Raw genomic sequence first — 244497 nt, forward strand, 5'->3', positions numbered from 1 at the left:
CACAGCCCATGTTATATGTACTTGTGTATATCCATTTTGCTTTTCACATGCATATCATAATTGCATATTCTTGTTTCATTAACAGTTTTACCTCATTATCACACATCATCATATCGTATTGTACATCAAATCAACGCATCATATCTGTGATCCCTTTACTGAATAATAAAACACCGTTCTACAAACACCTCTTCTGAACAGATTATTGAAAAGTAAAGGTGGTTATACTGTAGGCTTCAAATTTGCCAGAAAGGGCTTAGTGAGAGGCTGAACAGTAAAACATCGAATGCTACAAGCAGATGGACTCTCTTACACTGACTCCGTCAGTAAATCATTGCCTGTCAGCAGTGGGGACATATACTGACTTACAGAGCCGTTACACTGCCAGCCACAGCTATCTGCATATGACAGCCACACAGTTTCTATACAGTCTACCAACTATGGCAGCTCAGCAATAGGAGTACCGCCATTTGACTACACAGAAACCTGTACAAGTCAGTGCAGCCACGCTTATAAGGCAACACAACAGTCTCTTCACAGTCAAGCAGCTTCATAACAGTTCAAAGATACTGACTCCTCAGAGATCTGCGACACAGTCTGAACAGTTACTTGCAGACAGCATTACAGCAGTCTCTACACAATCAAACATCTCTACCAGATCACCATGTCACAGAAAACGATATCCTCATACAAAACAAGGTCCCAAGTCTCTGGTTCCTCCAAATCCTTGTCTGTCAGTAATGCAGCCATCATGGCACGTGCAAAAGCGGAAGCCGCAAAAGTAAGGGCTAACTTTGCCGAGCAGGAGATGCAATTAAAAATCGAGAGCAAACGCTTAGAAGCAATCGGCGAGAAGCTCGCTGCAGAGAAGGAGGCAGCGGCTGCCATAGCTGAAGCAGAAATCTTGGAGACTGCAGAACTCCCTGATATAAGAAGAACCAATGTACTTGACACAGAGAATGGATCTCAGGATTCACTGCAACGCACATCAGAATACGTACGTCAAGTCTCAAAAAGAAGTAGCAACCCTCCATCTTTACAAGGTACGCATTCAGACTTCATGCAAACAAATCAAGTACACTCTACAGCGCCACCACCAGTGGACAACAGACCACACATTTGCAAGCAAGAGAATCCTAGACACTGTGAACCTATGAGGGACAACTCTTCCCCACCTCAGATGTCTGAATCTGCAAACTCCAAGAAAGACACAGCCTACTTCACACAGAAGCGGTGTGATACCAACCGTCGGGAACCAGACAACACTAACAGGTATGACTACACACCATATACCTACCGTGTTAATGTACCGACATCTCCAAGAGCCAATCAGGACACATTAGACTTTGCTAAATTTCTCACCCGCCGTGAATTAGTCACGATTAGTATTTCAAAGTTCAATGATCGCCCTGAGAACTTCAGAGCCTGGCAGTCCTCTTTTCAAAATGCTATCAGAGGAATAGACCTTTCACATAGTGAAGAGATAGACCTCTTAATTAAATGGCTTGGGAATGAATCTGCAGAGCATGCTAGAAGGATAAGAGTGATTAACATTAACCACCCTGAGAATGGACTTAGGATGATCTGGGATAGACTTAATGAGTGCTATGGCTCACCAGAGATAATAGAGAGTGCTCTGTTCAAAAGAATAGACGATTTCCCCAGGTTACCCAACAAAGGCTATCAGAGACTCAGAGAACTAAGTAACTTACTAAAAGAACTTCAAGTAGCTAAATGTGAGGGAGATTTACCAGGACTTGCCTTCCTTGACACAGCCAGAGGCGTTAACCCTATAGTGCAGAAACTACCGTATAATCTGCAGGAACAATGGATCAACCATGGCTCCAAATATAAGCGGCAGAACAAAGTGCAATTTCCACCATTCTCAGTTTTCGTGGACTTTGTACACCAGCAAGCTATGACCAGGAATGATCCTAGTTTTGCCTTTACCTTGACAAATACTGCACCTATGGTACCTAACCCCCGCAAAACATCAGTTGCAGTTCACAAGACTAATGTGCATTATTCAGATTCTTTCCGCAGGTCTACCAGCTTTAATCGCCAAGAGACCACAGACAAAGATCCAGCCAAGCAATGTCCTCTGCATCACAAACCGCATCCTCTCCTGAAATGCAGAACCTTCAGAGAAAAGTCCCTGGAGAACCGCAAAGCCTTCTTAAAGGAGAATAGGATCTGCTACAAGTGCTGTTCCTCCACATCACACCTCGCCAAGGACTGCAAGGTTAGTGCTAACTGCACAGAATGCCACAGCACAGACCACAATACCGCTCTACACCCTGGTCCTCCCCCATGGGCTTTGCAACACAGTTATACCGATACAGAGCATGGCGGGGAGCACAGTGTAGAACAAAAAGACACTGTTGCAGTCACACCAGAAATAACTTCACAATGTACCGAAGTCTGCAAAGATGCCATTAGCGGTAGATCCTGCTCCAAAATATGTTTAGTCAAAGTTTACCCCAGAGGCCATCCAGACAAAGCCGTTAAACTTTATGCAATCCTAGATGACCAAAGTAACAGGTCTCTAGCCAGATCAATCTTCTTTGAGACCTTTAATGTTAAAGGACCCAGCACTCCTTACTCCTTAAGATCCTGCGCAGGGAGTTTTGAGACAACAGGAAGGAGAGCAACTGGCTATCAAATTGAGTCCTTGGATGGGAAGACATGTCTCTCTTTACCAACTATCACAGAGTGTGACGAGATTCCAGACAATAGGAGTGAGATTCCTACACCAGATGTAGCTAAACACCATACACATTTGAAACGCATAGCACATGTGATACCAGAACTGGATCCACATGCCCAAATAAATCTACTCATTGGGAGGGATATCCTACAAGTCCACAAAGCCAGAAGTCAGATTAATGGTCCACATAACGCACCTTACGCTCAAAGACTGGATCTGGGATGGGTAATAATAGGAGAAGTATGTCTTGGAGATGTGCATAAACCAGATTCTGTCAACAGCATGCTTACCTGTACTTTAGAAAATGGACGCCCTTCTCTATTCCAGCCATGTCATAACCATTTCCTCATAAAGGAATTACCACACTGTACCTTCATAGACTCAACTAGTGACAACCATATCTGTGACAACTATCAAGATCATCTGGGACACGCAGTCTTCCAGAGAACAAAGAAGGATGACCAGGTGGCAATGTCCATAGAGGACAAACTATTCTTGGAAATAATGGAGAAAGGACTAGTCAAGGATGATGCCAACAGCTGGGTTGCTCCTCTACCCTTTAGAACACCCAGACAACGCCTTCCTAATGACAGAGAACAAGTACTCAAACGCTTCTCTTCACTTAAACACAACTTTCACAGGAAACCAGAGATGAAAGATCATTTCTTCTCCTTTATGGCTAAAATATTTGAGAATGGTCACGCCGAGATAGCTCCCATTCTTAAAGACACAGAAGAATGCTGGTACCTGCCAATGTTCGGAGTATATCACCCGAAGAAACCAGGTCAGATAAGAGTGGTGTTCGATTCCAGTGCCCAGTTTGAAGGTGTTTCTTTAAATGACGTACTCCTGACAGGACCAGACCTCAACAACAAACTCCTAGGAGTACTCATCCGTTTCCGAAAAGACTCTATTGCCTTCACGGCTGACATTCAACAAATGTTTCATTGCTTTCTTGTGAGAGAAAAAGACAGGAATTTCCTAAGATTCTTCTGGTTCAGAGACAATGACCCCTCAAAAGACATCACGGAGTATCGCATGAAGGTACACATCTTTGGTAACAGCCCTTCACCTGCAGTTGCCATCTATGGACTCAGACGTTCAGCTCAAGAGGGTGAGCTAGAGTATGGTTCTGATGTTAGACAACTTGTAGATAAAGACTTCTACGTAGATGACTGCCTAAAATCTATGCCAACAGCCGAGACAGCAATCAGCCTCCTCAAAAGAGCTCAGGAAATGCTTGCTTGTTCAAACCTGAGGCTTCACAAAATAGCTTCCAACAGCAAAGTAGTGATGGAAGCCTTCCCTTCCCAAGATCATACCAGCGATTTAAGAGACTTGGATTTAGGAACCGATTCCCCACCAGCTCAACGTAGCCTTGGACTCTTGTGGGACTTAAAATCTGACACCTTTACCTTCCAAGTAAACAGCGAAGAAAGACTTTTCACTCGCAGAGGTGTTCTCTCTACTCTAAACAGCTTGTACGACCCCTTAGGATTTGCAGCTCCTGTCACTATCCAAGGTAAAGCTTTGCTCAGAGACCTAACCTGTGAGTCAATTGACTGGGATGCCCCACTGCCTCCCCAGAAAAGAAACTTGTGGCAAGAGTGGAAAGATTCTCTATCTACCTTAACCAACCTCCGCATTACACGTCCATATGCCCCCGTGCCTTCTACAGCAGTACAAAACCAGAGACTATGTGTATTCTCTGATGCCTCAACCCAAGCAATTGCTGCAGTTGCATATCTTAAGACCATGGACATCAAGGGACAATGTCATATTGAATTTGTCATGGGCAAAGCAAAGTTAGCTCCACGTCCAGAACACACAGTGCCCAGACTTGAACTTTGTGCTGCAGTACTAGCTGTAGAATTAGCTGAGCTCATTTCATCTGAGTTACCAATTGGACTCTCTGAAGCAGATTTCTACACAGACAGTAAGGTAGTATTAGGCTACATATGCAACGAGACCAGACGGTTCCATGTTTATGTCAGCAATCGTGTGCTAAGAATCAGAAGATCCACCAATCCAAAACAGTGGCACTATGTATCTACTGCTCACAATCCAGCAGATCACGCTACAAGAGCTGTCCCAGCCAGTATCCTCAAAGACACTACATGGCTCAGAGGACCTGAATTCCTGTACAAGGCAGATTCGAACAATCCTGAAAGTAGCATATTCAAGCTAGTAGACGCAGACTCAGATGTTGAAATTCGTCCACAAATAACTACAATCCATACCGTAACTTCAGATTGTCAACTTCAGCCTCACAGATTCCAAAGATTTTCAACTTGGAAATCACTTGTCAGAGCCATTACCTGCTTAACTCACATAGTCCATTCATTTAAACGCAACGCATCTGTAAGTGTGAATGGATGTAAAGGTTGGCATCACTGTCAAAATGTTTACGCACCAGAAGAAACACAACGATCCAAGAGCCTTATCATCCGTGTTGTGCAGCACCAAATCTTTTCCGGAGAGATCGACTGCATTAACAGTGGAAATCCTATTCCCAAAGACAGCACCTTAAAAAAGCTAGACCCTTTTCTTGATGAAAATCATTTATTGAGAGTAGGAGGCCGTCTTCAAGAAGCAAACTTGGAGACAAATGAGAAAAATCCTTTAATCATTCCTGGGAGTCACCACATAGCTTCTTTAATTGTGCAACACTATCACAACGAAGTCAAACACCAAGGACGATTGTTTACCGAAGGAGCTCTACGATCAGCTGGGTTCTGGATTATTGGAGCGAAAAGGTGTGTAAGCAGCACAATCTTCAAATGTATCATTTGCCGTAGACTTCGTGGTACTTCCCAAACTCAGAAGATGGCTAATCTTCCAACAGACAGACTTAGTACAGACCCTCCTTTCTCCAATGTTGGTCTTGATGTATTTGGTCCATGGACTGTCATCACATGACATACTAGAGGTGCGAATGCGAACAGCAAGCGCTGGGCGGTTGTATTCACTTGTATGAGCATCAGAGCTGTTCACATCGAAGTTATAGAATCAATGGACACTTCAAGCTTCATCAATGCCTTTAGACGCTTCATTGCTATCCGTGGCCCAGTAAAACACATCCGGTCCGACAGAGGTACCAACTTCATTGGAGCAGCCAAAGAATTACAAATTAATTCGAACATTGACACTAAAAGCATAGAGAGATATCTCAGTGAGCAAGGTTGTACATGGACCTTCAACCCGCCTCATTCTTCTCATATGGGAGGTGCCTGGGAAAGGATGATCGGCATGATACGCAGAATCCTTGATTCCATATTCTTGCAAGTGGGAACTGCAAGACTTACTCACGAGAGCTTAACAACCTTCATGGCTGAAGTCTCAGCTATCGTCAACGGAAGACCATTGACTTCAGTGTCTAATGACCCAGAAGACCCACTTCTACTTACTCCGGCCACTCTTCTTACACAGAAGACCGGGATTACCTATGCTCCTCCTGGAGAATTCAATACCAAAGACCTGTTCAAACGTCAATGGAGACAAGTTCAAAGCCTTGCAAACACCTTTTGGGACAGATGGAAAAGACAATACCTTTCTACCCTGCAGTCAAGGAGCAAGTGGCAAGTTGCCAAACCCAACTTAAAACCAGGTGACATTGTGCTCGTCAGAGATTGCCAGTCACAACGCAACGAATGGCCTTTAAGTCTTGTCACCAAGACGTTCCCAAGCAAGGATGGGAAAGTTCGTAAGGTTGAGGTCAAGATCTGTAAGCGAGGAGAGACTAAGTTGTTCCTCAGACCAGTGACTGAACTATTCTTATTGTTATCTGTTTAGAGTTTAAAATATGGTACCAGTGATACCAGACGGGGAGTGTCATGCCTTCAGCATTTGCTTTGTGTAGATCTGATTACCTTTACTACAGAAAGTTGTATTATTCCCCCATCTAGTGGTCAGTCCCATCAATTAATTTGACCCTCATAGCCTCTTGTAGCCAGTCTTGCAATGCATTCTGGGATGAAGAAGCTGGGATCAGCCTTTCTACTTCCCTCATGGTCCCAGACAGTCATGCTTTACATGGGTCCAACTCTCATATAGCATTCGATGGTGAGTTTGTATATTAAATGTCTCATCTCAACCTGTTTAGCCAGTGAGTAATGTTAGCTGCACTGTAGTTTATACTTGCACATGTAATCACATGTTTGCACAGCCCATGTTATATGTACTTGTGTATATCCATTTTGCTTTTCACATGCATATCATAATTGCATATTCTTGTTTCATTAACAGTTTTACCTCATTATCACACATCATCATATCGTATTGTACATCAAATCAACGCATCATATCTGTGATCCCTTTACTGAATAATAAAACACCGTTCTACAAACACCTCTTCTGAACAGATTATTGAAAAGTAAAGGTGGTTATACTGTAGGCTTCAAATTTGCCAGAAAGGGCTTAGTGAGAGGCTGAACAGCTTGGTTCAGATGAAACGCTGAAACCACCTTAGGGAGAAAATGAGGACGAGTCCTCAATTCCGCCCTGTCTGAATGGAAGATCAGATAAGGGCTTTTACAGGATAAAGCCGCCAATTCTGACACGCGCCTGGCCGAGGCCAGGGCCAACAGCATGACCACTTTCCATGTGAGATATTTTAACTCCACAGATTCAAGTGGTTCAAACCAATGTGACTTTAGGAACCCCAAAACTACATTGAGATCCCAAGGTGCCACTGGAGGCACAAAAGGAGGCTGTATATGCAGTACCCCTTTTACAAACGTCTGAACTTCAGGAACTGAAGCTAGTTCTTTCTGGAAGAAAATTGACAGGGCCGAAATTTGAACCTTAATGGACCCCAATTTTAGGCCCATAGACACTCCTGTTTGCAGGAAATGCAGGAATCGACCTAGTTGAAATTCCTCCATCGGGGCCTTACTGGCCTCACACCACGCAACATATTTTCGCCAAATGCGGTGATAATGCTTTGCGGTTACATCCTTCCTGGCTTTGATCAGGGTAGGGATGACTTCATCCGGAATGCCTTTTTCCTTCAGGATCCGGCGTTCAACCGCCCTGCCGTCAAACGCAGCCGCGGTAAGTCTTGGAATAGACAGGGTCCTTGCTGGAGCAGGTCCCTTCTTAGAGGTAGAGGCCACAGGTCCTCCGTGAGCATCTCTTGAAGTTCCGGGTACCAAGTCCTTCTTGGCCAATCCGGAGCCACGAGTATAGTTCTTACTACCCTCCGTCTTATAATTCTCAGTACTTTTGGTATGAGAGGAAGAGGAGGGAACACATACACTGACTGGTACACCCACGGTGTTACCAGAGCGTCCACAGCTATTGCCTGAGGGTCCCTTGACCTTGCGCAATACCTGTCCAATTTTTTGTTTAGGCGGGACGCCATCATGTCCACCTTTGGTTTTTCCCAACGGTTTACAATCATGTGGAAGACTTCTGGGTGAAGTCCCCACTCTCCCGGGTGGAGGTCGTGCCTGCTGAGGAAGTCTGCTTCCCGGTTGTCCACTCCCGGAATGAACACTGCTGACAATGCTATCCCATAATTTTCCGCCCAGCGAAAAATCCTTGCAGCTTCTGCCATTGCCCTCCTGCTTCTTGTGCCGCCCTGTCTGTTTACGTGGGCGACTGCCGTGATGTTGTCCGACTGGATCAGCACCGGCTGACCTTGAAGCAGAGGTCTTGCTTGGCTTAGGGCATTGTAAATGGCCCTTAGCTCCAAGATATTTATGTGAAGTGATGTCTCCAGGCTTGACCCCAAGCCCTGGAAATTTCTTCCCTGTGTGACTGCTCCCCAGCCTCGCAGGCTGGCATCCGTGGTCACCAGGACCCAGTCCTGAATGCCGAATCTGCGGCCCTCTAGAAGATGAGTACTCTGCAACCACCACAGGAGAGACACCCTTGTCTTTGGTGACAGGGTTATCCGCTGATGCATCTGAAGATGCGATCCGGACCATTTGTCCAGCAGGTCCCACTGGAAAGTTCTTGCGTGGAATCTGCCGAATGGAATTGCTTCGTAGGAAGCCACCATTTTCCCAGGACCCTTGTGCACTGATGCACTGACACTTGGCCTGGTTTTAGGAGGTTTCTGACTAGTTCGGATAACTCCCTGGCTTTCTCCTCCGGGAGAAACACCTTTTTCTGGACTGTGTCCAGGATCATCCCTAGGAATAGAAGACGTGTCGTCGGGATCAGCTGCGATCTTGGAATATTGAGAATCCAACCGTGCTGCCGCAACACTACTTGAGATAGTGCTACCCCGACTACCAACTGTTCCCTGGATCTTGCCCTTATCAGGAGATCGTCCAAGGGATAACTAAAACTCCCTTCCTTCGAAGGAGTATCATCATTTCGGCCATTACTTTGGTAAAGACCCGGGGTGCCGTGGACAAACCAAACGGCAGCGTCTGAAATTGATAGTGACAGTTCTGTACCACAAACCTGAGGTACCCTTGGTGAGAAGGGTAAATTGGGACATGGAGATAAGCATCCTTGATGTCCAGAGACACCATATAATCCCCTTCTTCCAGGTTCGCAATCACCGCTCTGAGTGACTCCATCTTGAATTTGAACCTTTGTATGTAAGTGTTCAAGGATTTCAGATTTAAAATATGTCTCACCGAGCCGTCCGGCTTCGGTACCACAAACAGCGTGGAATAATACCCCTTTCCCTGTTGTAGGAGGGGTACCTTGATTATCACCTGCTGGGAATACAGCTTGTGAATGGCTTCCAATACCGCCTCCCTGTCGGAGGGAGACGTCGGTAAAGCAGACTCGATGCAGTGAGCCTGTTGCCAGCAGGTCTCACTGAAAATAAAAAACCTAAAACTAAACTTTCACTAAGAAGCTCAGGAGAGCCCCTAGTGTGCACCCTTCTCGGCCGGGCACAAAAATCTAACTGAGGCTTGGAGGCGGGTCATAGGGGGAGGAGCCAGTGCACACCAGGTAGTCCTAAAGCTTTACTTTTGTGCCCAGTCTCCTGCGGAGCCGCTATTCCCCATGGTCCTTACGGAGTTCCCAGCATCCACTAGGACGTCAGAGAAATAAAGGAAACGACCCAGGTGAAACTCCTCCGCAGGAGCTTCTTTGGCTTCACACCATGACACATATTTCTCCAAATACGGTGATAATGCTTCGCCGTGACCTCCTTTCTAGCCTTAAGGAGAGGGAGGATGACTTACCCGGGAATACCCTTACGAGCTAGGATTTGGCGTTCAACCTCCACGCCGTCAAACAAAGCCGCGGTAAGTCCTGAAATACGCATGGCCCCTGCAGTAACAGCTCCTCTCTGAGAGGAAGCGGCCAAGGATATTCTATGAGCAATTCCTGAAGATCCAGATACCAGGCCCTCCATGGCCAATCTGGAACGACGAGTACTACTGGAACCCTTGTTCGTCTTATGAGCCTCAACACTTTTGGAATGAGAGGAAGTGGAAGGAACACATACACTGACTGAAACACCCATGAAGTTACCAGGGCGTCCACCGCACTGGCTTGGGGGTCCCTTGACCTGGAACAATACCTCGGAAGCTTCTTGTTGAGGCGAGACGCCATCATGTCTATTTGAGGAATTTCCCAATGCCTTGTAACTTCTGCAAATACCTCTTGATGAAGGGCCCACTCTCCTGGATGGAGATCGTGTCTGCTGAGGAAGTCTGCTTCCCAGTTGTCCACGCCTGGAAGGAAGACTGCTGACAGGGCGCTCACGTGCTTTTCCACCCAGCGGAGAACTCTTGTGGCCTCCGCCATTGCCGCTCTGCTCTTTGTTCCGCCCTGGCGGTTTACGTACGCCACCGCTCTTATGTTGTCCGACTGAATCAGGACAGGTAGACCTTGAAGAAGGTTTTTCGCTTGCAGAAGGCCGTTGTGGAGACAAGATTCCTGGCTTCACCATTTTCCCTGGAAACTTCTTTCTTGTGTGACTGCACCCCAGCCTCGGAGACTTGCATCCGTGGTCAGCAGGACCCAATCCTGGATTCCGAACCTGCGTCCCTCTAGAAGGTGAGAACTTTGCAGCCACCACAGGAGAGAAATTCTGGTCCTGGAAGATAGGCTTATTTTCTGGCGCATGTGCAGGTGAGACCCGGATCATTTGTTCAGCAGGTCCCACTGAAACACCCGGGCATGAAACCTGCCAAATGGAATGGCTTCGTAAGCCGCAACCATCTTCCCTAGCACTCGCGTGCATTGATGAATCAACACACTTGGAGGTTTCAGAAACTCCTTGACCATGCAATGGATTTCCAGAGCTTTTTCCGCTGGAAGAAACACACTCTGTAGTTCCGTGTCTAGGATCATGCCCAAGAAGGGCAACCGAGTTGTCAGGATCAACTGAGACTTTGGCAAATTTAGAATCCAACCATGATGTCGCAGAACCGTCAGGGAGAGTTCCACATTCCTCAGCAACTGCTCTTTGATCTCGCCTTTATCAGGAGATCGTCCAAGTACGGGATAATTGTGACCCCTTGCTTGCGTAGGAGTACCATCATTTCCGCCATCACTTTGGTGAAGACCCTCAGGGCCGTGGAAAGCCCAAATGGCAACACCTGAAATTGGTAATGACAATCCTGGACCGCAAATCTCAGGAAGGCCTGATGAGGAGGATATATCGGGACATGGAAGTAAGCATCTTTTATGTCGACTGACGCCATAAAATCCCCCCCTTCTAGGCTGGAGATCACAGCTCGAAGAGATTCTATCTTGAACTTGAAAGTTTTCAAGTACAGATTGAGGGATTTTAGGTTTAGGGTCGGTCTGACCGAGCCGTCCGGCTTCGGCACGACAAAGAGGCTTGAATAAAACCCTCCCCCCCGTTGGGACAGGGGAACCGGGACAATGACCCACTGTTTACACAACTTTTGGGGGACCCAAGGATCTAGGCCCGATTGAATCCAGACCTGACTGAAGAATCGGAGACGGGCCCCTTCCCGTAGGGAAGCCCCAGCGTCATGCGGTGGACTTGGCAGAGGCGGGGGAGGACTTTTGGTCCTGGGCGCCTGACTCAGCAGGCTACCTTTTTCCCCTTTCTGTACCTTTTTAAAGCGAGGAAGGACGCGCCCCTTCCTTTTTTGTATTTATTAGGCCAAAAGGACTGCATCTGATAATGGGGTGCCTTTTTCTGTTGTGCGGGAACATAAGGAAGAAAAGATGACTTACCCGCAGTAGCGGTAGACACCAGGTCAGCGAGGCCGTCACCAAACAAGACACTACCTTTATAAGGGAGAGCTTGCATAGCTTTCTTGGAGTCGGCATCAGCATTCCATTGATGAATCCACAGCGCTCTCCTGGCCGAGACTGCCATGGTATTGGCCCTTGATACCAAGAGGCCAATATCCCTTTCCGCATCCTTTAGGTAAGCTGCAGCGTCCCTGATATAACCAAGAGTCAAAAGAATGTTATCCTTATCAAGAGTATCCATGTCAGATGCCACATTATTAGCCCGCTTAGCAATAGCACTACTCACCCATGCCGACGCCACTGCAGGTCGGAGGAGTGCACCCTTAGTAACATAAATGGCCTTTAATGTAGTTTCCTGCTTGCGATCCGCAGGATCCTTGAGGGCAGCCGTGTCCAGAGACGGAAACGCCACTTTTTTGGACAGTTGAGACAGAGCCTTATCCACATTGGGAGAGGACTTCCACTTCTTCCTGTCGTCAGAGGGGAAAGGATATGCCATAAAAATTCTCTTGGGAATCTGCCACCTTTTGTCAGGCGACTCCCAAGCTTTTTCACAAAGCGCATTCAGTTCATGAGAGGGGGGAAACTTCACCTCTGGCTTTTTCCCTTTAAATAAACAAACCCTAGTATCTGGAACAGCAGGTTCATCAGAGATATGTAAAACATCTTTAATAGCCACAATCATGTACTGAATACTCTTTACCAATTTTGGATGTAAAGTGGCTTCACTAAAGTCGACACTGGAATCAGAGTCCGTGTCGGTATCCGTATCTGCCATCTGGGTAAAGGAACGTTTCTGTGACCCTGAGGGGGCCTGTACCTGAGACAAGGCGTCCTCCATGGATTTCCTCTATGTTTGTGTCTGAGAATCAGATTTATCCAGCCTCTTAGACAGTAAAGCCACATGTGCATTCAGTGTACTCAGCATATTCACCCAATCAGCAGTCGGCTGTGCTGACAGAGCCACTCCCAAATCTTTCTCTGCGCCCCCAGTAACTTCCTCCGGGGAGGAGCACTCAGCCTCAGACATGTCGACACACGGTACCGACACACACACACTGGCAAAAGGGGACAGACCCACAGGGAAGCCTGTAGAGAGAACACAGAGGGAGTATGCCAGCTCACACCCCAGCGCCCATATACTACTAAAAAACTAATATATGATATCTGCGCTGTATTATATAGCACCAATTGACTGTGCCCCCCCCCCCCAACCTCACCCTGTTTTGCTCCCAGTACTTGAAAGGAGAGTGGAGGTCCGGGCCAGCGTCTCTGCATGCACTGTGAAGAGAGAAAATGGCGCTGGTAAGCTGTGCGGCTAAGCCACGCCCCTTCCCGGCGCGCTGCAGTCCCGCTCAAATTTAAATTATTATACTGGCGGGGGTCTCATACATAGTGCCCAGGCACCTCTAATATGCAGTTTTGCCAGTTAAAAAAAACTCAGTAACTTGCTGCCCAGGGCGCTCCCCCCCAGCGCCTTGCACCCTGTGAGTGCCGTTGGTGTTGGTGTGTGGGAGCATGGAGCGCAGCGCGACCGCTGCGCTGTATCTCAGTTACTGAAGTCTTCTGCCGTCACTGAAGTCTTCTGCATACTCACCCGGCTTCTCTCTTCTGTGAGGGGGTGACGGCGCGGCTCCGGGAACAAGCAGCTAGGCGCACCAAGTGATCGAACCCTCTGGAGCTAATGGTGTCCAGTAGCCTAAGAAGCAGAGCCTTTAACTAAGAAGAAGTAGGTCTGACTTCTCTCTCCTCAGTCCCACGATGCAGCGAGCCTGTAGCCAGCAGGTCTCCCTGAAAATAAAGAACCTAACAAAAGTCTTTCCAGAGAAACTCAGGAGAGCTCCCCTAGTGTGTGTCCAGTCTCTCCTGGGCACAGAATCTAACTGGAGTCTGGAGGAGGGGCATAGAGGGAGGAGCCAGTTCACACCCAGTAAAAGTCTTATAATGTGCCCATGTCTCCTGCGGATCCCGTCTATACCCCATGGTCCTTTTGGAGTCCCCAGCATCCTCTAGGACGTAAGAGAAAGAAAAATAGGATTTTAATTACCTACCGGTAAATCCTTTTCTCGTAGTCCGTAGAGGATGCTGGGGTCCACATTAGTACCATGGGGTATAAACAGGTCCACTAGGAGCCATTTGCACTTTAAGAGTTTAATAGTGTGCTGGCTCCTCCCTCTATGCCCCTCCTACCAGACTCAGTCTAGAAACTGTGCCCGAGGAGACGAACATACTTCGAGAGAAGAAAATACACAGATAGTGGTGAGATTCACACCAGCTCACACATAACAATGCAAACCAGGCCAACCAGCCTGAACAATTCCAGCAACAGCTGAATAACAGTACTTAATCAAGTAACAACACAGTACTAAACCAAGTAACAAGGCAGTACAAGTAGCAACTGCAAGAAAAAGAAGCGCTGGGCGGGCGCCCAGCATCCTCTACGGACTACGAGAAATCAGGATTTTAATACTTACCGATCCCTTTCTCCGATTCCACAGGGGCCACTGGAGCGCAGTTACAATGGGGAAATAGTAGGCAGTAATTGGGAGCTGGCACTTTAAAATTCTAACACTGTGGCTAGCTCCTCCCCTACTATCTCCCCTCCAAGCCAGTCTACGTAAAACTGTGCCCGAGGAGAGCTGTAATAAACAAACCTTAAGGTAGAGGAGTTTAATGACGCCCTGTAAATCAGGATAACACAAACCAAACCTGGAACAGAACTGAACAAAAAACAGGCTAACCTAAACTCAACAAGCAGTCATATATTGATCTGCAAACCGTTAAGCAAAAAACAAGGAGGAAACAGCACTGGGCGGGCGTCCAGTGGCCCCTGTGGAATCGGAGAAAGGGATTTATCGGTAAGTACCAAAATCCTGATTTATCCTTCATCCACTAGGGGCCACTGGAGCGCAGTTACAATGGGGACGCCCCAGAGCTCCCAAAACGGGTGGGAGAGCGCTGAGAGTCCTGTAAAACCGCTCGGCCAAACTGAGATGCCGAGACTGCAAAAGTGTCAAACTTCTAGAATTTGACAAACGTATGTCGGCCCGACCAAGTAGCCGCCCGACATAAAGTAGTCATGGAGACCCCACGGGCAGCCGCACACGAAGGTCCCACAGAGCGCGTGGAGTGCGCTGAAATGGAAGATGGAGGTTCCCGAGAAGCTGCCAAATAAGCTTGTCTGATGGTAAGTCGAATCCATCGAGACAAGGTCTGCTTAGAAGCCGGCCAACCACGGTGGGCAGCATCGTATAGAACAAATAAGGAATCTGACTTCCGAATAGCTGAAGTCCTATCCACATAGATCTTGAGCGCCCTGACAACGTCCAATGATCTCGAATCCGGAGAGTCCGGGACCACAAGCGGCTGATTGATGTGAAAATCAGACACCACCTTAGGTAGAAAGGACATGCGAGTACGAAGCTCGGCCCTATCCGCATGAAACACCAGGTATGAAGACCTACAAGAGAGCCCCAAGTTCCGACACCCGTCTAGCTGAAGCCAGCGCCAGGAGAAGAACCACCTTCCAGGTGAGATATTTTATCTCTACTGATTCCAGGGGCTCAAACAATGAAGACTGCAGAAAAGACAGGACAAGACTGAGATCCCATGGCACTGTCGGAGGACGGAAGGGAGGCTGTATTCGAAGAACCCCTTGAAAGAAAGTCTGAACCTCAGGCAGCAAGGCTAACTTTTTCTGGAAGAAAACCGAAAGAGCAGAGACCTGCACTTTTAGTGAACCCAGTCTTAGGCCTGCTGAGAAACCCGCCTGCAAAAAATGGAGAAGACGGGCTAAGCTATACACGGAAGGAGAAAATTCTCGACGTTCACACCAGGCTACATAAGCCTTCCAAATGCGGTAGTAGTGAGAAGATGTGACTGACTTTCTAGCCCAAAGCATAGTAGGTATAACTGTATGAGGAATCCCCTTCCTTTTCAAGATGGCTTTCTCAACAGCCTGCGTAAGTCTGGATAAAGAAAAGGACCCTGTTGTAGAAGGTCATCTCGTAAGGGCAGGGGCCAAGGCTCGGCCACTGACAACAGGTGTAGGGTGGAGTACCAAACCCTGCGTGGCCAATCCGGAGCCACCAGGAGGACCAGAGCGTCTTCTCTCTTGATGCGTTGCAGAACCCTCGGCAACAGCGGGAAAGGAGGAAAGAGGTAAACGAACCGGAAATTCCAAGGAGCCGTGAGGGCATCCACTCCCGCCGCCGCCGGGTCACTTGTCCGAGAGTAATAAAGAGGCAACTGATAGTTCCGGCGGGACGCCATGAGGTCGATCTGTGGTTTTCCCTACCGGCGTACCAGTTGCCAAAACACCTGGGGATGTAGTGACCACATGTCCTGGCGGCTTAGATAATCGGCTTCCCAATTGTCCACTCCCGGAATTAATATTGCCGAGAAGGACAGAGCACACTTCTCCGCCCAGAGAAGGATGTTGGTGACCTCCCTCATCGCCGCACGGCTGTGAGTGACGCCCTGACGGTTGATGTACGCTACCGTCGTGGCGTTGTCGGACTGAACTCTGACCGCTCGACCGCGCAGTAAGTGATGTGCCTGAAGTAGGGCGTTGTACACCGCCCTTAGTTCGAGAATGTATATGGGGAGAGCGGATTCGTGGATTGACCAGCGCCCCTGAAACCGATGTTCCAGGGTCACTGCCCTTCAACCTCCTCACCGCGGACTGGCGTCCGTGGTGAGGAGAGTCCAATCCCATATACCGAACCGTCTTCCTTCCAACAAATGTGTCGACTGGAGCCACCAGAGCAGCGACGACCATGCCTTTGGAGATAGCGTCACCCGCTGATGAAGGAACAGATGAGATCCTGACCACTGATGTAGAAGACACAGCTGAAACGGTCGAGAGTGGAAGCGACCGTACGGAAGAGCTTCAAACGCTCCTACCATCTTTCCCAGAAGGCGAATGCACAGATACACTGACACCCGACGGTGTCGAAGAACCGATCTTACCATTGTCTGCAGAGACAGTATCTTGTCCTGCGGAAGGAAAACCCTCTGACGGACTGTGTCGAGAATCATCCCCAGAAACAACAGCCGTTGTGAGGGGCATAAGTGAGACTTCGGGAAATTCAGGATCCACCCATGTCGAATCAGAAGGTCCTGTGTGATCAAAATATTCTGAAGTAACCGTTCTGCTGAGATTGCTTTTATTAGCAGATCGTCCAGATAGGGAACAATTGTCACACCATGCTTCCGAAGTAGGGCCATCATGACCGCCATGACCTTTGTGAACACTCTGGGAGCAGAAGGGAGACCGAAAGGAAGGGCCTGGAACTGTAAATGAGTGTCCTGTATTGCGAACCGGAGAAAAGCCTGATGAGGAGGCCAAATGGGAACATGTAAGTATGCATCCTTGATGTCTAAGGATGCCAGAAACTCGTTTTTTTCCAACCCCGCAATAACAGACTGGAGGGACTCCATCTTGAACTTGAATACCTTCAAATACGGATTGAGATCTTTCAAGTTCAGGATTGGCCTGACCAAGCCGTCCGGCTTCGGTACCAGAAACAGGCTTGAGTAATAGCCCTGTTTCCGATGATGAGAAGGAACAGGGATCACCACCCTTGCGGATAGAAGCTTCTGGACCGCTGCCTGTAAGGCAACTCCTCGGTTATCGGAAACTGGCAAACCCGTGGTAAAAAAACGGTGGGGCGGTTGTTCCTGAAAATCGAGCTTGTAACCGCAAGTGATTAGAGCCCGGACCCAAGCGTCTGGGCAGGACTGTGTCCAGACCTCCTTGAAATCCCACAGACGAGCTCCCACCCTGTGATCTCCCAGGTGGGAGGAAAGCCCCTCACGCGGTGGTAGTGGTAGAGGACTTAACCTCTGACTGGGCTGAGGTTGCGGAACGTCTACCCCTGCCGCCGCCTCTACCTCTATGGCCACGGAAGGTAGAAGCTCCACCTCTGGCCTGGCCTCGAAACCTGTAAGGGGCACAAAAGGATCGAAAAGAGGGACCCCTATATGGCCTGCGAGTGGCTGGAGCAGCAGAAGGAAGATAAGTCGACTTACCTTCGGTGGCCTGAGAGATCCAGGCATCCAGATCCTTACCAAACAGAAACTCACCCATAAAGGGCAACGCTTCTGCCGCCCTTTTGGATTCCGTATCCGCCTGCCACTGCCGGAGCCAGAGAGTTCTGCGGGCCGCAATTGCTAAAGCGGAAATTCTAGCTCCGAGAATACCTATGTCCTTGGATGCTTCGCAAAGATAAAGGGCTGATTCACGGATGTGTTCCGCCAACTCTATCAATTGATCCGCCGGCAATTCGTCACGAATTCCAGAGGACAAATGCTCCGCCCAAGCTTCGATCGCCTTGTTGACCCAACAACCTACCTGCGCCGGGCGATGTAATACCCCTGCCGCAGAGTAAATATTCTTTAAGGTAGATTCCAACTTCCTGTCTGACGCCTCCTTAAGCAAAGTTGCACCCGGAACTGGTAGGACCGTCTTTTTGGACAGATGAGATACCGAAGGCTCCACCATCGGAGAGGTCTCATAACGTGTCCTGCTATCTGCGGGAAAAGGATAAGAAGACAAGTTTTCTTGATACCTGAAATTTGGCGTCTGAATGTTTCCAGGCTGCCCTTATGAGCGCATCCAGCTCCTCCGAAACTGGAAAGGTCACCGGCAGGCATTGGTTGGTGCCAAACCTTGAAGGGCGTAAGGCGTCCTGCTCTGGTCTCCTCCACCTGTAATACTGAGCGAACAGCAGTAATAAGAGCCTCTATACCCTGAGCTACTGGTTCAGAGTCCCCGTATACCTGATCCTCATCAGTATCCTGTATATCAACATCTTGTATATCCTGTAAATCTAACCCCGCCTCATCTAATTGAGGCATATCATCGTCAAAGTCCTGCAACACAGAGGCTAGCAATCTCTTTTTAGAAGCCTGTTGAGGGGGCTAAAGGAAGGGGCTTGGGAAGGGATCACAGCCATAGAGAGCCCTTCCACTGACTTTGCCAATGAGACAGCCCATGCAGGTTCTGGCTCCGGTACCTGGACTCTATCTTCCCGAGAGGCTTTAAGTTCCTCAGTCCATGTCGGGGCGCTCTGGGGTTCTGAGGAGGGCTGAGCCGATGGCTGTGACTACTCACATAAAATCTGACCCTGCTTTTGTGTTGCCTTGGAGCCTTTACTGGCCATGGCAGCGCCTAACACTGTGACCCTCCCCCACAGGAAAGGAGGGAGGGGGGAAAGCAGGGAAAACAAGCAGCCTGATCTATCCTGCACGATACTGTGCAGTGACAGGCTTGCAGGACGATTTAGGTATCCCCCAGTGCCCCCCTTCCCCACTTTAACAGCCTCACTGCGTCCGTGGCGCTCCTCTGTCCCGCTCTGGAGAAAGGGAATGGCCGCCAGCGCGCGCTACTTCCGGCGTTGCAGAGCGGGACTAAGCTCCGCCCCCCTCCGCAAAGGCGCCAGATTCAAAGTCTGCTTTGCGCCTTTTGCCGGATCCCCGTAGCGGCTCTGGCGGGGATCCGAGCGGAGAGGAGGGGGGGGGCGAGCGAGCGGGTGGGCTGCGTGTGGTAACAAAACCAGAGCATCTACAATAAATAAATAATAAAATCATTCACTGTAACTTTATTCAAACCCCCCTGCCACCCTGTGATCTCAACCCTGCAGAGAGCCTGGGGGGAAGGGAAAGGGGGGGGGGGGGGGGGCGGTAGGGTGAGGATAGCACACACTCACCTTTTCTGTGGTGGAGTGGCCCTGACACACGCAGCGGTGTCCGGCCGCTTTTGACACTTACCGCTGCCATGCTGCCGGAATCTTCTGCTGGTGGAGCGGCCCCGACACGCGCCGCACGCAGCGGTGTCCGGCCAGCTCAGGAGAGCTCAGTGTCTCCCACAGCCGGGGCCCATCCCGAGCCGCAAGCAGCTGCAATGGGACCCCGCCGGCAGCTCCCGCGGTGCAGACTGGCAGTGGCAGAGCTGCCAGTCTGTGCATGTAAGAAAGAAAAATTTAAATAATAAAGAAAAAAATTCTTCAGATAAAACCCAAGTGACCAGCTCATCTCGGGCACTAACTAAGACTGGTTTAGAGGGGAGATAGGGGAGGAGCTAGCCACAGTATTAGAATTTTAAAGTGCCAGCTCCCAATTACTGCCTACTATTTCCCCATTGTAACTGCGCTCCAGTGGCCCCTAGTGGATTAAGGAGAAAATAAGATTTTACTCACCGGTAAATCTATTTCTCGTAGTCCGTAGTGGATGCTGGGGACTCCGTAAAGACCATGGGGCTCCGCAGGAGACTGGGCACTTTAAGAAAGATTTAGTACTATATCTGGTGTGCACTGGCTCCTCCCTCTATGCTCCTCCTCCAGACCTCAGTTAAGGAAACTGTGCCCGGAAGAGCAGACATAATAAGGAAAGGATTTGGAACCCAGGGTAAGATTCATTCCAGCCACACCGTACAACTTGTGATAACTTACCCAGTTAACAGTATGAACATAACTGAGCCTAACTGAACAGATGGCTCATAACCAAAACCCTGTATTACGCAATAACTATATACACGTATTGCAGAAAGTCCGCACGTGGGACGGGCACCCAGCATCCACTACGGACTACGAGAAATAGATTTACAGGTGAGTAAAATCTTATTTTCTCTAACGTCCTAAGTGGATGCTGGGGACTCCGTAAGGACCATGGGGATTATACCAAAGCTCCCAAACGGGCGGGAGAGTGCGGACGACTCTGCAGCACCGAATGAGCAAACTCAAGGTCCTCCTTAGCCAGGGTATTAAACTTGTAGAACTTAGCAAAAGTGTTTGAACCCGACCAAGTAGCTGCTCGGCAAAGTTGTAATGCCGAGACCCCTCGGGCAGCCGCCCAAGAAGAGCCCACCTTCCTTGTGGAATGGGCCTTTACTGATCTTGGATGCGGCAATCCTGCCGCAGAATGAGCTTGCTGAATCGTGTTACAGATACAGCGAGCAATAGCTTGCTTTGAAGCAGGCGCACCCAGCTTGTTGGGTGCATACAGTATGAACAGTGAATCAGACTTTCTGACTCCAGCCGTTCTAGAAACATAAATATTCAAAGCTCGGACTACACTGAGTAACTTGGAGTCCTCCAGGTCACGAGTAGCCGCAGGTATCACAATAGGTTGGTTCAGGTGAAAAGATGACACCACCTTCGGCAGAAACCGCGGACGGGTCCGCAATTCTGCCCTATCTACATGGAAAATCAGGTAGGGGCTCTTACAGGAGAAAGCCGCCAATTCTGACACCCGCCTAGCCGAAGCCAAGGCCAACAGCATGACCACTTTCCAAGTGAGATATTTGAGCTCCACTGTCTTAAGTGGCTCAAACCAGTGAGATTTCAGGAAATCCAAAACTACATTGAGATCCCACGGTGCCACTGGTGGCACAAAAGGGGGCTGAATATGCAGCACTCCTTTAACAAATGTCTGAACCTCAGGCAGTGAAGCCAGTTCTTTTTGAAAGAAAATGGATAGGGACGAAATCTGGACCTTTATGGATCCTAGTTTAAGGCCCATAGTGACAACTGCCTGCAGGAAGTGTAGGAATCGCCCAAGCTGAAATTCCTCTGTAGGGGCCTTCCTGGCCTCACACCAAGCAACATATTTTCGCCATATTCGGTGATAATGTTTTGCTGTCACGTCCTTCCTAACCTTTATTAGCGTAGGGATAACTTCCTCCGGAATACCCTTTTCCGCTAGGATCCGGCGTTCAACCGCCATGCCGTCAAACGCAGCCGCGGTAAGTCTTGGAACAGACAGGGGCCCTGTTGCAACAGGTCCTGTCTGAGAGGCAGAGGCCACGGGTCCTCTGATAGCAACTCTTGCAGTTCTGGGTACCAAGTTCTTCTTGGCCAATCCGGAACAATGAGTATTGTTCTTACTCCTCTTTTCCTTATGATCCACAGCACCTTGGACATGAGAGGTAGAGGAGGGAACACGTAGACTGACTGGAACACCCACGGTGTCACCAGAGCGTCCACAGCTATTGCCTGAGGGTCCCTTGACCTGGCGCAATACCTTTTCAGCTTTTTGTTGAGACGGGACGCCATCATGTCCACCTGTGGCAGTTCCCATCGATTTACAATCTGCGAGAAGACTTCTGGATGAAGTCCCCACTCTACCGGGTGTAGGTCGTGTCTGCTGAGGAAGTCTGCTTCCCAGTTGTCCACTCCCGGAATGAACACAGCTGACAGTGCTTGTACGTGATTCTCCGGCCAAAGAAGAATCCTGGTGGCTTCCGCCATTGCCACACTGCTTCTTGTGCCGCCCTGGCGATTAACATGAGCGACCGCAGTGATGTTGTCTGACTGAATCAGCACTGGTTTTTCTCAGAGCATCGGCTCCGCTTGAGTCAGGGCATTGTATATTGCCCTTAGTTCCAGGATATTGATGTGCAGAGAAGCCTCTTGACTTGACCACAGTCCTTGGAAGTTTTTTCCGAGTGACTGCCCCCCCACCCTCGGAGGCTTGCATCCGTAGTCACCAGGACCCAGTCCTGTATGCCGAACCTGCGACCCTCGAAGAGATGAGCACTCTGCAGCCACCACAGAAGAGACACCCTGGCCCTTGGGGACAGGGTGATCAGCCGGTGCATCTGAAGATGCGATCCGGACCACATGTCCAGCAGATCCCACTGACAGATCCTCGCATGGAACCTGCCGAAGGGAATGGCTTCGTATGACGCCACCATCTTTGCCAGGACTCGCGTGCAGTGATGCACCGATACCTTTTTTGGTTTTAGGAGGCCTCTGACCAGAGTCACGAGCTCCTGAGCCTTCTCCTCCGGGAGAAACACCTTCTTCTGGTCTGTGTCCAGAATCATGCCCAGGAAGGACAGACGTGTCGAAGGAATCAGCTGCGACTTTGGAATATTCAGGATCCAGCCGTGCTGTCTCAACACTTCCTGAGAGAGTGCCACATTGATCAGCAACTGCTCTCTGGACCTTGCCTTTATGAGGAGATCGTCCAAGTATGGGATAATTGTAACTCCTTTCTTCCGAAGGAGTATCATCATCTCCGCCATCACCTTGGTAAATATTCTCGGTGCCCTGGACAGGCCAAACGGCAACGTCTGGAATTGGTAATGACAGTCCTGTACCACAAACCTGAGGTACTCCTGATGAGGAGGAAATATGGGGATATGCAAGTAAGCATCCTTGATGTCCAGGGACACCATGTAATCTCCCTCCTCCAGGCTTGCAATGACCGCTCTGAGCGATTCCATTTTGAATTTGATTTTCTTTAGGTAAATGTTCAGGGACTTTAAATTCAAAATGGGCCTGACCGAACCGTCCGGTTTCGGTACCACAAACATTGTGGAGTAGTAACCCCTTCCCTGCTGAAGTAGGGAACCTTCACCACCACCTGCTGGAGATATAGTTTGTGTATTGCCGCCAGCACTACTTCCCTCTCCATGGGGGAGGCCGGCAAAGCAGATTTTAGGAAGCGTTGAGGAGACGCCTCTTCGAATTTCAGCTTGTATCCCTGAGACACAATCTGTATCGCCCAAGGATCCACCCGGGAACACACCCACTGGTGGCTGAAATTCTTGAGACGCGCCCCCACCACTCCTGGCTCCGCCTGTGGCGCCCCAGCGTCATGCGGTAGATTTAGAGGAGGCCGGGGAGGACTTCTGCTCCTGGGCACTGGCTGCCTGATGCAACTTTTTTCCCCTTCTCTTACCTCTGGCAAGGAAAGATGCTCCTCTGACCTTTTTGCTCCTTGGGGGACGAAAGGACTGCATTTGATAATACGGTGCTTTCTTAGGCTGTGAGGAAACATACGGCAAGAATTTTGACTTCCCATCAGTTGCCGTCGAAATGAGGTCTGAAAGACCGTCCCCAAATAATTCCTCACCCTTATATGGTAAAACCTCCATATGTCTTGTCAACGCCTTGTCTACCCTGGGAGGGGCTTCTCAGAGTAATCTGTCCGTTGGCGGGAAAGGATACGCCATAAGTAGCCTCCTGGGAATGACCTTCTTTTCCGGGGATTCCCAGGCTTTTTCACATAATTCGTTTAATTCATGTGATGGGGGGAAAGTAACCTCTTGTTTTTTTCTCCCCAAACATATTAATCCTCTTGTCAGGGACAGGGATTTCCTCAGCAATGTGCAATACATCTTTCATTGCTATAATCATGTATCGGATGGCTTTAGTCATTTTAGGCTGCAATTTAGTCTCATCGTCGTCGACACTGGAGTCAAACTCCGTGTCGACATCCGTGTCGACTAACTTAGATAGTGGACGCTTGAGAGACCCTGACGGCCCCTGCCCTGTGGGATCAGCCCCTGGGTGAGACCCTGACTGTCCCACGGCTTCAGCTTTATCCATCCTCTTATGTAAAGAGGTTACATTGTCATTTAACATTTTCCACATATCCAGCCAACCTTGTGTCGACACCTGAGGTGTCGACACCACATCCATCTGCACCTGCTCCGCCTCCACATACCCTTCCTCATCAAACATGTCGACACTGACGTACCGACACACCTCACACACACTCTGGGAATGCTCTGACTGAGGACAGGACCCCCACTAAGGCTTTTGGGGAGACAGAGAAGGAGTATGCCAGCACACACCACAGCGCTATATAACCCAGGGATTTACACTACAATATGTGTTTACCCTGTAGCTGCTGATTATCACCTTTTTGCGCCTAAATTTATGTGCCCCCCCCCCCCTCTCTTTTTGCCCTTGGAGTACCTGGATACTGCAGGGGAGAGCCCAGGGAGCTTGCTTCCAGCGGAACTGTGAAGTAAAATGGCGCTGGTGTGCTGAGGAAGAAGGCCCCGCCCCCTCAGCGGCGGGCTTCTGTCCCGCATAATCTGTGTAAAAAATGGCGGGGGTATCCCTATATACAGTCTAGGACTGTATATATGGGTATTTTTGCCACCAAAGGTATCTTATTGCTGCCCAGGGCGCCCCCCCCCAAGCGCCCTGCACCCTACAGTGACCGGAGTGTGTAAGTGTGCTGGGGAGCAATGGCGCACAGCTGCGGTGCTGTGCGCTACCTTAGTGAAGACCGGAGTCTTCGTGCCGCCGATTTCGAAGTCTTCTTGCTTCTCCTGGACTTCAGTGCTTCTGGCTCTGTGAGGGGGGCGGCGGCGCGGCTCCGGGAACGGACCGCCAGTGTTCGATCCCTCTGGAGCTAATGGTGTCCAGTAGCCTAGAAGCGCAACCCGGCTGCATGCAGGCAGGTTTGCTTCTCTTCCCTCAGTCCCTCGTAGCAGTGAGTCTGTTGCCAGCAGAGCTCACTGAAAATAAAAAACCTAACAAATATCTTTCTTTTTCTAGCAGGCTCAGGAGAGCCCACTAGGTGCCTCTGCTCTGTCCGGGCACAGATTCTAACTGAGGTCTGGAGGAGGGGCATAAAGGGAGGAGCCAGTGCACACCAGATATAGTACTAAATCTTTCTTAAAGTGCCCAGTCTCCTGCGGAGCCCGTCTATTCCTCATGGTCCTTACGGAGTCCCCAGCATCCACTTAGGACGTTAGAGAAAAGGATTTACCGGTAGGTAATTAAAATCCTTTTTTCTCTTACGTCCTAGAGGATGCTGGGGTCCACATTAGTACCATGGGGATGTACCAAAGCTCCCAGAACAGGAGGTAGAGCGCAGAGACTCCTGCAGAACTAATTGACCAAACTTTAGGTCCTCTGAGGCCAAAGTATCGAACTTGTAGAACTTAGCAAACATGTTCAACCCCGAATAAGTAGCCGCTCGGCAAAGCTGCAAAGCCGAGACACCCCGGGCAGCCGCCCAGGAAGAACCCACGTTACGAGTAGAGTGGGCCTTAACAGATTTTGGACAAGGCAATCGTGCCGTAGAATACGCATGCTGGATAGTGAACCTGATCCAGCGAGAAATAGTCTGCTTAGAAGCAGGCCACCCAACCTTGTTTGGATCATAAAGGACAAACAGAGAGTCCAACTTTCTGTGACGAGCCGTCCTCTGCCCATAGATCTTCAAAGCCCTCACATCATCCAGGGACTTAGTGGGAATTGAGGAGTCAGTAGCCACTGGCACCACAATAGGTTGGTTGATATGAAAAGCCGACACAACCTTTGGAAGAAACTGCTGACGCATCCTGAGCTCAGCTCTATCCTCATGGAAAATTAAGTAGGGGCTTTTAAAGGACAAAGCCCCCAATTCCGACACACGTCTAGCAGATGCTAACGCCAACAGTGTGACAGCCTTCCATGTGAGAAACTGGAACTCAATCTCCTGTAAAGGCTAGAACCAATCCTATTGCAGGAACTGCAACACCACGTTAAGATCCCAGGGTGCCGTATGAGGCACAAAGGGTGGTTGGATGTGCAGAACCCCTTTCAAGAAAGTCTGAACCTCAGGGAGGCTCAACCAATTGTTTCTGGAAGAAAATGGATAAGGCCGAAATTTGGACCTTTATGGATCCCTAACGCAGGCCCACATCCACACCTGCTTGCAGGAAGAGTAGAAACCGTCCAAGTTGAAACTCCACCGTAGGAAACTTCCTGGATTTACACCAAGACACATACTTTTTCCAAATGCAATGGTAATGTGTTGACGTTACTCCTTTCCTAACCTGTATCAGGGTAGGAATAACCTGGGCCGGAATGCCTTTCCGTGCCAAGATCCGGCATTCAACCTCCATGCCATCAAACGTAGCCGTGGTAAGTCTTGATAAGCGGACGGCCCTTGTTGCAGAAGGTCCTCTCGAAGAGGAAGAGGCCTCGGATCTTCCAGTAGTAACTCCAGAAGATCCGCATACCAAGCTCTTCTTGGCCAGTCCGGAGCAATGAGGATCGCCTGAACTCTTGTTTTCTTTACGAGTTTTAGAATTCTTGGGATGTGTGGAAGTGGAGGGAACACGGACACTGACTTGAACACCCACGGAGTTACCAGGGCATCCACTGCCACTGCCTGTGGATCTCGCGACCTGGAACATTAACTCCAAAGTTTATTGTTGAGGCAGGAGGCCGTCATGTCTATTTGAGGTACACTCCAAAGATTTGTCACCTATGTGAACAACTCCGGATGGAGGCCCCACTCTCCCGTATGAAGATCATGTCTGCTGAGGAAGTCCGCTTCCCAGTTGTCCACTCCCGGAATGAAGATTCCTGACAGCGCCACTGTGCGTCTTTCTGCCCAAAGGAGGATTCTTGTTACCTCCGACATTGCAGCCCTGCTCTTCGTTCTGTCTTGTCGGTTTATGTAGGCCACTGTCGTTACATTGTCCGACTGCACCTGAATGGCCTGATCTTGCAGAACAGGTGGTGCTTGTAGAAGACCGTTGTACACAACTCTTAGTTCCAGAATGTTAATCGGAAGAATGGATTCCAGACTTGAGCACCTTCCTTGGAAGGTTTCCCCCTTGGGTGACAGCGCCCCAATCTCTGAGACTTGCATCCGTAGTTAGAAGGATCCAGTTCTGAATCCCGAACCTGCGGCCCTCGAGAAGGTGAGGCATTTGTAGCCACAATAGGAGTCAAATCTTGGCTTTCGTTGACAGACGAATTCTCTGGTGCATGTGCGGGTGAGATCCGTACCACTTCCATACTGTAGAACCTCGTAGGAGGCAACCATCTTCCCCAGAAGGCGAATGCATTGATTAACCGATACCCGGGCAGGTTTCAAAACATCCCGGACCATTGTTTGCATCACCAACGCCTTCTCCATCGGTAGAAACACCCTCTGCACTTCCGTGTCGAGGATCATCCCAAGGAAAGACAGACAATCTCCTCGTCAGCTCCAAATGTGACTTTGGAAGATTCCGGATCCATCCATGATCCCTAAGCAGTCAATTCGTGAGAGCAATGGACTGAAACAGCCTCTCCCTGGACGATGCCTTTATCAGCAGATCGTCCAAATATGGAATCATGTTCACTCCCTGTCTGCGGAGGAGTACCATCATCTCTGCCATCACCTTGGTGAACACCCACGGTGCCGTGGAGAGGCCGAATGGCAGTGCCTGGACCTGGTGTGGCAGCCAAATCGGAATGAGGAGGTACGCATCCTTGATATCCAGGGATACCAGGAATTCCCCCTCCTCCAGACCTGAGATCACCGCTCTCAGAGACTCCATTTTGAACATGAATTCCCTGAAATAAGGGTTTAACGACTTAAGGCTCAAAATTGGTCTGACCGAACCATCCGGTTTCGGTATCACAATTAGGTTTGAATAGTAACCCTTGCTTTCCAGATGAGGTGGAACTGGAACAATGACATTTGCCTTTTCTAATTTTTGAATGGCTTCCTGTAGGATAGCCCTTACTGTCAGCAAAGCTGGCAAGCCTGATTTGAAGAATCGGTGAGGTGGGAGTTCTTGAAACTCCAGTCTGTACCCCTGGGACACAATATCCTGTACCCAGGGATCCAGGCCAGATGACACCCAGACGTGGCTGAAACGTCCCAGTCTCGCACCCACCAGCCCGTTCTCCAGGCTTTGAGGTCCACCGTCATGCTGAGGATTTTGAGGAACCAGAAGCAGGTCTCTGGTCCAGGATCACCTCTAAAGAAAGTGGTAGAAGGCCTGGGCTTTTTTTGTCTTATCGGTCCGAAAGGACTGCTGCACAGCTGATAAAACAGTTTCTTCGTAGAAGGAGTAGCTGAGGGAAGGAAAGGGGACTTACTGTTGGTTGCCGTGATATTCCACGCATCCAATGCTTCCCCAAATAGAGCCTGACCTGTGTAGGGTAGGTTCTCCACACATCTCCTGGATTCGGCGTCTGTAGATCATTGGCGTAGCCAGAGTCCCCTGCGAGCTGATACCGACATGGTGGCTATCCGTGCAGTCAGCATACCCAGGTCTTTCATGGATTCCACCATGAACCCCGCAGAATCCTGTATGTTACGTAAAAACAATTCAATGTCACTTCTATCCATTGTATCCAAATTCTCTAGTAATGTGCCACCACTTTACTATGGCTTTAGAAATCCATGCACAGGCAATAGTGGGCCTTAAGGCCACTGCTGAAGCAGTGTATATGGATTTGAGCGTAGTGTCAATCTTGCGATCAGCTGGTTCTTTCAACGCGGTAGAATCAGGGACAGGTAAAACTACCTTTTTAGACAGTCTGGAGACGGATGCGTCAACAATTGGTGGGTTTTTAATTTTTTCCTATCTTCCTCAGGGAAGGGAAAATCAACCAGAACTTTTTGGGATCTGGAATTTTTTCTCTGGGTTTCCCCAGAATTTTTAAAACATAGCGCTTAATTCTTTAGACACATCTCCGATGGCCTTATGAGCTGCATACCCCTTAGCAATGGATGCCGCCGCCCCCACCCCCAAGCACATCCCCATCATCGTCTGAAGTATCAGAATCGGTATCCGTGTTATCTTGCATAATTTGGGCAAGTGCACGATTCTGTGGGAACATGCTAGGGGGTTTTGCAGGAATAGGGACAGAGCCTGACCAAACTGCCATAGACTTCTTCAACACCTGAGTTTCAGTCTCAGTATTAGGTTCAACAATAGGGATCTGAGACAAAGCTTTACAATCCTGTGTACATGGAATGGATCCCTCCTGAGAGGAAACATCTTCTGCAGCATATGACACAGTCACTAGACATGACTATGGGAGATCGTAAACACACACACACATGCACACACACAGGGAAATGTCAGACAGTTTCCCCCTAAGTATGCCACAGAGAGACACAGAGATTGGAGCCAACCCACACAGAGCGCTTTTTAAGGTAGAACTAATGACACTACCAGCGCTGTCCGTGTACCTTAATAGACTACACAGACTTTACACAGCCTCACCCCCCCCCCCCCCCCCCTTGGAGGGACAGCTCTCAATGTCAGCGCTTCTGCAGGCAGGAAAATGGCGCTGAACACTGCCGGGTCCGCTGAGAAGCTCCGCCCCCTTTCATGGCGCTGCTTCCCGCTCTCCTGTAGTTTATACTGGCCTGAGGAATTGTTCTGGCAGTGATCCTGGGACCCTGACAGGCTTGTTGGACAGTGTAGTGTGTAGGTGCTGGCTCAGGGCGCCGCACCATGTACTGCTGAGCCCCAGAGTGCAGTCAGTACTGCGCTCCCTACCCTGTTGCCGCCATCTACACACCGGCTCCCCGGGGGGTGGTGACTAACTCGCCACTGAAGTCTTCTGGCTCTGTAAGGGGGTGGTGGCATGCTGCTGGGGTGAGTGATCACCTGGTCATTAGCTTCTGCTCACACTGGTCTCTACGGGAGCAGTAGGATTTGCCGGGCGCGTGGGATCCCGGTGCTCGTAATACAGACGCCAATTCCCGATTTGTAAGATGCCGACAGGGGTAAATATCAGGTGTTCTCCTGTCTCCCAAACCCTTCCTCCCAGCAGCCTATCCGTGACCTCCCAACTTGGAGCCTAACCCTAACCCCTTGTCCCCACTGCCTAACCCTCCCCCACCACCCGCAGCCTATCCCTAACCCCACCCTCCCCGCAGCCTATCCCTAACCCCACCCTCCCCGCAGCCTATCCCTAACCCCACCCTCCCCGCAGCCTATCCCTAACCCCACCCTCCCCGCAGCTTATCCCTAACCCTCCCCGCAGCCTAAACCTAACCCTCCCTGCAGCCTAAACCTAACCCCCCCTCCCGCAGCCTAAACCTAAGCCCCCCCCTCCCCGCAGCCTAAACCTAACCCTCCCCTCCCTGCAGCCTAACCCTAACCCCCCTCCCCGCAGCCTAAACCTAACCCCCCCCCTTTTCCACGGCTTACCTGCTTGCGGTGCAGTCTCTCTTCATTCGGGATCCCGCTTGTCTGTATCCCACACCAAGATGGTGTACCCTTCTGGATGCCGGTGTCACCATTCAGACGTCGGTATTCTGACTGTCTCTACTACACCTGAAAACCTCTCCCTTATCTGCTGATGGAGATGAAAGGGTGGCCAGATCAGTTTAATTTACTTGGATGGGAAATAGACGGACTCTTCGTATTTATTACGGCATCACTGAAGCGGCTTCTTTACCGCTGTGGCCTCTTACACCTCCTTCTTCCCTAATTCTGTGTCTCCAGAACTCTCCTGAATACACAGCAAACACACAACACACACACACAGGAGATCCCACCCTCACGTCAGACAGGGAGCACACAGCAACTTCTGGATAAATAAATCACACACGTTACGGATCTGATTTTTTTCCCTTTTTTAATAAAGTTCACACAGTAGCAGTGGCCCCTCTCTGCCAGGAACACAAGACAATACAAAGTTCTTCAACTCCAGTAATCTCATCACGGGTTGTGTCCAACTCACAGCGAGGCGGCCAGGCCAGTTGCAGGTTCAATTTGAGGGACACAGGAATTACAAGGTGGTTGCGGGTGGGGGTTCATCGTTCATCATTTCTTCCCTGGTTTGACCAGTAGACTGTCACTGCAAGGAGAGGAAGAGTGTGAGACACAGAGGGAGGAAGCAGCCATCGGAGGACAGACACAGGGGGTCACGCAGACAAGAGAATCATTGGTTCAATAAAAAAGAAAGAAAGAAAGAAAGAAAGAAAGAAAGAAAGAAAGAAAGAGAAAAAGAAAAAGAAAGAAAGAAAGGATCGTTAAAGATGTATTACAGATCTACTAACGATATACAGACATACGTCTGACTGTGCAGCAGCCGAGAGAAGCAAATTGTTATTTCAGGCAGACTTGGTGTGAAAGGACATAGGAAAGGATAAGAGATATACAAAGCCAGCCAATGGTTATAACAGGTAAACGGAGAAAGGCCAGGGATTCTGACCATACAAACAAGCTTACCTTCCCCTGCAATGTTCAATGTCCCAGGTGATGAGAGAGAGAGAGAGAGATTAATAATGCTGCATGTAACAAACCCTCTTATATAAAACTTACAGCTTGGACGAGTGGCCCTAAGGCGAGGAATGTGTGACATCACAGGTGCGGAGCCTGATGTCACTGATCCATAGATATGACAAAGCATTGCAGATATGACATTCTGTGTTTTCTTATAGACTGTGCCAAGGGACACTACAACACTATATCCAGCACCACACTATTATTACGGATGTACTACGTTCTACCGACGATCGGGATCCCGGCACCCAGCATACCGGAGCCGGGTTCCCGACCACTGGAATGCCGGCAGCAGGGCGAGCGCAAAAGAGCCCCTTGCGGGCTCACCACGCTGCAGGCACGGCTATTTATTCTCCCCTTCAGGGATGTCGTGGACACCCAAAGAGGAAGAATAGTTGTCGGTATCCCGGCGCCGGTATGCTGAGCTCCGGCATATCAAATGCTTTCCGATTATTACACCACAGTATAGTATTGTAAGCATGGAGCACTTCTGAGGTTAGTGTCCCTGTCATTGTAATTGGTCCCATATCACGTCAGATAGACGTATATTACTGATAAGGCGCGGGGACTCCTAACGCTTATGATAACGATGTAACGGATATAATATAGCGAGTCACCAGCTACATTCTCGCATACAATGTAGAATGAAGTGTAATAATCCACAGTCATGTGATAAGATACCGGATACCCTCCCAGTAATCCTGTCTCCCTATAAGGCTAAACTGTAGAATGAGGTGTAATAATACAGTCATGTGATAGAATACACAACAACAACCGCTGCCGTCACCCTACCCAGGAATCCTGTGTCCCTATAAGGCCAAATTTTAGATTGAGGTATAATAATACAGTCATGTGATAGGGTACCAGATACCAAAGACTGCTGTCTCCCCACCCAGTAATCCTGTCTCCCTGTAAGGCTAAACTGTAGAATGCGGTATAATAATATAGTCATGTGATAGGATACACAATAACAAACACTGCTGTCTCCCCACCCAGGAATTCTAGCATCCATATAAGTCCAAGCTGTTTAGTCTGATTTACGTTTTGCAGAAGACATACAGGAGCCCTTTATATACACACACTAGCGCGTGCAGGGGTGTATACGATACGACACAACTGCCACCAAGGTAAAACATTACCGCAGTGATATAACCTGATCGTACACAGAGCAGAGACAATACGGATGGGAATACGGAATATACCTGGTGAATGTGTCTTCCTGGAGATTAAGGATTAGACTGTCTGCGTTCAGATATACGCGGTTCTGGGATTGAGCAATCTGAAAGGAGGAGAATGACAACGTCAGTGCAGACACAACTTGGGCGGTGGGATGAAGAGGACAGGACAACCGCAATGCGGGTAACGGTGTGTGGGGTTAATGAAGGCTCGGGTACTCTGCGAATGGAGGTGTTAGGTGGAGTAATAAGGCACACACAACGGCAGTGTAGGTGGGTGGACAGACAAGGCAGAAGTGTTATTATATAACAATGCACCCAGTTTATTACACTCACCGTCTTTGCAATGCCCTGAGCCGCTCTAATCCGTCGCAGTTTTAAGTATCCCGGGTTTTTACTGAGAGCATCGCCAATGTAAGAGACTGTCAAGGAAAAGAACACCAACCACATGGATACAAACATGGAAACAGAACAGGCTGATTATGTGATAAAGGATTGTAAGCTCATGGGCAGCGCCCTCATACCGCTTTGTCTGTCTGTGGTATTACTACGATTGCCACAGCTATAAAGCGTTGTGGCGTACTCTGTCACAATACAAATGAAGGTTAATAACCAGCAAAGCCTGGAAAGGATATCATCTTGGCAGCCGCGGCTTCTCCCTCTGCCTGAACGATCTTCTGTCTCTGATCCTGCTTTGCCTTCTCCACCAGAAACTGAGCGCGCTGCGCCTCTTGCTGAGCTGCGGGTGAGGAGACAGATTGCGGTCAGCGACAAACATGCGCCTGATATTAGCACCGAATACAACTACGAACCTGGCGAGAAACAGGAGACTCAGTTCTCTGAGATGGCTGGAAAGTGACTCCCAGGTGAAGCTGATAATTTTCCCTTGCACGCTATAGTAGTGCAAAGGAAAATTACCGATGTTTGAGTACCGTACTACAAGGTGACGTGCACAGCCGGACATCGGCGAGTACTGAATCTCCCCCATTGATACTTCTTAGACGGGGATTGATGGGCAAGCACATCTGGAAGTCTTAGGGGTACATTCAATAACTGTCGGAAGCTGCCGTCTTGTCAGAAAGACGGCAGCTTCCGACAGTTTTAGGTCGGAAGGGGTTCCGACCTATTCATTACGGCCCCATTTATTCCGACAAGTCGGGAAACCCGACTTGTCGGAATTCTGTCGGAATGCACGTTGATCGGCCGCCGATCAGAGTGCATTGTTGGAAGCAGGGCCAAACCAGACAGGTTTTAGCCCCGTTGCTGACAATCTCAATCCAACTTTAAAAAAGTGAGCTAAGAGCAGGAGACAGGGGAGCAGTGGGGAGAGCAGGAACCCAGCGGCAGTGTCCATCCGGCTCAAGCAAGCGAGGTCCCGCTTGCTGGAGCCGGATGGACGCTGCCGTGAGCCACTGCTGCTGCAGCCACTGCTCTCCCATCTCCTCCGCTGTCTCATCCCCAGCGCCGCTGACATTACCTCCTCCCGACGCCGCTGTCATCCCCTCCACCCGGCGCCGCTGTCATCCTCTTCTCCCGGCGCCGCTGTCATCCCCTCCTCCCGGCACCGCTGTCATCCCCTCCTCCCGGCACCGCTGTCATCCCCTCCTCCCGGCACCGCTGTCATCCCCTCCTCCCGGAGAGGCAGACTGCTCCCTCCCCCAAGCGCCGCCGACAGCTTCCCCTACTGCTGACAGCAGCAGCGGTAGCAGCAAAACATGACATCGGGAGCAGCCAAATCCGACAGTCGGATTTGGTCGCTCTTTTGAATAGGGGTTGTCGGGTCCATTCCGACAACTGCATGTCGGAAAAGACCAGACTCTTATCGAATATACCTAATAGTAGTGGAATAAGAGTTGCAGGTCCTTACCCACTTGCTTGGACTCGACGGCGGCTGTGTACTGTGCGCTGAAGCTCAGCTCGGTGATAGCCACATCGTCCATGATCAGATTGAAATCCTTTGCTCGCTCTGTCAGCTCACGACGGATCAGGAGAGAGACCTGAGATTACAGGTGATAAGACCAACGTGACCATATGAGAGACACAGATGAAGAGGAGTCCATATAGAGTAATACAGTATATGGAGCTTTAAACAATCTGTGCAGCTCTGCAGCCACCAATTCCTCCCCCCCCTCCCACTTATCTCTACACTCAGCCTTCCCCTGACATCACCAGCATGCAGAATTTCCTCCCCCAGTCTCTTTAATGCTGCCTCACACCGGCCCACCTCCGTGCACCTACGTATCCAATCGTTCCCTCCCCTCCTTACCCTGCCATGGCCCTACCCTACCTCTCCCCGCCAACCGCATTACCTGAGCTCTCTGTGTAATCAGCTGCGACGCATTGAACTTGGCCACCACGCTCTTCAGGACTTCATTAACGATGGAAGGCAGAACTCTCTCCTCATAATCCAGGCCGAGCCGCTGGTACGTTATGGGGAGCGCCGAGGCCAGAGGGCGAGAGAGGACACGCAGCGTGATGTTCACCATCTGCAGATCTGGCAAAGACGATGCATGAAAATGAGTCAGGCGTCACGACTTTTCAGATGTGTTTCTAAATAATACAGCTATGAACACGAATATGTCCTACACTGCATGCACACTACACACAAATGTGTCTTGTACTACAGATAACAAACACACAGCTTACACTGGGGGAGGTGTATCAAGCCTTGAGGAGGTGTAAAGTGGACAAGTTGCCCAAATCAACCAATCATTTTCTAACGGTCATTTGTCTAGCGCAGTCTTTGTTACAAGCGGATTGGTTGCTTGGAGCAGTTACTCCGCATTCTCTCTCTCCAAGGCTTGATAAATCCCGCCCGCTATACGGCTATTGTAACAACACACCACACATGTGCTATACCTTTGGACCCTGTTGGAGAGGAGATTTTTCGGGGTTTTGCTCGGATGTCATAGATAATTGGATACTGGAACCATGGGACCCTAATAATAAAAAAAAAAAAATACACCAAGTATAGACACTGGTACAGGAAAATAAAGTTGACTAAATATTGGTGGCGATTCAATTGTGTTTTTGGGTGCCCAAAGTAATTCAATTGTTGCTCCGACAGAGCACCCATTAGTGTTGACGTTCCCAAAAGCACCAGACTTAGCCCCCGCAAAGTGGATAAACCCAACTAAGGTTTTGGCCAGGCCGTGAAAAATTCCATATGGGTGCTCAAATGGGACACTTTGCACATATCTGCTCACCACCTTGGGAGGCTGCTAGCAAAAATGTTGGCTTCCTCTAGTGGTGGGCCCTCAGACACCAATTGAATCGTCCCCACGGACTCAGAGGCGATCTCCCATCTCATACACAGGACACAGCTTGGTCAGTAGGATAAAACTAAGCACAGAGGGATTATGGGAAAAAGAAAACTCTGGCTCTGACTTGGCTACGTTCCACATGGAAAGCAGCCAGATGCACATTATCTATGAGACCAGAGTTTCTCAGCTTACAGATCTATCTTCCATTAACCCAGGTCCAGTTTACTTGGAAATATCTGTCCAGGCGCAGAGTAATCCCATCTGTAGTACCTGAAATGAAGGCCTTCAGAGAGGATGGTGTCCGGCTGTACCCCTCCGATACGATTGAAGAAGATGGCTCTCTGACCGCCCTCCACTGAGAGAGAAGAGATAAGAGGTCAATACAAGGATCAGGGGTCAAGCTCTGGTTATCAGCTGTATCCGAGGGAGAGGTGGCCGCGGTCTAACCTGTGAACAAGGACTCCTTTACGGCATAAGCCACAGCGCCGGCTCCCAGCAACAGCTTCACACCGGTCCCCAGACCCCGGGGCCCAGCAGGGAGACGCCCAGCAAAGTCCTTCAAGTTTTGAGCCATGATCTGAGAATGGGAACAAAGAAATAACGTAGATGTCCGTAGTCCTTAGTCAACATGAGGCCGCAGCAATCACCTGCCATCCCGTATAGCACTGCTCTACCAGGGCAATGGCGGCTAAGATGCCTTCCGCTCACAATACAAAGATGCAGAATAATACGATTTTCTGAGATGAATTACTCGGGTCTGTACATATACACTGAGAGAACAGATCAGTGTCATTATGGTGCGTTTCCTGTGTAACACTGATGCTATGGCCAGAGCGCAGAACTGACTGGAGACTAAATAAGGTTATCAGTTATCTTATAGCGCCATCTACAGTTCAAAAGAAGCAAATATCAATGGGCTGAATGTATCTGGACCCCATGTAACTTTATGTAAGTACAAACCATCCAGCCAGGTGTGAATCACAGGGGCTGTAATACACACAGGACTGGTAGTAGCAGTGCCCCGATAATAACTTGGAACACACAGCAATATAACATATGAGGGTGTCTGGCGTGTCAGACTGTTAGTACACATGCCCAGCCCTATGCAGATACAGTCTGAGGCCAGCACTAGTAAGAATGTGGCGGATTACCCTAACACGCAGAGAAAAGGGGAGCCCCAACGAACCTCTGTCACCCCTCGTGTTGTGGAACAGCTCCATGACACAGGGAGGTCCACAGGATAGGAAATGTTAATAAATGTCCTGGTCTCTGCTGCTCCCTGTGTTTCTCCATCGCTGGAAGGCTGCAAGTTTACTCTGGGAGAGAACTGTACATTTTGGAGCGAATACGAATAGAGGAGTAACTGGTATGCCCATACACTTGTGAGATAATCGGTGCTAACCTTCGATTTCGACCGCATCTGTGAGAGAAACTGAAGGATTGTATGCACATTTTAGTTTCCTTTCGACGCGATGCGCGGGTACGCCGGTCGAATCTCACGTCTCAAGATAGTATGTGCTGCACTTAATATTTATCGAATCGCAGTGCGATCACATGTGTTTTTAAAAAAAAACATACTATATATCGCACTGTGATGTGCGATGGGCACCAGCCGCCGCTCCCACTCGGCGGTGATGTTCCCATCATGTGATTACCATGCGATAGATCGCATGGTAATCACTTTGGCAGTTCAGGTGCGATTTCAACGCACCTGAACTGCCGGTGCTATGCCCCGTCGCACAAGTGTATGGCCACCAGTAGTAGGTGTGAGGTCTGATGTAGTCATACATGGCAATGAGTAAGGGGGATCGGGAGGGGCTACAATGCTGAAAGTCACATTTGATAACAGGGGCTCTTCCAAAAAAAAACCACTTAGGACTAGGGTGGACAATACCTGGATCGGAGGGATCACGGGATTTAAGCCTAAAATTGGCCTGGATTCAATCCTGGGGATTTTGGGATTACACAACTCCTTGTTTTTTCAGTGTTGGGCAGCGTTGAGCAATCCTCAGAAGGCGGGAGCGAACGGGGTGCGGAGACGGACAAACGGGGGCATGATCACGGCGGCTGCTTGACGTTAGTGCGTGTCGGTGAATGGACACGGCGGCAGGGCCGTCACTAATTTCTATGATGAAGCCGAAAATAAGAATTTACTTACCGATAATTCTATTTCTCGTAGTCCGTAGTGGATGCTGGGAACTCCGTAAGGACCATGGGGAATAGCGGCTCCGCAGGAGACTGGGCACAAAAGTAAAAGCTTTAGGACTAGCTGGTGTGCACTGGCTCCTCCCCCCATGACCTTCCTCCAAGCCTCAGTTAGGATACTGTGCCCGGACGAGCGTACACAATAAGGAAGGATTTTGAATCCCGGGTAAGACTCAATACCAGCCACACCAATCACACCGTACAACCTGTGATCTGAACCCAGTTAACAGCATGATAACAGAGGAGCCTCTGAAAAGATGGCTCACAACAATAATAACCCGATTTTTGTAACAATAACTATGTACAAGTATTGCAGACAATCCGCACTTGGGATGGGCGCCCAGCATCCACTACGGACTACGAGAAATAGAATTATCGGTAAGTAAATTCTTATTTTCTCTGACGTCCTAGTGGATGCTGGGAACTCCGTAAGGACCATGGGGATTATACCAAAGCTCCCAAACGGGCGGGAGAGTGCGGATGACTCTGCAGCACCGAATGAGAGAACTCCAGGTCCTCCTCAGCCAGGGTATCAAATTTGTAGAATTTAGCAAACGTGTTTGCCCCTGACCAAGTAGCTGCTCGGCAAAGTTGTAAAGCCGAGACCCCTCGGGCAGCCGCCCAAGATGAGCCCACTTTCCTTGTGGAATGGGCTTTTACAGATTTTGGCTGTGGCAGGCCTGCCACAGAATGTGCAAGCTGAATTGTACTACAAATCCAACTAGCAATAGTCTGCTTAGAAGCAGGAGCACCCAGCTTGTTGGGTGCATACAGGATAAACAGCGAGTCAGATTTTCTGACTCCAGTCGTCCTGGAAACATATATTTTCAGGGCCCCGACTACGTCCAGCAACTTGGAGTCCTCCAAGTCCCTAGTAGCCGCAGGCACCACAATAGGCTGGTTCACGTGAACCGCTGAAACCACCTTAGGAAGAAATTGAGGACGAGTCCTCAATTCTGCCCTGTCCGTATGAAAAATGAGGTAAGGGCTTTTATAGGATAAAGCCGCCAATTCTGAGACACGCCTGGCTGAGGCCAGGGCTAACAGCATTACCACTTTCCATGTGAGATATTTTAAGTACACAGTGGTGAGTGGTTCAAACCAATGTGATTTTAGGAACCCCAAAACTACATTGAGATCTCAAGGTGCCACTGGAGGCACAAAAGGAGGCTGTATATGCAGTACCCCCTTGACAAACGTCTGAACTTCAGGAACAGCCAGTTCTTTCTGGAAGAAAATCGACAGGGCCGAAATTTGAACCTTAATGGACCCTAATTTTAAGCCCATAGACAGTCCTGTTTGCAGGAAATGCAGGAAACGACCCAGTTGAAATTCCTCTGTAGGGGCCTTTCTGGCCTCACACCACGCAACATATTTACGCCAAATACGGTGATAATGTTGCACGGTTACATCCTTCCTGGCTTTGATCAGGGTAGGGATGACTTCATCCGGAATGCCTTTTTCCTTCAGGATCCGGCGTTCAACCGCCATGCCGTCAAACGCAGCCGCGGTAAGTCTTGGAACAGACAAGGTCCCTGCTGGAGCAGGTCCTTTCTTAGAGGTAGAGGCCACGGGTCCTCCGTGAGCATCTCTTGAAGTTCCGGGTACCAAGTCCTTCTTGGCCAATCCGGAGCCACGAGTATAGTTCTTACTCCTCTCCTTCTTATGATTCTCAGTACCTTGGGTATGAGAGGCAGAGGAGGGAACACATACACTGACTGGTACACCCACGGTGTTACCAGAGCGTCAACCACTATTGCCTGAGGGTCCCTTGACCTGGCGCAATATCTGTCGAGTTTATAATCCTGTGGAAGACTTCTGGGTGAAGTCCCCACTCTCCCGGGTGGAGGTCGTGTCTGCTGAGGAAGTCTACTTCCCAGTTGTCCACTCCCGGAATTGCTGACAGTGCTATCACATGATTTTCCGCCCAACGAAGAATCCTTGCAGCTTCTGCCATTGCCCTCCTGCTTCTTGTGTCACCCTGTCTGTTTACGTAGGTGACTGCCGTGACGTTGTCCGATTGGATCAACACCGGCTGACCTTGAAGCAGAGGTCTTGCTAAGCTTAGAGCATTGTAAATGGCCCTTAGCTTCAGGATATTTATGTGAAGTGATGTCTCCAGGCTTGACCATAAGCCCTGGAAATTCCTTCCCTGTGTGACTGCTCCCTAGCCTTGCAGGCTGGTATCCGTGGTCACCAGGACCCAGTCCTGAATGCCGAATCTGCGGCCCTCTAGAAGATGAGCACTCTGCAACCACCACAGGAGGGACACCCTTGTCCTTGGTGACAGGGTTATCCGCTGATGCATCTGAAGATGCGACCCGGACCATTTGTCCAGCAGGTCCCACTGGAAAGGTCTTGCGTGGAATCTGCCCAATGGGATTGCTTCGTAGGAAGCCACCATTTTACCCAGAACCCTTGTGCATTGATGCACTGAGACTTGGCTCGGTTTTAGGAGGTTCCTGACTAGCTCGGATAACTCCCTGGCTTTCTCCTCCGGGAGAAACACCTTTTTCTGGACTGTGTCCAGGATCATCCCTAGGAACAGAAGACGAGTCGTCGGAACCAGCTGCGATTTTGGAATATTGAGAATCCAATCGTGCTGCCGCAACACTACCCGAGATAGTGCTACACCGACCTCCAACTGTTCCCTGGATCTTACCCTTATCAGGGAATCGTCCAAGTAAGGGATAACTAAAATTCCCTTCCTTCGAAGGAGTATCATCATTTCGGCCATTACCTTGGTAAAGACCCGGGGTGCCGTGGACCATCCATACGGCAGCGTCTGAACTGATAGTGACAGTTCTGTACCATAAACCTGAGGTACCCCTGGTGAGAAGGGTAAATTTGGAAATGAAGGTAAGCATCCTTGATGTCCCGAGACATCATGTAGTCCCCTTCTTCCAGGTTCGCAATCACTGCTCTGAGTGACTCAATCTTGAATTTGAACCTTTGTATGTAAGTGTTCAAAGATTTTAGATTTAGAATCGGTCTCACCGAGCCGTCCGGCTTCGGTACCACAACAGTGTGGAATAATACCCCGTTCCCTGTTGCAGGAGGGGTACCTTGATTATCACCTGCTGGGAATACAGCTTGTGAATGGCTTCCAAAACTGTCTCCCTGTCAGTAGGAGACATCGGTAAAGCCGACTTTAGGAAACGGCGAGGGGGAGACGTCTCGAATTCCAATTTGTACCCCTGAGATATCACCTGAAGGATCCAGGGGTCTACTTGCGGGTGAGCCCACTGCGCGCTGAAATTCATTGAGACGGGTTCCCCACCGTGCCTGATTCTGCTTGTAAAGCCCCAGCGTCATACTGAGGGCTTGGCAGAGGCGGGAGAGGGTTTCTGTTCCTGGGAGCTGGCTGATTTCTGTAGCCTTCTTCCTCTCCCTCTGTCACGAGGCAGAAATGAGGAACCTTTTGCCCGCTTGTCCACGAAAAGACTGCGCCTGATAATACGGCGTCTTCTCATGTTGAGAGGCGACCTGGGGTACAAACGTGGATTTCCCAGCTGTTGCCGTGGCTACCAGGTCTGAAAGACCGACCCCAAATAACTCCTCCCCTTAATAAGGCAAAATTTCCAAATGCCGTTTGGAATCCGCATCACCTGACCACTGTCGTGTCCATAACCCTCTACTGGTAGAAATGGACAACGCACTTAGACTTGATGCCAGTCGGCAAATATTCCGCTGTGCATCACGCATATATAGAAAAACATCTTTTAAATGCTCTATAGGCAATAATATACTGTCCCTATCTAGGGTATCAATATTTTCAGTCAGGGAATCCGACCACGCCAACCCAGCACTGCACATCCAGGCTGAGGCGATTGCTGGTCGCAGTATAACACCAGTATGTGTGTAATACATTTTAGGATACCCTCCTGCTTTCTATCAGCAGGATCCTTAAGGGCGGCCATCTCAGGAGAGGGTAGAGCCCTTGTTCTTACCAGCGTGTGAGCGCTTTATCCACCCTAGGGGGTGTTTCCCAACGCACCCTAACCTCTGGCGGGAAAGGATATAATGCCAATAACATTTTAGAAATTATCAGTTGTTATCGGGGGAAACCACGCATCATCACACACCTCATTTAATTTCTCAGATTCTGGAAAACTACAGGTAGTTTTTCCTCACCGAACATAATACCCCTTTTTGGTGGTACTCGTATTATCAGAAATGTGTAAAAATAAGATTTTACTTACCGATAAATCTATTTCTCGTAGTCCGTAGTGGATGCTGGGACTCCGTAAGGACCATGGGGAATAGCGGCTCCGCAGGAAACAGGGCACAAAATAAAAGCTTAAGGATCAGGTGGTGTGCACTGGCTCCTCCCCCTATGACCCTCCTCCAAGCCTCAGTTAGGATACTGTGCCCGGACGAGCGTACATAATAAGGAAGGATCTTGAATCCCGGGTAAGACTCATACCAGCCACACCAATCACACCGTACAACTCGTGATCTGAACCCAGTTAACAGTATGATAAATGCAAAGGAGCCTCTGAAAAGATGGCTCAAACAATAATAACCCGAATTTTTGTAACAATAACTATATACAAGTATTGCAGACAATCCGCACTAGGGATGGGCGCCCAGCATCCACTACGGACTACGAGAAATAGATTTATCGGTAAGTAAAATCTTATTTTCTCTGACGTCCTAGTGGATGCTGGGACTCCGTAAGGACCATGGGGATTATACCAAAGCTCCCAAACGGGCGGGAGAGTGCGGATGACTCTGCAGCACCGAATGAGAGAACTCCAGGTCCTCCTCAGCCAGGGTATCAAATTTGTAGAATTTAGCAAACGTGTTTGCCCCTGACCAAGTAGCTGCTCGGCAAAGTTGTAAAGCCGAGACCCCTCGGGCAGCCGCCCAAGATGAGCCCACTTTCCTTGTGGAATGGGCTTTTACTGATTTTGGCTGTGGCAATCCTGCCACGGAATGTGCAAGCTGAATTGTACTACAAATCCAACGAGCAATCGTCTGCTTTGAAGCAGGAGCACCCAGCTTGTTGGGTGCATACAGGATAAACAGCGAGTCAGTTTTCCTGACTCCAGCCGTCCTGGAAACATATATTTTCAGGGCCCTGACAACGTCTAGCAACTTGGAGTCCTCCAAGTCCCTAGTAGCCGCAGGCACCACAATAGGTTGGTTCATGTGAAATGCAGAAACCACCTTAGGTAGAAATTGAGGACGAGTCCTCAATTCCGCCCTGTCAGAATGAAAAATTAAGTAAGGGCTTTTATATGATAAAGCCGCCAATTCTGACACACGCCTGGCTGAAGCCAAGGCTAACAACATCGACACCTTCCACGTGAGATATTTTAAGTCCACAGTGGAAAGTGGTTCAAACCAATGTGATTTTAGAAAACTCAATACAACATTGAGATCCCAAGGTGCCACTGGAGGCACAAAAGGAGGCTGTATGTGCAGCACCCCTTTCACAAATGTCTGAACTTCAGGTACTGAAGCCAGTTCTTTCTGGAAGAAAATCGACAAGGCCGAAATTTGAACCTTAATGGACCCTAATTTTAGGCCCATAGACAGTCCTGTTTGCAGGAAATGCAGGAAACGACCCAGTTGAAATTCCTCTGTAGGGGCCTTCTTGGCCTCACACCACGCAACATATTTACGCCAAATGCGGTGATAATGTTTTGCGGTTACTTCCTTCCTGGCTTTGACCAGAGTAGGGATGACTTCTTCTGGAATGCCCTTTTCCTTTAGGATCCGGCGTTCAACCGCCATGCCGTCAAACGCAGCCGCGGTAAGTCTTGGAACAGACAAGGCCCCTGCAGTAGCAGGTCCTTTCTTAGAGGTAGAGGCCACGGTTCGTCCGTGAGCATCTCTTGAAGTTCCGGGTACCAAGTCCTTCTTGGCCAATCCGGAACCACGAGTATAGTTCTTACTCCTCTCCTTCTTATGATTCTCAATACTTTTGGTAAGAGAGGCAGAGGAGGGAACACATACACTGACTGGTACACCCACGGCGTTACCAGAGCGTCCACTGCTATTGCCTGAGGGTCCCTTGACCTGGCGCAATATCTGTCCAGTTTTTTGTTTAGACGTGACGCCATCATGTCCACCTTTGGTTTTTCCCAACGGTTTACAATCAGGTGGAAGACTTCCGGGTGAAGTCCCCACTCTCCCGGGTGAAGGTCGTGTCTGCTGAGGAAGTCTGCTTCCCAGTTGTCCACTCCCGGAATGAACACTGCTGACAGTGCTATCACATGATTTTCCGCCCAGCGAAGAATCCTTGCAGCTTCTGCCATTGCCCTCCTGCTTCTCGTGCCGCCCTGTCTGTTTACGTGGGCGACTGACGTGATGTTGTCCGATTGGATCAACACCGCCTGACCCTGAAGCAGAGGTTTTGCTTGACTTAAGGCATTGTAAATGGCCCTTAGTTCCAGAATGTTTATATGAAGAGATGTTTCCATGCTTGACCACAAGCCCTGGAAATTCCTTCCCTGTGTGACTGCTCCCCAGCCTCTCAGGCTGGCATCCGTGGTTACCAGGATCCAATCCTGAATGCCAAATCTGCGGCCCTCTAGTAGATGAGCACTCTGCAGCCACCACAGGAGAGACACCCTTGTCCTTGGCGACAGGGTTATCCGCTGATGCATCTGAAGATGCGATCCGGACCATTTGTCCAGTAGATCCCACTGAAACGTTCTTGCATGGAATCTTCCGAATGGAATCGCTTCGTAAGAAGCCACCATTTTTCCCAGGACCCTCGTGCACTGATGTACTGAGACCTGTCCTGGTTTTAGGAGGTTCCTGACTAGCTCGGATAACTCCCTGGCCTTCTCCTCCGGGAGAAACACCTTCTTCTGGACTGTGTCCAGAATCATTCCTAGGAACAGTAGACGTGTCGTTGGAATCAGCTGCGATTTTGGAATATTTAGAATCCACCCGTGCTGACGTAACACTACCTGAGATAGTGCCACTCCGACTTCTAACTGTTCCCTGGTTCTTGCCCTTATCAGGAGATCGTCCAAGTAAGGGATAATTAAGATGCCTTTTCTTCGTAGAAGAATCATCATTTCGGCCATTACCTTGGTAAAGACCCGAGGTGCCGTGGACAATCCAAACGGCAGCGTCTGAAACCGATAATGACAGTTTTGTACTACAAACCTGAGGTACCCTTGGTGAGAAGGGTATATTGGGACGTGGAGATAAGCATCTTTGATGTCCAGAGACACCATATAGTCCCCTTCTTCCAGGTTCGCTATCACTGCTCTGAGTGACTCCATCTTGAATTTGAACCTTTTTATGTAAGTGTTCAAAGATTTCAGATTTAAGATTGGTCTCACCGAGCCGTCCGGCTTCGGTACCACAAACAGCGTGGAATAATACCCCTTTCCCTGTTGTAAGAGGGGTACCTTGATTATCACCTGCTGGGAATACAGCTTGTGAATGGCTTCCAAAACTGCCTCCCTGTCGGAGGGAGACTTTGGTAAAGCAGACTTCAGGAACCGATGAGGGGGAAACGCCTCGAATTCCAGTTTGTACCCCTGCGATACTACCTGTAGAATCCAGGGATCCACTTGCGAGTGAGCCCACTGCGCGTTGAAATTCTTGAGACGGGCCCCCACCATACTTGTAAAGCCCCAGCGTCATGCTGAAGACTTGGCAGAAGCAGAGGAGGGCTTCTGCTCCTGGGAAGCGGCTGCATGGTGCAGTCTTTTTCCCCTTCCTCTGCCCCGGGGCAGAAAGGAGTGGCCTTTTGCTCGCTTGTATTTATGGGAACGAAAGGACTGAGTTTGAAAAGACGGTGTCTTTTTCTGTTGATGTGAAGTGACCTGGGGTAAAAAGGTGGATTTTCCAGCCGTTGCCGTGGCCACCAGGTCCGATAGACCAGCCCCAAATAACTCCTCCCCTTTATACGGCAATACTTCCATGTGCCGTTTGGAATCTGCATCCCCTGACCACTGTCGCGTCCATAACGCTCTTCTGGCAGAGATGGACATAGCACTTACTCTTGATGCCAGGGTGCAAATATCCCTCTGTGCATCACGCATATATAGTAATGCATCCTTTAAATGCTCTATAGTTAACAAAATACTGTCCCTATCCAGGGTATCAATATTCTCAGTCAGGGAATCCGACCATGCGACTCCAGCACTACACATCCAGGCTGAGGCGATTGCTGGTCGCAGTATAACACCAGTATGTGTGTATATACTTTTTAGGATATTTTCCAGTCTTCTATCAGCCGGCTCTTTGAGGGTGGCCGTATCAGGGGACGGTAACGCTACTTGTTAAGATAAACGTGTGAGCGCCTTATCTACCCTAGGGGGTGTTTCCCAGCGCGTCCTAACCTCTGGCGGGAAAGGATATAGTGCTAATAATTTATTAGAAATTAGCTGTTTTTTATCGGGGAAAACCCACGCTTTATCACACACCTCATTTATTTCATCTGACTCAGGAAAAACTATTGGTAGTTTTTTCACACCCCACATAATACCCTTCTTTGTGGTACTTGTAGTGTCAGAAAGGTTCAATGCCTCTTTCATTGCCGTGATCATGTAACGTGTGGCCCTGCTGGACATCACGTTTGTCTCGTCACCGTCGACACTAGACTCAGTATCTGTGTCTGGGTCTGTGTCGACCCACTGAGGTAATGTCTGAGACGCCTGGACAGGCACTAATTGATTTGCCGGCTGTCTCATGTCGTCAACAGTTTTTTGCAAATTGCTGACATTATCACTTAATTGTTTAAATACAATCATCCAGTCAGGTGTCGACTCCCTAGGGGGTGACATCACTAACACAGGCAACTGCTCCGCTTCCACCTCATTTTCCTCCTCATACATGTCGACACACGCGTACCGACACACAGCACACACACCGGGAATGCTCTGATAGAGGACAGGACCCCACTTAGCCCTTTGGAGAGACAGAGGGAGAGTCTGCCAGCACACACCCAGCGCTATATATATATACAGGGATAACCTTATATAAGTGTTACTCCCTTATAGCTGCTGTTAATATATTTATTTGCTGCCAAACGTGCCCCCCCTTCTCTTTTTTACCCTGATTCTGAAGCAGGACTGCAGGGGAGAGTCAGGGAGCCGTCCTTCCAGCGGAGCTGTGAGGGAAAATGGCGCTTGTGTGCTGAGGAGATAGGCTCCGCCCCTTCACGACGTCCTTATCTCCCGCTTTTTCTGTGTAAAATGGCAGGGGTAAAATACATCCATATAGCCCATGAGCTATATGTGATGTATTCTTTTTAGCCACCTAAGGTATATACTGTAATATTGCGTCTCAGGGCGCTCCCCCCCAGCGACCTGCACCCTCAGTGACCGGAGTGTGAAGTGTGCTGAGAGCAATGGCGCACAGCTGCGGTGCTGTGCGCTACCTTAGTCTGAAGACAGGACCGTCTTCTGCCGCCGATTTCACCGGACCTCTTCGTCTCTTCTGGCTCTGTAAGGGGGACGGCGGCGCGGCTCCGGTGACCCATCCAGGCTGTACCTGTGATCGTCCCTCTGGAGCTAATGTCCAGTAGCCTAAGAAGCCCAATCCACTCTGCACGCAGGTGAGTTCGCTTCTTCTCCCCTTAGTCCCACGATGCAGTGAGCCTGTTGCCAGCAGGACTCACTGAAAATAAAAAATCCTAAACTAAACTTTTATTCTAAGCAGCTCAGGAGAGCCACCTAGATTGCACCCTTCTCGGCCGGGCACAAAAATCATTTTTCATTGCCTCAATCATGTAACATGTGGCCCTACTGGAAGTCACATTTGTCTCTTCACCGTCGACACTGGAGTCAGTATCCGTGTCGGCGTCTATATCTGCCATCTGAGGTAACGGGCGCTTTAAAGCCCTTGACGGCCTATGAGACGTCTGGACAGGCACAAGCTGAGTAGCCGGCTGTCTCATGTCAACCACTGTCATTTATACAGAGCTGACACTGTCACGTAATTCCTTCCAACAGTTCATCCACTCAGGTGTCGACCCCCTAGGGGGTGACATCACTATTACAGGCAATCTGCTCCGTCTCCACATCATTTTTCTCCTCATACATGTCGACACAAACGTACCGACACACAGCACACACACAGGGAATGCTCTGATAGAGGACAGGACCCCACTAGCCCTTTGGGGAGACAGAGGGAGAGTTTGCCAGCACACACCAGAGCGCTATATATATATATATATATATATATATATATAGGGATAACCTTATATAAGTGTTTTTCCCCTTATAGCTGCTGTATTGTTTATACTGCGCCTAATTAGTGCCCCCCTCTCTCTTTTTAACCTTTTCTGTAGTGTAGTGACTGCAGGGGAGAGCCAGGGAGCTTCCCTCCAACGGAGCTGTGAGGGAAAATGGCGCCAGTGTGCTGAGATAGGCTCCGCCCCTTCTCGGCGGCCTTATCTCCCGTTTTGCTGTGTATTTTGGCAGGGGTTAAATGCATCCATATAGCCCAGGAGCTATATGTGATGTATTTTTTAGCCATTTAAGGTATTTTTATTGCGTCTCAGGGCGCCCCCACCCAGCGCCCTGCACCCTCAGTGACCGGAGTGTGAAGTGTGTTGAGAGCAATGGCGCACAGCTGCGGTGCTGTGCGCTACCTTATTGAAGACAGGACGTCTTCTGCCGCCGATTTTCCGGACCTCTTCTGGCTCTGTAAGGGGGACGGCGGCGCGGCTCTGGGACCCATCCATGGCTGGGCCTGTGATCGTCCCTCTGGAGCTAATGTCCAGTAGCCTAAGAAGCCCAATCCACTCTGCACGCAGGTGAGTTCGCTTCTTCTCCCCTTAGTCCCTCGATGCAGTGAGCCTGTTGCCAGCAGGTCTCACTGAAAATAAAAAACCTAAAACTAAACTTTTTACTAAGCAGCTCAGGAGAGCCACCTAGTCTGCACCCTTCTCGTTCGGGCACAAAAATCTAACTGAGGCTTGGAGGAGGGTCATGGGGGGAGGAGCCAGTGCACACCAGCTAGTCCTAAAGCTTTTACTTTTGTGCCCAGTCTCCTGCAATGCCGCTATTCCCCATGGTCCTTACGGAGTTCCCAGCATCCACTAGGACGTCAGAGAAATAGCAGAAATTGCGATCGCCTCGCAATTTCTGCTTCATCAAAGGGTGGGGGGAGGCTCCGGTCAGCATGGTGGGCAGCCCCCAACATGCTGGGAAAAGGATAGTAAACTCTGATAATTAGCAGAATTTGCTATCCTTACTGAATAAGGCCCATAACCTTCTATATTTCTCTTCAGTCTATCCTTAACACTGGGGCAAAGACGAACCTTTCTCCCTTTAACCTGCGCCAATCCCTGCAGAGTCCAATACAAACTCCTCGTCACCCACTCCATACACCTCCAACCTCCAGTCCTCTCCACCTGGCCAACGGCCACCATCTCATCTCCAGTGCCGCTCCCCACCTCCAGAACCCTCTCCCCCGGGCAGCAAAGCTTCACACAGTCCCAAAAACCCCACCTGTACGAGACACACTAACAATCTGCCAACCTACCCCATCCCGTCCCCAGGTCACCCACCCTCGTTTCATCAAGGCCCATTAGATTGCAAACTCTCAGGAGCTGGGTGTTACCGCCTTGTATCCCCATGCCCCCTAACGCGCCCCCCCCCCCCCCCACACACACACACACACAGTACTCTGCTCCATCCCTCTGTCTGTCCTGTGCATGCTACACTACACCCTGGTGACATCATACTCTACATGGTGCTGATGTAGAACCATACACATGAGCAATAATCACACAGCATCAGTGGGCAGGCCCGCCCACACTTACATCAACAGTCATTAGGGCGACATGTTTTTCAAATTTTTTTTTTACTTTTTCATACGTTACGATCCACGTGGACTACGATTGGGAATAGTAACCTGTGCTGAGCGCAGCTGTAGCGGAGCGAGGCACCTTGCCCGAAGCGTGAGCCATGCGAGGGGACACTGTGCACTAATTGGGGTTCCCCGTCACTTTATGAAGAAAACGACACCAAAAAAAGTTTTTTAAAAACTAATGTCAACCTTTTTCCATGTCAACCTTGTTCATGTCGACCTAATGACCATGTCGACCTAGTGACCATATCGACCTGTCGACTTAAGTGTGGTCGACCTAATGACCCATACCTGGCCCGGCATAGCCATGCTGCATAATTACTGACCCCAGTGACAGGCCCAGACAATGTCTGTGTGGGGTTTGTATGTTCTCTCAGTGTTTGCGTTAGGTAAACCCTAGTGTGCGTGTCCATGTGATGGGGATAGAGTGTAAGCTCTTCTGGGCCAGGGGCCGAGGTGACTGATATACTCTGTACAGCGCTGCAGTATATGTGTGCACTATATAAAATAATACTCAATGTCACCCTGACTCCAAACACACTTACACAGCACAATACACACCACTGAGCAATACACACCACCGCGCGTAGCTGTTGGCCATAAGCAGCAGGAACAGCTAGCTACATGTTACATACAGACCTCTCACATGTTACATACATGACACACGCCTCTCACATGTTACATACATGATACGACACAGGTCGCCTCTCTCACCTCTGCGGTACCGCTTACTCACGTGTCTCCTGTGTGACAGTCTTGGGAAGGACACCGGAAGTGCTCCCTGGCGCTGTCAGACAGTTTCCGGTCACGTGCACCCTCCGGCCGCCAGCCGCAACATGGCGCCACCTCCCGGCCGGAAGTGTCCTCGCACACATTGATTGCAGCCCACAACAATCATGGCGGCGCGCAGGGAGCACACGGGAGACGGAGATTCCCTGGCGGAGCCGCACGCCAAGCGGCGGAGGGAGAAGCGGCTGATCGTCCTGCTGGAGGGGGCGAGCCTGGAGACCGTGCGGGTAACCATGCACTACAGGTCCCAGCGTGCCCGGTACCACGTGTGGCACTGCGAGTCACAGGGTGCCCGGCACATCTGCTATGTACCCACGTATGGTACTACAGGTCACAGCATTCCTGCTATGCATCATGTGTGCACTGCAAGTCCTAGCACATTGCCCAGTATGTACTGTAAAAAGTAGCGCGCTCCAGCACGGTGGCTGGTAGAAGGCAGCACGGTGCCCGGTAGAAGGTAGTGCCCTCCAGCAGGTAAAACGTTTTAGCCTGGTAGGAGGTTGCGCGCTCCAGCACAATGCTCAGTAGAAGGTAGCATGTTTCAGTCCAGTGCCCGTAGAAGGCAGCGCGTTCCAGTCCAGTGCCCGTAGAAGGCAGCGCGTTCCAGCACGGTGCCCGGTAGAAGGCAGCGCGCTCCAGCCAGGTGCCCGGTAGAAGGCAGCGCGCTCCAGCCAGGTGCCCGGTAGAAGGCAGCGCGCTCCAGCCAGGTGCCCGGTAGAAGGCAGCGCACTCCAGCAAGGTGCCCGGTAGGAGGCAGCGCGCTCCAGCAAGGTACCCCCAGCCAGGTGCCCGGTAGAAGGCAGCGCGCTCCAGCCAGGTGCCCGGTAGAAGGCAGCGCGCTCCAGCCAGGTGCCCGGTAGAAGGCAGCGCGCTCCAGCCAGGTGCCCGGTAGAAGGCAGCGCACTCCAGCAAGGTGCCCGGTAGGAGGCAGCGCGCTCCAGCAAGGTGCCCCCAGCAAGGTGCCCGGTAGAAGGCAGCGCGCTCCAGCCAGGTGCCCGGTAGAAGGCAGCGCGCTCCAGCCAGGTGCCCGGTAGAAGGCAGCGCGCTCCAGCCAGGTGCCCGGTAGAAGGCAGCGCGCTCCAGCCAGGTGCCCGGTAGAAGGCAGCGCGCTCCAGCCAGGTGCCCGGTAGAAGGCAGCGCGCTCCAGCCAGGTGCCCGGTAGAAGGCAGCGCGCTCCAGCCAGGTGCCCGGTAGAAGGCAGCGCGCTCCAGCCAGGTGCCCGGTAGAAGGCAGCGCACTCCAGCAAGGTGCCCTGTAGCAGGCAGCACGCTCCAGCCCGGTAGAAGGCAGCGCGCTCCAGCAAGGTGCCCGGTAGAAGGCAGCGTGCTCCAGCACGGTGCCCGGTAGAAGACAGCGTGCTCCAGCACGGTGCCCGGTAGAAGACAGCGCGCTCCAGCAAGGTGCCCGGTAGAAGGCAGCACGCTCCAGCAAGGTGCCATGTAGAAGGCAGCACGCTCCAGCAAGGTGCCCGGTAGAAGGCAACGTGCTCCAGCACGGTGCTCAGTAGAAGGTAAAACGTTTTAGCCTGGTAGAAGGTAGTGCGCTCCAGCACGATGCTCAGTAGAAGGTAGCATGTTTCAGTCCGGTGCCCAATAGAAGGTAGCGTGTTCCAGCACAGTGTCCGGTAGAAGGTAGTATGCTCCAGCTCGGTAGATGTCATGTTTCAGGTCTGTGCCCAGTAGAAGGTAGTGTGTCTGGTTGGCACTGCTCAGTTGTCCTGGTTTTGTTTGTACAGACTTGCAGCACAAATTTAGATGTACGGTAGCAGAAATGGGCGTCTCCGGAAAGTGGCTGCGCACAGTCACTTAAAAGACCATAGCCAGATGGAGACACTACACCTGCAAGAGGGCTGGACCATTTTTCGATGTTGCAACCGATGGTAGCGTCTAAAGACGCACCACATAGTAATACAGCACCTATAGATGCCACACGGATGTACACAGACGCGATTGGACAGCCACAGCTTCATCCGACTCTGAACAAGACCAATAGAACAGAGTTCTGTGCAAGCTGTCTGCCCTCATAACTTTAGCTCGGCATAATTTATATTAAAGGCTTATTCTATATCAGCTAGTAGAGCACAAGTTAATTTAGTTCTATAAGTGGGCGGGAAGGTCTGGCGTTGTCTGACGTCTCCAGGGTTGCATCGCTGCTGCCGATGTCTATATGTGGATGTATGGTAATTCTAGGTTAGTATATAACGGATGAGTCTTGTTGTTTCAGGTGGGGAAAACATACGAGCTTCTAAATTGTGACCAACACAAATCTGTATTAGTGAAGAACGGAAGAGACCCGGGAGAGGTCCGTCCGGACATCACGCACCAGGTATAGTGGTCGCAGAGTTTCCGCTACTGTGTCGCCACCTCCGCCATAGCTGCCAGGTTTCAGGTGTTTTGCTTTCCACTTTGTAGGCTGGGCGTGTTTAGTAATACTCATGAATAGTTATACCTGCCCAGAAGTGGGCTGACACAAAGCAGACATGGAAAACGGTGAATATAGGAGTAATTATCCATCTGTAACACAGTAAATGGAACGTATGTTTGGGTGTTGGCTGCTCAGCTAACCATTTAGCGTGTGGCTTCTTTAAGAACTGAGGGGGAAGAGGCATCAAGTCTACTAAAGAGTAGAATATAGCAATATCGCCTTTAGCTAGCTTTTAGTAATTTTCTCACTTGTACGCGCTGTAGGAGGCTTGAGACATCTCCCCCTGACGCTGAGCAAGTGACGAGGATGTAACATTAATATAGGGGCGTCTCTTTCATGTCTCCAGTGTTTGCTGATGCTGCTAGACAGTCCTCTGAACAGGGCGGGATTGCTGCAAGTTTATATCCATACTCAGAGGAATGTTCTGATAGAGGTGAACCCCCAGACGCGTATCCCCCGAACGTTCCCGCGATTCTGCGGCCTGATGGGTAAGTAGCATGTTGGGAGATTGTACAATTGAATCACGGATTACTGAAAATTAGGACTGAGGAATGTGAAAATGATGGACGTGGAATTTTTTATGGTGCCAGTGATGTTTTTGGCTAGGTCATGTTTAGTTTAGTGTTTTGGTGGGGTTTTAATTCTTTTGCACCATGATTACCGGTGTAAGGTGGTGTGCTCCAGCAGAGTGCTCCGTGCAAGGTGGCGCGCTCCAGCACGGTGCTCTGTGTAAGGTGGCGCGCTCCAGCGCGGTGCTCTGTGCAAGGTGGCTCGCTCCAGCGCGGTGCTCTGTGTAAGGTAGCGCGCTCCAGCGCGGTGCTCTGTGTAAGGTGGCGCGCTCCAGCGCGGTGCTCTGTGTAAGGTGGCGCGCTCCAGCGCGGTGCTCTGTGTAAGGTGGCGCGCTCCAGCGCGGTGCTCTGTGTAAGGTGGCGCGCTCCAGCGCGGTGCTCTGTGTAAGGTGGCGCGCTCCAGCGCGGTGCTCTGTGTAAGGTGGCGCGCTCCAGCGCGGTGCTCTGTGTAAGGTGGCGCGCTCCAGCGCGGTGCTCTGTGTAAGGTGGCGCGCTCCAGCGCGGTGCTCTGTGTAAGGTGGCGCGCTCCAGCGCGGTGCTCTGTGTAAGGTGGCGCGCTCCAGCGCGGTGCTCTGTGTAAGGTGGCGCGCTCCAGCGCGGTGCTCTGTGTAAGGTGGCGCGCTCCATCGCGGTGCTCTGTGTAAGGTGGCGCGCTCCAGCGCGGTGCTCTGTGTAAGGTGGCGCGCTCCAGCGCGGTGCTCTGTGTAAGGTGGCGCGCTCCAGCGCGGTGCTCTGTGTAAGGTGGCGTGCTCCGGCATGTTACTCGGTGCAGGGTGGCGCGCTCCGGCAGGTTGCTCGGTGCAGGGTGGCGCGCTCCGGCAGGGTGCTTGGTGCACGGCGGCGCGCTCCGGCAGGGTGCTCGGTGCAAGGCGGCGCGCTCCGGCAGGGTGCTCGGTGCAAGGTGGCGCGCTCCGGCAGGGTGCTCGGTGCAAGGTGGCGCGCTCTGGCAGGGTGCTCGGTGCAAGGTGGCGCGCTCCGGCAAGGTGCTCGGTGCAAGGTGGCGCTCTGTGGCTGGGTGCAAGGTGGCGCGCTGCGGCAGGGTGCAAGGTGGCGCGCTCCGGCACAGTGCTCTGTGTAAGGTGGCACGCTCCAGCAGGGTGTTCTGTGTAAGGTGGCGCGCTCCAGCAGGGTGCTCTGTGCAAGGTGGCGCGCTCCAGCATGGTGCAAGGTGGCGCGCTCCAGCTCGGTGTAAGATGGGGCGCTCCAGCTCAGTGTAAGGTAGCGTGCTCCAGCAGGGTGCTCTGTGTAAGGTAGCACGCTCCAGCAGGGTGCTCTGTGTAAGGTGGCGCGCTCCAGCAGGGTGCTCTGTGTAAGGTGGCGCGCTCCAGCAGGGTGCTCTGTGTAAGGTGGCGCGCTTCAGCAGGGTGCTCTGTGTAAGGTGGCGCGCTCCAGCAGGATGCTCTGTGTAAGGTGGCGTGCTACGGCAGAGTGCTCTGTTCAAGATGGAGCGCTCCGGCAGGGTGCTCTGTGCAAGGTTCCGCGCTCCGGCAGGGTGCTCTGTGCAAGGTGGCGCGGTCCGGCAGGGTGCTCGGTGCAAGGTGGCGCTCTCTGGCAGGGTGCTCGGTGCAAGGTGGTGCGCTCCAGCTCGGTGTAAGGTAGCGCGCTCCAGCAGGGTGCTCTGTGTAAGGTGGCGCGCTCCAGCAGGATGCTCTCTGTAAGGTGGCGCGCTACGGCAGATTGCTCTGTGCAAGATGGAGCGCTCCGGCAGGGTGCTCTGTGCAAGGCTCCGCGCTCCGGCAGGGTGCTCTGTGCAAGGTGGCGCGGTCCGGCAGGGTGCTCGGTGCAAGGTGGTGCGCTCCAGCTCGGTGTAAGGTAGCGCGCTCCAGCAGGGTGCTCTGTGTAAGGTAGCGCGCTCCAGCAGGGTGCTCTGTGTAAGCTAGCGCGCTCCAGCAGGGTGTTCTGTGTAAGGTAGCGCGCTCCAGCAGGGTGTTCTGTGTAAGGTAGCGCGCTCCAGCAGGGTGTTCTGTGTAAGGTAGCGCGCTCCAGCACGGTGCTCTGTGTAAGGTGGCGCACTCCAGCATGGTGAAAGGTGGCGCGCTCCACTCGGTGTAAGATGGGGCACTCCAGTAGGGTGCTCTGTGTAAGGTGGCGCGCTCCAGCAGGGTGCTCTGTGTAAGGTAGCGCGCTCCAGCACGGTGCTTTGTGTAAGGTGGCGCGCTCCAGCAGGGTGCTCGGTGCAAGGTGGCGCGCTCCAGCAGGGTGCTCGGTGCAAGGTGGCGCGCTCCAGCAGGGTGCTCGGTGCAAGGTGGCGCGCTCCAGCAGGGTGCTCGGTGCAAGGTGGCGCGCTCCAGCAGGGTGCTCGGTGCAAGGTGGCGCGCTCCAGCAGGGTGCTCGGTGCAAGGTGGCGCGCTCCAGCAGGGTGCTCTGTGCAAGTTGGCGCGCTCCAGCAGGGTGCTCGGTGCAAGGTGGCACGCTCCAGCAGGGTGCTCGGTGCAAGGTGGCGCGCTCCAGCAGGGTGCTCGGTGTAAGTTGGCGGGCTCCAGCTCGGTGTAAGTTGGCGGGCTCCAGCAGGGTGCTCGGTGTAGGGTAGCGCACTCCAGCTCGGTGTAGGGTAGCGCACTCCAGCTCGATGTAAGGTAGCGCGTTCCAGCTCAGTGTAGGGTAGCACACTCCAGCTCGGTGTAAGGTAGCGCGCTCCAGCAGGGTGCTCAGTATAAGGTGGCGCGCTCCAGCTCGGTGTAAGATGGGGCACTCCAGCATGGTGCTCAGTGGAAGGTGGCGGGCTCCAGCTCGGTGTAAGGTAGTGTGCTCCAGCAGGGTGCTCTGTGTAAGGTAGCACGTTCCAGCAGGGTGCTCTGTGTAAGGTGGCGGGCTCCAGCTCGGTGTAAGGTAGCACGCTCCAGCACGGTGCTCGGTGTAGGGTAGCGCACTCCAGCTCGGTGTAGGGTAGCGCACTCCAGCTCGGTGTAGGGTAGTGCACTCCAGCTCGGTGTAAGGTAGCGCGTTCCAGCTCGGTGTAAGGTAGCGCGCTCCAGCACGGTGCTCAGTGTAAGGTAGCGCACTCCAGCTCGGTGTAGGGTAGCGCACTCCAGCTCTGTGTAAGGTAGCGCGTTCCAGCTCGGTGTAAGGTAGCGCGCTCCAGCAGGGTGCTCAGTGTAAGGTGGCGCGCTCCAGCTCGGTGTAAGATGGTGCACTCCAGCATGGTGCTCAGTGGAAGGTGGCGCGCTCCAGCTCGGTGTAAGGTAGTGTGCTCCAGCAGGGTGCTCTGTGTAAGGTAGCGCGCTCCAGCAGGGTGCTCTGTGTAAGGTGGGGCGCTCCAGCAGGGTGCTCGGTGTAAGGTGGTGCGCTCCAGCTCTGTGTAAGGTGGGGCGCTCCAGCATAGAGCTCGATGGAAGGTAGTACCGTGCTATTTACCAGCTGCCTTACAGCACTTTGGAAGAAGCGTAGAGATTCTGATGTCATATGTGAGTAAGAACATTCCTGAAACATGTAGAATTATCACAACCCTTGGACAGAAAACTGTTGTCCGCCAGTCACAGCAGCCTTATCCCCTGCCCTGCAGATCTTTGCTCCGCAGCGGGACAGATGTGACATTCACCTGCCTTCACCCTAGGTAGCAGTCTCTGAAATCCTGTAACAACATTGTCACCTGTATTTCAGTACAACTGCTGCACAAGCTGAGTGTTCGAGCCGCCGACGGACCCCAGAAGCTGTTAAAGGTAAGAGGGCCTCAACGCCCTGCGGGTTCTCCTCTGCATGTGAGGATGTGATGGGAGGGACGTGTCTATTGATTTTGCTGACAAAGTTCTGAGTTTCTATAAATTAAATTTGTAACTTTAACATTCTTTTTGTCCTATCGCTCATGCACGGCCATCTGCCAATCAGGTACAAGCGCCTGAAAGCTTCACTTTTTGGAGCTTGATACAGATGAGGATTGTGTCAAACCTTCGAAAACTGCATTTTAACCTCATCTTGCTGTTAGTACATCCCGCCCACTGTATCTCACTGTCCTGTATTTATATAGGGTTCTGGCCATGTTCAACCACCAGGTCATTCTCCTGTTTGTCCTGTAGGGGGCTCACTTTTGTTTTCCCATTTCCTCTACTAGATGCATTGTTGTACTTGTAGCTCTCACCAGCCCTACTACCTTGTGTCTACTAATGGTAAGGTGGTCCCCACGTACAGTGCCCACCCCCTCATATCCCTCTGGGATCATGGTGCACCATGCCTGGGCGGCTGGTCTATCGGTGGGGCATTGGGGAAAACCATGTCTGCAGAGCCGCCTCCTGGTCATGTCTTCTAACCTTCCTTAGGTTGTACAAGTCTTTGGCGTTCCTCCCCGTCAGCTGGTGGTGGCGCGTTCTGTGTTCTATAGCAGAGGAAATTTTATTTTGGGTTTATTATTTTCCTTTCTTTTAACTGAATGAAGTTATTGCAGGAGCGTATCTGAAGTAGGAGAGTGTGTTTCACTTTACTTATATCAGAGGCGTGGGACAGGGCCCCAGGTATATTCCTGTCGAATATACAAGTTGTTCTGACTCCTTAGGATCTGCGTCCTATGTATACTGACGGCTGAGTTCCCAGGTACAGCACAGGCTCAGACGCCACCTTGTTCTTTATTAGACATGTCATATACTGTACGTTGTGCTATTTCATTATCAGGTTATTAAGAATCCGCTGAGTGATCACCTCCCTGTGGGTTGTGTGAAGATCTCTACCTCATTCCAAGGAGAGAGCGTGCCGTGCGCGCGAGACCTGGTGCCTCCCACGGAGCCCACGCTGATAGTGATCGGAGCATTTGCTCACGGCTCGGTGAGTGGTGCGGAGCCCTGCGTGTGATGTCTGGGCACTGATAGGGGCAGTGCCACCCATTAGCCATCTGTCCCAGCAAACGCTTAACTTATGTTTCTCTGTGTTTTCTTTTCTTTCAGATCAATGTGGACTTTACAGAGCGCAGCGTGTCCATAAGTCAGTACCCGCTGTCTGCCGCCCTCACCTGCGCCAAGGTCTGCACCGCCTTTGAAGAGGTCTGGGGGGTGATGTAGAGGCACCGGCTGACGCCAACTACTCCGCAGCCACCGGCTCCCCTCCGTCATAGAGCGTCGTTATTCTTTTATATGTAATTTATGTACAGTGATATGTTTGAAATAAAACAAACAAAATTCAGAGAGTGCGATGGCTGAATCCGACAACCGGCAGCAGAGATCCCATAACTTACGGTTTCGCTGTTTTAAGGGGATGCGTCCTATTTTTCACTGCCACTGTCTGTGTGTGGTCAGACTCCTTTCCCAGGCGGGCCCAGGTGATTGGATGGCTGCGGAAGTCTAGCCACACCCTACCCACAGTGTATTAGGAAAGGCTGCATCTTATTGGATAGACTTCCGTAGCCATCCAATAAAATGCAGCCTTTCATAATACACTGTGGGTAGGGCTAATGTTAAAAGGGGTTGGGGTCGGGAAGCTGGCGGTCAAAATACAGACTGTGGCATCCCTATTTTTATAATCTTGTCAGGGATCGGGAAACAATTCTAACTAACCCCCTAACCCTCACCTTCCCACAGCCTAACTCTCACCAGTGGTGCTTAACACGACGCCCTATTCCTGCAGCCTAAACCTAACCCTCCCCCCCCATCCGCCTGCACCTTACCTCTCCAGCAGCCCAGCAGTCCCTCGAATGTAAAATCGGCTGTGGGGATGCCTGTGCTGTGACCCTATTTGGAGATATCGGTGTCTGTATTTCGACAGCCGGGCCGATCCCGTTAAAAGATCACTTCTGTGGCAGTGAACTATTGGTAAAGAATTGGAGAAACGGAGATGAAAGTGGCCCTGTATTGAGTCACATATGGGCCCTAGTTTTGTGGCAAATAATTGATCCTCATTCCTCTCTCTCTCTCTGACCTGGGTGCAGTACAAAGAGTCTGTTCTCCCGCTAGCCGTCTCCCTGAAATACGTCTCTCCCAGTACTACAGACAGCTGACCCTACTGTAGGTGACTGTGTGTGACTCCTCTCGTGATCTATAAATCCGTCTGTTATTTCTCTGACGTCCTAGTGGATGCTGGGACTCCGTAAGGACCATGGGGAATAGCGGCTCCGCAGGAGACAGGGCACAAGAATAAAAGCTTTAGGATCAGGTGGTGTGCACTGGCTCCTCCCCCTATGACCCTCCTCCAAGCCTCAGTTAGATTTTTGTGCCCGAACGAGAAGGGTGCAGGCTAAGTGGCTCTCCTGAGCTGCTTAGAATAAAAGTTTAATTTAGGTTTTTTATTTTCAGTGAGTCCTGCTGGCAACAGGCTCACTGCATCGTGGGACTAAGGGGAGAAGAAGCGAACTCACCTGCGTGCAGAGTGGATTGGGCTTCTTAGGCTACTGGACATTAGCTCCAGAGGGACGATCACAGGTTCAGCCTGGATGGGTCCCGGAGCCGCGCCGCCGGCCCCCTTACAGAGCCAGAAGAACGAAGAGGTCCGGTGAAATCGGCGGCAGAAGACGGTCCTGTCTTCAGACTAAGGTAGCGCACAGCACCGCAGCTGTGCGCCATTGCTCTCAGCACACTTCACACTCCGGTCACTGAGGGTGCAGGGCGCTGGGGGGGGAGCGCCCTGAGACGCAATATAAACAGAGAATACCTTAGGTTGGCAAAACAATACATCACATATAGCTCCTGGGCTATATGGATGTATTTTAACCCCTGCCATTTTTACACAAAAGAGCGGGAGATAAGGACGTCGTGAAGGGGCGGAGCCTATCTCCTCAGCACACAGGCGCCATTTTTCCCTCACAGCTCCGCTGGAAGGACGGCTCCCTGACTCTCCCCTGCAGACCTGCTACAGAATCAGGGTAAAAAAGAGAAGGGGGGGCACTATTGGCAGCAAATAATAATCTAAACAGCAGCTATAAGGGAATAACACTTATATAAGGTTATCCCTATATATATATATATATATATATATATATATATATATATATATCGCTTGGTGTGTGCTGGCAGACTCTCCCTCTGTCTCTCCAAAGGGCTCGTGGGGTCCTGTCCTCTATCAGAGCATTCCCGGTGTGTGTGCTGTGTGTCGGTACGTGTGTGTCGACATGTATGAGGAGGAAAATGATGTGGAGGCGGAGCAATTGCCTGGGTTAGTGATGTCACCCCCTAGGGAGTCGACACCTGACTGGATGATCGTATTTAAAGAATTAAGTGATAATGTCAGCACTTTGCAAAAAACTGTTGACGACATGAGACAGCCGGCAAATCAATTAGTGCCTGTCCAGGCGTCTCAGACACCGTCAGGGGCCCTAAAACGCCCGTTACCCCAGTGGGTCGACACAGATACTGAGTCTAGTGTCGACGGTGAAGAGTCAAACGTAATGTCCAGTAGGGCCACACGTTACATGATCACGGCAATGAAGGAGGCATTGAACATTTCTGACACTACAAGTACCACAAAGAAGGGTATTATGTGGGGTGTGAAAAAACTACCAATAGTTTTTCCTGAGTCAGATGAATTAAATGAGGTGTGTGATAAAGCGTGGGTTTCCCCCGACAAAAAACTGCTAATCTCTAATAAATTATTGGCACTATATCCTTTCCCGCCAGAGGTTAGGACACGTTGGGAAACACCCCCTAGGGTAGATAAGGCGCTCACACGTTTATCTAAACAAGTAGCGTTACCGTCTCCTGATACGGCCACCCTCAAAGAACCAGCTGATAGAAGGCTGGAAAATATCCTAAAGAGTATATACACACATACTGGTGTTATACTGCGACCAGCAATCGCTTCAGCCTGGACGTGCAGTGCTGGAGTCGCGTGGTCGGATTCCCTGACTGAAAATATTGATACCCTGGATAGGGACAATATATTGTTAACTATAGAGCATTTGAAGGATGCATTACTATATATGCGTGATGCACAGAGGGATATTTGCACCCTGGCATCAAGAGTAAGTGCTATGTCAATTTTTGCCAGAAGAGCGTTATGGACGCGACAGTGGTCAGGGGATGCGGATTCCAAACGACATATGGAAGTATTGCCGTATAAAGGGGAGGAGTTATTTGGGGCTGGTCTATCGGACCTGGTGGCCACGGCAACGGCTGGAAAGTCCACCTTTTTACCCCAGGTCACTTCACATCAGCAGAAAAAGACAGTCTTTTCAAACTCAGTCCTTTCGTTCCCATAAATACAAGCGAGCAAAAGGCCACTCTTTTCTGCCCCGGGGCAGAGGAAGGGGAAAAAGACTGCACCATGCAGCCGCTTCCCAGGAGCAGAAGCCCTCCCCTGCTTCTGCCAAGTCTTCAGCATGACGCTGGGGCTTTACAAGCAGACTCAGACATGGTGGGGGCGCGTCTCAAGAATTTCAACGCGCAGTGGGCTCACTCGCAAGTGGACCCCTGGATTCTACAGGTAGTATCGCAGGGGTACAAACTGGAATTCGAGGCGTTTCCCCCTCGCCGTTTCCTGAAGTCTGCTCTACCAAAGTCTCCCTCCGACAGGGAGGCAGTTTTGGAAGCCATTCACAAGCTGTATTCCCAGCAGGTGATAATCAAGGTACCCCTCCTACAACAGGGAAAGGGGTATTATTCCACGCTGTTTGTGGTACCGAAGCCGGACGGCTCGGTGAGACCAATTTTAAATCTGAAATCCTTGAACACTTACATAAAAAGGTTCAAATTCAAGATGGAGTCACTCAGAGCGGTGATAGCGAACCTGGAAGAAGGGGACTATATGGTGTCTCTGGACATCAAAGATGCTTATCTCCACGTCCCAATCTACCCTTCTCACCAAGGGTATCTCAGGTTTGTAGTACAAAACTGTCATTATCAGTTCCAGACGCTGCCGTTTGGGTTGTCCACGGCACCTCGGGTCTTTACCAAGGTAATGGCCGAAATGATGATTCTTCTTCGAAGAAAAGGCATCTTAATTATCCCTTACTTGGACGATCTCCTGATAAGGGCAAGGTCCAGGGAACAGTTAGAAGTCGGAGTAGCACTATCTCAGGTAGTGTTACGTCAGCACGGGTGGATCCTAAATATTCCAAAATCGCAGCTGATTCCAACGACACGTCTTCTGTTCCTAGGAATGATTCTGGACACAGTCCAGAAGAAGGTGTTTCTCCCGGAGGAGAAGGCCAGGGAGTTATCCGAGCTAGTCAGGAACCTCCTAAAACCAGCCCAGGTGTCAGTGCATCAGTGCACGAGGGTCCTGGGAAAAATGGTGGCTTCTTACGAAGCGATTCCATTCGGAAGATTCCATGCAAGAACGTTTCAGTGGGATCTACTGGAAAAATGGTCCGGATCGCATCTTCAGATGCATCAGCGGATAACCCTGTCGCCAAGGACAAGGGTGTCTCTTCTGTGGTGGCTGCAGAGTGCTCATCTACTAGAGGGCCGCAGATTTGGCATTCAGGATTGGATCCTGGTGACCACGGATGCAAGCCTGAGAGGTTGGGGAGCAGTCACACAGGGAAGAAATTTCCAGGGCTTGTGGTCAAGCATGGAAACATCTCTTCATATAAACATTCTGGAACTAAGGGCCATTTACAATGCCCTAAGTCAAGCGAAACCCCTGCTTCAGGGTCAGGCGGTATTGATCCAATCGGACAACATCACGTCAGTCGCCCACGTAAACAGACAGGGCGGCACGAGAAGCAGGAGGGCAATGGCAGAAGCTGCAAGGATTCTTCGCTGGGCGGAAAATCATGTGATAGCACTGTCAGCAGTGTTCATTCCGGGAGTGGACAACTGGGAAGCAGACTTCCTCAGCAGACACGACCTTCACCCGGGAGAGTGGGGACTTCACCCAGAAGTCTTCCACCTGATTGTAAACCGTTGGGAAAAACCAAAGGTGGACATGATGGCGTCTCGTCTAAACAAAAAACTAGACAGATATTGCGCCAGGTCAAGGGACCCTCAGGCAATAGCGGTGGACGCTCTGGTAACACCGTGGGTGTACCAGTCAGTGTATGTGTTCCCTCCTCTGCCTCTCATACCAAAAGTACTGAGAATCATAAGAAGAAGAGGAGTAAGAACTATACTCGTGGTTCCGGATTGGCCAAGAAGGACTTGGTATCCGAAACTTCAGGAGATGCTCACGGACGAACCGTGGCCTCTACCTCTAAGAAAGGACCTGCTCCAGCAGGGACCTTGTCTGTTCCAAGACTTACCGCTGCTGCGTTTGACGGCATGGCGGTTGAACGCCGGATCCTGAAGGAAAAAGGCATTCCAGATGAAGTCATCCCTACCCTGGTCAAGGCCAGGAAGGACGTAACCGCAAAACATTATCACCGCATTTGGCGAAAATATGTTGCGTGGTGTGAGGCCAAGAAGGCCCCTACAGAGGAATTTCAACTGGGTCGTTTCCTCCATTTCCTGCAAACAGGACTGTCTATGGGCCTAAAATTAGGGTCCATTTAGGTTCAAATTTCGGCCCTGTCGATTTTATTCCAAAAAGAACTGGCTTCAGTGCCTGAAGTTCAGACATTTGTAAAAGGGGTACTGCATATACAGCCTGCTTTTGTGCCTCCAGTGGCACCTTGGGATCTCAATGTTGTGTTGAGTTTCCTAAAGTCACATTGGTTTGAACCACTCACCACTGTGGACTTAAAATATCTCACATGGAAGGTGACGATGCTGTTAGCCCTGGCTTCAGCTAGGCGTGTGTCAGAATTGGCGGCTTTATCATATAAAAGCCCTTACTTAATATTTCATTCTGACAGGGCAGAATTGAGGACTCGTCCTCAATTTCTACCTAAGGTGGTTTCTGCATTTCACATGAACCAACCTATTGTGGTACCTGCGGCTACTAAGGACTTGGAGGACTCCAAGTTGCTTGATGTGGTCAGGTCCCTGAAAATATATGTTTCCAGGACGGCTGGAGTCAGAAAATCTGACTCGCTGTTTATCCTGTATGCACCCAACAAACTGGGTGCTCCTGCTTCTAAGCAGACGATTGCTCGTTGGATTTGTAGTACAATTCAGCTTGCATATTCTGTGGCAAGCCTGCCACAGCCAAAATTGGTAAAAGCCCATTCCACAAGGAAAGTGGGTTCATCTTGGGCGGCTGCCCGAGGGGTCTCGGCTTTACAACTTTGCCGAGCAGCTACTTGGTCAGGGGCAAACACGTTTGCTAAATTCTATAAATTTGATACCCTGGCTGAGGAGGACCTGGAGTTCTCTCATTCGGTGCTGCAGAGTCATCCGCACTCTCCCGCCCGTTTGGGAGCTTTGGTATAATCCCCATGGTCCTTACGGAGTCCCAGCATCCACTAGGACGTCAGAGAAAATAAGATTTTACTTACCGATAAATCTATTTCTCGTAGTCCGTAGTGGATGCTGGGCGCCCATCCCAAGTGCGGATTGTCTGCAATACTTGTATATAGTTATTGTTACAAAAATTCGGGTTATTATTGTTGTGAGCCATCTTTTCAGAGGCTCCTTTTCGTTTTATCATACTGTTAACTGGGTTCAGATCACGAGTTGTACGGTGTGATTGGTGTGGCTGGTATGAGTCTTACCCGGGATTCAATATCCTTCCTTATTATGTACGCTCGTCCGGGCACAGTATCCTAACTGAGGCTTGGAGGAGGGTCATAGGGGGAGGAGCCAGTGCACACCACCTGATCCTAAAGCTTTTATTCTTGTGCCCTGTCTCCTGCGGAGCCGCTATTCCCCATGGTCCTTACGGAGTCCCAACATCCACTACGGACTACGAGAAATAGATTTATCGGTAAGTAAAATCTTATTTTCTTATATGTTGAACCGGATTCTGAGAAGGACACAATGATGATATTGTAGACAGATTGCCCGCATGTGTATAAGTCGCACTCCATATGTGCTGCGATGGTCCTGCAACGACGGACACATTGAGGCTTTATTTACAAAGCGAGTGACAACCAGAACAAATTTGCGTCTGCAATGACATTAGCATACGTCTCTGAATCACGCCCGGTGTTCTGTGATAAACAGCCTTTGATATATTTTAATTTCAAATACTTTGCCGTCTGGCTACACGATAACGGTCACTGACAGCAAAGTCCATCCACCAATACGTTAGTCAAGAGAGGAAATGTAAATAAAAGTGGTAGTCGCATTTAAAAACGGAATTAACTGGTCATTTGTAGCTAGTTTGAGAAGAAGAGGGGAATGGAGGCAGCAGGTAGCCACAGACTGAGGGGTAAATTTACTAAGGTCCCGATTTTGACCGAGATGCCGTTTTTTCTTCAAAGTGTCATCTCGGTCATTTACTAAACTCAAATCACGGCAGTGATGAGGGCATTCGTATTTTTTTGGAAGTAGTTGTAAAAAAATACGAATGAATACACCATCGGTCAAAATACGCCAGCAAATTAGTAGAACTCGGTCATTTACTAAAAAGTGCAAATCTCAAAAGAGGAAAACACTGCCGTGAAAAATTACAAATCGCAAAAAAGTGCTAAAAAAAAACAGACCTGCTTTTTATATCCGTGATTGGATAGGCATGCACGGATCCATGAGATCCGTGCATGTATATCAGTGGGAAGGGGTGGGAAAGTGGTTATTTTCACAAAAAAAATTGCGTGGGGTCCCCCCTCCTAAGCATAACCAGCCTCGGGCTCTTTGAGCCGATCCTGGTTGCAAAAATATGGGGGGGGAAATGACAGGGGTTCCCCCATATTTAAGCAACCAGCATCGGGCTCTGCGCCTGGTCCTGGTTCCAAAAATACGGGGGACAAAAAGAGTAGGGGTCCCCCGTATTTTTAAAACCAGCACCGGGCTCCACTAGCTGGACAGATAATGCCACAGCCGGGGGTCACTTTTATATAGTGCCCTGCGGCCGTGGCATCAAAAATCCAACTAGTCACCCCTGGCCGGGGTACCCTGGGGGAGTGGGGACCCCTTCAATCAAGGGGTCCCCCCCCCCCCCAGCCACCCAAGGGCCAGGGGTGAAGCCCGAGGCTGTCCCCACCCCCACCCCCCCATCCAATGGGCTGCGGATGGGGGGGCTGATAGCCTTTTGTGTAAATGAAAAGATATTGTTTTTAGTAGCAGTACTACAAGGCCCAGCAAGCCTCCCCCGCATGCTGGTACTTGGAGAACCACAAGTACCAGCATGCGGCGGAAAAACGGGCCCGCTGGTACCTGTAGTAGTAGTACTACTAAAAAAATACCTAAAAAAAGACAAGACACACACACCTTGAAAGTAAAGATTTATTACATACATGCACACAAACATACATACATACATACTTACCTTATGTTCACACGCAGGTCGGTCCTCTTCTCCAGTAGAATCCAAGGGGTACCTGTTGAATAAATTCTACTCACCAGATCCAGGGTCCCAGGCTCCTCTGCGAATCCCTTTGTAATCCACGTACTTGAATTAAAATAAAAAACCGGACACCCGAGCCACGAACTGAAAGGGGACCCATGTTTGCACATGGGTCACCTTTCCCCGAATGCCAGAAACCCACTCTGACTTCTGTCTAAGTGGGTTTCTTCAGCCAATCAGGGAGCGCCACGTTGTAGCACTCTCCTGATCGGCTGTGTGCTCCTGTACTGAGTGACAGGCGGCACACGGCAGTGTTACAATGTAGCGCCTATGCGCTACATTGTAACCAATGGTGGGAACTTTCTGCCCTGCGGTTGACCTAAAGTGACGTCACCGCTGAGCAGAAAGTTCCCACCATTGGTTTCAATGTAGCGCATAGGCGCTACATTGTAACACTGCCGTGTGCCGCCTGTCAGTCAGTACAGGAGCACACAGCCGATCAGGAGAGTGCTACAACGTGGCGCTCCCTGATTGGCTGAAGAAACCTACTTAGACAGAAGTCAGAGTGGGTTTCTGGCATTCGGGGAAAGGTGACCCATGTGCAAACATGGGTCCCCTTTCAGTTCGTGGCTCGGGTGTCCGGTTTTTTATTTTAATTCAAGTACGTGGATTACAAAGGGATTCGCGGAGGAGCCTGGGACCCTGGATCTGGTGAGTAGAATTTATTCAACAGGTACCCCTTGGATTCTACTGGAGAAGAGGACCGACCTGCGTGTGAACATAAGGTAAGTATGTATGTATGTTTGTGTGCATGTATGTAATAAATCTTTACTTTCAAGGTGTGTGTGTCTTGTCTTTTTTTGGGTATTTTTTTAGTAGTAGTACTACAGGTACCAGCGGGCCCGTTTTTCCGCCGCATGCTGGTACTTGTGGTTCTCCAAGTACCAGCATGTGGGGGAGGCTTGCTGGGCCTTGTAGTACTGCTACTAAAAACAATATCTTTTCATTTACACAAAAGGCTATCAGCCCCCCCATCCGCAGCCCATTGGATGGGGGGGGACAGCCTCGGGCTTCACCCCTGGCCCTTGGGTGGCTGGGGGGGGGGTCCCCTTGATTGAAGGGGTCCCCACTCCCCCAGGGTACCCCGGCCAGGGGTGACTAGTTGGATTTTTGATGCCACGGCCGCAGGGCACTATATAAAAGTGACCCCCGGCTGTGGCATTATCTGTCCAGCTAGTGGAGCCCGGTGCTGGTTTTAAAAATACGGGGGACCCCTACTCTTTTTGTCCCCCGTATTTCTGGAACCAGGACCAGGCGCAGAGCCCGATGCTGGTTGCTTAAATATGGGGGAACCCCTGTCATTTTTTTCCCCATATTTCTGCAACCAGGATCGGCTCAAAGAGCCCGAGGCTGGTTATGCTTAGGAGGGGGTACCCCACGCATTTTTTTTTTATATTTTACATTGTTTAATTTAAAAAAAAAAAAAAAAATGAACCCCAGCACGGATCACACAGATCCGGCCGAGATTCATTTTTAAAAAGTCGGCAGTGTTTTGCTAATCACTGCCGTGAAAAAAAGAAAAAAAACACGAATGACATCGACATCGGAACAAAATAAAAATCCGAATACGACAGCTTAGTAAATTAGTCGTAATAAATTCAAAAAGTTGCAGTTTTACACTTTCGATGTCATTCGTGATTGAACTTTGACCTTTTTCCGAAAATTACGAATCTTAGTAAATTTACCCCTGAGAGTTATATAGTGGGAGGAGCAGGGTCCCCAGCAGCACAGAGTATATCAGGAGGTGAGTGATGTGTCAGTGAGGACAGGGGCAGTGACATGATGTGAGGAGGGGAATGGAGGCAGCAGGAAGACACAGACTGAGAGTTATATAGTGAGAGGAGCAGGGTCCCCAGCAGCACAGAGTATATCAGGAGATGAGTGATGTGTCAGTGAGGACAGGGCTGCATGTGACACGGGCAGTGACATGATGTGAGGAGAGGAATGGAGGCAGCAGGAAGCCACAGACTGGGAGTTATATAGTGGGAGAAGCAGGGTGCCCAGCAGCACAGAGTATATCAGGAGATGAGTGATGTGTCAGTGAGGACAGGGCTGCATGTGACAGGGGCAGTGACATGATGTGAGGAGGGGAATGGAGGCAGCAGGGAGCCACAGACAGAGTTATATAGTGGGATGAGCAGGGTCCTCCAGCAGCACAGAGTATATCAGGAGATGAGTGATGTGTCAGTGAGGACAGGGCTGCATGTGACAGGGGCAGCAACATGTTGGGGTTGATGCTGAGTTAGGAGCAAACAAAACAAGTAACTTTGGGCCTAATTCTGAGTTGATCACAGCATCAAATTTGTTAGCAGTTGGGCAAAACCATGTGCACTGCAGGAGGGGCAGATGTCACGTGCAGAGAGAGTTAGATTTGGGTGGGGTGCATTCAAACTGAAATCTGATTTGCAGTGTAAAAATAAAGCAGCCAGTGATTACCCTGCACAGAAACAAAATAACCCACCCAAATCTAACTCTCTGCAAATGTTATATCTGCCCCCCCCTGCAGTGCACATGGTTTTGCCCAATTGCTAACAAACTTGCTGCTGCGATCAACTCAGAATTATCCCCTTTGCACCTTGGCAAAACCATGCAGCACTGCAAGTAGGGCAGATTTAAAATGTGCAGAGAGATTTAGACATGAGTGGTGTGTCACAGCTGAAATCTAAATACTGTAAAGCTGCCCAGCATGTGTGGGCTACATGGAAAAGCAGCCAGTATTTACAATGCATTCAAAAAATAAGAATTTACTCACCGGTAATTCTATTTCTCGTAGTCCGTAGTGGATGCTGGGAACTCCGTAAGGACCATGGGGAATAGACGGGCTCCGCAGGAGACTGGGCACTCTAAAAAAAGATTAGGTACTATCTGGTGTGCACTGGCTCCTCCCTCTATGCCCCTCCTCCAGACCTCAGTTAGGGAAACTGTGCCCGGAAGAGCTGACAATACAAGGAAAGGAAATTTTGAATCCAGGGTAAGAATCATACCAGCCACACCAATCACACCGTACAACTCGTGATAACTATACCCAGTTAACAGTATGAACAACAACTGAGCCTCACTAAACGGATGGCTCATAACAATAACCCTTATTAAGCAATAACTATGGCCCTCATTCCGAGTTGTTCGCTCGGTCTTTTTCATCGCATCGCAGTGAAATTCCGCTTAGTACGCATGCGCAATGTTCGCACTGCGACTGCGCCAAGTTATTTTGCTAAGAAGAAAGTATTTTTACTCACGGCTTTTTCTTCGCTCCGGCGATCGTAGTGTGATTGACAGGAAATGGGTGTTACTGGGCGGAAACACGGCGTTTTAGGGGCGTGTGGCTGAAAACGCTACCGTTTCCGGAAAAAACGCAGGAGTGGCCGGAGAAACGGTGGGAGTGGTTGGGCGAACGCTGGGTGTGTTTGTGACGTCAACCAGGAACGACAAGCACTGAACTGATCGCACAGGCAGAGTAAGTCTGAAGCTACTCTAAAACTGCTACGAGGTTTGTGATCGCAATATTGCGATTACTTCGGTCGCACTTTTAAGAAGCTAAGATACACTCCCAGTAGGCGGCGGCTTAGCGTGTGTAACTCTGCTACATTCGCATTGCGACCGATCAACTCGGAATGAGGGCCTATATACGTTAATTGCAGAAAGTCCACACTTGGGCGCCCAGCATCCACTACGGACTACGAGAAAATAAGAATTTACTTACCGATAATTCTATTTCTCGGAGTCCGTAGTGGATGCTGGGGTTCCTGAAAGGACCATGGGGAATAGCGGCTCCGCGGGAGACAGGGCACAAAAGTAAAGCTTTCCGATCAGGTGGTGTGCACTGGCTCCTCCCCCTATGACCCTCCTCCAAGCCAGTTAGGTACTGTGCCCGGACGAGCGTACACAATAAGGGAGGAATTTTGAATCCCGGGTAAGACTCATACCAGCCACACCAATCACACCGTACAACTTGTGATCTAAACCCAGTTAACAGTATGATAACAGCGGAGCCTCTGAAAAGATGGCTCACAACAATAATAACCCGATTTTTGTAACTATGTACAAGTATTGCAGATAATCCGCACTTGGGATGGGCGCCCAGCATCCACTACGGACTCCGAGAAATAGAATTATCGGTAAGTAAATTCTTATTTTCTCTATCGTCCTAGTGGATGCTGGGGTTCCTGAAAGGACCATGGGGATTATACCAAAGCTCCCAAACGGGCGGGAGAGTGCGGATGACTCTGCAGCACCGAATGAGAGAACTCCAGGTCCTCCTTAGCCAGGGTATCAAATTTGTAGAATTTAGCAAACGTGTTTGCCCCTGACCAAGTAGCTGCTCGGCAAAGTTGTAAAGCCGAGACCCCTCGGGCAGCCGCCCAAGATGAGCCCACCTTCCTTGTGGAATGGGCATTTACATATTTTGGCTGTGGCAGGCCTGCCACAGAATGTGCAAGCTGAATTGTATTACACATCCAACTAGCAATAGTCTGCTTAGAAGCAAGAGCACCCAGTTTGTTGGGTGCATACAGGATAACAGCAAGTCAGTTTTCCTGACTCCAGCCGTCCTGGAACATATTTTCAGGGCCCTGACAACATCTAGCAACTTGGAGTCCTCCAAGTCCCTAGTAGGTGCAAGGCACCACAATAAGCTGGTTCAGGTGAAACACTAACACCACCTTAGGGAGAGAACTGGGGACGAGTCCGCAGCTCTGCCCTGTCCGAATGGACAAACAGATATGGGCTTTTTTGAGAAAAAACCACCAATTTGACACTCGCCTGGTCCAGGCCATGGCCAAGAGCATGGTCACTTTTCATGTGAGATGCTTCAAATCCACAGATTTGACTGGTTTTAAACCAATGTGATTTGAGGAATCCCAGAACTACGTTGAGATCCCACAGTGCCACTGGAGGCACAAAAGGGGGTTGTATATGCAATACTCCCTTGACAAACTTCTGGACTTCAGGAACTGAAGCCAATTCTTTCTGGAAGAAAATCGACAGGGCCGAAATTTGAACCTTAATGGACCCCAATTTGAGGCCCATAGACACTCCTGTTTGCAGGAAATGCAGGAAACGACCGAGTTGAAATTTCTTTGTGGGGCCTTCCTGGCCTCACACCACGCAACATATTTTCGCCACATGTGGTGATAATGTTGTGCGGTCACCTCCTTTCTGGCTTTGACCAGGGTAGGAATGACCTCTTCCGGAATGCTTTTTTCCCTTAGGATCCGGCTTTCCACCGCCATGCCGACAAACGCAGCTGCGGTAAGTCTTGGAACAGACATGGTACTTGCTGAAGCAAGTCCCTTCTTAGCGGCAGAGGCCATAAGACCTCTGTAAGCATCTCTTGAAGTTCCGGGTACCAAGTCCTTCTTGGCCAATCCGGAGCCATGAGTATAGTTCTTACTCCTCTACGTCTTATAATTCTCAGCACCTTAGGTATGAGAAGCAGAGGAGGGAACACATACACCGACTGGTACACCCACGGTGTTACCAGAACGTCCACAGCTATTGCCTGAGGGTCTCTTGACCTGGCGCAATACCTGTCCCGTTTTTTTTTTTTTTTTTTTTTTTCAGACGGGACGCCATCATGTCCACCTTTGGTATTTCCCAACGGTTTACAATCATGTGGAAAAAACTTCCCGATGAAGTTTCCACTCTCCCGGGTGGAGGTCGTGCCTGCTGAGGAAGTCTGCTTCCCAGTTTCCATTCCCGGGATGAAACACTGCTGACAGTGCTATCACATGATTTTCCGCCCAGCGAAAAGTCCTTGCAGTTTTTGCCATTGCCCTCCTGCTTCTTGTGTCGCCCTGTCTGTTTACGTGGGCGACTGCCGTGATGTTTTTCCCACTGGATCAATACCGGCTGACCTTGAAGCAGAGGTCTTGCTAAGCTTAGAGCATTATAAATTTACCCTTAGCTCCAGTATATTTATGTGGAGAAAAGTCTCCAGACTTGATCACACTCCCTGGAAATTTTTTCCTTGTGTGACTGCTCCCCAGCCTCTCGGGCTGGGCTCCGTGGTCACCAGCATCCAATCCTGAATGCCGAATCTGCGGCCCTCTAGAAGATGAGCACTCTATAACCACCACAGGAGAGACACCCTTGTCCTTGGATATAGGGTTATCCGCTGATGCATCTGAAGATGCGATCCGGACCATTTGTCCAGCAGATCCCACTGAAAAGTTCTTGCGTGAAATCTGCCGAATGGAATTGCTTCGTAGGAAGCCACCATTTTTACCAGGACCCTTGTGCAATGATGCACTGTTTTTAGGAGATTCCTGACTAGCTCGGATAACTCCCTGGCTTTCTCTTCCGGGAGAAACACCTTTTTCTGGACTGTGTCCAGAATCATCCCTAGGCACAGCAGACGTGTCGTCGGGATCAGCTGCGATTTTGGAATATTTAGAATCCACCCGTGCTGTTGTAGCAGTATCCGAGATAGTGCTACTCCGACCTCCAACTGTTCCCTGGACTATGCCCTTATCAGGAGATCGTCCAAGTAAGGGATAATTAAGACGCCTTTTCTTTGAAGAAGAATCATCATTTCGGCCATTACCTTGGTAAAGACCCGGGGTGCCGTGGACAATCCAAACGGCAGCGTCTGAAACTGATAGTGACAGTTCTGCACCACGAACCTGAGGTACCCTTAGTGAGAAGGGCAAATTTGGGACATAGAGGTAAGCCTCCCTGATGTCCCGGGACACTATATAGTCCCCTTCTTCCTGGTTCGTTATCACTGCTCTGAGTGACTCCATCTTGATTTGAACCTTTGTAAGTGTTCAAAAATTTTTTTAGAATAAGTCTCACCTAGCCTTCTGGCTTCAGTACCACAATATAGTGTGGAATAATACCCCTTTTCTTGTAGTAGGAGGGGTAATTTAATTATCACCTGCTGGGAATACAGCTTGTGAATTTTTTCCCATACTGCCTCCTTGTCGGAGGGAGACCTTGGTAAAGCAGACTTCAGGAGCCTGCGAAGGGGAAACGTCTCGACATTCCAATCTGTACCCCTGGGATACTACTTGTAGGATCCAGGGGTCCTGTACGGTCTCAGCGCCATGCTGAGAACTTGTCAGAAGCGGTGGAACGCTTCTGTTCCTGGGAATGGGCTGCCTGCTGCAGTCTTCTACCCTTTCCTCTATCCCTGGGCAGATATGATCTTATAGGGACGAAAGGACTGAGGCTGAAAAGACGGTGTCTTTTTCTGCAGAGATGTGACTTAGGGTAAAAACGGCGGATTTTCCAGCAGTTGCCGTGGCCACCAGGTCCGATGGACCGACCCCAAATAACTCCTCTTCCTTTATACGGCAATACACCTTTGTGCCGTTTGGAATCTGCATCACCTGACCACTGTCGTGTCCATAACATCTTCTGGCAGATATGGACATCGCATTTACTCTTGATGCCAGAGTGCAAATATCCCTCTGTGCATCTCGCATATATAGAAATGCATCCTTTAAATGCTCTATAGTCAATAAAATACTGTCCCTGTCAAGGGTATCAATATTTTTAGTCAGGGAATCCGACCAAGCCACCCCAGCTCTGCACATCCAGGCTGAGGCGATCGCTGGTCGCAGTATAACACCAGTATGTGTGTATATACTTTTTATGATATTTTCCAGCCTCCTGTCAGCTGGTCCTTGAGGACGGCCCTATCTATAGACGGTACCGCCACTTGTTTTGATAAGCGTGTGAGCGCCTTATCCACCCTAAGGGGTGTTTCCCAACGCGCCCTAACTTCTGGCGGGAAAGGGTATACCGCCCATAATTTTCTATCGGGGGGAACCCACGCATCATCACACACTTTATTTAATTTATCTGATTCAGGAAAAACTACGGTAGTTTTTTCACATCCCACATAATACCCTCTTTTGTGGTACTTGTAGTATCAGAAATATGTAACACCTCCTTCATTGCCTTTAACGTGTGGCCCTAATAAGGAATACGTTTGTTTATTCACCGTCGACACTGGATTCAGTGTCCCTGTCTGTGTCTGTGTCGACCGACTAAAGTAAACGGGCGTTTTAAAACCCCTGACAGTGTTTTTGAGACGTCTGGACCGGTACTAATTGTTTGTCGGCCGTCTCATGTCGTCAACCGACCTTGCAGCGTGTTGACATTATCACGTAATTCCCTAAATAAGCCATCCATTCCGGTGTCGACTCCCTAGAGAGTGACATCACCATTACAGGCAATTGCTCCGCCTCCTCACCAACATCGTCCTCATACATGTCGACACACACGTACCGACACACAGCACACACACAGGGAATGCTCTGATAGAGGACAGGACCCACTAGCCCTTTGGAGAGACAGAGGGAGAGTTTACCAGCACACACCAAAAACGCTATAATTATATAGGGACAACCTTATATAAGTGTTTTCCCTTATAGCATCTTTTTTATATATTTCTAACGCCAAATTAGTGCCCCCCCTCTCTGTTTTAACCCTGTTTCTGTAGTGCAGTGCAGGGGAGAGCCTGGGAGCCTTCCCTCCAGCCTTTCTGTGAGGGAAAATGGCGCTGTGTGCTGAGGAGATAGGCCCCGCCCCTTTTTCGGCGGCCTCGTCTCCCGCTCTTAACGGATTCTGGCAGGGGTTAAATATCTCCATATAGCCTCCGGAGGCTATATGTGAGGTATTTTTAGCCAAAATAGGTATTCATTTGCCTCCCAGGGCGCCCCCCTCCCAGCGCCCTGCACCCTCAGTGACTGCCGTGTGAAGTGTGCTGAGAGGAAAATGGCGCACAGCTGCAGTGCTGTGCGCTACCTTTAGAAGACTGAGGAGTCTTCTGCCGCCGATTCTGGACCTCTTCTTACTTCAGCATCTGCAAGGGGGCCGGCGGCAAGGCTCCGGTGACCATCCAGGCTGTACCTGTGATCGTCCCTCTGGAGCTGATGTCCAGTAGCCAAGAAGCCAATCCATCCTGCACGCAGGTGAGTTCACTTCTTCTCCCCTAAGTCCCTCGTTGCAGTGATCCTGTTGCCAGCAGGACTCACTGTAAAATAAAAAACCTAAGCTAAACTTTTCTAAGCAGCTCTTTAGGAGAGCCACCTAGATTGCACCCTTCTCGGCCGGGCACAAAAATCTAACTGGCTTGGAGGAGGGCCATAGGGGGAGGAGCCAGTGCACACCACCTGATCGGAAAGCTTTACTTTTGTGCCCTGTCTCCTGCGGAGCCGCTATTCCCCATGGTCCTTTCAGGAACCCCAGCATCCACTAGGACGATAGAGAAATAGAATTACCGGTGAGTAAATTCTTATTTTCTCTGACGTCCTAGTGGATGCTGGGAACTCCGTAAGGACCATGGGGATTATACCAAAGCTCCCAAACGGGCGGGAAAGTGCGGATGACTCTGCAGCACCGAATGAGCAAACGCAAGGTCCTCCTCAGCCAGGGTATCAAACTTGTAGAACTTTGCAAATGTGTTTGAACCCGACCAAGTAGCAGCTCGGCAAATCTGTAATGCCGAGACCCCTTGAGCAGCCGCCCAAGAAGAGCCCACCTTCCTCGTGGAATGGGCTTTTACCGATTTTGGATGCGGCAATCCAGCCGCAGAATGAGTCTGCTGAATCGTGCTACAGATCCAGCGAGCAATAGTTTGCTTTGAAGCAGGAGCACCCAGCTAGTTGGGTGCATGCAAGATAAACAGCGAGTCAGTCTTCCTGACTCCAGCCGTTATGGAAACATATCTTCAAAGCCCTGACTACGTCCAGCAACTTGGAGTCCTCCAAGTCCCTAGTAGCCACAGGCACCACAATAGGTTGGTTCAAATGAAACTATGACACCACCTTTGGGAGAAATTGGGGACGAATCCTCAATTCTGCCCTGTCTATATGGAAGATCAGATATGGGCTTTTACATGACAAAGCCGCCAATTCCGACACACGCCTAGCCGATGCCAAGGCCAACAGCATGACCACTTTCCACGTGAGATATTTTAGTTCCACGGTTTTAAGTGGCTCAAACCAGTGTGATTTCAGGAAATCCAACACAACGTTAAGATCCCAAGGTGCCACTGGAGGCACAAAAGGGGGCTGAATATGCAGCACTCCCTTTACAAAAGTCTGAACCTCAGGCAGTGAAGCCAGTTCTCTTTGAAAAAAATTGGATAGGGACGGAAGCTGGACCTTTTATGGACCCCAATTTTAGGCCCATAGTCACCCCTGACTGTAGTAAGTGCAGGAATCGACCCAGTTGTAATTCCTCCGTAGGGGCCTTCCTGGCCTCACACCAAGCAACATACTTCCGCCATATACGGTGATAATGTTTTGCTGTCACGTCTTTCCTAGCTTTTATCAGCGTAGGAATAACTTCATCTGGAATGCCTTTTTCCGCTAGGATCCGGCGTTCAACCGCCATGCCGTCAAACGCAGCCACGGTAAGTCTTGGAACAGACAGGGCCCTTGTTGCAACAAGTCCTGTCTGAGAGGCAGAGGCCATGGGTCCTCTGTGCGCATTTCTTGCAGTTCCGGGTACCAAGTCCTTCTTGGCCAGTCCGGAACAATGAGTATTGTTCTTATTCCTCTCTCTCTTACTATTCTCAGTACCTTTGGTATGAGAGGAAGAGGAGGAAACACATATACCGACTGGTACACCCACGGTGTCACTAGGGCGTCCACAGCTATCGCCCGAGGGTCCCTTGACCTGGCGCAATAACTGTTTAGCTTTTTGTTGAGGCGGGACGCCATCATGTCCACCTGTGGCAGTTCCTATCGGTTTGCAATCAGTTGGAAAACTTCTTGATAAAAGTCCCCACTCTCCCGGGTGGAGGTCGTGTCTGCTGAGGAAGTCTGCTTCCCAGTTGTCCACTCCCGGAATGAACACTGCTGATAGTGCTTGCACGTGATTCTCCGCCCATCGAAGAATCTTTGTGGCTTCCACCATTGCCATCCTGCTTCTTGTGCTGCCCTGGCGGTTTACATGGGCGACCGCCGTGATATTGTCTGACTGAATCGGCACTGGTTGGTTTCGAAGCAGGGGCTCTGCTTGACTCAGGGCATTGTAAATGGCCCGTAGTTCCAGTATATTTATGTGTAGAGAAGTCTCCAGACTTGACCACAGCCCTTGGAAGTTTCTTCCCTGAGTGACTGCCCCCCACCCTTGGAGGCTTGCATCCGTGGTCACCAGGACCCAGTCCTGTATGCTGAACCTGTGGCCCTCGAGAAGGTGAGCACTCTGCAGCCACCACAGAAGAGACACCCTGGCCCTTGGGGACAGGGTGATCAGCCGATGCATCTGAAGATGCGATCCGGACCACTTGTCCAACAGATCCCACCTCGCATGGAACCTGCCGAAGGGAATGGCTTCGTATGAAGCCACCATCTTTCCCAGGACTCGCGTGCAGTGATGCACCGATACCTGTTTTGGTTTCAGGAGGTCCCTGACCAGAGATGCTAATTCCTGGGCCTTCTCCACCGGGAGAAACACCTTCTTCTGTTCTGTGTCCAGAATCATGCCCAGGAAAAGCAGTCGCGTAGTAGGAATCAGCTGCGACTTTGGAACATTTAGAATCCAACCGTGCTGTAGTAACACTTCCTGAGAGAGTGTTACGTTGATCAACAACTGCTCCCTGGACCTCGCCTTTATGAGGAGATCGTCCAAGTACGGGATAATTATAACTCCCTTCTGCCGAAGGAGTATCATCATTTCGGCCATTACCTTGGTAAATATTCTCGGTGCCATGGACAGGCCAAACGGTAACGTCTGGAATTGGTAATGACAGTCCTGTACCACAAATCTGAGGTACTCCTGGTGAGGTGGGTAAATGGGGACATGCAAGTAAGCATCTTTGATGTCCAGCGACACCATAAAATCCCCCTCTTCCAGGCTTGCAATCACCGCTCTGAGCGATTCCATTTTGAACTTGAATTTCTTTATATAAGTGTTCAAGGACTTTAAATTCAGAGTGGGTCTTACCGAACCGTCCGGTTTCGGTACCACAAACATTGTGGAATAGTAACCCCGTCCCTGTTGAAGGAGGGGGACCCTGACAATCACTTGCTGGAGGTACAGCTTGTGAATTGCCACCAGCACTACCTCCCTTTCCATGGGGGAAGCTGGCAAGGCTGATTTGAGGTAACGGCGGGGGGGGGGTCGCTTCGAATTCCAGTTTGTATCCCTGAGATACAATTTGTATAGCCCAGAGATCCACCTGTGAGCGAACCTACTGGCTGCTGAAGTTTCTGAGACGCGCCCCCACCGCACCTGGCTCCGCCTGTGGAGCCTCAACGTCATGCGGTGGACTAAGTGGAAGCAGGGGAGGACTTTTGTTCCTGGGAACTGGCTGCATGGTGCAGCTTCTTACCTCTACCCCTGCCTCTGGCAAGAAAGGATGCACCCCTGACCCTCTTGCCTTTTTGGGAACGAAAGGACTGCATTTGATAATACGGTGCTTTCTTAGGCTGTGAGGAAACCTGAGGCAAGAAAGTGGACTTTCCAGCTGTCGCTGTAGACACGAGGTCCGACAGACCGTCCCCAAACAATTCCTCACCCTTATAAGGCAAAACCTCCATGTGTTTTTTAGAATCAGCATCTCCTGTCCATTGCCGAGTCCATAAGACCCTCCTGGCAGAAATGGACATAGCATTAATTCTAGATCCCAGCAGGCAAATGTCCCTCTGAGCATCTCGCATATATAAGACAACGTCTTTGATATGGCCCAGGGTTAGCAAGACAGTATCTCTGTCGAGGGAATCTATGTCGTCTAACAGAGTATCTGTCCACGCTGCTACAGCACTACACATCCAGGCTAAAGCAATAGCAGGTCTCAGTAAAGTACCAGAGTGTGTATACACCGACTTCAGGCTAGCTTCCTGCTTTCTATCCGCAGGCTTCTTTAGGGCGGCCGTATCCTGAGACGGCAGGACCACCTTTTTAGATAAGCGTGTCAGCGCCTTGTCCACCCTAGGGGATGTTTCCCAACGTAACCTGTCCGTTGGCGGGAAAGGGTACGCCATCAGTAACCTCTTAGAAATCACTAGTTTCTTATCAGGGGAACTCCACGCTTCTACACACAATTCATTTAATTCATCAGATGGGGGAAAAGTCACTGGCTGCTTTTTCTCCCCAAACATATAAACCCTTTTGGTATTAACCGGGTTACTCTCAGAAATGTGTAATACAGCTTTCATTGCAATAATCCTGTATCGGATGGCCTGTCATTTTAGACTGTAAATGTGCCTCATCATCGTCGACACTGCAGTCGGACTCCGTGTCGGCATCAGTGTCAACCATCTGAGCTAGAGGGCGTTTATGAGCCCCAGACGGTTTCTGAGTCGCCTGGGCAGGGGCGGGCTGACAACCCGGCTGTCCCGTCATCAAACCTTTTATGTAAGGAGTTTACATTGTCATTTAAGACCTTCCACATATCCATCCAATCTGGTGTCGGCCCAGACGGGGGCGATACCACACTTATCTGCCCTTGCTCTGCCTCGTAACCTTCCTCATCAAACATGTCGACACAGCCGTACCGACACACCGCCCACACACAGGGAATGCTCAGAATGAGGACAGGACCCCACAAAGTCCTTTGGGGAGACAGAGAGAGAGTATGCCAGCACACACCACAGCGCTATATAACACAGGGATTTACACTGCTAATAAGTGATTTTCCCAATAGCTGCTTGTCTGTATTGATTTGCGCCTAAATTTATGTGCCCCCCCTCTCTTTTTAACCCGTCTTGTACCTGGATGCTGCAGGGGAGAGCCTGGGGAGTGTGCTTCCAGCGGAGCTGTGAAGGGAAAATGGCGCTGGTGTGCTGAGGAAGAAGGCCCCGCCCCCTCAGTGGCTTCTGTTCCGTTTTCAGTGTATAATAATGGCAGGGGTTTTTACATATATACAGTGCTAGACTGTATATATGTATGATTTTGTGCCAAAGGTATCTCAATTGCAGCCAAGGGCGCCCCCCCCCCCCCCCCTCCCCAGCGCCCTGCACCCTACAGTGACCGGAGTGTGTAAGTGTGCTGGGAGCAATGGCGCACAGCTGCGGTGCTGTGCGCTACCTTAATGAAGACAGGAGTCTTCAGCCGCCGATTTTGACGTCTTCCAGCTTCTGTTCTTCTGGCTCTGCGAGGGGGACGGCGGCGCGGCTCCGGGAACGGACGATCGAGGACAGGTGCCTGTGTTCGAACCCTCTGGAGCTAATGGTGTCCAGTAGCCTAAGAAGCACAAGCTAGCTGCAAGCAGGTAGGTTCGCTTCTCTCCCCTTAGTCCCACGTAGCAGTGAGTCTGTTGCCAGCAGAAACTCACTGAAAATAAAAAACCTAAAAATACTTTCTTTTCTAGTAAGCTCAGGAGAGCCCACTAGGAGCACCCAGCTCTGGTCGGGCACAGATTCTAACTGAGGTCTGGAGGAGGGGCATAGAGGGAGGAGCCAGTGCACACCAGATAGTACCTAATCTTTTTTTAGAGTGCCCAGTCTCCTGCGGAGCCCGTCTATTCCCCATGGTCCTTACGGAGTTCCCAGCATCCACTAGGACGTCAGAGAAACAATAAATATATATACACAGGCTCACCATACTGTCCCTTTAAACTGGGATACTCATGAATTACACAGGTTGTGTGGCTGTCTGACTTCAATCCTGCATTTTCCACGGTTTAACCACTTACCTGGCATGGTCGCATCAAATGCAACCATACCTGCAAGTGCTCTATCTGACCTGGTCACACAGGACGCCACCAGTCAGATAAACAGTGTTAGCAGCGGAAGGGAAGAGAAACTTCCCTCCGCTGCTGCTTCGGTGCCTCTGCCTCCCTGCACTCTCCCCTCAGTGTTGCCGTGGTGCCGATCATTGCTGATCGGTCAGCACGGCAGGACCCCCCCACCCCGATCAGCTGCAGACAATAGAAGCCGCTGGGAAAGTGTAAACCAGCCACCCCCATGTGTACCTGACAGTTGTCTGGGGTGTAAAAAGTAGAGATGAGCGGGTTCGGTTTTACTCGGTTCTCAAAACGGCATCTAATTGGCTCACGGATGTCACGTGTTTTGGATAGCCAATAAGATTCGGTTTTGAGAACCGAGTAAAACCGAATCCGCTCATCTCTAGTAAAAAGTAACTTTGCAATGTTACCGATCTTCCTGACTGATGTTCCGATGTTTGAGGAAAAAATTATAAAAAAAAAAAAAATCCAATTATTTTTTTACATTTTTGTTTTTAGAACTAAAATCATTTTGGATAAGGTTAAATTCATGCTCTTCACCTAATTCACTCATAAAAAAAACCCACGGCAATTTCTGAGCGTTTTTTTTTTTGGGAAAAATTGTCAGTTAAGTGGTTAAGCAGCTAGAGAACCTGTGTTATTCATGTGTCCCAGTGTAAAGGGATGGTATGGTAAGCCTATATGTGCACCCCTTGCATTACAACATGGGGACTAATTCAGACCTGATCGCAGCGGCAAATTTGTTAGCTAATGGGCAAAACCATGCTGCACTGCAGATGTAACATGTGCAGAGAGAGTTAGATGTGGGTGGGGTGTGTTCAAACTGAAATCTAAATTGCAGTGTAAAAATAAAGCAGAAAAAAGGGGGGAGAAAATTGCTGCGCCTGTGTCTACCAATTAGGCTGATCTCATGTCCTAAATCTGAAAATTAATAATGTCAAAAGTACGTTGGCCTCTAAGGAGTTGTGTGATATCCTGAACCTAGATATCAGAAAAAAGAATTAATAGAGGCGCTCATTTCATTTTGACATCATGAAGTCCTATATTCTTTCACAACCAAGGAGTCAGATGAAAATAAATATTTATTATCAAAATGAATCAATAAAAAATTTGTTTATATCAAGCTCATATCTAAAATACAATTCATAATCCCTGTCCTCACTAGATTGCCGCTTATATAAAGATTTGGAGCTCGCATAAATTATTCCAACAGCACTGAAAACAATAAAACATATAAGCAGCAATCTAGTGAGGACAGGGATTATGAATTGTATTTTAGATATGAGCTTGATATAAACAAATTTTTTATTGATTCATTTTGATAATAAATATTTATTTTATTTTCATCCAACTCCTTGGTTGTGAAAGAATATAGGACTTCATGATGTCAAAATGAAATGAGCGCCTCTATTAATTATTTTTTTCTAAAAATAAAGCAGCCAGTATTTACCCTGCACAGAAACAATATAACCCACCCAAATCTAACGCTCTCTGCACATGTTACATCTGCCCCCCTGCAGTGCGCATGGTTTTGTCCATTAGCTAACAAATTTGCTGCTGCGATCAGATCTGAATTAGGCCCATGGTTTGTTCCAGATACAAAGCTACTTTCTACCTAAACCAGTGCATTTGTCATTGTGCCTCTCCTTGTTGGCTTCCTAACACTATATTTAATTAAGTCTATGACTCCGCTGATAATTCTCATTTAATTTTTATTTCTTCACATTTTCTCTCTGCATAGTTGACCGTATTATTCGTGAAGCACATATAATCATTCCCCAAAAAATATATACCCCCCCCAAGGATAAAACAAGTCAGAGCCAGCAGATACTCTATATATTTTTTTATATATAGTTTTATATATATTTATACCAGAAATCAGTGTTTATATCATTCATTGTCGTGACCCCCTTTTTTCCGAGAACCCCTACACAGGGGCTTAGACGTGAAACGAGGTGGGGTGTGGTGGGGAGAAGGGAGGACATTTATAAAGGGAGATGGGGGAAGGGGAGCGGACTGGTTGGAGAAGACAGATCGGTGTACAGTGAATTGTTAAGCGTTAGTCCATTGTGTCTGTGGATTATCAGCCTTTGTTTGGATAGGGAATTTCCTTTGCTGGGACCTCTCTCCTTATACAAGAGGAACGCTCGCTGACCCCCTGGAAATGACGCTGACAGAATATTAGCTTCTCGGGGACCTAATGTAGAAACATCACGTGAGACGGTTACAAATACGGCATGAAGAAGAGAAGGCGGCAAATTTTCCCCTGAGAAATGATGACGAAAAGGGGGAGAGGCATCCGGATAGAGAGAGAGCGAGTACGGGTGTGATACACAACCCAGCTAGAGTGCCGGCGTGGGTGACACTCCGAAGAGAGAACCAGGCTGCAACACACCCTCCCAAGAGAGGGGAACGGGGTGGGACGGGCCCCAGGCTGAGTGTCTATTTGTTGCACTCGTCGCTTAAGAGTGTCAGATAGTAGCACAAGCGTGTGTGTTCATAAGTGGCACACACCACACAGTCGTGTCAGGATGTGGCGTACACGCCAGGCTATGGTGGGGATGACACGTAAGCGAAAAGTACACAGATGCACAGCTGAAAGAGGCGGCTCTCAACGTGACTCCTCCTCCGGGTCCCCTTGCTCAGAGACGGCCGCTTTCTGTGCCGCGACCAAACCGCGAGACTGCAGGGTCTGTAAGACAGAAAAGAGAGGGAAGAGTAAACGTGACGGAAACAGACGTTGTTTGACATTACGACTCCAATGCATTGTGGGTTTGTGTAATGCTGTGTATGTAGCGTCTATGTTTTGTACATGCAAGCTTAAACAGTTGCGTTATTCTTCTCACCTCCATTGGGTTAACCGTTATGGTCATCGCCGAATCCTCCCAGAACGGATCCCGTTGATTGGCTGCCTCTAGCTCCGCCCCCTCGGAATCCCCCCGCTTCTGCACGTTGTGTATCCTCGATAGCCCCAGAGTAACAATCAGCGCCAAGAAGCCGATACACACGACAATGATCACCATAGCGACTCCGGGAAACACTGAAAAGAGAGGACAAAGTGTGTGTGACACATTGAGCGAGACCGTAGCGCTGGGTCACGCGTGTCGCCTGCACTAACCTGAGCTGCGATTGACGCCGACTGGCGCGTGACCAGATAGCTCCGCTGGGGCCTGGTGCACGTTGTGGACGAACTGTTGAGCCGAGAGGAGATGACTGGGAGAGACGGCGTGAATTCCATGTAAGATGTCAACCTGAAGACAGGGCAGGGAGCACATGTCAACACTGAGAGATATTTCACGTGGATATCAGATCATATATACTGCAAATAAAGTAAAGAAGTAACTCTCAGGCATTCGTACCGGGTGACCATAATTAATCTTCCGCTATTCAGAGCCGTCTGTAGCTTGCTATAACAACTAGATCAGAGGTTCTCAAACTCGGTCCTCAGGACCCCACACAGTGCATATTTTGCAGGTAACCCAGCAGGTGCACAGGTGTATTAATTACTCACTGACACATTTTAAAAGGTCCACAGGTGGAGCTAATTATTTCACTTGCGATTCTGTGAGGAGACCTGCAAAACATGCACTGTGTGGGCCCCCGGGGACCGAGTTTGAGAACCTCTGAACTAGATTGTCACCAAATTTGGTAGCGAGAGACTATTAGGACACGGGAAACAGGATTCCGCGGAAATTAATTTTTTTTAGTGCAAAAAGTTGTACAATGTAAACTAGTATTCACAATTATTGTTCTAAACTGAATATTAAATGTTTTATTGCAGCGTTCTCCTTAATGTGACAGAATAAAAGAAATCGTTACAGTTTAGTTTTGTTATTCAATTGTCCATTTTCACGCTGTTTTTACACTGTACAGCGCCTTATTCCTGCTATCGATTACTTTTTCCCGTTTCCCATGTCCTAATAAGTCTCCCTACAAAATTTGGTGACATTCTGGTTGTTAGGCCGAGCCACAGATGGCTCTGAGTAGTGAAAGTTAAATTATGGCCACCATTATTTTCCTTATTTTCACATTACAATACCTTCTGTTTGCCTGTAGATGGAGCTCTATAGTTAGAACCCATCTTTCACATTCAGAGATATTGGGCCTAATTCAGACCTGATCGCTCGCTAACTATTTTTTGCAGCGCTGCGATCAAATAGTCGCCGCCTATAGGGGAGTGTATTTTAGTTATGCAAGTGTGCGATCGCATGTGCAGCCGAGTGGTACAAAAAAGTTTTGTGCAGCTTCTGAGTTGCCCAGAACTTACTCAGCCGCTGCGATCACTTCAGCCTGTCCGGTCCCGGAATTGACGTCAGACACCCGCCCTGCAAACGCTTGGGCACGCCTGCGTTTTTCCAAACACGCCCAGAAAACGGTCAGTTGCCACCCACAAACGCCCTCTTCCTGTCAATCTCCCTGTGATCGGCTGTGCGAATGGATTCTTCGTTAAATCCATCGCTCAGCAACGATCCGCTTTGTACCCGTACGACGCGCCTGCACATTGCGGTGCATACGCAGTTATGACCTGATTGCAGTGCAGCGAAAAAACCTATTGTGCAATCGGGTCTGAATGACCCCCATAGTGTACAGCCATGGCCAAAAGTTCTGAGAATGACACAAGTATTGGTTTTCACAAAGTTTTCTGCGTCAGTGTTTTTAGACCTTTTTGTCAGATGTTACTACGGTATACTGAAGTATAAAAGGGCGTTATTGACAATTACATTAAGTTTATGCAAAGAGCCAATGGGCCTAATTCAGACCTGATCGTAGATGTGCAATCCATTTCACAGACATGCGGGGGATGGCCAGCACAGGGCTAGTCCGCCCCGCATGTCAGGCTTTGCACTGCCCCCCCCCCTCACCCCTGCACAGGTACAAAAGCATTGCACGGCGGCAATGCTTTTGTACTTGGAGTAGTTCCCTACTCATCACTTCCTTGGTTGCAGTGGCTGCGTGTGCTGTCACGCAGCCGACGCGGTCCCTCCCCCACGCGGTCCGAGCACACCTGCGTTGCCTGGACCGCGCCCCCCCCAATACAGCGGGCAAATGCCGTTGCCTGGCCCGCCTCCTCCCACCCAGCAATCGCATCTCTGGCATGCGCACTGCGGCGCCGGCGCAGTTCAGTCCTGATCGCCCGCTGTGCGAAACGTACAGCAGCGATCAGGTCTGAATTAGGCCCAATATTTGAGTGTTGACCCTTCTTTTCCAAGACCTTCTGCCATTCGCCCTGGCATGCTGTCAATCAACTTCTGGGCCACATACTGACTGATGGCCGCCCATTCTTGCCTAATCAATGCCTGGAGTTTGTCAGAATTTGTGGGATTTTGGTTTGTTCACCCGACTCTGGAGGACTGACCACAGGTTCTCGATTGGATTAAGGTTTGGGGAGTTTCCTGGCCATGGACCCAAAATTTCAATGTTTTGTTGCCCGATCCACTTAGTTATCACCTTTGCCTTATGGCAAGGTGCTCCACCATGCCGCAAAAGGCATTGTTCCTCACCAAACTGTTCTTGGATGGTTGGTAGAAGTTGCTGTTGGAGGATGTTCTGGTACCATTCTTTATTCATGGATGTGTTCTTAGGCAAAATTGTGAGTGAGGCCACTCCCTTGGCTGAGAAGCCACCCCACACATGAATGGTCACTGGATGCTTTACTGTTGGAATGACACAGGACTGAGCGCTCACCTTTCCTTCTCTGGACAACCGTTCTTCCAGATGCCCCATACAATCTGAAAGGGGATTCATCAGAGAAAATGACTTTACCCCAGTCCTCAGCAGTCCAATCCCTGTATCTTTTGCAGAATATCAGTCTGTCCCTGATGCTTTTCCTGGAGAGAAATGTCTTCTTTGCTGCCCTTCTTGAAACCAGGCCATCCTCCAAGTCTTTGCTCCACGTTACGTACAGTTGCACTCGCACCTGCCTGCTGCCATTCCTGAGCAAGCTCTGCACTGGTGGTGCCCCGATGCCGCAGCTGAATCAACTTTAGGAGACGGTCCTGGTGCTTGCTAGACGTTCTTGGGCGCCCTGAAGCCTTCTTCACAACTATTGAACCCCTCTCCTTGAAGTTCTTGATGATCTGATGAATAGTTGATTTAGGTGCAATCTTACTAGCAGTAACATCCTTGCATGTGAAGCCCTTTTTGTGCAAAGCAATGATGACTGCACATGTTTCCTTGCAGGTAACCATTGTTAACAGAGGAAGAACAATGATTTTAAGCACCACCCTCCTTTTAAAGCTTCCAGTCTGTTATTCTAACTCAGTCAGCATGACAGAGTGATCTCCAGCCTTGTCATCGTCCACACTCTCACCTGTGTTAATGAGAGAATCACTGACAAGATGTCAGCTGGTCCTTTTGTGGCAGGGCTGAAATGCAGTGGAAATGTTGTTTTGGGGATTAAGTTCGTCATGGCAAAGAGGGACTTTGCAATTAATTGCAATTCATCTGATCACTCTTCATGACATTCTGGAGTATGTGCAAATTGCCATCATAAAAACGGAGGCAGCAAACTGTGAAAACCAATACTTGTCATTCTCAAAACTTTTGGCCATGGCTGTATTCTACATCATTCCTGATGGAAATGTAGCCTAGCCATGCACTAGAAGCTAGTAAAAATTGCAGCCCCAAAATACACACAATAAGGACTGGTAACGTTACAGAAGCACATTCTGCCTATTTGGTGCCATAACACCTTTAGTGAATTGACTGATCACTTTCTCGGTGGCTGCCTCCACTGCGAATGGCTTGTGGGTGTACTCTAAACAGTATTTTCCCAAGACCTGTAAGATACTGAGCCACCTACTAGCTGAAGCCAACAAGCTGATGAGCGGTAAATGCAATTGTATCTCGGGAATTACATTGCGAAAGTTGAATCGCATTTTAAATCCGGTAAATCTGACTCCAATCAGGCAATAAAGAACTTTGCTAGTTGGGTTTCTATGAAACACAATCGGGTATTGTTACCAGCTTCCAGAAAATAATACAACGTCTTCACAAGACAATAAACCGATAATGCAGATATTGCTGGACAATGGGAATGTCTCCGTGAGAAAAGACATAGATACTAATAACATAATAACAGCCCCTTCCATGGTAGCCGGAGTGTGAGAAAAGCCTTGCATGTATCTGATATCATATACAGCGCATGGGATATAATACATTGTGAGAACAGAGACAGCAGCCCGGGGCGCTGCACCGACGCTAAGTACATTCAGCCAAGATCTGTTCTCTTTTGGCAGAATGGACAAAATACTGTAGCTGGATGGGTGCCTCTGTTCTGGGCCAAGTAAATGTACTTGGCCTGCGTGGTAGGATTGGTAACCAGATTATTGCCTTTGTTCAATGAATTCTGTTCCATTCCCAGCAAACAATGACTCAAGACTGAGATCTTGTGTAGAGTCCAGCTCTGTCCCTAGGTCATCTCCTGAGTAACTGAGTATGTTTGGGTCATAGGGGGTCATTCTGACCCGATCGCACGCTGCAGTTTATCGCAGTGGTGCGATTGGATCAGAACTGCGCCAGCGCATGCCAGACGGCCAAAGGCCGTCTGGTCGCTGCGATCGACTCTGCCTGATTGACAGGCAGAGGTGGTCGCTGGGCGGGCACGGTCCGGCCAACGCAGGCGTGGCCGGACTGAACGGGGGGCGGGCCGCAGGGGCTGCGTGACGTCACACGCAGCAGCTGCGGGACGGGGAGCGATCAGTAGCTCCCAGCCAGCACGCTAAAGCTGCACTGGTCGGGAGCTACTCTTGAGGTGCAAAGGCATCACCGCTGTGTGATGCCTTTGCACTTCTGTGGGGGGGGGGTGAGGGGGGGGGGCGGCACTTACATGCGCAGCTGTGCTAAATTTAGCACAGCTACGATTATCTCGGAATGACCCCCATAGTCCTGTTCAGTATCGGTGCTCTTAATGGTTGTAGATCACTTCTTGATCCAAAAATAGACACGCTGTCACTATTGCCCATGCAGCCAGGACATACTGCCAGCATTTTAATGTCACTTCCAGGGACTTTCTACCACTGAGCTCCTGGTCTGGGTCAGTAACCTCCGTAACCTAGTTATTTCCATTTACTCACCATTAAAGGACACATCTGCCGTTGCTGGATATTTGCTGGTTATGTGTGCAGGGTAATCCCAAAGGGGCCAATTCAATGCTGGGCAACCGGCCGTGAAGGCAGCTGGGCACATGCAGACGACCAGACCCACCATCATGTTACACATTCAGGGGGAGGGTTATCAAGCCTTGGAGAGAGATGGAGAGCGGAGAGTGGCCCAAAGCAACCGACCAGATTCAAACTGTCATTTATCTAGCGCAATCTATGAAATGACAGTTAGAAGCTCATTGGTTGCTATTGGTGACTGCTCCAATTTATCTCAGGCTTGATACATCTCCCCACCAGTGTCATGAAGATTGAACAGCGCAACGTAAATAATTATTTGCAACAGAGATTCCTTGTCATGCCATTAGCACTCGGACATTCTACGCCTGCTATAGGGCTGGGGCAATGTCTGATGCTGCAGGCAATGGCGCACCGATAATGCATCTTTGTACGCACATCGGCGATTTCCTGCTGCAGCCGGTGGCCATCTCAATAGGACGCCCATCAGTTGCGGCACTAACATAAAGACCCAGCATCCAGCTCCGAATCACCTCTGCAGCGAGAAAGATGTTATGGAATAAGAGATAAGTATAACGCAGGCAGCAAGTTACCTTCCGAAAACCTGCTACAGTCCATCTGGCTCCTATTTACAAACCAAAATAGTCCACTTACAGACGTGTTTCCCAAACATGGTCCTCAAAGCCCCCTAAATGTCTAAGGTTTTAAGTCTGTCCATGTTTGAGCAGGTGACTTAATTAGTATTGTCTTATAAGCATCTCTGCCCATGCATGGATATCCTTAAACCCTGGATTGTAAGGGGGATCTGATGACCGTGTCTGGGAAACACTGACCTATAGTCTCTGGAGCGTGAAGAGCATAGAAAAGATTCCGGCTCGGAGAGAATGATTCGGAGACTGCTGCATTACATATGGTTGTGCGTCAGCCGAATGCGTTTATCTTCCTTCTCATTCATCCGATTAGAGCAATACAATAAACATTAACTAAGCAATATTACAGAATTGGGAGATTCTCTACACAGGGAGAGATGTCTGATGGATTCTGCAGGGTGTAACGTGACTATTTCTCCCCCCTCTGTTCCGCTGACCTTCATCACCTGCCCCCGGCAGTGGACACGGAGAGCATAATCCACAATCAATAGATCTGACTTATGTTACGTGATTATTACAGAGCTCAGGGACAGAATGTCCGGCTCCGACCTAAGCAGTGATCACCAGACGGTGTAATCATATATTCCAAACTTGCTATATATTGTGTTCGGTTGCATAGGTTCCATATACAGAACCAGTTTTCTTCCCGGCATAGGGAGTAACATAAACTGCTGTAAATATGTTGGTCGCTGTGTAATATTGCAAATTCTGTACTTTATCTCCGGTATGCGGACAGTCGTACTTGTTGTGGTTCTCTATGCTGTGTTTGCAAATACATCTCAATAGCTGTGTAGGTGTTCTGTGTATTGGTCACCCATACTGTGCTGCTCTCTGTGCTCTAATACATATACACCAGTGTAGGGTCGATGAGGGAGTTGTATCGGTGGAGAAGATGTCCCCATTAACCAATTGGCTTCTAGCTATCATTTTACAGAATGCTCCAGAAATAAATGACAGCTAGAAGCTGATTGGTTGCTACAGACAACTCCTCATCTTGTCCCTCTTTAGAAGGTTTGATATGACTCATAATATGCTGAGTCTATGTCATTAAATGTTGGTACTCCGAGCTCTTTTCGGGTACCTCAAACCAGCATAATATTATTATTATTATCCTTTATTTATATGGTGCCTCAAGCGGTCCCCAGGGCCTTACAAAGTACATAAACAGGAACAGTATGAACAAAACAAGAAAAACGTGACCTACAGCACAGGACTTTGACATTGTAAATCTACATTGCTGCATCAGTGATACCCAATTAAGCAGGAGGGCGCCAAACCCCAAAGGCTGTTGACAGCGGGGAATTGTTGGCAGGGTGGAGAAGATGAGGGTATACATGAGGGAAAGAAAAGCACATGAGGAAAGAGGGCCCTGCTCGTGAGAGCTTACACTCTAGTAAAGAGATGTGCTTCTAACCACTGTGGGTTGGGTTACCGTGACTACGTACAGTGTTGCATTGTACAGTAATACTGTGTCAGCTGTTCCCACCCCAATGGACTGGGACTTATTTTTGTGTCACAAGAATTCAGGTTTGATTAGTGAAAAGTCTCTAAAAATAAATAAATGATGATATGAACTTGGGTGACACATGAAAATTGCTAATAATTAGGCTGGTTTCTCAGACTCAAATAGTAGAAAAATGTATACAAACCCTATATAAAGGCTGCTGTACTAAGGGGGACATTTACTAAGCAGTGATAAGAGCGGAGAAGTGGCCACATGAACCAATCAGCAGCTCTATATAATTTTATAGCATGCAAATTATAGATGATACTTCAGTGCTGATTGGTTGCCATGGGCAACTTCTCCACTGGCTCTCTTCTCCGCTCTTATCACTGCTTAGTAAATGTCCCCCTATTTCATGTCAAGTATTTATAGGATTCCATTATAAGGGGCCCATATATCAACAAGTGATAAAACTCATTGTGGTTGATAAATGGTGCACCAGCCAATCAGCTCCCAACTGTCATGTGTTCAGCTCCTGTCATGTGTTTGAAAAATTACAATTGGGAGCTAATTAGCTGGAGCATCATTTATCATATGCAACGAGTTTTATCACTCGATGATATATAAGCTCCTTAGGGCGGTAGCCTATTAGCCAAAAATGCCTGCATCCTTTTCCCCCGATGCCGGCACTTATCGGCGATTATGCTTCTGGTGCCTGAACCTAATGCGCGGTAAGGGGCCGGGGACTTATCCCCGAATCCATGTGTTTGCGTGCGACCGCGGGTCCAATTTCGGCTGATCAAAACGGCCTCTAACTGGATACAGTGATAATGACAGGTCATTGATTGCTATATCCAGCATCCGAAATCGCATTGGGACTAACAGGATACCGCCCTTAATGTCTTATCCTGATATTATTGTTTGTAAAGAAAAATAAATAATTCATAACACAGCCCACGATGACCCTGTCCAGGACGTAGTGTAGGGTTTGACAGCTCAATATAGAATGAAAAGATGAACCCAACAAGACCATTGTGATTTTATACTTCTACTGCATTGGGTAACTTAGGGGCAGATGTATTAAGCCTGGAGAAGTGATAAAGCAGTGATAAGTGCAAGGTTATAACGCACCAGCCAATCAGCACCAATATGTAAATTTACAGTTTACAGTGATTGGCTGGTGCGTTATCACCTTGCACTTATCACTGCTTTATCACTTCTCCAGACTTAATACATCTGCCCTTTACTCTGCTATAAAAAAGAGCCCTAGTTATCCCAATCCGCAGACTGTGCCAGGTAGCTGTCTCTGGAAGCATTTGCTAACTTGTGGTCCCTAGGGTGAAATTCTTTTAGGATAACTCTGACTCACATGTTTTGCACGCAAAGTTTGTACCTACCTCAGTATAAAGCTGGTTGCTTATATAACGCCCGTTCATCTCACTGCAGTACACGTGAAATTTACGTGCATATAATGACGCCTTGGCCCCTGCGCGGTAGCTGACACTACGCAAGACGTCCTCATACACCGCCACATTCTGCACGCCTGGATAGGAGAGACACACAGATCAGTGCAAGCTGAGGGCTCCCGTATGACTGGTAGAAATAAATGCGATATGGTTAGGGTTGTCTTAGGAAGACTCGTTACCGGTGATCCGGAGGCTCCGGGAGCTGTTCTCAGTCTCCAGCCCGTGCTGCCATACGGAAGAGACATCCAGGGCCAGGCTCTCGTACTCCAAGTTCAAGTCCTCTCCCACCACACCAATCTCGCACCTCTCCAAGGAGCACTCTATCCCATCAGGAGACTGCACATCTAGGGGACACGGATAAGAAACTCAGGGACAGTGCGCCAACTCGTCGTGTATTTGAGCACTATCCAGAAAACAGAAGATACGGCAAACATTCTAAGTAGCGACCTGCTCTTGGAGCCCTTTCCAGCTTGTTGGATGTTAGAGAATGGGAAACGGTGCAAGTGATCCTCAGGTCTGGAAATATAGGGACGCCTTGTGGCCCCTGGAAGTCGTTTATCGGGTGCGCGGACCGCGGTGAGCCTGTCAGTTGGACTTGCGGAGCATCCGGCTGAAGGACCACGAGGTAGCCATCTAGATCTGGTACCATGAGACAACCTTCATCGCTGAGACACCTGCACAACAAGACAGTCATTGTAGTGACTGGGATTCCTCAGAAAACAAGCATTATTCGCCTATATGGTAAAGAAAAGCTGGTTAGACACACTTGTGAAAACTTACACAATACTGCACAGGAAGCTGGCGTTGCCCACAGTAATTATTATAATAGTACAGGTTGGACACAGGGACCTGTTGGACAATTCTTATAAATATTCCCCATAATGGCTAAGAATATTACATGAGGGACAACAAGCCGGCAACAGAACTTGTGTCAAGGTCTGGTCTGATAGGCTGCGCTCTGTAGATGAGAAAAATGGAAGCAAAATGAGCCTGAATATGAGGTCGCGCGCAAGTTTGATGTGGCAGCATCTCGCCATTTTTAGCAAACATTGCATGCTCCGTACCCTATCAATTCTGAGTAGGACGCATCTCCATTCCTTCTTACCAACAGGTGAATGGGTGCTACTGGGTGGCACCAAGGCGTTCACACGTAAGTACCTCATGGATATGTAGTCAGAGTTGAGACCTATTCTGAGTCATTTGCATGCAGAGTGCCCACTATTTTCAGACGCATCTTCTGCACCAAGCATGGAGTAGAGGCACGTGCCGTTACTGGTGAGGACAGCTGCTCTCTCGCGGCTGGAGGGTTGGGGCGGTGCAGCTGCATCGATGAGTCCTACTCAGATTATGGCCTGATTTTGGTATAGAACCTTCGATCGCTTAAGGCACAGGTTCTCAAACTCGGTCCTTGGGAACTCACACGTTTCATGTTTTGCAGGTCGCATGTAGATTTTTAAAATGTGACAGTTGGTGATACACAGTGCAGCTGCTGGGTGATCTGCAAAACATGAACCGTGTGGGGTCCTGAGGACCGAGTTTGAGAACCACTGGCTTAAGGCATTGTGTGCAACTCAATATAAAGCCCACAGTGTCCAGACTGGTTCCGGTATGAATGGTCGACCATGTTAAGTTCGACAGTCATTAGGTCGACCACTATTGGTCGACATTGACAAATGGTCGACACATTACAGGTTGACACATGAAAATGTCGACATGGATTTTTGAACTGTTTTGGGGGTAATTTTTTCCATAACATGACCAGGAACCCCAATTAGTGTACCGTGTGCCCCTTGCATGGCTCGCATCGTACGCCATGCTGCGGGCAAGGTGCCTCGCTCCACTACCGCTGCGCTCGGCACAGGTTACTATTCCCAATCGTAGTCCATGTGGATGGTAAAGTATGAAAATGTTAAAAATTAGTTTTATGGCAAGAACTTACCTTTGTTAAAACTCTTTCTGCAATGTACACTGGGCTCCACAAGGAAAGACATAGGGGTGTAGAGTAGGATCTTGATCTGAGGCACCAACAGGCTCAAAAGCTTTGACTGTTCCCAGAATGCATAGCGCCGCCTCCTCTATAACCCCGCCTCCCTGCACAGGACCTCCGTTTTTAGTTAACCAGCCCAATGCAGTAGCAGGAAAAGAGACGACAACAGTTAGTAGCCACATACACCACACTCTCACGACAGGAGAAGTGTCAGCGGCTAATGCCATACCAACCCAAAGAAGCTAAGTGAGTCAGGGTGGGCACCTTGTGGAGTCCAGTGTACCTCGCAGAAAGAGTTTTAACAAAGGTAAGTTCTTACCATAAAACTCGTTTTCTGCTGCGGGGTACACTGGGCTCCACAAGGATAGACATAGCGGGCACAAGAACCCGGCGTCCAAAGGAAGCATCCTGGGAAGCGGCTGTATCGAAGGCATAGAACCTTATGAACGTGTTCACAGAGGACCACGTAGCTGCCTTGCACAATTGTTCAAGGGTCGCACCACGGCGGGCCGCTCAAGAAGGTCCAACAGACCGAGTAGAATGGGCCGTAATGTGAGCAGGAGCTGATAGACTAGCCCTCACATAAGCATGTGCAATCACCATTCTAATCCATCTGGCCAAAATTTGCTTGTGAGCAGGCCAGGCCCGTTTGTGAAATCTAAACAGCACAAAGAGAGAATCAGATTTTCTAATAGAAGCAGGTCTCATAGATACGGAGAGCCCGTACCACATCCAAAGACCGCTCTTTGAGAGACAGTTCAGGAGAAACAAGTGCCGGAACCACAATCTCCTGGTTAAGGTGGAACGAAGAAACCACCTCAGGCAAATATCTGGGACGAGTCCTAAAAACCGCCCGGTCACGGTGAAATATCAGATATGGGGAACTACAAGACAAGGCACCCAAATCCGACACTCTTCTAGCTGAAGCAATAGCCAGCAGAAACACCACCTTAAGGGAAAGCCACTTAAGATCAGCTGAACCAAGAAGTTCAAACGTAGACTCTTGTAACACCTCCAAAACCACGACAAGTCCCAAGGAGCCACAGGCGGGACATAGGGAGGTTGGATACGCAACACACCCTGAGTAAAGGTATGCACATCAGATAAGGTTGCAATCTTTCTCTGAAACCACACCGACAAAGCAGATACTTGAAACTTGAGGGAGGCCAGACGCAGGCCTAAGTCCAGGCCCTGCTAAAGAAAAGTCAACAACTTGGCTATACTAAACTTGGAAGCGTCATAATTGTTAGATGCGCACCAAACAAAGTAAGAATGCCAGACCCTATAGTAAATCCGAGCAGAAGGTGGTTTCCGGGCCCGCAACATAGTTTGAATGACCGCCTCAGAAAACCCTTTAGCCCTTAAGACGGAAGCTTCAAGAGACACGCCGTAAAAGACAGCCGGGCTAGGTCCTGGTAGACACAGGGGCCCTGAATGAGGAGGTCTGGGCATTGTGGAAGTAGAATTGGACGCTCTGACGATAGGCCCTGCAGGTCTGAGAACCAGTGCCGTCTGGACCACGCTGGAGCTATGAGAAGCAGAATTCCTCTTTCTTGCTTGAACTTCCGAATTACCCTGGGCTGGAGAGACACCGGAGGGAACACGTACGGCAGTCTAAACCTCCACGGCACCGCCAGCGCATCCACGAATGCTGCTTGAGGATCCCTCGTCCTTGCTCCGAAGACCGGAACCTTGTGATTGTGTCGAGACGCCATCAGATCTACGTCTGGAATGCCCCACTTTTCCACTAGGAGTTTAAACACTTCTGGATGGAGGCCCCACTCTCCGGAGTGTACGTCCTGACGACTGAGAAAGTCCGCTTCCCAATTCAGGACTCAAGGAATGAATATTTCCAATATGGCCGGTAGATGGCATTCCGCCCAATGTAGAATCCGTGAGACTTCCTTCATTGCCAAACGGCTTTGAGTGCCGCCTTGATGACTTATGTAAGCCACTGTGGTGGCGTTGTCCGACTGTACTTGAACAGGACGGTTCTAAATTAAATGCTGGGCCAGGTTCAACGCATTGAAGACCGCCCGTAATTCCAGAATGTTGATCGATAGGAGAGATTCCTCCTTGGTCCACCGACCCTGAAGGGAGTGTTGCTCCAGCACCACTCCCCAACCTCTTAGACTGGCATCTGTCGTCAACAGGACCCAGTCGGATATCCAGAAGGGACGGCCCTTGCACAATCGTTGGTCCTGGAGCCACCAGTGCAGCGACAGACGGACCTCCGGAGTCAATGAGATCATGTGATACCTGATCCGGTGAGGCAGGCCATCCCACTTGGCTAGAATCAGCCTCTGGAGGGGGCGAGAATGAAATTGAGCATACTCCACCATGTCGAATGCTGATACCATGAGGCCCAGCACCTGCATTGCCGAATGTATCGACACTTGCGGACGAGAAAAGAAGTAACGAATCCTTTCTCCTGAGACAAGAACAACCGCTGGTTGTTAGTATCCAATAGCGCTCCCAGGTGCACCATGCTCTGAGCAGGAACCAGGGAGGATTCTTTCCAGTTGATGAGCCACCCGTGGGCTTGTAGAAACTGGACAGTCATATCCAGATGACGTAGGAGAAGTTCTGGGGAATTTGCCAGGATTAACAAGTCATCCAGATATGGCAGTATCCTGACCCCTTGACGGCGGAGTACCACCGTCATCACCGCCATAATTTTGGTGAAGACTCGCGGAGCCGTAGTTGAACCAAAAGGTAACGCCCGAAACTGGTAATGGAGGTTGCCAATCGCAAACCTCAGGTATTGCTGATGTGACACTGCTATAGGAATATGCAGGTAAGCATCCTGTATGTCCAGGGAGACCATGTAGTCCCCAGGTTCCAAGGCCAGAACTATAGAGCGAAGGGTTTCCATACGGAACTTGGAAACTTTCACAAACCTGTTCGATGCCTTGAGGTTGAGAATGGGCCGGGAGGACCCATTCGGTTTCGGGACCAGAAACAGCGGAGAATAGTACACCCGGCCCCTCTGAGCAAGAGGCACCTGTTCTACGACTCCTGTATCCAGTAGGGTCTGTACCACCGAATGTAGAGTGTTTGCCTTTGTCTGGTCCAACGGGACGTCTGTCCGGCAAAATCGATGAGGGGGTCGGTTTTTGAAGGCGTAACCTCGAGTGACGACTTCCCGTACCCAGGCATCTGACGTGGTCTTCAACCATTCCTAGAAGCCAGCCCCCCACCCTGGGATCCCCCAGGGGACGGCCCGCCCCATCATGCGGCAGGCTTATCGGTCTTGGAAGCTGGCTGACGGGCAGCCCAGGCTCTTCTGGGCTTCGGCTTACCAGGTTAGGAAGTGCGGGCCTGCTTGTTGTACGCCTGACCTTTTGCTTTACCTGAAGGACGAAAGGGGCGAAAGGAAGTACCTTTAGCCTTCGACACAGAAGGAGCGGTACTTGGCAGACAGGCAGTTTTGGCAGTAGCCAAGTCAGCCACTATCTTATTTAAGTCCTCCCAAACAGAATATCTCCCTTGAAAGGGAGTACCTCCAGGGTTTTTCTAGAGTCCAGATCCACAGACCAGGATCTCAGCCACAATTTTCCGGTGAGCCAGGACTGACGTAGTAGAGGCCTTGGCCGCTAGGATACCGGCATCAGAAGCCGCCTCTTTAATATAGTGAGAAGCTGTGACAATATATGACAAGCATTGTCTAGTATGGTCAGAAGAGATTTTAGCTCCTAACTCTAGGGCCCATGCTTCAATTACCTCTGCAGCCCATGTTACTGCAATAGTGGGCCTTTGTACAGCACCCGTGAGGGTGTTAATCGCTTTCAGACAACCCTCCACACGTTTATCCGTAGGCTCTTTTAGAAAAGTGACTGTCATGACAGGTAGAGCTGAGGAAACCCCCATCCTAGCCACATGTGAGTCTACTGGAGGAGGCGTTTCACAATTTTTAGACAGCTCTGGCGCGAGGGGATAGCGAGCCAGCATCTTCTTTGAGGCACAAACTTCTTACCCGGGTTTCCCCAGGGTTCCTGACGTATATCCACCAGGTGGTCAGAGTGAGGTAAAACTTGTTTCACCACCTTCTGACGCTTGAACCTATCTGGTTTCTTAGGAGGGGCGGATGGCTCGGGATCATCCGTAATCTGTAAAATTAACTTAATAGCCTCCAAAAGATCACTAACATCCACATGTGAACTACCCTCCCCATCAGCCGTATCTGTGTCAGAATCTGTGGGGTCAGTGTAAGCGCCATCTTCATCAGACGAGGTGTCAGTGACAGCAGTGGGTTGTGAGGAGATAAGAGCTCGCTTAGAGGACCCCTTGGTCTTAGGCGAGCGAGGGTCAGACTTTTTAGTAGTCAAGGACTGGTTCACCTTTTTCAATTGAGCAGATAAATTATCCGCCCACGGCGGGTTAGCTGCGGAGACCACATACGGTTGTACCAGCATAGGAGGTCCCATAGGGGGTGTTAGTTTAGTAACTAGCGTATGTAGAAGCGTGGAGAAAGTAGCCCATGGTGGGTCATTATGTACCCCCATTGCCACAGTCCCACTGGGGGGCAAGGAGCCCCCAGAACCAGAGCCCACAGCTGCTGTAGTCTCCTCATAGGGATCTGTGGCTTCAGCAACACCGGCAGTGTGTTCAGCCCCAGAACCGTTACCCTCAGAAACAGTCATGATATAACTTCCAATATCAGGTAACACAGTACAATTGGCAGCAGCACAATACCTCTTACCCAAACCCCTGCGCAGTGTAGTCAGCACAAGCAGAGATACAGGAGAGATATAGTGACTAAAATCACAGAGAAAAATACGTATTAAAGTATATCTTGTGAAAATCCTATATAATTATAAAACCTGACGCACCAAGCCCCCTCAGGTTATAGAATATAGGGATAGCAAGTTGAGTGAGAGACACAAAATGGAAACCACTCAGCAAGCTAATGCACACACATATAGTCACAGTTATACAATGCAGAGGTTATTACTAACAATAATACTGCACTGGACCAGCTTATACTGTATATAGCTATGTAGTCAATAGATATAACACTGCACAGTAAGAACTGGATGTATATCACAGGGTACTTGTACCAGAGAACCCTGACTAAATGCACTCTTTCTTAACTAACACTGTCTAAATGACATATAGAATACTTAAGTGTCATGTAAAGTCACAGCGCTGACAACCAGGTGGCTTTACACAGGAGGATTTGCCCAAGCAGTCCCAGGAACAGTGTAGCTGAGAGAAATGGCGCCCAGACACTGTCAGGGAGTGAGGGAGAGACAGATATGCAGCTCCAGGGCGGAAACATTTGCTGGAAATGGCGCCCTGGGACTGGGGGAGGGGCTCCAGGTCTAAGCCTTATCCCCTCTGCTGGCAAAACCACCAGGTACTGCGGGCTACACATAAAAAGGTTTTAAGGGAAAACCTGTCCTGCACCCATGCCCTGGTGATCTAGTGGGATCGCCTGTACTGTCACAGTGTCCACCGCCAGCGCGCGCGGCCCGCCTCCCACCGGCCGCGTCGGGTCACGATAAAGCACGGGCCCCGCGAGCGGGACCCACTCACCACCTCCCGAAGCGCGGCTACGCAATCCCAGAGAGGCCCCGTCGTGTGTGCCTGACCAGAAGAAAACCGGAGCCTCCTGCTGTAGTTACTTGGCAACCAGGGCTCGGGAGTGTACAGCACCGCTGGGGTGAGATGGAGCTGCAACACTGAATGTCCACTGACATGTAACACTGCTACAGCCCTTGAAGTCTTCACTTTTCTTCTCAAAAAGCTCTTCTTAGGGCTGCCCAGAGCAGCCCCTCTGTTATGTGCCTGCTATCTGCGGCACCAACTACAAAACTGAGGTCCTGTGCAGGGAGGCGGGGTTATAGAGGAGGCGGCGCTATTCATTCTGGTAACAGTCAAAGCTTTTGAGCCTGTTGGTGCCTCGGATCAAGATCCTACTCTACACCCCTATGTCTTTCCTTGTGGAGCCCAGTGTACCCCGCAGCAGAAAATCATTTTTTTTTAAATAAAAAAGCCATGTCGACCTTTTCATGTGTCGACCTGTCACGTGTCGGCCATTTTCATGTGTCGCCAATGTGTCCATGTCAATGTCGACCAATAGTGGTCGACCTACTGACTGTCGACCATCCAAACGGATACCGTCCAGACCAGGGACAACCTCTGTCCTTAGCGGTCTGCAATTAGATAACACTAGTGGAGCGCCGGCTTTTATATCAGTGTCATGTAGCTGCTCATTCAGAAGCCTCTGCAAGGTGATCACCACCCAATGGAGCAGGTGGTGGCCAAATCTAAAATGCAGGCAATGATATCTAAAGAGACAGGCTTGTGGGAAGCCAGCCGCCATTAATTAGACCGCGGCAGGCAGCCACTGTCTCTCCAACAGGCACAGCCAACGTCACTCCCGTCTATTGGGAGCACACACGCACCTCACTGTTGTCTGGAGTTTCAGGGGTCGCACTCCCGGCGTGGGGAACTGTAAGGAGTTGAGGTATTCCACATGCCGCAGAGCACGACTAAAGGAGAGCGCATCGTCCCCCTCCAGGGTGAGCTGTGACTGAGCAGGGTTGACGTGGACCTAAAATGAAGCAGGTGATACAATACAGGCTTAGTTCTGTACCACACATCGGTGCATAGTATTATTACAGTATACAAAATAAATATATATATATACATATATACACACACATATACAGAGAACTCAGCACTCTCCTTAGTAACCTCATTCACGTCAAAACTTTAATACATAACTAGATAAATAATGGAGGTTTAGTTCATGAATTGTACAATACATTTAAGCTTGCAGCCCAACATCAAGGGACCCCATTTCACTGCAAGTCCTGCTCTATCACATAGATTTTTCACGTAGATATTTTGGAAACCTGGCAACTGCTATCCAATAGTAGAAAATGTGCCTACTTGGTTTAAAGCTCACCTGTCAACTAACTACTGGCTTTTAAAGGCGAGACAGTCACCAGCATACCAATGAAACAGCTGCTGCTGTTTCATTGGTGTGCTGGTAACTGTCTCACCTTTAAAAGCCAAAAGTTTGTTGGCAGGTGGGCTTTAAACCAAGTAGGCACATTTAAATCTATGTGAAAAATCTTTGTGATAGAGTAGGACTGGCAGTGAAATGGGGTCCCTTGATGTTGGGCTGTAAGCTTAAATGCATTGCATTTTATTGAAGTCTGACACTCTCCTTTGAACTACTTGCTTTTGATTGACAGCACCAGTCTGGTCACTTCTATCTATCGTTCATAGGGGGTAATTCAGACCTGTTGCTCGCTAGTGTTTTTTTGCAGCGCTGCGATCAGGTCAGAACTGCGCATGCATATGCACCGCAATGCGCAGGCGCGTCGCACGGGTACAAAGCGGATCGTTGCTGTGCGATGGGTTTTACGAAGAATCCATTCGCACAGCCGATCGCAAGGAGATTGACAGGAAGAGGGCGTTTGTGGGTGGCAGCTGACCGTTTTCTGGGAGTGGTTGGAAAAACGCAGGCGTGTCCAAGCGTTTGCAGGGCGGGTGTCTGACGTCAATTCCGGCCCCAGACAGACTGAAGTTATCGCAGCGGATGATTAAGTTCTGGGCAACTCAGAAACTGCACAAAGTTTTTTTGTACCGCTCAGCTGCACGTGTGATCGCACACTTGCAAAGCAAAAATAATCTCCCCAGTGGGTGGCGACTATGCGAACGCAAGACTGCAAAAAACAGCTAGCAGGTGATCAGGTCTGAATTACCCCCATAGTTTTAGCATAATAGATAAGTAGTGACACTATAAGAATTGCGTTACCTTCATTCCTTTCCCCAGGCTGTCAAAGTCCGTGTACTGCAACCCCTCCTTACAGGAATACAGGCACTCAATCACCTCCCGAGAATCCACTGGGCCCAAACGCAGGTAGAGGCCGGACACGTAACCGCGCAGATAGTGGCCGGTGGTGGTGGTGGTGGTGGCTGGGTACAGGAGAGAGGAGGGTACATGGATAATTCAGTATAGAGGGGATATACTGTACGATATGGAGTTGTGCGGAACTTTAGGCTGATACCGGGAAAGATGGGACACTTTAGTCCTATTCTAGATAACGGACAATGCAGCAAATAAATGGAGTGAGAAGACGTATGAGGGCGAGGTAAGTAACACCCCATAGCAGCTTTGTAAAGGTCTGCAACACTGCTGCAACATTAATAGAGTACATCCGACATCATGCTATAATGTTCTCTTATTCCATGGGGAATGAGGATACAGGAGAGCGACAGGGACCTTCTCAATCCATACCTGGTGTTCTGGAAGTCTCATTGTCATTCACTTTCACTGAAATCTTCTCATCTGTCACAAGATTAGACATATTTTAGGTTCTATTAATATATTCTACTTCTATTTTTGATCATATATTAGGATTTCCAGTCTCCAGTCTTCCCCCATGTACATGAAGTGACCTCTGTCTTTCCTCACCTGTCCAGCAGCCTCCAATCATTAGCCTAGCCTGGCGCTTGGGAGGTGTGAGGGCACCATTGTCATGGATGAGCGCAGGGTCGTAGGTCACCCCGTCCACGTAGAGAGAGACAGTGGGGAACTCCAGGCTCAGGGCATAGTGGTGCCACTCCACGTCACACACCTGTGGGCACAGATGCCAGCATAAGGAACAGAGCAGAGAGAAAAGGGAGTAAGGTATAAGGGCCGCACAGGTAAAGAAGAGCTGATGATATAAGGAGGGAGGTTACAGGAAAGCAGACGGAAGGATGGGGATGCAGGCAGGAGAGCAGAGAGGAAGAGGGTGCTAGGAGGGAAGTACAGGGGACTAAAGAGAAGGGATAACAATACAATGGAATGCAGAGATAGCATGAGGAAGAGAATGCAGAAAAACAGGAAGAGAGTACAGGAGAACAGAGAGAGGGAATGAGGATGTAAGGAGAGTACAGGAGAACAGAGGGAGGGAATGAGGGTGTAAGGAGGAGAGTACAGGAGAACAGAGGGAGGGAATGAGGGTGTAAGGAAGAGAGTACAGGAGAACAGAGAGAGGGAATGAGGGTGTAAGGAAGAGAGTACAGGAGAACAGAGAGAGGGAATGAGGATGTAAGGAGGAGAGTACAGGAGAACAGGGAGAGGGAATGAGGGTGTAAGGAAGAGAGTAAAGGAGAACAGAGAGAGGGAATGAGGATGTAAGGATGAGAGTACAGGAGAACAGAGGGAGGGAATGAGGATGTAAGGAGGAGAGTACAGGAAAATAGAGAATGAGGATGTAAGGAAGAGAGTACAGGAGAACAGAGGGAGGGAATGAGGATGTAAGGAGGAGAGTACAGGAGAACAGAGAGAGGGAATGAGGGTGTAAGGAAGAGAGTACAGGAGAACAGAGGGAGGGAATGAGGATGTAAGGAAGAGAGTACAGGAGAACAGAGGGAGGGAATGAGGATGTAAGGAGGAGAGTACAGGAGAACAGAGAGAGGGAATGAAGATGTAAGGATGAGAGCACAGGAGAACAGAGAGAGGGAATGAGGGTGTAAGGAAGAGAGTACAGGAGAACAGAAGGAGGGAATGAGGATGTAAGGAGGAGAGTACAGGAGAACAGAGGGAGGGAATGAGGATGTAAGGATGAGAGCACAGGAGAACAGAGGGAGGGAATGAGGATGTAAGGAGGAGAGTACAGGAGAACAGAGGGAGGGAATGAGGATGTAAGGAGGAGAGTACAGGAGAACAGAGGGAGGGAATGAGGATGTAAGGAGGAGAGTACAGGAGAACAGAGGGAGGGAATGAGGATGTAAGGAGGAGAGTACAGGAAAATAGAGAATGAAGATGTAAGGAAGAGAGTACAGGAGAACAGAGAGAGGGAATGAGGGTGTAAGGAAGAGAGTACAGGAGAACAGAGGGAGGGAATGAGGATGTAAGGAGGAGAGTACAGGAGAACAGAGGGAGGGAATGAGGATGTAAGGATGAGAGCACAGGAGAACAGAGAGAGGGAATGAGGGTGTAAGGAAGAGAGTACAGGAGAACAGGGAGAGGGAATGAGGATGTAAGGAAGAGAGTACAGGAGAACAGAGAGAGGGAATGAGGATGTATAGAAGAGAGTACAGGAGAACAGAGAGGGAATGGAGATGTAAGAAAAGGGAGAATAGAACAGAGAGAGGGAATGAGGGTGTAAGGAAGAGAGTACAGGAGAACAGAGGGAGGGAATGAGGATGTAAGGAGGAGAGTACAGGAGAACAGAGAGAGGGAATGAGGGTGTAAGGAAGAGAGTACAGGAGAACAGAGGGAGGGAATGAGGATGTAAGGAGGAGAGTACAGGAGAACAGAGAGAGGGAATGAGGATGTAAGGAGGAGAGTACACGAGAACAGAGGGAGGGAATGAGGATGTAAGGAGGAGAGTACAGGAGAACAGAGGGAGGGAATGAGGATGTAAGGAGGAGAGTACAGGAGAACAGAGAACGGGAATGAGGATGAAAGGAGGAGAGTACAGGAGAACAGAGGGAGGGAATGAGGATGTAAGGAGGAGAGTACAGGAGAACAGAGAGAGGGAATGAGGGTGTAAGGAAGAGAGTACAGGAGAACAGACGGAGGGAATGAGGATGTAAGGAGGAGAGTACAGGAGAACAGAGAGGGAATGAGGATGAAAGGAGGAGAGTACAGGAGAACAGAGAGAGGGAATATGGATGTAAGGAAGAGAGTACAGGAAAATAGAGAATGAGGATGTAAGGAAGAGAGTACAGCAGAACAGAGGGAGGGAATGAGGATGAAAGGAAGAGAGTACAGGAAACTAGAAAATGAGGATGTAGGGAAGAAAGTACAGGAGAACAGAGGGAGGCAATAAGGATGTAAGGAGGAGAGTACAGGAGAACAGAGGGAGGGAATGAAGATGTAAGGAGGAGAGTACAGGAGAACAGAGAGAGGGAATGAGGGTGAAAGGAGGAGAGTACAGGAGAACAGAGGGAGGGAATGAGGATGTAAGGAGGAGAGTACAGAAGAACAGAGAGAGGGAATGAGGACGTAAGGAAGAGAGTACAGGAGAACAGAGAGAGGGAATGAGGGTGTAAGGAGGAGAGTACAGGAGAACAGAGGGAGGGAATGAAGATGTAAGGAAAGGGAGAATAGAACAGAGAGAGGGAATGAGGGTGTAAGGAAGAGAGTACAGGAGAACAGAGAGAGGAAATGAGGACGTAAGGAAGAGAGTACAGGAGAACAGAGAGAGGGAATGAGGGTGTAAGGAGGAGAGTACGGAGAACAGAGAGAGGAAATGAGGATGTATAGAATAGAGTACAGGAGAACAGAGAGAGGGAATGAGGATGTAAAGAGGAGAGTACAGGAGAACAGAGAGAGGGAATGAGGATGTAAGGAAGAGAGTACAGGAGAACAGAGGGAATGAAGATGTAAGGAAAGGGAGAATAGAACAGAGAGAGGGAATGAGGGTGTAAGGAAGAGAGTACAGGAGAACAGAGGGAGGGAATGAGGATGTAAGGAGGAGAGTACAGGAGAACAGAGAGAGGGAATGAGGATGTAAGGAAGAGAGTGCAGGAGAACAGAGGGAGGGAATGAGGATGTAAGGAGGAGAGTACAGGAGAACAGAGAGAGGGAATGAGGATGTAAGGAGGAGAGTACACGAGAACAGAGGGAGGGAATGAGGATGTAAGGAGGAGAGTACAGGAGAACAGAGAGAGGGAATGAGGGTGTAAGGAAGAGAGTACAGGATAACAGAGGGAGGGAATGAGGATGTAAGGAGGAGAGTACAGGAGAACAGAGAGAGGGAATGAGGATGTAAGGAGGAGAGTACAGGAGAACAGAGGGAGGGAATGAGGATGTAAGGTGGAGAGTACAGGAGAACAGAGAGATGGAATGAGGGTGTAAGGAAGAGAGTACAGGAGAACAGAGGGAGGGAATGAGGATGTAAGGAAGAGAGTACAGGAGAACAGAGGGAGGGAATGAGGATGTAAGGAGGAGAGTACAGGAGAACAGAGGGAGGGAATGAGGATGTAAGGAGGAGAGTACAGGAGAACAGAGAGACGGAATGAGGGTGTAAGGAAGAGAGTACAGGAGAACAGAGGGAGTGAATGAGGATGTAAGGAGGAGAGTACAGGAGAACAGAGAGAGGGAATGAGGGTGTAAGGAAGAGAATACAGAATAACAGAGAGAGGGAATGAGGATGTAAAGAAGAGAGTACAGGAGAACAGACAGGGAATGAGGGTGTAAGGAAGAGAGTACAGGAGAACAGAGAGGGAAAGAGGATGTAAGGAGGAGAGTACAGGAGAACAGAGAGAGGGAATGAGGATGTAAGGAAGAGAGTACAGGAGAACAGAGGGAATGAAGATGTAAGGAAAGGGAGAATAGAACAGAAAGAGGGAATGAGGGTGTAAGGAAGAGAGTACAGGAGAACAGAGGGAGGGAATGAGGATGTAAGGAGAAGAGAACAGGAGAACAGAGAGAGGGAACAAGGATGTAAGGAAGAGAGTACAGGAAAATAGAGAATGAGGATGAAAGGAAGAAAGTACAGCAGAACAGAGGGAGGGAATGAGGATGTAAGGAAGAGAGTACAGGAAACTAGAAAATGAGGATGTAGGGAAGAAAGTACAGGAGAACAGAGGGAGGCAATGAGGATGTAAGGAGGAGAGTACAGGAGAACAGAGGGAAGGAATGAAGATGTAAGGAAAGGGAGAATAGAACAGAGAGAGGGAATGAGGGTGTAAGGAAGAGAGTACAGGAGAACAGAGAGAGGGAATGAGGACGTAAGGAAGAGAGTACAGGAGAACAGAGAGAAGGAATGAGGGTGTAAGGAGGAGAGTACAGGAGAACAGAGAGAGGAAATGAGGATGTATAGAAGAGAGTACAGGAGAACAGAGAGAGGGAATGAGGATGTAAGGAAGAGAGTACAGGAGAACAGAGGGAATGAAGATGTAAGGAAAGGGAGAATAGAACAGAGAGAGGGAATGAGGGTGTAAGGAAGAGAGTACAGGAGAACAGAGGGAGGGAATGAGGATGTAAGGAGGAGAGTACAGGAGAGTACAGGAGAACAGAGAGAGGGAATGAGGGTGTAAGGAAGAGAGTACAGGAGAACAGAGGGAGGGAATGAGGATGTAAGGAGGAGAGTACAGGAGAACAGAGAGAGGGATTGAGGATGTAAGGAGGAGAGTACACGAGAACAGAGGGAGGGAATGAGGATGTAAGGAGGAGAGTACAGGAGAACAGAGAGAGGGAATGAGGGTGTAAGGAAGACAGTACGGGAGAACAGAGGGAGGGAATGAGGATGTAAGGAGGAGAGTACAGGAGAACAGAGAGCGGGAATGAGGATGTAAGGAGGAGAGTACAGGAGAACAGAGAGAGGGAATGAGGATGTAAGGAAGAGAGTACAGGAGAACAGAGGGAATGAAGATGTAAGGAAAGGGAGAATAGAACAGAGAGAGGGAATGAGGGTGTAAGGAAGAGAGTACAGGATAACAGAGGGAGGGAATGAGGATGTAAGGAGAAGAGTACACGAGAACAGAGGGAGGGAATGAGGATGTAAGGAGGAGAGTACAGGAGAACAGAGAGAGGGAATGAGGGTGTAAGGAAGACAGTACGGGAGAACAGAGGGAGGGAATGAGGATGTAAGGAGGAGAGTACAGGAGAACAGAGAGCGGGAATGAGGATGTAAGGAGGAGAGTACAGGAGAACAGAGGGAGGGAATGAGGATGTAAGGAAGAGAGTACAGGAGAACAGAGAGGGAAAGAGGATGTAGGGAGGAGAGTACAGGAGAACAGAGAGAGGGAATGAGGATGTAAGGAAGAGAGTACAGGAGAACAGAGGGAATGAAGATGTAAAGAAAGGGAGAATAGAACAGAGAGAGGGAATGAGGGTGTAAGGAAGAGAGTACAGGAGAACAGAGAGAGGGAACAAGGATGTAAGGAAGAGAGTACAGGAAAATAGAGAATGAGGATGAAAGGAAGAAAGTACAGCAGAACAGAGGGAGGGAATGAGGATGTAAGGAAGAGAGTACAGGAAACTAGAAAATGAGGATGTAGGGAAGAAAGTACAGGAGAACAGAGGGAGGCAATGAGGATGTAAGGAGGAGAGTACAGGAAAACAGAGGGAAGGAATGAAGATGTAAGGAAAGGGAGAATAGAACAGAGAGAGGGAATGAGGGTGTAAGGAAGAGAGTACAGGAGAACAGAGAGAGGGAATGAGGACGTAAGGAAGAGAGTACAGGAGAACAGAGAGAGGGAATGAGGGTGTAAGGAGGAGAGTACAGGAGAACAGAGAGAGGAAATGAGGATATATAGAAGAGAGTACAGGAGAACAGAGAGAGTGAATGAGGATGTAAGGAGGAGAGTACAGGAGAGTACAGGAGAACAGAGAGAGGGAATGAGGGTGTAAGGAAGAGAGTACAGGAGAACAGAGGGAGGGAATGAGGATGTAAGGAGGAGAGTACAGGAGAACAGAGAGAGGGATTGAGGATGTAAGGAGGAGAGTACACGAGAACAGAGGGAGGGAATGAGGATGTAAGGAGGAGAGTACAGGAGAACAGAGAGAGGGAATGAGGGTGTAAGGAAGACAGTACGGGAGAACAGAGGGAGGGAATGAGGATGTAAGGAGGAGAGTACAGGAGAACAGAGAGCGGGAATGAGGATGTAAGGAGGAGAGTACAGGAGAACAGAGGGAGGGAATGAGGATGTAAGGAAGAGAGTACAGGAGAACAGAGAGGGAAAGAGGATGTAAGGAGGAGAGTACAGGAGAACAGAGAGAGGGAATGAGGATGTAAGGAAGAGAGTACAGGAGAACAGAGGGAATGAAGATGTAAGGAAAGGGAGAATAGAACAGAGAGAGGGAATGAGGGTGTAAGGAAGAGAGTACAGGATAACAGAGGGAGGGAATGAGGATGTAAGGAGAAGAGTACACGAGAACAGAGGGAGGGAATGAGGATGTAAGGAGGAGAGTACAGGAGAACAGAGAGAGGGAATGAGGGTGTAAGGAAGACAGTACGGGAGAACAGAGGGAGGGAATGAGGATGTAAGGAGGAGAGTACAGGAGAACAGAGAGCGGGAATGAGGATGTAAGGAGGAGAGTACAGGAGAACAGAGGGAGGGAATGAGGATGTAAGGAAGAGAGTACAGGAGAACAGAGAGGGAAAGAGGATGTAAGGAGGAGAGTACAGGAGAACAGAGAGAGGGAATGAGGATGTAAGGAAGAGAGTACAGGAGAACAGAGGGAATGAAGATGTAAAGAAAGGGAGAATAGAACAGAGAGAGGGAATGAGGGTGTAAGGAAGAGAGTACAGGAGAACAGAGAGAGGGAACAAGGATGTAAGGAAGAGAGTACAGGAAAATAGAGAATGAGGATGAAAGGAAGAAAGTACAGCAGAACAGAGGGAGGCAATGAGGATGTAAGGAGGAGAGTACAGGAGAACAGAGGGAAGGAATGAAGATGTAAGGAAAGGGAGAATAGAACAGAGAGAGGGAATGAGGGTGTAAGGAAGAGAGTACAGGAGAACAGAGGGAGGGAATGAGGGTGTAAGGAAGAAAGTACAGGAGAACAGGGAGAGGGAATGAGGATGTAAGGAAGAGAGTACAGGAGAACAGAGGGAGGGAATGAGGATGTAAGGAAGAGAGTACAGGAGAACAGGGAGAGGGAATGAGGATGTAAGGAAGAGAGTACAGGAGAACAGGGAGAGGGAATGAGGATGTAAGGAAGAGAGTACAGGAGAACAGAGGGAGGGAATGAGGGTGTAAGGAAGAAAGTACAGGAGAACAGGGAGAGGGAATGAGGATGTAAGGAAGAGAATATGTATATTAGAGAGAGGGAATGAGGATGTAAGGAAGAGAGTATAGGAGAACAGAGAGAGGAAATGAGGATGTAAGGAAGAGAATATGTATATTAGAGAGAGGGAATGAGGATGTAAGGAATAGAGTACAGGAGAACAGAGAGAGGGAATGAGGATGTAAGGAAGAGAATATGTAGATTAGAGAGAGGGAATGAGGAAGTAAGGAAGAGAGTACAGGAGAACAGAGAGAGGGAATGAGGATGTAAGGAAGAGAGTACAGGAGAACAGAGAGAGGGAATGAGGATGTAAGGAATAGAGTACAGGAGAACAGAGAGAGGGAATGAGGATGTAAGGAAGAGAATATGTAGATTAGAGAGAGGGAATGAGGAAGTAAGGAAGAGAGTACAGGAGAACAGAGAGAGGGAATGAGGAAGTAAGGAAGAGAGTACAGGAGAACAGAGAGAGGGAATGAGGAAGTAAGGAAGAGAGTACAGGAGAACAGAGAGAGGGAATGAGGATGTAAGGAAGAGAGTACAGGAGAACAGAGGGAGGGTATGAGGATGTAAGGAAGAGTATATGTATATTAGAGAGAGTGAATGAGGAAGTAAGGAAGAGAGTACAGGAGAACAGAGAGAGGGAATGAGGATGTAAGGAAGAGAGTACAGGAGAACAGAGAGAGGGAATGAGGATGTAAGGAATAGAGTACAGGAGAACAGAGAGAGGGAATGAGGATGTAAGGAAGAGAATATGTAGATTAGAGAGAGGGAATGAGGAAGTAAGGAAGAGAGTACAGGAGAACAGAGAGAGGGAATGAGGATGTAAGGAAGAGAGTACAGGAGAACAGAGAGAGGGAATGAGGATGTAAGGAATAGAGTACAGGAGAACAGAGAGAGGGAATGAGGATGTAAGGAAGAGAATATGTAGATTAGAGAGAGGGAATGAGGAAGTAAGGAAGAGAGTACAGGAGAACAGAGAGAGGGAATGAGGAAGTAAGGAAGAGAGTACAGGAGAACAGAGAGAGGGAATGAGGAAGTAAGGAAGAGAGTACAGGAGAACAGAGAGAGGGAATGAGGATGTAAGGAAGAGAGTACAGGAGAACAGAGAGAGGGAATGAGGATGTAAGGAAGAGAGTACATGAGGACAGAGAGAGGGAATGAGGATGTAAGGAGGAGAGTACAGGAGAACAGGGAGAGGGAATGAGGATGTAAGGAAGAGAATATGTATATTAGAGAGAGGGAATGAGGATGTCAGGTGATGAATGATGTGTTAGTGAAGTCAGGGCTGCATGTGACGTGATGTGAGAAGAGGAATGGAGGCAGCAGGTAACAGAGAGAGTTATATATAGTGGAAGAAGCTAGGTCACTCAACAGTAGTAATATCAAAATGATGAAGAAAGATTGTGGGGTTAAACACAACTCTATAAGAGACACAGGGGGAAATTATTATAGCGCACATATCGTGCCGCTATAACGCCTCCAGCTTCGCCTCTTGGCTAAGGTGAAGCAGAAGCAACACAGATGATATGTATTAACATCTCGTTTGCGGAGTGGGGGAGTGAAAACTCCCCGCTCCGGCAATCCCTTGCCAGAGCGCACAGCTGATGCACTGTGTCTCACTGTCCAGCCGGCTCACTGGGTATGTGCGAGATCTCACTACTATCGCGAGATCTCCTGTGCAGCCCGGAGCCAGCAGCCGCATCAGGGGCAATGACACCAGCAGCTACCGAAAACCAATAGTGCCTCTGACCTTTCTTACATCGCCCCGCACATCGGCGAGCTACAGTATTTTAAAAATAGCAGCACCAATAATGACAGGGTGGATAGCACATAACGTGCGTTGATACCCCATCTCCCCCATATCGGCACTTAATACATCCACCACATAGCCCATTACATCCCGCTTATTGAATTAGGTCTACTGGTGTCATATTTGATGACCCCTAATCAGATGTCACCTACAAGCTGCTGCATCGTGGGTATGTCATGTGACAGTGTCACTGGGAGAGTCGTTTAATATAACAAGAGACGAGACACAGCTGGGGGTTGCTAAGAGTGAATACACACCTGCATCACTTCTCATTAGAATACAGAACAGCAATGACCTAAACTAGAGGAGCAGCAGGAGTCCAAACAGCAACTTCACAGCTCCAGGGTCCTGTTATCGTACGTGTTAATGAGTTATATTCTATTTTATATTCTGATTATTCAGCTCTGTGCATCTGCGGATCTTTTGTTTTTATACTTGTTATTCCATTCAATGACGTGTCATTTATAACCTGACCCCAGCTGCTGCAGTGTGCGCTGAGCACGAGAGCTGTATCTGTTCCCTATTCCAGATATTAATAAAATACACATATTTATGATTCATGCAGTAAATAAATTATTAGGTTTTCATTTCATGACGTCTTCTTTTACACCCAGGGTTCTATTTACTAATAGGCCCTACACACTGGGCGATAAAAGTCAAAGATATGAACGATCTCGTTCATTAATGAACGAGATACCGTTCATATCTTTCAGTGTGGAGTCACCAGCGATGAACGATGCGCGGCCCCACGCTCGTTCATCGCTGGTCCCCCGTCGGCTGTGCATGCAGGCCAATATGGACGATCTCGTCCATATTTGCCTGCACTTCTATGGAGCCAGGTGACGGGGGGAGTGAAGAAACTTCACTCCCCCTGTCACTTCCTCCTCCCCGCCGCCGGGTCGCCCGTCGGCCGTATCCGCCGTCGGGCAGCTCGGCGGCGGATCGTTAAATGTGTAGGGCCCTTAAGCCTTGGACGGAGATAAAGTACCAAGCAATCAGCTCCTAACTGTCATTTTTCAAACACAGCCTGTGACACGGCAGTTAGGAGCTGATTATATCCGTACACAGGCTTAGTAAATAGACCCCTAAGATGCCTCGGTTACGCCACGTAGCATTTCTCCTCTCCAATCACCTGTCCTGGAGACACCTGTGTAACTGCGGATGGGGAATAATTACCTGTTCCAGCTTCCACAGGAATTTGACGGGACGAGCGCTGTCCAGCAGAGACCAGTAGAGGAATGAGATGCGACAGCCGTGTACAGCCAGGGTGTAGTGCGAGAAGCTGCCATCTTACATATAGGGAGAGGAGAAAGGGGTCACGAATGGGATTGCAATATTAGATGGGCGGCAGGAACACTAAATAGAAACAAAATAATTCTTTAATGCTTTCGTCCCCCTCACGGGATTGCCCCCCTGTGAGTTATAATCTTCATTCACACTCATTATATTATATAGTGCTTTGCCGGGCTCAAGAGAAAAAAAAAAATTTTTTACTCACCAGTAAATCTATTTCTCGTAGTCCGTAGTGGATGCTGGGACTCCGTAAGGACCATGGGGAATAGCGGCTCCGCAGGAGACTTGGCACAACTAAAGAAAGCTTTAGGACTACCTGGTGTGCACTGGCTCCTCCCACTATGACCCTCCTCCAGACCTCAGTTAGGATACTGTGCCCGGAAGAGCTGACACAATAGGGAAGGATTTTTGAATCCTGGGTAAGACTCATACCAGCCACACCAATCACACCGTAACACGTGATACTATACCCAGTTAACAGTATGAAATATAACTGAGCCTCTCAACAGATGGCTCAACAATAACCCTTTAGTTAACAATAACTATGTACAAGTATTGCAGACAATCCGCACTTGGGATGGGCGCCCAGCATCCACTACGGACTACGAGAAATAGAATTACCGGTGAGTAAAATCGTATTTTACTAAGTGGATGCTGGGACTCCGTAAGGACCATGGGGATTATACCAAAGCTCCCAAACGGGCGGGAGAGTGCGGATGACTCTGTAGCACCGAATGAGCAACCTCTAGGTCCTCCTCAGCCAGGGTATCAAATTTGTAGAATTTAACAAAGGTGTTAGACCCTGACCAAGTAGCAGCTCGGCAAAGTTGTAAAGCCGAGACCCCTCGGGCAGCCGCCCAAGAAGAGCCCACCTTCCTTGTGGAGTGGGCTTTTACAGATTTAGGATGCGGCAGTCCAGCCGCAGAATGCGCAAGCTGAATTGTTCTACAGATCCAGCGAGCAATAGTCTGCTTAGAAGCAGGAGCGCCCAGCTTGTTGGGTGCATACAGGATAAATAGAGAGTCAGTTTTCCTGACTCCAGCCGTCCTGAAAACATAAATTTTCAAGGCCCTGACTACGTCCAGCAACTTGGAATCCTCCAAGTCCCTAGTAGCCGCAGGCACCACAATAGGTTGGTTCAAGTGAAAAGCTGATACCACCTTAGGGAGAAACTGGGGACGAGTCCTCAATTCTGCCCTATCCATATGGAAAATCAGATAAGGGCTTTTACACGACAAAGCCGCCAATTCTGACACACGCCTGGTCGAAGCCAAGGCCAACAGCATGACCACCTTCCACGTGAGATATTTTAAATCCACGGTTTTAAGTGGCTCAAACCAATGTGATTTTAGAAAATCCAACACCACGTTGAGATCCCAAGGTGCCACTGGAGGCACAAAAGGGGGCTGAATATGCAGCACTCCCTTAACAAATGTCTGAACTTCAGGCAGTGAAACCAGTTCTTTCTGGAAGAAAATCGACAGAGCCGAAATCTGGACCTTAATGGAACCCAATTTTAGGCCCATAGTCACCCCTGACTGTAGGAAGTGCAGAAATCGACCCAGCTGAAATTCCTCTGTTGGGGCCTTCCTGGCCTCACACCACGCAACATATTTTCGCCAAATGCGGTGATAATGGTTTGCGGTTACTTCTTTCCTAGCTTTAATCAGCGTAGGAATGACTTCCTCCGGCCGCGGTAAGTCTTGGAACAGACAGGGGCCCTGCTGCAGCAGGTCCAGTCTGAGCGGTAGAGGCCATGGGTCCTCTGAGATCATTTCTTGAAGTTCCGGGTACCAAGCTCTTCTTGGCCAATCCGGAACAATGAGTATAGTTCTTACTCCTCTTTTCCTTATTATCCTCAGTACCTTGGGTATGAGAGGAAGAGGAGGGAACACATAAACCGACTGGTACACCCACGGTGTCACTAGAGCGTCCACAGCTATTGCCTGAGGGTCTCTCGACCTGGTGCAATATCTTTCTAGCTTTTTGTTTAGGCGGGACGCCATCATGTCCACCTGTGGCCTTTCCCAATGGTTTACAATCAGTTGGAAGACTTCTGGATGAAGTCCCCACTCTCCCGGGTGTAGGTCGTGTCTGCTGAGGAAGTCTGCTTCCCAGTTGTCCACTCCCGGAATGAACACTGCTGACAGTGCTAACACGTGATTTTCCGCCCATCGGAGAATCCTTGTGGCTTCTGCCATCGCCATCCTGCTTCTTGTGCCGCCCTGTCGGTTTACATGGGCGACTGCCGTGATGTTGTCTGACTGGATCAGTACCGGCTAGTTTTGAAGCAGGGGTCTTACCTGACTTAGGGCATTGTAAATGGCCCTCAGTTCCAGAATATTTATGTGTAGGGAAGTCTCCTGACTTGACCAAAGTCCTTGGAAGTTTTTTCCCTGTGTGACTGCCCCCCAGCCTCGAAGGCTGGCATCCGTGGTCACCAGGACCCAGTCCTGTATGCCGAATCTGCGGCCCTCTTGGAGATGAGCACTCTGCAGCCACCACAGCAGAGACACCCTGGTCCTTGGAGACAGGGTTATCAGCCGATGCATCTGAAGATGCGATCCGGACCACTTGTCCAACAGGTCCCACTGAAAAGTTCTTGCATGGAACCTGCCGAATGGAATTGCTTCGTAAGAAGCTACCATCTTTACCAGGACTCGCGTGCAGTGATGCACCGATACCTGTTTTGGTTTCAGGAGGCCTCTGACTAGAGATGACAGCTCCTTGGCTTTCTCCTCCGGGAGAAACACTTTTTTCTGGTCTGTGTCCAGAACCATCCCCAGGAACAGTAGACGCGTCGTAGGGACCAGCTGTAACTTTGGAATATTTAGAATCCAACCGTGCTGTTGTAGCACTTCCTGAGATAGTGCTACCCCGACCAACAACTGCTCTCTGGATCTCGCCTTTATTAGGAGATCGTCCAAGTATGGGATAATTAAAACTCAATTTTTTCGAAGGAGTATCATCATTTCGGCCATTACCTAGGTAAATATAGATTGTAAGCTTGCGAGCAGGGCCTTCCTACCTCTGTCTGTCTGTCTGTTTTTACCCAGTTTTGTTCTATTACTGTTGTTCTAATTGTAAAGCGCAACGGAATATGCTGCGCTATATAAGAAACTGTTAATAAATAAATAAATATCCTCGGTGCCGTGGACAGCCCGAACGGCAACGTCTGGAATTGGTAATGACAATCCTGTACCACAAATCTGAGGTACTCCTGGTGAGGATGGTAAATGGGGACATGCAGGTAAGCATCCTTGATGTCCAGAGATACCATGTAATCCCCCTCGTCCAGGCTTGCAATAACCGCCCTGAGCGATTCCATCTTGAACTTGAATTTTTTTATATATGTGTTCAGGGATTTCAAATTTAAAATGGGTCTCACCGAACCGTCCGGTTTCGGTACCACAAACATTGTGGAATAGTAACCCCTTCCTTGTTGAAGGAGGCGCACCTTGACAATCACCTGCTGGGAATACAGCTTGTGAATTTCCTCTAGCACAGCCTCCCTGCCTGAGGGAATTGTTGGCAAGGCAGATTTGAGGAAACGGCGGGGAGGAGACGTTTCGAATTCCAGCTTGTACCCCTGAGATACTACTTGTAGAATCCAGGGTTCCACCTGTGAGCGAGCCCACTGATTGCTGAAATTTTTGAGCCGGCCCCCCACCGTACCTGGCTCCGCCTGTGGAGCCCCACCGTCATGCGGTGGCTTTTGAGGAAGCGGGAGAGGACTTTTGTTCCTGGGAACTGGCTGTATGCTGCAGCTTTTTCCCCCTACCTCTGGGCAGAAAGGACGCTCCTTTTCCCCGCTTGCTCTTCTGGGGCCGAAAGGACTGCACCTGACAGTGATAATACGGTGCTTTATTTGGCTGTGAGGGAATATGGGGCAAAAATGCTGACTTCCCAGCTGTTGCTGTGGAAACTAGGTCCGAGAGACCGTCCCCAAATAACTCATCACCCTTGTAAGGCAAAACCTCCATGTGCCTTTTCGAATCTGCATCCCCTGTCCACTGCCGAGTCCATAACCCTCTCCTGGCAGAAATGGACATTGCACTTATTTTAAATGCCAGCCGGCAAATATCCCTCTGTGCATCTCTCATGTATAAGACTGCGTCTTTTATATGCTCTACGGTTAGCAATATGGTGTCCCTGTCTAGGGTGTCAATATTTTCCGACAGGGAATCTGACCACGCAGCTGCACCACTGCACATCAATGCTGAAGCAATAGCTGGTCTCAGTATAATGCCTGAGTGTGTATACACAGACTTCAGGATAGCCTCCTGCTTTGTATCAGCAGGTTCCTTTAGGGTGGCCGTATCCGGAGACGGTAATGCCACCTTCTTTGACAAGCGTGTGAGCGCTTTATCCACCCTAGGGGGTGTTTCCCAACGTGACCTATCCTCTGGCGGGAAAGGGTACGCCATTAGTAATCTTTTAGAAATTATCAGTTTCTTATCAGGGGAAGCCCACGCTTCTTCACACACTTCATTTAACTCCTCAGATGGGGGAAAAACCACTGGTAGCTTTTTCTCCCCAAACATAATACCCTTTTTAGTGGTACCTGGGGTAAGATCAGAAATGTGCAACACATTTTTCATTGCCTCAATCATGTAATGAGTGGCCCTATTGGACATTACATTAGTCTCCTCGTCGTCGACACTGGTATCAGTATCCGTGTCGACATCTGTGTCTGCCATCTGAGGTAGCGGGCGTTTTAGAGCCCCTGATGGCCTTTGAGACGCTTGGGCAGGCACGAGCTGAGAAGCCGGCTGTCCCATATTTGGTATGTCATCAAACTTTTTATGCAAGGAGTTGACACTTTCACGTAATTCCTTCCACAAGTCCATCCACTCAGGTGTCTGCCCCGCAGGGGGTGACATCACATTTATCGGCATCTGCTCCGCCTCCACATAAGCCTCCTCATCAAACATGTCGACACAGCCGTACCGACACACCGCACACACACAGGGAATGGTCTGACAGAGGACAGGACCCCACAAAGCCCTTTGGGGAGACAGAGAGAGAGTATGCCAGCACACACCAGAGCGCTATATAACACAGGGATCCCACTATAAATGAGTGTTTTTTTCCCTTATAGCTTCTTATATTATATATATACTGCGCCTAAATTTAGTGCCCCCCCTCTCTTTTTTACCCTTCTGTAGTCTGGAAACTGCAGGGGAGAGCCTGGGAGCGATCCTTCCAGCGGAGCTGTGAGGGGAAATGGCGCCAGTGTGCTGAGGGAGATCGCCCCGCCCCTTTTTCGGCGGACTTCTCCCGCTTTTTCTGGAATTCTGTCAGGGGTAGTTTTACACCTATATAGCCTTCCTGACTATATATGGTGTAGATTTGCCAGCCAAGGTGTATTATATTGCCCTCAGGGCGCCCCCCCCCCAGCGCCCTGCACCCATCAGTGACCAGAGTGTGAGGTGTGCATGAGGAGCAATGGTGCACAGCTGCAGTGCTGTGCACTACCTTGTTGAAGACTGAAGTCTTCTGCCGCCGATTTTCCGGAACACTTCTTGCTTCTGGCTCTGTAAGGGGGCCGGCGACGCGGCTCTGGGACCGAACGATTGAGGTCGGGTCCTGTGTTCGATCCCTCTGGAGCTAATGGTGTCCAGTAGCCTAAGAAGCCCAAGCTAGCTGCAAGCAGGTAGGTTCGCTTCTTCTCCCCTTAGTCCCCCGTAGCAGTGAGTCTGTTGCCAGCAGGTCTCACTGTAAAATAAAAAACCTAAAATATACTTTCTATCTAGCAGCTCAGGAGAGCCCCTAGTGTGCATCCAGCTCAGCCGGGCACAAGATTCTAACTGAGGTCTGGAGGAGGGTCATAGTGGGAGGAGCCAGTGCACACCAGGTAGTCCTAAAGCTTTCTTTAGTTGTGCCCAGTCTCCTGCGGAGCCGCTATTCCCCATGGTCCTTACGGAGTCCCAGCATCCACTTAGGACGTCAGAGAAATACTATTAATATAGTAATATACATAAAAGTCAGTCCTACAGTCTCCCTCCAGCTCTCACCGTTCTGTACTGTGTTACACAGCAGCACCTCCTCTTCCTTTCCAGCCTTCCCTCCGCTCCCCCCTGCATGCTTCAGCCAGAAAGAAAGAGTCAGGTGATCAGCGGCTCCGCCCCCTGCAGGTAACCGCCCAGGAGGAACCTCCACTGACTGGGAACCATTGAACCAAAAGACTGGGCTGCTGTCTTGTGTATCCTGTATCGGGAGGCTATGGGTCCAGTTATACATAGGGCTGGGTGCAGGCAGCAGGTCAACATCTCCTACGGCAGCTCCTGAGGAACAGAAACGTAAGTGATATAACATAATAATATTTAGTGGCAGATCAAAAAAAATGACGTGGATGAAAACTAAAGTGGCCAAAGTCCCATAGATGAGCGTCAATGAGCTTTGTATCAGAGCTGCAGTGGAACGTCAGGGTAACACTGAACAGTATATTTTTCTTTCGTGGTTCATATCCAAATGTTTATTTTGTGGTTTAGTGGTTATTTAATATAGAACAATTGGCTGAAAGTTTTTATCACTGTGTTGCAGGCTACATGTATAAAATAACGAAAGAAAACACCAACTATAGACATAAAACACACATGGACGTATTCAATTAGCCGCAATGGCTACCTAAACAGATGGGCAAATAGGAGGCGCTGTGTTAGATACGGAGGAGCATAAAGTAAATGTATAATGCCTATACTCCTATCCCCCATGAGAACTGGATTATATCACGATTTACATACCGCACATCTTGCGCAAGGACTTCTCCGAATAGTTGTCACGGTCGCAGCCCTTGGCAATGTGACTTGTCTGGATCTCTACGGTGGCCTGGATGCTCCATATTCCCTCCTCACAGGTCTCTAGGTGGATCCCGGGGAATAAGGCCAGGCTCCCTGTGCCAGGCATGTATTCAATACGTTTGTTCCAACCTGTCAGGGCAGAGACCAGCTTGGGCATTAAGCGATGCGTGACTTAGTAACATGAATACAATACAGGGATTTCTTGTACACACACACACACACACACACACACAGTGATAAACAGAGCGATTGTTTCCTGCACAATTACTGTGGATGGATGCAGCAGCGTGCACAGCGGATCAGGCCAACAGGTAAACTGAGATCTGTCCACTATACGGGCAACATGGACGGTGTAGCGGTTAGCATTACTGCCTCACAGCACTGAGGTCATGGGTTCGATTCCCACCATGGCCCAACTGTGTGGAGTTTGTATGTTCTCCCCATACTTGCGTGGGTTTCCTCTGGGTATTCCGGTTTCCTCCCACAATCCAAAAATATTCTAGTAGGTTAATTGGCTCAAAATAAAATGAACCCTAGCGTGAATGTGTAGTAGGGAATATAGATGGCTGCACTATATCGCTGACCCTTTATGTCCTGATCAGCTGTTACTTTTTATGGAGCTCTGTTCCTGCACACAAAAATGAACTGATACATTCCCATGACCACTCACACGCTGACACACTCACTGGCACTAAGGTGTTACCTTTCCAGCTGGGTTTGCAGGTGGGTTTCACCTGGATTTCCACTTCCGCGTCCTCCACGGCTCGTTTCTTCCCGCAGTCATATGCCGTGACTGTGAATCTGATCAGCCTGTCTCCGCTGGCCTGCAGAGGCTGCGTGTTCTTTATGTACCCTGGCGAGAGGAGACAGAAGGAGATGACAAAGGAGAATGACGCACGACTTGGACCTAGGACATAGTTATCATACAGGGCCACTAGGCGGATCAGGGGCAGCCTAGACATGAAGATACTACCCTCCTGCAATGTTCTGCACTGTAAGTCTTCTCATACTAAAGGAAAAATGCAGTAAAAACACAGTTTTTAGGGTTTTTACCACATATTCAAATGTACTAAACTCGCCTGCTTGCCGATGCGGAGGATAGCGCCATCTTTTTATAGCGATATCCCATAGAAGCCAATGGGCTTCTTACTGCATCCTCTCGCATCCCGCCGCACCACGCCACTCACGCCGCCCCCTCTCACCTGCATGCTGTCAGCCTACCGGTGCGCTGTCCGATCCCCCAACCTCCTCCTCCCCCGCAACACAGCCGTCTGTCCTTCCAGCTGCAGGGAGGAGGAGCCCGGACTGGCTACACAGACGTCACCTCCCGCCGGGGCTGAGAGGTGACGGAGACCCCCACACACCTCTCACAGGTAACGGAGGCCCCCTCCGTCATCTCATTGCGATACTAATCGCATATGTTTAAGTTAAGGCAGGGTGGTAGATTTACAAAAAAAAAGTTGTGGTGTTTCCAATAGCAACCACTGAGGTTCTAGCTATCATTTCCCTGTTGCACTCTAGAAAATTATAGATGTTTGCTGTATGTGGATTGTGGAAGTTGCATCATCGTCATCCACTTGTTATACAGGAAGTGTTTAGTTGAACAGGAAGTGCCTTTACAGCCATGGTGTAGCATGACTACAGCTAGTAAAGACACACTTCTGCAGTTCTCCAGAATCCTGTGGTAGTTTGCACACAGACCACATTACAAAAATGAAAGACAGAATCTGACTGGTTTCTATGGGCAACAGCCACCACTGCCAAGTGCCCAGAGGCTACTAGCACCTAAACCTGAACCTGCAGCACAACAGCCGTGTACTCCTGCATGCCATGCTGGGGATAGATTTGGGGTAAATAACTTATTTCTCTGCTACAGGTAGGACTCGCAGGTGACTTACCATCATTGTCAATCGTGAAGGGCACGTTGGGGGTGAGGATCTGGTAGAAGCAGACCTGGCTGTACTGAGGGGAGCAATCCTGGTCCCACGCCTGGACCCGGAGGACTCGCTCGTACATACGACCCTCAGTCACTGAAGCTCTGAAGACCCGTTCCCCAAAGACGGGGGCAAATTCATTGACGTCATTTACCCGGACATGTACTGTGGCTCTATTGCAGACATAAAAGGGGACAGGGTACATAACACAGTGAAAACATATGTAAGAGCTGGAGATAATAATGTGAGGGAGAGTTCTGGATGATCAGGGGCAAATGGAGACAGAAAGACGACGAGAAGAGACGATATAAGATAACAGAGGAGGAGACGATGAAGACTCTATATACTGATGTGTTAAAGACTTTGGGTCTACTTCTGATAAAGTACCAGCCAATCAGATCCTTACTGCCGTGTCACAGGCTGGGTTTAAAAAATGACAGTTAGGAGCTGGTTGGCTGGTACTTTATCACTGTCCACTTTATCTCTCTCCAAGGCTTAGTAAATAGAGTCCTAAGTATCCCATACTTTGGATTGTGAGATCTCTGCATCCAAGTAATACATATAACAAGTTCTGAACACTCTCTGGACATGGGATGGGAGAGATACATTTTTAAATGTGGTAGGGCGTTCAAAATTTTCCCCCCGAGTGGTCCTGTGAAGGACTCAGCGGTCTTTATGGATGAAAGTCATGTATTTGGTCTACGTAGTCTTGATGGTTATGGGGTAGATGTATCAAGCCTCGGAGAGATAAAGTGCAGAAGTTACGCAAAGTAACCAATCAGCTTCTGTCATTTGAAAGACTGTGCTAGATAAATGATAGAACCTGATTGGTTGCAACTTCTCCACTTTATCTTTCCTACGAGGCTTGATCCCCCCCTATGGGACCTACACACAGAGACTCGCTCACTTGTGGGATTTTTTGCTGTTGCTCCCATCTGGCCCCTCTCCGCAGTCATGGGCCTGGATGGTGAAGGTGTGCTCTCTCTGCGCCTCACAGTCCACGGGACCCTTAGCACGGATAAGACCTTCCCCTGTTGTCCGATCTAGAACAACGGCTTCAAAGGGGGTTCCAGCTCCATGAATCCGGAACCCGCAGATCTCCCCTGTGACAAAGGTGACATGTAACAAAGTTATTTTGATTAAATGTTTTTGTGGGCCAAATACCCATTGGGTCATCTGTATTATCCAGCTATTGCCCACTGTTCCCCCATTCCCAGTACCTGCGTATCTCAGCGGAGCATCTTTGTCCAGAGCAAAGAGTGGTGGGTTGAGTAAGACAGTGTTATCGTTCTCCATGATAATCCCTTGGTACTGTGCTTCCATCCATGGCTTGTGTTTGTTACCTTCGCACAGAGTAAAGACATTCGGTAATTAGTGGCTGAACAAAGCTGATATCTGACTGGTTGCTACGGGTTACAGCACACGTATGATACTGGCACCTTGTTAATGTAGATTCAATTCACCAATTATCAGAACATTGGCTACAAGACCTTTATATATATATAGATGTGTACATGAAGCTGTAATAAGGCGAGACATGCTTCCTGAAGGATAGATATAGATATTCCTGCTACAGGATTTGTGGGACCCCGTCTGGCCTTGGGCATTGCACTAAGTGGAAACTCCAGAGGTGGCGCTGCAGCGCAGTCCAAAGTTCAACCCACTACTACCAACTGTCATCCCGTACTGACTCACTGGCAGTTGGTGGCTCCCCTATTTGAACTTTGGCTGCGCTGCAGCACCACCTCTGGAGAGCCACTGGTCGACGTGGTAAAAGGACGACACTAATCATTATATGTTCTGTTTTAGCCATAAATTACATATTTGGACATTGCTTAGAAGAAAAAGACGTTTACGTAACTGCAGGCCGCCACCCACATTTGGATATTGCGTTGAATTCCGGATATATAAGGTGTAGTCACTCCCACCCTGCCCAGTCGAGAAAAACGCACACATGCAGGGGCAAAAGCTAGTTAAGAAGATTTCCATTATATTCCATGACGCGGTATCTGGGTCACACATCAGCAGGGAAAAGCTCACAGGAGCTGGAGGACTAGTCTAATAGGCAGAGGGTATATAAGCCACAGAAATCCGACAATGACAGACCGATCAGTAACTTGTCTGCAGATTACTCCCTCCCTCAGGCTCCATAATTTGCAGAGACATTTTCACGCCCACATCATTAGGGGAGAGTAGCCCCGATCTGTGCCCTCTACAATTGTAAACACTGCCGTTATCTGAAATGGGGGTAGGGTGTACACCCTGCGCCCAGGACTGTGGCACCATCTTTTGTGTGATATATTTGGAAAGATGAGGCAGGTGATGGTAAAGACTGTGTCAGCGCTTTCTCTAGCTTTCATACATAAGCTATCTTCGGAAAATATCATAGACGGTGTGTCACCGGCCAAAGGGTGAGATGGGGCGCTGCACAGAGGAAGGCGGGGCTTTCACACGGCCACCCCCTCCGGTTCTAGACCTTATACTACTAGTGTGTTTTACTTTTAAGAACATTGCATGTACCTAGAACCTTCAAGTCAAGAGTACTGTTAAAAAGGGTATGCCGACTGTCGGGATCCCGGCACACAGTATACCGCCGCCGGAATCCCGACAGCCGACACTTTTTCTCCCTCGTGGGGGTCCACGACCCCCCTAAAGGGAGAATAAAATAGCGTGACCGTGACCGCAGCGTGGCGAGCGCAGCGAGCCCGCAAGGGGCTCATTTGCGCTCGCCACGCTGTCGGTATGCCGGCGGTCGGGCTCCCGGCGCCGGTATGCTGGTCGCCGGGAGCCCGGCCGCCGGCATACCATACTACACCCATTAAAAAAAAAAATAAGAATTTACTTACCGATAATTCTATTTCTCGGAGTCCGTAGTGGATGCTGGGGTTCCTGAAAGGACCATGGGGAATAGCGGCTCCGCAGGAGACAGGGCACAAAAGTAAAGCTTTCCGATCAGGTGGTGTGCACTGGCTCCTCCCCCTATGACCCTCCTCCAAGCCAGTTAGGTACTGTGCCCGGACGAGCGTACACAATAAGGGAGGAATTTTGAATCCCGGGTAAGACTCATACCAGCCACACCAATCACACCGTACAACTTGTGATCTAAACCCAGTTAACAGTATGATAACAGCGGAGCCTCTGAAAAGATGGCTCACAACAATAATAACCCGATTTTTGTAACTATGTACAAGTATTGCAGATAATCCGCACTTGGGATGGGCGCCCAGCATCCACTACGGACTCCGAGAAATAGAATTATCGGTAAGTAAATTCTTATTTTCTCTATCGTCCTAGTGGATGCTGGGGTTCCTGAAAGGACCATGGGGATTATACCAAAGCTCCCAAACGGGCGGGAGAGTGCGGATGACTCTGCAGCACCGAATGAGAGAACTCCAGGTCCTCCTTAGCCAGAGTATCAAATTTGTAGAATTTAGCAAACGTGTTTGCCCCTGACCAAGTAGCTGCTCGGCAAAGTTGTAAAGCCGAGACCCCTCGGGCAGCCGCCCAAGATGAGCCCACCTTCCTTGTGGAATGGGCATTTACATATTTTGGCTGTGGCAGGCCTGCCACAGAATGTGCAAGCTGAATTGTATTACACATCCAACTAGCAATAGTCTGCTTAGAAGCAAGAGCACCCAGTTTGTTGGGTGCATACAGGATAACAGCAAGTCAGTTTTCCTGACTCCAGCCGTCCTGGAACATATTTTCAGGGCCCTGACAACATCTAGCAACTTGGAGTCCTCCAAGTCCCTAGTAGGTGCAAGGCACCACAATAAGCTGGTTCAGGTGAAACACTGACACCACCTTAGGGAGAGAACTGGGGACGAGTCCGCAGCTCTGCCCTGTCCGAATGGACAAACAGATATGGGCTGTTTTGAGAAAAAACCACCAATTTGACACTCGCCTGGTCCAGGCCAGGGCCAAGAGCATGGTCCCTTTTCATGTGAGATGCTTCAAATCCACAGATTTGACTGGTTTTAAACCAATGTGATTTGAGGAATCCCAGAACTACGTTGAGATCCCACAGTGCCACTGGAGGCACAAAAGGGGGTTGTATATGCAATACTCCCTTGACAAACTTCTGGACTTCAGGAACTGAAGCCAATTCTTTCTGGAAGAAAATCGACAGGGCCGAAATTTGAACCTTAATGGACCCCAATTTGAGGCCCATAGACACTCCTGTTTGCAGGAAATGCAGGAAACGACCGAGTTGAAATTTCTTTGTGGGGCCTTCCTGGCCTCACACCACGCAACATATTTTCGCCACATGTGGTGATAATGTTGTGCGGTCACCTCCTTTCTGGCTTTGACCAGGGTAGGAATGACCTCTTCCGGAATGCCTTTTTCCTTTAGGATCCGGCTTTCCACCGCCATGCCGACAAACGCAGCTGCGGTAAGTCTTGGAACAGACATGGTACTTGCTGAAGCAAGTCCCTTCTTAGCGGCAGAGGCCATAAGACCTCTGTAAGCATCTCTTGAAGTTCCGGGTACCAAGTCCTTCTTGGCCAATCCGGAGCCATGAGTATAGTTCTTACTCCTCTACGTCTTATAATTCTCAGCACCTTAGGTATGAGAAGCAGAGGAGGGAACACATACACCGACTGGTACACCCACGGTGTTACCAGAACGTCCACAGCTATTGCCTGAGGGTCTCTTGACCTGGCGCAATACCTGTCCCGTTTTTTGTTCAGACGGGACGCCATCATGTCCACCTTTGGTATTTCCCAACGGTTTACAATCATGTGGAAAAAACTTCCCGATGAAGTTTCCACTCTCCCGGGTGGAGGTCGTGCCTGCTGAGGAAGTCTGCTTCCCAGTTTCCATTCCCGGGATGAAACACTGCTGACAGTGCTATCACATGATTTTCCGCCCAGCGAAAAGTCCTTGCAGTTTTTGCCATTGCCCTCCTGCTTCTTGTGTCGCCCTGTCTGTTTACGTGGGCGACTGCCGTGATGTTTTTCCCACTGGATCAATACCGGCTGACCTTGAAGCAGAGGTCTTGCTAAGCTTAGAGCATTATAAATTTACCCTTAGCTCCAGTATATTTATGTGGAGAAAAGTCTCCAGACTTGATCACACTCCCTGGAAATTTTTTCCTTGTGTGACTGCTCCCCAGCCTCTCGGGCTGGGCTCCGTGGTCACCAGCATCCAATCCTGAATGCCGAATCTGCGGCCCTCTAGAAGATGAGCACTCTATAACCACCACAGGAGAGACACCCTTGTCCTTGGATATAGGGTTATCCGCTGATGCATCTGAAGATGCGATCCGGACCATTTGTCCAGCAGATCCCACTGAAAAGTTCTTGCGTGAAATCTGCCGAATGGAATTGCTTCGTAGGAAGCCACCATTTTTACCAGGACCCTTGTGCAATGATGCACTGTTTTTAGGAGGTTCCTGACTAGCTCGGATAACTCCCTGGCTTTCTCTTCCGGGAGAAACACCTTTTTCTGGACTGTGTCCAGAATCATCCCTAGGCACAGCAGACGTGTCGTCGGGATCAGCTGCGATTTTGGAATATTTAGAATCCACCCGTGCTGTTGTAGCAGTATCCGAGATAGTGCTACTCCGACCTCCAACTGTTCCCTGGACTATGCCCTTATCAGGAGATCGTCCAAGTAAGGGATAATGAAGACGCCTTTTCTTCGAAGAAGAATCATCATTTCGGCCATTACCTTGGTAAAGACCCGGGGTGCCTTGGACAATCCAAACGGCAGCGTCTGAAACGGATAGTGACAGTTCTGCACCACGAACCTGAGGTACCCTTAGTGAGAAGGGCAAATTTGGGACATAGAGGTAAGCATCCCTGATGTCCCGGGACACTATATAGTCCCCTTCTTCCTGGTTCGTTATCACTGCTCTGAGTGACTCCATCTTGATTTGAACCTTTGTAAGTGTTCAAGAAAAATTTTTTAGAATAAGTCTCACCTAGCCTTCTGGCTTCAGTACCACAATATAGTGTGGAATAATACCCCTTTTCTTGTAGTAGGAGGGGTAATTTAATTATCACCTGCTGGGAATACAGCTTGTGAATTTTTTCCCATACTGCCTCCTTGTCGGAGGGAGACCTTGGTAAAGCAGACTTCAGGAGCCTGCGAAGGGGAAACGTCTCGACATTCCAATCTGTACCCCTGGGATACTACTTGTAGGATCCAGGGGTCCTGTACGGTCTCAGCGCCATGCTGAGAACTTGTCAGAAGCGGTGGAACGCTTCTGTTCCTGGGAATGGGCTGCCTGCTGCAGTCTTCTTCCCTTTCCTCTATCCCTGGGCAGATATGATCTTATAGGGACGAAAGGACTGAGGCTGAAAAGACGGTGTCTTTTTCTGCAGAGATGTGACTTAGGGTAAAAAACGGTGGATTTTCCAGCAGTTGCCGTGGCCACCAGGTCCGATGGACCGACCCCAAATAACTCCTCTTCCTTTATACGGCAATACACCTTTGTGCCGTTTGGAATCTGCATCACCTGACCACTGTCGTGTCCATAACATCTTCTGGCAGTTATGGACATCGCATTTACTCATGATGCCAGAGTGCAAATATCCCTCTGTGCATCTCGCATATATAGAAATGCATCCTTTAAATGCTCTATAGTCAATAAAATACTGTCCCTGTCAAGGGTATCAATATTTTTAGTCAGGGAATCCGACCAAGCCACCCCAGCTCTGCACATCCAGGCTGAGGCGATCGCTGGTCGCAGTATAACACCAGTATGTGTGTATATACTTTTTATGATATTTTCCAGCCTCCTGTCAGCTGGTCCTTGAGGACGGCCCTATCTATAGACGGTACCGCCACTTGTATTGATAAGCGTGTGAGCGCCTTATCCACCCTAAGGGGTGTTTCCCAACGCGCCCTAACTTCTGGCGGGAAAGGGTATACCGCCCATAATTTTCTATCGGGGGGAACCCACGCATCATCACACACTTTATTTAATTTATCTGATTCAGGAAAAACTATGGTAGTTTTTTCACATCCCACATAATACCCTCTTTTGTGGTACTTGTAGTATCAGAAATATGTAACACCTCCTTCATTGCCTTTAACGTGTGGCCCTAATAAGGAATACGTTTGTTTATTCACCGTCGACACTGGATTCAGTGTCCCTGTCTGTGTCTGTGTCGACCGACTAAAGTAAACGGGCGTTTTAAAACCCCTGACGGTGTTTTTGAGACGTCTGGACCGGTACTAATTGTTTGTCGGCCGTCTCATGTCGTCAACCGACCTTGCAGCGTGTTGACATTATCACGTAATTCCCTAAATAAGCCATCCATTCCGGTGTCGACTCCCTAGAGAGTGACATCACCATTACAGGCAATTGCTCCGCCTCCTCACCAACATCGTCCTCCTACATGTCGACACACACGTACCGACACACAGCACACACACAGGGAATGCTCTGATAGAGGACAGGACCCACTAGCCCTTTGGAGAGACAGAGGGAGAGTTTGCCAGCACACACCAAAAACGCTATAATTATATAGGGACAACCTTATATAAGTGTTTTCCCTTATAGCATCTTTTTTATATATTTCTAGCGCCAAATTAGTGCCCCCCCTCTCTGTTTTAACCCTGTTTCTGTAGTGCAGTGCAGGGGAGAGCCTGGGAGCCTTCCCTCCAGCCTTTCTGTGAGAGGGAAAATGGCGCTGTGTGCTGAGGAGATAGGCCCCGCCCCTTTTTCGGCGGCCTCGTCTCCCGCTCTTAACGGATTCTGGCAGGGGTTAAATATCTCCATATAGCCTCCGGAGGCTATATGTGAGGTATTTTTAGCCAAAATAGGTATTTATTTGCCTCCCAGGGCGCCCCCCTCCCAGCGCCCTGCACCCTCAGTGACTGCCGTGTGAAGTGTGCTGAGAGGAAAATGGCGCACAGCTGCAGTGCTGTGCGCTACCTTTAGAAGACTGAGGAGTCTTCTGCCGCCGATTCTGGACCTCTTCTTACTTCAGCATCTGCAAGGGGGCCGGCGGCAAGGCTCCGGTGACCATCCAGGCTGTACCTGTGATCGTCCCTCTGGAGCTGATGTCCAGTAGCCAAGAAGCCAATCCATCCTGCACGCAGGTGAGTTCACTTCTTCTCCCCTAAGTCCCTCGTTGCAGTGATCCTGTTGCCAGCAGGACTCACTGTAAAATAAAAAACCTAAGCTAAACTTTTCTAAGCAGCTCTTTAGGAGAGCCACCTAGATTGCACCCTTCTCGGCCGGGCACAAAAATCTAACTGGCTTGGAGGAGGGTCATAGGGGGAGGAGCCAGTGCACACCACCTGATCGGAAAGCTTTACTTTTGTGCCCTGTCTCCTGCGGAGCCGCTATTCCCCATGGTCCTTTCAGGAACCCCAGCATCCACTAGGACGATAGAGAAAAGAATTTACTTACCGATAATTCTATTTCTCATAGTCCGTAGTGGATGCTGGGGACTCCGAAAGGACCATGGGGAATAGCGGCTCCGCAGGAGACTGGGCACAAAGTAAAAGCTTTAGGACTAGCTGGTGTGCACTGGCTCCTCCCCCTAAGACCCTCCTCCAAGCCTCAGTTAGGATACTGTGCCCGGACGAGCGTACACAATAAGGAAGGATTTTGAATCCCGGGTAAGACTCATACCAGCCACACCAATCACACCGTACAACTTGTGATCTGAACCCAGTTAACAGCATGATAACAGAAGGAGCCTCTGAAAAGATGGCTCACAACAACAATAACCCGATTTTTGTAACAATAACTATGTACAAGTAATGCAGACAATCCGCACTTGGGATGGGCGCCCAGCATCCACTACGGACTATGAGAAATAGAATTATCGGTAAGTAAATTCTTATTTTCTCTAACGTCCTAGTGGATGCTGGGGACTCCGAAAGGACCATGGGGATTATACCAAAGCTCCCAAACGGGCGGGAGAGTGCGGATGACTCTGCAGCACCGAATGAGAGAACTCCAGGTCCTCCTCAGCCAGGGTATCAAATTTGTAGAATTTAGCAAACGTGTTTGCCCCTGACCAAGTAGCTGCTCGGCAAAGTTGTAAAGCCGAGACCCCTCGGGCAGCCGCCCAAGATGAGCCCACTTTCCGTGTGGAATGGGCTTTTACAGATTTTGGCTGTGGCAGGCCTGCCACAGAATGTGCAAGCTGAATTGTACTACAAATCCAACGAGCAATCGTTTGCTTAGAAGCAGGAGCACCCAGCTTGTTGGGTGCATACAGGATAAACAGCGAATCAGATTTCCTGACTCCAGCCGTCCTGGAACATATATTTTCAGGGCCCTGACTACGTCCAGCAACTTGGAATCCTCCAAGTCCCTAGTAGCCGCAGGCACCACAATAGGCTGGTTTAAGTGAAATGCTGAAACCACCTTAGGGAGAAATTGAGGACGAGTCCTCAATTCTGCCCTGTCCGTATGAAAAATTAGGTAAGGGCTTTTATAGGATAAAGCCGCCAATTCTGAGACACGCCTGGCTGAAGCCAGGGCTAACAGCATTACCACTTTCCATGTGAGATATTTTAAGTCCACAGTGGTGAGTGGTTCAAACCAATGTGATTTTAGGAATCCCAAAACTACATTGAGATCCCAAGGTGCCACTGGAGGCACAAAAGGAGGCTGTATATGCAGTACTCCCTTGACAAACGTCTGAACTTCCGGAACAGAAGCCAGTTCTTTTTGGAAGAATATTGACAGGGCCGAAATTTGAACCTTAATGGACCCTAATTTGAGGCCCATAGACAGTCCTGTTTGCAGGAAATGCAGGAAACGACCCAGTTGAAATTCCTCTGTAGGGGCCTTCCTGGCCTCGCACCACGCAACATATTTACGCCAAATACGGTGATAATGTTGTATGGTTACATCCTTCCTGGCTTTGATCAGGGTAGGGATGACTTCATCCGGAATGCCTTTTTCCTTCAGGATCCGGCGTTCAACCGCCATGCCGTCAAACGCAGCCGCGGTAAGTCTTGGAACAGACATGGTCCCTGCTGGAGCAGGTCCTTTCTTAGAGGTAGAGGCCACGGGTCTTCCGTGAGCATCTCTTGAATTTCCGGGTACCAAGTCCTTCTTGGCCAATCCGGAGCCACGAGTATAGTCTTTACTCCTATCCTTCTTATGATTCTCAGTACTTTTGGTATGAGAGGAAGAGGAGGGAACACATACACTGACTGGTACACCCACGGTGTTACCAGAGCGTCTACAGCTATTGCCTGAGGGTCCCTTGACCTGGCGCAATATCTGTCCAGTTTTTTGTTGAGGCGGGACGCCATCATGTCCACCTTTGGTTTTTCCCAACGGTTCACAATCATGTGGAAGACTTCTGGGTGAAGTCCCCACTCCCCCGGGTGAAGATCGTGTCTGCTGAGGAAGTCTGCTTCCCAGTTGTCCACTCCCGGAATGAACACTGCTGACAGTGCTATCACATGATTCTCCGCCCAGCGAAGAATCCTTGCCACTTCCATCATTGCCCTCCTGCTTCTTGTGCCGCCCTGTCTGTTTACGTGGGCGACTGCCGTGATGTTGTCCGACTGGATCAACACCGGCTGACCCTGAAGCAGAGGTCTTGCCTGACTTAGGGCATTGTAAATGGCCCTTAGTTCCAGGATATTTATGTGAAGTGACGTTTCCATGCTTGACCACAAGCCCTGGAAATTTCTTCCCTGTGTGACTGCTCCCCAGCCTCTCAGGCTGGCATCCGTGGTCACCAGGACCCAATCCTGAATGCCGAATCTGCGGCCCTCTAGGAGATGAGCACTCTGTAACCACCACAGGAGAGACACCCTTGTCCTTGGAGACAGGGTTATCCGCTGATGCATTTGAAGATGCGATCCGGACCATTTGTCCAGCAGATCCCACTGAAAAGTTCTTGCGTGGAATCTGCCGAATGGAATCGCTTCGTAAGAAGCCACCATCTTTCCCAGGACCCTTGTGCATTGATGTACTGACACTTGGCCTGGTCTTAGGAGGTTCCTGACTAGGTCGGATAACTCCTTGGCTTTCTCCTCCGGGAGAAACACCTTTTTCTGTACCGTGTCCAGAATCATCCCTAGGAACAGCAGACGTGTCGTCGGAATCAGCTGCGATTTTGGAATATTTAGAATCCATCCGTGCTGTCGTAGTACTACTTGAGATAGTGCTACTCCGACCTCTAACTGTTCTCTGGACCTTGCCCTTATCAGGAGATCGTCCAAGTAAGGGATAATTAAGACGCCTTTTCTTCGAAGAAGAATCATCATTTCGGCCATTACCTTGGTAAAGACCCGGGGTGCCGTGGACAATCCAAACGGCAGCGTCTGAAATTGATAGTGACAGTTCTGTACCACAAACCTGAGGTACCCTTGGTGAGAAGGGCAAATTGGGACATGGAGGTAAGCATCCTTGATGTCCAGAGACACCATATAGTCCCCTTCTTCCAGGTTCGCTATCACTGCTCTGAGTGACTCCATCTTGAACTTGAACCTTTTTATGTAAGTGTTCAAGGATTTCAGATTTAAAATGGGTCTCACCGAGCCGTCCGGCTTCGGTACCACAAACAGCGTGGAATAATACCCCTTTCCCTGTTGTAGGAGGGGTACCTTGATTATCACCTGCTGGGAATACAGCTTGTGAATTGCTTCCAATACCGCCTCCCTGTCGGGGGGAGACATTGGTAAAGCAGACTTCAGGAACCGGCGAGGGGGAGACGTCTCGAATTCCAATTTGTACCCCTGAGATACTACCTGCAGGATCCAGGGGTCCACTTGCGAGTGAGCCCACTGCGCGCTGAAATTCTTGAGACGGGCCCCCACCGTGCCTGAGTCTGCTTGTAAGGCCCCAGCGTCATGCTGAGGACTTGGCAGAAGCGGGGGAGGGCTTCTGTTCATGGGAAGAGGCTGTTTGCTGCAGTCTTTTTCCCTTTCCTCTGCCCCGGGGCAGATATGAGTGGCCTTTTGCCCGCTTGCCCTTATGGGGACGAAAGGACTGAGCCTGTAAAGACGGTATCTTTTTCTGCTGCGAGGTGACTTGGGGTAAAAAGGTGTATTTTCCAGCCGTTGCCGTGGCCACCAGGTCCGATAGACCGACCCCAAATAACTCCTCCCCTTTATACGGCAATACTTCCATATGCCGTTTGGAATCCGCATCCCCTGACCACTGTCGCGTCCATAATCCTCTTCTGGCAGAAATGGACATCGCACTTACTCTCGATGCCAGAGTGCAAATATCCCTCTGTGCATCTCGCATATATAGAAATGCATCCTTTAAATGCTCTATAGTCAATAATATATTGTCCCTGTCCAGGGTATCAATATTTTCAGTCATGGAATCCGACCAAGCCACCCCAGCACTGCACATCCAGGCTGAGGCGATTGCTGGTCGCAGTATAATACCAGTATGTGTGTATATACTTTTAAGGATATTTTCCAGCTTCCTATCAGCTGGTTCCTTGAGGGCGGCCGTATCAGGAGACGGTAACGCCACTTGTTTTGATAAGCGTGTGAGCGCCTTATCTACGCTAGGGGGTGTTTCCCAACGCGCCCTAACCTCTGGCGGGAAAGGGTATAATGCCAATCATTTTTTAGAAATTAGCAGTTTTTTATCGGGGGAAACCCACGCTTCATCACACACCTCATTTAATTCATCTGATTCAGGAAAAACTACGGGTAGTTTTTTCACACCCCACATAATACCCTTTTTTGTGGTACTTGTAGTATCAGAAATGTTCAAAACCTCCTTCATTGCCGTGATCATGTAACGTGTGGCCCTACTGGAAAATACGTTTGTTTCCTCACCGTCGACACTGGAGTCAGTGTCCGTGTCAGTGTCTGTATCGACCTGAGGTAACGGGCGTTTTATAGCCCCTGACGGTGTTTGAGACGCCTGTACAGGTATTAACTGATTTGCCGGCTGTCTCATGTCGTCAACAGTCTTTTGTAAAGTGCCGACACTATCACGTAATTCTTTCCATAAGACCATCCAGTCAGGTGTCGACTCCCTAGGGGGTGACATCACTAACACAGGCAATTGCTCCGCCTCCACACCATTTTCCTCCTCATACATGTCGACACAGCGTACCGACACACAGCACACACACAGGGAATGCTCTGACAGAGGACAGGACCCCACTAGCCCTTTGGGGAGACAGAGGGAGAGTTTGCCAGCACACACCAGAGCGCTATATATATACAGGGATAACCTTATATAAGTGTTTTTCCCTAATATAGCTGCTGTATATATTAATATGCCAATTTAGTGCCCCCCCTCTCTTGTTTTACCCTGTTTATGTAGTGCAGGACTGCAGGGGAGAGTCAGGGAGCCTTCCTCCAACGGAGCTGTGAGGAAAAATAAGAATTTACTTACCGATAATTCTATTTCTCGGAGTCCGTAGTGGATGCTGGGGTTCCTGAAAGGACCATGGGGGATAGCGGCTCCGCAGGAGACAGGGCACAAAAAGTAAAGCTTTAGGATCAGGTGGTGTGCACTGGCTCCTCCCCCTATGACCCTCCTCCAAGCCTCAGTTAGGATACTGTGCCCGGACGAGCGTACACAATAAGGAAGGATTTTGAATCCCGGGTAAGACTCATACCAGCCACACCAATCACACTGTACAACCTGTGATCTGAACCCAGTTAACAGTATGATAACAGCGGAGCCTCTGAAAAGATGGCTCACAACAATAATAACCCGATTTTTGTAACTATGTACAAGTAATGCAGATAATCCGCACTTGGGATGGGCGCCCAGCATCCACTACGGACTCCGAGAAATAGAATTATCGGTAAGTAAATTCTTATTTTCTCTATCGTCCTAGTGGATGCTGGGGTTCCTGAAAGGACCATGGGGATTATACCAAAGCTCCCAAACGGGCGGGAGAGTGCGGATGACTCTGCAGCACCGAATGAGAGAACTCCAGGTCCTCCTTAGCCAGGGTATCAAATTTGTAGGATTTTACAAACGTGTTTGCCCCTGACTAAATAGCAGCTCGGCAAAGTTGTAAAGCCGAGACCCCTCGGGCAGCCGCCCAAGATGAGCCCACCTTCCTTGTGGAATGGGCATTTACATATTTTGGCTGTGGCAGGCCTGCCACAGAATGTGCAAGCTGAATTGTATTACACATCCAACTAGCAATAGTCTGCTTAGAAGCAAGAGCACCCAGTTTGTTGGGTGCATACAGGATAACAGCAAGTCAGTTTTCCTGACTCCAGCCGTCCTGGAACCTATACTTTCAGGGCCCTGACAACATCCAGCAACTTGGAGTCCTCCAAGTCCCCAGTAGGCGCAAGGCACCACAATAAGCTGGTTCAGGTGAAACACTGACACCACCTTAGGGAGAGAACTGGGGACGAGTCCGCAGCTCTGCCCTGTCCGAATGGACAAACAGATATGGGCTTTTTTGAGAAAAAAACCCACCAATTTGACACTCGCCTGGCCCAGGCCAGGGCCAAGAGCATGGTCACTTTTCATGTGAGATGCTTCAAATCCACAGATTTGACTGGTTTTAAACCAATGTGATTTGAGGAATCCCAGAACTACGTTGAGATCCCACAGTGCCACTGGAGGCACAAAAGGGGGTTGTATATGCAATACTCCCTTGACAAACTTCTGGACTTCAGGAACTGAAGCCAATTCTTTCTGGAAGAAAATCGACAGGGCCAAAATTTGAACCTTAATGGGCCCCAATTTGAGGCCCATAGACACTCCTGTTTGCAGGAAATGCAGGAATCGACCGAGTTGAAATTTCTTCGTGGGGCCTTCCTGGCCTCACACCACGCAACATATTTTCGCCACATGTGGTGATAATGTTGTGCGGTCACCTCCTTCCTGGCTTTGACCAGGGTAGGAATGACCTCTTCCGGAATGCCTTTTTCCCTTAGGATCCGGCGTTCCACCGCCATGCCGTCAAACGCAGCTGCGGTAAGTCTTGGAACAGACATGGTACTTGCTGAAGCAAGTCCCTTCTTAGCGGCAGAGGCCATAAGTCCTCTGTGAGCATCTCTTGAAGTTCCGGGTACCAAGTCCTTCTTGGCCAATCCGGAGCCATGAGTATAGTTCTTACTCCTCTACGTCTTATAATTCTCAGTACCTTAGGTATGAGAAGCAGAGGAGGGAACACATACACCGACTGGTACACCCACGGTGTTACCAGAACGTCCACAGCTATTGCCTGAGGGTCTCTTGACCTGGCGCAATACCTGTCCCGTTTTTTGTTCAGACGGGACGCCATCATGTCCACCTTTGGTATTTCCCAACGGTTCACAATCATGTGGAAAAACTTCCCGATGAAGTTTCCACTCTCCCGGGTGGAGGTCGTGCCTGCTGAGGAAGTCTGCTTCCCAGTTTCCACTCCCGGAATGAAAAACTGCTGACAGTGCTATCACATGATTTTCCGCCCAGCGAAAAGTCCTTGCAGTTTTTGCCATTGCCCTCCTGCTTCTTGTGCCGCCCTGTCTGTTTACGTGGGCGACTGCCGTGATGTTTTTCCCACTGGATCAATACCGGCTGACCTTGAAGCAGAGGTCTTGCTAAGCTTAGAGCATTATAAATTTACCCTTAGCTCCAGTATATTTATGTGGAGAAAAGTCTCCAGACTTGATCACACTCCCTGGAAATTTTTTCCTTGTGTGACTGCTCCCCAGCCTCTCGGGCTGGCCTCCGTGGTCACCAGCATCCAATCCTGAATGCCGAATCTGCGGCCCTCTAGAAGATGAGCACTCTGTAACCACCACAGGAGAGACACCCTTGTCCTTGGATATAGGGTTATCCGCTGATGCATCTGAAGATGCGATCCGGACCATTTGTCCAGCAGATCCCACTGAAAAGTTCTTGCGTGAAATCTGCCGAATGGAATTGCTTCGTAGGAAGCCACCATTTTTACCAGGACCCTTGTGCAATGATGCACTGACACTTTTCCTGGTTTTAGGAGGTTCTTGACTAGCTCGGATAACTCCCTGGCTTTCTCTTCCGGGAGAAACACCTTTTTCTGGACTGTGTCCAGAATCATCCCTAGGCACAGCAGACGTGTCGTCAGGATCAGCTGCGATTTTGGAATATTTAGAATCCATCCGTGCTGTTGTAGCAGTATCCGAGATAGTGCTACTCCGACCTCCAACTGTTCCCTGGACTTTGCCCTTATCAGGAGATCGTCCAAGTAAGGGGTAATTAAGATGCCTTTTCTTCGAAGAAGAATCATCATTTCGGCCATTACCTTGGTAAAGACCCGGGGTGCCGTGGACAATCCAAACGGCAGCGTCTGAAACTGACAGTGACAGTTCTATACCACGAACCTGAGGTACCCTTAGTGAGAAGGGCAAATTTGGGACATGGAGGTAAGCATCCCTGATGTCCCGGGACACTATATAGTCCCCTTCTTCCTGGTTCGTTATCACTGCTCTGAGTGACTCCATCTTGATTTGAACCTTTGTAAGTGTTCAAATTTTTTTAGATTTAGAATAGGTCTCACCTAGCCTTCTGGCTTCAGTACCGCAATATAGTGTGGAATAATACCCCTTTCCTTGTTGTAGGAGGGGTAATTTGATTATCACCTGCTGGGAATACAGCTTGTGAATTTTTTCCCATACTGCCTCTTTGTCGGAGGGATACCTTGGTAAAGCAGACTTCAGGAGCCTGCGAGGGGGAAACGTTTCGACATTCCAATCTGTACCCCTGGGATACTACTTGTAGGATCCAGGGGTCCTGTACGGTACCAGCGTCATGCTGAGAGCTTGGCAGAAGCGGTGGAAGGCTTCTGTTCCTGGGAATGGGCTGCCTGCTGCAGTCTTCTTCCCTTTCCTCTATCCCTGGGCAAATATGACTCTTATAGGGACGAAAGGACTGAGGCTGAAAAGACGGTGTCTTTTTCTGCAGAGATGTGACTTAGGGTAAAAACGGTGGATTTTTCAGCAGTTGCCGTGGCCACCAGGTCCGATGGACCGACCCCAAATAACTCCTCTTCCTTTATACGGCAATACACCTTTGTGCCGTTTGGAATCTGCATCACCTGACCACTGTCGTGTCCATAAACATCTTCTGGCAGATATGGACATCGCACTTACTCTTGATGCCAGAGTGCAAATATCCCTCTGTGCATCTCGCATATATAGAAATGCATCCTTTAAATGCTCTATAGTCAATAAAATACTGTCCCTGTCAAGGGTATCAATATTTTTAGTCAGGGAATCCGACCAAGCCACCCCAGCTCTGCACATCCAGGCTGAGGCGATCGCTGGTCGCAGTATAACACCAGTATGTGTGTATATACTTTTATATGATATTTTCCAGCCTCCTGTCAGCTGGCTCCTTGAGGACGGCCCTATCTATAGACGGTACCGCCACTTGTTTTGATAAGCGTGTGAGCGCCTTATCCACCCTAAGGGGTGTTTCCCAACGCGCCCTAACTTCTGGCGGGAAAGGGTATACCGCCAATAATTTTCTATCGGGGGGAACCCACGCATCATCACACACTTCATTTAATTTATCTGATTCAGGAAAAACTACAGGTAGTTTTTTCACATCCCACATAATACCCTCTTTTGTGGTACTTGTAGTATCAGAAATATGTAACACCTCCTTCATTGCCCTTAACGTGTGGCCCTAATAAGGAATACGTTTGTTTATTCACCGTCGACACTGGATTCAGTGTCCGTGTCTGTGTCTGTGTCGACCGACTAAGGTAAACGGGCGTTTTAAAACCCCTGACGGTGTTTTTGAGACGTCTGGACCGGTACTAATTGTTTGTCGGCCGTCTCATGTCGTCAACCGACCTTGCAGCGTGTTGACATTATCACGTAATTCCCTAAATAAGCCATCCATTCCGGTGTCGACTCCCTAGAGAGTGACATCACCATTACAGGCAATTGCTCCGCCTCCTCACCAACATCGTCCTCATACATGTCGACACACACGTACCGACACACAGCACACACACAGGGAATGCTCTGATAGAGGACAGGACCCACTAGCCCTTTGGAGAGACAGAGGGAGAGTTTGCCAGCACACACCAAAAAACGCTATAATTATATAGGGACAACCTTATATAAGTGTTTTCCCTTATAGCATCTTTTTATATATTTCTAACGCCAAATTAGTGCCCCCCCTCTCTGTTTTAACCCTGTTTCTGTAGTGCAGTGCAGGGGAGAGCCTGGGAGCCTTCCCTCCAGCCTTTCTGTGAGGGAAAATGGCGCTGTGTGCTGAGGAGATAGGCCCCGCCCCTTTTTCGGCGGGCTCGTCTCCCGCTCTTCAACGGATTCTGGCAGGGGTTAAATATCTCCATATAGCCCCCGGAGGCTATATGTGAGGTATTTTTTGCCAAAAAATAGGTTTACATTGCCTCCCAGGGCGCCCCCCTCCCAGCGCCCTGCACTCTCAGTGACTGCCGTGTGAAGTGTGCTGAGAGCAATGGCGCACAGCTGCAGTGCTGTGCGCTACCTTAAGAAGACTGAGGAGTCTTCTGCCGCCGATTCTGGACCTTCTTCTCTTTTCAGCATCTGTAAGGGGGCCGGCGGCGAGGCTCCGGTGACCATCCAGGCTGTACCTGTGATCGTCCCTCTGGAGCTAATGTCCAGTAGCCAAAGAAGCCAATCCATCCTGCACGCAGGTGAGTTCACTTCTTCTCCCCTAAGTCCCTCGTTGCAGTGATCCTGTTGCCAGCAGGACTCACTGTAAAATAAAAAACCTAAGCTAAACTTTTCTAAGCAGCTCTTTAGGAGAGCCACCTAGATTGCACCCTTCTCGGCCGGGCACAAAAATCTAACTGAGGCTTGGAGGAGGGTCATAGGGGGAGGAGCCAGTGCACACCACCTGATCCTAAAGCTTTACTTTTTGTGCCCTGTCTCCTGCGGAGCCGCTATCCCCCATGGTCCTTTCAGGAACCCCAGCATCCACTAGGACGATAGAGAAAAATAGCGCTTGTGTGCTGAGGAGATAGGCTCCGCCCCTTTTTCGGCGGCCTTTCTCCCGCTTTTTTGTGGAAAACTGGCAGGGGTTAAATACATCCATATAGCCCAGGAGCTATATGTGATGTATTTTTAGCCATTTAAGGTATTTTCATTGCGTCCCAGGGCGCCCCCCCCCAGCGCCCTGCACCCTCAGTGACCGGAGTGTGAAGTGTGCTGAGAGCAATGGCGCACAGCTGCAGTGCTGTGCGCTACCTTATTGAAGACTGGACGTCTTCTGCCGCCGATTTTCCGGACCTCTTCACTCTTCTGGCTCTGTAAGGGGGCCGGCGGCGCGGCTCCGGGACCCATCCATGGCTGGGCCTGTGATCGTCCCTCTGGAGCTAATGTCCAGTAGCCTAAGAAGCCCAATCCACTCTGCACGCAGGTGAGTTCGCTTCTTCTCCCCTTAGTCTGCAGTGAGCCTGTTGCCAGCAGGTCTCACTGAAAATAAAAAAACCTATTTAAACTTTTACTCTAAGCAGCTCAGGAGAGCCACCTAGATTGCACCCTTCTCGTTCGGGCACAAAATCTTAACTGAGGCTTGGAGGAGGGTCATAGGGGGAGGAGCCAGTGCACACCAGCTAGTCCTAAAGCTTTTACTTTGTGCCCAGTCTCCTGCGGAGCCGCTATTCCCCATGGTCCTTTCGGAGTCCCCAGCATCCACTAGGACGTTAGAGAAATAGGTAGTTTGCAGAATACAGTACAGAAGGAACTATATATAGATCAAAAAAGAAATTCCCTTTTGGCCAAGCTAACGTCAGATCTAAGCTGCACCTTTCAGGTGATCCACTGCTAGTAGAGGCCAAACAGATAATAGATAATTAACGGTACCTCAGGTGCGCTAATATGTTAATATTACAATATAATAAAATTATCAACATTCGTGTATCTAATGTGATATCAGTTTCCTGATCATTTTATTATATTGTGTAACTTCGAGTGACCATTTGCAATAAAGTTATTCCACCAATCAAGGATGCTGTAATATTAACACATTAGCCCACCTGAGGTACCTTTTCTTATCTAATGTATATATATATATACTAGGTGCTTCATCGTGCCCTACGGGCGCTCTTCACACCGTCGCAAGGGGCTACGCCCCTTAACCCTTGCATGCCTTTCTGGGGTTTAATATTTGTATTATATAGAGTATTACCTGCATTCCTTTGTTAGTGGTTAAATATTGCACAATGAAAGGGCGTGCGATGGTGAAGGAGGCGCAGCCCCTTGCGACGGCGTGAACACCACCTGCAGGGCACAATGTACAGAATGTAGCGGGTGCGGGGGGGACTGTGGATGGGGGAGGGTGTCTGCAGATGCTGCGGGTGGAGGGGGTGGCGGAAGCGAGGGGGCCGGATGGGGAAGGGTCGGGAGATGCTGCGGGTGGGGGAGGGACAGAGGAGTGGGGGCTGCAGATGGGGGAGGGGTCCGGAGGCACTGCAGGTGGGGGAGGGGCAGGGGTGCCAAGGGTGGGAGAGGGGCAGGTGCGGGGATGTTGCGGATGGGTGAAGGGTTCCAGAGGTGCTGTGGGATGGGAAGGGGCTGGGGGGGGGGGGGGTAGGTGGTCCGGAGGTGCCGTGAGTAGGGGAGGGGAAGGTACGGGTAGTGCGGCGGATGGGGAAGGGGGTCCGGAGGTGCTGCAGGTGGTGGAGGGGCAGGTGGGGGAGGGGTGGGGGAGGGGGGCACCGCGGATGGAGGAGGGTGTCTGCAGATGCTGCAGGTGGAGGGGGGGCAGGTGTGGGTGGAGACATATATGGGAGGTGGATGGTGGAGGGGGTCTGGAGGTGCTGTGGGTGGTGGAGGGGCGGAGGAGTGGAATCCGCGGGTGGTGTAGGGGTCTGGAGGCACAGCGTGTGGGGGAGGGGTGGGGTGCCGCATGTGGTAGAGGGGAAGGTGCGGAGGTGTGGTGCATTGGGGAGGGGTCTGGAGGCGCTACGGGTACTGTACCTGCCAAAAAGGTAGTTGGAGGGCATGCAGTAACAGGGCCAGGACAGGGGTGACAGGGTCAGAACAGGGGTGACGGGGCCAGGACAGGGGTGACGGGGCCAGGACAGGGGTGACAGGATCAGAACAGGGGTGACAGGGGCGACGGGGCCAGAACAGGGGGCGACAGGGCCAGGACAGAAATGACAGGGACAGGATAGGGGTGACATGGCCAGGGTAGGGGCGGCAGGACCAGGACAGGGGTGACAGGGCCAGTATAGGGTTGACAGGGCAAGCACAGGGGTGACAGGGCCTGGATAGGGGTGACAGGGCCAGGATAAGGGTGACAGGGCCAGGATAAGGGTGACAGGGACATAACAGAACACAGGGCACGGGAGAGATTGGTATTAGGGACAGAACAGTGGTGACAGACAGATGTGTCTTACCGAAGTCACTGCTGCTGGCTGCTGCTGTTCCACTCCAACCTGTTGGGATCTGCTGCTGCTGGAGACTTGGCATGGCTGACTCTCTCAGGCTGGAGTCCTGCTTCCCCTGCCTGTCCGCATCCCCCCCCCCCTCCTCAGTCACACACCGCAGCACCGCAGACCTCGCGCAGCTGCCGGGCACTGTGGTAAGGTGAGACTGGGAGTGACTGGTTAGCCCCCAGGAGATGCTGCGGCTGGAGGGAGGAGGGGGTCATAGCATGCACGTGGCATGGACCTCACGGCTGCTGGGCACTGTGGTAAGGGGAGACTGGGAGTGACTGGTTAGCCCCCAGGAGACGCTGCGGCTGGAGGGAGGAGGGGGTCATAGCATGCACGTGGCGTGGACCTCACGGCTGCTGGGCACTGTGGTAAGGGGAGACTGGGAGCTGGTTAGCCCCCAGGAGACGCTGCGGCTGGAGGGAGGAAGGGGTCGGAGCCTGCAAGCAGCGCGGACTTCTGCAGCGCTGCCCGCCAGCTAAAGTGTGTGAAGGAGCTGGGCGCACCTCACTGCGGGTGGCAGCACTGCAGCTAGCGGTGGGGTTGCCGGGGCTGGAGATAACAGAGGCAGTATGGAACCTGCACAGCAGCAGGTGCCCCACAAAACTGCAGCTAAGAAGCGTGGAGTGTGCCAGAAAGTGACGCTCCTCCGCGCCAGAGAGACCCTAATGAGTATGCTGATGTGGGGGGTCAAGCACACAGTGAGCCGGTGCCCATCTGTCTGTACGGCATACCCCCTCACACACCCCCATACCTCCCAACTGTCCTGATTTTCGCGGGACAGTCCCATTTTTTAGGGTCTGTCCCGCTGTCCCATCCGCGGGCCACAGTGTCCCGCGGTGGTGGTGGTGTTGATGTGTGTGTGTGTGGGGGGGGGGGGGGGGGCAGTTGGAAAGCTCCTGTACTCGCTGTTCTGCTTAGCAGAGCAGCGGTGCATTTAGTGGAGACAGAGGGAGAGGGGGCATCAGGGGGTACGGATTAAGGGGGGGTTCCAGCAGTTGAGCCGGATTAAGGGGGGGGCAGGGGGTACGTACCATGGGCACCACAGTTTTCGGGGGGCCCCCGGCTGGAGTAGCTCTGTCCCAGCTCAGAAGCTCCCCCGTCCTGCCAGCAACAACGGCAGCATTGTGCTACAGTCAGCACACGCTGCTGCGTGTAGTCAGGTCTGTGGTGTTGCAGGGAGGCAGCAGTCTCCCTGCTTTCTTCTGCCTGTGCGGGTGTGTAGGGGGAGCGACCACCTCCTCTGGATTTAGCCCTAGCTGAGGGGCCAAAATCCAATTTAAAAAAAAAAAATCCTGGATTTTGCATAAGGGGGCGTGGCCACGCGTGGCGAGATTAGGCCACGCCCCCAACACACAGCAGGCTCAGCAATGAGATAGGGCTCAAGTGCCCTGGGCCCCCCAGACTCATAATCCGCCCCTGGGGGCATGCCAGCAGCTCACAGAGCGCTGGGCATGCCCCTCACTGACAAAAACGGGGACCCTCCTGTGAAGCCACGCCCCTTTTCGCCGAGTGTGTGTCCCTCCTTCTGCCTGAAGAAAGCTCCTGAAGAAAGCTGGGAGGTATGCACCCCTGCCTGTGCCATGCCCATACTATCTGCTTCTGCTCCTAGTGTCCTATAGATTTATCCAGATCTGTGACTCATTTGAATAACTCCGCCCACTGTTGTGACTCCGCCCAGCGTCAGCAAATGAAGCACAAAGTCACAGAATAGGGCTATTATATAGGAGAGATATATATATATATACACACAAACATGGGCGCCATCTTGAATCTAAGTCAGATTTCCTGCACAGTTTTTGAAACAAAAGGGTGTACTCATACCTCCCAACTTTTCATTCCCATGAAGAGGGACACACGCGCGGCGAAGCCGTGCGCGCACCAGAAAAGGGGCATACTCCTTAGAAAAGGGGGGCGTGGCTTCGCGGAGGACCCGCGATCGCGAGCCATGCTCCCGTTTTTCGTCACTGAGGGGGCATGCCCAGCGCTCTGTGAGCCGCTGGCATGCCCCCTCTCCCTCTGACTCCAGTTAATAGACGCTGTCCCGCGAAAATCGGGACAGTTGGGAGGTATGGTGTACTGCAACTTTTGAATCACTATATATATATATATTTCATACCTGTGTAAATAAGAAATGCTAGGCATATATTGCAATTGTGATGTAACATCTGACAAAAAAAGATTTTAATATATACCTTGTGTTGCCCACTGTCACATTCTATAATACGTAATATAGGTTTTACTTAAAAAAATATATAAAAGGTGGCCCCGCTGAGGCAAGGTGCGCATGGCAGAAACACCCTAGTATATTTCTGTAGCACAGAGTAATACTGGGGGTGATAAAGCACGACCACCCATATACAGGAAATGTATGCTTTCCCTAGTGCAGGGTAATATGGTCAGGTGATCACAGGCAGGCACCAGACAATGGCTAGTAGGGGGGGCCTCATCATGTGAGAGAGTTGTCCCTGAATGTATGGGGGGGCCAGACTGGGGGAGACCTTCTCCCATGATCTTTCTGCAGTGTATGGGTTAATGGGCAAGAGAGGGGTGGTAGTGAGATTTATCAAACCTTCTATAGAGGGGTGTAGTATGTTATGCTGGCAGCTGGGCGAGCGCAAATGAGCCCCTTGCGGGCTCGCCACACTATTTATTCTCCATCCACGGGGGTCGTGGACCCCCAAGAGGGAGAATAGTTGTCGGTATTCGGGGTGCCAGGATTCCGGCGCCGGTATTCTGAGCGCGGGGATCCCAACAGCCGGCATCCTGAAGACCACCCCTACAGAGAAATGTATAATTTATCTAGTACATTCTATACATTGATAGCTGAAATCTCATTGGTTGCTTCTGTCAAATTCCCACTTGTCTCTTTTGAAAGTTTAGTAAATCTCCCCCAATCTCTAGTGATCACAGATATTATTAAGGGGGCACCTAGGTTGAAAGGTCCCATCTTGCTCTCTATCTTTGTAGCTACTATGCCGGGGGAGAAATATGGGGACTTGCAGTCTTTACCTCCACCTTTTTTGGATTTTGTTTTACAAAAGTCATGCATACCCGCGACAACGTCTTTTCCAAATCGGTCCCTGGAGGTCATCTGGACCTGTGGTGGTGGAAAAGGACATCTTTTTTTTTTTTATATATATTCCCCTCATCGCTGTGGAGGATGAGCCTCACAGCACAGGGGTTAGAGACCTCCATGTCTCGAGACTGTGAGCTCTCTCAAACAGGGCCCTCTCTTCCCGATGTCTCGCGTCTGCACCGCCTTGGTCTGCCTCAAACGTTCCTGTCATGTTTAACGTCAATGTGTGTAATTTTCATGTGTAATTTGTACTACTTTTATACAGATGGAGCCATATTTATCTTGGCTTCTCTGCTGCACCTAGGTGCACCATGGTTTATTATCATAAACCCTTCATCTATTGTTCTCAGCTGCAATACAATACAGAGAGAACAATACATCAGGGGATTAAGTCATTACAGCAGGGGATTAAGTCTGACTGCCCTGGCTCAGGTAATCCTATTAAAGGCCAAGATAAAGATGGCTCCTTCTATATTTGCTATTTCAAATTGTGTATGTAAGATATTATGTTTTATTTTTGGCGTCTTACAAATAAATGATGATGATGTCTCCACTGGAAATATTGGTGAACAGGGCTGAGGCTGTAGCAGGGTTTATCAACACACCAGCCGATGCCTTACAACTACGAACAGCCCAATTACTCAACCAGTGGAGTGGTTTACACGTCCTGCTGTGAGATTGCCTGACGTCTGCCTCATAAAAGCCAGTAGGATGTACGGACTCCAGGCCCTCATATAGAATGGGTGAAGGGTGCAGTCTCCCCTATACTCCAAAGAAAGATTCCAGTAAACAGCGCAGCGCAGGGATGCTGTGACATTCCCGGGTAACAGCTGCACCGCGACAAAGGGGGGGTCACGCGCTTACAGGAGGAAAAATCAGTGATGAATTCTACCAGCTGAAAGGCAAAGAAGCAATCAGCAGGGCAGGAGCAACACATGAGCCGCATCCTTATGTGGCACTTATGTCTAGGACATAGAAACCCCAGAGCGATCGGAAGCTGCTAAATGACAGGCGCACTGATCAGTGCAGCCAGACAATGAGACGTGATAGCTGCTGGAAAGGAAAAATGCTAAGTAAATCTCTCCCATATACCAGCGGTAACAGCAGAGACGGGCGGCCCCTGTACATGATACACACGCAGACATTATATACATGGGAAACGAGCACCGAGACCCTGGGAGAGAATTAGCATTTACTCACAGACATCACAGATCAGTTACACAGCAGACTTTCACAGCACAGAACCTCTGCGCCATGTTCCCTGTACATAACATGACATACAAAAACACAACAGTTATCAGTAGTAGGGATGTAAGGGTCCCACCTGATGAGGTCACCGGAACGTGGTAGGTGGGCCCACATTTTTGGCCAACACTGTGCTAAGAACCTCAATTTTACTCCACGTTAAAAATGTAGAGTTTATTATAATTGTTCTGGTTACCAGTGTTCTTAGGCCCTCATTTAGAAATGGACGCAGTACGCTGTATACGCAGCAAGATCTGCGTCCATCTTCTCACATGCTGGAGGCCGCCCAGCACAGGGCAAGGCCGCCCAGCATATGTGGAGGCATCTAATTATGGTTGTCCCCTGGCAGTGCAGTCAGGCGGTCCACCGCCAGTTTTTTAATCAGAGCAAGTACACGGTGGAGCACATGTAGGGGCGTGCACAAGCACTGTGGCTGGTGCGCATGTGCAGACCTCCCGAATATAGCCGATGTGTACAGACGTGCTGCTGCGTTTGGGTCTGAATGCCCCCCTTAGTGCTTAGAGTGTGCTCCTGCATTTTCTTTTTTTTTCTGTGTGGCACTACTAGTCTCACCAAGGTAGCACCTCTTATGTTTAAAATTAGGGTGTGCAATTTTTCAGGCACCCCACATGTCAGCATGCTATTACTCAAGTACACGTACTCAAGTGTCAGTGTGCCATTATTAAGGGGACCCATGTGTCAGTGTGCTATTATACAGGGACCCCACGTGTCAGTGTGCTATTATACAGGGACCCCACGTGTCAGTGTGCTGTTATACAGGGACCCCATGTGTCAGTGTGCTGTTATACAGGGACCCCACGTGTCAGTGTGCTGTTATTCAGGGACCCCATGTGTCAGTGTGCTGTTATTCAGGGACCCCATGTGTCAGTGTACTATTATTCAGGGACCTCACGTGTCAGTGTGCTGTTATTCAGGGACCCCACGTGTCAGTGTGCTGTTATTCAGGGACCCCATGTGTCAGTGTACTATTATTCAGGGACCTCACGTGTCAGTGTGCTATTATTCAGGGACCTCATGTGTCAGTGTGCTGTTATTCAGGGACCCCATGTGTCAGTGTACTATTATTCAGGGACCTCACGTGTCAGTGTGCTGTTATTCAGGGACCCCATGTGTCAGTGTGCTGTTATACAGGGACCCCACGTGTCAGTGTGCTGTTATTCAGGGACCCCATGTGTCAGTGTGCTGTTATTCAGGGACCCCATGTGTCAGTGTACTATTATTCAGGGACCTCACGTGTCAGTGTGCTGTTATTCAGGGACCCCACGTGTCAGTGTGCTGTTATTCAGGGACCCCATGTGTCAGTGTACTATTATTCAGGGACCTCACGTGTCAGTGTGCTATTATTCAGGGACCTCATGTGTCAGTGTGCTGTTATTCAGGGACCCCATGTGTCAGTGTACTATTATTCAGGGACCTCACGTGTCAGTGTGCTGTTATTCAGGGACCCCATGTGTCAGTGTGCTGTTATTCAGGGACCCCATGTGTCAGTGTACTATTATTCAGGGACCTCACGTGTCAGTGTGCTGTTATTCAGGGACCCCATGTGTCAGTGTACTATTATTCAGGGACCTCACGTGTCAGTGTGCTGTTATTCAGGGACCCCATGTGTCAGTGTACTATAATTCAGGGATCCCATGTGTCAGTGTACTATTATTCAGGGACCCCATGTGTCAGTGTACTATTATTCAGGGACCCCATGTGTCAGTGTGCTGTTATTCAGGGACCCCATGTGTCAGTGTACTATTATTCAGGGACCTCATGTGTCAGTGTACTATTATTCACGGACCCCATGTGTCAGTGTACTATTATTCAGGGACCCCACGTGTCAGTGTGCTATTATTCAGGGACCTCACGTGTCAGTGTACTATTATTCAGGGACCCCATGTGTCAGTGTACTATTATTCAGGGACCCCATGTGTCAGTGTACTATTATTCAGGGACCCCATGTGTCAGTGTGCTGTTATTCAGGGACCCCACGTGTCAGTGTACTATTATTCAGGGACCCCACGTGTCAGTGTACTATTATTCAGGGACCCCACGTGTCAGTGTACTATTATTCAGGGACCCCATGTGTCAGTGTACTATTATTCAGGTACCCCACGTGTCTGTGTACTATTATTCAGGGACCCCACGTGTCAGTGTACTATTACTCAGAGACCCCATGTGTCAGTGTACTATTATTCAGGGACCCCATGTGTCAGTGTGCTATTATTCAGGGGACCCCACATGTCAGTGTGCTATTACTGCTATTACTCAGGGACCCCACATGTCAGTGTGCTATTATTCAGGGACCCCACGTGTCAGTGTACTATTACTCAGGGACCACACGTGTCAGTGTACTATTACTCAGGGACCCCACGTGTCAGTGTACTATTATTCAGGGGATCCCACATGTCAGTGTGCTATTACTCAGGGACCCCACATGTCAGTGTACTATTATTCAGGGGACCCCACGTGTCCACATAACCTCACATATCTTGTCTTCCAACATTGCTGGGTGATCATATCATACAACCCATTAAGAACCTAGCAATCTGGTGGACCGTTATGTGACAGGTAGTATCTATCCTTGTGTATCAATGCCTATTTCCCTATAGATTGTAAGCTTGCGAGCAGGGCCCTCCTACCTCTATGTCTGTCTATGGGCAGGATTTACTCAAGGGAAAATGCGGTAAAACCCCCATTTTACCGCATTTTCATATGTACTAACTCCTGACCGCCGCGTTTTCGCCCCATATGGGTATCGCCATCTTTTTATGGCGATACCCTATAGAAGTCTATGGGACTCTTACCGCCGCCGCCGGATCCCGCCGCCGCCCCGCTCACGACGACCCCCCCCTAACCCCCGGCATACCTGAGAGGCTGCTGGTGCGGCCCCCCTCCTCCTTCTCTCCCGCAGCACAGCCTTGTCTCCTTCCGGCTGCAGGGGGGAGGAGGAGGAGCCCAGGGACTCCCTGCGCACGTCACCTCCCGGGTCTGGGAGGTGACGGAGACCTTCGCTGACCCCCGCTGACATCGTCGCGGGGGGCCTCCTATACCGCATTGCGATACTAATCGCATATGTTAGTACATATGCGATTAGTATCGCTGTGGCAGTTGGCGAGGGGCGGCGATGTCTTATAGTACATCCCGCCCTGGGTCTTTGCCCAGTTTTGTTTTATAACTGTTGTTCTAATTGTAAACCGCAACGGAATATGCTGCGCTATATAAGAAACTGCTAATAAATAAATAAAATATTACTCAGGGACCCCATGTGTCAGTGAACTACTATTCAGGGGCCCCACATGTCAGTGAACTACTATTCAGGGGCCCCACATGTCAGTGTGCTATCATTCAGGCACTTCACTTTTACAGCGTGTAATAAAATATTCTAATATATAGCATGGCATATAGATGTTGGTTGTTATAAAATACAGCATGAGGAGGGCACACAGATCGCTGCTAGCTCGTGTCCCTTTGCTATTTCTGGCACCATGAATAAGGAATAAGTAGGTGCTAACTGCTAAGCTGCCTATCCTTTGACGGATTTAGATAATTACTATCCACACAGGTCCAAACCCAAAATATATACACAGACACAATGAGTGGCGTTATACGGTCACAGTTTTTATTATTACATATGTAAATGAATAGGTAGCCAAGAAATTGCTGCAAGTCCCAACACTAGCCATAAATGGAATTAACAAATAGTGGAGCACTTACACCCCCAGTGCAACCCGAGTTACGAAGGCACCACACCCCCTTAACTGGCTTAGAACTACTGCGCCCAACCTCGAGGAAGAAGCCTAGGTCACCCCTTGAGGGCAGAGACAACTTGTTCTATGAAAGGGAAAGTTCCCCGCAACTACTTCTTGTGCCACTATGGCCACACCAAGGGGTCTATTCATGAAGCAGTGAAAAGTGTGGAGAAGAATCAGTGGAGAAGTTGCCCATGGCAACCAATCAGCATTGAAGTAACATTTATAATTTGCATACTATACAATTGTATGGAGCAGCTGATTGGTTGCCATGGGCAACTTCTCCACATGCTCACTTCTCCACTCTTTTCACTGCTTCATGAATAGACCCCTAAGTGCAATGCATTCCTCCAAGACAGGTTCTAAAGGAACTCCAGCGACCCAGAAGACTCTACAATGCCACCCCAAAGTGACCAATGCCAGGTCACGTGGAAGAGGACACCTATCCAGGCGATGCAAGAAACATCAATGCGGAAAGAGGAAGTAACCTCCGGACCTCAACTCATGTAGTACTCTATGGGCCGGATGTATGAAGTCCAAGTTTGTCAGAGGTGCAGGTTCCCGGCGAACGCGGATGTTTTTTGTAAGCGCAAATCATGTACAAGGAAAAACCATGCCTTGTAAATTATTGGGGCTTTAAAAAACCGTCCGAGTTCAGCCAGGAACCCGCACCTCTGACCAACTCGCCCCTATATCTGTTCTCAATTACCCAAACAGTTCATGTTTTCCAGGTCACCTGTGTTTCTTTAAGATGTGATATTTGGTGATACACCTGTGCCTCTGCTGCGTGGTCTAGAAAACGTGAAGTGTTCGGAGTCCTGAGGACTGGGGGTTGAGAAACAGAAATTGCTAAACTATATCCCACCCTCAGTGACAGACAGGGGCTCCGTTTTGAGGGCACACGCACGTCACGGAGGGCACGCTGACACGATGTACCGGAGTGTGCCGCGAGTCAGGGGAGCAAGGACTTGCGGCATGCCCCTATTTCCATGGAGACGTTTGCTGGGGCAGGGGCGCACCGCGAGCCCGGGGGGTGGACTCGCCCCCCCCATTTCCATGGAGACCAGTGGGGACGGCCTTCCCGGCTCTCTGTGGGACCGGACTGCGGACTGGTCCACCAGCTGATCGGCCCTTCTGGCAATCCGGCCCTGCCCACCCCCATGCAATATTACTGTATCGGATGAACCCGCCACCCAACACGTCAATGTAGGACTCAATATACATTTTAACCCTGGACAAACCACTATATTTAGCATTTCTATTACATAAACTAGGCGCTTATGGGGGTAATGCAAACCTGATTACTAGGGTGCGTTTTTTGCATCTCTGCGATCAGGTAGTCGCCGCCTACAGGGAGAGGGTATGGAGTGTGTGCAGGGGTGCGATCGCATGTGTAGCAGAACTGCACAAACATCAGTTTCTGCTCAGCCCAGGACTTACTCATCCGCTGCGATGATCGGGGCCGGAGCGGACGTCAGACACCCGCCCTCCAAACGCCTGGTCCCTCCTGCGTTTTCCAGGACACTCCTTGAAAACGGTCTGTTGCCACCCACAAACGCCCTCTTCCTGTCAATCTCCTTGCGATCGCCCGTGCGCTCGGAAATTTCGCACCATCCCGACGCTGATCGGCGATCCCCCTTGCTGCAGTCCGACATGCTTGCGCATTGCGGTGCATACGCATGCACAGTTCAGATCTAATCGCCCGCTGTGAGAAAACGCAGCCTAGCGATCAGGTCTGAATTAGCCCCCTATGTGCCATCAGGATGTTGCAGCCTTCCGATAATCTTTAAATAACCACAATGACTTTGATTGGTTTGATTATTTAAGTTAGAGCAATGGTCTGCTGTAGTTGCAGTTTGTACCAGTGTACTGTCTGTCATTGGTTGCTATGGTTACAGTGTACCTGTGTTCTGCAGGTATTTACTTGCACATCATTGCATATTTGTTTTCAACAGCACTGGACAATGCTGTGCATGCACGATGCCACTTTGCCACTGTGTATGAGCGCCACGGTGGTACACTGGTCTGCACCACTTAGCTCCAGAAGAGACCTGCGATCACCTTCTTCGAATTGCATTTCCAGTGTCCTGCGCCGCTACCCGCATCCTGCATACACTCACCGGCAGGTGAGCTGATGACACCCGGCTCCGCTCAAGCTCTGGTCCATCTACAAGTGTGTGTAACAGTGAGTACGGCTGTACCACACCTGGCTTTTAATAAACACTAGTGAAGCAACTGGGCTGTTCGCAGTTTTATGGCATCCGCTGGTGTGTACATTTACTCTGCCACATCGACAAAACCAGTCATGGTGGTTCCAAGCGAATACTTTGTCACTGCCCCGAAACGCCCCTTTTCATGGAAACAGATATCTGGCCAAGTTGCATCTGACTCATAACAGAACGGGCATGCGCAAAAATTCATAAAGTCGCCATTTGTGTCCGTGAAGAGAGATCCGTGCAATACGGAATCAGTCCCTTACCTGTAACCACCCTTTGCAAGGTCAGGGCCCTGTATGTCGCTAGGCCCATCGGCATTACACAGTCCCCATGACACATACAGATACTGTATATACATATGGGGATTGGTGTGTGAGTTATAACCTAGCGCAGGGGATAAGAGCACACCTTCCGCCTCTCGCACTGACCCCATAGTCTGACCATCGCTAAACCTTAATAGAAGCAACTCCCTACTACAGGACTCTGCCGGCAGCTGTGTTCCAGAGTCAACGGTCTCAGCGCACAGCTAGCAGCCATCTTACCCCACCAGCACAGACTAGTCCCAGCATATGCAGCCTTGCACAGCAAGTTAGTGTCATGGAAGCAGTGCTAGAACTAGTGACTGGTATGACCTGCAGAGATGGAAGAGGTGTCTTCCCAAGTGTCTCCTGGAGTAATAGCATCTTCCCGTTTGACATTTAAAAGGGAAGTGGGAACATCTATTTGTAAAGAACCCCCCCCCCCACTCATAAATGCTTCATTGGTGAATCTTCAGACGCCACCATTGGTCTCACGATCGCTAATATCGTGCCCAGATCACACTGCAAATACAATTCTTGATAAATGGGCACCTTACAAACACAAGTAGTCCAGGAAAACAAGGTGGGGTGGGGGGTGACCAATGAGAGCAACATGGGGGATGCTGGGATCTCCGACAAAAATATGAGGGACGAAGGAGAGCCAAGAGCAGAGAGATAAGAAAGGAAGAAGACCCAAAAATGGTCAAAGTTGGCAAATTGGGCATTTATAATATGTTTCATCCCCCCAATTCCCCATTAAAGAGACAAGCAGGGTATACGGACGCCACCATGTAATGACCAGTGCTGTAAATGCAAAACAGATAATACAACAAATAGATAATAGAATCAACTAGAACAGATCAGAGATGTGAATGGTAATAAATACGTTTTACCACAGTTTTCCATCACAAAGCAGCTACAGAACAAGGATTAATGGGGGAGTAATTAACCTATCGCCTCCCATTCAGAAGCTCAGAGTAGCACTTGCAGGACTAGTAAATATATAAAGCGAGAATGACTGTACACAGAGGAGCTATGAATAGTGCTGTAACCCCTCACAGTGTACAGAGCGGGAAGCTACCTACAGCCACCTACCTCACAGTGTACAGAGCGGGAAGCTACCTACAGCCACCTACCTCACAGTGTACAGAGCGGGAAGCTACCTACAGCCACCTACCTCACAGTAAGAGTCGTACACTTGGTGCATGTCACGCTGATAGTTCATGTGACAAGCGTCACAATACTGATAGGATATAACAATTGAGAGGACTCAACAATTCGATGAGAAATGAAAAAAAGCATAGACAAATGTCCTGATAACAAAGCACAGCGACGCAGTATTACACACTATAGGGCTGACGTAGTATTATACACTATGGGGCCGACGTAGTATTACACACTATGGGGCCGACGCAGTATTACACACTATGGGGCCGACGTAGTATTACACACTATGGGGCTGACGCAGTATTACACACTATGGGGCCGACGTAGTATTACACACTATGGGGCTGACGCAGTATTACACACTATGGGGCTGACGCAGTATTACACACTATAGGGCTGACGTAGTATTATACACTATGGGGCCGACGCAGTATTGCACACTATAGGGCTGACGTAGTATTATACACTATGGGGCCGACGTAGTATTACACACTATGGGGCTGACGCAGTATTACACACTATGGGGCCGACGTAGTATTACACACTATGGGGCTGACGCAGTATTACACACTATGGGGCCGACGTAGTATTACACACTATGGGGCTGACGCAGTATTACACACTATGGGGCTGACGCAGTATTACACACTATAGGGCTGACGTAGTATTATACACTATGGGGCCGACGCAGTATTACACACTATAGGGCTGACGTAGTATTATACACTATGGGGCCGACGTAGTATTACACACTATGGGGCTGACGCAGTATTACACACTATGGGGCCGACGTAGTATTACACACTATGGGGCTGACGCAGTATTACACACTATGGGGCTGACGCAGTATTACACACTATGGGGCTGACGTAGTATTACACACTATGGGGCTGATGCAGTATTACACACTATGGGGCTGACGCAGTATTACACACTATGGGGCCGACGTAGTATTACACACTATGGTGCTGACGTAGTATTACACACTATGGGGCTGACGTAGTATTATACACTATGGGCTGAAGCAGTATTACACACTATGGGCTGATGCAGTATTACACACTATGGGGCTGACGTAGTATTATACACACTATGGGCTGACGTAGTATTACACACTATGGGGCTGATGCAGTATTACACACTATGGGGCTGACGTAGTATTATACACACTATGGGCTGACACAGTATTACACACTATGGGGCTGACGTAGTATTATACACACTAAGGGCTGACGTAGTATTACACACTATGGGGCGACGTAGTATTACACACACTATGGGGCTGACGTAGTATTACACACACTATGGGGCTGACGTAGTATTACATACACTATGGGGCTGACGTAGTATTACACACTATGGGCTGACGCAGTATTACACACACTATGGGGCTGACGTAGTATTACACACACTATGGGGCTTACGTAGTATTACACACTATGGGCTGACGCAGTATTACACACTATGGGCTGATGCAGTATTACACACTATGGGGCTGATGCAGTATTACACACTATGGGGATGACGCAGTATTACACACTATGGTGCTGACATAGTATTATACACACTATGGGGCTGACGCAGTATTACACACTATGGGGATGACACAGTATTACACACTATGGGGCTGATGCAGTATTACACACTATGGGGCTGACGTAGTATTACACACTATGGGGCTGACATAGTATTATACACACTATGGGGCTGATGTAGTATTACACACTATGGAGATGACGCAGTATTACACAATATGGGGCTGACGTAGTATTACACACTATGGCGCTGACGCAGTATTACACACTATGGGGATGACGTAGTATTACACACTATGGGGATGACGCAGTATTACACACTATGGGGCTGACGCAGTATTACACACCATGGGACTGACGTAGTATTACACACTATGGGGCTGACGTAGTATTACACACTATGGGGCTGACGCAGTATTACACTCTATGGGGATGAAGCAGTATTACACACTATGGGGCTGACGTAGTATTACACACTATGGGGCTGACGCAGTATTACACACTATGGGGCTGACGTAGTATTACACACTATGCGGCTGACGTAGTACTACACACTATGGGGCTGACGCAGTATTACACACTATGGGGCTGACGTAGTATCACACACTATGGGGATGACGCAGTATTACACACTATGGGAATGACGCAGTATTACACACTATGGGGCTGACGCAGTATTACACACCATGGGGCTGACGTAGTATTATACACACTATGGGGATGACGTAGTATTACACACTATAGGGCTGACGCAGTATTACACTCTATGGGGATGACGCAGTATTACACACTATGGGGCTGACGTAGTATTACACACTATGGGGCTGACGCAGTATTACACACTATGGGGCTGACGTAGTATTACACACTATGGGGCTGACGTAGTATTACACACTATGGGGCTGACGCAGTATTACACACTATGGGGCTGACGTAGTATTACACACTATGGGGCTGACGTAGTATTACACACTATGGGGCTGACGCAGTATTACACACTATGGGGCTGACGTAGTATTACACACTATGGGGCTGACGTAGTATTACACACTATGGGGCTGACATAGTATTATACACACTATGGGGCTGACATAGTATTACACACTATGGGGATGACGCAGTATTACACAATATGGGGCTGACGTAGTATTACACACTATGGGGCTGACGCAGTATTACACACTATGGGGATGACGTAGTATTACACACTATGGGGATGACGCAGTATTACACACTATGGGGCTGACGCAGTATTACACACTATGGGGATGACGTAGTATTACACACTATGGGGATGACGCAGTATTACACACTATGGGGCTGACGCAGTATTACACACCATGGGACTGACGTAGTATTACACACTATGGGGCTGACGTAGTATTACACACTATGGGGCTGACGCAGTATTACACTCTATGGGGATGAAGCAGTATTACACACTATGGGGCTGACGTAGTATTACACACTATGGGGCTGACGCAGTATTACACACTATGGGGCTGACGTAGTATTACACACTATGCGGCTGACGTAGTACTACACACTATGGGGCTGACGCAGTATTACACACTATGGGGCTGACGTAGTATCACACACTATGGGGATGACGCAGTATTACACACTATGGGAATGACGCAGTATTACACACTATGGGGCTGACGCAGTATTACACACCATGGGGCTGACGTAGTATTATACACACTATGGGGATGACGTAGTATTACACACTATGGGGCTGACGCAGTATTACACTCTATGGGGATGACGCAGTATTACACACTATGGGGCTGACGTAGTATTACACACTATGGGGCTGACGCAGTATTACACACTATGGGGCTGACGTAGTATTACACACTATGGGGCTGACGTAGTATTACACACTATGGGGCTGACGCAGTATTACACACTATGGGGCTGACGCAGTATTACACACTATGGGGCTGACGTAGTATTACACACTATGGGGCTGACGTAGTATCACACACTATGGCGCTGACGTAGTATTACACACTATGGGGCTGACGTAGTATTACACACTATGGGGCTGACACAGTATTACACTCTATGGGGATGACGCAGTATTACACACTATGGGGCTGACGCAGTATTACACACCATGGGGCTGACGTAGTATTATACACACTATGGGGCTGACGTAGTATTACACACTATGGGGCTGACGCAGTATTACACACCATGGGGCTGACATGGTATTATACACACTATGGGCTGACGTAGTATTACACACTATGGGGCTGATGTAGTATTATACACACTATGGGGCTGACGTAGTATTATACACACTATGGGGATGACGCAGTATTACACACTATGGGGCTGACGCAGTATTACACACTATGGGGCTGACGTAGTATTATACACACTATGGGGCTGACGCAGTATTACACACTACGGGACTGACGCAGTATTACACACTATGGGGCTGACGCAGTATTACACACTATGGGGCTGACGTAGTATTATACACACTATGGGGCTGACGTAGTATTACACACTATGGGGCTGACGCAGTATTACACTGTATGGGGATGACGCAGTATTACACACTATGGGGCTGACGTAGTATTACACACTATGGGGCTGACACAGTATTACACACCATGGGGCTGACGTAGTATTATACACACTATGGGGCTGACGTGGTATTATACACACTACGGGGCTGACGCAGTATTACACACTATGGGGCTGACGCAGTATTACACATTATGGGGCTGACGTAGTATTATACACACTATGGGGCTGGTTCTCAGTGACACGCTGCTGCCACCTAATTAGTGTCTTTTGCCACAGTTGTGTCTACGACTATAAGATAATGGAGCAGATGTATTAAGCCTGGAGAAGTGATAAAACAGTGATAAGTGCAAGGTGATAACGCACCAGCCAATCAGCTCCTAACTGTCATTTTTCAAATCCATAATGATTGGCTGGTGCGTTATCACCTTCCACTTATCACTGATTTATCACTTCTTTATCCCTTCTCCAGGCTTAATACATCTGCTCCATTGTTAGTATCAGCCTTTCCACTGGTGTACAGCCGTGCGTCTGTCTGTGAAAGGACTTTTTATAGGGATGGCCATCGATCATTACAAATCATCGATGGTTGGTGGCCAATGTCAAATAGTTTTGCCATCAATGGCAAAGAACATATGGATGGTTGTTTTTTTAATCCCACTGGTTAATGCCGGGTATACGGAGCATAGCTCTGCCCACAGAAGGGCCTGCAAAACCCTGCCCTCCAGGCTCTCATTGGCGGCGGACCATCGATGGTTTGCCTGTGAATGGTTTTATACCATCGAGGTTAACCACTGATGGTACCACAGATGATTAGTCACCGATGGCCATCCCTAACTCTTTGTGCCTCTAGAGGCAACAATAAGACGCATCATCGAAACCTGCACCTGCAGATTCCCCTTCAGAGTATGGCCCCCAGTGTAAGCAATTAAGGGGTCTATTCATGAAGCAGTGAAAAGTGTGAAGAAGTGAGCCTGTGGAGAAGTTGCCCATGGCAACCAATCAGCATTGAAGTAACATTTATAATTTGCATACTATAAACTTATACAGAGCAGCTGATTGGTTGCCAAGAGCTACTTTTCCACTGGCTTATGTCTCCACTCTTTTCACTACTTCATGAATAGACCCCTTAGGGCGGGATGTATTAAAGCAAAAATGCGGTAAAACCCCCGAAAACGGGGGTTTTACCGCATTTTCATATTTACTAACACCCTACCGCCGCGTTTTCTGCATCCAGGGTATCGCCATCTCTGGATGGCGATACCCTATAGAAGCCTATGGGTTTTTTTTCACCGACCGCCGCAACCCGCCAACACCGCCGCAGACACCTCCCCCCCTCCCCCCTGGCTTACCTTCCTCCAGGCTGCCCTGGACCCGGAAGGTAGTCTCCTCCTCCCCCTAGCAACGCAGCCGGACGTCCTTCCGGCTGCAAGGGGGAGAAGGAGGCGCCGGGGGCAGCCTGCTGCTGCTTCCCGGCGTCTAGCCAGTGTGGGGACGCCTGGAGGTGACGGAGACCCCCCGCAGACCACCTAACAGGTATCGCGGGGGGCCTCCGTCACCGCATCGCGATGTTAGTACATATGCGATCAACATCGCTGCGGTAACCGGCGAGGGGCGGCGATGTATGTTAATACATCCCACCCTTAGTGTCTAAGGGGTCTATTCTCGAAGCAGTGAAAAGAGTGGAGAAAAGGATCAGTGGAGAATTTGCCCATGGCAACCAATCAGCTTTGAAGGAAGCATTTATCAAGTACATTCTATGAAATGTAATGGAGATGCTGATTGGTTGCCATGGGCAACTTTTTCAGTTGGTCTTTCTGCATTCTTTTCACTGCTTCATGAATAGACCCCAGATTTATCAAGCCTTGGAGAGTGATAAATAGCACGGTGATAAAGTACCAACCAATCAGCTCCTAACTGTCATTTTTCAAACACAGCCTGTAACATGGCAGTTAGGAGCTGGTTGGTTGGTACTTTATCTCCGTCCACTTTATCACTCTCCAAGGCTTGATAAATCTGGGCATGTTTGAAACCACTTATGCGATGGTATGGTAGGTCGACAGTCAATAGGTTGACACCATATGGTTGACAAGCATTAGGTTGACAGGTACAAAAGGTTGACATGTTCAAAAGGTCGACACACAAATGGTCGACACATGTTTTGGGTTTTTTTTACAAATTTTTCCAACATTTGCTTGATTTACTATCCACTTGGACTGCAACTGGGAATAGTAACTGTGAGGGTTCACGTCTTTACTGATTGGCGGTCATAAATAATGAAACAGGCAAGATTTCACACCCCCCCAAAAAATAAAAATAAAAGTGTGTCGACCATTTGTGTGTCGACCACTGCCATGTTGACCTTTTAACCATCCTGGCTTTTTGTACTAATTGACATATTATACCTGTCGACATAATGCATGTCGGCCATTTGGGGTCGACTTACTGAATGCCGACTTAGACACTGTAGATCTCTTATACCACACCCTTATGTGACACGCCCAGCATACAGGAATACATTTTACATTTTAATGACATCACATAAGAATAACCAGGCAACATTTTTGAAAATAGAAACCTGAAAACATGTCCTGTGCCCCGCACAACCTGCACCTGATGCGCCGATGTAGTTGAGCGATTCTTAGCAACTGCGCATGTGTGAAAATGTCTGAAGGCCCCTACGGCGTATGAACGCCACAGAGTACTGTACGGGTGCTTTTGCGATCGGGTCAGAAGTTTTCAGAAATGGGGGTAAAAAAGGCGTTCATGGGCAGTGACTGGGTGGTGGCTAGTAGTGTGCGCAAAAAGTGTCATAGGGGCGGGAGTGTTGGGGGGGTGTCAGTGAAAGCAGCGACATTTCCGGGCGCACAGCCACAGGCATAGGCCAGGGTCAGATAGAGAAAGTACTCCTGCCATTGGGCTGATGCAAGTTCCGGTAGTGCGACCAATGGCATACCTCCCAACTGTCCCTATTTCAGCGGGACAGTCCCACTATTTGGACACTGTGCTCGTGTCCCACCCATTGGCTGCAGTATCCCATGGGAGTGGGTGGAGGGTTGGGAGTAGGGAGGCCAATCCCCGCCCTGCACACATAATTCACCATACACACGCTAAACGCTGCCCAGCTTAAAAAAACACACAGGGCCACATGATCCCTCAATCCCCGGGATTGGAGCTTCCAATTCCGGGATTGAATGCCGGACAATATTTGGCCTAAATCCCGGGATCCCGCCGATCCCAATTCCGGGATTGGCCACCCTACTTAGGAGCCATTGCTCACCGCTGCTCTGCACTGCAAAGCAGCAGGTGATCCCTGAATAGATGCTGTGCGCACGCGCAGCTCAAGGAGGGCTGGGCGCACCCCCAAAATAATGAAAATGGGGGACGTGCCATGAGGCCACCCCCACACTAGAGGCCGCGCCCCCACTCAGCCTCCCAATGTTAGGAGATATGCAATGGTGGCGTGTAAAGAATCTCCGGCGGTACTACAGCGCACAGAGACGCAGAAAGTGGGTGTCCTCGCACACTCAGGCGCAGGCTACTATACCAGCAGGAGGCTGATACTGGCGCTAGAGCGGACACAGCCGCATCCAGTTCTGAATCAGGCCGTCTGCCTTTTATATGGACTACCCATGTGCTTACATAAAATGTTATAATCTACAGTACGTCTTTTGATTATAATAATACCAAATAATTTTTTGTGATATTACAGTTGAGTTGGGTTGATAGGCTGTTACGAAATGCTGTATATTTAGTTTATTACCAGTTACTTATATAGCGCACACCTATCACACTTCGCTTTACAGACAGTGTTTCAGTCTTTCACATCCATCCCTCCCCAGAGGAGCTTACAATCTATATTTCTTGTCACGCACAGTAGGGATAGTACTCTATTTTGCCAGAAGTCAATAAACCTTCAAGTATGAGTGTCAGGGAAAACGGGAGAACCCAGAGGAAACCCACCAAATGCTGGAAGGACATACAAACTGCACACAGACAGTGTCTTGTTCTGGAATCAAATTTGTGCCCACAGGCCTGTGAACCACTGATGCAAACCACTACGCCAACTGTGCTGCCCATGATTGGTGTAGTGGTCAACTCTCTTTTTTAATTTTTTTTTAAATAAATCTCATTTTTACCTTGATGAGACTCCGGTTATTTGATGGGCCTCCTATCCTGCCAGAACTAAAGGGTTCAGGACTAGATGTCAGACAGCAGATTCTATTGGATCCAGGTATCTTGGAGCAATTAATGATCTTGGGCAGAAGCGGCACCACCCTTGGGCTGCCACCGGCCTAGATGAAGTCAGCAATGCCATGTACTGGGGTCAGGATGCCAGGTATGGGAGAAAATCAATGTCGTTCTCTGATAGTTAAGTATGGCGGTGCATGGTTATCCAGCCACCACCATTGGCAAGCTATGATGGGTACAGGGTGAGCGGTACCCTGGGGCCCCTGAGATATGAGGGCTCATACCGCAGACCCTGAACCCATTGAATATACTTACATGGCGGGTGGCATTTAACCAATCTCCGGGGAAACTGGCACCAGAACCATATTCCCGAGACATGTGCAGCAGAGAAATAACGCATGCCGTCTACACTGCGTCCGCCGACACAATGGGAGGGTGGCCCATACAAAGACTGCACACGGGCTTCCTCCTCTAACACAATGCCCCAGGCCACGTCTGCACTGTAATATAACATGGTGCATGGTCAGCAAGTGGTTAAAGCGCATCAGCAACTTACACACAGAGAAAGCAGACTGTCTGGGCTGGGTATGGTATGTAGGGTCGACAGTAACTAGGTGGACAATGTTTAGGTCGACAACTATTGGTCGACAGTAACTAGGTTGACATGGTCTAGGCCAACAGGTCAAAAGGTCGTCATGAGGTTTTTTCTTTATTTGGTGTCGTTTTCTCCGTAGAGTGACCGGGAACCCCAATTAGTGCACCGTGTGCAATTAGTGCTCGTTTCGCTCGCCATGCTTCGGGCAAAGTGCCTCGCTCCACTACCGCTGCGCACGGCACAGGTTACCGCTCCCAATTGTAGTCCGCGTGGATCGTTAAGTATGAAAAAGTAAAAGAAAAAAGAAAAAAAAATGTGAAAAACTCATGTCAACCTAGGACATGTCGACATACAGACCATGTTGTCATAGAAACTCTGTCGCCTAAACATTGTCGAAGTAGTTGCTGTCGACCTAGAGACCGGATCCCGTTTGGGCTGCAGCAATCACTGGTACCTCATTAATTAATGGTAAGTTAATTAATTGTCTTATGAGTATTGGATCAGCCCATGAATTGTTCTCCTCCACTGTGTGTAAGTGGTGGGTACTGTACAATACTTGTAGCAGTCTGTATATGGATTAGAGCAGGGGTGGCCAAACAGTCGATCGCGATCGACTGGTCGATCGCGGACATGCGACCAGTCGATCGCGATCCGCCGCCCAGCCACCCGAAGCCGCGCCTCTCCTGCCTGCCGCTCTGCCTCCTCAGTCTGGTCTCCAGCAGTGACGGCCGAGTGTATAGCTCAAATCAGGTGCCGGTTCGTTAGCCAATGAGAGCTCGCGGACCGGCGCCTGATTTGAGCTATACACGCTGCCGTCACCGCCGGAGATTAGACTGAGAAGCAGGGCGGCAGACAGGAGAAGCGCGCGCTGCGCTCTCCACGCAGCAACGGTGAGCTCTTCTATGGGGGCATATCTGGCATTGTGGGCACATGGCTCAGTGGGGGCATATCTGGCAATGTGGGGCATATCTGGCACTGTGGGGTCATATGTGGCACTGGGGGCATATCTGGCTCTGCGGGCACATGGCACTGTGGGGGCATATCTGGCACTGTGGGGGCATATCTGGCACTGTGGGGGCATATCTGTAATCTGGCACTGTGGGGGCATATCTGGCACTGTGGGCACATGGCACTGTGGGGGCATATCTGGCACTGTGGGGGCATATCTGTAATCTGGCGCTGTGGGGGCATATCTGGCACTGTGGGCACATGGCACTGTGGGGGCATATCTGGCACTGTGGGGGCATAACTGGCACTGTGGGGGGCATATCTGTAATCTGGCACTGTGGGGGCATATCTGGCACTGTGGGGGCATATCTGGCACTGTGGGGGCATATCTGGCACTGTGGGCACATGGCACTGTGGGGGCATGTGTATCTGGCACTGTGGGGGCATATCTGGCACTGTGGGCACATGGCACTGTGGAGCATATCTGTATCTGGCACTGTGGGGGCATATCTGGCACTGTGGGCATATGGCACTGTGGGGGCATGTGTATCTGGCACTGTGGGGGCATATGTGTTTGAGGTTTTTACCTGTGGGGGCCAATGTGTTATTTCGTGTGAGGCAGTCATTACACTCTGTGCAGCAAGGCTACGTCCCTTTTTTTTAAAGTTATGCCACGCCCACTTTTAGTTATACCACGCCCACTTTTTGTTATGCCATGCCCCTTTTTTTGCGCGCGTGCCTGCGGCGCGCGCTATTATTCCTCCTAGGTAGATCACAAAAGCTTTTTAGCTTTCACAGTAGATCACCGTTTCCAAAAGTCTGGCCGCCCTGGATTAGAGGAATGCGCCTCTTTGTGCGGAATTGTACAAGTGTTCCGTGAAGTAAGAACTTGGGGGGTGGGGGCAGTGTTAGCAGTTGACCCCGCCTATGATTGCTGTTGGATGGGCAAAGACTGTATTTTGATCCCCCATGAACTTCTACACAACAGCGAATGGGGATGAACTGTTTCCGTTTACCAGAAATGAAGTTATCTTCGTGTTTGCTATGCGTACATTTTCTTCTTGCTAACACTTTTTTCTCTTTCTTAGACGCCCCGCTCATATAGCTGTCACAATTTGCAGTAAGCAGACACACGCGAGCGAGGCCGGGAAGCCGCACTTCCCACTATAACCAGAAATGAAGAGAGGAAACTTATTTTTGGCAAACGCTACTTTCTGAAGTCATGGCATCTGTTCTAAACTTGTGAAACTTTTCTAAAAATATAGATTGTCTTAGTATACAGATTGATTTGTGTATTTTAAAAACTGTAGGGGGTAAATTTATTAAAGCTTCTAAAAGTGAAAAGAGGTGTTGTTGCCCACAGCAACCAATAAGATTTCTCTGTTGCATCCTAGAAGATGATCACAATCACCTCTTTTACTTAGTAAATTACCCCTAAGGGGGGTATCCAATTACCTATGGTCATGGGTCAATTACCCCTGATGCCTGCGTCCCTATCTCCCGATACCGGCACTTATTGAGTATTATGAGGCACGCCAAGCATAATCCCCGAAAAGCAGACGCCGGAGCCACCATAACACACAAGATAGGAGATCTTATCCCAGTTTCCACATGTCATCGTGCGATCGCGGGTCCATTTTTGCCCAATGAAAACAGCCTCTAATTGGATACCGTGATAATGACCATCGGTCATACATCGAGCTATCAGGCTGTTTTTATCAGCTGAATACAGATCGGTGCTAATAGGATAACACCCCCCCCCCCCCCCCCCCGCGCACGCACACACACACACACACATACACTTCCTCTAATGGGCAAAATCATGTGCACTGCAGGTGGGGCAGATGTAACATGTGCAGAGAGAGTTAGATTTGGGTGGGTTATATTGTTTCTGTGCAGGGTAATTACTGGATGCTTTATTTTTACACTGCAATTTAGATTTCAGTTTGAACACACCCCACCCAAATCTAACTCTCTCTGCACATGTTACACCTGCCCCACCTGCAACGCACATGGCTTTGCCCATAAGAGGAAGAGTTTGCTTTTGCAATCAATCTGGAATTAGGCCCTTTGTGCAGTGCGTCCAGTAACAAACATGAGATAAAGCTAATTTAGATTTATAGCACATACTATAACCGGCAAAGCAGTGACTATAGATTAAAAAAAACTCCCAATCAAGTCAGATTAGGCTGTCAGCAAAATGTGAATAAACTCTTGGTTGATGACAATGAAAAATAAAAATTTTTAAGATGAACAATTACAGTACATATCTTTCTAACGGCTATTATCAGTGCCGGATTTCCCACTAGGCACCCGCTGGGGGCGGCACAGCATTCCCCCCCCCCCCCCCCCGACCAGAGGAGCAGCACAGCAGCCCCCTCCCCCCTCCTTGTGGAGTAGCTAGTAGGGCAGGCAGTCACCCCACCAGCGTCATCAGTGGCCGCCTGCTGACCGTAACTGTTCATCTCCCACTGTGGCCGCCTCCCACCCCTGTTTGGCTGCTTCCCGCATCCCCTACCCCCGCCAGCCTTGGCCGAAGCCCTCTTGCCCGTCCGTCCGCTTCCTGCGGGCTGCAACACACCCCCCTCCGCAGAGTCGAGGGACAGGATGGAGGTTAGACACAGAGAGACACACACACTCTCTCTTTCTCTACTGGTGCAATGCTATAAGGGGCTACCTGGTGCAACGTGTATAACAGGCTCAAACTGCCGCAATGTGTATAACAGGCTTGACCTGGCACAAGGTGTATCACGGGCTCGACTTGGCGCAATGTGTATAAGAAGCTCTACCTGGCGCAATGTGCATAAGAGGCTCTACCTGGTGCAATGAGTATACAGCAGTCCCCGCCCCCCACATCAGAGCAGCTGTGCAGCACAGCATCCTACCCTTCCTCCGCCGCATCAGAGGATGGAGGGTGGACGGACTGGCGGGTCGGGAGGAATGGCTGTAGAGGGACCGAGCACCCGAGCAAAGGTACAGCTGGTGAGTTTGGATGTTCATTGTGCTTGGGGGAAGGGGCAATATCATTGTGCCTAGGGGAGCCCTGAGCCCTAAATCCGGCTCTGGCTATTATACTATCAGTATTAATAATAATATTTATTTAATAATGTATACAATGAAACTGGGGTTGGCCAACCCCTGAAACACTGACGTAAATGAACATAGGATTGGGAGTCTTTGTATATCTGCAGTCACTGGTCCAACTGTCATAAAGCGAGATACCAATCGCAAGAAACAGGGGCTCCAGGCCCTATAGTAGACCTTGGCCTTTTGCCGCCCATGAAAATTTCTGTCCCTACGCCCCTGCAAGTGTTCCATCTTTCTGATACAGTTCTCCCCTGTAATGCGCATATATCTCTTCATCCAAGGACCCCCCCCCCCACATGACATCAGGGACTGGCTTCCTATTTTCCGTCGGAAAGTGTCACGGCATGGTTACTGGATCCCCAGGCTGGTACTGATAGTCAGGAACCCAGTAGAGGAACTGCGAGTATGCTACGGACATTTTTAAAAATGGCAAGGCCACTTGCAGAATAGAAAGGCTTGTGGGGTTCCCTGGGAATTGGAGAGCTTGGAAATTGCTTTCACCACAAATCCAGTCCTGGGTTTCTCGAACAATGGCTCAAAGGAATTTGGCTACCTTATGGCATCTGGTAAGAACCACCATGTGTCCTCAGCGAGGCTTCATTGTTACTGTTACAAGGCCCAGCCTGTAGAGACACAGTAAGGTTCCTTTAAGGGACCCATATGTGATTTTCGGACCTCATCCAGGCAATTCGCGATCCAACCGCAATATTTACAATGACAATGCGAGCGCATACGCAGGGCCCATCCTGCGCCGCATTTACCGTTTCCAAGATGGAGCGTTGCAGGGGCGGCGGCTTCCGAGCGGGGGCATAGATGCGGCGTTATCGGGGCGGGTGCGTGATGTCACATGCAGCCAATCCGATCAAAAAGATGGCGGCGGGCCTGCTGCCGTCACAGCCAGACTGCGCCGGCATGAGGCTTCCCTAATTTCTGCGACCGTGCACTAATTGCGGTGCAATCACAGTTAGTGCAGGTCACAGATGGGGGTCGGCGGTTAGCATGCTGGGTGGCCTTGCCCTGCGATGGGCGATCCCCAGCATGCGAGACAAAGGATTGCAAATTCTGCTAAGAAGCCTTAGTGAATAGCTCCTTCATGTTCATACTTATTACACCTGCATGTGCCAGGAATCTTGTTTGCCTTCCCTCACTAATGCTGAGTGTGGGGTGTGTGGAATTCCTTGTGATACTGCTGCTTAATACCCCTTTTCCACTAAAGCACGGGTCGCAGCCGTGTCGCCTGACACGGCTGCGACCCGTGCTACAGCCCCTTTTGAACAGCGCTCACCAACCCGGCATATTACACTGTGAACGGGAGCTGTGTCGCCTCGACGCGGCTCCCATTCACACTAGACAGCTAGCCGGGTTGAACATGCGTTCAACCCGGCTAGCTACCCGGGTAGGATTCCCGGATCACTTGATCCGGGAATTTGCCGGGAAACCCTTTTCCACTAGGGCAAAACACAGGTAAATGCGCGCCCCCGCACATTTACCCATGTTTCTAAGAGCTAGTGGAAAAGGGGTATAAGTTGTCATTACCCAGTCAGAGGCAAAGGCCCGGGTCCCGCTGCCCCCTCCCCCTTTCCCAACGCAGAAAGCCAGACATAAGAGAGAGAACTGATTGCCGCTGCAGCAGCCGCTCTCCCCAGCCCAGCACACACTGTGTGTAACTATAGCAGCCTAGCCTGTATAGCACTGGCCTACTGACACATTGTGTGTAACTACTATAGCAGCCTAGCCTGTATAGCACTGGCTTACTGACACATTGTGTGTAACTACTATAGCAGCCTAGCCTGTATAGCACTGGCTTACTGACACATTGTGTGTAACTACTATAGCAGCCTACCCTGTATAGCACTGGCCTACTGACACATTGTGTGTAACTACTATAGCAGCCTACCATGTATAGCACTGGCTTACTGACACATTGTGTGTAACTACTATAGCAGCCTAGCCTGTATAGCACTGGCTTACTGACACATTGTGTGTAACTACTATAGCAGCCTACCCTGTATAGCACTGGCTTACTGACACATTGTGTGTAACTCCTATAGCAGCCTACCCTGTATAGCACTGGCTTACTGACACATTGTGTGTAACTACTATAGCAGCCTACCCTGTATAGCACTGGCTTACTGACACATTGTGTGTAACTACTATAGCAGCCTACCCTGTATAGCACTGGCTTACTGACACATTGTGTGTAACTACTATAGCAGCCTACCCTGTATAGCACTGGCTTACTGACACATTGTGTGTAACTACTATAGTAGCCTACCCTGTATAGCACTGGCCTACTGACACACTGTGTGTAACTATAGCAGCCTACCCTGTATAGCACTGGCTTACTGACACATTGTGTGTAACTACTATAGCAGCCTACCCTGTATAGCACTGGCTTACTGACACATTGTGTGTAACTACTATAGCAGCCTAGCCTGTATAGCACTGGCCTACTGACACATTGTGTGTAACTACTATAGCAGCCTACCCTGTATAGCACTGGCTTACTGACACATTGTGTGTAACTATTATAGCAGCCTACCCTGTATAGCACTGGCCTACTGACACATTGTGTGTAACTACTATAGCAGCCTACCCTGTATAGCACTGGCTTACTGACACACTGTGTGTAACTATAGCAGCCTACCCTGTATAGCACTGGCCTACTGACACATTGTGTGTAATTCCTATAGCAGCCTACCCGGTATAGCACTGGCTTACTGACACATTGTGTGTAACTACTATAGCAGCCTACCCTGTATAGCACTGGCTTACTGACACATTGTGTGTAACTATTATAGAAGCCAACCTGTATAACACTGGCTTACTGACACATTGTGTGTAACTACTATAGCAGCCTACCCTGTATAGCACTGGCTTACTGACACATTGTGTGTAACTACTATAGCAGCCTACCCTGTATAGCACTGGCTTACTGACACATTGTGTGTAACTATTATAGAAGCCAACCTGTATAACACTGGCCTACTGACACATTGTGTGTAACTACTATAGCAGCCTACCCTGTATAGCACTGGCCTACTGACACATTGTGTGTAACTATTATAGCAGCCTACCCTGTATAGCACTGGCTTACTGACACATTGTGTGTAACTACTATAGCAGCCTACCCTGTATAGCACTGGCCTACTGACACATTGTGTGTAACTATTATAGCAGCCTACCCTGTATAGCACTGGCTTACTGACACATTGTGTGTAACTACTATAGCAGCCTACCCTGTATAGCACTGGCTTACTGACACACTGTGTGTAACTATAGCAGCCTACCATGTATAGCACTGGCTTACTGACACATTGTGTGTAACTACTATAGCAGCCTACCCTGTATAGCACTGGCTTACTGACACACTGTGTGTAACTATAGCAGCCTACCCTGTATAGCACTGGCCTACTGACACATTGTGTGTAACTACTATAGCAGCCTAGCCTGTATAGCACTGGCCTACTGACACATTGTGTGTAACTACTATAGCAGCCTACCCTGTATAACACTGGCTTACTGACACATTGTGTGTAACTACTATAGCAGCCTACCCTGTATAGCACTGGCTTACTGACACATTGTGTGTAACTACTATAGCAGCCTACCCTGTATAACACTGGCTTACTGACACATTGTGTGTAACTACTATAGCAGCCTACCCTGTATAGCACTGGCTTACTGACACATTGTGTGTAACTACTATAGCAGCCTACCCTGTATAGCACTGGCTTACTGACACATTGTGTGTAACTACTATAGCAGCCTACCCTGTATAGCACTGGCTTACTGACACATTGTGTGTAACTACTATAGCAGCCTACCCTGTATAGCACTGGCTTACTGACACATTGTGTGTAACTACTATAGCAGCCTACCCTGTATAGCACTGGCTTACTGACACATTGTGTGTAACTACTATAGCAGCCTACCCTGTATAGCACTGGCTTACTGACACATTGTGTGTAACTATTATAGAAGCCAACCTGTATAACACTGGCCTACTGACACATTGTGTGTAACTACTATAGCAGCCTACCCTGTATAACACTGGCTTACTGACACACTGTGTGTAACTATAGCAGCCTACCCTGTATAGCACTGGCCTACTGACACATTGTGTGTAATTCCTATAGCAGCCTACCCTGTATAGCACTGGCTTACTGACACATTGTGTGTAACTACTATAGCAGCCTACCCTGTATAGCACTGGCTTACTGACACATTGTGTGTAACTCCTATAGCAGCCTACCCTGTATAGCAATGGCTTACTGACACATTGTGTGTTCCTACTATAGCAGCCTACCCTGTATAGCACTGGCTTACTGACACATTGTGTGTAACTACTATAGAAGCCTGCCCTCTAGAGCGCTGGCTTACTGACATATTGTGTGTAACTATTATAGCAGCCTACCCTATATAGCACTGGCTTACTGACACTGTGTAGCTACTATAGCAGCCTACCCTGTATAGCACTGGCTTACTGACACATTGTGTGTAACTACTATAGCAGCCTACCCTGTATAGCACTGGCTTACTGACACATTGAGTGTAACTACTACAGCAGCCTGCCCTCTAGAGCGCTGGCTTACTGACACATTGTGTGTAACTCCTATAGCAGCCTACCCTGTATAGCACTGGCTTACTGACACATTGTGTGTAACTACTATAGCAGCCTACCCTGTACAGCACTGGCTTACTGACACATTGTGTGTAACTCCTATAGCAGCCTACCCTGTATAGCAATGGCTTACTGACACATTGTGTGTTCCTACTATAGCAGCCTACCCTGTATAGCACTGGCTTACTGACACATTGTGTGTAACTACTATAGCAGCCTGCCCTCTAGAGCGCTGGCTTACTGACACATTGTGTATAACTATTATAGCAGCCTACCCTGTATAGCACTGGCTTACTGACACATTATGTGTAGCTACTATAGCAGCCTATCCTGTATAGCACTGGCTTACTGACACATTGTGTGTAACTACTATAGCAGCCTACCCTGTATAGCACTGGCTTACTGACACATTGAGTGTAACTACTATAGCAGCCTGCCCTCTAGAGCGCTGGCTTACTGACACATTGTGTGTAACTCCTATAGCAGCCTACCCTGTATAGCACTGGCTTACTGACACATTGTGTGTAACTACTATAGCAGCCTACCCTGTATAGCACTGGCTTACTGACACATTGTGTGTAACTACTATAGCAGCCTACCCTGTATAGCACTGGCTTACTGACACATTGTGTGTAACTACTATAGCAGCCTACCCTGTATAGCACTGGCTTACTGACACATTGAGTGTAACTACTATAGCAGCCTGCCCTCTAGAGCGCTGGCTTACTGACACATTGTGTGTAACTCCTATAGCAGCCTACCCTGTATAGCACTGGCTTACTGACACATTGTGTGTAACTACTATAGCAGCCTACCCTGTATAGCACTGGCTTACTGACACATTGTGTGTAACTACTATAGCAGCCTACCCTGTATAGCACTGGCTTACTGACACATTGAGTGTAACTACTATAGCAGCCTGCCCTCTAGAGCGCTGGCTTACTGACACATTGTGTGTAACTCCTATAGCAGCCTACCCTGTATAGCACTGGCTTACTGACACATTGTGTGTAACTACTATAGCAGCCTACCCTGTATAGCACTGGCTTACTGACACATTGTGTGTAACTCCTATAGCAGCCTACCCTGTATAGCAATGGCTTACTGACACATTGTGTGTTCCTACTATAGCAGCCTACCCTGTATAGCACTGGCTTACTGACACATTGTGTGTAACTACTATAGCAGCCTGCCCTCTAGAGCGCTGGCTTACTGACACATTGTGTATAACTATTATAGCAGCCTACCCTGTATAGCACTGGCTTACTGACACATTATGTGTAGCTACTATAGCAGCCTATCCTGTATAGCACTGGCTTACTGACACATTGTGTGTAACTACTATAGCAGCCTACCCTGTATAGCACTGGCTTACTGACACATTGAGTGTAACTACTATAGCAGCCTGCCCTCTAGAGCGCTGGCTTACTGACACATTGTGTGTAACTCCTATAGCAGCCTACCCTGTATAGCACTGGCTTACTGACACATTGTGTGTAACTACTATAGTAGCCTACCCTGTATAGCACTGGCCTACTGACACATTGAGTGTAACTACTATAGCTGCCTGCCCTCTAGAGCGCTGGCTTACTGACACATTGTGTGTAACTACTATAGCAGCCTACCCTGTATAGCACTGGCTTACTGACACATTGTGTGTAACTACTATAGCAGCCTACCCTGTATAGCACTGGCTTACTGACACATTGTGTGTAACTATTATAGCAGCCTACCCTGTATAGCACTGGCTTACTGACACATTGTGTGTAACTACTATAGCAGCCTACCCTGTATAGCACTGGCTTACTGACACATTGAGTGTAACTACTATAGCAGCCTGCCCTCTAGAGCGCTGGCTTACTGACACATTGTGTGTAACTCCTATAGCAGCCTACCCTGTATAGCACTGGCTTACTGACACATTGTGTGTAACTACTATAGTAGCCTTCCCTGTATAGCACTGGCTTACGGACACATTGAATGTAACTACTATAGCAGCCTGTCCTCTAGAGCGCTGGCTTACTGACACATTGTGTGTAACTCCTATAGCAGCCTACCCTGTATAGCACTGGCTTACTGATACATTGTGTGTAACTACTATAGTAGCCTACCCTGTATAGCACTGGCTTACTGACACATTGAGTGTAACTACTATAGCAGCCTGCCCTCTAGAGCGCTGGCTTACTGACACATTGTGTGTAACTCCTATAGCAGCCTACCCTGTATAGCACTGGCTTACTGACACATTGTGTGTAACTTCTATAGCAGCCTACCCTGTATAGCACTGGCTTACTGACACATTGTGTGTAACTACTATAGCAGCCTACCCTGTATAGCACTGGCTTACTGACACATTGTGTGTAACTACTATAGCAGCCTCCCCTGTATAGCGCTGGCTTACTGACACATTGTGTGTAACTACTATAGCAGCCTACCCTGTATAGTCCTGGCTTACTGACACATTGTGTGTAACTACTATAGCAGCCTACCCTGTATAGCACTGGCTTACTGACACATTGAGTGTAACTACTATAGCAGCCTGCCCTCTAGAGCGCTGACTTACTGACACATTTTGTGTGTAACTGTAGCAGGTAAGTGTCAAGGAGCACACTCAACCACAACACACAGTACATGGCTACAAAATGGCACCCAAAAAGAGAACTTAAAAGAACACCCACTATTATACCAGCCTACCCTATATAGCACTGGCTTACTGACACTGTGTAGCTACTATAGCAGCCTACCCTGTATAGCACTGGCTTACTGACACATTGTGTGTAACTACTATAGCTGCCTACCCTGTATAGCACTGGCTTACTGACACATTGAGTGTAACTACTACAGCAGCCTGCCCTCTAGAGCGCTGGCTTACTGACACATTGTGTGTAACTCCTATAGCAGCCTACCCTGTATAGCACTGGCTTACTGACACATTGTGTGTAACTACTATAGCAGCCTACCCTGTATAGCACTGGCTTACTGACACATTGTGTGTAACTCCTATAGCAGCCTACCCTGTATAGCAATGGCTTACTGACACATTGTGTGTTCCTACTATAGCAGCCTACCCTGTATAGCACTGGCTTACTGACACATTGTGTGTAACTACTATAGCAGCCTGCCCTCTAGAGCGCTGGCTTACTGACACATTGTGTGTAACTCCTATAGCAGCCTACCCTGTATAGCACTGGCTTACTGACACATTGTGTGTAACTACTATAGTAGCCTACCCTGTATAGCACTGGCCTACTGACACATTGAGTGTAACTACTATAGCAGCCTGCCCTCTAGAGCGCTGGCTTACTGACACATTGTGTGTAACTACTATAGCAGCCTGCCCTCTAGAGCGCTGGCTTACTGACACATTGTGTGTAACTCCTATAGCAGCCTACCCTGTATAGCACTGGCTTACTGACACATTGTGTGTAACTACTATAGTAGCCTACCCTGTATAGCACTGGCCTACTGACACATTGAGTGTAACTACTATAGCAGCCTGCCCTCTAGAGCGCTGGCTTACTGACACATTGTGTGTAACTTCTATAGCAGCCTACCCTGTATAGCACTGGCTTACTGACACATTGTGTGTAACTACTATAGCAGCCTACCCTGTATAGCACTGGCTTACTGACACATTGTGTGTAACTACTATAGCAGCCTACCCTGTATAGCACTGGCTTACTGACACATTGTGTGTAACTATTATAGCAGCCTACCCTGTATAGCACTGGCTTACTGACACATTGTGTGTAACTCCTATAGCAGCCTACCCTGTATAGCACTGGCTTACTGACACATTGTGTGTAACTACTATAGTAGCCTTCCCTGTATAGCACTGGCTTACGGACACATTGAATGTAACTACTATAGCAGCCTGTCCTCTAGAGCGCTGGCTTACTGACACATTGTGTGTAACTCCTATAGCAGCCTACCCTGTATAGCACTGGCTTACTGACACATTGTGTGTAACTACTATAGTAGCCTACCCTGTATAGCACTGGCTTACTGACACATTGAGTGTAACTACTATAGCAGCCTGCCCTCTAGAGCGCTGGCTTACTGACACATTGTGTGTAACTCCTATAGCAGCCTACCCTGTATAGCACTGGCTTACTGACACATTGTGTGTAACTTCTATAGCAGCCTACCCTGTATAGCACTGGCTTACTGACACATTGTGTGTAACTACTATAGCAGCCTACCCTGTATAGCACTGGCTTACTGACACATTGTGTGTAACTACTATAGCAGCCTACCCTGTATAGCGCTGGCTTACTGACACATTGTGTGTAACTACTATAGCAGCCTACCCTGTATAGTCCTGGCTTACTGACACATTGTGTGTAACTACTATAGCAGCCTACCCTGTATAGCACTGGCTTACTGACACATTGAGTGTAACTACTATAGCAGCCTGCCCTCTAGAGCGCTGACTTACTGACACATTTTGTGTGTAACTGTAGCAGGTAAGTGTCAAGGAGCACACTCAACCACAACACACAGTACATGGCTACAAAATGGCACCCAAAAAGAGAACTTAAAAGAACACCCACCCAGGAAGCTTGGTGCTCATGGAGACAGGCAGGGCTGGCCACTCCTGACAAATGTTAGACAAATGTGACAAAATAGACGGTAAGCCTGCGAGTAGGGCCCTCTTACCTCTCTGTTTACACTGGGATTGCATTTCCCAGAATGTACTTGATAAATGATAGCTAGAAACTGATTGGGTGACTACTTCACTTGCCCTGTATAAAATCGTTGCTACAATATGGTACTTTGCTGCAGCAGGTGCACCAGCCACTTCCACATACTCCCAACACCTCCAATTAGTTATGCCCGTGGGTCCATCTACTGTTAGCAGCAAGGGGCCGGGGGCATATTTACAAGATTGGGGTGGAGGGGTTACTGATAGAATGGGGGTTTTGACTAGAACGTCCTCTAAAACACATTCACAACTCGTACAGCAGAGCAGTTCAATATGGGGGCGGCTCATTGTAACTAGTTCTCGTCAGCGTCATTATTGATTAACAATTATTTCTATAGCAACTTGTTATTATGCAGCACTTTCCAGCGACCATATATCCATCCACCTCCGTGCCTGCCTCATCCATGTACCAGAGGGAGACTGTATGGGTTTCAAGATGTTTTTTATGTTAATTCTTATCCGGGGGTTCTGACAGGATGTGTGCATGCATCTATGTGTCTGCAGCCCAAGCAAACATGTCTGTTTACCTTCTGTCTATACGCTATGCATATGATTACACGCACCTGCTGGCTGCCTCGCTGGCTGTTTTTTCAACAGGCATTTTAACTCCTTCAAGGGGAGAAGTTACCCATAGCAACCAATACACTTATAGCTATCAATTATATAGCACAGGCTATAAAATAAAACGACAGAAGCTGGTTAGTTGCTATGGGCAACTTCTCCACTTTATCCAGGTTTGAGACATCTCCCCCTCAGTGTCTGAAAATATAAATGTAATTTGAACACAGAGAGGCTGATTGACAGCTGCATGGAAGTCCGCTTTGTGAAAGGGACATTGTGACTTTTTCGCACTGCGCAAGTTCTATAGCCAAGCATCCGCTTCTCTGCGTTATTATGGGCGAATTGGCGCTTCTCAGCCTCATCTCTTCTTGTTGCTGAGTGGGTGTAACTGGGCGTTCGTACATAGGGTGTGTGTGATACCCCAGAATCTGCAGGTGTAATGGCCGGTCTTTAGGACCCTGTGGATACCGTGCAGGCAGCACTGCAAGCACAAGGCAGGAAAACACAGAGGTTGTTAGGGGCGGAGCTTAGGAAGTCCAGGTGTGTTAGGCCGGGTACACACCTGAACGATCTCGGCATGATATGTCGTTTTCGGCCAAGTCGAAACGACATAGCGCCGGATCGTACAGTGTGTACGTCAGATTGCACGCTCCCACAGGTCGTACATGGTATCTACTGGTTGACCGTGCTGCATGGCCAACCAGAAGTTATCACGTATGATACCATGCTGCATGGTAAATTGTGCCATCGCACCACTGCATCATGCAGGCGGAACAATATGTCTGCCGTTCTGATGTGTACCCGGCCCTAGAGAGACTGCTGAGCATAAGACCAAAGGGTTTATTTACTAAGCTATGTGTCCTAAAACCCGGTGCCTCCGATCGTGTCTGTGCCCGAAATTAGAAAAACCAATGCTGCGACTTCATTAAAGTGATCAATCCCATGAAAATTATTAAGTGTCTTGCTTTTTTTTTTTTACATAAATCAACATGGCAGGTTATAAGAAGCTCTGTACTTGCTTTGCTTCTTCAGGCTGCTATTACTGATTGATAATCCTGTATGATTGACCCAGTGTCCTGTAATTACCATGGTAACCACATGATGTGGTTCATTTTCAGGGAGGATTTGAATTCACCCTCTGTGCTCAGTCTGCTTTTATACTATAATACCCCCACAATCCTCTTCCCCTCTCGTCCCGCCCCCCGAAAGCATTAAGCAACCCCTGTAAGCATCTACGGGGGATGATATTTGCAGCTATCTCCCATTTTTGATCACAAAACCTATTTGCTTATTTGACAAATCTTCCATATGAAGCATTCTAGAGCTTGACCTCCAGATGGCATAAGCCATTGTAGCCAATAGGCTGCTTTTTGCGAAAGGAACCCACTTGCATACCTCCCAGCTTTTCAGATGCTATAATCAGGCGCCTGTCCAGAAAGGGGCGGGGCCTCACAGAAAGGGGCATAGCCTTGTGTCGGTTAGGTCACGCCCCCTGATGGATACCGTTTTAGTCCCCTTTGCGTGTCACGCTGTTGGGCAGCCCAGCACTCTGGCAATGGCTAGGTTAGCCCCAGCCTCATCCCAGCACTGAGTGGATGCCACGCGAAATCGCACGGTGTTCATTCACCGCTGGTCTGCATTGGCAGCGGTGTGATAAGTGTCTCCCAGCCCCCCACCCGCAGGACCTGCGGCCCGTGGGTGGGACAGCGGGACAGTGCCTGATAAAGTGTACAGTCCGGCTGAAATCGGGACGGTTAGGAGGTATACACTCACACATGCGTGGATAGAGGACCGCACAGTGCACCCGGTTCCCAAATGAGAATCTCATTACTGATCACTTCACTTCTAATACACTGAAGGGATGGGCCCTGACCCTGATATGGTTTTTAATACATCCAGGCGATTGCTCATTTAATTGTTAGTGCTGCGACAAGCGGCGATAAGAAATTATAAACCTTATAATAATGTGCTCCAGTCTTCCTGCACAGTAAGCAAAACTGAGAAGCCACAAATGCGTTCCAGCTGAGAGTTTGTAAGTGGGACTGTCAGCCATACTCGTATGCCCTCCAGAGAGGTTTTGAAAAGGAGATGATCTGTAGTATACATGCTAAAGAAATGCTTAAACCAGTCCAGTATTTCTGCAGTTAAGAGTACCTCGTTTATACCAACTGGTCGCACCTGGGAGCCTGACGCAGGTGCTTCCCGGCTACGACCCGCCTCTGGCCCCTTTCCCACCGCAGTTTCCAACCCGGCATATTGCCGGGTTGGTGATGTCAGCAGTGACGCTGCGGCGGTGGCGCTTGGAGACCACATGATCTCCAAGTGCCGCCCGTACAAACACTGTGAACAGGAAGCCGGGTCAATGCTTCCCGTTTACACAGCACAGCTTGCCGGGTTAAACCCGTGTTCAACCTTGCAAGCTACCCAAGTAGGAATACCGAGTCACTTGACCCGGAATTTCCAACTGGACCCTTTTACACCACACAGCAACACGGGTTATGCGCGCTCATGTGCAATGACCCAGGTTAGAAGCTATCGGTGAAACAGGGGTATAGTGAACTCTTTCAGACCATGGCTATAGGAGTAAGTGTGGGGTTAAATGGCAGTGTATAATGGGGGTAATTCCAAGTTGATCGCAGCAGGAATTTTTTTAGCAGTTGGGCAAAACCAGGGCCCTCATTCCGAGTCGTTCGCTCGGTAATTTTCTTCGCATCGCAGCGTTTTTCTGCTTAGTACGCATGCGCAATGTTCGCACTGCGACTGCGCCAAGTAATTTTGCTATGAAGATAGTTTTTTTACTCACGGCTTTTTCTTCGCTCCGGCGATCGTAGTGTGATTGACAGGAAATGGGTGTTACTGGGCGGAAACACAGCGTTTTATGGGCGTGTGGATAAAAACGCTACCGTTTCCGGAAAAAACGCGGGAGTGGCTGGAGAAACGGAGGAGTGTCTGGGCGAACGCTGGGTGTGTTTATGACGTCAAACCAGGAACGACAAGCAGTGAACTGATCGCAGATGCCGAGTAAGTCTGAAGCTACTCTGAAACTGCTAAGTAGTTTGTAATCGCAATATTGCGAATACATCGTTCGCAATTTTAAGAAGCTAAGATTCACTCCCAGTAGGCGGCGGCTTAGCGTGTGTAACTCTGCTAAAATCGCCTTGCGAGCGAACAACTCGGAATGAGGGCCCATGTGCACTGCAGGGGAGGCAGATACAACATGTGCAGAGAGAGTTAGATTTGGGTGGGTTATTTTATTTCTGTGCAGGGTAAATACTGGCTGCTTTATTTTTACACTGCAAATTAGATTGCAGATTGGACACACCACACCCAAATCTAACTCTCTCTGCACATGTTATATCTGCCCCCCCCTGCAGTGCACATGGTTTTGCCCAACTGCTAACAAACTTGCTGCTGCGATCAAATCAGAATTACCCCCAATATGATCAGTTCCCTCCTCTGGCTACAGTCATAGTCTGAGGTATGCTATGGGAGGTATTCAATTAACCACAGGGACTACCCCGTGCACGAGTCCCCGCAGTCGGAGCTGTGAGGTAAAGTTTGCGGAAAAAACACATAATCTGGTTCAAAAATGACCATTCTGCATGACTCCCCGCACTGTGGCCACCCCTGGCTGTATCACGTGCACACTTACTCACAAACAGTGCCAGGGACCTTAGCATACGAAGAAAGACACAGGTTTCCTTACAGTCAACCATCAGATGACTGACTACTACCAACACTAAGCAACAGTGGCGTGCGGTGAGGTCAGTGGCTGGTGAGGCACTGCAGCCATAATGTCCTTTGAGTACCGCTGATGACTCCTACAGCCGCTGATCCAATGCCCGCTACTGGCAATGCCCCCGCCAATGCCCGCAGCCTGCCTGCTCATCAAACTTGTGATGAGCAGGAGGCTAATATATTGTCAATTTTTATACATTTATGGGACAGAATGAGTAGGAATATGGGGAGATGGAAGAGAGAGGAGAAGTATGGAGATGTGAGGAACAGGGGGAGACAGGAGAGAGAGGAGGAATAGGGGGAGAAGGAAGAGAGGAGAAGTATGGAGATGTGAGGAACAGGGGGAGACAGGAGAGAGAGGAGGAATAGGGGGAGAAGGAAGAGAGAGAGGAATAGGGGGAGACGGAAGAGAGACAAGGAATAGGGGGAGAAGGAAGAGAGACAAGGAATAGGGGGAGAAGGAAGAGAGACAAGGAATAGGGGGAGAAGGAAGAGAGACAAGGAATAGGGGGAGAAGGAAGAGAGAGAAGGAATAGGGGGAGAAGGAAGAGAGAGAAGGAATAGGGGGAGAAGGAAGAGAGACAAGGAATAGGGGGAGAAGGAAGAGAGAGAAGGAATAGGGGGAGAAGGAAGAGAGAGAGGAATAGGGGGAGAAGGAAGAGAGACAAGGAATAGGGGGAGAAGGAAGAGAGAGAAGGAATAGGGGGAGAAGGAATAGGGGAGAAGGAAGCGAGAAAAAGAAGAGAAGGAATAAAGGGAGATGGGAGAGAGAAGGAATAGGGGGAGACTGGAGAGAGAGAAGAGGAATAGAGGGGAGACAACATAGAGGGAGAGGGGAGGAATAGGAGAGACGGCAGGCAGCGAGAGAGGAATAGTGGAAGAAGGAATAGAGAGAAGGAATAGGGGGAGAAGAGAGAGAGAAGGAATAGAGGGAGATGGGAGCAAGAGAGAGAGAGAGAAGGAATAGAGGAGATTGCAGAGAGAGAGAGGAGGAATAGGGGCATATACAGTAAAGAGGAGAAGTAGCAGGGAAACAGGAGAGAGGAGAAATGGGGGGGGGGGAGATGGGAGTGAGAGAGGAACAGAGGGAGATGGGAGAGAGAAGGAATAGGGGGTGACTGGAGAGATGAAAAAGAGAGGGAGGAGGAATAGGGGGAGACCACCAAATATAGCAATAAGCCAGTAAGTAAAAATAAGAAGGGTGGTATTCAGTATACCGGTTGTTGGGATCCCGGCGCACAGTATACCGGCGCCGGAATCCCGACAAACCGGCATACCGACACCTTTCCTCCCTCTTGGGAGAAAAGAGGGGCTTGTCCCGCTGTCGGTAAGCCGGCGGTCGGGATCCCGGCACCGGTATGCTGCCCGCTAGGGCCCCGGCCGCCGGCAACTCATACTACACCCAAATCAGAACTAGTTAATGCAAGGAAAAGGTACTACAAGCAGTTACAAATGGGGGAATAAGGCAAGAGGGAGAGACAGGGATGTGGGAGATGGAGGGGGGCAGAATAGAGAGAAAAAGAGAGAGAGGGTGTGGATAGATAGGGGGGGCCGAGGAAGAGAGAGAGGGCGGGGGGGGGGGAGGGGGCAAGAGAGAGTGGGAGCTGAGGGGGAGATAGAAAGAGAGAGTGGGAGCTGAGGGGGAGATAGAAAGAGAGAGTGGGAGCTGAGGGGGAGATAGATAGAAAGAGAGAGTGGGAGCTGAGGGGGAGATAGAAAGAGAGAGTGGGAGCTAAGGGGGAGATAGATAGAAAGAGAGAGTGGGAGCTGAGGGAGAGATAGAAAGAGAGAGTGGGAGCTGAGGGGGAGATAGAAAGAGAGAGTGGGAGCTGAGGGGGAGATAGATAGAAAGAGAGAGTAGGAGCTGAGGGGGAGATAGAAAGAGAGAGTGGGAGCTGAGGGGGAGATAGAAAGAGAGAGTGGGAGCTGAGGGGGAGATAGAAAGAGAGAGTGGGAGCTGAGGGGGAGATAGATAGAAAGAGAGAGTGGGAGCTGAGGGGGAGATAGATAGAAAGAGAGAGTAGGAGCTGAGGGGGAGATAGAAAGAGAGAGTGGGAGCTGAGGGGGAGATAGAAAGAGAGAGTGGGAGCTGAGGGGGAGATAGATAGAAAGAGATAGATAGATAGAATCCCAGATAGATAGATAGATAGATAGATAGATAGATAGATAGATAGATAGATAGATAGATAGAAAGAAAGAAAGAGAGAGTGGGAGCTGAGGGGGAGATAGATAGAAAGAGAGAGTGGGAGCTGAGGGGGAGATAGATAGAAAGAGAGAGTGGGAGCTGAGGGGGAGATAGAAAGAGAGAGTGGGAGCTGAGGGGGAGATAGATAGAAAGAGAGAGTGGGAGCTGAGGGGGAGATAGATAGAAAGAGAGAGTGGGAGCTGAGGGGGAGATAGAAAGAGAGAGTGGGAGCTGAGGGGGAGATAGATAGAAAGAGAGAGTGGGAGCTGAGGGGGAGATAGATTGAAAGAGATAGTGGGAGCTGAGGGGGAGATAGAAAGAGAGAGTGGGAGCTGAGGGGAGATAGATAGAAAGAGAGAGTGGGAGCTGAGGGGGAGATAGAAAGAGAGAGTGGGAGCTGAGGGGGAGATAGAAAGAAGAGAGTGGGAGCTGAGGGGGAGATAGATAAGATAGAAAGAGAGAGTGGGAGCTGAGGGGGAGATAGAAAGAGAGAGTGGGAGCTGAGGAGGAGATAGACAGAAAGAGAGAGTGGGAGCTGAGGGGGAGATAGAAAGAGAGAGTGGGAGCTGAGGGGGAGATAGATAGACAGAGAGAGTGAGAGCTGAAGGGGAGATATATAGAAGGAGAGAGTGGGAGCTGAGGGGGAGATAGACAGAAAGAGAGAGTGGGAGCTGAGGGGGAGATAGATAGAAAGAGAGAGTGGGAGCTGAGGGGGAGATAGATAGAAAGAGAGAGTGGGAGTTGAGGGGGAGATAGATAGAAAGAGAGAGTGGGAGCTGAGGGGGAGATATATAGAAAGAGTGGGAGCTGAGGAGGAGATAGATAGAAAGAGAGAGTGGGAGCTGAGGGGGAGATAGAAAGAGAGAGTGGGAGCTGAGGGGGGGATAGATAGAAAGAGATAGTGGGAGCTGAGGGGGAGATAGAAAGAGAGAGTGGGAGCTGAGGGGGAGATAGAAAGAGAGAGTGGGAGCTGAGGGCGAGATAGATAGAAAGAGAGAGTGGGAGCTGAGGGCGAGATAGATAGAGAGAGTGGGAGCTGAGGGGGGGATAGAAAGAGAGAGTGGGAGCTGAGGGTGAGATAGAAAGAGAGAGTGGGAGCTGAGGGGGAGATAGATAGAAAGAGAGTGGGAGCTGAGGGGGAGATAGATAGAAAGAGAGAGTGGGAGCTGAGGGGGAGATAGAAATAGAGAGTGGGAGCTGAGGGGGAGATAGATAGAAAGAGAGAGTGGGAGCTGAGGGGGAGATAGAAATAGAGAGTGGGAGCTGAGGGGGAGATAGATAGAAAGAGAGAGTGGGAGCTGAGGAGGAGATAGATAGAAAGAGATAGTGGGAGCTGAGGGGGAGATAGAAAGAGAGAGTGGGAGCTGAGGGGGAGATAGAAAGAGAGAGTGGGAGCTGAGGGCGAGATAGATAGATAGAGAGAGTGGGAGCTGAGGGCGAGATAGATAGAGAGAGTGGGAGCTGAGGGGGGGATAGAAAGAGAGAGTGGGAGCTGAGGGGGAGATAGAAAGAGAGAGTGGGAGCTGAGGGGGAGATAGATAGAAAGAGAGTGGGAGCTGAGGGGGAGATAGATAGAAAGAGAGAGTGGGAGCTGAGGGGGAGATAGAAATAGAGAGTGGGAGCTGAGGGGGAGATAGATAGAAAGAGAGAGTGGGAGCTGAGGGGGAGATAGAAAGAGAGAGTGGGAGCTGAGGGCGAGATAGATAGATAGAGTGGGAGCTGAGGGCGAGATAGATAGAGAGAGTGGGAGCTGAGGGGGGGATAGAAAGAGAGAGTGGGAGCTGAGGGGGAGATAGAAAGAGAGAGTGGGAGCTGAGGGGGAGATAGATAGAAAGAGAGTGGGAGCTGAGGGGGAGATAGATAGAAAGAGAGAGTGGGAGCTGAGGGGGAGATAGAAATAGAGAGTGGGAGCTGAGGGGGAGATAGATAGAAAGAGAGAGTGGGAGCTGAGGGGGAGATAGATAGAAAGAGAGAGTGGGAGCTGAGGGGGAGATAGAAAGAGAGAGTGGGAGCTGAGGGGGAGATAGATAGAAAGAGAGAGTGGGAGCTGAGGGGGAGATAGAAATAGAGAGTGGGAGCTGAGGGGGAGATAGAAAGAGAGAGTGGGAGCTGAGGGGGAGATAGATAGAAAGAGAGAGTGGGAGCTGAGGGCGAGATAGATAGAGAGAGTGGGAGCTGAGGGGGAGATAGATAGAAAGAGAGAGTGGGAGCTGAGGGGGAGATAGATAGAGAGAGTGGGAGCTGAGGGGGAGATAGATAGAAAGAGAAAGTGGGAGCTGAGGGGGAGATAGATAGAGAGAGTGGGAGCTGAGGGGGAGATAGATAGAGAGAGTGGGAGCTGAGGGGGAGATAGATAGAAAGAGAGAGTGGGAGCTGAGGGGGAGATAGATAGAGAGAATGGGAGCTGAGGGGGAGATAGATAGAGAGAGTGGGAGCTGAGGGGGAGATAGATAGAAAGAGAGAGTGGGAGCTGAGGGGGAGATAGATAGAAAGAGAGAGTGGGAGCTGAGGGGGAGATAGAAAGAGAGAGTGGGAGCTGAGGGCGAGATAGATAGATAGAGTGGGAGCTGAGGGCGAGATAGATAGAGAGAGTGGGAGCTGAGGGGGGGATAGAAAGAGAGAGTGGGAGCTGATGGGGAGATAGAAAGAGAGAGTGGGAGCTGAGGGGGAGATAGATAGAAAGAGAGTGGGAGCTGAGGGGGAGATAGATAGAAAGAGAGAGTGGGAGCTGAGGGGGAGATAGAAATAGAGAGTGGGAGCTGAGGGGGAGATAGATAGAAAGAGAGAGTGGGAGCTGAGGGGGAGATAGATAGAAAGAGAGAGTGGGAGCTGAGGGGGAGATAGAAAGAGAGAGTGGGAGCTGAGGGGGAGATAGATAGAAAGAGAGAGTGGGAGCTGAGGGGGAGATAGAAATAGAGAGTGGGAGCTGAGGGGGAGATAGAAAGAGAGAGTGGGAGCTGAGGGGGAGATAGATAGAAAGAGAGAGTGGGAGCTGAGGGCGAGATAGATAGAGAGAGTGGGAGCTGAGGGGGAGATAGATAGAAAGAGAGAGTGGGAGCTGAGGGGGAGATAGATAGAGAGAGTGGGAGCTGAGGGGGAGATAGATAGAAAGAGAAAGTGGGAGCTGAGGGGGAGATAGATAGAGAGAGTGGGAGCTGAGGGGGAGATAGATAGAGAGAGTGGGAGCTGAGGGGGAGATAGATAGAAAGAGAGAGTGGGAGCTGAGGGGGAGATAGATAGAGAGAATGGGAGCTGAGGGGGAGATAGATAGAGAGAGTGGGAGCTGAGGGGGAGATAGATAGAAAGAGAGAGTGGGAGCTGAGGGGGAGATAGATAGAGAGAGTGGGAGCTGAGGGGGAGATAGATAGATAGAGTGGGAGCTGAGGGGGAGATAGAAAGAGAGAGTGGGAGCTGAGGGCGAGATAGATAGATAGAGAGAGTGGGAGCTGAGGGCGAGATAGATAGAGAGAGTGGGAGCTGAGGGGGGGATAGAAAGAGAGAGTGGGAGCTGAGGGGGAGATAGAAAGAGAGAGTGGGAGCTGAGGGGGAGATAGATAGAAAGAGAGTGGGAGCTGAGGGGGAGATAGATAGAAAGAGAGAGTGGGAGCTGAGGGGGAGATAGATAGAAAGAGAGAGTGGGAGCTGAGGGGGAGATAGATAGAAAGAGAGAGTGGGAGCTGAGGGGGAGATAGATAGAAAGAGAGAGTGGGAGCTGAGGGGGAGATAGATAGAAAGAGAGAGTGGGAGCTGAGGGGGAGATAGAAATAGAGAGTGGGAGCTGAGGGGGAGATAGAAAGAGAGAGTGGGAGCTGAGGGGGAGATAGAAAGAGAGAGTGGGAGCTGAGGGGGAGATAGATAGAAAGAGAGAGTGGGAGCTGAGGGCGAGATAGATAGAGAGAGTGGGAGCTGAGGGGGAGATAGATAGAAAGAGAGAGTGGGAGCTGAGGGGGAGATAGATAGAAAGAGAGAGTGGGAGCTGAGGGGGAGATAGATAGAAAGAGAGAGTGGGAGCTGAGGGGGAGATAGATAAAGAGAGTGGGAGCTGAGGGGGAGATAGATAGAAAGAGAGTGTGTGAGCTGAGGGGGAGATAGATAAAGAGAGTGGGAGCTGAGGGGGAGATAGATAGAGAGAGTGGGAGCTGAGGGGGAGATAGAAAGAGAGAGTGGGAGCTGAGGGGGAGATAGATAGAGAGAGAGAGTGGGGGGCCAATGGACTGACAAAGAGATGCTGAACAGCACTTGCCACCTTTACAACTCCAGGATATTGTTTTTCCTACCTGCCACTGTGGTGTGGACAATCACGGTGCTGCTGCACATCGAAATTGATTCCCTCTCATGGACATGGACATGTCAGGGGACATGGAGAAGTATTGACCCCTTTTCCCCCCTCTAGCTGGGGAGTCCCAAACGGGCAGCATTAGGGAGTATGGGGGAGGAGCTAAGAGAGAGGCCCCTCCCCTTCCTCCGGCTGGCCAATTCCAGTCCACACAGGCTGTATTACTGACTCTGGGGGGAGGAGCTGAGAACTCGGCTCCTCCTCCCCCTCCTGTCCGGAACCCGAAAACTACAGTAGGTAGCCACATTACCGCGGACTCTGGGGCACTGGCAGCGCCCCAGAGTCCGCGGCCCTGTACACTGGCGCTGTCTGAGAAAGTCGGCGGCGGCAAGCGGCCCTCGGTGGGGGGAAGCCCTGCATATAATCGGCTGTAAACTCCAGCAAGGGGGGGCTTGGGGCGCCGGATTATCGGCCGCTGCTGGTATAAGATTGGGGGCAGGGGGCGTGTTGCTCGCATCAGCCAGCCCAGGAATGGGGGGTGGTTTGGTGCCGGGCAGCCAGTTCGGCCCTGCCCACTGCCCAATCACATCAGTGTTAGCGACAGGGGCGTGCTTTCATATGGGCTGAAAGCATGCCCCTGTCACAGAGGCACTTCTATGGGTGCCGCTTATCTGGCTTTTTTTTTAATGGGCTTCTACTGCCGCTTCTACTGCCCGGTGTTTGGCCCCGCCCCCCATTTCCGGCCCTTTTATATTGACAGCAGAAGGCACCGAGAACGGTGCCTCCGAACACGTTTAAAACTTTTTTTTTTACATGCTCTAAATAATATAAAGAATAACAGATACTTATGACACAGAACCTGTGTCATAAAGTATCTTCTTTGTAACTTGAATGATTAGGGACAGGGGAGGCACTGCCTCCCCTGACTGAACGTCCCTGCTAAGCAAGCGTAATACACCGAGGCTCTGAGACACTCTGAGGTGCAAGAACGAAAATAAAGGAGCAATCTGCACCTTGGTAAAACCAGGTTGCACTGTAAGGGGGCACATATGAAATGTGCAGAGAAACGTATAGTTGGGAAGAGGCGTGCTCTGGCTTAATGCTAAATTTGAGTCTAAAAATGAAGCTGCCCAGTTTGAATCCGGTTAGTATACTGGTCAGAACACCGACGCCGGGATCCCCCCATCGATCACAATGCGGTGTCAGAATTCCGAACGTAAGTATGCCGGGGCTGGTTAGGGTTAGACAGTGGGGGGCAGGGTTAGGGGAGGTTAGAGCTAGGCTGCGAGGTGGGGGTGGGGGGGGGGGTAGGCGCGGGATGGGGGAGGTTTTAGGGTTAGACTGCGGCGAGGGATGGTTAGGGTTAGGCACCACTGGGGAGGGATAGGGTTAAGCTGTGGGAGGGACGGTTAGGGCTAAGCACCACTGGGGAGAGTTAGGGCTAGGCTGTGGGGAGGGATGGTTAGGGTTAGGCACCACTGGGGAGGGTTGGGGTTAGACTGCGGCGAGGGATGGTAAGGGCTAGGCACCACTAGGGAGGGTTAGGGTTAGGCTGCGGGAGGGATGGTTAGGGCTAGGCACCACTGGGGAGGGTTAGGGTTAGACTGCGGCGAGGGATGGTTAGGGTTAGGCACCACTGGGGAGGGTTAGGGCTAGGCTGCGGGGAGGGATGAGTTAGGGTTAGGCACCACTGGGGAGGGTTAGGGTTAGGCTGCGGGGAGGGATGGTTATGGTTAGGCACCACTGGGGAGGGTTAGGGTTAGACTGCGGCGAGGGATGGTTAGGGTTAGGCACCACTGGGGAGGGTTAGGGTTAGACTACGGCGAGGGAGGGTTAGGGTTAGGCACCACTGGGGAGGGTTAGGGTTAGGCTGCGGGGAGGGATGGTTATGGTTAGGCACCACTGGGGAGGGTTAGGGTTAGACTGCGGCGAGGGATGGTTAGGGTTAGGCACCACTGGGGAGGGTTAGGGTTAGACTACGGCGAGGGATGGTTAGGGTTAGGCACCACTGGGGAGGGTTAGGGTTAGGCTGCGGGAGGGATGGTTGGGGAGGGTTAGGGTTAGGCTGCGGGGAGGGATGGTTATGGTTAGGCACCACTGGGGAGGGTTAGGGTTAGACTGCGGCGAGGGATGGTTAGGGTTAGGCACTACTGGGGAGGGTTAGGGTTAGACTGCGGCGAGGGATGGTTATGGTTAGGCACCACTGGGGAGGGTTAGGGCTAGGCTGTGGGGAGGGAGGGATAGGGTTTGGCACTAAGTGGGGAGGGTTAAGGTAAGGCTGCGGGAAGGGTGGGTTAGGGTGCGGGGAGGGAGGGTTTGGGTTAAGCTTCACCAGGGTGGGTTAGAATCAGGCTGTGGAGGGGGGAGGGGGGGGGGTGTTAGGGTTAGGCTGCAGGTAAGGAGGGTTAGTGTTATGGGGGTGTGGGAAGGGTTAAAATACTTACGTACCAGGTGTCAGGATTCTCCGTATCGAGATGCCACTGTCGGTATTCAGACCACCGGCATCCCAAGCGACCAGATCCTGATACCATCCTGTCCAGTATTTGTTCACTACATGCAACAGCAGCCAGTATTTACCCAGCATGCTAAAAAAAACCTAAATGCAGTTGATCCCCTTCGCATTGCAACTTGGTTTGTTCCAGGAGCAAATTGTGTTTTTGTTTTTTAGTTCATGGTCCTAACTGTGATTCAGGCCCCTGGGCGAGTGACAGTCACTGTGACACAACACTATAAGGACTCAGGGGGTCATTCCGAGTTGATCGCACAGTAGCAGTTTTTTGCAGCCGTGCGATCAGATAGTCGCCGCCCACGGGGGAGTGTATTTTAGCTCAGCAAGTGTGCGAACGCTTGTGCAGGGGAGCTGTGCAAAAACATTTTGTGCAGTTTCTGAGTAGCTCTGAACTAACTCAGCTGCTGCGATCACTTCAGCCTGTCAGGTCCCGGAATTGACGTCAGACACCCGCCCTGCAAACGCCTGGACACGCCTGCGTTTTCCACGGCACTCCCAGAAAACGGTCAGTTGACACCCAGAAACGCCTTCTTGCTGTCAATCACCGCTGCGTTCGCTTTCTTCGTAAGGACCCACGCTGCCCGGCGTTTCCCGTCGCTGGGCAGTGAGGCGCCTGTACATTGCGGTCACGGGGCATGCGCAGTTCAGACTCGATCGCACCACTGCGAAAAACTGCAGCGTGCGATCGAGTCGGAATGACCCCCTCAGTTTCTATCCCCAGTGGTAAGATGCGGGTAGAGCTTTTGTGGATGCTGATAGGACCATCCTATGTTCCCCCACCTACACCAGCGAGGGGGACGCGGTATTTTATATTCAGAACATATTTCATATGCTAATCCTCGGAGTGTGCTCCTGTTGCCTACACTCTGCGTGTAGGTTGCAGTTTTGTGGGCTGACATAGTATGGATGTGAATATTTCCTTCTGCCTGACTGGTATGACTAGTTACAAAGGCAATGACAGCAGAATATCAGTGCAGCCCCCACATATGAGGTGTGAGGTGATTAGTACTCTGTACTCAGCAGGTGAGGCGTGAAAGGACAGATAACCAGAATTGCGCTTAATGGCCCCAAATCTCCAGGTACAGTTCCAGGTGTAAAGACTTGTACTTGGAATTTATTTTCTTCTTCTGCCTGATGATATCCGTGACTGGAATTCTAATGCAACGTTCTCAGGTGTGTGGTCTTCAGTATGCCGACTGACGGGATCCCGGTGCACAGTATACCGGCGCCGGAATCCCGACAGCCGGCATACCGACACTTATTCTCCCTCGTGGGGGTCCACGACCCCCCTGGAGGGAGAATAAAATAGCGTGGTGCGCATAGCGCTCCACCGTGCCCGTATCGTGGCAAGCGCAGCGAGCACGCAAGGGGCTCATTTGCGCTCGCCACACTGTCGGTAAGCCGGCGCTTGGGCTCCCGGCGCCGGTATGCTGGTCGCCGGTATGCTGGTCGCCGGGAGCCCGACCGCCGGCATACCATACTGAACCCTCTCAGGTTATGTAGTACAGGCAGTGTTCACTTGGGATCATTCAGACCTGATGGCACGCTAGGATTTTTCCCTGCGCTGCGATCAGGTCAGAACTGCGTATGCACTGCAATGCGCATGAGCGTCGTACGGCTACAAAGCGGAATGTTGCTGTGCGATGGATTGTACGAAGAATCCATTCGCACAGCCGATCGCAAGGCGATTGACAGGAAGAGGGCGTTTGTGGGTGCCAACTGACTGTTTTCTGGGAGTGGTTGGAAAAACGCAGGCGTGTCCAGGCGTTTGCAGGGCGGGTGTCTGACGTCAATTCCGGGCCAGAAGAGGATGAAGTGATCGCAGCGGCTGTGTAAGTTGTGCGCTACTCAGAAACTGCACAAAGCTTTTTTGTACCGCTCGGCTGCACATGCGATCGCACACTTGCAAAGCAAAAATACACTCCCCAGTGGGCGGCAACTATGTGATCGCTGCGCTGCAAAAAATAGCTAGCGAGCGAGCAATCAGGTCTGAATGACCCCCATTGTCTGCTCTCGTATATGTATGGAGGAAATTGCACAGTACCACTTCCGTTGTTACGTGTGCACATTGGACTGAACAGAATGGAAGAGGCGTGTCATTGGCTAGCGGGATAATGTCCTATCATATACATTAGACACGGGGTACCACGTTACGCTTCCTCATCTTTTCAAATTCCTGCCGTGAACCTCACAGCGCTGCGGCCTTTAGTAACGTGGCTTACATGACATCTATCTTCCTCAGTAACCGGCCTCACCTACCTCACGTGGCAGTATTTATTCACGTGGATTATGTAGGCCTGTCTGACACTGATACAACACTAACAATCTGCTAGGTGACTTCTAATATCCGTATAATACTCAACAAGTCATATGTGAGTCTATGCGCACGCAGTGACCTCAGCAGTTACTTATACACATGGAGAATTGTGCCACAGATTTTGGCTGTAATATTGGGTATTAGGGTTGGGGTATAGGTTTAGGGTTATTGGTTACGGTTAAGTTGGGTTAGGGTTGTTATTAGTATTAGTGATAGGGTATTAGGGTTAGGGTATTAGCGTCATGGTTAGACTAGGGCATTAGGGTGACGTTTAGGTTAGTGTTAGGGTATTAGGGTCATGATTAGGTTAGGACATTAGGGTGACGTTTAGGTTAGGGTCAGGGTTGGGTTAGGGTATTAGGGTCAGGGTTTGATTAGGGTATTAAGGTGAGGGTTAGGTCAGGCTATTAGGGTGAGGATTGGGTTAGGGTATTAGGGTCATGGTTAGGTTTTAGGCTATTAGGGTGAGGGTTAGGTTAGGGTATTAGGGTGAGGGTTAGGTAAGGGTATTAGGGTAAGGGTTGGGTTAGGGTATTAGGGTCAGGGTTTGATTAGGGTATTAGGGTGAGGGTTAGGTTAGGGTATTAGGGTGAGGGTTAGGCAAGGTATTAGGGTGAGGGTTAGGTTCGAGTATTAGGGTGAGGGTTAGTTTAGGGTATTAGGGTGAGGGTTGGGTTAGGCTATTAGGGTGAGGATTGGGTTAGGGTATTAGGATCATGGTTAGGTTTTAGGGTATTAGGGTGAGGGTTAGGTTAGGGTATTAGGGTGAGGGTTAGGTCAGGGAATTAGGTTAAGGGTTGGGTTAGGGTATTAGGGTCAGGGTTTGATTAGGGAATTAGGGTCAGGGTTAGGTTAGGGTATTAGGGTGATGGTTAGGTCAGGGTATTAGGGTGAGGGTTAGGTTAGCGTATTAGGGTGAGGGTTAGGGTATTAGGGTAAGGGTTGGGTTAGGCTATTAGGGTGAGGATTGGGTTAGGGTATTAGGGCAAGGGTTACGTTAGGGTATTAGGGTGAGGGTTAGGTCAGGGTATTAGGGTGAGGGTTAGGTCAGGGTATTAGGGTCAGGGTTAGGTTAGTGTATTAGGGTCAGGGTTAGGTTAGGGTATTAGGGTCAGGGTTAGGTTAGGGTGAGGTTTAGGTTAGGGTTAGGTTTAGGGCAGTGGTTCTCAAACTGTGTGCCGAGACCTCAGGACACTTGCAGGGGTGCCCTGTAATAGGCAAAACCAGAGCTGGTGGCTGCCAATCATACTATATGTGGACAAACAGAAGCAAATCCTGTCCCTCACTACAAACTGTAACTGAGCCTAAGGATAACATATAAACACAACTTACTTCATTTAATATTTCTTTCTAAATTTCTCAAGAAGAAACTTCTGGCCTAGGGATACCATGAAACAAATTCTATTACTCTAGGGCGCCATGATTCAAAAAAGTTTGGGAACCACTGGGTTAGGGTATTAGACTTAGGGCAGCAATGCTCTATGGGTGTAATTCAGAGTTAATCGCAGCAGCAAATTTGTTAGCAGTTGGGCAAAACCATGCGCACTGCAGGGGGGCAGGGCAGATATAACATGTGCAGAGAGAGTTAGATTTGGGTGGGTTCTATTGCTCCTGTGTAGGGTAAATACTAGCAGCTTTATTTGTACACTGCAATTTAGATTTCACTTTGTACACACCCCACACAAATCTAACTCTCTCTGCACATGTTACATCTGCATGCCTCCCAACTTTGATACTTTGTGGAGCGGGACACTCGCGCGGCAAAGCCGCGCGCGCTCCCGAAAAGGGGTGTGGCCTACGAAAGGGGGCGTGGCTTCGCGGGAGGACCCGCGATCGCGAGCCACGCCCCCCGTTTTCGTCACTGAGGGGGCATGCCCAGCACTCTGTGAGCCGCTGGCATGCCCCCTCTCCCTCTGTCTCCAGTGAATAGACGCTGTGCGCATGCGCACAGCGTCTATTCACCGCTGCTCTGCTAAGCAGAGCAGCGATTGACAGAGCCTCCCAACTGACCCCCCCACCGCGGGACACTGTGGCACGCGGGTGGGACAGCGGGACAGTCCCCAAAAAATGGGACTGTCCCGCGAAAATCGGGACAGTTGGGAGGTATGCATCTGCCCCCCCCGCAGTGCACATGGTTTTGCCCAACTGCTAACAAATTTGCTGCTGCAATCAACTTTTAATTACTTCCTATGTCCTGGATTTGTCGGGATTGTACTGGATTCAGGATATGTGCCCCCATATATGTATTTATACACAAGCATGGAGTAAATTAATCTGGCAAAAAGTATTTTGGGACAAAACGAAATTACAAGTAGTATGAAATTTAGTACTAGGTGTTTATGTACATATATATATATATATATATATATATATATATATATACAGAGCCGAAGCTAGCCGCTCAGCAAAGGGATGCAGTGCAGGGAGGCGCCAAACTGAAGAGGCGCTCAGCCTCTCCCTGCTCTGCATCCCTGCTGCTGCCAGCTGCCGCTGCGCCTGTCACACTGGATGACAGGTAGCGGCGCTGGCAGCTTGCAGTGCGGCTCCCTCCCCCTCCTCCTCCCCAGAGAGTGCACGCAGTGTGTGGCCTCAGCCCACACACAGCACCGCTGACATCCAGAGCTGCCTAGAGGGTTGGGGCGTGGCCTAATCGCGGGAGCTGTGACCACGCCCCTTTATGGGGAAAATAATTTTAAAAAAAGTATTTGCAGTACAGAGCAGGGTGGGTGCAGTGCCTGAGCCCCCAGCCCTCAGCCCCTCAGCCAGAGTCAATTCGAGGGGGGAGTGTGATCACAATCCCCCCACCCACCCATACAGGAACACACAGAGGCTCAGCAATAACAGCAGCCTCTCTAACCCTACTGCAGCACAGCACACTGCAGCATGCGCTGTGCTGCCAAGATGAGAGCTGCTGCTGCTGCCCAGTAAGGTGGGAGTGCAGGGGACCAGTGCCCCCTCCGGGCCCCTCCATCAGTCCCAGGCCCAAGTAATTACTACCCGCTCCCTCCCCCACGTCACTGACAACATCCGACAGAGCCACTGGAGTAACGGAGCCTGCGAGAGACCGGAGGAGATGGGAGAGGAGGAGCAGCGCCCGAGCCGGGACCTCCTGCAGGTAACGGGCCGCACTGTGGGGGGAACGAGGGCTGTGCCTGGCATAGGGGGTCATTCAGAGATGAACGCAGATCGCAGCATACGCAGCCAGTTCTGGGGGGCCGCCCAGCACAAAGCAAGGCTGTCCAGCATGTGTAGCGCCGCCTCCCGATGCATCCGCAATTACATTGCCGACGCATCTTATGTAAGGCTGACCCCTGCCTGCACTGTCAGCTGCATTTTTTTTTCTCGGACACTACTGTGCGGTGTAATGTGAATAGCGAACACTACTCTGTGCGGTGTAATGTGACTAACGGACACTACTGTGCGGTGTAATGTGAATAGCGAACACTACTCTGTGCGGTGTAATGTGACTAACAGACACTATTATACAGTGTAATGTGACTAACGGACACTACTGTCCAGTGCAGTAGCGGATCTTACCACGGGCAAGCAGGACTTTTGCCCGGGGCGCCGCCATCCGGAGGGCGCCGCACCAAGGCAAGATCCGCTACTGCTGTGTGCCCCCCGCTGGCCGCTGGCCGCTGCCCCCCCGCTGCCGCTGGGAAGGGAAACTAGACGCGTATGCGTCTAGTTTCCCTTCGTGGAGAGGTCCTTTACTGTGCGGTGCGCGATGACGTCATCGCGCACCGCACAGCAAAGGTCCTCTCCACGAAGGGAACTAGACGCTACGCGTCTAATTTCCCTTTGTGGAGAGGACCTTTGCTGAGCGGTGCGCGATGACGTCATCGCGCACCGCTCAGCAAAGGTCCTCTCCACAAAGGGAAATTAGACACATCATTTCAGTCTGTACAGGGAGCGTAAATGACCACGCCCCCTGTACGAAGCCACACACCCTAATGCCGCCCGGGGCGCCAGAAGCCCCGGAACCGGCCCTGGTCCAGTTTAATGTGACTAACGGATACTACTGTGCAGTGAAATGTGACTAACGGACACTACTGTTCAGTGAAATGTGACTAATAGAAACTACTGTGCAATGTAATGTGACTAACGGACACTACTGTGCAATGTAATGTGACTAACGGACACTACTGTGCGTGTAATGTGACTAGCGAACACTACTGTGCGGTGTAATGTGACTGACGGACACTACTATGCGGTGTAATGTGACTAGCGAACACTACTATACGGTGTAATGTGACTAATGGACACTATTGTGCAGTGTAATGAGACTAACGGACACTACTATGCGGTGTAATGTGACTAACCGACACTACTATGCAGTAATGTGACTAACGGACACTACTATGCGGTGTAATGTGACTAACGGACACTACTGTGCAGTGTAATGTGACTAACGGACACTGCTGTGCAATGTAATGTGACTAACGGACACTAGTATGCGGTGTAATGTGACTAGCGAACACTACTGTGCAGTGTAATGTGACTGATGGACACTACTATGCGGTGTAATGTGACTAACCGGCACTACTATGCGGTGTAATGTGACTAACGGACACTACTGTGCAGTGTACTGTGACTAACGGACACTACTGCGCGGTGTAATGTGAGAAACGGACACTACTATGCGGTGTAATGTGACTAGCGAACACTACTGTGAAGTGTAATGTGACTAACAGACACTACTATGAGTTGCAATGTGACTAGCGAACAATACTGTGCAGTGTAATGTGACTAGCGAACACTACTATACGGTGTAATGTGACTAATGGACACTATTGTGCAGTGTAATGAGACTAACGGACACTACTATGCGGTGTCTAACCGACACTACTATGCAGTAATGTGACTAACGGACACTACTATGTGGTGTAATGTGACTAGCGAACAATACTGTGCAGTGTAATGTGACTAGCGAACACTACTATGCGGTGTAATGTGACTAACGGACACTACTATGCGGTGTAATGTGACTAGTGAACACTACTATGCAGTGTAATGTGACTAACGGACACTACTGTGCGGTGTAATGTGACTAGTGAACACTACTGTGCAGTGTAATGTGACTGACGGACACCACTATGCGGTGTAATGTGACTAGTGAACACTACTGTGCAGAGTAATGAGACTAATACCCCTTTTACACTCGCAGAAAAATCCCGGGATATTGCACGTGAACGCGCATCATCCCGGGATTTTTGTGAGTGTGAATGGGTACAGGGACAATTTCCCAGGACGAGCATCCCGGGATTTCAACTCAGGTCTCGACCTGGGTTGAATCCGGGACCGTCCCGGGAAGCTGTGCAGTGTGAACGGGTATACCGGGTCAAGGCGACCCGACACCCATTCTCTGCATAGGAGGAGGCGGTGCTTGGAGAAGATTGTCTCCAAGCACCGCCTCCGCTAGAGTCAGCGGTGACGTTACCGACCCGGCAATATGCAGGGTCGGCCCGCTAATGTGAAAGGGTCATTCCCGGGAATGTGTCCCGGCAAATATACCGGGACACATTCCCGGGAATGACCCTTCACTGCGAGTGTAAAAGGGGTATATCTGACACTACTACGTGGTGTAATGTGACTAGGGAACACTACTGTGCAGTGTAATGTGACTAAAGGACACTACTATGCGGTGTAATGTGATTAACAGACACTACTGTGCAGTGTGATGTGAGTAACGGACACTACTGTGCAGTGTAATGTGAGTAACGGACACTACTGTGCGGTGTAATGTGAGTAACAGACACTACTGTGCGGTGTAATGTGAGTAACGGACACTACTGTGCGGTGTAATGTGACTAGCGAACACTACTGTGCAGTGTAATGTGAATTGGTACTATTCTGTGGCCCCTATATTTTTGGCGCTCTCCCCTGCTGGGGGATGTGGCATGTGTAAAAGGGTGCTCTACCTGGCGCAAAGTGTAAAAGGGAACTCTACCTGGCTCAGTGTGTAAAATGGTGCTCTATGTGGAATAATGTGTGACTGGCTCTACCTTCCGTTGTAAAATGGGCTCTACCAGGCACAATGTGTAAAAGGGACTCTACCTGGCATTATAAAAGGAGACTATACCTTGCGCAATGTGTAAAAGGGTGCTCTACCTTGAATAATGTGTGACTGGCTCTACCTGGTGCAATATGTAAAAGGGGGCTGTATCTGGCGTAATGTATATAAGGGGCACTACCTGGCGTAATGTATATAAGTGGTACTACTGTGTGGCATAATTTTGAATGATGGAGACTACCGTGCATCATAATTATTTTACGCCCCTATATTTTATGTAAGTTTTTTATGACCCTATATTTATGGCTCTTGAGGGGGGGGGCACCAAAATGTCTAGATTGGTCACATTTGTATTTGTAGAAAGGCGCAAAATTGATAGTTTGCAGGAGGGCGCCGAACACCCTAGCACCGGCCCTTTATATATATATATATATATATATATATATATCTTCCCTTGCATAGATGCACTCTCCTTTTCAACATGTAGGGTGCATCATTAATAGTCCCATTTTAGCGACCTCCAATATCTCCCGAAGCAAGTGCACTCACTACTATTTCAGTTCCAAAGTTTCACAGTTATTTTATTCAATTCAATCTGCAGGTACAGTTGTATCAATTCATTCCCTTCATGAACATGTCCATATAGGAGTCAATACACCACTTCCGATTTATCCATTACATCAATCCACATTTATCGTTCCACTCAGGATACATAAATACTCTGAATATCTCCAAATATCAATGGTGTGGCTCCATTTATATATGGCTTTCACATGTCATAAATTCTTATAGTGCATCATGTCTTTTCTATATCTGTCGACTTCGGCCGCTTTTCGTGCCGTTAAAGACCCACATTGATCAGCCGAACTCCTCGGCGTGCGTTCCACCGTCCTGCGCATGTTCATGAAGGGAATGAATTGATACAACTGTACCTGCAGATTGAATTGAATAAAATAACTGTGAAACTTTGGAACTGAAATAGTAGTGAGTGCACTTGCTTCGGGAGATATATATATACAGGTTGAGTATCCCATATCCATATATTCCGAAATACGGAATATTCCGAAATACGGACTTTTTTGAGTGAGAGTGAAATAGTGAAACCTTTGTTTTTTGATGTCTCAATGTACACAAACTTTGTTTAATACACAAAGTTATTAAAAATATTGTATTAAATTACCTTCAGGCTGTGTGTATAAGGTGTATATGAAACATAAATGAATTGTGTGAATGTAGACACACTTTGTTTAATGCACAAAGTTATAAAAAATATTGGCTAAAATGACCTTCAGGCTGTGTGTATAAGGTGTATATGAAACATAAATACTTAGGTCCGATATCTCACTATGGTATGCAATTATTCCAAAATACGGAAAAATCCCATATCCAAAGTACCTCTGGTCCCAAGCATTTTGGATAAGGGAGACTCAACCTGTATATATATATATATATATATATATAATTACACACATGTATGGGGTCAGACAGGTAAATCCAGGGGTGACATTTGCCCACGTTCTCCCTCCCCTCTCTCCATACTGACCTTTATTGCAGACAGCTGAGTGCAGGAAAGCAGTCACAAGGAGCACCAGCAGACAGATGTCTCTCTGGATCATTCTTAGCTGTCACAAGCACTCCCGCTCTACCCACGAGGTCTCTCGCTATATTATGAATAGTCTTGCTTTGTGACAGCATGCAGTGTTACTGTAAAACAAAGTGAAGAAACAGTCTATATTAGTGATTTTGTGCTATCGCAAGCAGTCTCTCTTGTCCTAAGCAGTCTCTTTATTCCATCCATCCATTCCATGCCACCATCGGGTCCCCCGTTATGCTAGACAGTAGTCTCAGAAGGTTTGTCAGCAGAGTCTCTGTCACACCATACTGCCTCTGTGTCACACTGTGATGTCTCGCTCTCCCAATCACTGCTGTCTCTCTCTTGCAGTCCCTTATGAGACCCCAGTTCCCAGTGTACAAAGGGCTTTCCCTGCAGCACAATGTAGTCTGTGAAATTGGGGTTTAATTCAAAAGAAAAGAAAAGAAAATGCAGTATTTTTAATTATTGATCCGTGTATATGACAAGCAGACCACAATGATTACAATGTATCCCCGCCCCTTACCCCCTCCTCCACTGTGCAGCCAGGATGTCAGTCCAACAGTTATACACTGCCTGTAATGCTAATGTGTCTATTCTGCCAGTCACTATCTGTGTGTGCCTGTCTCCTGCACACTGTGCAGTCTCAATGTCACAGGTCGCAGTAGTCACAATTCACATACAGACTCCCTGGAGCCTCCACCTGTCACTCCACAGCCTCTGTCTCCCTGTAGCCTCCACTCCACAGCCTCTGTCTCCCTGTAGCCTCCACCTGTCTCTCCACAGCCTCTGTCTCCCTGTAGCCTCCAACTGTCACTCTGCAGCCTCTGTCTACCTGTAGCCTCCACCTGTCACTCTGCAGCCTCTGTCTCCCTGTAGCCTCCAACTGTCACTCTGCAGCCTCTCTCCCTGTAGCCTTCAACTGTCACTGTGCAGCCTGTCTTCCTGTAGCCTCCACCTGTTACTCTGCAGGCTCTCTTTCCCCCTGTAGCCTCCACCTGTCACTCTGCAGCCTCTGTAACCCTGTAGCCTCCACCTGTCACTCTGCAGCCTCTCTCCATGTAGCCTCCACCTGTCACTCTGCAGCCTCTCTCCATGTAGCCTCCACCTGTCACTCTGCAGCCCCTCTCACCCTGTAGCCTCCACCTATCACTCTGCAGCCTGTCTTCCTGTAGCCTCCATCTGTCACTCTGTAGCCTCTGTTACCCTGTAGCCTCCACCTGTCAGTTTGTAGCCTCTATCCCTCTGTAGCCTCCAACTGTCACTCTGCAGCCTCTGTTTCCCTGTAGCCTCCACCTGTAACTCTGCAGCCTCTCTCCCCTATAGCCCCCACCTGCCACTCTGCAGCCTCTCTCTCCTTGTATCCTCCACCTGTCACTCCGCAGCCTCTATCTCCCTGTAGCCTCTACCTGTCACTCTGCAGCTTCTCTCTCCTGGAAACTACACCTGTCACTCTGCAGCCTCTGTCACCTCCACCTGTCACTCTGCAGCCTCTATCTCCCTGTAGCCTCCACCTGTCACTCTCCAACTTCTGCCGCCTCCACCTGTCACCATGCAGCCTCTCTCTCCATGTAGCCTCCACCTATCACTCTGCAGCCTGTCTTCCTGTAGCCTCCACCTATCACTCTGCAGCTTCTATCTCCCTGTAGCCTCCACCTGTCACTCTGCAGCCTCTCTCTCCATGTAGCCTCCACCTATCACTGTCACTCTGCAGCCTCTGTCACCTCCACCTGTCACTCTGCAGCCTCCACCTGTCACTCTGCAGCCTCTCTCTCCATGTAGCCTCCACCTGTCATTTTGCAGCCTCTATCTTCCTGTAGCCTCCACCTGTCACTCTGCAGCCTCTGTCACCTCCACCTGTCACTCTGCAGCCTCTCTATCCCTGTAGCCTCCACCTGTCACTCTGCAGCCTCTGTCACCTCCACCTGTCACTCTGCAGCCTCTATCTCCCTGTAGCCTCCACCTGTCACTCTCCAACTTCTGCCGCCTCCACCTGTCACCATGCAGCCTCTCTCTCCATGTAGCCTCCACCTATCACTCTGCAGCCTGTCTTCCTGTAGCCTCCACCTATCACTCTGCAGCTTCTATCTCCCTGTAGCCTCCACCTGTCACTCTGCAGCCTCTCTCTCCATGTAGCCTCCACCTATCACTGTCACTCTGCAGCCTCTGTCACCTCCACCTGTCACTCTGCAGCCTCCACCTGTCACTCTGCAGCCTCTCTCTCCATGTAGCCTCCACCTGTCATTTTGCAGCCTCTATCTTCCTGTAGCCTCCACCTGTCACTCTGCAGCCTCTGCCGCCTCCACCTGTCACTCTGCAGCCTCTCTCTCCATGTAGCCTCCACCTGTCACTCTGCAGCCTCTCTCCATGTAGCCTCCACCTGTCACTCTGCAGCCCCTCTCACCCTGTAGCCTCCACCTATCACTCTGCAGCCTGTCTTCCTGTAGCCTCCATCTGTCACTCTGTAGCCTCTGTTACCCTGTAGCCTCCACCTGTCAGTTTGTAGCCTCTATCCCTCTGTAGCCTCCAACTGTCACTCTGCAGCCTCTGTTTCCCTGTAGCCTCCACCTGTAACTCTGCAGCCTCTCTCCCCTATAGCCCCCACCTGCCACTCTGCAGCCTCTCTCTCCTTGTATCCTCCACCTGTCACTCCGCAGCCTCTATCTCCCTGTAGCCTCTACCTGTCACTCTGCAGCTTCTCTCTCCTGGAAACTACACCTGTCACTCTGCAGCCTCTGTCACCTCCACCTGTCACTCTGCAGCCTCTATCTCCCTGTAGCCTCCACCTGTCACTCTGCAGCCTCTGTCTCCCTGTAGCCTCCACCTGTCACTCTGCAGCCTCTCTATCCCTGTAGCCTCCACCTGTCACTCTGCAGCCTCTGTCACCTCCACCTGTCACTCTGCAGCCTCTATCTCCCTGTAGCCTCCACCTGTCACTCTCCAACCTCTGCCGCCTCCACCTGTCACCATGCAGCCTCTCTCTCCATGTAGCCTCCACCTATCACTCTGCAGCCTGTCTTCCTGTAGCCTCCACTTGTCACTCTGCAGCTTCTCTCTCCATGTAGCCTCCACCTATCACTCTGCAGCTTCTATCTCCCTGTAGCCTCCACCTGTCACTCTGCAGCCTCTCTCTCCATGTAGCCTCCACCTATCACTGTCACTCTGCAGCCTCTGTCACCTCCACCTGTCACTCTGCAGCCTCCACCTGTCACGCTGCAGCCTCTCTCTCCATGTAGCCTCCACCTGTCATTTTGCAGCCTCTATCTCCCTGTAGCCTCCACCTGTCACTCTGCAGCCTCTGCCGCCTCCACCTGTCACTCTGCAGCCTCTCTCTCCATGTAGCCTCCACCTGTCACTTTGCAGCCTCTCTCCATGTAGCTTCCACCTGTCACTCTGCAGCCTCTATCTCCCTGTAGCCTCCACCTGTCACTCTGCAGCCTCTGCCGCCTCCACCTGTCACTCTGCAGCCTCTCTCTCCCTGTAGCCTCCATCTGTCACTTTGCAGCCTCTCTCCATGTAGCCTCCACCTGTCACTTTGCAGCCTCTCTCCATGTAGCCTCCACCTATCACTCTGCAGCCTCTCTCTCCATGTAGCCTCCACCTATCACTCTGCAGCCTCTCTCTCCATGTAGCCTCCACCTATCACTCTGCAGCCTCTCTCTCCATGTAGCTTCCAACTATCAGTCTGCAGCCTCTGTCTCCCTGTAGCCTCCAACTGTAACTTTGCAGCCTCTCTCCATGTAGCCTCCACCTATCACTGTCACTCTGCAGCCTTTGTCACCTCCACCTGTCACTCTGCAGCCTCTCTCTCCATGTAGCCTCCACCTATCACTCTGCAGCCTCTCTCCCCATGTAGCCTCCACCTATCACTCTGCAGCCTCTATCTCCCTGTAGCCTCCACCTGTCACTCTGCAGCCTCTCTCTCCATGTAGCCTCCACCTATCACTCTGCAGCCTCTGTCTCCCTGTAACCTCCACCTGTCACTCTGCAGCCTCTGTCTCCCTGTAGCCTCCACCTGTCACTCTGCAGCCTACCTCTCCCTGTAGCCTCCACCTATCACTCTGCAGCCTCTCTCTCCCTGTAGCCTCCACCTGTCACTCTGCAGCCTCTCTCTCCCTGTAGCCTCCACCTGTCACTCTGCAGCCTCTCTCTCCCTGTAGCCTCCACCTGTCACTCTGCAGCCTTCACCTATCACTCTGCAGCCTCTGTTTCCCTGTAGCCTCCACCTGTCACTCTGCAGCCTCTCTCTCCCTGTAGCCTCCACCTGTCACTCTGCAGCCTCCACCTGTCTCTGTGTGCCCCCCAAACCTCCCACTATGCAGCGCTTCCCTGCCTGTGTCTATAGAGGGCGGATGCTGTACCTGAGTGCGCTGCTCTGCACCGATGCTCTGCTCCCTGATGATGCTGTAACAGGAGATGCTGTGCTGTGAGCCTCCTCTGCTCCAGGAATGCTGTGTAATAGGTGATGCTCTGCACAGGGAGGATGCTCTGCTGATAGACTGTGTGCTGCACCCAGATTAGTGCTGCTGCTGGTGGTAGGTTGCTGACCTCTAATGCTCTGCTCTTGGGGAGGGGGTTTAAGAAGATTATTTGATTGCACAGTAAAAAATAAATAGTCGGTGGTTTAGGAGTGTCCTGCTGGAGGGGGGGGGGGGGGGATGCTCTGCTCCGGAGTGTACTCCAGGGGGGGAGGTGAGAAAAATGCTCTGCTCCAGGGGAGATGCTCTGCAATCTGCTCTGAGGGGAGACGTTCTGCTCCAGGGGAGGGTCTGTGCTATGTCCTTAGGATGGAGCTGAGTCTGGAAGCAGCACTGCAGGATGACATCAGCTGAAGACTGGCAGCTCCACATGGCCAATGAGCGAGCTGCTGCAGGTGGCGGAGGGGGGTGGTGGTCTTTATCCCCCCCTCTCCACTACCTTGTGCTTCATGTCCTCTCTGTGTCTCTCCCCTCCCTCTCCCACACCCACCATATTACATTCAGCAGCAGATGTGTGATGGAGAGGTAGGGGGGCACAGAGCAGGAGGACAGGGTGGGGAGGGGTACCAGAAACATGGCTGTCAGGATAAATACACTGCTCTGACAGTGTGTGTCTCTATAGGCTACACTGTCCCCATACTGATGATACACAGTGATCACACTGCAACATCATATCGACATTATCCAGGCAGCTATGGATGATTGGAACGGATAATATTGTGATGCACTGATTCTCAGTAACAGGTGATCTGCAGCAGCAGCAGCAGATTGTGGGGGCAGGGCTGTATGCTGTGCATTGTAATGAGTGATTCCAGCCTGCATCATTGTGATAGTGGGGTTTGTGTGTCACAACCAATCACTAATCAGTTTTGTTCAGTCTGCTGCAATTTGCACCGGTGGTGCTGCTGAAGGAGGCAGCGTTACACAATGGGGGTCATTCCGAGTTGTTCGCTCTGTATTTTTCTTCGCATCGCAGCGATTTTCCGCTAACTGCGCATGCGCAATGTTCGCACTGCGACTGCGCCAAGTAAATTTGCTATGCAGTTAGGTATTTTACTCACGGCATTACAAGGTTTTTTCTTCGTTCTGGTGATCGTAATGTGATTGACAGGAAGTGGGTGTTTCTGGGCGGAAACTGGCCGTTTTATGGGAGTGTGTGAAAAAACGCTTCCGTTTCTGGGAAAAACGAGGGAGTGGCTGGAGAAACGGGGGAGTGTCTGGGCGAACGCTGGGTGTGTTTGTGACGTCAAACCAGGAACGACAAGCACTGAACTGATCGCAGATGCCGAGTAAGTTTAAAGCTACTCAGAAACTGCTAAGAAGTGTCTATTCGCAATTTTGCTAATCTTTCGTTCGCAATTTTGATAAGCTAAGATTCACTCCCAGTAGGCGGCGGCTTAGCGTGTGCAAAGCTGCTAAAAGCAGCTAGCGAGCGAACAACTCGGAATGACCCCCAATGTTGTGTCAGTGTTACCCACATTTCCCCATGTCAGACATTATCCATTAGACATTATCAATTAGACATTATCCATTATGTGTGTGTGTGTGTGTGTGTGTGTGTGTGTGTGTGTGTGTGTGTGTGTGTGTGTGTGTGTGTGTGTGTGTGTGTGTAAAAGTATATAGGCTTAGTTACATTTTTTTTCAAAGGTGATTGAAAAGACATACATACATAAAAGATGTCCGCTGTTAAACACAGTGGACGGGATGTACTAAGGGACAAATGCGGTAAAACCCCCGTTTTCAGGGGTTTTACCGCATTTTCAAATGTAGTAAGACCCGGCCGCCGGGTTTTCGTTGCCCAAGGTATCACCATCTTTGGATGGCGATACCCTAAAGAAGCCTATGGGCTTCTTATCGCCGGCCGCCGCAACCCGCCACTTCCGACCCCCCTCCCCCCAGGCATACCTTCCTCCAGGAAGTCTGGACCCGGAAGGTAAACTCCTCCTCCCCCTAGCAACACAGCCGGAGGTCCTTCCAGCTGCATGGGGGAGGAGGAGGCCGCGGGGACAGCCTGCCGCTGCTTCCCGGCGTGGGAAGAGTGTGGAGAACCCAGGGAGGTGACGGAGCCCCCCTGCACACCACCTCACACGTATCGCGGGGGGGCCTCGATCACCGCATTGCGATGTTGATCGCATATGTTAGTACATATGTGATCAACATCGCTGCGAGGGGATAATACTTCCCGCCCAGTATATCTTATACCCCTGACACTCCGCACAAATAACCCGGTATATTGCCGGGTCGACGCGGGTCGCTGTGCGGTGTGAAAGGGTCAGTCCCAAATTCCCGGGTTGTCTGACTCAGTAATTCAACCCGGGAATAAAGAAGTGTTATTCCCGGGTTATTACCGGGTCAGGTGCAGTGTGAACGGGTTTCCCACGTCGATGCGACCCAGCACCCGTTCACAGCATAGGGAGAGGCGGCGCAAAGATGATCGCATCTTCTAGAGTCGCCTCCGCCCCCACCCCCCCGATTACGCAGCAGTCCCCGCCCACGATGGCGACCCGACATGGCAATAATGCCGGGTTGGGAAGCTAGTTCTCAGGATCTAATGCCAGGTCGCACACCGGAAGGACCCGTTTCCAATTCCCGGGTGCGACGCGGCATTAGCGATCTGACAGCGGTATAAGAGACAAAAAGCAAGGGGCACCAAACATAGGGCCTGAGTCAAAGATGGACGCAGAACACATCAATGCAGTATCTCTGGACGCAGCAGCGGTGTGTAAAATACTAACGCAGCGGGAGGCATCGATAGGAAGATGACGCCTCCTGCCGCCACCTCCACAGGTAAAATTACCCATATGTCAGTAAAGGGAAAAGGGAGCTTATCTGAGATCCTGTAGGATAGATTAAACAACAGGGGGACGGACTTCTAACTTCCACAGGTAAGATTGCCCACACAGGTATCCAGCTGAAAAGGTGTCGCCAATTTGAACAGACCGACACACTTCATCCTGCTGGGCTTCCTCATAGGCTCTCTGACTGGCCTGCGGCTACAAAGCACTATGGGGTCTATGAGCCTGATTCATGTTTGCAAGTAAAGTAAAAAAAAAGCAAGACCTGGAGCACAGGTTCTCAAACTCTGTCCTCAGGACCCCACACGGTTCATGTTTTACAGGTCACCTGCAGATTTTTAAAATGTGACAGTTGGTGTTACACAGTGCACCTGCCAGGTAACCTGGAAAACGTGAACCGTGTGGGGTACTGAGGACCGAGTTTGAGAACCACTGTCCTAGAGGATGCTGGGGTCCATATTAGTACCATGTGCAGAGCCGGATTAAGGGGGTGGCCCAGGGGGTAAGTACCCCGGGCCCTCCTATTTTAGGGGGCCCACCGATAGAGCAGCTATGCCACAGCGCGGGGACTCACTGATTCTGTAATCTCCAGCGGCAGCGGAGGCTGGAGATTACAGAATCAGTGAATCTCCGCGCTGCCTGAGATGGAGGGGGAGGGAAATGGCGCACACACTGCAGCGCAGCAGAGATGGGATGAAGCGGGTGCTAATTACCCAGATCCCCCGCCGACCCCTGTCTCCTGGGCGCTGCGCCCACTCCTCCCGCTCATACATATTCATCTATGCAAAGCGCCCTCTGACCAATGGGGCGGCGGGAGGTCACGTGTCCGACTGGCAAAGAGCAGCGAGGAAGAGCTCATGAATAAGTTAGTGGCAGCCAGGGCTCGGCGGCTAATGGGGGCACCGCAGTGTCACGTGGTGTGCCGGGGAGGTTCGGAAGGAGAAGTTATCTTTCAGTGAGCACGGTGCAGGTAGGTACTCAGTCTACCCCCCTCCTCCTGCCAGCAGCAGTATTGTGCTCCAGCCAGCAGCCCAGCACACGCTGATGTGTGCTGGCTGGTCTGTGAGAGTGCAGGGAGGCTGCTGCCGCATACCAGCAGCAGCCTCTTCTGCCTGTGCAGGGGCCAGGGGGAAGCGATCACACTGATCACTCCCCCCTGTGGATTTGACCCTGGCTGGGGGGCCAAATCTATGGGGGAAAAAAGTAGTTTCAGTCATTTGCATAAAGGGCGTGGCCAGGCTGGACGCGATTAGGTCACGCCCCTGAAACTTTCAGCTGTGTGTGGAGTCACTGGCAAAGGGGGGGAGGGCCCCAAGTCTTAAGTGCCCTTGGCCCCCCGAAGCCATAATCCGCCCCTGACCATGTGGTATAGACGGTTCCACTAGGAGACATGGGCACTTTAAAAAATCAATAGTGTTGGCTGGCTCCTCCCTCTATGCCCCTCCTACCAGACTCAGTTTAGAAAATGTGCCCGGAGGAGCCGGTCACGCTTTGGAGAGCTCCTGAAGAGTTTTCTACTTTTATTTTACACGTTTGTTATTTTCAGTCAGGGCTGTTTGGCAACAGACTGCCTGCTTCTTGGGACTTAGGGGGGAGAACGGCCCAACTTCCTGAGAGTTAATGGTCCCATTTCTCTGCTGACAGGACACTGAGCTCCTGAGGGAGCCATTTGCAAACCACACCACAGCGCAGCGTACCCTCCTACAGCTGCCACCCCATAACAGAGCCAGAAGATGAAGAGTGGTGAGTACAACGCCAGCGTCCCGGTTAGCGCGGCGCCGACGGAAATGGCGGCACTAGGGCTGGAGCGCAGCTCTGACTGCAGGCTGCGCTTCAGGGGGCTCAGACAGACACACGCTGATGGTGTGTCCCGCTGTGAGGGGCGCGCTGAGCCTCCGCTAATGCCCACACTGGCCACAACGTACTAACAGGGGTTTTAACTCTTGGTTAGACATTTTTTACCTCAGGGCCAATATAAAAAATGCGGGAAGCAGCGCCATTACAGGGGGCGGGGCTTCACTCAGAGTGTATCCTACAGCTCTCCAGCGCCATTTCCCTCTGCAGCTCATACAGGCAGCATTCTAGTGTGTGTGTGTGTGTGTGTGTGTGTGTGTGTGTGTGTGTGTGTGTGTGTGTGTGTGTGTGTGTGTGTGTGTGTGTGTGTGTGTGTGTGTGTGTGTGTCCCTTTACAATCATGTCCAGGGACTGTGTGTCTTTGTACAGCGGAATGTCTCTCATCCCCTGGGGACTCACTACCCTGTACTCAGGATAGTGTTTACTCCCAGTCCAGTGGGGCTGAACCCCCATGGTTGGCCTCCATTAAAAGGATTATTTCAAATATTTCTACTAAGTGGTCTCATACTGAGAATTAGACAAAATTCTTACGGCAGTCTATGGATGAGCTGATAAATAGAGATTCAGCTTCCATGCCTGCGCCCCACACTCTCGCCATTTGCCCACAAAAGCGTACTGTGGCCCGAATCATGCAGGGTGATACTGATCATGAGGCTATCAGAGCTGTCCTACATATTCCTGACAAGACTGAAGATGAAGAGGAATCTTATTTTAACACTAAAAAGAAATCCTCAGCTACTTTCCCCGCTTCAAAGGAATTAAATGCCCTGTTTGAAGAGATGTGGGTGAACCCTGACAAAAAGTTTCAGATCCAAAAAAGGCTGATTTCTTCCTTTCCCTTTCCTGCGGAGGATAGGAAGAAATGGGAAAACCCGCCGATTGTGGACACATCAGTGTCCAGGTTGTCACGTAAGACAGTCTTACCGGTTCCCGGCGCCGCGTCCTTAAAGGACGCAGCTGACCGCAAGATTGAGACCACTCTCAAATCTTTATACACTGCGGCTGGGGTGGCCCAGAGACCCACTATAGCTTGTGCATGGATCACTAGGGCCATTGCTAAGTGGTCAGGTAACCTAATTGACGGCTTAGATTCCTTACCCAGGGGGGAGATTATTTTACTGCTACAGCATATTCAGGATTCTGCTAACTTTATGGTGGAGGTCTTAAAGGAAATTGGTTTGCTCAACGCACGCACTACTGCCATGGCAGTGTCAGTACGCAGGGGCTTTTGGCTATGAGTGTGGACTGCGGATGCGGATTCCAGGAAAGGCGTGGAAAGGCTACCATTCACGGGTGCGGCTCTTTTTGGAGATGAACTGGATACGTGGATATCGAAAGCTACGGCGGGTAAGTCTACATACCTTCCTTCCGCAGCAGCTAGGAAAACCTACACTGCTCCAACTCTGCAGTCCTTTTTGGACTGCAAAATTTTAAGGAAAATCCAAGGGTTCTTCTACAACCTTCCAAGGCGGTAAAAGTAAACCCAGAAAACCCACTGCTGCAGGTTCTCAGGAACAGACCTCCGGATCTGCTTCCTCAAAGCCTTCAGAATGACGGTGGACCGCACTGCCTGGAAGACAGGCAGGTGGGAGCCCGGTTACGTTATTTCAGTCACATATGGGCGACATCATGTCAAGATCCCTGGGTCAAAGATTTTATCGCACAGGGATACAGACTGGAGTTTCAGGAACTCCTACCTCCCAGATTCTTCAAATTTCGGCTTACCAGCTTCTCCAGAAGCAGGTTTGACTTTGCAGGCAGCGATTCAAAAACTGGTACAGACTCAGGTCATTGTTCCAGTTCCACTACACCTACAAAACAAGGGTTATTATTCCAACCTGTTTGTAGTACCGAAACAGAACGGTTCGGTAAGGCCCAATTTAAGTCTCAAGTCACTGAACCCGTACTTACGGGTGTTCAAATTCAAGATGGAGTCTCTGAGAGTGGTGATCTCAGGTCTGGAGGAGTGGGAATTTCTGGTGTCTCTCGACATCAAGGATGCGTACCTTCACATTCCGATTTGGCCGCCTCATCAGACAAATCTAAGGTTTACCCTGCAGGTCTGTCACTACCAGTTTCAGGCCCTGCCATTTGGCCTCTCCACGGCACCGAGGGTTTTCACCATGGTGATGGCAGAGATGATGTTTCTCCTTCGCAGACAGGGAGTGAACATCATACCATACCTGGACGACCTGCTGATAAAAGCGCCTTCCAGGGAGAGGTTGTTGGACAGCATTTCCCTCTCAACCAGACTTCTCCAGGATCACTGGTGGATTCTGAACCTACCAAAATCCAACCTGGAACCAAAACGGAGGCTTACGTTCCTAGGAATGATCCTGGATACGGAGGAACAAAAGGTGTGCCTTCCCTTAGAAAAGGCATTGGTAATCCAGTCAATGGTGCGGGATGTCCTAAAACCAACCCGGATATCGGTGCATCTGTGCATTCGCCTTCTGGGGAAGATGGTAGCCTGTTACGAGGCTCTGCAGTACGGAAGGTTTCATGCCAGGCCATTCCAGCTGGATCTGTTGGACAAATGGTCCGGATCACATCTTCACTTGCACCAGAGGATACGTCTGTCACCAAAAGCCAGGATTTCTCTTCTGTGGTGGCTCCGGACTTCTCACCTGACCGAGGGTCTACGGTTCGGGATTCAAAATTGGATTCTGCTAACTACGGACGCAAGCCTCAGAGGTTGGGGAGCAGTCATCCAAGGGGAACAGTTCCAAGGAAAATGGTCAAGTCAGGAAGCCATTCTTCCGATCAACATTCTGGAATTAAGGGCCATATACAACGCCCTTCTATAGGCATCGCATCTTCAAGATCAAGCCATTCAGGTTCAGTCGGAAAATGTGACGGCCGTCACATACATAAACCGACAGGGCGGAACGAAGAGCAGAGCTGCAATGTCAGAGGTAACAAAAATTCTCCTCTGGACAGAAAGACACGCGGTGGCTCTGTCAGCAATCTTCATTCCGGGAATAGAGAAATGGGAAGCGGACTTCCTCAGCAGACACAACCTTCATCCAGGAGAGTGGGGCCTTCACCCGCAGGTGTTCGAGTCCTTGACAAGTCGGTGGGGAATTCCACAGATTGACATGATGTCCTCTCGTCTCAACAAGAAGCTAAAGCGCTATTGTTCCAGGTCGAGGGACCCACAAGCAGTAGCGGTGGACGCTCTGGTGACTCCATGGGTTTACCAGATGGTTTACGTGTTCCCACCTCTTCCACTGATCCAAAGAATTCTCCAAATAATAAAAAGGGATAAGGTTCAAGCGATTCTCATTGCTCCAGATTGGCCGAGATGGGCCTGGTACGCGGATCTACTGGAGTTGCTTCTGGAGGACCCGTGGCCTATACCTCTGCGAGAGGATCTTCTGCAACAGGGGACGTTCGTCTATCAAGACTTACCGCGGCTATGTTTAACGGCATGGAAGTTGAACGTCAGATTTTAGCCCGGAAAGGTATTCCAAACAAGGTTATTCCAACCCTGATCCAAGCTAGGAAAGGGGTAACGTCTAAACATTACCACCGTATTAGGAAAAAATTTGTCTCATGGTGTGAAAACAGGAAATTTCCTGCAGTGGAATTTCAACTGGGACGTTTTCTCCTTTTTCTACAGTCAGGTGTGGATGTGGACCTACGTTTGGGCCCCTTGAAAGTCCAGATTTCGTCTTTGTCCATTTTCTTCCAGAAACAATTGACTTCCCTCCCTGAGGTTCAGAAGTTCTTGAAGGGGGTTCTGCACATCCAACCGCTTTTTGTGCCTCCCATGGCACCTTGGGATCTTAACATGGTGTTGCTGTTTCTGCAATCGGACTGGTTTGAACCTTTACAGGAGGTTGACGTTAAGTTTCTTACGTGGGAGACTGTCACACTGTTGGCCTTGGCTTCCACAAGGCATGTGTCCGAACTGGGGGACTTGTCTCACAAAAGCCCCTATTTGGTTTTTCATGAGGATAGAGCTGAACTCAGAACTTGTGAGCAATTTCTTCCTAAGGTGGTGTCTGCATTTCATATCAACCAACCTCTTGTGGTTCTGGTGCTTACTGACACCTCTGCTACCTCAAAGTCCCTGGATGTTGTGAGGGCCTTGAGGATCTACGTGAAGAAGACAGCTTGTCACAGAAAATAGCTGTTTGTTCTCTATGATCCCTAGAAAATTGGGTGTCCTGCTTCAAAGCAGTCTATTGCTCGATGGATCAGGCTTACCATCCAGCATGCTTATTCATCGGCAGGATTGCCGGTTCAGAAAGTACAGGCCCACTCTACTAGGTCAGTGGGTTATTCCTGGGCGGCTGCCCGGGGGTGTCTCGGCTTTATATGTCTGCCGAGCAGCTACTTGGTCAGGATCGAACACGTTTGCTAAGTTCTACAAGTTCCATACTTTGGCCTCTGAGGACCTTCAGTTTGATCAATCAATTCTGCAGGAACCTCAGCACTCTCCCACCTGGTTTGGGAGCTTTGGTACATCCCCATGGTACTAATGTGGACCCCAGTATCCTCTAGGACATAAGAGAAAATAGGATTTTAATTACCTACGGCAGAGGTTCCCAAACTCGGTCCTCAAGGCACCCCAACGGTCCTGGTTTTAAATGTATCCATGTCTGGCCACAGGTGACTTAATTAGCACCCTAGTCAATTTGATTTAACCATCTGTGCTGAGCCATGCCTATACCTAAAACCTGGACTGTTGGGGTGCCTTGAGGACTGCGTTTGGGAACCTCTGACCTACGGGTAAATCCTTTTCTCGTAGTACGTAGAGGATACTGGGCTCTCGCCCAGCGCTTCGTATTTCCTGTCCTGTTACTTAGTTAAGTATTATTGTTGGTTCAGCTGTTGCTGTTTCTGTTCAGTTTGGTTAGTTTGGCTTTCCTCTTGTTTGTGTGTGCTGGTTCGAATCTCACCACTGTTCAGTTAAATTCTTCTCTCAAAGTATGTCCTTCTCCTCGGGCACAGTTTCTAGACTGAGTCTGGTAGGAGGGGCATAGAGGGAGGAGCCAGCTCACACTATTGATTTCTTAAAGTGCCCATGGCTCCTAGTGGACCCGTCTATACCCCATGGTACTAATGTGGACCCCAGTACCCTCTACGGACTACGTGAAAAGGATTTACCGGTAGGTAATTAAAATCCTATTTTCTGGTATGAACCATGCTGCTATGCAAGGGGAGCAAATACATGTATATTTTTTCTGTGCAGGGTAAATACTGGCTGCTTTTGCATGTAGCCCACTGTTAGCCGCGGCTCGTGGAGGAGGCAGGTCCTGACTGTTGCCTAGCGACCGGGATGCTGCACCTCCTCCATCAGCCGGCACTTCCGGGTCCTGCCCTACGCGTAGCAACGCTACCGCTGGGGGGACTGGGAGCCGCGAGCGCCTATCAACCGGGACGCTAGACGCAGGCAGCGTTCCCGGTTGCTGGGCAACGAGTACAGCTCTGTATTGTGGATTTGCAGCAGCACAGCTGCATGTCCTTTCATTTATCTCATGACTGGGTTCTGATTGGTGCAACACCATTTATATTCCCTTCCTGGCCTCTCCCAATTCGGTGGTGATAGTTCCTGCTTTAGTATGAACCTGTCAGCGCGTATGAGATCCTGTCTGCCTGTGTTATATATATGACTCGGAGACCTTGCCAGACTGATTGACTGATAAGATCCAGCTAGCCTCGTATTAAGGTTTCTGTAGTCTCCACACAGACACTACTTTGCCTGCGTTTCTTTATTGTATATATCCTGTGCATTGTTGCATGTAATTCCAGTCTAGTTGTTTATAACATCTTTGAGCATTGTTGCTTTCATATTTATTACGTTGCTTATTACATCTTATGCATTGTTGCATTTACAATTATTCATATATTCAGTGTCGTTGCTTTCAACACCCTGTGCATTGTTATACATATGTGATGTGAATGATATAACGTCCGATCTGCCGGATCGGACGATATTGTTTATAGAGAAAAAGAGAGACTCTGTGTTGGGGCACGCTTAATAAAACTTAACTTTTAATTTGGAATATGATAAAATATAGTACCTTGACAAACACACACATATATATCTATACACCTATAGTCCTAAAAGAGAAGGACAAAATTTAAGGGAGATTCTGAATCTCTCTCTACTATTCTCATGAAAATCTAAAATTTGATTTTAATAAAGTAATAGATGAGATGATAGTGACACCTAAGATGAAAATATCGAAATTGATTTCAAACTAAGAAGAAAAAAACAAAGTTTCTGATAGGAATCACAATGGCATAGGATGTGACCACAGTTTGTAGTAAATTTTTAGATATAGGTATATTAACCAATGCCAAATGTGATAAATTTATCCTGGTATCCTAATAGAGGTAAATTGCCAATTCTAGCTTTCACGTCAGTAATAAGCGTATAAGGTAATATATGTAAATTCAGATAATGATATATTTAACAAGTCTGTAATCAGACACTTAAGAGAGGGAAAAAAAGGGGTGAAATTCAGTAGGGTCAAAGGTTGCTCCAACACTTCTGCTTTTCACACTTGGATACAGGTATCAATTACTGCACCCGATATTCCCTAGTAGTCTCCCACCTAGGTACTATTCAGGCTCCTCACTGCTTAGCTTCCAAGATCAGGCGAGATTGGGCGTAGCCAGAGAGATATGGCAGTAATATTACCTAGATTGTGAATGAGAGAGTGTATGGTTATTGGCACATACCAAGAGAGCACTTCTATTTTAATGAGTGCTGAATGAGTGAGGTATAGGAAACATTTAAGCACAAGGCCCGCCTCCTGTTGTTCGCCGCACTATATATGAATAGTGGACGAAGGGGCGGGTTGCCTGTGCTTATAGGAAAAAAAGAAAAAAAGTGAGAGGGATGAAATTACACAGGTATCTTAAAGTTTTCTTTGATATTCAAAGATTCAAAGTAGGGATCATAAGATCATATGTTATCCTAGGTGATAATTTGTATCTCTTGGAGTACCTGAGGTAAGTTTTGAAAATATATGAGGAGAACTGAATTACCAATATTGTAATATATTACTTGTTTATCACACTGATTGTCATTTAGTAAAAGAGAATGAAAAAGTTGACAAGAAAGAATAATTAAGCAATTTTACCTGTTGGTAGATCAAAGATTAAATATCAAATCTCAAATTTTCAAAATTTAACATAAATGATACGATACCAGGTAAGGTGGTGGGCTGAACCGTGCACTGTTCAGCACCACTTAACACAGACGGCCGTTTCACCTGAGGTGGCTTGTTCACTGTGACACAGTGAACAAGCCACCTCAGGTGAAACGGCCGTCTGTGTTAAGTGGTGCTGAACAGTGCACGGTTCAGCCCACCACCTTACCTGGTATCGTATCATTTATGTTAAATTTTGAAAATTTGAGATTTGATATTTAATCTTTGATCTACCAACAGGTAAAATTGCTTAATTATTCTTTCTTGTCAACTTTTTCATTCTCTTTTACTAAATGACAATCAGTGTGATAAACAAGTAATATATTACAATATTGGTAATTCAGTTCTCCTCATATATTTTCAAAACTTACCTCAGGTACTCCAAGAGATACAAATTATCACCTAGGATAACATATGATCTTATGATCCCTACTTTGAATCTTTGAATATCAAAGAAAACTTTAAGATACCTGTGTAATTTCATCCCTCTCACTTTTTTTCCTATAAGCACAGGCAACCCGCCCCTTCGTCCACTATTCATATATAGTGCGGCGAACAACAGGAGGCGGGCCTTGTGCTTAAATGTTTCCTATACCTCACTCATTCAGCACTCATTAAAATAGAAGTGCTGTCTTGGTATATGCCAATAACCATACACTCTCTCATTCACAATCTAGGTAATATTACTGCCATATCTCTCTGGCTACGCCCAATCTCGCCTGATCTTGGAAGCTAAGCAGTGAGGAGCCTGAATAGTACCTAGGTGGGAGACTACTAGGGAATATCGGGTGCAGTAATTGATACCTGTATCCAAGTGTGAAAAGCAGAAGTGTTGGAGCAACCTTTGACCCTACTGAATTTCACCCCTTTTTTTCCCTCTCTTAAGTGTCTGATTACAGACTTGTTAAATATATCATTATCTGAATTTACATATATTACCTTATACGCTTATTACTGACGTGAAAGCTAGAATTGGCAATTTACCTCTATTAGGATACCAGGATAAATTTATCACATTTGGCATTGGTTAATATACCTATATCTAAAAATTTACTACAAACTGTGGTCACATCCTATGCCATTGTGATTCCTATCAGAAACTTTGTTTTTTTCTTCTTAGTTTGAAATCAATTTCGATATTTTCATCTTAGGTGTCACTATCATCTCATCTATTACTTTATTAAAATCAAATTTTAGATTTTCATGAGAATAGTAGAGAGAGATTCAGAATCTCCCTTAAATTTTGTCCTTCTCTTTTAGGACTATAGGTGTATAGATATATATGTGTGTGTTTGTCAAGGTACTATATTTTATCATATTCCAAATTAAAAGTTAAGTTTTATTAAGCGTGCCCCAACACAGAGTCTCTCTTTTTCTCTATAAACAATACAGTATCATTGACTCTGGGTGCACCACCAACCACAACAAATTCCTTGAATACCATTCACAGGCATCTTTGATGTAAATGTACTGTTGGTCACAAGGGACAAATTTCATTAAGAGCCCCTGTCAAAAGAATATTTTAGTCCTGTGCGGCACCCAACCAACTTTTTCTCTGTTGATACATACGGATCGGACGATATATCAGGTGAACATCGGCAAGTGTGTACGGAGCCTAAGAAAAATACAAAGAAACTATTAGGAATATCTTCTTTGTATTATTGTAATCATTTTAATAGTCAAACCTGAATATTGGTCTATGACAGGTGAGGCAGTGCCTCCCCTGCCTATCTTTTCCTCGCATCTCTGATCAAAGCTCACCAAATTTCCAGCAGTATATACTGCTGCACCTGTGTATAATGCCCACAGTAACCCTCAGGCAGTGCCGTTTCTTGTGGCAGGTGAGCCGAAACCGCGTCATTCCACGAAACTCCGCCCCCCAAGCGGAGTACTATGGGTGGGAGTAGTGGGAGCAGAATATCAGCTCTGTCAGGCCCCCTTGAGAACAAGCATTCCCCTTGGGAATGAGCATGGATCCCAGAGCATGAAACCCCTGGCAACGAGCATGACGCCCAGCGCATGAAACCCCTGGCAACAAGCATGACGCCCAGCGCATGAAACCCCTGGCAACAAGCATGACACCCAGCCATGAAATCCCTGGCAACGAGTGTGACAGCCAGCGCATGAAACCCCTGACAACAAGCGTGACACCCAGCGCATGAAACCCCTGGCAACGAACATGACACCCAGTGGATGAAACCCCTGGCAACGAGCATGACACCCAGTGCATGAAACCCCTGGCAACGAGCATGACACGCAGTGCATGAAACCCCTGGCAACGAGCATGACACCAAGTGCATGAAACCCCTGGCAACGAGCATGACACCCAGTGCATGAAACCCCTTGCAACAAGCATGACACCCAGCGCGTGAAACCCCTGGCAACGAGCAGGTAATTTAAAAGTAATCAGAAGCTTTACTGTAGGGCATAATGTATCACGGGCATTGCGGTGTGTGGCATAATATGGTGCATGGGGCATTACTGTGTGAGGCTTAATATGGTGGAATTTAGTTTCTTTTCCTGTGGTGGCCGGGTCTGTTGCTGCAAGGTCAAAAACTGGGGTGTAAGGTAGTCTTTTCCTGTGAGACCACACCCATTTTAGTAAGACCATGCCAATTTTAACAAGACCACACCCCCTCACTTAATTTTTTTTTTTTTAATGCTCGCACTGGGCGTTATATTGTCGCTCGCACTGGGCGTTATATTGTCTAGAAACAGCCCTGCCCTCAGATTCATATATTGGGGTAAATCTACTAAAATGGGAGTTCTATGTAAAACCCCTTCTACACCAAAATCCCAGGTCTGACTCAGGATTTGGAACACGGTTCCAAGCCGGGTCAGACCCGGGACTTCCCCCATTTCACTGCAATGCCGATCCGGGATATTCCCGGATCGGCACCGTTTATTCCCGGACCCTGCATGCGGGGGGAGGACATGTCAAAGATTTTCATCGTAGATGTGCGTTTTTTCACACATCTACGATCAGATCTGAATTAGGCCCTAAGCCTTGGATGGCGATAAAGTGGATGGAGATAAAGCACCAACCAATCAGCTCCTAACTGTCATTTTTTAAACAAATATTCATGAAGCAGTGAAAAGTGTGGAGAAGTGAGTTAGTGGAGAAGTTGCCCATGGCAACCAATCAGCATTGAAGTAACATTTATAATTTGCATACTATAAAATTATACAGAGCTGCTGATTGGTTGCCATGGCAACTTCTCCACTGGCTCACTACCCCACTCTTATCACTGCTTAATGAATAGACACCATACAGCCTGTAACATGGCAGGAGCTGATTGGCTGGTACTTTATCTCTGTCCAATTTATCTCTCTCCAAGGCTTAGTACATAGACCAGTGGTCTCCAACCTTAATTGAGCTACTTTCGTAAAATAAAACCTCTGAAGGAGCTACCCCCTCTCCCCAATGCGCGTGCGTTCCTGCGGACATGGGTGTGGCCTCACAAAAGTGGGTGTGGCCTCACAACGACAAGTAATGCTTCCCCCCATAGTGCCAGATACACAAATAATGCCCCTCAGCAGCAGTGGCGGATTTAGCGGGGGGCGATTAGGGCGAACGCCCCCCCTACACATACCGGCACCGGGATGGAGGCCGGGTCCCGCCGCGGTGTTGGGAAAGAGGTGGAGAGCGGTGCAGCGCGGCGGGGGAAGGGGAGAGAGAGAGAGCGTCCTCACGCGCATACAGCAGCTGAGCGGCCTCTGTTCTGACCGCGCCCCCTCCTTCCTGTACGCGCGTCAGGACGCTCTCTATCTCTCCCCGTCCCGCGCCGCGCTGCCCGCTCTCCACCTCGTTCCCAATGCCGCGGCACCCGGCCTCCATCCGACTCCTCATGCTGGTGTCACTGTCTGCCAGCCATGTCTCCTACCCTCCAAACTTTAAGTAAGTGTGTGTGTGCCCCCTCTGTGTTCCATGTCTCCCCCCTCCGCTCCTAGCTAAAGTGCCTGTGTTCCATGTCTCCCCCCTCCGCTCCTAGCTAAAGTGCCTGTGTTCCATGTCTCCCCCTTCTTCTCCTAAGTAAAGTGTATGTGTCCCTGCATTATTTTGGCTCATTCAGTGTACTGTAATGTGAATTTCGGCTCATTCTACATGCAGTAAATAATGTGAATTTTCGGCTCATACATTGTGCTATAATGTGAATTTTGGCTCATTCTGCGTGCTATAATGTGAATTTCGGCCCAGTCAGTGTGCTATAATGTGAATTTCGGCTCATTCAGTGTGCTATAACGTGAATTTTGGCTCATTCTGCGTGCTATAACGTGAATTTTGGCTCATTCTGCGTGCTATAACGTGAATTTCGGCTCATTCAGTGTGCTATAACGTGAATTTTGGCTCATTCTGCGTGCTATAACGTGCATTTCGGCTCATTCTGCGTGCTATGATGTGCATTTCGGCTCATTCTGCGTGCTATGATGTGCATTTCGGCTCATTCTGCGTGCTATGATGTGCATTTCGGCTCATTCTGCGTGCTATGATGTGCATTTCGGCTCATTCTGCGTGCTATGATGTGCATTTCGGCTCATTCTGCGTGCTATGATGTGCATTTCTGCTCATTCAGTGTGCTATGATGTGCATTTCGGCTCATTCAGTGTGCTATAACGTGAATTTTGGCTCATTCTGCGTTCTATAATGTGAATTTCGGCTCATACAGTGTGCTATAATGTGAATTTCGGCTCATTCAGTGTGCTATAATGTGAATTTTGGCTCATTCTGCGTGCTATAACGTGAATTTTGGCTCATTCAGTGTGCTATAATGTGAATTTCGGCACATTCAGTGTGCTATAATGTGAATTTCGGCTCATTCAGTGTGCTATAATGTGAATTTCGGCTCATACAGTGTGCTATAATGTGAATTTTGGCTCATTCTGTGTGCTGTAGAAACAGAATTTGTCGGCAGATAAGAACCACTTGGCCCATCTAGTCTGCCCCTTTTTTTTTTTACATAATTTTTTATCTCTAACCTTATCTGATCCTTATTTCTTTGTAAGAATATCCTTATGTCTATCCCATGCATGTTTAAATTGCCCTACTGTCTACACATCGTGCTATAATGTGAATTTTGGCTCATTCTGCGTGCTATAATGTGAAATTTGGCTCATTCTGCGTGCTATAATGTGAATTTCGGCCCAGTCAGTGTGCTATAATGTGAATTTCGGCTCATTCAGTGTGCTATAACGTGAATTTTGGCTCATTCTGCGTGCTATAACGTGAATTTCGGCTCATTCAGTGTGCTATAACGTGAATTTTGGCTCATTCTGCGTGCTATAACGTGAATTTGGGCTCATTCTGCGTGCTATAACGTGAATTTGGGCTCATTCTGCGTGCTATAACGTGCATTTCGGCTCATTCTGCGTGCTATGATGTGCATTTCGGCTCATTCTGCGTGCTATGATGTGTATTTCGGCTCATTCTGCGTGCTATGATGTGCATTTCGGCTCATTCTGCGTGCTATGATGTGCATTTCGGCTCATTCTGCGTGCTATGATGTGAATTTTGGCTCATTCAGTGTGCTATAATGTGAATTTCGGCACATTCAGTGTGCTATAATGTGAATTTCGGCTCATTCAGTGTGCTATAATGTGAATTTCGGCTCATTCGGTGTGCTGTAGAAACAGAATTTGTCGGCAGATAAGAACCACTTGGCCCATCTAGTCTGCCCCTTTTTTTTTTTTTTTACATAATTTTTTATCTCTAACCTTATCTGATCCTTATTTCTTTGTAAGAATATCCTTATGTCTATCCCATGCATGTTTAAATTGCCCTACTGTCTTATCCTCTACCACCCCTGATGGAAGGAATGGCGATTCGCCAGTCTGTATCACCAGTGCGCAGGGTTCTCTCCACTAACTGGCAACATTTTATTAGTAATGGCAACAATAGGAAATTTAGAAGCGAACGGGAAGGGCATTACTAAGTGGGAGGGGCTATGATTAGGGGGAGGAGTCATAATTCTTAAACCGCCCCCCCCCTAAAAGTTAAGTCTAGATCCGCCACTGCTCAGCAGTGTCAGATATACAAATAATGCCTCCCAGCAGTGCCAGATACACAAATAATGCCCTCAGCAGTGCCAGATACACAAATAATGCCCCCAGCAGGGCCAGATACACAATTAATGTACTCAGCAGTGCCAGATACACAAATAATGCCCCCAGCAGTGCCAGATACAATTCCCCCCGCAGTGCCATTTAAAATGCCCCCCCCCGCAGCGCCAGATAAAATGTTCCCGCGCAGTGTCCGATACAGTGCCCCACAGAATGCTAACCCTTGCTGGCTTCTTCTACTGCCGCCGGTGCTGCTCCTCCCATATGAGGGACGGAGGGGGGAGGAGAGTGCAGCACGTGCCTCTCCTGTGATGTCCGGAGAGCGGCTGCCGTGAGGATTACAGAGTCTCCGGCGGCTGCGGGCATTTAAAATATGGTGCCGGTAAGTGAGCCAATCAAAACTCTCGGCCCGGCAGCCACTGCCGGTCCACAAGCTCTGATTGGCTGACGGCCGGCACAATATTAAAAATGAAGGGAGGAGCAGCACCGGCGGCAGTGACTGCCCAAGCCCGTGCACTCTATGAGCTACTGAAAATACTACGGCGAGCTACCTGTTGGAGATCACTGACATAGACCCTGTGTGTTCGGACACGTTTCCATCATAGCCAGCAATAACTTTATCAGCAGTTTGTGCTAGTGGGATTGGGGCAGATGCCTAGCCTTCTCTCCCCATGAGACCTGTCACTCAGATTCTTATGCTTGGTCATTTTCTTGCTTCCGGTGTTCACTTGCTGCCTAATATGTCCCACCACTTCACAGGTGCCATTGTAATGAGATAATCACCTGTCAGTGATTTTTATTGTTATGGCCGACCAGTATACATACCACGTTCAGATAATGAGGGTGGCAACTGAACTGCCCTCGCACCGCACAGCCGCAAGCTGCCTGTGGACAGAGATAGCGTTCAGACACTGTAGGTGCAAAAGGGGTGCAGCTCTTCCTGTGTCACTTGTTGTCTCCCCCCTTGACCCCGCATCCATCCCCTCCACTGATTACCATCATTTCCTGATCTCTGTCTCCCCCCTGTATTGTGTGTGTGTGACTGTATTTTCCCTCTCAGCTTTCCCGCAACCTTCTTCATATTACTGCCTTGCCCCAAAAATCCTGCAGGGAGTAACATGAGTATTGTATTGTAGAATATTTGCCCTATAGTGCAGGTAAGCGGTATCCGGACTCTGGGTCGACACCAATTAAGTCGACACCCATTGGCCGACAGTGGCTAAGTCGACACTAGAAATAGGACAACGATGAACAAGCTTGACATGCAAAAAGGTCACCATGATTTTTTCACATTTTTGTTTTATTTGGACTTTTTCACACTTTACGATCCACGTGGATTACAATTGGAACGGTAACCTGTGCCGAGCGCAGCGGTACCGGAGCGAGGCACCTTGCCCGCAGCATGGTGAGCGAAGTGAGCCATGCAAGGAGACACGGTGCACGAATTGGGGTTCTAATTGGGGCACTAATTGGGGTTCCCGGTCATTTGACGGAGAAAACGATACAAAAAAAACATTAAAAACTCATATCGACCTTTTTTCATGTCGACCTTGTTCGACCTAATGGCCGTGCCAACCTATTTCTAGTGTCGACCTAGCCACTGTCGACCAATGGGTGTCGACCTAATTGGTGTCGACCCTGATTCCCATACCCCAGGTAAGCACCTGAAGAAGGCAAAACTCCCTGGCTTTTGTCAGTGTAGGTTTCCCCTGTGAACAGTATTATTGTGGTAGACTACTTTTGCCATCGATGGGGGGAGAACCAGACAGTTTCCCTCCATCGATGGCATGTGATAAAGCTAAATATTTATCTTATATAAAACCCTTTATGAGGTCTAAGAACACTGTACGCTATTTACGTATGGAGTACCGTAAGGGTACGCTCGTTGCGTAACGATCGCTTAGCCGTGGTCGAGACGCTCAAGCGTCACGTTCGCTCACGGCCAAGAGATCACAGGCAGGCACGCTATTGGCTGCCGACTAACGTAATGGTTCGCTATAGCGTAGCGGACGCTCGGGACCACGAGGAGATCACCAGCGGCGCTGACGCTCACAATGTTAAACCTTTATATCTAAACCATAAACAATGTAATATGCTGTAAAACCTTAGTGTAGAGATAGGGTGTAGATGCAACACAGTGTAACCTTATTAACTTAAAAGCTGTTTGAGCGTCACCGACGCTCTGAGAATACTGAACACTATAAGAAATACACAGATACCGTGCTTAGGGTCCAACGCCTAATATATATATATTATGAATGTTATACTTGCAAAAGAATTAATACAATACAAGTCATACACTACAATATAACATAGACTACCTAACCAGATAACTACACATGAAATACAATACAATACTATTACGTTTAAGAGAATACGAGAGAAAGAGAAGAGAGAGAGAAATGGCCCATAACCACAAGAAAGACAATATGATTGCGGAGAAAACTTACGCACAAAGGAAACGATCGCATGCGCCTCTGGACATCCAGCTCCCGATTTTCAGCAATGATAACCGTTGAAGAGTGAGAGCTGGATGTGATCGGCTTGTCTATTTATGCCCCACACACAATACAATTCAATGGTCCCTACAATCTCATTGTTCATTGGACACAGGAATTCCTCCTCGCATTATAACAAAAGGTCATAGGTTGATTCATACAGGTGGGCTGTGACTATTTCCAACAGCTCAGGTGGGAGGGAAACTGGGTTTCCCGCCGCATGGATAAGTAAGTGCAAATACAGTAAATGTTCATAAACTTCTTATGTCCATAACTATTCGCACGAGCGATTAATCCGCTTCAAACCAACACCGGAATATTGCTAATTAAATACTCTTCCGATGGGTACTAAACACCACTGTATTACTCCTGTCTGACCCTTCGTATCAAACAAAGAGGGATTTCTCTGTTCACGAACATTCTATATTAACCAAACTTTCAGAATCTATCAAAGGGACCATGATCTATAAAATACATTATATAGTGAAAATATGTAACGAATGAGTCGCACGCTACGATCACATAAACTCTACCGTAAATACGCATACCGTGCACCTGCGGGTGCCCGCGACTGTGAGTATGCGCACGTACGGGAGAGCGTACGCATGCGCAGCACGGACCTGTGTGAGGTGCAAATATGGTAGTGTGCATAGAGATATTTTTCTGACTTTGACAGTCCACCCTTTGGCAGTCAACAATAACTGCCACCTTCTAAAACATTTCAAAAAGAGAAAAATATATGTCAGGGGTTAATACATTTACATGGTTGGGTAGGGGAGGAGAGGAGAAGGTAGGAAAAGGGTATGACCTAGTGAGATAGCAGAAGCATGTGTGTATGAATCCGTGCTTGGGGGTCATGTATCATCGTGCCGTACGTGTTTTAAATCAAGCTTCGAGGTATTGCGAAGTATACATTTGAATTCCTTCTTATCCCGTGATACGGGTCTGTGGATGGGCTGTCAAACTTTACCGAGCTCTTTTCGGCTTTGGTTGTAACAAAATGGGGGAGATATGTGATTGCTGATATCTGTGCCTGTATTCCCTATCGACTATGTGTGTCATTACCTGAGGGTTGTAGAAATGAAGAAAAGACATAATTACGGTAAATGCGGTGGTATTCTATGTCAGGTAAATGTACATTCGTCGATTGAGGTCTTGTTTGGTGTCTGTTGAATGCAGTCTTCTTTGTGCTTTTGCCCATAAGGTGCGAGCAAAAGCTGTCAATGTCCATAGATTTACAAAAGTGTTGGGCTAGCGTAATTTTAAAATTTCTAGGGAAACTGGGGATCCATGGCATAGTTCATCAAAAATCTGTGTATCAGGTTGTCAAAACTTCATCTTTAATCCATCTGTTGTCTGTATATCGGCTCATCAAATTCCTCGTCCAAGTGGGTCTTTTTACCTTGGAGGAAACGGAAAAACAGGTGAAAGAAACGGACCGTAGAAATCGCATTTTCATCACATCATTGTTTCTACATTTGGGTCATAAATCAGATCCATGGGAATTACAGTTTCCTCACTCCTTAAACTCATTACCCTAGTACGACGATTGCACCTCATTAAAGCCTGACCGCATCTAAATATCAAACCAATCGTTATGATAACACCTAAGATACATAGGAGAAACTTCCCAACATCCATTATGACTCCTTGAGCCCAGTCTCCTAAACCAGAGAACCAATTTCGCGGGTTCAACCATGACACCCAACCAGTCAGCTCATTACCTACAGCAGCAAGAGTGAGATTGTGTCTCCTGCGAAATTCCCACTTCAGTTGGAGAATATCGTCCATCTTTTGGTCTATGACCTCGACCGGATCCTCGGTGCTATTCGTAATATATGTGCAACATTTCACGCCGTATTGTGTTGCCAGTGTGACACAATATCCGCCTGTCACTGCTGTGAGGTAATTAAGAACCATTCTATGCTGTACCAGTTCTGTTTTATAAGCCTGAAGTTCTCTTCCAGTATACCTAAACGTGTCATCATACATTTCAGTGATATTATCTAACAAATTGGTGAGCGCAGATATGTATTTATAATTCAACACTCCTCTAGCGGTGCGAGTGATATCTAACGCGATTAGAAACTGAATCCCGGTGGATTCATGGATCATGTCAGAGGCCGGATGCTCTGTTCTTTCTATCAGGTGCCGTTTAACTACGTGCTCGTAATGGGTGTGAGTATAAGGAGTTTGGGCAACACGGTGTATGTCTTTCATTTTGTCATGTGATACAGTCATTACTTCAGGCAGTACTTTTCCAATATAACACAATCCTTCAGAGTTTGGGGCAAGCCACTTATACGCCTTTCTCCCGCATATGAAATATGCATCATCGGGGAGAACATATGGGACGGAGTAGGACATAACCATATTACACACCTTCCATGTGAAATCTCCTAACCCTAATTCTTCCATCTGCTTAGTACACGTATCAGGTTGTACGATATGTGCACAGTATCCTGGTGATACCTCTCCAACTCTCGTAATCCTATTTCCTAAGGTATACCTATATCGGAAAGATTTTCCTCTACTGGCTATGTGGCGTATAAGCTCTGTATCTGTAGGCATTCTATCTGCTCTATGCGAAAAGGTCATGGTTTGATTACTCCATGACACTTCCCAATTTCCCGGCTTTCGGGGATTGGAGATGTTAAAACATAATAGGGACCTATCCACATGGTATTGGTGGAGCTTCAAACTAGGAGGGCTGGAGATATTAAACCTCCTGTCCACCGGTCTCCCACCACTTAACTCAAGTACCTCCCCTAACGTTAAAGGAAATGGTACTAGCCCTGATTTGCTATGACCTTGAGGTACTTGAGAGCATACCCAACAATCTGTTTTATTTAACACACTACCCACTAAGGAGTGATAGTCACTCAATGGATGCCGGTCCATATGGATATTAAAACTGGATTGGCATTTCTTTATGCACCCATCCTCAATGACATTGTTACAGAGCCGACAGATACAGTTTTCTTCAGCTAACAATCCTTCACAATTCCTTCTATGGTCAATGCTATCGGATCGTTTTCTGATACTCGCCTTTACTTGTTGGTTACGTTGTTCTTGGAAAACTACGCCTCCATCTTTATCATCAGAACCCATTCCAGAACCTCTCTCGACCTCCATGGTACTCTCGCCGGAACAGACTGCTCTGGTCAACATCATGGTCAACAGGAAAATCCGGATCACAGTCTCTTGGGGCAAGTCCATCTTGTAGGAGGAAACGGAGAAGAATGAGAAGGGGGAAAAAATAATTTGAGGGAGAGGGGATGGGAAGTTGGAGAAAAACAATAAAAGGGAACAGGGGATCGACAACTGCTTTTGGTCTTGTGATTTTCAATGCTCAGGTGCCGCCTCAATCTTCCTGGAACAGACACTCCAGTGATACAACCTCTACCGTCTGTTCCTTATCACGGGACCTCTCTGGATCAGCAACCTTCTTACAGTGGGACGAATGAACCCAAGTCTCTCTCTCAGCAACCTTCAATGCTGTAGTGCTAGTCAATAAGACCTGGTATGGTCCTTCCCATCTGTCAATAAGGCAACCTGAGCGTAGAAAATTCCGTATCATTACATAATCCCCAGGTTCAATGTCATGACAATTACTATCTGGTAAATCAGGAATCACCAACTTCAAATTATCATTTTGATTCCTTAGCTGTTTACTCATGTTAATCAAGTACTTTACAGTCACTTCATTGTTACACTTCAAATCATCCTGAGGGTTAATCATAACATGCGGTTGTCGACCAAACAAGATTTCAAAAGGTGACAGATTAAGAGGGGACCTGGGAGTGGTTCTGATGCTGTACAGTACAATGGGTAAAGCTTCTGGCCATGTCAATCCTGTCTCTGCCATAACTTTACTCAGTTTATTTTTAATAGTGCTGTTCACTCTTTCCACTTTCGCACTCGCCTGTGGACGGTATGGAGTGTGCAGCTTGCTATCAATTCCCATCAATTTACACATTCCTTGAAAGACATCACCTGTAAAATGGGTACCCCTATCACTTTCAATTATTCTAGGGATACCATATCTACATACAAATTCCTGCACAATTTTCTTAGCAGTAAACATAGCGGTATTTGTGGCCGCAGGAAATGCTTCGACCCAATTTGAGAAAACATCTATACAAACAAGTACATATTTCAAATTTCGACAAGGGGGTAATTGAATGAAGTCAATCTGTATTACCTGGAAAGGGCCGCCTGCAGGTGGGATATGAGATGGTTCTGTTGGTATTGCCTTTCCGATGTTCTTTCTCAAACAGGTAAGGCATGACATTGCTCTCTTACTTGCATGAGATGAAAATCCTGGGGTGCACCAATATGCTCTTACCAACTTGCACATTCCCTCCTTGCCCAGATGAGTCAGCCCGTGTGCTGCCTCAGCTAAACATGGAAGATATGCTCTGGGGGCCACCGGTTTACCTTGTCCATCCGTCCAGAGTCCTGAGGACTCCTGGCCATATCCCTTTGCCTTCCAAACTGCCTTTTCCTGTGTGGAACACAAATTTTGCATCTCACACAACTTCTGTGTGTTGATGGTATTAAATACCATCAGTTGTGTGGTGTCTGTCTGTCTGGGTGTACCAGCTGCTAACTTAGCAGCTTCATCTGCTCGGCTGTTACCAAGTGATACTGGGTCTTGGCTATATGTGTGTGCTTTACACTTGATAACAGCCACTCTGTCGGGTTCCTGTATCGCTGTTAGAAGCCTTTTGATGTGAGCTGCATGCGCTATCGGTGTACCAGCTGCCGTCATGAAATTTCTGAGGCGCCATAGGGCTCCGAAATCATGGACTACCCCGAATGCGTATCTAGAATCGGTGTAGATATTGGCTGATTTGCCCTTAGCCAATTCACATGCTCTGGTTAGGGCGACCAGTTCAGCAACCTGGGCTGAGTGAGGTGGGCCTAGCGGTTCCGCTTCTATGGTGCCTTGGTCATCTACGACTGCGTATCCAGTACACAAGTCTCCCGAGTCTGACTGTCTATGACAACTACCGTCTGTGTAGAACGTAAGTTCTACATCTTCCAGTGGGTTGTCACTGATGTCAGGCCTTGCGGTAAAATTTTGGGTCAAATATTCCATACAATCATGTGTGTCTTCCTTTGTGTTAAATTCTCCTTCCCCACCACTCTCATCCTCCACCCTTTGTGCCTGTCCAGGCACACCTGGGAGATATGTTGCAGGATTTAATGCACTGCATCTCCTTATGGTGATGTTTACGGGGGCCATTAGTGCCAATTCCCATCTTGTAAACCGCGCTGATGAGACGTGTCTGGTTTGGGCAGAATTCAGCAAGGCTGACACTGCATGTGGTGTATGAATTGTGAGGTTGTGACCTAGCACTACATCTTCGCTTTTCATTACTAGCAATGCTATCGCAGCAACGCTTCGCAAGCATGTGGGGAGGGATCGCGCTACCGTGTCTAGCTGAGCGCTGTAATATGCTACTGGCCTGCTGGCATCACCGTGTTTTTGGGTTAGTACGCCTGCCGCGCAACCAGCACTTTCTGTTCCGTATAGTTCAAAGGGTTTCCCATAGTCTGGCATACCTAATGCTGGTGCCTGCGTTAGGCACTGTTTAAGTCTCTCAAATGCTGTCTCAGACTCGTCTGTATGCGAAATCCGATCAGGTTTGTTTGAGGAGACCATCTCCTGCAAGGGTAACGCTAGAATGGAAAACCCTGGGATCCAATTACGGCAATACCCACACATTCCTAAAAATGTTCTGATCTGTTGCTGGGTTCGTGGCAGAGTCATGTCTCTAATTGCTTGAATTCTATCAGCGGTCAGGTGTCTCAGTCCTTGTGTTAGACAGTGTCCCAAATATTTTACCTTAGTTTGGCATAATTGCAACTTGTCTTTGGAAACCTTGTGTCCTGTGTCTGAAAGATGAAACAGGAGCTGTTTCGTATCCTTCAGGGATGCTTCCAATGAATCAGAACACAGTAGTAGATCATCCACGTACTGTATTAATACTGATCCACTCACTGGTTGGAAAGACTGTAAACAATCATGCAAAGCCTGGGAAAATATACTTGGACTATCTATGAATCCTTGTGGTAATCGAGTCCATGTGTATTGGACTCCTCTGTATGTAAATGCAAACAAATATTGACTGTCAGGGTGCAGAGGTACCGAAAAGAAAGCGGAGCAGAGGTCAATAACAGTGAAAAATTTCGCAGTGGGAGGGATTTGCATTAGGATGACAGCTGGATTTGGCACTACGGGGAACTGACTCTCAACTATTTTGTTAATCCCCCTTAGATCCTGCACTAGCCGGTAACCCCTCCCCCCACTCTTTTTAACAGGGAAGATGGGACTATTGGCAGTGCTGGACGTTCTTACCAGAATGCCCTGTTGTAGCAAGCGCTCTATTACTGGGTAAACTCCTAATTCCACCTCTGGCTTCAGAGGGTACTGTGGGATTTTTGGAGCTATCCTACCATCTTTTACTTGTACAACTACCGGAGCTACGTTTGCCATTAATCCAGTGTCCTGTCCATCTTTAGTCCAAAGTGACTCTGGTATCTGAGATGTCATTTCTTCTACTTGGGAGGGAGTCCTATTTGTCATAATGGTATGTGACATTAATTTTGATGGGGAGTCTAACATGTCTCGCACTTCCTGAGCGTGATTCTCAGGTATGTCCAAGAATACACCTTCAGGAGTACAATAAATGACGCACCCCATTTTACACAGTAAGTCTCTTCCCAGGAGATTAGTCGGTGCCGATGCAGCCAGCAAAAAGGAATGCTTGGTATGTAAAGGCCCTATTGTAATCTCGGCTGGTTTGCTAACAGGGTAGTGCTGGACTACTCCCGTTACCCCTATGGCTGGAATTGTCTTACCAGTGGTGCTCATGCCCACTGTCGAATTTATCACTGATTTGGCCGCCCCTGTGTCTACAAGAAAGTTTAATGATTTACCAGCTACATTGATTGCAATTTCTGGTTCACTCCCAAGACTTGCAATCAATTTTACTGGCTGCAGATTACAGGTATGGCCACACCCCTATTGGGTATGGTGACCTCCCTGAATCCCGCTGGCAGCAACTACTTGTGAAGGGGTGAAATGGGAACTACCAGTGGCTTGCCAGTCTCTGTTCGGGGGGTATCTTTTTGTTTCCCCTGTATGTGGCTCATAACTCCGTCTCTGCGGACCTTGCTCCCAATGTCGTGTGTCGTGTCGTTGTCTAGGGGGTTGGTATGATCTTTGCGAATTTTTCGCTCTACAGTCTCGTGCTATGTGTCCCTGTTTATGACAAAAATAACATGTTACCACCTTTGACTTACCCACAGGGTTTGGTGATATAAACACAGGCTATTTTGTGGTCAGGGCCTGTATACTTACTGACATTAACTTATCACCTTGCGACTCCCTGTGTCTGGTGATATTCCGGTCGTGATCAATAGCAGCCTCTCTCAAAGTAGCCACCGACAGACCTCGCCAACATGGTTGTGTGGTCTGTACCCTAGTCTTTAATGCCTCTTTTAAACCATCCATTAGCACAGATACTGCTACTTCTTGATGATTTGCATTGGTCCTAATGTCCTCTATGCCAGTGTACTTTGCCATTTCTAATAATGCCCGGTGAAAATAATCAGCAGCTGTTTCTGATTCTTTTTGTTTAATGGAAAAAATTCTATTCCATTTGGCTACAGCTGGGAAATACTCCTTTAACTGTAAATTTATTCTTTTTACGTTATCTTTGTTGTACACATCTGTAAGAGGTACATCCTGATCCAGTCCACAGTCAGCTAAAAATTGAGCTGCGTCGACATTGGAGGGTAAACATGCCCTCAGCAATACCTGCCAATCTTTGTTATTGGGCTCTAAAGTGTTTCCTAGGTCTCTGATGTATTTTTGGCTAGCAACTAAGTCTTTTCTGGGGTCAGGGAATTCAGACACTATGGTCCTTAATTCCATTCGGGAAAACGGGCTGTACATGGCAATGTTCCTAACAGGAGTGACTCCTGAAGTGTCCGTTTTCCCATTTGGCACTACTATTACCTTAACAGGATTAACTCTAACAACATCATTCTGTGTAGGTTCTACAGTCTGTGGTGAAATAGTCTCAGCATAGTGTATGGTGCCGTACTTACCCGTTGATACGACCTCACCTGTCCCTCCGCTAGGGGGCTTTGTTACTAATCTTATGGGTTGGGCCGTGCCTACTGTCGTTTCTGATATGGTGGCTGCTAGAGAGAGCGCCGATATTGTTGCCGATTCGTCTTCCTGATCACACTCCTGGGGAAAGTTCAAAACAGGGTACAACTTGCACGGGTTAATACTTGCATGGGTTAACTTATTAACATTATCCTTAACATTTATACAGTTGCTAAGTGCCTGTTTGTTACCCCCTGATGCGTCATTCTCCGCAACCAATTTCTCTCCTGGTATGTATGGTGGCGGCGGGGCCGTGGCTATCAGTTTTCTGATAGGGCCAGATCCCGCCGCCTGAGCCAATCCTCTCTGTATTTCACCCTCCTGTTGCCATAGCTGCAAATAATCATAATGTTGGATTCGTCTCTTTGCTGATTTAATGAGACATATCCTTCTCCTTAAATTCGTTAACACTTCTGGGCTGAAGCTACCTACTCTTGGGAATTTCTCCCTGTCATGTACAGTCATTTTCTCCCATTCATCACATAAAATTTCTGTGTGCCTTCCGTATTTTTCACACATTACGTACCTTGCCGACCCGACTGGTCGGTTTACAGAATCAACCCGAACCGAGGTTGATCGCCCCCTTCTTGAACAACTGGCCCCCATAATTTGCAGGTGTTGCTAACCCTTAAAAAAACCAAAATATTCAAAGATAGGTTGACGGTGAAGTTTACCGAGCACCTCTATCACTGACCTGGTTTGGGAGTGTTGTGGACTCGGGGCTTCTTCCGATGACCGGGAAGAGGAACCGCCACTGGGTCGTAGTAGAGATGGCCGGATGTAGGTCTTCCTCATGCAGAACTAAGACGGCAGGCGGGAGGCCCAGAGGAATTCTTGTAGGTCTCCTGTAAGACAAGACTTGTAGAAATAATGAAGGCTGGGGTACTGAGATATTGGAGACACTGTGGTACTGAAGGCACTGAGGTACTGGGAGTACAGGGAGTGCTGGGAGACCCTTGGAGGCACGGAGGTGTTTGGAGGCACGGAGGTGCTTGGAGGCACGGAGGTGTTTGGAGACACCGAGGTGTTTGGAGGGACGAGGTGCTTGGAGGCACGAGGTGCTTGGAGACACGGAGGTAACTGGAGGCACGGAGGTGCTTTGAGGCGCGGAGGTGCTTGGAGGCACGGGGTGCTTGGAGGCACGAGGTGCTTGGAGGCACGGAGGTGCTTGGAGGCACGGAGGTAACTGGAGGCACGGAGGTAACTGGAGGCACGGAGGTAACTGGAGGCACGGAGGTGCTTGAGGCGCGGAGGTGCTTGGAGGCACGAGGTGCTTGGAGGCACGAGGTGCTTGGAGGCACGGAGGTGCTTGGAGGCACGGAGGTGCTTGGAGGCACGAGGTGCTTGGAGACACGGAGGTAACTGGAGGCACGGAGGTGCTTGTAGGCACAGGATGCTTGGAAGCACAGGTTGCTTGTAGGCACAGGATGCTTGGAAGCACAGGTTGCTTGTAGGCACAGGATGCTTGGAAGCACAGGATGCTTGCAGGGACAGGATGCTTGGAAGCACAGGATGCTTGCAGGGACAGGATGCTTGGAAGCACAGGATGCTTGCAGGGACAGGATGCTTGGAAGCACAGGATGCTTGCAGGGACAGGATGCTTGGAAGCACAGGATGCTTGCAGGGACGAGGGAGCTCTGGATCATAGCTTCCACAGGAGAAACGAAGATACTCAGGCATCGGATCTCTGCCTGGTATCTGATTTTAAATTCCCCGCCCTAGCCTGATTGGCGGAGCAGGCAGGTGACGTCAGACCTGCTCCGCCTCCTTGCCCTTGCTTGTGATGGCGGCGCCCTTGCTTCCGGGAAGCCGCCGGAGAGCAGCGCCGACCCGCCGCTGAAGCCGGAGACTGACAGGGGAAGAGAGGCGCCGGGCAGACCAGGCCACCCGCAGGGACAAGCGCGGTCGCCGCTGCCCGAGGTTCGTGACAGTACCCCCTCCTCCAGGAGTGGCCCCTGGACACTTCCCGGGCTTAGTCGGATGTCTGGAGTGGAAGATCCGAATCAGACGAGGAGCCGTTACTTCAGTAGCCCCAATCCAACTTCTCTCCTCAGGTCCATAACCCTTCCAGTCCACCAAGTACTGTAATTTTTTATGAAGATAACGAGAGTCCAGAATAGCTTTGATTTCAAACTCCGCTCCAGCTTCTGCCACTACGGACGTTGGCCTTGGGAGTGCTGAGTGGAATCGATTCAGTATGAGGGGACGGAGTAGAGAAACATGGAAGGCGTTAGGTATGCGAAGATGGGCAGGCAAACCCAGTTTACAGACCACAGGATTTAAGACTTGTAGCACAGGGTAAGGACCGATGAACCTTGGAGCGAATTTCATGGTGGGCACCTTCAACCGGAGATTCCGTGTGGACAGCCATACCCTGTCCCCAACTTTATATTGAGGTGCGGCTTGCCGTTTCTTATCTGCAAAGAACTTGTACCGAACAGAAACCTGCTTAAGATTAGCATGAACCTTTCTCCAAATTTGTCCAAAGTGTCGTAGAGTGGACGCTACAGCAGGAACCTCTATTATCGGAAGGCTTGGAAATTCCGGAACACGGGGATGGAACCCGTAGTTGACGAAAAATGGTGATTCCCCAGTGGAAGAATGAAACAAATGGTTATGGGCAAACTCCGCCCAAGGCAACAACTCCACCCAGTTGTCCTGTGAAGGAGAGAGATACAACCGAAGAAAAGTCTCTAGATCTTGATTGACTCGTTCCGTTTGTCCATTTGTTTGGGGATGATAAGCCGACGAAAACTTAAGTTTAATGTGTAGAGTTGAACAAAGGGCTTTCCAAAACCTGGCGGTGAACTGTACTCCACGGTCAGAAACAATCTCTTGTGGCAACCCATGCAAACGAAAATGTTCTCGGATAAACAATAGAGCCAGTTTCGGTGCTGTCGGAAGACCAGTCAAGGGCACAAAGTGTGCCATCTTCGAAAAACGGTCAACGATAACCCAAACGGTGTTGCAACCCTTGGAACAGGGCAAGTCAGTGATGAAGTCCATGGAAATGTGAGTCCAGGGTCTCACAGGGATAGGCAGAGGACGAAGTAACCCTGCAGGAGGCAGACGAGGAGATTTATGTTGTGTACATTGGGGACATGAATTAACGCAATCTTGTACATCCTTCCTCATGGTGTTCCACCAGTAAGACCTTTGCAGAAACTTGTACATCTTCTGAGCGCCGGGATGACCGGAAAACTTGGAGTTATGGACCCACCGTAGTATTCCTGGGCGGAATCTAGCTGGTACGGACATTCTTCCAGGAGGAGGAGCTGGAGTAGTTAAAGCAGCAGAGACAGAAACTGGATTCAGAATTAAACCCCGCTCCGGAGGTTCATCCTCGTCTGTGGGAACCTGTGAACGGGAAAGCGCATCTGCTTTAATATTGAGAGTCCCGGCACGGTACTTGATAATGAACGAGAATCGGGAAAAGAAAAGTGCCCATCTCGCCTGGCGAGGATTCAAACATTGTGCGGATTTGATGTACAGTAAATTCTTGTGATCCGTGTAGATGGTAAACACATGTTTAGCCCCTTCTAGAAGATATCTCCATTCTTCCAAGGCAGATTTGATTGCCAAGAGTTCCTGGTCTCCAATAGAGTAATTTCGTTCGGCTGGAGAGAATTTACGAGAGTGGAAGCCACACGGATGTAATTTCTTATCAGAGGAATGCTGGGAGAGGACAGCCCCCACCCCGACTGAAGATGCATCAACTTCTAAGAAGAAGGGTTCCTCGAAATTTGGTTGTTGGAGAACTGGAGCCGTCGTGAAAGCTAACTTTAAGCGAGAAAAAGCTACAATGGCTTCCGGAGGCCACAAACTAGGATTAGAACCCTTTCTCGTCAGGGCAGTAATGGGTGCAACAATGGTGGAGAAACCTTTAATGAATTTCCTGTAGTAGTTCGCAAAGCCCAGGAACCTTTGTATTGCTTTCAGGGAAAGAGGCTGAGTCCAATCACGAATGGCCGACAACTTTTCCGGATCCATGCGAAGCTCCGTCCCCGAGATGACATAACCGAGGAACGGAATAGATGTTACTTCAAAGGTACATTTGGAAAGCTTGGCGTAGAGATGATTCTCTTGTAAACGGTGTAGCACCTCTTTGACTTGAGTCCTGTGTTCGACAAGATTCTTGGAAAAAATCAGTATGTCGTCCAGATATACCACAACGCTCTGATACAGCATATCACGAAAGATTTCGTTGACGAATCCCTGGAAAACCGCGGGAGCATTACTAAGACCAAACGGCATCACCAAGTATTCGTAATGCCCATCTCGGGTATTAAAGGCAGTCTTCCATTCATCCCCCTCTCGGATGCGTATAAGATTATAAGCTCCTCTCAAGTCGAGTTTTGAAAAAATGCGGGCACCACGAACCCTATCAAATAACTCTGTGATTAGTGGCAAGGGGTATTTATTCTTAATAGTAATGTCGTTTAGGCCGCGGTAGTCGATGCATGGTCTCAACCCCCCGTCCTTTTTCTTCACGAAAAAGAAGCCTGCACCAGCAGGGGAGGAAGAGGGGCGAATGAATCCCTTGAGCATATTGGACTTAATATACTCCGACATGGCTTGAGTCTCGGGAAGAGACAGAGGATATGTGCGACCACGAGGTGGCGTCTTCCCTGGGACAAGGTCAATAGGGCAGTCCCAAGGCCTGTGAGGTGGTAACAGGTCAGCAGCTTGTTCCGAAAATACGTCCTTGTACCCTTGATATGCCTCCGGAATGTGCTCTTCATCCGTTTTGGAGGTAACACGGAGCGGACAAACAGGAGTAAGACAATTAGTGTGACAAAAGGAACTCCAGGACAGAATTTGTGACGACTTCCAATCGATGTGGGGGTTATGACTTTTCAGCCAAGGCATTCCAAGAACCAGATCATGGGGCATTTCTGGGATTACCAAGAGTTCCAAATCTTCCTGATGTAGAGCCCCGACCCGCAGCTTAACTGGCCCCGTGCGCCACATTATGAGACCTTTGGAAATTCTAGTCCCGTTGATAGCCGTCAGTGAAATTGGCCGCTCGATAGGCCGTAACTTTAAACCCAAACTTTGGGCACAGAAGGAAGAAACGAAGTTCCCTGCAGCTCCGGAATCCAATAGGGCTTCACAAGACCTGGAGACTGAATTGGAGACTAGAGTTACTGGAAGCAAGCAGTCCGAAGTTGGAGAAGCTTTTGTCGTAACTCCCAGCTTGACTCCTCCGGAACAAGCTAGGTCTGCCCGTTTCCCGGACGGACTTTACAAGATTTAAGAAAATGATCTGCGGCTCCACAGTAAAGGCAGAGTTTACCCTCACGACGACGCTGTCGTTCTTCCGGAGACAGTCGGGAGCGGTTAATTTGCATGGGCTCATCTGAGCTAGGTGAGGCCACCGGCCTAGGAGTAGGATTCCGGAACCTGGAACGATCCGAACGGTTACGTTCTCTTCCACGCTCCTGCATCCGAAGATCCACCTTGACGCAAAGGGAAATCAAATCTTCTAATGGATCCGGCAGATCTCTAGTAACCAGCTCGTCTTTCAGCCGGTCGGAAAGACCGTTCCAGAAGGCAGCTCTCAGGGCATCATTATTCCAGCGTAGTTCGGAAGCAATGGTCTGGAAATGAACCACGTACTGGCCCACGGAACGGGCGCCCTGCCGAACACGGAGCAAATCGGAAGAAGCAGTGGTCATTCTGCCGGGCTCGTCGAAAATCCTTCGAAAGGACGAGATGAAGTTGGTGTAGTTGGAAACCATGGGATCAGATCGTTCCCATAATGGAGACACCCAATCCAAAGCAGAACCTTCCAACAGAGAAATAATATATGCTACCTTGGACCGGTCTGTAGGAAAGTTGTGTGCAAGTAGCTCGAAATGTACCTCGCACTGGTTCAAGAAACCACGACAATTTTTGGGATTCCCATTATAGCGGGACGGAGTAGGCAACTGAAGGCGTGGAGTGACACCGGCCGATGGTTGAACATTGCTGGCAACGGCAACTGGTGCGACTGCTGGAACAGGAGCCGGAATTACTGAGGCCAGAGACGCCTGAATCTGATCCAGACGCCCGGACAACTGCTGGAGGTACTGCATCACCTGACCTTGTGCTGCTTCCTGACTTTGCACTCGAGAAGCCAGGTTCTGGATGGCACTAGAGTCCGTGTTCCGATCCCCCGAGTCCATGAGGCCTGAGTATACTATCACTGACCTGGTTTGGGAGTGTTGTGGACTCGGGGCTTCTTCCGATGACCGGGAAGAGGAACCGCCACTGGGTCGTAGTAGAGATGGCCGGATGTAGGTCTTCCTCATGCAGAACTAAGACGGCAGGCGGGAGGCCCAGAGGAATTCTTGTAGGTCTCCTGTAAGACAAGACTTGTAGAAATAATGAAGGCTGGGGTACTGAGATATTGGAGACACTGTGGTACTGAAGGCACTGAGGTACTGGGAGTACAGGGAGTGCTGGGAGACCCTTGGAGGCACGGAGGTGTTTGGAGGCACGGAGGTGCTTGGAGGCACGGAGGTGTTTGGAGACACCGAGGTGTTTGGAGGGACGAGGTGCTTGGAGGCACGAGGTGCTTGGAGACACGGAGGTAACTGGAGGCACGGAGGTGCTTTGAGGCGCGGAGGTGCTTGGAGGCACGGGGTGCTTGGAGGCACGAGGTGCTTGGAGGCACGGAGGTGCTTGGAGGCACGGAGGTAACTGGAGGCACGGAGGTAACTGGAGGCACGGAGGTAACTGGAGGCACGGAGGTGCTTGAGGCGCGGAGGTGCTTGGAGGCACGAGGTGCTTGGAGGCACGAGGTGCTTGGAGGCACGGAGGTGCTTGGAGGCACGGAGGTGCTTGGAGGCACGAGGTGCTTGGAGACACGGAGGTAACTGGAGGCACGGAGGTGCTTGTAGGCACAGGATGCTTGGAAGCACAGGTTGCTTGTAGGCACAGGATGCTTGGAAGCACAGGTTGCTTGTAGGCACAGGATGCTTGGAAGCACAGGATGCTTGCAGGGACAGGATGCTTGGAAGCACAGGATGCTTGCAGGGACAGGATGCTTGGAAGCACAGGATGCTTGCAGGGACAGGATGCTTGGAAGCACAGGATGCTTGCAGGGACAGGATGCTTGGAAGCACAGGATGCTTGCAGGGACGAGGGAGCTCTGGATCATAGCTTCCACAGGAGAAACGAAGATACTCAGGCATCGGATCTCTGCCTGGTATCTGATTTTAAATTCCCCGCCCTAGCCTGATTGGCGGAGCAGGCAGGTGACGTCAGACCTGCTCCGCCTCCTTGCCCTTGCTTGTGATGGCGGCGCCCTTGCTTCCGGGAAGCCGCCGGAGAGCAGCGCCGACCCGCCGCTGAAGCCGGAGACTGACAGGGGAAGAGAGGCGCCGGGCAGACCAGGCCACCCGCAGGGACAAGCGCGGTCGCCGCTGCCCGAGGTTCGTGACAACCTCACTCACTCGCCCACGCCGACCAATATGCCCACACACTGATATAGTGCTGGCGTACTCGACCCAGGGCCCCTATTAACCTGAGTTTACTGGAACATGTGGGTGTGATCCGAAGAGCATTAACCCTTTCCAGTAAAGGTGGGGTTGTCGGATAATTCCTGAGTGACCAGAGAATTTCCCTTTTTGGTTAAAATAAAAAATTACACAAATCACGTTAGAATGTACAAATAGCGTTTATGACCCGGTTTGTACACAAATGGTACTGGTCAGGTTACTAACTAATGCACACAATTACGTGCGGTACAATCGTTCAGTACATAAGCAACTAATCTTATGTACGGAGCGACCAGTGGAATCGACATTCAGCAGCTGCGAATTCCTTCAGCCTGAGCTTTGTTTTCCTATATGGGTGTCGCACCAACCCTTCTTTGGTGTTGTGCCTTGTTTCTATAGCGGACTTCCTTGTCTGCTGTACCTGGACCTCCTGGTCTGTTATGCGACCTCCTGGTCTGTTACAGTATGACCTCCTGGTCTGCTACACTCTAATGCTCAAATTTTATATATGTTTAACCAGAGATGCCTCCCTAGCCACCATGTATGTCACTTACACGTATGTACCTTCACGAGAACTCGATGATTTCTGTGGTTCAATCCCCAAAATTGTAAAACTTAAAAACACTCACTCATCACATACACACTTTTGTTTCTATTTCTATTTCTGCGCAGAAATTTTTCTTTAGACCAGATGTGTTGTAAATTTGGAGAAGGATCTGTTAATTTAAATTTCGGATTTAAAATAGATTTGCGCTACTTATTGCCTGATGCGCTATTTATCGCCTGTTGCGCTACTTATCGCCTGTTGCGCTACTTATCGCCTGTTGCGCTACTTATCGCCTGTTGCGCTACTTATCGCACCTGTTGCGCTATTTAAAAATCAACACTATCGTGTGACTTGAGTTACGTGGGCGTACCCAGACGCTCCGTTGCGTAATTTACGCTGCGTGCGTCGGCCTTTGCGTACGCGAGTCTCAGCCCTTTGTTAGAGACACGTGTACACAAAGCCAATGTCCACCGTAACACAACTAACACGTTTATCAATGTAGATGATCCTCGATCGTCTACCGCGCAACACACCAATCTCTCCTTTTACCTTTAGGTAGAGCTGCGTGTGCTTTATACTTTATCCCTTAACGCATTACTTTTACACTTTAACTATGAAATAGCGACAAATCTCTCTTAGCACGTTTTATCAATTATAAAATGGCAAACAGGAGAGTGATATATGAAAATACACGAATGAAAAAGAAATGCAGATATGTGCGTGTGTACGCAAGACAGAAATAAACAGTTTTAAAAGACACTAGCGTGTTGTTCTTACCTCCGGTTCCGGATTCCTTCAGCACCCTTTACTAAGCGAAGCAGACGCTTATCCCGTCAGCACTGCGAAGAATATGATCTCCCGCCCTTTGCTGATGGATAATGTCTGCTGAAATTACCTAGCAGAGATATGTGAAGGACAGGACGAGCCGCCAATTGATAAAGCTAAATATTTATCTTATATAAAACCCTTTATGAGGTCTAAGAACACTGTACGCTATTTACGTATGGAGTACCGTAAGGGTACGCTCGTTGCGTAACGATCGCTTAGCCGTGGTCGAGACGCTCAAGCGTCACGTTCGCTCACGGCCAAGAGATCACAGGCAGGCACACTATTGGCTGCCGACTAACGTAATGGTTCGCTATAGCGTAGCGGACGCTCGGGACCACGAGGAGATCACCAGCGGCGCTGACGCTCACAATGTTAAACCTTTATATCTAAACCATAAACAATGTAATATGCTGTAAAACCTTAGTGTAGAGATAGGGTGTAGATGCAACACAGTGTAACCTTATTAACTTAAAAGCTGTTTGAGCGTCACCGACGCTCTGAGAATACTGAACACTATAAGAAATACACAGATACCGTGCTTAGGGTCCAACGCCTAATATATATATATTATGAATGTTATACTTGCAAAAGAATTAATACAATACAAGTCATACACTACAATATAACATAGACTACCTAACCAGATAACTACACATGAAATACAATACAATACTATTACGTTTAAGAGAATACGAGAGAAAGAGAAGAGAGAGAGAAATGGCCCATAACCACAAGAAAGACAATATGATTGCGGAGAAAACTTACGCACAAAGGAAACGATCGCATGCGCCTCTGGACATCCAGCTCCCGATTTTCAGCAATGATAACCGTTGAAGAGTGAGAGCTGGATGTGATCGGCTTGTCTATTTATGCACCACACACAATACAATTCAATGGTCCCTACAATCTCATTGTTCATTGGACACAGGAATTCCTCCTCGCATTATAACAAAAGGTCATAGGTTGATTCATACAGGTGGGCTGTGACTATTTCCAACAGCTCAGGTGGGAGGGAAACTGGGTTTCCCGCCGCATGGATAAGTAAGTGCAAATACAGTAAATGTTCATAAACTTCTTATGTCCATAACTATTCGCACGAGCGATTAATCCGCTTCAAACCAACACCGGAATATTGCTAATTAAATACTCTTCCGATGGGTACTAAACACCACTGTATTTCTCCTGTCTGACCCTTCGTATCAAACAAAGAGGGATTT

General features: G+C 49.3%; 3 protein-coding genes, 2 long non-coding RNA genes and 2 pseudogenes across 15 annotated transcripts in view; 4 read left to right on the forward strand and 3 right to left on the reverse strand.

Annotated features, from left to right (window-relative positions):
- Positions 1-187, forward strand: part of LOC135058246 (uncharacterized) — a 440-nt gene extending 253 nt beyond the window's left edge. Inside the window, exon 2 of the long non-coding RNA XR_010244702.1 lies at positions 86-187. This is a non-coding gene — a long non-coding RNA (uncharacterized LOC135058246). The remainder of the gene's footprint in view (positions 1-85) is intronic.
- A 5634-nt stretch (positions 188-5821) lies between these two features.
- On the forward strand, positions 5822-7054 carry LOC135058247 (uncharacterized). The gene is made up of 2 exons (XR_010244703.1): positions 5822-6769; positions 6953-7054. It is a non-coding gene; the product is annotated as an uncharacterized LOC135058247 (long non-coding RNA).
- A 23904-nt stretch (positions 7055-30958) lies between these two features.
- Positions 30959-155166, reverse strand: PHB2 (prohibitin 2). Of its 4 annotated transcripts, none has more exons than XM_063962501.1 (9): positions 155162-155166; positions 36511-36640; positions 36334-36418; positions 35660-35739; positions 35110-35294; positions 34668-34797; positions 33434-33539; positions 33137-33212; positions 30959-32904 (listed from the first exon to the last, which is right to left on the reverse strand). In XM_063962501.1, the coding sequence occupies exons 2-9, from the start codon at positions 36635-36637 to the stop codon at positions 32761-32763; spliced, it is 933 nt and encodes a 310-aa protein (XP_063818571.1). In that variant the 5' UTR covers positions 36638-36640; positions 155162-155166; the 3' UTR covers positions 30959-32760. The 4 variants fall into 4 exon arrangements, with proteins under 4 accessions (XP_063818571.1, XP_063818570.1, XP_063818569.1 ...); XM_063962500.1 differs by lacking the exon at positions 155162-155166 and adding an exon at positions 50798-50887; XM_063962499.1 differs by lacking the exon at positions 155162-155166 and adding an exon at positions 50776-50865.
- On the forward strand, positions 50852-58949 carry EMG1 (EMG1 N1-specific pseudouridine methyltransferase). The gene is made up of 6 exons (XM_063962502.1): positions 50852-51077; positions 53074-53175; positions 53621-53762; positions 57444-57502; positions 58446-58595; positions 58715-58949. Exons 1-6 carry the CDS (start codon positions 50958-50960, stop codon positions 58826-58828), a joined length of 687 nt encoding a protein of 228 aa, XP_063818572.1. The 5' UTR covers positions 50852-50957; the 3' UTR covers positions 58829-58949.
- CLSTN3 (calsyntenin 3) lies at positions 83552-206322 on the reverse strand. Of its 8 annotated transcripts, none has more exons than XM_063962494.1 (19): positions 205744-206322; positions 201335-201495; positions 124142-124264; positions 123829-124024; positions 122886-123094; positions 121691-121840; positions 120931-121116; positions 120202-120471; positions 114068-114180; positions 103822-103984; positions 103645-103695; positions 103162-103313; positions 101798-101946; positions 93848-94074; positions 93580-93744; positions 93332-93477; positions 84842-84974; positions 84570-84763; positions 83552-84415 (listed from the first exon to the last, which is right to left on the reverse strand). In XM_063962494.1, exons 2-19 carry the CDS (start codon positions 201405-201407, stop codon positions 84335-84337), a joined length of 2781 nt encoding a protein of 926 aa, XP_063818564.1. In that variant the 5' UTR covers positions 201408-201495; positions 205744-206322; the 3' UTR covers positions 83552-84334. The 8 variants fall into 8 exon arrangements, with proteins under 8 accessions (XP_063818564.1, XP_063818559.1, XP_063818563.1 ...); XM_063962489.1 differs by having other exon boundaries at positions 103162-103322; positions 205744-206321; XM_063962493.1 differs by lacking the exon at positions 205744-206322 and adding an exon at positions 202218-202240 and having other exon boundaries at positions 103162-103322.
- Positions 206323-217041: 10719 nt separating this feature from the next.
- On the reverse strand, positions 217042-217160 carry LOC134896054 (5S ribosomal RNA; annotated as a pseudogene).
- Positions 217161-218359: 1199 nt separating this feature from the next.
- On the forward strand, positions 218360-218478 carry LOC134896055 (5S ribosomal RNA; annotated as a pseudogene).
- The last annotated feature ends 26019 nt before the right edge of the window (positions 218479-244497 follow it).

The sequence above is a fragment of the Pseudophryne corroboree genome, chromosome 3 (genome assembly GCF_028390025.1).
Source record: "Pseudophryne corroboree isolate aPseCor3 chromosome 3, aPseCor3.hap2, whole genome shotgun sequence".
NCBI lineage: Eukaryota > Metazoa > Chordata > Amphibia > Anura > Myobatrachidae > Pseudophryne > Pseudophryne corroboree.

Excerpts from the sequence above, each read along its gene's own strand:
- PHB2 (XM_063962501.1), bottom strand. The coding sequence starts at position 36,637 with ATGGCTCAAAACTTGAAGGACTTTGCTGGGCGTCTCCCTGCTGGGCCC. Across the intron at positions 35,740-36,333 it reads TCTGAAGGCCTTCATTTCAG|GGTCCCATGGTTCCAGTATC; the intron begins GTACTACAGATG and ends TTTTATTATTAG. Across the intron at positions 32,905-33,136 it reads CTCAGGGCATTGCAAAGACG|ATTGCTCAATCCCAGAACCG; the intron begins GTGAGTGTAATA and ends TCCTCCTTTCAG.
- EMG1 (XM_063962502.1), top strand. The coding sequence starts at position 50,958 with ATGGCGGCGCGCAGGGAGCACACGGGAGACGGAGATTCCCTGGCGGAG. Across the intron at positions 53,176-53,620 it reads GTCCGGACATCACGCACCAG|TGTTTGCTGATGCTGCTAGA; the intron begins GTATAGTGGTCG and ends TCATGTCTCCAG. Across the intron at positions 57,503-58,445 it reads GACCCCAGAAGCTGTTAAAG|GTTATTAAGAATCCGCTGAG; the intron begins GTAAGAGGGCCT and ends TTTCATTATCAG.
- CLSTN3 (XM_063962489.1), bottom strand. The coding sequence starts at position 201,407 with ATGATCCAGAGAGACATCTGTCTGCTGGTGCTCCTTGTGACTGCTTTC. Across the intron at positions 93,478-93,579 it reads CCGGAGCCTCCGGATCACCG|GCGTGCAGAATGTGGCGGTG; the intron begins GTAACGAGTCTT and ends TCTCCTATCCAG. Across the intron at positions 84,416-84,569 it reads TAACGGTTAACCCAATGGAG|ACCCTGCAGTCTCGCGGTTT; the intron begins GTGAGAAGAATA and ends TCTGTCTTACAG.